Source organism: Triturus cristatus, chromosome 2_1 (assembly GCF_964204655.1).
Source record: "Triturus cristatus chromosome 2_1, aTriCri1.1, whole genome shotgun sequence".
Classification (NCBI taxonomy): domain Eukaryota; kingdom Metazoa; phylum Chordata; class Amphibia; order Caudata; family Salamandridae; genus Triturus; species Triturus cristatus.
In genome coordinates, this window is record NC_140581.1 from 594081286 (window position 1) to 594369643 (window position 288358).

A 288358-nucleotide genomic window follows, 5' to 3' on the forward strand; every position below is an offset into this window, starting at 1 on the left:
TTTACTATGGCCCATGTGTATGGAACCATTCTTTCTTACACATAATTCTCCTTTAGCTGGAAATACTGACATAGCGGGCAGGATTGGTGTAGCTTCGGATTCAACATTCAGAATCATGAGGTTAAGTGTAAAATTACCTAATCCATATACTTCATTTTCTAGATCAGTTCCTGTTCTTTTGGGAAGTCCCTCCTTGTTAGGGTAGCAGACTTTAAGCAAAACTAGGTTCAGGTTTCCCCATACCCAGTTGTCTTGGTAAATTACTGAATTTGAATCTAGGGAATTAATCAAACTAAACCATGCTCCACAGGAGCCATTGTGTGTGAACGGGTACGGAAAGAGGGGCAAAACTCCCTTATAGTTCTGATAGGGAGGGAGTCGGCCACATATCCAACAATTGGTATCATTACTGGTCTGATGGGAATGATGTAACATACTAATGAAAGTGTTGTTGCGCAGCGCAAATCTATAAGACAACTCATGCGGAGGTAATTCGCTAAAAGAATGTTCAGCAGTAACATTGTAAGCACGCTTAGAAATAGGGTAATACATATGTAACAATACACTAGAAATGATGATCAGAAAACTTAGAAAAAACAAAATTAATAATGTAACTGTGCAGTGACTACGAAGCGATTTACAGTACGCGTGTTTTTTAAGCTTGATCTGTCTATTTCTCTCTCTATTTCGGTCTAGAGGATACATGTCAGAGACAAATTCAACCGATTCACCTTGGAGAGGACTTAAACAATCAAATTGTCTGACTTGCTAGACCTTAGTTTCAGTTTATAGAGTTTGTTTTTTGTTTGTTCAACCAAGGGGAGCTTTGAGTCTGTCTGTGAGGGAATGCAGGGCTGAGTGTTCACATCGGACGGTAGTCCATAAAATTTCTTGATATGACTCGAGTGCAACCACCCTTTACGTCCCTCAACCTTCACGGCTGTCCTTGTTGTCAGCAAGACGAGTTTGGGCGACTTCCACCTGGGCTCCAGCTGGGTCTTCCGGTCGAAATTCCTCACAAGAACCAGATCACCTGGAACCACGTCATGGGGCTTTACCTCAGTGTTATCGGGAAAAGCTGCAGCTACCTGTGAACGACAAGATTGTAGTGCAGACATCAAGGAAGCCAGGTAATCTGTCAGCATATTACAGTCAACATCAGTGATTTTACGAGGTATAGGCGTCCCCCACATATTTGGTGGTCTACCGAAGATCACCTCATACAGGGATAGCCCTGTTCGAGAATGTGCTACCATTCTCATGTAAAAGAGCGCAACTGGTAAGGCTACTATCCAATCGACACCTTTTTCTCTACATATTTTGGACAATCTGATTTTCAGAGTTTGATTATGACGTTCCACAAGACCTGCTGCCTCGGGATGTCGAACACAGTGGAATTTCCATTGGTAACCTAACAGAAGTGAAACGTGTTTCATTAGTTCGGATGAGAATGGCTGGCCGTTATCTGAGTATACAACACGTGGCAAACCGTATCGTGGGAAGAATTCTCGAACTAACTGTTTGGCAGTAGTCGGGGCAGTGTAATCTGAAACCGGGTAGGCTTCTGTCCAATGGGAAAGAGCACAAACAACTACGAGAACATATTTGAATCCTCGACATCGTTCCATCTGGATATAATCCATCTGGAGGACTTCAAAAGCGTGATCGGGAGGTTGGAATCCACCCTGCTCTACGGGAATGCTTTTACCTGGATTAAACTGACAACATATCATACAGGTACGTACTTTCTGTTTGGCTGCTGCTCGCAAGTGTTTGTTGAACCAAATGTGTTGAATACTGTCTAGCATAGCTTTTTCTCCTAGGTGCGCTGGACTATGTATTGTGTTAATGATGACTTGAACCATGGAGTCGGGAAGAAACCATATAGATTTTTCCTTCGTCATCCATCCTTGATCCGTTTGGATCCCTCCTAATTCAGTCCATTTCTTTATTTCGTCTGGTGTAGCATGTGTCTGTATGTCAATTACATCAAGGGCGGGATCCTTAACTGTCATGCAATGTGTTGGTGTCGGAACTATTGTCTTTGTCGTGTCAGTTGTATGAGTCTGATTCTGAGCAGTCTGTTTAGCTGTTCTGTCAGCTAGGTCGTTACCCTGAGAAATGATGTCGGTAACTTTTGTATGAGCTTTCCATTTCATAATCGATATTGCAGTAGGTAGATGAATCGCGTCTAATAGAGCTTGAATGAGGGGTCCGTGTTGGATGTGGGCACCGTGAGAAGTTAAATAACCTCTCTCTCGCCACAGTACGCCGAAGTCATGGACGACTCCGAATGCATAACGTGAATCTGTATATATGTTGACTTTCTTATTTTTGGCTTGAATACAGGCTTGTGTCAGAGCGATGAGCTCTGCTGCTTGAGCTGACAGAGTGTTAATACAATTGGTTTCAACGACTTCAGTGTCTGTTGTGACTGCGTAAGCGGCCACTAACTCTCCTGTACTTGTTCTCATACATGAACCATCTACATACAATGTTAGGTCCGGATCTGATAAAGGGATGTCTGTCAAGTCTTGTCTGGGTTTCGTCGTGATAGTAATGACTTCAATACAATCATGTGCTAATGGATCTGTTCCGTTTACTGGCAAAAGTGTGGCAGGATTTAATGTATTACAACGTCTGATTTCTATGTGTGGCTGAAACAATGTTAATTCATAACCGGTGAGTCTTGCTATAGTCAAGTGTTGTGTTTGTGTGCGGTTCAAGAGAACCTCTACTGCGTGTGGTACTTGTACTGACAATTGATGTCCTAACACTATGGCATCGCTTTGTCTGATTGCCAAAGCTGTTGCTGCCACTGATTTCAGGCACGCAGGAAGAGCCTGAGCTACTGGATCTAATGTACTAGAGAAATAAGCACATGGTTTGTGTGATCCTGCTTGTTCCTGAGTGAGTACTGACAAGGCAGTACCTTCGCGTTCTGTAACAAAGAGTGTAAAAGGCTTACTGTAACATGGTGTTGCTAAAACAGGTGCTTGGCATAAAGCTTTCTTTAAGCTTTCAAAGGCATGTATATGTTCTTGAGTCCAAGGGAGGACAGTCGATGTGGCTGCCTCCTGTGTTGTCAACTGAATGAGTGGTTTTGCTAGAAATGCATATTGAGGGATCCACTGCCTACAGTATGAAGTGAGGCCTATAAAAGCCCGCACCTCCTTTTGTGTATTGGGTGGTAGCATGTTAGCAATTAACTGGATGCGATCAGGTGTAAGCTGTCTTCCCTCCTTGGACAGCGAGTGCCCAAGGTAAACAATTTGCCGGACACAGAATTGCAGCTTAGAAGGGGACACCTTGTGCCCCTTGTCGGCCAGAAATCTTAAAACCGTCAGTGACGCTTTTTCACATTCAGGTTCGCTTCGGGCGGTGATCAGCAGATCATCGACATACTGAAGCAAGGCAGTGTTAACTGGCATGTGGATACTGTCAAGTTCTCGTTTCAGTGCTTGGCTATAGATGCTGGGGCTTTCTGTGAATCCTTGAGGTGCGCGTGTGAATTTAAAACTTCGTCCATTTAAACTGAATCCGAACAAATATTGACTTTCCGGATCTATTGGGACGCTAAAGAAGGCGTTTTTGAGATCAATTACAGTAAAGAACGTTGCTTCTGAATCAATAGCTGTTAGTAATGAAGAGATATCTGGGACCACAGGGTATTGTGGTACAATACATTTATTTAATTCGCGCAGATCAATAACTAATCGATATACTGGTGGTGCTTTTGGATCCGTTCTTTTAAGAATCGGAATTATCGGGGAATTACATACATTGGAGTCGGTTTCCACAACCACTCCTTGTGAAATGAGCTCGTCAATGATTTGCAGTAAAGCCACAACAGCATCTGGTGGTAACTTGTATTGTCGCATTCGTGGTAGTACTACTCCTGTTTTTAGTGTGACTCGATATGGTGTAATGTTCATGCAACCAACATCAGTCGGGCCTTGTGCCCATAAATGTGTAGGTAAATTCTGCAGCCGGTGATCCATGTCTCTGGACACGTAGTGACCTTTGAAGTCACGTAGAAATAGTCGTACTCCTTCCGGAGAACAACATATTATGGCTCCTAGAGCTTTCAATGTTTTTATACCTAACAAGTTTTCTGGACATGATTTAGTAAGCAATAAATCTGTAGTTCGTGTCAATGGACCAACCGTAAGTGGTAGGGGTTGCGATACTTCATTAATGATAGGCTTTCCTGAGAATCCAAGGGAAATATTCTGTGAGCCTGAGAGGGGTGCCCCTGGAACTTCACTGCGTCGTATAGTTGTTCTGCTTGCCCCTGTATCAAGTAAAAACTTTCTGTCTTCCCCTAATAGTTCACTATGTACATAAGGTCCCTCTTGATCTACAGGAACCTCGATAAGGGGTAAGCCAACTTCCCTCTCTAGGCTATTTCATGTGTAGCGCTGATAATCGGGATAGTCAGTTTGTGCATACTGGTACATCTGTTGTGTCGTTGCTTGTGTGGCAGCAATAGGCTGCGCTTGTGGTGGTGCTACAGTCTGTTGTGGAGCTGTCTGTTGCGGAGCTGGCCTAGATTGTGCGTGCTGAGGGATTTGTTGTTGATTCTGATCCTGTCTAGGTGGACGTGGTCTTTCCTGGGTTCTACCCGTGGCGATATTATGTTTCAGAACTGGACAATCGTGTATATAATGACCTTGCTGTTTACAATAGTTGCATGTCCCTTTCGTCGGACCTGCGGAATCACCCTTTTTATGTCCATCAGCTGGAACTGACTGAGCCACAAGCATCTTCATTTTCGTGTCTTTCATACGTCTTTGTTCATGTTCTTGTTCTTCTCTAATTCTATTGTGGTGATATTGTAACATCTGTAACATCTCTGACGGGGTGTTACCTTGCCAGGTACTCTCGAATTTCAATACTCTATTTTTAACTTGCGGTAGGGAATTTTCAACTAATTTTGTCACAAACAGATGTGGATATGACTCGCTACTTGCTTTTATGCCACTATTTATACCAAAACATTTTTCAAATCGGGAATAGAAATCACTAGTGTCTTCATCTTGCTTTTGTTTACAGGCTGAGATTGCACCCCAGTCCTCCTTTTTCGTAGTTAATAAACGTGGCAGTACCTGCACTAGTAATCCTGGTAGTGCTGTAGTCTTTTCCCCAAGCCCTGATCCTGCAGCTCGAGCCTTTTCTTCGTTTTCTAATGCTGTCCAATCTATCTTTTGGTCTCCCACCTCCCATTCCTTTTCTTTGAGTTTCTCGTAAACACCGGCAGGCATTAATACTTTTAATATTTTCATAATGTCGGGGTAGGTATACTCTCCCATGAGTAACATGTCCTTTATCTCACGGTGGAAACCTGCTGGATCCTTGTCATGGCTGGGTACTACTTTCTTCATTTCTAATAATTCAATTTTAGTTATAGGCGTGTACACAAACACGCGTGTAAGGTTATTATCTTCACCTCTGATTGGGTGTACTTCGCGTAAGGGATTCTGTCTATCTATGTGATACATTTTTCTTCCCATAGTGGGAACTGGAACATGTTCTGGGCATACGAAAACTATATACTGGTTTCGAAATTCTAGAATTTCTTTAATTAGATCAGTACCTGAACCTCTCCATTTATTCGTGAGTAATTCTGTCAATAGGTCAGGTAGGGGTCCAGGATCGGAGTGTTGGCTTTTATATAATATGAGGAGGTGTTGAATCATGTATATACTAGCTAAACGCTGTTCGTATGGGGTAAGATTCAGAAACGTGTGTGCTAGTGCATCATCACTGTATTTGCCGGGACTGTCAGCCCATTGTACTGCTGACCTGGCCAATTCTTGTTCATCCATGGAATCGAGCATATGGTACCCCCTTCGGTCTCGGAGTAATTTATCAGCGGCTTGGAATAGGTGTTCAGGAGACCTTGTATTTAACATAGGGGCTTGGAAATGTCTGTTACATTCTGGACGTATCGGACGTATCGGATCATTAAAGCATCTGGTTTTATTAAAAGATCTTCCTTTACCTACATAAGCCATTGTCTCTAAGTGTCCTGTGTGCATTTCTGATTCTTCGTCCTCCTCTCCCTCTGATTCATGTTGGTCTGTCTCTAATCTTTCTTTATGTATTCGTTCTACTTCTTTGCGGATCTTTCGGCACATAACTACTACACATGTCTGTTTATCGTGTTTCCCTTCTGATATATTCTGACCCCATTTGGTAAGTACTTGTATTTCCTTCTGTTCTACCTCAGGCCTGTCTTGGTTTCTGATCACACAGTTTATGAAGAAGCGTAACAGTTGTCTCTGTACATCCACTTTCTGGTATTCCATGGCTTCGTCAATACTTTCAGGGCCTCGCCCTGATTGGACAAAGTGATATATATTATCTAAATGTGCCACCATTCCTGGTAGCGTCGCTAAATACCTTGAAGCTCGTCGTATACGTAGTGATGACAGCAGCATACCGTCCCGTCTACCGGGCACAGGATCATATCTACAATCCACTAGATGCTCTTTAAACAAGTCTGAAGTTGCTAGTTGGGGTGTACGTTCGTATGCTAAATCTCTAAGGGATAATTTATTTCCTCGAGGTGGCGTGGCAAAAATTTCTGTCGTACCTCCTGTCGCACCATCTGAGGTGCTAGGCACGAAAGGATTTGTCGGATGTAAGATAGAAACTGTAGAGGTAGGAAAAGCGGTAGAAACAGATGGACCTGTGGGAATGTGCGTAGGAGTTTGTTGTTGCGGGGATACAGACGGATGATCTTGGCGTTGAGCACCATCGGTGGGCGGTGGGTGTGGCGGAACATTAGCATATTCAGGAGCTACATCATCTAAATAGGAAGAAAGGAAAATATCTTTTGCTGTTTTGGGATGTGCTTTTATCGGGAGCAATGGGGGTGTCAAGTTTTTCGGTATTTCCGGGGTGGCCTGAGGTAACCCTTCGGCCAGAAGAGGATACATACCATTCATAAGAGTGTTTCGTTGTCTGTCTACTTGTTCTGTTTTTACTCGGGTACCTTCCTCAATTAATAAAGTTTCTCGGGCTTTATTCAAATTCTCCCTACCTTTCTCTTCCTGTCTGAGCGCTTTTTCTGTACGTCTATATGATTCTTTACGCCATAATTCAATGGCATCTTTCTGTGACTGTCTGGCTTTCTTTTTCCATAATTCTTCTTCTACTCTCATGATGCAATCTGCATCCCAGGTCCCAGCTGCGGGCCATCTCTGACTTTCTGGTAAATCTTTGGTGTAGTCCACCCATAAATCAAGAAATAATACGGCATCTAGGCCATGTTTATGATACATAAAGTACCCTGGAGTGTCCCTAGGTGGAATGGGAACAGCTTCTTCGAGTACCCCTTTTCTGGTTTTGATCTGTCTTAATTTTAAAAAGAGCGGCATTTTTAGACCTTATTATTTGAACACACTTAATACAATAAACACAATAATGAACAATCATTCACACCACAATATGTAGAACGTATTAAAACATTTAACATTTAACAGTTAACGAACGATGATAACTAATAGAAAACTAGTTACTGACATAATACTGACACTAGATAATACTGAATTATATGCAAGACATACTAGATATACTGCTAAACAGTACAGATACACTGCTGAAACAGTGCAGACCGGATTTGTGTACCCAAACCCGTCTTGACCGGCACAACCTATGTGCACGTCTAAATGCCTCCCCGGCAATGGTACTCACCGGGTAGCACGGAACGGAAGGCCTCGGAACTGAACTGGACTGGACCGGACTGGACTCGACTCGACTGGACTCGGAACTTCGGAACCTGGTGGGCCTCTGTATACCTCGGATCTTGCTCTCTCAGCTAGGCTCTGGTCGGGATACTTCGCACTTCTCACCGCCTCGTCTGGGTGTTGATCGCAGCCTCAGTCACCCCCGCTTGGCCGGAGGGAGATACAGGAAATCCTGCGGGTACGCGTTGTTGTCCGTCCAGCTGTGGCAGGAGACCGGGCCTGCAACGCACCTCCGGCGCGTGAGATGAGAAAGTGTCCCTGTTCGGGCGCCAATTTATGTGGTAAATATTTCATTACCGGTACTATTTTTTATGCGGTAAAGTCTAGTAAGAATAACTCAGTAAAAATAAGAGGCAGAATCCGTGGTATTAGAGGTTCTGAAAGGCTTTATTCCTCTACAAAGGAATTACAGTTCGAACCGTAGGCTTCAAATTCCATCACCACGAAGGTTCAGGAAGGGAAGGCCATACATTATTGACAAGTAAAGGTATTTATATGAAAAGCATTACATTAAGACAGATGCAGGAGGCGTAACAGCTGATAATACAGATAATGATACACATACGTAATGAAAAAAGGCGTAAACATAGGCGTAACTAGAAACGTCATTAAACATGATGTCACAAGTGGGTGGATCCATAAGAGAATCCTGTAATGTCAGCAGAAAATACTTGGCAGAGATGCATGCGCAGCCGCATGACGTGTGATTGACGTGCAACTAGAGGGTGAAGGGGACTTGACATTTAGCTCTACATGTGGAGACAGAAGTCTGAGGAGTCATGTCAACCTAATCCCAAATCATATCTAATATCTTATGTTTAAAGAACTGTATTATCCAAAAGGAAAGGTCTCTGGGACGGAATCTATTCTATACTGACTGTTAGTGCGTTTACAAGCGTCTAAGTGTCTACATGAGATGCGAGGGGGCAGGAATCTTCCATGGTAACAGGGGCTATGAATTACTTGCATGAGAACAGTGAGGCCTGGCCCTTTGCTCGGTAGCTGGAAGAATGTTTACCTAAACTACTAGACAGGAATGCATCGGATGAGGAGCGAAGCAGATAATCTTGAAGGTGAAATACAGTTTTTGGCAGGCAACGGCCGGATCAGGCACCGTTAGCCGCGCAGGGAGTAGGACAAAGTTCAGGGATACAGATGCGGGCTCGGACTGGAGCTGTCAGAGGCAGAAGGCAGGAAAAGGCTTGATGGCAGAATTCAGGGCCTACTCGCCTGAATCTGTAAAATGTGGAAAGTGAACCACATAAAGTCGGTGGCCTTTCATACTTAGGAATGGAATATCTGACCCATTCATGGCGGATCTGAAAGAGGACATGTTGACGGAGGACGCACATGTATTTGCGTCTTCATAACTGGAACTGGAGGGAACATACATGTACTTGTAGCATGCACATGGAGACGTTGGGGTCTACGATAGGGGACATAACTGATCATAAAATTCATATTTCCTCAAATGAACCCCATCATTTTGTTCCTTGTGAAATTAAATGTTTTAAGAGTTACCAGTTTATTCCAATCAAGATGGCTTCAGGTGTGCCATACGTTTGTCGTAAGTAAGGCTGTTAGCGCTCTAGTTGTCCTTTAGAACTCTCTGGGAAGCTGCAGTAGAACACAAAGGCATCAATTGACAGGCTTCTCCTGTTGAAATATAACAGGAAGATATTTGAGATCTCACTTAAAACATGTCCTAATTTTACTTTTTACAGCACTAACCATAATTTCTATGACAAAATGAACCCCCTCATTTTGTTCCTTTTTAAATTAAATATTTTAAGAGTTACCAGTTTATTCCAATCAAGATGGCTTCAGGTGTGCCATAATTTTGTCATAAGTAAGACTGTTAGCGCTCTAGTTGTTCTTTAGAACACTCTGGGAAGCTGCAGTAGAACACAAAGGAATCAACTGACAGTCTCTGCCCTTGTTGAATGTACATGATTTACTGAGAATGACAGACTTCATTCTCACATGACTGAGAAAGATAATGTGAATTTACAGAAAATATGCTTTGATTTTAGCTTCAGTTTTCTCTCAAACATGATTCATGATATCCCAGCAGAAATTTTTTCACAGGGTAAAATCCCCTTAGAACACACCACAATTCCTGAAATTAGTATGGTACCATCAACAAATGAATTCTAATGTAACTAAAGTCTGTTATAACCCTTTATAGTTCTCCTTTTGGTAACCCTAAAAATCTTCGATTCACTACAATGCATTTCAATGGGGTACTATCATGTATATTGGTCCCAAGATGGCTGCCAGCAATTCCAGGATGAAGTGCTGACAGCCAATCAGATCTCACAATGAGATGTGTCGTTAGGCTCCGCCCAGATATTGGAACTTTTTCTTTTTCTAATTTCTCATGAACTACCGAACGGATTTACACCATTTAACAAAAAGGGATCTTTCTGAACCAAGGGCTACCTTTTCACCAAATTGGGTATAATTCCGTTCAGCAGTTCGGGCTGTAGCCGTGTCTAAAGTTTCCTATGGGAATTAACATATAGAAATCACGTTTTGGGACCCCCTTTTTTCTAGGCCCCCGCTTGCCGAATCACCCCAAAACTTATGAGATAGGAGCTGACCGGAGCACACCACGAGTTTTGAAAATTTCGCGAAGATTCGTCAACCGATGCCAAAGTTATTGGGAAAAGAATGTTACGATTTTCCTATGGATAATAGGTCCTAACTATAACTACATACTGGCGACCGCCAGTAGGTAAAATATATATATATATATATATAGATATATATATATATATATATATATATATATATATAATTCACTAAAAAAAACATAGGTTTCAGGGCCGTTATAGTTAGCTGGACATTTCCCTCGTACAAAACCCTAGAAATTCCCCTGTTATAGTTAGTTCAACTAACTATAACCCGGGCCCCCGCAATGCACTGCTGATGACGTCACATATTACATCACTCATGACATGGTCAGTGACATCACTGATGACATCTCAAATGACATCACTGATGACATCGTGTTTTTCTGAAAAGTTTAAATACGTTTTATTTATTGATAGTGAAAGGCCTATGGAGGAATGAGTGGGTGTATAAGTGTGTGAATGGGTGATTTTCTAGGTGCGTAACTGACTCTATAAGTGAGTCATTAAATGTATCTTACTGCACACTAGTGACTAAACTGTGTGAATGTCTGTATGTGTCTGTGTGTTGGTTTATAAGTGGCTGCATGGTTTTGTGAATAGCTATATGAGTGTCTATATGGGTTATTGATTGGTTGTCTGAGTATCTGTATGGGTGCCTGAGTGTTTGTGTGGGTAGGGTGTGTGTGACTCTGTGCATAGATGTCTGAGTGGGTGATTCAGTGGGTGCATGGTTTTAAGAGTGCATGTGTGATGGACTGTATGGTTGGGTGACTGTATGTAAGGGTGTGTTAGTGATTGAATGTATATCTCAGTTGTACATGTGTCAGTAACTACATATGTGAAACACAGTGTATATGTGTGTAAGAGTATATAACTATTTATATGTGAGAGTGTGTGATGTTGGGAGTGGCTGTATGGATGAGTGTGTGCTTGTATCAGTAATTGTATAAGAGCGTCAGAATTTGTTAGCATTTTTATGAGTAAGTGAACTTGAGTGTATTTAACTGTATAGGTGAGTAAATTGGACTGTAATTAATTATTTGCATGACGGACTAGGTGTGTCAGTACCTCAATGGATGATTGGCGGTGTGTGAGTGTCTATATAGGTGTATAAATGCATATGATTGTCCTGTACTGAGTGACTGTAAGTATGAGTGACTGTAGAGGTGAGTGAGTGGAGGTGTATGTAGACCTAAGAGTCAATGAGTGGGTATGTAGTTATTGGTATTGGAGTATCTATGGTTTTCAAAATGGCCGTCTGAAATTTTGAGTCGGTGTATCAAAGGTTATATTAGGGTGTGGCAAGATGCACTAATTTATCACATGGATGACTCCATCAATGATGTCATCAGTGATGTCATTTGAGATGTCATCAGTGATGTCACTGACCATGTCATGAGTGATGTAATATGTGACGTCATCAGCAGTGCATTGTGGGGGCACGAGTTATAGTTAGCTGAACTAACTATAACAGGGGAATTTCTAGGGTTTTGTACGAGGGAAATGTCCAGCTAACTATAACGCCCCTGAAACCTATGGTTTTTTGTGAATTTCTAAGGTTTTTTAAATGCCAATTCCTAAGTATAACGCCCCTGAAACCTTTGGTTTTTTCAGTGAATTTCAAAGGTTTTTTAAATGCCAATTCCTAACTATAACGTGCATGAAACCTATGGTTTTTTCAGTGAATTTCAAAGGTTTTTTAAATGCTAATTCCTATCTATAAGTTATCTCTAAAGATATCATGTTTAATGATTTTCATTGGATTCCTATAGTTTTTCAATTTCAGTGTGTCAATTTCATTAATTGTGTTTTTTTTAAATTCTTTTTTATCACCATTTTTAAAATCTATTTATTTAATTAATTCTTTTAAAAAATAAAAATTATTATTTGTTTTTATTGGGTTTTTCAAACATATTTTTTTATAGTTTTAAAAATATTTCTTTAACTATATGTTCAAAACTTTATTTTACATATTTTTTTCAATGTTTTTGGATCCGCGCACCCTATGCGCACCGTTCTCAATCCCTACGCGGAAGCATCTGCGCACAGTATGCGTTGGGTACGTGTTTAGTGCGCGATCGCAATGTGACAGGTACGCGACTCCCAGCCTATACGCGACACATTCGATGTACGTAACGCGACGTTTACGCGCTTCCCCAATGCGTCATCTGCGTCTATGACGCGGTAGGTGTGCGGATCCCACGAAATATTGAACATTTAAAAAAACATATATATATGTATTTCATGCGAATATTAATTGAAGACAAACTCTAAACTAGTCTTAAAACTAATATATTTTTACATCTAATCCTATAATTTTTTTTTATTCAATTTCGCGGATGCGCGCTGGGTGCGTGCTGCGTAAGCGCAGGGTGCGCGGATCCCATGTGACCTGCAAAAAAAGAGATTTTATTGGTTCATTACACTTCCTGTTCTAACTATTGAAAGACCCCACCCAATTCAATCATTCTTCTTTGACCTTCTTTGGAGGAGCATCGCTTTGCAGAGAAGAAGATTTTTTAGACTAAGTTTACACTTAGCTCTAACTTTTTTCAACTAAAAATGGCTTCAGGGCAGCAGGCATCACCTGCATCTCCTCATACATCTGAGGATGAATTTTTGGAGGAGGCACCACGCAAAGAACGTTTTTCTTCAGTGGTGTGGAAATTTTTTACTTTTCCCGAGGGGCAGAATAAGACCAATGCCACCTTGGTCACATGCAAGATTTGCAAAAGAGTGCTGTCGCGAGGGGATCCTAACAAGAAATACTCGTGCGGCACGGCTAGTATGATGAAGCACATAAGGACCCTCCATCCAAACAATCTTGCACGAGAAGAGTGCAAACGGATGAGAAACACTCCTGCTCCTGCGCCTTCCACCTCATCGCAGCCGAGCACTTCAAGAGTGCATCCATCAGCCCAAAATGTGGACATCCGTCCTCAATTTCAACATTTAAAAGTGCTCTGCACTAAGTGCAATGCGACTTTGTGCTACGGTGAGCAGTCAATCGATCTGATCTGCCGCCGGCAAGAAAGTCACATTTTCTAGGTTTTTTTTGTTTTTGTTTTTATTGTTCCCTGAAGTTCATTGATTGGTTCCTCCTGTTTTGTTTGTTGTGTTTTTTTTGCAGAAAAACCAAAAAAAATTAAAAATTGTTCAGAAACCCCCGCCAAAAATATAAAAGAAGAAGGAAGAAAAAAAAAGTTATTGTAATAACTAACTTTCCTGGTTTAAAAAAAAGAGGTACATTTCTTTGTTAGTGTGTGAAAGTTTAGATGAATGTATGTGTCGTACGTTATTGACTGAATGAATGCATTAGTAGCGTATGGTGAATGTATAAGTGCAGAACTATGAGGAAGTGCTGCAGCATCACACAGTAACCTCTTTAACTGCAGTGTGCTGTAGTACTTCTGAAGCACAGGGATGCAACATATGTACATAAATATGTTGCAAATCTATGCTTCTCTCTGCGCGGCTGCTTAAACTGCAGCCATGTGGTGACACAGGCACCCTTGCACCATAGTGCAAGGATATCTGTGTCATGTGCTGTTTGTTTTTGTGCAGGAAGACAGACCTTCCTGCACAAAAACAATCAGTAAAGGCATTTTTCTCCTTCAATGTATGCTGAGCATTGTAGCATGCATCGAAGATATAAAAATGTGGAGAAATGAAAACAATTCTCCTTGTTGTGCTTTCCTACACCAATTTTAGAATGGTGCAGCATTCACACACATATCGAGATTTATGATTTCTGATAAATCTAGACATGTGTCTTGTTCTATGAGTATTCAGTGCAATCATGCACAACAACACTTGTAGAACACCCTTTCAACGCAAACTGGTGTGCATAATGAGGTTGTATTTACATGGAGTATAAAAAGTGCACAGAGTGCCTTTTCCTCTCTTTGTAAATATGAAAGAGTGTCTTGCGCAATAACTATGTTACAAAAAGTGACATATTTCCAGTTTTAAAATTCCTTGCGAATGATAGAAGGTAAGCACAGAGTTTTGTCTGCAAAGATATTCAAAGAAGAATGATTGAAATGATTGCGATCCTTCAATAGCTACAATGGGAAATATTATGAACCCCTCAAATCTCTTTTTTTGCAGGTCACATGATATCTGATTATGGTCAGATTTCAAAACTACATAGGTATAAACAGAGTGTTTTTAGAAACGTGTTTCAACTTTGTAGCTTCTTGCAGACCTCCTCATTCTGCATATTGAGACTTAGATAAACTTACCTTCACAGTAATAGGAATAAAAAAGGGTATACATTTTATTCAGATTTTCATTGCAATCTAAATTCATATAAATTGCTTATTTTTAAATTTGGATCTGTGAAAGAAAAGAAAAAAAAAATTATAACGTAATAATACAGTTTTTACAACATAGCATAATTTCCACAAAGTAATTTGTTTGCCTTTTTTGCTGTTCTCAGAATATATTGAATTTCACTAAAAATAGTGATTTCAATCGTACTCATCACTTAACAGCGGGCAAAAAAAAAACAATCAGAAAGATTGTTAAAAAAAAAACAACAACATGCTATTCTCAGCAAAATACCACAAGATACAAATCACAGATATATAAAATGCTTACGGCTAACAAAATTTTATAAGTTTAACTTACAAAAACTGTAAATGTTGTCGCTTTAAAATATTCACCGAATCTAAGGATGAATTTTTGGAGGAGGCACCACGCCCACAACGTTTTTCTTCAGTGCTGTGGAAATTTTTTACTTTTGCCGAGGGGCAAACAAAGATCAATGCCACCTTGGTCACGTGCAAGATTTGCAAAAGAGTTCTGTTGCGAGGGGATCCTGACAAGAAATACTCGTACGGCACGGCAAGTATGATGAAACACCGAAGGACCCTTCATCCAAACAATCTTGCACGAGAAGAGTGCAAACGGATGAGAAACACTCCTATTCTGTATCTGTAAAAAAGAATCACAAATAAATTTATTTTAATAACTTTCAAATTTATACTATTCCATTACTTTACAAACACATTTTATATAAAAACTGACTAAGAAACTATAACCCTGAACCACAAGTGTGACGATGGTTAAAACACTACATGCATAGTGCATACTACTTTGAAGCAGTTCATGCCCTAAAGCCTACCTCACTAAAAGACTACATGCTAACTGACTGAATAATTACACTACTATAAGGAGACACACTGGGTGAGTAACAGGGTGTTTGCTAGAAGTGTATGAATACTGACTGGGGAATTGAAGGTGTGAAAGACAACTGTATAGGTGGTTAGAGGCCTGCATGCATAGTGAATAGGCATTTGAAGCAGTCTATGTGCTAAGGCCTGGCTCACTGCATGAGTACTTGGGAACTGACGGAATGATTAGAGTACAGCAAAGAGAGTGCCTGGGTGAATTTATAAGTGGTTGGCTTTTGACACAGTGAATGGATTAGTACTTGGTACTGAATGGGTCACTAGAGGAGTGCAAAGGGAGTGACAGGATGTTTGCTGCACTGTATGGATACTGACTAGGGAATTGAAGATGTGAAAGACAAGTGTATAGTATGTTAGAAGACTGCATAGACATTTGAAGCAGTCTATGTGGTAATGTATGGTTCACAACATGAGTACTTGGAAACTGACTAAATCATCAGACTACTGCTAGGACAGTGCCTGGGTAAAACTTTTAAATTTTCAGTTCTGGCACAGTGAAGAGAATAGTACATGGTACTGCACTTTAGTGTCAAACCCTGACTCATTTTATCAATGCATAAGCAAAGAATAGCTTCTAAAGTTACTAAAACTTGACAACATGACCGGTTTTAAAACAGTTATCTGTCAGCAAATACACGATGTTACTAAATGCTTACCCAAATGCACACAGACTCACAGTGTGATTTTAGACAAGCAACACTATCCTAGGAGTTTACCAAAACTCATTCACTAGTCTAGAAGAGGTAAGGGTACTGCACACAATCTACATATTTAAGTACAGCACATTAGTGTCAAAGCATGACTCATTTAATCAACGCATAACCAAAGACTGGCTTCTAATGCTACTAAAACTTGACAACATGACAGGTTTTAAAAGAGTTATCTATCAGAAAATACACGATGTTACCAAATGCTTCTCTCACAGTGGTTCCCAAATGCACACAGACTCACAGTGTGTTTCTAGACAACAACCACTATACCTAGGAGTTTACCAAAAATCCTTCACTACTGTGGAAGTGATAAGAGAACTGCACACAATCAACATATTTCAGGACTGCACTTTTGTGTCAAAGCCTGACTCATTTAATCAAAGCATAAGCAAAAACTGGTTTCTAATGCTACTAAAACTTGACAACAAGACAGGTTTTAAAACAATTATCTGTCAGAAAATACACGATGTTACCAAATGCCTCTCTCACAGTGGTTCCCAAATGCACACAGACTCACAGTGTGATTCTAGGCAAGCAACACTATCCCTAGGAGTTTACCAAAACTCATTCACTACAGTGGAAGTGGTAAGGGAACTGCACACAATCTATATATTTCAGGACTGCACTTTTGTGTCAAACCCTGACTCATTTAATCAAAGCATAAGCAAAAACTGCCTTCTAATGCTACTAAAACTTGACAACAAGACAGGTTTTAAAACAGTTATCTGTCAGCAAATACACAATGTTACCAAATGCTTCTCTCACAGTGGTTCCCAAATGCACACAGACTCACAGTGTGATTCTAGACAAGCAACACTATCCCTAGCAGCTTACCAAAACACATTTCTTCATCTAGAAGGAGTACTACATTTTAGTATAGAAACATAACATGACTCATTTCACAAATTCATAAACAATGACTGGTTTCTAATTCTACCAAAATATAAAAACAGCACAGTTATCTGTCTGCAAACACATGAAAAACACAAATGCTTATCAAAGAATGGTTTCTACATGCACACACACTGTCAATAAGATTGTAGAGAAAAAAACTACTCCATACACTTTAGCAGGAGAAATACATTAGTCTGATTAAAATCAAAATAGTCTACATACATCCCCTCACAATTACATAACTCACCTTTCAAGTTGTTTTGTAGATTAAGAAGTATATCAGTCACATGCCAGATTTTCTTTTACAGAATCTCTGCACTGTGCACCTCTCAGCAAAAACAAAGAATGGAAAAGTTTCCCTTTCATTTTCCACACATATACATGTAATCATCAAATCACAATCCTTCACACAAAAATTCAAAAGCAAACACAAATTTCTATTGGTTAAACATTTCAACCCTTTCCAAATGAAATACATTTCAACCCTTTCCCCAATCTTCCTTCTGCCTGTTACCATAGAAACAGGTCATGGAACACTGCACTGAGCACACAGGTCACAAGTTCAGCACACAATGTTGCTAAACAAGACAGCAAGTGTGCTTGACTTTTCAACATATCAGCTTATCATATATAATGTTCCTTACAATCAGTTTTTGTTAACCAATAAGAATCATGCCTTTAAAAAACAGAAATATACACCCTACCTTTCAGTGTAGAAAGTTGTCATACATCCAATGATTTCTTGTCTTTTTTCATTTTTTTTTTCATTGGATCCGCGCACCCAACGCGAGAGAATCCGTGCACCCAATGCGATAGGATGCGCGCACCGTGGGCGCATTTCGCCGTTTAAAAAAAAAAAGGGGGGCCCCAGGGGGTCCTTCTGGGACCCCCTAAGCACCTCTAGAGGGTCAGAGTATTTCCACTCTGCCCCCTTTATATGTTTTACACACTTATTCCCCTTGCTTCTTCAGCCTCGCTTCTACCGAGGCAGAAAATGGCCGCCAACAGTTCCTGGTTTCGAATGTAGACAGACACTTGACAGCCAATTAGCATTCAGCGCGCGATCGGGAGGGTGCGCACTCGGTTCGAGGAGGGTGCGCTTACGGTGCGGGTAGGGTGCGCTGATCCTCCATAGAGATATATGTACTTTTAACTCAAATTTTCTCAGGAACTACTGAACGGATTCACACCATTTATACAAAAGGCACAAGTCTGAACTGAGGACTACCTCTTTGCCAAATTTGGTGTCATTCCGTTCAGCGGTTCGGGCTTTAGCTGCGACAACAGATCCTATGGATAATTGCATGGGGAAAACGCGTTTTGGGACCCCCCTTTTTTCTCGGCCCCCGCTTGACGGATCACCGCAAAACTTTCAGGGTAGGAGCGGAGCAGACCTGGCCAAAAGTTTGGAAAATTTTGCGAGGATTCATCAACCGGCACTAGACTTATTGGGAATAGAATGTTGCGGATTTCCTAAGGAAAATGGGTCCTAACTATAACTATCTACTGGCGACTGCCAGTAGATAATATATATATATATATATATATATATATATATATATATATATATATATAGATATTATCTACTGGCGGTCGCAAGTAGATAGTTATAGTTAGGACCGTGTTTCCATAGGAAATCTGAAAATTCTATTTTGAATAACTTTGGCGCCGATTCACGAATCCTCGCGAATTTTTCAAAATAGGTGGGGCGCTCCGCTCCTACCCTGAAAGTCTCGGGGGGATTCGTCAAGTGGGGCTGAGAAAAAAGGGGGGTCCCAAAACGCGTTTTTCCCATGCATTTTCCCATAGGACCTTTAGTCCAAGGTACAGCCCGAACGGCTGAACAGAATTACTTGAAATTTGGCAGAGAGGTAGTCCTCAGGTAAGGGATGTGCCTTTTGGATATCTGGAGTCAATCTGTTCAGTAGTTCCTGAGAAAATTGCTGTTAAAAGTACATATATATCTATAAGCGCGCACCGTGCGCGTACGGTAAGCATACCGTACGCGCACGGTGCCGTGTGCGAGCGCAATTCTGATTGGTTGTTAGATGCCAATAAACATTCGAATCGGTCGAAATCAGGAAGTGTCGGCCGCCATTTTGTCTCTCGCAGTCTGAGGCAGTGAAAAAAAAAGGTGGAAAACGTGAAAAGGGGGCAGGATGAACAGTTCCTGACCCCCTAGCCTTTGTCAGGGGGTCACTGAAGGACCCCCAAGGGTAAAAAAAAAAAAAAATGTATTCGAAAAATCGCGGAGTGCGCGCACCGTACGCGCACGGCATGCATAATGCATCGTGGGCGCTTGGTGCGCAAAGCGCACCAAGCGCCCAGAGTGCGCGCGTGGTGCGCATACGGTGCGCGCACGGTGAAAAACGTGAAAAATAAATATTAATAAATACATAACTTAGCATTTAAAAAACCGTACAAATTCACTTAAAAAACCATAGGTTTCACACACGTTATAGTTAGGAATTAGCATTTAAAAAACCTTGCAAATTCACTTAAAAAACCATAGGTTTCACACATGTTATAGGTAGCTGGACATTTCCCTCGTAAAAAACCATTGAAATTCCCCCGTTATAGTTAGCGCAGGCAACTATAACTCACGCGACCGCAAACCTCTGCTGATGACGTCAGATATTACATCACTGATTACATTTGTGTCTTTCTGAAAAATAAATATTTGTAATATATGTATAGCTAAAGATTAATGGAAGAAGACATGGGTAAATAGGTGTCTAAATACAGTGATGTAATATCTGACGTCATCAGCAGAGGATTGCGGTCGCGTGAGTTATAGTTGCCTGCGCTAACTATAACGGGGGAATTTCAATGGTTTTTTACGAGGGAAATGTCCAGCTAACTATAACATGTGTGAAACCTATAGTTTTTAAGTGAATTTATAGATATAGATATATATATATATATATATATATATAGATATAGATATATATATGTGTCACTGTTGCTTCTGCTTCATATTTATTTTCAGGTGTATACTAGAAAGCTAATTATACAGTTTCAGGTTTTACCTTCTATAGATGAAGACATGGGCTGGCAAGCCTGCGTTCTTTGCCAGCCAAGAACTACTGAAGGGCTGAAGTGTCCCTTTAAATCAGCAGGACCTGGAGATAAATCTCAGCTAAATAAGAACTTTCTAAAAACAGTCAGTGAATTTCGCAAATTGAACAGACTTCCTGTTGAAGATTAAATCAAGCTAGTTGGAATAAATCCTGTCACTGAAAATTCAACCAGAGCAAGTTGGTAAGAGCTCAGAAAAAAAGAGACTTGGAAGAAGCAGGACCATCCAACGAATGTGCAGGAGGAAAGCGACGAAGGGATCGCCTGTCGCAGACAAAAATGATCTGCATCTTCTGCACAGCAAGTGAGGGTGACCTTCATGTGTTCATGGTCCTTGATATTGATAAGAATTTCAGACACATGGCCAGTGATCTACAGGATACTGCTATTGTAGCGAAAATAGCTGCTGGAAAGGTTTTAGCAATAGATGGCATGTACCACCTGAATTGCCTAACTGTATTCCGGAATCGTTGTCGATTGCTCATGAGAAAAATTAAAAACGCTGATGGTGCTCAGATGGAAGAAAAGAAGAAAGAGGTGCAGGCTTTCATTGTACTTATCAACTTGATAGAAAACTCTGTAGAACATGTTTTCTGCTTCAAGCTATCTGCGTTGTGTCCCTAGTATCCAGATCGGATTGTGGCACTTGGAGTTCAGAAGGAGGTCAAATTTCATAATATACAAGTGTCTCAAGCTCAAGAATTAATCGTCATTGATTTGAAAGCAGGGAGACCTATTGAAGAATGGACAAATAAAACCGTCCACGTTTCGACCCTGACAGGAGTATTAATGGGGGTTGTCAATACGGGTCTTCTTCAGGACATAGAGTTGAACGGACAGCCTGCAGACAAAGATTTCTGAATAAGTGTGTGTTCAAAGCGCGTATTTTTAAAAACATATCTAGGTACATGATGTCAAAGATACCTCACCGATTCTTCTAGTTAAATCGATGCCAAGGGGAGGTGTAGAATATTAAAATGAAAATAAATGTCAGTCGGCCCAAAGGTAAGGAAAGAGCCAAATTAATAATCCATTTCTAAACAGATCTACGTAAATTGCTCAGTGACAGAAATAATCCATACCTGAATTGAAATGGTTCCTACTAAGGTTATGCAAAGTAATGCGGATCCTGGTAGCAGACTGGAAACCAGTGATTCCTAAGGTCATGAAAATGGAGCGTAGCCGGGAGCAACCTCCTGTTAATTGGAGAATACAGATCTTAAAGATTCATTGCTGCTCTGAATTTTGAGCGCGGTTATAGTTGCCTCTTGCTCCGTTGGCAAACCGGCGGTGTCACTAATTAATCGTGGACCTCGAAAAAACAACTGTGAACAAAAAAAAACGGAAAACCTAAGTCTAGGATTCGAAATTCTGGAAAAAGATTGAATATACAATGGCCTGGCGGCAGCGCGGGCAGGATTACCTGATTAGCTGTGGCCAGGCGGCAGAATCCTATGCTCTGTGGTGGCGGTCAATAAAATCAGCTGCTTATGATGGAAACAGAATGTCATTGATACGTCTGTGACTTGCGTGCACAGGGATGTGCAGCAGCTAAAACTGAACATGGCCAGTGTGGCAAACGTGGGTAATTTTAAGTCACTATGTTTCAAGAATAATGTGGCTATTTGTTGCAACATCGTTGCGCCTAAACAGGGTATAATCCTACATTGTGGCGGCATCATTGTTTAAGTATGAACAATTTAACACAAGTAAAGGAAATACACTACTTCAATATGGCCTTCATCTAAAAAAGAGAACAATTTAAAACAATTTCATATGTAATAGCTTGGTTTGATCTTTTCAAGCAAGTTGCTTATTTACATTTGTTGGAATAGAGGTAATAAATTCAACATAGTGTGAACAACAAAACAGTACTATTCATCTTGAGTAATCAGGCATAGCAGGTTCCTTAGTGGCATATGGACATAAAACAGATGATTCTGCTTAATATCATAATTGACAGCACATCAATAAAAAACTTTTACAGGCAAGTTACTTATTTACACTTCTTTGAATCAGATTGATAAATTCAACATAGTGTAAGCAACAAAACAATATTGTTCATTTTACATAATCAGACATAGTAGATTACTGTGTAGCATATGGACAATAACAGCAGAGTCTGCTTATTATCATAGTTGACAGCACATAAATAAAAGCCACTTAATCATTGAAAAAACATTGGATACAACTTCCTTATCAAGTTGGTAGGTGGGTAACAAGGTTGACTATGGGCTGGCCCATAGCAATTGCAAATCTGAATAATAGTCTATTCATTAACCAGATGGTATGAAATACTGGACCAATAGTTTGCTTAGATTTTGGACAATATGATAAATGAAATATCCATCTGTTTGAAGCAAAATGACTATGCACTGGCCTCTATGTGACCACAAACCACAGGAAAAGTACTTTGAAGGATTGTGGAGGTAGGACAATGGATCAAACATGAAGCGACCTGGTTTCATCTATTTCTTAATTGTCCCATTTGTTTATATGTCTCCTACATTTTATTCAGACCAACAGTAACTATTTTCAACAAATGAACTCACTTACATTCTTTGAAATTCAGCAATGCTGACAGATTGCCTCCTCTCGGATGCAAGTGTACTTTCTCAAGCACAGTCCATTTGAGGCTTTCCGGATTGTGCTCTAGATTGACAAAGTGTTCTACTAAGGGTGCCACTTGTACACAACATCTAATCCTACTGATATGTTGTAGGATCGTGCATTTGATTTTTTGGGTGGTTTGGCCCACATATAGTTTGTTGCATGGGCATTCAATAACATAAATTACGTTCGTACTGTTGCAGTTGGTGAAATGGGCCAGTGTGTAGTTGCAGTTGGCATGTGTAAAACTGTTACTTCCAATAGTTAAATGGCAGGTCTTACAATGACCACATTTGTAGTGACCGGCCAAAAAGGGTAAGTTTAATTGCATCCTTACATCTGGATGTTTGGGATTTTCCAGATAGGCACTCACTACGGAGTCTTTGATATTCCTTCCACGCTTGAAGGCAAATAGTGGATCTTCAGTGATGCCCATTTCTGTTGCAACCAGATTCCAATACTTTCTGATTATTTTCTTAATCTCATGACTTTTGGGTTTGTAGGTTGTCACACATACTCTCTTCTTACTTTGATTGGCCTTGGGTTTTACTTCTAGTAATGTTTCGCGAGGGCAGTACCAAGCCCTTTTCTTGCCATGTTTAAGTAGGCCCATCGGGTAGCCTCTGTCTTTCAGACGTTGTATCAGTTTGTCAGATTCCTTAAAGTAATCGGATCTGTGTGAGCAATTGCGATGTAAGCTAAAAAGTTTTACGTAGGGCAAATTGTTGCGAAGACTTCTTGGGTGGTTAGAATTGTACTTAAGCAAGGTGTTACACTCAGTAGGCTTTCTATACAAGCTGGTAAAAATCAAGCTTTCTTCCATTTGCAGAGTGAGGTCCAAAAAATGTATTGATTCCTTACTAGATGACATGGTAAACTGAATCAATCAATCATAGCATTTAGAAAGCGCACTACAAACCCGTGAGGGTCTCAAGGCGCTGGGGGGGAGCTGCTACTGTTCGAAGAGCCAGGTCTTGAGAAGTCTCCTGAAGGTTAGGAGGTCTTGGGTCTGCCGCAGGTGGATGGGGAGGGTGTTCCATGTCTTGGCGGCGAGGTGGGAGAATGATCTGCTGCCGGCGGTCACTCTTTGGATGCGGGGGACAGTGGCGAGGGTGAGGTCTGCAGAGCAGGGCTGGCGGTTGGGGGTGTAGAGGCTGAGACAGCTGTTGAGGTACGCTGGTCTGGTGTTGTGGAGTGCTTTGTGTGCGTGGGTGAGGAGTTTGAAGGTTATCCTCTTGTTGATAGGGAGTCAGTGCAGGTCTCTCAAGTGGGGCGTGATATGGCTGCAGCGGGGGATGTCGAGGATCAGGCGTGCAGAGGCGTTCTGGATGCGTTGTAGCCGTTTCAGGAGTCTGGCCGGAGCTCCTGCGTAGAGTACGTTTCTGTAGTCCAGTCTACTGCTGACGAGGGCCTGGGTGACCGTCCTTCTTGTTTCAGTGGGGATCTACTTGAAGATCCTGAGAAGCAAGCGGAGGGTGTTGAAGCAGGAGGAGGAGACAGCGTTGACCTGCTTCGTCATGGAGAGGGTAGAGTCGAGGATGACCCCTAGGTTGCGAGCCTGATTGGTGGGTGTAGGGGGTGCTCCTAGTGCAGTCGGCCACCAGGAGTCATCCCAGGCTGAGGGGGTGGATCCGAGGATGAGGACCTCCGTCTTGTCCGAGTTCAGCTTCAGTCGGCTGTTTCTCATCCAGTCGGCAATGGCCTTCATTCCTTCGTGGAGGTTGGTTTTGGCGGTGTGGGGGTCTTTGGGGAGGGAGAGTATCAACTGGGTGTCGTCGGCATAGGAGATGATGTTGAGGTCATGTCATTGTGCGACGTGGGCGAGCGGTGCCATGTAGACGTTGAATAACGTTGGGCTGAGGGATGAGCCTTGGGGTATGCCGCAGATGATCTCGGTGGCTTTGGAGCGGAAGGGGGGGAGGCGGATGCTCTGTGTTCTGCCAGAGAGGAAGGAGGTGGTCCAGTCCAGGGCCTTCTCTTGGATTCCGGTGTCGTAGAGGCGTGTTCGTAGTGTGCGGTGGCAGACCATATCGAAGGCGGCTGAGGAGGATGAGGGCTGCGGTTTCTCTGTTGTCAAACAGGGTCCTGATGTCATCGGTGGCAGCGATGAGGGCAGTTTCGGTGCTGTGGTTGCTGCGGAACCCGGACTGGGACGGGTCCAGGATGCTGTTCTCCTCGAGAAAGCTGGCTAGTTGTTTGTTGACGGCCTTTTCGATGACCTTCGCCGGGAACGGGAGCAGGGAGATGCGTCAGAAGTTCTTGAGGGCCTTGGGGTCCGCCTTGGGTTTCTTGAGTAAGGCGTTGATCTCTGCATGCTTCCAGCTCTCCGGAAAGGTCGCTGTCTCGAAGGAGATGTTGATGGTTTTTCGGAGATGGGGTGCGATGGTGCTGCTGGCTTTGTTGAAGATGTGGTGTGGGCAGGGGTCTTCCGGGGATCCGGAGTGGATGGTGTTCATGACCTTGATGGTGTCGTCGTCGTTGATGTTGGTCCAGGCGAGCAGGCGGTTGGTGAGGGTGGTGGTCATGGGAGCAGGGGTCTCAGCAGTTGCCAGGGTGGTGACGGCGTCAAAGCTGTCGTGGATGTCTGCGATCTTACGATGGAAGAAGGTGGCCAGCGAGTCCCACAGGTCTTGTGATAGTGGGATGTCGTTGGTGTTGGAGAATTCCTTCACGATGTTGAATAGCTCTTTGCTGTTCTGTGCGTTGTTGTCTAGGCGGTCTTTGAAGTAGGTCCTTTTGGCCGATCTGATGAGGTGGTGGTGTCTGCGGCTGGCGTTCTTGTTGGCTGTGTAGCTTTCCGGTGTTCGTTCACGGATCCATTTTTTTTTTAGTTTTCGGCAGGTACGCTTGGAGGCCTGGAGGTATTCAGTGAACCAGCTGGTTCTCTTGCTGGTGTGGGTGTTGGAGGGCTTCTTGAGTGGGGCGAGGGTGTTGGCGCAGTCGTCGATCCACTGTCTGAAGCTACGGGCTGTGGCGTCGGATCGGTCGGGTCTGCGGGTGGGCTCTGGGCGAGGGTGGTGGTTTGCTGGTCTTCTGTGACTTTGCTCCAGGGGCGGTGATGCATCTGCTGGGTGCGGTGGTGTGTGGTGGGTTTCTGGAAGGTGGTGCGGTTGAAGAAGACGTGGGTCCAGTGTGTGGCCGGCGGAGTGGGTGGGTGTTGTGACGAGTTGTCTGAGTCCGAGGTTGGCGAGTTTGTCGATCAGGGTGGAAGAGTTGGAGTCGTCGTTGTTCTCAAGGTGGAAGTTCAGGTTCCCGAGGAGGATGTAGTACGTGCCAAAGATAACTCACCAATTCTTCCAGTTAAATCAATGCCAAGGGGAGGTGCTCCATTGACGGAATTACCAGACAGCCTTCTCTTATGGTAATTTTTCTATTGAATAAAAATCTTTGTTTAAAAATTTAAATTCAAGTAAATCACTCCATCTTCTGTAATCATGAATGAATTTGGATTTCTATTTGTGTTCTAGTGCCATCAGTTGATTCATTAGTTTGCATGAATGTTGAATATCACAAAGAAATGGCATTACCCAACAGGACCGTTGTTGTTTATAATATAGGTTCTGAGGGATACTGGGTTACCCCTTTTGCTTTGCAGGACATATTGACAAAAGCTGCCAATTTCATTTGAAAAGACATCTTGGGATCTAATGGAATTCACTTTGATTCCACCTTCCCAACAAACTGTCAAAATAACTCAGTACCAACAACAATGAAAATGCTTGTTTCAATGTTGTTGAATGGGTCTGGCATCAACAGGCAAGACTCGCACGAATCGCAGGAAACTCTTACTATCTCCCAAACAATCATGTTCAACTGCAAGAAAACAATATCGCTATTCTTTGTTATTTGAGCCGCCACTTCCAAGTACATAGAGCTGACTGGGCACACTCTGACTTAGTCAAGAAAATTGATAACTCAACTGCACCGTTGGAATGAGCATCAGTTACCACCATGGTCTTCAGATGGAAATAAGCTAGCTACTGCTGTTTCCAAGAAAGCACAGAGAGAAGAAGTTGTGTGCCCATCTTAGCTTTGAACTGGGCTTTTCACAGTTGGTGCAATAGACAATCCCTCCACAACAGATCAATCAATCATTTGTAAAGCGCACCACATACCCGGGAGGGTCTCAAGGCACTGGGGGGGTGCTCCTGATCGAACAGCCAGGTCTTGAGTATCCACCTGAAGGTCAGCAGGTCTTGGGTCTGTCGTAGGCTCAGTGGGAGGGTGTTCCATGTCTTGGCGGCGAGGTGGGAGAAGGATCTCCCGCCGGTGGTTGTTCTTCGGATGCACGGGACGGTGGCTAGTGAGAGGTCGGTGGAGCGTAACTAGCGGTTGGGGATATAGAAGGAGAGCCGTCTGTTGAGGTAGGCTGGGCCGGTCTTGTGGAGTGCCTTGTGTGCGTGGATGAGGAGCTTGAAGGATATGCTCTTGCTGACGGGGAGCCAGTGCAGGTCCCTCAGGTGGGGGGGTGATGTGACCGTGGCGTGGTACGTCGTGGATCAGTCGTGCCGAGGCGTTTTGGATGCGTTGTAGTCGTTTGATGAGCTTGGTCGGGGCTCCCGCGTAGAGAGCGTTTCCGTAGTCGAGTCTGCTGCTGACGAGGGCCTGGGTGACTGTCTTTCTTGTGTCTGTCGGGATCCATCTGTAGATCTTGCGGAGCATGCGGAGGGTGTTGAAGCAGGAGGAGGAGACGGCGTTGACCTGCTTGGTCATTGAGAACGTTGAGTCGAGGATGGTTCCAGGTTGCGTGCATGGTCGGTGGGTGTCGGGGCTGCTCCCAGTGCCGTCGGCCACCAGGAGTCATCCCAGGCTGAAGGGTTGGTGCCGAGGATGAGGACCTCCGTCTTATCCGAGTTCAGCTTCAGGCGGCTGGTCTTCATCCAGTCAGCGATGGCCTTCATTCCTTCATGGAGGTTGGCTTTGGCGGTGATGGGGTCCTTGGTGAGGGAGAGGATCACTTGAGTGTCGTCAGCGTAGGGGATTATGTTGAGGTCGTGCTGTCGGGCGACATGTGCGAGCGGGGCCATGTAAATGTTGAACAGTGTCGGGCTGAGGGAGGATCCTTGGGGTATGCCGCAGATGATCTCGAAGTCTTTGGACCGGAATGGGGGGAGGCGGACGCTCTGGGTTCTGCCGGAGAGGAAGGAGGTGGTCCATTCCAGAGCCTTGTCTCGGATCCCTGTGGCGTGGAGGCGTGCGCACCAAAAAGATTTCAGGCATAATGTAACAGAATTTCCCTTTAATTTTCTTAACAATAAAAAACCACCCTCTCCACCCACAACTGGCCCATAGCTCTCTCCAAACAAACCAGTACCACCCCAACCAATTTCCAAAAGAATGTCCAAAGTCCAACTTCCTATTCCCTTCCCAATTCCCACCCTCTCCACCCACGACAAAAGTTCCTCCCACCAGAGCCAAAAATAAAAAAAGGACATTGGATGGCATCATCAGTAGAGGCGTGAAGGCTTGCCACCTCTAGGTGAAACAGCACCAGCTTGCAAAGGATGTGGTGTTGGAAGCAATCTGTGTATGAGGTGGGGGCGCACTGGTGGATCAGTAGGATCCCAGCTGTCGGCGGTGGTGCCAATGTTGTGGCCAGATGGAGGCACTGGTGGCTGGCTCGAGGTACTGGGGCACGGGGCAGTCACAGATGTCTCTGCCTCCTCCTCCTCCAGAGCCACCAGCTGATGATATTCTGTCTGGATGGACTCTGTTCTGTGCCACCACAGGTGGGCTGCTATCTCCTGCTAGGGTGGTGGACCAGCAGAAGTAGCTATATCAAGAAAGAAAAAAAAAGAGAAAAGGCAATTTGCAAATAACACTCAGTACAAACACTTGTTTATATAGTGGAACAGTAGCAGTACATTGTTGGTCCTCTAGGGCCATTGGAATTTTTGATGTGATTGGGCACCGAGCCAAGGTTTTTCCAAACATGCTTCACATAAAAGTACTGACTGTCTGAATTGAATTAAGACAGAATACCAACAGATTAAAAGTAAGTTATTTTTTCTTTTAAAGGATTTCCTAGTAAAAAACTACACACTTTGTTTGTAAAAAAAATACCTCTCATTACTAAGTACGGCAATATGCACTATGCAGCACAATTAATAGTATTCTTGCTCTGTTAAAGTAATGGAGGCATGCTAGCGCGTCAGATACTTAGCTACCCTCTAAAGTCTGCAGCTGAGGCAGCTGTAATGGACAATGCATTATCTTACTTTAGTTACAATGCCCTGCCCTTCTCTGACTGCCTTTCAATTCTACCCTCACTCCAAAGAGGCAGATGAATAATAATATAATAATACCACGTCACACACGTCATCTATAAAACACGGATATCCTGTCTGCTGTAAGTAGACAGTGGGAAATACGATGCACTGTAGTACAGGGAAAGGAGCTTGATATGGATTTTATTTGGCACGTTCGTCACAGAGTATCCCATCCACCACACTCCAAATCAGGCACTTAGTCCCATTTACACCCTGTCCTCACCCTCAACCACAAATTATTTTCAACAAGTTCCATTTGCTTGTCAGTAAGGAAACATACTCTGCTGTTGGGTAAGTTAGAGGGATTAGAGTAGGTAGAGGTTTTGTAATAGAATAGTGGGGTGTGACTGATCATCATGTGCCAACTTCTAAGCTTTGACTTAGTCAGTCACTGTAGTTGACGAATGACGAAAGGGAAAAATTTGCACAGGTGTAAATCTGTTATGAAAACAATAAAATATATATATAAATCACTTGTCCAGAAAATTGTGCCACATGCCAAGAATGTATTTTTCATGTTTTTTGTTGGTAGGCTGGGACAGAACTTAGGAAAGAATAGAGGAGTGAAGTACCAGTAGGAGGTATCGGATTGGGCACTTGAAAACACACCTTGTTTTTGGTTTGTAATGCATTGAAAACTTTGTGAAAGCCGCATTAACTGAAGCAGACACATTTTGAACGGCCAACACTGCAGTGCCGAATTGAACCATGCCTCAGTTTGGTCATGGGTAGCTAAATCCCATGGGCAGGGAGGTGATGACTGATGATGGGTGGGATATTTGCTTCGCTTAACAAATACAGAGAGTGTACTTAATTTGTCTTAGCATCCAACTGTCCTGGCCACCGGTGGGTCCCCCCCCTCTTGAACTGCCTACTTGGCCACCTCTGACACACTGGTGCTGCTGCTGGCCCTATCACTGGTGGTCTGTGCGGCTAGAAAAAAATGTACACATTTTAGATGCCAGATACGCCTCCTAAGGAATTATTGGCATTTTTTTTTTTAACAAAGTACAACCGCAATACCTCACTACAGTTCTGTTAGCAGTAACTTCTATCAAAACTATCACTTTGGCCAGTTTGTTGGTTGACAATGTTAGAAAAGCAAGGTAGTCAAGCCAACCAAAAACATTTTGAAATAGAGGGGCAGATCTATGATGACTTTGAGTCATTGATTAGCAATAAAGGGGTGGAATAATGGTCCGTGAAGGACATATGGTCTTGGATGGCAAATGCAATAGGAACTCATACTTTCCAGCCATGCTGCACTGTCATGGAAACTGCTATTATTCAGTTATAAATGAATGATAACACAACGTTGGGGGAGGACCACCATGGCCATGGCCACTCGCTTGTTTAGACTGTCTGAGCATTAGCAAGAAAAATAAATCCTTCTCAACAAACATACATGGTGAATAATAGCATACTTGGGCCTGCAATCTTCACAACATAGTACCAAAAATCGTTCCCTTAGTCTTACAGTACCGTAAGATATATAAGGGGAGAGGGTTGGCTTACTAACAAAGCAGGAGAAAGCTACAGACTAGTACAAGTAGGAGCAAGTCAGCTACAGAAACATGAAATATAGAAAAAAATGGATAATGCAGGGTTTACAAGAATTTAACAAACATTAGATAGTGGAGTTAAAAAAAAACAGTATAAAAAATAAGCAAGGCAAAATTATTCTAATAGGGGGGGAGAGGTAAAAGTTAAGGAAATAATAATAATAACAGGACTTATTGGCGCCAGCAGAACCATAGGCTCCAGTCGCGGCTCTGGTGGTGGTGCTTCCACCCACCACTGCACTGGTTGTAGCAGTCCCTTCACCCGTCTTAGATGCCATCTTGCTCTTGGGGGCTGACGTAAAAACATATAGAAGATAAAAAAATATATTAGTGGTACAGTTAATCTCATAATAAATAGTTGGACAGAAAGACACAGTAGCATTGTACTTTTCTAAATCAGAACACCTATAGTACTGGTATTGAGTTGCCCTATTCCAATTTTCCTAAAGCGTGCCTTGACTCAACTTATCTTCTGTGTTTGATACTGTTAAACATGACAATCTACTAGATTTACTTAAATGGAGGATGAGGTTTTCAGGCACTGTCTTAAAAAACTGGTTTACTTTGTTTCTCCACAACAGAACCCAAAGAGTCAAGGTTAATAAATCCCTATCCAATGCCACATTGGCCACCTTAGGAGTCCCACAAGGATCCTCACTCTCACCTACTCTGTTCATCTTTTTATGGAGCTTCTAGCAGAAGCATTGCAATCCTGTATCATTCATTATCACATGTATGCCGATGCCGCCCAACTGTATTTGAAAATCTCCTCCCCAGATGACATCAGGTCCCTCAACCCAACATTACAAGATACTCAAAACTAGCTAACCCACAACCATCTCAAACTAAATTCTATAAAAACAGAATTCCTCCTAACCATCCCACCCAACCACAAACCCAAGATTTACCTATGGATGAAGCATCTTACTGTCCTCAATTGCTCACCTTATATTATTAACTCCACGAAATCCCTAGGAATCACACTTGACAAGTATCTGAACATGCTGGAGCATTTCAGTAATGCCACAAAAGGAGTGAATTATAAAATAAACATTTTAAGAAATTAAAACCGTTCCTCCCTCTTGATGACCTCAAATCAGTGGTCCAAGCTTTAGTTATGCCCAGGTTGGATTATGGAAATGCAATTCTCTGTTGCCTTCCTACAACCAAGCCGGTGCCTCTAAGGGCCTCTCTGAATGCTACAGCCAGACTCATCACAGGAACAAAAAGAAACAAACACACCTGCCCCAATCTAAAATCCTTGAACTAGTTACTGTACGAGGCAAGAATACTTCAAAAAATTGCTTGTATGACTCACAAAGCCATACACACAACACACCAAGATACTCGGCACAAAAATTAGAATTATCGGGTGGATGCAGATCCTCTGGAAGCGACAGCACCCTTTTGCAAAAACCACAGATATTCCATAAAAAGAAAACTTGCAACAGAGCCTTCTCAGGTATTACCATGAAAATCTGGAACTCCCTGCCTCTGGAAATCAGACTGATCCCTACGACGGCATCCTTTAAAAAAGAAGTAAAATCTCTACTTATGATCAAATTTCCATGCTAGGTACACTATTTTGATTCTTGATCTTCTGCAATGTCCTTTATTTGTCTGCTGAATCATGTATATTTTACCTAATGAATTATCCTCTGGACGTTACTTCGTCAATTTGCTACTTTACATAGTTTGTTCCATTCTAATGTATGTGGCCGTTCTCCTGTTTCTCACAGTGACTTATTTTATATAACTTGTAAAGCACTCTGATACCCGCGCGGTTCATGTTCGCGCTATATAAAACTTTATAAATAAATAAAAAATAAATAACAGTAGTAAGGTCTCCCATGCAGTGGGATTGGTTGTCAATAAACATCTCAGGGTTTGTTCCAGGGCCTGATATACTCGTTCGGTCTGCCCATCAGTATGTGGGTGGTAGGCAGATGAGTTTCGAGCGTTAATGTCCAAAAAAGTGCACAGGTTGCGCCAAAATCAGGAAACAAATTGTGAGTCTCTGTCTAATACAATGACTGAGGGAAGAACACGCAAATGCATTGTGTGTTGAACGAACAAAAGGGCGAGGGTATTTGCAGTTGGTATCTTTTCTAAAGCAACAAAATGCACCATTTTTAAAAACAGATCTAAACCTACCTATAAAGTAGTATAAGCATTAGAAGCAGATAACTAATTTATGAACTCCATGCTGATGGTATGCCACGGTTGAGGGGGCAATGGATGTAATAAACCCACAGGAGTGGAATGGGAAACTTTATTCATTATATGGGGCATGTTTGGACATGATCATGCACGTGTTTGGACAACATTGGCCCCCAAACCCACTGTCTGCAGTTTGCTAGTATTTTTTGCATCTCAGGGGGCCCTGCTAATGGAGTGTCTTGGCACCAGGTCAAGGCTTCCTGTCTCAGCTCATTAGTGGGGATATACAATGTAGTGCCATGATAAAGCAAGCCATTATGCATGTAAGTGTTCTCTTTGTTCACCCACTTGTTTATGTCTGCTTGTTTAGGGCATTGTTGGATTTGTCTAGAAACAGGTCCTGGCTGCATAGGCCAATGATGTGTTCCAGAGTTAGGATGTTTTGTGGAGGTGCCTGACTAGTGTCCTGGCTGTCATGTCCCCATCATGATAATAAATCAGCCTTAGTCTGTTGGGCCCGAGGTCTATACGTGATAGCAAAATTGAGCTCACAAAAGAATTGGAGCCACCTGATTTTTTGTGGCGTCAAGGCCTTCAAGGATCTGAAAAACTAAAGGTTTTTATGATCCATGTGTATGGGGACAGTGTGTTGAGCTCTGAGTAAGTACACCTGCCATTCCTGAAAGCCGAGTTTAATGGCGAGCAGCTTCCCTACTGCCACCTGCGAGGCATCTGTCTCCACGAAGTATGGTTGTGTGGGATCAGGGTGTTTCAGTATCGGTGCTGATGTGAATTCCTGTTTCAATGATTCACCCTCTGCGACCAAATGTAGGGTGCTTTCTTCATCAATAATTTTGTAGTGGGAGTTACAATGTCGGAGAAGTAAGTGATTAAGCCCAAGAAACTCTGCAGCTCTTTAATGGAGTTTGGGGCTGGTCAATCCAGAATTGCCTGAATCTTTTTTTTCCCATGGTTATGCCTTCAGGTGACATGATGTTGCCTAGAAACTCAACTTTTTGAGTATGAAATGTGCACTTCTCTACCTTGGCGAACAGGGAATGTCACGGAGGCACTCTAAGACTGTTCATTCATGAGTGATATGATCGGTCATGTTTTGGGAATAAATGAAGATGTCGTCAATGTACACGATGATGCATACGTAAAGAAGATCATGTAGGACTTTTTTTTATAAAGAATTGAAATGCGGCGGGGGCATTACACAGGCCAAATGGCATGATGGGGCATTCAAATAAACCAAATTTGGTTCAAAAAGCTGTCTTCCATTCGTCCCCCTCCTTCACCCTAATGAGGTGATATGGCCTGCGCAAATTCAGTTTAGTGTATAATGTAGAGTTGCAAACCTGGTCCAGCAAGGCAGGGATTAGGGGCAACTGGTACCTCTCTTAATTGTTACCTTATTCACTGCCCTGAAGTCAATGCAGGCCCGCAACTCATGGTTATTTTAAAGGACAAAGAAGAGTGGCGAGGATACAGGAGAGGTGGAATTCCTAATGAACCCTAACGCAAGGAGGTTAGTAACTCTTTAGATGCCTAGTCTCAAGCTCTGATAAGAGATGCGACTGCAGGGGAAGACCGTGCCAGGCAGTAAGTCTATACGAAAGTCAAATTCTCGATGAGGGGGTAATTGTGTTGCCTTTTGTTTATTGAATACATCCTGGAAATCCTGGTATTTTATAGGTTGGTAAGCTATAGCTCCTTGTTCAATTGCAGCACAAATTAAGGGAGATACTAGTTCCTTTGGCATAACAATGGGTTGGAAAATAGTGTGAACCCAGAGTTACCAAGCGTAAGGCCCAATCAATATCAGGGTTGTGGAGCAAGAGTACTTCTAATATAGCCCTGAACATAGGTTCGTCAATCTGGTCAGAGTCTCAGTATGTCCATTCTTACATACCAGACCTATTGGTGCTGTCTGGTATTCAGTCATGCCTGAAGAGAGGTTGGAGCCATCCACCGCTCTACAGCTTCAGGCTCTTCCTTTTTAATCTTAGGAATCTTCAAAGAGCTAGCAAGGGTGAGGTCTAAAATATTTCCAGTTGCCCTGGAGTTGAGGAGCATGGACATGATTTTCCGCTGTGGAGAGGTAATCATGGTTACAGGTATGGTTAAGTGCCACGGGACGTTACTCAAGGTATTAGCCAAATAGCATGAATTCGTATCTAGATACAACACCTGACCGATTGAACCCTGTGCTAGCCAGGTCTTGTAGTTTTCCTGTAATGCATCAGTGGTGGTCGCTACAAGTTTACAAAATTATTTTGGTTTTGCAGTTTAGGCTTTAGCAAAGTGTCCCACCTTACTGCAATAGAGGCATAATTCAGTTTTCTTCTAGGCTCTTTTTCCTCAGCAGGCAAAGGACCACGGAGTCCCTCGATTTGCATGGATTCGGAAATATCATGACTTATGAGATCAGATTCCTTTCGTTCCAACTGAACTATTAATAGCTTAGGCTCTCCACGAGGTCTTTCACCTCTTCGCTCAAATAACCTGTGATTTAGGAGCTTGACTAAATGAACAAATTTGAAACAATCCGATGTGGGATCCACAATGTGGCCCAACAAGTCTTTGAGCTCAACCCCTATGCCTCTATAAAAGATTGAGGTTCTCTTCTCCTCTGGCCACTGAGTTTCCGAGCTAACCTACTGAATGATGTAATTTTATGAAAGTAAATCCTTACTTTCTTGTCACAGGTTCAGCAGCTCATTATAGGTTGCTTGAACGGTGTGACGAGCAAAGAGACGATACATCATCTCCTTAAAACGTCCAAAGTCATACAAAGCAGGGTCATCATTTTCGATGAGTGGGATGGCCCAATTGACAGCAGTGCCTCCAAGGTAAGAAATTATGAAGGCAATGCTGTGGGTTTGCACAGAAACTGCAGCTAGCTCTGACTCCAAAATGTGTCAAACTTGGTGCTATTTCCAAAAAAGCACTCAGGCGAAGACAGTGGAACAGGTATTGGTGTGGTGACAGTGACATTAATCCAGTGCCCCCCTTCCTGGTTTGAGGAACTTACAGTCTGTGTTGCTGGTTGCCCAGACACTCCATACTGAGCGAGTTGCAAAACCGGATGTGCGCCTTTAGACACAGCCCATGTACCAGGTTGTCAAGGGGAAGGATGGGGGCGATATCTTATCAATTCGTTATTCAGTGACCGGTTTTCTAATTGTAAGGACTTGACTTTGTGGTGTAAGGCGGCCAATACCTTAGCCAATTCTAACACACTAGGGGCCCCTCTGTAAGCGCCTGAGCTAGGCTGTGAATGCTGAACAGGTCACGTGAGTCCATTTCGTCTGAGCGTAGACGAGTGTATGAGGCTTGGTTTTCTGTCATGTCAATCCCCTGGTTCTTGTCCGCAGAGAGGATGCTGGACCTCCTATCTCTCCTAGGGTGGGATCTTATCAGGGAATTGTAACTGTAAATCAACAGCCGCCCCAGAAGGCAAGAGGTTTTGGGACAAAATAACAAACAGAGAGGCTTGTGTGCCTTCAAGCTCAGCCAATGTCTTTTTGGAGTTGTACATATGTCTTGTCTCAGTCCTGAAGAGCGTAGTCATGATATGAGTGTGATGTAGTGCCTGTGAGCTGTACTGCAAATACAAGTAGAGAGGTTATTCAACAAATAAGTAGTCATAAAATATTCCCTCCTGTCTTTGACATTTGTGCTAAGAGTCACTTACACAATAATGAATCTTTTGCTGCATAGACTTCCAATAATCAACTGTTAACCTTGGAGTTGTGGCACTCCCGGAAGAAGCTATATCATGCTTTTACATCACACACTAAGGTATACCTTGTTGGTTCAACATTAGGCACAAGATGCGTAAGAGTGTGCTCTTGGATTCACAGGCTCCTCACAGTAAATGATAGTGCATAAGAATGTCAATGAGCGCTAATACTAGACCTCAGTATGCATGTTAAATTTTACCCACAATGTCTCAATGTTCAAGAGTTGTCCTGTTTTCTGATTTTCAGCATTATAAAAACAAGTGCTTGGTTGATACATTTTCCATTAGTGCACTAACCTTAAGGATGGTACTTAACCATGTTTTCTTCTTTTAGGTGCAGCGTTGCAAGGATGACGTTTGCTGTGTCGCTGGATATGCAGGGGAGAAGATGTTCATAGCGTCAGAGATTAGCAGGAGGGCAGCAATGCAAAAGAAGCTCGGCCAGGTCTTGGATGCATTCAGGAGCGGGATTGCTGAGGAGGATCTCTCCTCTTCAACCAGTGGGTAAGCCCAGCAATGCCTCATGGTGGGAATGTGGTATAAAAACTGTTCCCAAATCCTGATGGGTCAGCCCAAATATCCCCATAGTTATGTGCCTATTAGTCAGCCCTAATATCCCCATAGTCATGATAAGGCAGCCCAAATATCACCATAATAAGGATGAGTCAGCCTGAAGTCCCTGGTGGATGTTATTCTTTGTACTTTGGTGTTTCATGACTTGGTAGCCTAGTGCTCCGGTGGGGACAATTGCCATGCCCAGAACGTTGTCAATGCCATGGGGAAATGAGTCCCATGAACAGGCAGGGAGGCATTGACATGTGTGCTCGATCCCGCAAGCCTCCCACAGACTAGGTGCAGGAGGCGTGAGAAAACAAGGAGATCAAGGTCATGACAGTTACTATGGAAACGGGGCCAAAACAGTGTGTGGGGGAAGGGAACAAAGGAGACTGCAGTTTAATTTTTAATTTTATCAATTATAATACTAATTCATATTTGTTTTTTTCTATTTTATTCAGATGAATGGCACCATTTATTGGAGTAATGTGGTTTACAAATTAGTTTGTCCTGTGTTGTTACATTAGATTACATTGTGAGGGTGTTCTGGACTACAATTAAAAACAAATACACCCACTTACAGTCTCATACAGCCACTCATACACCCACTCACACACATACACAGACACTCAGTTTTCAACTACCTGACTCACACACCCTCACACTCACTAACACACCCATACAGGCACTCACACACAAACTCAGACACCCACTCACACAGCCTTATAGCTGCTCTCACACCCACTCACAGACCCACTTACACGCCCACAGATATTTAAATCCCCACTAACACAGACATTTACATACCCATGAATGTACCCACTCAGTCACTGATACAGCTACTCACGTACCCACAAAGCCACTCACACAGACACTAAAATACTCACACGGACACTTACATTCCCACAAACACCCCCATACAGTCACTCACACAGCTACTGATGTAACCACAGCCACCACTCACACCCCCACTCACACATTTACACATGCACACCAGCCGCAGCCCATGGAGGGAGTTCCGTGGGGCGGTAAGGCGGGTCGGGGGAGGGGCAGGGTGGGTGTTTCTAAAAACCGGAATATGGATAATTACAGGTAAGTAAACAATTAAATAAATAAAACGAATTTCGTAGCGCGCGCTGCATCGCATTTTGCGATGCAGCGTGCCCTCCACGGGCCGCGGCTGATGCACTGTTGCACACACCTACTCACATAGACTCATACACCCATACAGACACTCACACACTCATTACACACCCACTCATAGACCTACACAGCTACTCACATACCCAGAGAGCCACTTACACAAGCACTGATATACCCATGCAGCTAGTCACACCTCCACTGAGAATCCCTTACAGCCACTTACATTTCCACTTGCATTTTAGTATTCTAGATGACTTTTCAAAACTAGCACCTTCTTTAATTTCTTATAGGTTTATTCCCCTTAGTGAATATTGTAGTCAGATGTGCTACTTTGAGAAAAGCTCACAAACACTTAAAAACACAATAGTACAAAAACATTAAACATGTAGTTTGCTCTTTCTTTGACCAAATGTAGTGTTTCTAAAAAGAACCGTTTTTTGTGTTGTTTTTTTTTTCAAAATAAGTTTGATATTTTGGGTGATTTTTTCTTATGGAACAAAAATAAAAAAGGGTAGTAAAAGGAGTAAAGGTAGGTGTAAGAAATGGGGTTTCTGGTTGGCTAGGGTATTCATCTAAGTCAGGCAGAACCCACCACTCTAGTCAAGGAAAGTAAGTTGCACACCAAAGATAACTAGTGCTCACCCGCTGGTAACTTGACACAGGGCAGTGAGGCTCATCATCAGAGGTAATGTGTAAAGAGTTTGCACAACACACTCACACAATAACACAATGAATACACCACAAAAGAGACTCCACACAGGATTATATAACATTTTATATAGTATGTTGTACATAAAAAAGTTCTAAATGACTTGAATCATAAATACTGCTCATACTATGCAAATACTGAGATAGTACTCGTTATCCTGGAGAATGCAAAAATCAAAGCCTCTTACATTCTAACATCTATGTATGTAATGTCAGTTAGACTAGAGGAAAAACACATAAATGACCAACTATCACCAATAGCACATAGATCACAAAATAGCACCACAAGTATAGGGTGCAGTGAACCTGCACTCCTACTATACTTTATACGGTCATCAGGCATCCCATGTAGGGCACAGGAGCACCTGCACGCCAACTAAATTTACTATGGTAATTTTTCTTTTCAGCAATGCATCCCTTCTCCTACACCATACACAATGCTGGTAGATCAGGCAAATGGGGGCCTCCATCGCGGTCTCTCCCCGTAATGCTCCCAAAGCACAAATTACCCTTCAAATCCATGGTACCGCGAAAAAGGGGGTGGAGGCAGAATTCAGGAGACCCGTAAGGAACCTCACCAGTTCCCTCACTCTACCGGTCCCCAACAAAACTACACACGAGTGCGTGGAGCAGCTGCCCACAAGACAGTACCTCTTAGGCACCACTGAGGTCTCTCCTGACCCAGGCAACGGCTTTGTTCTGATTGAGAATCCCTTGGAGCATGAGAAGAGGCTGGTGAGCCTCACAAGCGGAGCCTGGGCTGTCAGAGGGTCACCCGTGCTGAATCCTGGAAGTGGGGCCATTCACAATCACCTCAGGGCTTGGCCTGCCCACAGCAGCCATGTAACAAAGCTCCACTGGGGCCACAATGAGAGTAGCTGTGGGAAGTGCATGCCTCGGCACAGCACACACCACTCTACAGGAAATAAGGAGCAATCGCCACAAGCTTCTCAAAATGGGCCAAAGTGCTCTGACCATCGAGTTCTGGAGCTGCGGATACTTGGCTTCCCAGCCTGTAGCATTTCTCAATCCAGGCACTGGGCTCAGGATAGCAGACTAGAGTGAGTTTACTGGTCCCTGGAGGCAAATGAAGAAGCACTCAGCACAAGCTGACTTTTGGAGAAGGTTAAACCCTCCACATGCTGGATATGCCACTAGAACAGACAGCCAAGTTTCCCACTTTAGAACACACTGTTGCCTGACTCCCAGGCACTAGAGTCCCACAGCAGTGGTGTGTAAGTGCAACTTTTGATGGCCCTGAAATTGCAAAAACAGGGGTCAAGCCAACATGCCCTTTGATAACACTGGGGCACAAGATGATGAGCAAGCAGGCAGGCCAGCACTTAGAGTTAATTAAGCAGAGAGTGGTATTACCTCTAGCAGCCCAGCAAGAAGGCCAGTACAGCAAGCAAGTAGACCAAATGGTGGTTCCTCCTGGCAGCACAGCAGTCTTCTCGCAATGTGCAGCATGTAGAGCCAGTAGCATCTGGTTACAAGTCCCACACATTGTATAAAAATATGGGGTCTGAGCCCCATTTCTTATACTCAACAATGTCTTTAATGAAGGGCTGACTTCAAATGTACCCTTAGAAGTGCACAACAATCCCTTTAAACCCAGCTCTGGCTCCAGACAGTCAGTAGAGGGTAAATCAACCCTTTGTGTGAGGGCAGGACACAACCTATACAAATGTGAAGAGTGAATGACCTCCCAGCCCAGGAAGACTATCAATATGCAGATTAATGCAGATGTAATCCCAGTCACTCCCCAGTCACACCCCAGACCTTACTGTGTGGTTGCTGTCTGGAAAGTATGCACAAACTGTAGCTGTCACCCACCTCAGATGTGTATTGAAGTCAGACTGAAAAGCACAAAGTGGGAGATTTACTAAGATTTTACGCTGTGTTTGCGTCACAAAAGTGACGCAAATCAGAGGAAAATCATTTTTCACAATTTACTTTCACGCTAGAAATAACGTGAAAGTAACGCAAAGCAGCTCATAGCGCTGCCTTGCATTACTTAACATCAAGGGGGCATCCCATGGGTGGAGCATGGGCATTCCAATGCAACCACCGAAGGTTTCTGATGCTAAACCCTATTTACTAAATGAAGGAGACAGGGTTCAGCGTCAGAAAACTGCACCCTTTTGAAGTAGGCGCAAGAAGGAGAAATGCTTTCATTTCTCCTTCCTTTTCTGACTTTATACGTGTGCCTCACTTTACTGCACGCATACAACGAGGAAAAGAGTTAAAGTCAGTCTATGCATAGCATTTTGTACTTCCAGTAGAAAACCTATGCTAGACTCATGAAGACAGCTTTGCATTATGGCACAAAGATGTCTCCGTGGCGCACAGCAGCTGATTTCAGTGCATGCTCTAGGGAAAGGGGAGGAGAGAGTCGTATTTCAGTAAATATGGCTCTGTCCTCCTCACTCCTTTTCACGCAGAGTAGCATTTGCGGCTGTTGCACTGCGTTGCATGAGTTAGTAGTAAATCTGGCTCAAAGAGCCATAAGCACAGAGTAATGTCCACTTTCTAAAAGTGGCATCTCTAAAATAGCAATGTAAAATCCAACTATACCAGTAAGGAGGATTTATCACCACTATTCTAAACATACCAAACATTGCAATGGCACTCCTTTCTGTTCTGGAATTACCACTTAAAAGTATACAAGGGAATTCCAAAGCTAGTCTATGAGAGGAGTAAGCCTCACAGCAGTGAAAAATTAAATAGGCTGTTTTTCACTACCAGGACATGCCATATATGAAGGCACGGTGTTACCTAGGGCCTACCTTAGGGGTGACCTATGTGTAATAAAGTGGAGTTTAAGGCTTGGCAAGTAGTTTTAAATGACAAAGTAAAATGTCAGTAAACTGCACACACAGGTCCTGCAGTGGCAGGCCTGGGACGGGTTTGAAAGGCTAATTGTGTGGGTGGTACAAGCAGTGCTACGGGCCCACCAGTAGCATTTAATTTACAGGCCCTGGTTTATGGATACCACTTTACAATTTTTATTTTTTTATTTATTTAATGCATTTTAATATAGCGCGGACTTTACCCGAAGGTGTCAGAGCGCTGTACAATAGAACCAGTTACGTTACATGAGAGGAATGTTACAAAATAGAATGTTACAAAAATAAACAGGAGACTAGAAGAGGTAGGATAAACCTTAGAAGGCAAGAACACAATATCAAACACAGCAAGCAAGGGTGAGGAATGTACAAGAAAATATCACAAATTTACAATGATGAACGAAATTCCTAGAGGGGTCTGAGAATGAAGGTATCAGTTCTGAAAGTGTCTTTGGAAGAGAAGAGATTTGAGGTCAGCTTTGAAGATCCGGATAGAGGTGGTGGCACGGAGCAATGGAGGAAGCGAGTTCCAAATTCTCACCGCATTACCTGAGAACGATTGCGCCATCGATCTTTCCCTTTTAAAGGAGGGGGGCTCAAGCAGAAACTTTTCCATATTCCGAGAGGGTCTCAAGCCTCAAGACATTTTCAATTTATTCGCCAGGTAACGAGGGGAGGAAGTGTGCAAGGCTTTGTGGGTGATGCAGGCAGTTTTGTAAATAGATCTTGCCTCGATGGGAAGCCATCGAAGAGAAGACAGGATAGGGGTGATGTGGTCACTTTGTTTGGACCCTGAAATAAAGCGAGCAGCTGAATGGAGGACTAATTTGAGGGGGGAGAGGTGAGATTTGGGTAGGCCAGTCAGAAGAGAATTGCAGTAATCCAGTCTAGCGAGAACTAGCGATTGGACCAAGTTTTTAAGGTCTGTCTCCAGGAAGAACCAACGAATTCCCCACAAAAGGCACAGCTGGTAACGTGCGTTCTTAGCGATGGAGTTGATGTGGGAGATTAGGTTAAGTATTTTGTCAAGTATGACACCTAGGGATTTAGCGCTGTCGACAATGATGGGTTTATTGTTGAATAAATTCAGCTGATCCATCCAGGTTTGAACAGGAGGAGGGGAAAGAGAGGTAGATAGGAGGAGGAATTCAGTTTTGGAGGGATTGAGAATGAGTTGGTGAACTAACATCCAGTTGTGATAGAGTTGAGAGTAGAGTTGAGTAGTGAGAGATTGTGTGCGAAAGACACTTTGAGGTAGATTTGAGTGTCATCCGCATAGAGATGGTAGTGGATCCCAGCTTTACTTAGGAGGTTCCCTAATGGTTCCAGATAGAGATTAAACAAAGTGGGTGCAAGGATAGAACCTTGAGGGACACCTTGACCTACTGCCGATGGAGACGAAAGACTGTTTGCTATCTTGATCATTTGGGATCTGTCCGAGAGGAATGAGGCAAACCATTTAAGCACTGTGCCTTTCATGCCCATTCTCTGTTGAAGACTGTTAATGAGGGTGTTGTGATTAACAGTGTCAAAGGCTGCAGAGAGGTCAAGAAGAATCAGAAGGCACGATTCCCCAGCGTCGAGTATGTGCAGCGCATCATCAATCACTTGCAGCAGGGCTGTTTCAGTGCTGCAATTTTGAATGAAGCCAGACTGGAACACGTCAAGGAGATTATTGTCCATAATATGTAGGGAAAGTTGTTTCGCCACACATTTTTCTGTGATTTTCTAAAGAAAAGGGAGGTTGGTGATGGGGCGGAAGTTGTTGAGTTCATTCGCATCTGCAGAGGGGTTTTTTTAAGAAGAGGGCTAGCCTGTCCTGTTTTGAGGGCAGCAGGGAGGGAGCCTTGGCTGAGGAAGAGATTAACTAGCCTGGTCCAGTAAGAGAGAGTATTGGTGTAGAAATCAATGGCGATGACACTGGGGATGGGGTCAGAAAAATGGTTGGAGGGTTTGGTTTCGAGGATGCATTTGAGGAGGTCATCTTCCGAGATGATGGCAAAGTTCTGCCAAGTGACTAAGGATTTTCGCTCCTCAATGGGAGTAGGCTGGGAGACCTGATCCACCAGTGATTTGACCTTTTCATCAAAGAATATAGCAAATTCTGTTGCTTTCTTTGAAGAATCCTCAGGCTTGGTGGCTTGGGGAGAGCAGTTTGGATTCTTGATGAGGTAAAAGGTTTTTGGGGTCTGGTTTTGGCTGAGTCGAGTAGGGATCTGAAATGTGAAGCTTTTTCATGGAAGATGTGCTTGTGGTATTTGGATCTTGCTGAGAGTAAATGAGAGAGATTGGAGGTGGATGGAGATTGTCTCCAATGTTTCTCCAAAATTCTAAGGTTCTTTTTTTCATCATAGAGAGCTTTATTGAACCAAGGTGCTGAGGGGGTGGGTCTTTTCCTTTTGCTTTGGAGTGGAGCGACATTATCGATTTCGATTGCTAGGACTGAGAGGCAATGGGAGGTGAGATCGTTGACATCCACGTTAGGGTCTAGTCTAGGAAGTGAACGCATAGCAGAATCACACAGAGTGTCCAGATCAATGTTTTTAGTGTTGTGTGAACAGGTAGAAGCCCTTTTAGGTTGGCCAAGAGTTATAATGTGCGATAGGTGAAAACAGAAGGGAATGAGTAAGTGGTCTGACCAGTCAACATGGATAGGGGAAGCAATATTAAGCAGGTCTGCTTTAGATATAACAAGGTCCAGAATTGAGGCCTTAGAATGTGTGGTTTCCGAGCAGTGTTGGAAAAGATCATTGGCTGAGAGAAAAGTGGCAAGCTTGTTTGCAGTCGAAACTTCCAAAGAGCCCCAGTGGAGATTGAATTCACCCAGGAATGTCTGTCTGTCACTTTGAGAATGTTGGTCACTGATGAAGTTGGTGAGATCCTCCAAAAAGGAAGAGCAGTTACCGGGTGGGTGATAGATGGTATGGAACCTGAAGGGTGAGCCGTGATGTACTTGAAGTTCTAGGGATAGGCATTCGAATGTACGGAAGAAGATGGTAGGAAAGGCTTTAATTTGTAGGGAGTTTCTGAAGATGATAGCAACACCTCCCCCAATTTTGTCTGTTCTATCGTTTCTGAGGATAGAGTAGTCGTTAGGTAACAGAAGATCAAACAGAGTATGAGAGGAGTAATTAAACCAGGTCTCAGTGAGGAAGAGCATGTCAAGATTGTAGTGGGTGATAGTGTCAGAAATATCCAGTTTGTGTTTGATTGCCGATCTGCAGTTGTGGAGTAAACAATGCAGCTCTGACGCAACTGTTTTGGTGATGGGGGTGTTAGGGCTGTTAAGAGAGATAGGGATAAGATTCTTGTATGATGGTGCCCGGGAAGAAGAAGAAGGCCGGTTGGTTGTGACAGAAGAGATGGTCTGAATAGTATATCGAGTAGAATTATTAGGAGAGGAAAGTGGAGGGGGATGGACTTTATTTGACTTGTAGCTAGCCAGTGAGTTGGGGATGTCTGTGGAGGACAGACTGTGATTGGCTTTATTGGGGCACGGGAGAAAGGAACTCCTCGGGAGGGTGTTGGAGAGGGAGTGTTGGACTTGGCCCTTCTGGCAGGTTCACCCCTGAAATTTTTGCTTTTACTGGTGACCTGGTGGTAGTGATTTTTGGTTTCTGCGCACTTTCCCTGTGTCCCAGGGTAAAGTGCGTGTGTGTAGTGAGGTTGGCCTGCCCTCCCATAGGAATGCATGGGGGAATGTATGTGTCCCTGGTAGTTCCTGATGCGTGGGGAGTGCAGGTGCGAGTTTGGTATGTACGGACCCGTGTGATGAAATGCTGCGCGATGATGTGTGCGGCGTTCATGTACCTAGAGTGGAAGTGCCACTTCTAGAAGTGGGCACTTCTGTGTGCAGTGTGAAATGTGTGCCTTGTCTGGCGATTGGCTGGTTGAGGTCATGTGACGGGCTAGGGAATCCCCAGACTCAGGATGAGCCACCCGGTGGTGAATGGGGAGATCAGCAGCTAGATGGGTGGGCGGAGTGCACCTGGGTCCTGAATGGGGCTGGGTTTTCCCTACACAGTGCTGGCTCCGCCCCCTGTGGTGCGACTGATGACCCTGGCCTGGTCTCTGAATAGGGAGAGGGGCTGAGCAAAACAAAGTACTCAGGAACCAGTTGTAACTGGTTCGCCCCTCCCCTGCGCCTTGAGACAAAGGTGAGCCTGTGTATAAGAAGGGGCTGTGACCCCATGTAAAATGTCCTTGCTGATCCTAACTTGAGGGGGGCCTGCTGCTGCTGGGTGCCAGGAGAGACCACCACTGGGGACTGCCTCCCTGCTGGAGGGCCCTGTGAGCTGGCCCCTGGACCCAGTCTTTGCGCCCCTGCTTCTGAGACTTTTTCTGAAGACTTTCCCTGAACCTAGCGCCTGGGAAGCGCTACACCTGGATTTACTGAGAAGCGCCTCGTCTGGAATGAAGAGCGCCCCGGTTGTGGCCAGCAGCGCTGAGCAGCACTAATTAGCCACGGAGTCCCGACGTAGGGATTCCCCCGCTTTTTACTCGTGTTATTAGCGGGTGCCTACCCCGCATTTTGGTGCACGTTGGTGGGAGCCCACCCCGCATACTTGTGCCTGCCGCGGGTGCCCACCCCGCTTATCTCCTTATTTGACTTGCGGGAGCCCACCCCGCATACTTGTGCCTGCCGCGGGTGCCCACCCCGCATTGTGTGCACAGAGAACGGGAGCCGACCCCGTGTTGCGGCGCCAAAACCTTCAAGGCCGCCGCGGTGACCCGGAAGCAGTCCGGGAAGCCCTGGACGTGGGCGGGTCCTTGTCCCGAACCGGAAGCTGAGGGAGGCAGAGAGGTGCGTGGACTACCAGCGGAGCTACCGGCGTGTTAGAGAGCCCCGCAGCCACCCCGAGGCCAGCCCAGGAGAAAAGCCGGCAAGTCTGCCCAGGGCTCTCGTGAGCTGAGAGAGAGCCCCGCAGCCCAGAGAAGTCAGAGCGCTGTATGCTCCGCTTCCGTCGTCGGCCCAGCGGAAATTGACCCGCCGGCGGGAGCCTTCCCCGCCGCGAAGAGTCCGGTGAGTGGGGGGGCTCCTGCCTGCCTGGTGAACGGGGCCCGCATTGTTCGTTCAGAGCGCTGGTGCGCTCCAACCCCGGGGGCATTGTGTGTTTCAGAGCCGGTTGAGGCTCCAACGACGGGGCGCATTTCTGGTTTGAAGAGCCTAGAGGGCTCCCAAGTACACCGCATTGGCTGTTTAAGGGCGCGAGTACGTCGAGGGCAATATTTTAATAGAGCCCTGACAGGCTCCAACGTCGGGGGGCATTCCCTTTACGGTAGAGCGGCCCCAGATGACGGCGGGCCGCTCCCACGTTGTCTCGCAGTACGGAATCAGGTCGAGTCCACGAGGCTCCTGGGGATACAGCTGGTTTCCTCTCAGAGCCGAGAAGGCTCCCACGTTGTTTTGGGCCCTATTAGTCAGTGGAACCCAGAGGAGAGCCAGGAGGCACGCCGGTGCCAGGTTCCTTCCCAGCTGCCCAGCACTTGGTGGGCAGCTGCAACGTTTAGGTTGTGCCCAGTGCCCCCTTGCGCTTTGGCTTGCGCAGTCCAGCCCTGACTTTGTGACAGAGTGCGTTTGAGCCCCTGAAAGGCCAGGTTAGCCTGGGGATAGTTGTGCTGTGTTGTGCCCTCACCTAGGGTACCTGGTGATTTTTACATATGTACTTTTGCGCCTGCGCAATGTCTTTATGCTGTGCTTATTTCTAGCTGTACCTATACGTGGGAGAGGGTTTTTCCTAGTGTAGGTGGTGCTGATGTGTTCATGATTCCCTGCGTAATATTTTCCTAAGGTGGTTAGGGTTGCGTAGGTGGTACTTACCTGTTACCAGTAGTTACTGGTTGTGTGCTACATGTGTTATTTTGCGCTACAGTAATTTTATATCCTATGTTCTAAGTGCTAAGTTCTAAAAGTGCTAATTCCTGACAGTGGTCCCTGTGGCCCTGTCCCCTGTACATATAATCCCTTGTAAAATTCTGCCCCGTGCCAGTTGGCACAGTGTAAATTGTGTGAATACTATCTAATGTGTGTTGGTATAATACAAAGGCTATTTTTATATATAACCTTGTGTGGAGTTTCCTTTGTGGTGGGCCTTGGGTGTTGTTGCTGGGTGCGTGCGCAAACGCTTTACACATTGCCTCCGGGATAAGCCTGACTGCTCGAGCCAAGCTACCAAGGGGGTGAGCAGGGGTTATCTTTGGCGTGTAACTTCCTTGCCCTGACTAGAGTGGTGGTTTCTGCCTGGCTTTGGCGCAAGCCCTAGCCAACCAGAAATCGCCATTTCTAACAGGGAGGATACCTTTGAACCTAAAAGTGAGATGGATGCTTCAAGCTGGGAAATGGAAGAGATGAGAGAATCAAGTTTGTTTTCCAGGGAGAGGAGGGCTGATCACCGAAGGATGGGTGGCTCGATGGTTAAAGGAGGGAGTGCAGTAGGTGAGGGAGGGCAGGAAGAAGTGGCGCAATGGGGGATATTGGGGTGTAAAGGTAGAGGGAGGGGAAAGCTGGTGATAGAAAGGAGTGGCTGGTGTTACAGTGATGTTTTTACTAGTGTTGAGCAGAGGGGAAGAGTAGAGATCATACATAGGAGGAGAGAGTTGAGGAGTAGAGAGGGAGGGCGGGAGGTGGAGGGGGGAATGAGGGTGGTCAACGAAAGCCAGAGATATGGGAAGATAAGAGGAGAAGTGGCTGTACAAGGAGGGGAGGGAGAGGGGTCAAAGGAAGGCCAGAGGAATGGGGAGATGAGAGGGGAAGTGGCTGTATAGGGAGGAGAGGGAGGGGGGTCAAAGGAACGCCAGAGGAATGGGGAGAAGAGTGGAGAAGGTGCTGGACAGGCACCGTAGGCTATGAAGGGTGAATGTAGGGGGACAGGCACCAGGCAGAGCGGTAGTTGGGGGAGGAGTATGGGACTATAAGGTCAGAGGGAGGGAAGAGGACAGAATTACCGAGAGGGGAGACGGGGTTGAGAAGCATAGGAGGAGGAATTGGAGGGTGAAGAGAGATGGGAGGTGTAAGAGAAGAATTTAGGGTATGAGGAAAGGGGAAGAGCAGAAAGGGATGAGGAGAAGAGGGGAGGAAAGGGGGAAGGTAGGGAAAGTTGATCGGTAGACCAGGTTGTAAGAGAGGTGGATTAAGCAGGGGGGAGATGGGTAAGATTAGGGGGATTAGGGGGCGGGAGATGGCATTGGAATATTGGGAAGATGCAGGGTGGGGAGGGGGAGTGGAAACCGGAGATACAGCAGACGAGATAGGGAGAAGATCAAATTGGGAAGGGGGAAGAATGGAAGAGGAGGGAGCAAGAGAAGGGGGGGACAAAGGGTAGACCTTTGTCTCCCGGGAGAGCGGCCTGAAGTAATATAGAGGGATCAGTGGGGAGAAAGAGAGAAAGGAGAGGAGCTAGAAGAAGAAGAAGAATCGAGGGAGATCGTAGTCGCATGGGTGGGGCGAAGGGAGTGGAAGAGGTGGTCAAAGAGAGCGAGGCAAGAGTCCGTAGCTTGGATCATGACAGTGCCATTGTTATAAAGCGTAATGGTGAGAGAACCATTAAAGCAAGCGGAGGGGGACATTTTTAGCCGTTGCCCATGCGGGATAGAAGAGGAGGAGGAGACGTTGAAGTAATTGAAGAAGCTGGTGGACCAGGAAGAGATGTCATGGGTGAAAAAAATGAAGTCATTTTTTAGCTTCCCTAGACGCCCATTATGGAATTGGTCAACAAAGAGGGAATCGGGGAATTGTTCAATGGTGTTATGCTTGAACCGTTTTGCTGCTGCTTTGGACAGATTAGGGGGATGAATGACTTTGAAGCAGTTAACTCCTGACTTAATACGAATGGAAGCCATGGTAGGGAGATGAGGGGATGGGGGTTAGTGGGCGGTAGAAAAAGGGACCACTAGGATAGCGATAGCGCAAAGAAGTAAAATAAGAGGAGGACGCATATTATGGAAAAAGAGTGAAAACAATCCAAAAGGAGTGTGGTCAGATCAGGACCAAAAAGGAGGGACTATTGGCCAGCTGACAAGTATAGAAGAGAGGTCCCGGACTGGTGACTGACCAGAACTATTCCAAGATGGCTGTCGCATTTGCTCATCCAGTGCGGCGGTTCATGGGAGTCCCTCCTTTGTCTTCATGGATCGACAAGGGAGACCATTTTTAAGAAAATACCTAGCGAGGCTAAAGACAGGCAAGTGTGCAGATTCCATTAAATAGAGGTGCCCACATGAGTGGTGGGGGAGAAGCAGCATCTGAATATTTTAGGTGAATCCAGTGGTCACTGCACAAGTGTCATTAATGGAGATCCCAGTTACTCTAGTATGAAGAAATGTGGTGAGTTGCCCTATCCAAGATGGCCGCCTCAGAATGAGGATAGACCAAGCCTCTTACTATTTCCATAAACCAATACTCAAGTAGGGAATAATGATGTACATTGCCCTATCCAAGATGGCCGCCATAGATTGAGAACAGACCATTCCTCTTACTACTTCCATAGACCACTTTGTCATGCGTGCGTACCTCTTCTATTTCTAGTGGTGGCAGAAGAAGCACAAAATGGATGTCAGCCACCGGGAAATTCAAAATGGGTGGCAGTCCAAAGTCAATATTTAAAAGTTCAGAAAAATGGAGACCACGCAAAGGTAATTAGGAGCGTACCACAGTGTCAAGCTCAGCCATATGAGACTTCTGTCTATCATCTCCCGCACATGAAATCCTTTGTTGTCCTGCCCCTCGCTGCTATCTTGGTCGTGTGAGGGCTGGCTCTGGTCGGATATGCACTTACTCGTACAGACTGTGCGCGGACGTGACTCTCTAAATACGGCTTCGGGAAGACCACTGGAAAGGGACTCTGGATGAGCGCAGGACCCCTTACCCACAAGCGGCCCGATCCCTGACTATGACACGCATTCCATCTGCTGAACCCGGGGATGGAGGCCTCCATGTTAGTCTGAGGTGAGCTGACTGCTGGGCAGTGTGCATTGTCCCCTAGGTCCTTGGTGTGCAGAGACGGCGTGCACTGTAAACTAGCACTAATGAACTATAGGCTTTAAATGACACATTGCTGCAGCTTCTATTTGATAATCAGCTCCCCTAGACCAGAATAAAATATAACTGGTGAAAACCGATCTAGAGCACAAACCCTAATCTGATGCTTAACAAAGCTCACACGGCATTCTCAGTGATTGAGTTGCATCGTCATAACGGCTGCCATTACAGAGTCAGGCATCAGTCATCCATAAAACACCAGCAAGTTGGTATTGGCCGTTCTTCACTTCACTTTATTCCTCAGTCCACATAGAAACGAAGGCAGGTTGTATGTTTTCTCGCCAGTTTCATGACCGGCAGCAAAACAGACTCAGCAACAGACAATCGGGCATCGAAGGGCATTAGGAGCCGCCATTTTAGGGTCAGGCTGCGCTGTCGAGAAAGAAGCCACAGATCACTCTTAAAAGCTGGAAAAAAAGGTATAAATACCTCACCGGAGAGTAATCGCGATAAGCAGTTCATGTAACCAGCCTTTGCAAGGAGTCCTAAGTTGCAGATGGCCTTAAATAAGCCTCAGACCAAGGTCGCATGAGAGCCGCCATTTTATATCCATGGTGCGCCGATCACAGCCAAACCATCGACGATGTTTATCTTCATAAAGCACATCTCTTAAGTAGTGAGCATAGCCACTTCCAGCGCAGCACTTGATCCGAAGTAGAAATCACCCTTCTCGGAGCTCCAACGATTCCAAAAACCTCTGGAATATCTTTATTACATCTCTGGTAGCGGCGCAGCTTCCTGCCTGCTGCTCTCTGCAATCTACTATTGGAGACCTTCCTCCGTCTTGTCAAAAACATTGCCCTCGCAGCCTTCCTTCCTTCGCTGCTGCTCTGTATTTGTGGCTTGCACCGTTTTTGCCGAATTTCAGAAAACATGTTGTGTTATGTTATGTTAAAGGACTTTTATATAGCGCAGATTCCCCAACTGGTCTCTTCGCGCTTTGGAGAGGAAGATAGTGTCCTAGTACCGTGCAATAACATAAGAAAAAGTGAGGTGTTATTCTAATGACTCTCTAAACAGGATAGTTTTAAGAAGTTTCCTGAATTTCAAAAGAACGGGCTCCTTGCGCAGGTGTTCCGGCAGGTTATTCCAGAGATGTGGAAGAAGAGTCGAACAAGCCCTGCCCCCCTTGGAGGTGAGTTTAAACCGAGGGAGGACTAAAAGACCCACCTCCAAGGACCGCAGAATACGTCTCGGGGTATATATTTGAAAGCGCTCCTTAATGTATGCAGGTGCCTGGCCGTATAGGGCTTTATGAGTGATGCAGAGGCCTTTGAAGATGTAAATGCCAGCACCAGAGGTTGAAGGCCTCGGGCGCTGTGGCCCATGTGTTCATCACATACCACGAGCTCTGCTCGCATTTATGAACGGCAGGGAATGCCTGGAGTGTCTTTGCTCATTATCGGCACTTGTGTGGTGCCTTGATGACCATCAGCAGCTGGAGGAGTGAGGTGGGCCTGGCCAGGCTTGCTCCATGTTTGATGCATCTTTGGCCCCTGATCCTGGTGGTGTGCCTTTTACTGCCCCTTTGACACGGCGCATGTCCCATGAGAACTGCACTTCCCGCGGCTGCGAAGCACTGCAGCAGGGGTTGTGGCACTCTCAGGTGCCCATCAGCACCCCCCCCCCCACCTGAGATCTAGCCAATGGACTTAAATGTAAATCAAATATGCCAAACAGGTGTTAACCAATCATTACATGTTAAGAGGAGAGAATGCATGCACTTTAGCACTGATTAGCAGTGGTAAAATTCCCAGAGTCCTAAAGCCAACAAAAAGAAGGCCAGAAAATAGACAGAGGAAGGCAAAACGTTTGGGGATAACCCTGTAGAAAAGGCCAGGTCCAACAGTAGGCAACTTGGAAGAAGCAACTGGCTTCAGTCTTTAAGAGGAATGGATGGTGGATCAGTGAGAAGAAAACAAATTTAACAGTTGTGGTTGTTCGCAGCATCCATGAACTCTGTAACGGATGAAATTTTCAGTTCAACAGGCAGATTACATTAGTCACAATGAGTGACCATATCTGAACGTTTTCGTGACATGGCAGGGATGGTAATAATCTGGTTGTTTGCTAAGTGTCCCACAGATAGTCCAGGTCCTGGGGTTGATCCTGCACCTCCTTCTTTACCTTGCATCATTCTGTTATATGTCCTCGCATGAATAGGGTTAAGATGTTTCCACACAAAGGACATACTATGTGAGTACTTCTTCCTCATACCTCTTAACAGTTCTTGTTGCATATGTTGTACTGCAAAATGTTTGTAATAACTTCCTTTCCTCCTGATGGGATGGAGAAGTGCCTCCATACATCAGAGGCATTTTTTGGAGGAGGGAAGTCATCCTCTTCTTCTTTTTCTTCCCTTTGTCTTGTTTCTTCTGCAGAAGACATCTTGATGTTGAAACTGTCTTTTGAGGAAATACAAAATAAATGATGGAGCTGTGCTTTTGAGTCCGTTTCCACAGTGGTGTGAAAGCCCCAAAACTGATTTAGGGTGTGGTTTGCAATGTGCATGGGTAGACTTACTGGGCCTCATTTATGAGGACCCTTGCGCCGCCGGAACGTCACTTTTTGTGATGATCCGTTGTGCAGTAGCCTGCACGATATTTATCAGGCAGCACTAAGCCACTTTTTTTGGCTTAATGCTGGCTGATAAATATTGTTCCCTTTAACGCAGTTTTCTGTGTTAAAGGGGCATGCAATGGGTTTTGCTTGAGGTGTTCCCAGCAACATCCACGGCTTTTTGACTCTGCCCCAGATTTTTGAGAAATCATAAATCTGAGGTAGTGCCAAAAACGTATACCTTCCCATGGGAGGCGTAAGGGAGACACGAGGAGAAATATCCTTATTTCTCCTAGTTTTTCCTTTTTCTATGTGTGCTGTATTCTGCAGCACACATAGAAAGAGGAAAAAAACACTTTTGATTGTTTTTGTGCAGGAAGATTTCCCTTCCTACACAAAAATAATCATCCCCACAACGCAGGCACCCTTGCACCATGGTGCAAAGGAGCCTGCGTTGGCGCACGACAGCCCATTGTGCACCAGCGCTGGGGAATACGACAGGAATACGCAGTATCTGATAGATATCACACATTCCTGCCCTTTTCTTTTGCAGTAGGGCAGCGCAGCAAGAAGGCCTGCGGTGCTGCCCCACGGCAAAAACTAATAAATGAGTCCCATTGTATCGAATGAGAAGTTGAGGTTTGGGCGTGTTCCTGGAATTACGGTGGCAGCACTGCAGATACACGGATTTGCGGAACTCGTAAAATAAAAAAGTACGTTGTGAAACACAAATAGGCTTCCAAATATTAATGTATGGAAGTGGTTTCTCTGATGCCAATATTAAAATTTGTGGGGCTTGTATATATTTCGTTTTTTTTAAAAATGTTTTTGCGAATCCACAGATCCACCACTGTTTCATCACAGGAATTAGTAACCATACAGTACTCGTATGGGCTTCAAATTTGTGGTGGGTCCACAGATCCAAAAAATGAATTAAAAAAATAAAACGTGATGCGTTGCATTTATAGAAAGACTACATTAGTTACCTTACCTTGATTTGTTAATTGTGACTTTGAAAAATTATAAGAATAAATGTGTGAATAAAATGTGTTTATAAACTTGCACAAATGTATATTACTAAATTTAACTTATAGGTAAAATCTTATTACAATTCATATATATTTTTTTTAAACAGTGAAATTCACTATAAAACCAAAGGTCACAGAGCTGTTATAGCTAGTAGGGAATAGCATTAAAAATCTGTAGAAATTCTGTATAAAAACGAAAGTTACAGGGACCTTATAGTTAGGAAATAGAATTCAAAAAAACTTAGAAATTCACTGAAAGAAACAAACATTACCAGGATGGTATAGTTAGAAAATCAAATTTAAAAATCGTTAGAAATTGACTGAACAGACCAAAGGTAACAGGGACATTATAGTTAGGTTCACATTTTACATATACAAACCCATAGAAATTCAGCAGTTACAGTTACCCAAGCTTACTATAACTTACGCCCCGCAATGCACTGATTATAACCTCAATTACCTCTCATATTGCATTACTCATGACATGGTCAGTGCCATCACTGATGACATCTCAATTGACATCACTGATGACATCATATATACTTAAGCAGCAGATTGTGGTGATAACAAAACTAGTTTAAAAAAGGATCAAATAGTACACAAGAGATTTTTATAGATCCACAGAGAGCAAGAGGACTATTCAAATTAGAGTCAGTACTGCAGTTCTAAGGTGTTACGAAGCTGATGTCCTGTCCAATAGTGAAAGCATCCTATGGTTCAGATACATTATGGAGTCAGCCTTGTAGACAATAGTGTAAGAGGGCAGGGATTCAGTCAGGTGATGAGGCCTTCTTTGAGAGAATACTGGAAAGGATACTCATCTATATACAGCTCTACAATTTCCGCTGCTGAACGTCCTAATTGTAGCGTTTGTAGGTCTGTCATTGAGCATTAAGCAGCTTAAACTGTTATCACCCTTTTTTTTTTTACAAATTAGATAACAATTCATACGAATATATAAAGAGCTTTTAAGTCAGATCCCCTCAGCAAGTGCTCCGTTAGACTGTCATTCATGCTGTAAATCAATCCACATACAGAACACATCAAATAAGGCAATAGATCAGCCAATGAGGTCACTGATTAGCAGCCAAATTTCCATCCTTATTCTTCATGGTTTATTATACCAAAACATGGATCTGGAATTCTATGCTGTAGTTGTCTAGCAGAGCTGCATCCAGGGTGGTGTACAGCGGACTGAAAGTGCGAGCTGCTGCAATCAACCTGTGAGACCTTCACATGTCCATGGCTATTTATGTAGGTCTAGCCCTGTGTGCAGGTGTGTGAATGTGATTTTATTTCTTTAGGTCAAACAGTGCATGTTCTTTTTTTGCATTACTGTGTTGGTCTTAGTTTTTCCTTTTCATTTCATAGGTTTTCTTTCATTCTCTACACATTCAGGAATGTAGACAACCTGATTTTGACTGGAGGTTTTTTCAGGTGATATTTTCCAGTGGTTTTTAATTACCTCTCATACTTGCAATCAGGTGTGATTTACCACATATGTTATTTTTCACATGTCGTACATATCACATGCAGTAAATATCCCATGTATTAAATAGCATATATAGATTACAGGTATGTGACATTTAGCACATGTGATAAATATCACGAGTTTTTTTAACTCATGATCAAGCGAGTCGGTAAATTCATGTTATTTACCCTGGCATGCAGTAAAAACCACTGTGAATAATGCATAATCAGGATCATTTATGGCACGTCGTGCTAGAAATGCATCTTTTATGATTTCTTTACTGAGCGTTACCCTATATGTATTTGAGCCGGTTAGTCCATCACGTTCAATCCCAGCTTCAGCCAGATTGTACCTTTGGAGCGAGCTGACAAGCATGAGAGTCAAACTCACTCCACAATGGTGCCTGCAGCTCAGAATCCAGCACACCTAGAATCTGGCTTCAACTGGCACAATCTCCCCTCCTCCACTTCACCGGAGCTTTTCCAGCCATCTTCTCTTTCTGTGCAAAACCTGTCATGAGATCATTATCTCTACTAACACCTGCCTTGCCCCCCAACTCTTCAGCAGGTCCTCATCACATACTATCTAAATCAGATCCCCCCTGCTAGAGAAGGGACAGGGCTTAAAATATCAGCGACCAGCTGAGCATAAAAAATGCAAGCCGCCCAGCTTCCTCCCTCTATCAACCTTCCCCGAACGAGCACAGACGTCTGCACTCCAGGACATTCCTGGACAGTAAACAGAAGCCAAGGAGCACAAGCAATCACAAAGGCCCATGCAATACAAGATAAGAGCCTAACGCTAAGCCTCTCATTGAAGGCAAAGTTAGGATCTTGTCAAAGATCTGCGTGGCTGCCTTAGAACTAAATTGTCATAAGGGCTGGCACATCTAGCTTGGGAAATCGACAGCTACATATCAACTAGTGACACTTTGTTTTCTAGGTTTCCAACAGAAATACAAAATATTAAAAAAACGTTTTCTCTTCAACAAAGGTAACTCTAAGTACAACGTTTCTGGCTTACTTTGTGACTCTTTCAGTTGTACTTTTGTTACCTTCCTCCAAATAGACTTCTACTTGGAGGTGATTGTAATCTAAAGCTGGGCCTGACCTTAGTAGGGGCCTCAAGCTTTCTACCTATGATGAGCTTTTTGATGGCATGATGTTCAGTTGGCTGCAGATGACGGTTCAGTCCATGGAGATCATTTTAGATGATCAACAGGCATTTATTATGAGCAGCACATTTCCTAGACCCACCTAGCAAATGGCCATCTTTTATGTGTCAACGGATTGCGGTTCTCGGTAAAAACTGTGACACTGCAGGGATTCCAAGGTTAGGGAGTAATAAGCTTTCCGAACTTTAAGTAAACCTAGGCCACAAGACACCATCACTAGGAAATAACCGGACATAGCCTATAATTGTTGAGGTGTTGACTAGCGTAAAGCTTTAAAGATTAGGCACTCCCATTTCAGACAGTGTCCAATAAATGAGCTGCAGGATATTTCCACCAAAAGCAATTCAATGTTGCATCTACATTTGCTTAGAAAGAGTGCCATCCAGGAGCTCAACAAAGGCCCCTGCAGCACAGGTGAGCCCCTGGTCCATCAGAAGGCCCCATTCAGCCCATGGTCAATAAATATCTTTGAGATTTGAGAGCCTTAGCGGCCCCTCATTACATTTGACTGGTGCTCATGACATGACAGTTCCCTGAAAAGCCTTGCAAGTGTTGAGTGAGAACCAACAGGGAAGAACCAGTCTGTGTGAGTTAGAAGCTGTTCTGCTGCTGCACAGATGACGGAGAGGTTCCAGCATGTTTGGCGCTTTTGCTCATGATTATCATTGCTTAGACAATACTCTGGCTATTTCTTCCTCAATGTAGACACCGGTCTTTTAATGAATTTTTCACTTGTTTCATCTCACCTCGAAAGCGATATCTGAAGCAAAAAGACTTCAAAAAGGTCCTTCTCTAGGTGTGGAAACTTAAAGATATAATAGAGGAGAGAAAAATGGGAGACTCACAGATAACTTACAAAGAAAGCATCAGAGGTCTCAGGCAGCATCTTTCCTTCCTATATGTACTGTTTCAAATTGGTTTTCTATGATCATTTAATTTATTTTTGCATTTTGTTAAATAACATGCAGCTGATGTAGCCTTATCTGTACCCTTCATAGGTGGGAACACAGCTGTGGTTAGGAGGAAGACAAGATCATTGGGTTAAAGCCTGAGGTCCAATGATCCCGTAGTGGGTAATTCTTCTCCCTATCTTCTGAGAGACGATTTGTCCAATATTAGAATGGCAATAAAGCTTTACTGAGATGAGGTGTATATGACAAGGACAGGGAGAACCCAGTATTTCCTAAGAGAGCAACAGGGGCAAAACCCGGTCTTCCCTGTGGAAAACCAGGTGCAATTAGTGGACTAGCAAGTTGATTCTAGCAATACATCATTTAGTGGACAGTTTCTATATACATTTCAATATTTAATGAGTTTAATTGTCATTTGATTGTGATTATTAAGTAGATCATTATTTCGTTATCATGTGAGCTCGGTTTGAAAGCTAACAAACATTGCTTTATGAAGAAACAGTGTCCTGTACAATGTTTTGCCAGAAGCACTTAGCTAATTTGCTACAGATAATGACCATAGGTACAGGACAGGATACATGCAATAAATGAAGCACATTCTTTAAGCATGAGATACACAAAATAGCCAAGTTCACAACAATGGAGTGAGTGATAGTTATCACTTGATTTATAACTAGAAGAGCATACACACCAATGCAAAATTCTCTATGGAGCTATTCAAACAATGGAAGTATTCAAATTAGTGTCTTTTGTACCACATCACAATATAATTCCTGCAGTTGAGGGAAAAAAGCAATTTCTTTTCAAATACTAATCCTTCATTTTCAGAACATTGTGGTATTTTAGTATTCTTATTGCGAAATTGTGATATTCAGTACACTACAGACAACAGCTGATACCATGCTTAATACATTCACGCCAATCGAAAGTTTTACATGGCAGTCAAACACATGACAACATAAAGAGACTAATACAACAATAAAACGTACAAACAAATCATTAAATAAACGAAAGAATTCTGCTACTTCATCAAAATCACTACCTCCAATAATTCCCCAAAAACCACTTCTAAATAATTAAGATGTCAGATGGCACGTGAAGCTTCCAAGAGGTAAGTATGTTCCGATCACTTTGAGACCAACAAAATAACTATTTTATTGAAAAAATAGACTGTTAAGATTAGAAATTGGAAAAGAACAAGTCCCCGTGTCCACAACATAATTTTATCCTACTACACATGCGCTCTCATAATACAGCTCTTTCTCACCCAGTCCACAGCTTGGTTTTTTCCCTGTTGAATTCTGAAGCCCCTACAGATTAACGCACAACCCATTTCTGTTATTCCTTTGCTAAAGCAGAAAACAGGGTTTTAAATGGACTCGGTTTCACAGCATTAGGGCTAATCCCTTGTCTCCCACTATTCATTGCAATAGATCTTTGCCATTGTTTTAGAGAAGAAGAAAACATTCTATCAAGTAAATCATTTTCACAATCATTAACCTAAGGTGTTATGAATAATGAGAGTTGTTAAAGGTTTAAAGGGTTTTATTAATCAAATCTTTAAGTTGGTTATCTTTATTGCAAATCATAAAGGTAATTCAGATTAAGTTCAATAGTCAATAAATGATAAATGTTAAATCAAGTCAAGTCAAGTCAAATAAGCTTTAATTCGGTTTGTATAAATACAACCATATAAACTGAACAAAGTAATATACAATGAAAATATCATGACGCATAATCCAACAAATCCAAGGACAGATAATTATTCCTATACCGGCCCTAACATTTGCACTGAACGGTGTGACATAGATCAAAAATACATCCATATATATACATGTTTAAAAATAGATAAAATCTGTTTAAAATGATGTCGCTACCTCGCTTCTTGTATGCTTTGCAAAATACTCTAGATGTCGTGCCGGCCCGTTATTTCCGGGAGGTGGAGGGTCTTCAGCGCCAACTGTTTTGGGACGGGCGGCCGCGGATTGCTCTCGCCAAGTTGACGCTTCCTTGGTACGATGGGGGGGTCGCCCTCCCCGATATTAAACGATACTATTGGGCATCTCAGTTGGCGGCGGTGAACCACGGGATATACGGTCCTGCCTTGAATCCGGCCTTCGAGATGGATAAATTTCTGCTCCCGGGTTGGGATTATAATAGGGCGCTGTACTCGGTGACCCCGGACACGCGGTTGACAGGACCCACGCAGGTTGCGGTACGTGTGTGGCACGCGGCGAATGCTGCAATGGGGTGGAGGGATTGCTTGACTCGGGCGACACCGTTGTATGCCTCCGGGCGGCTGGGTTGTTTGTGGAGATCGAAAGGCTTTGAGAAATGGGATATGATTGGTATATGTAAGGTGGGTGATCTTTGGGCGAAGGGGTCTTTCAAAACATTTGAAATGCTTAAAACTGAATATAAATTAAACGATAGAGAGTACTTCCGGTATGCGCAAGTCTACCATGCGCTGTGTTCGGTTTTTCCGGACGTTGCTGCTATCCCCGAGTATTCCCCACTGGAGGATAGAGTGTTGGATGGCTACGTGCCCGACAGGACTATTTCTCTGATTTATAAGAAACTCATTAATGATCGCGCGAACTTGCTGCTCCGTCTGAGGGAGGCATGGACGGGCGATGGCTTGGAACTGGACGATGAGGACTGGGTATCGGCGGTGGCCTCCCCGAAAAAGGTGGCGATCCCGGCCCGCTTACGATTCGTACAGCTGAAGATCCTTCATAGAGTGTATGTCACGGGGCCCGGTTTGCTGCGTATGGGTTACTCGATGGATGGACTGTGTAAGCGTGGATGTGGCCTGCCGGGTACCTTTCTTCATATCTTATGGGAGTGTTCGGAGGTTGTGCGATTCTGGAATGGTATCCACACCGTAATGGAGGAGGTCACGCACGTCGCTCTGTTGTCAGAGGCTAGGAGGTGTTTGTTGAATGTCTGGGAACCGAATGATTATAATGCGGCACAGACGCAGTGGGTGACTCTGGGGTACATGGTAGCTAAGCGTAACATTGCACAGCTATGGGGCTCCCCGAGGCCGCCCACGATCGAGGTATGGAAGGAGAATATGGACTGGTGTATGTTTAGGGAAAAGACGGTGTATGTGGCGAGAGGCAAGCCAGGGAAATTGAATAAGGTATGGGGTCCATGGAATTTATATCGTGGACGTATCTGCACCCCGCCTCTGCCATTAGAGGTCGATATTGCTTTGTCCCCCTAGCCACACATTCTGCGGGATTGTGTGAGGTGTGTCACATGTTTTGTCTTCCCGTTGCCCCCTACTACCGCTTCCAGACAAGAACTGCTTTGGACACTGTACGTTGTTCCCCGTCCTGGGAAGAGCATGCTGCTATTTCGGACTCTCATTGCCTTGAGTGTGTTTTGTATTTAATAGAAAATGAAACTGTTTTTTCCGATTGCTCCTGGCCTATGGCCACGGCCTGTTATATGTGCTTCCGAACTGCCGGGAGCTTTGCCTCTGATTCATTTGAATGTGTGGCGTCACATTGCGGGCCCTCGGGCTCTATAGCGGCCGGCCTTGGTGGTTGTAGGCCCTTGTCTGTATTTTATCGTGTAATAACGGTTTCTAATAAAAAATAAAAAAAAAAAAAGATAAAATCAATTATATATCATTATGGCATAAGTAGAAATGCTCGAGAAGCATTAATTCCAACGAAATTAGTAATTTATGATTAATGATTCCAACTCACAATAACAAGGTACTTATGCATAAGTTGTAAGTAGGCCTAGACATTGTAATATTGAGTCATTAAAACGGATTTTGTCAATAGTTATCACCATATAAGTGAAGGAGACCCTTGACACGATAAAGTGACATATGCATCTAACTCGCAATAATAAAATTACTAATACATAAACAGTTATAAGCTATATAAAGCGCAATTTCGCATCCATAAAACATTAGTTTCCTCCACAATAAATGGCAACATCTTGTGCTAATAGAGTAAACTAGTATATGTGCGAAATAGATTGCTGTCATAAAGTGACTTGTGCATAGCAAGATGGGATCATCTCATATTAATAAAGTGACTTAAGCATATATGTAAAATAGATTACTATCATAAAGTGACTTATGCATAACTATAACATCATGGCAAGGCACAGTTGACATTAATCAAATAATTATAGATTTCCTAGCATCTCTGCATTTCAGAATGTATAGTGCTACGTGGAAGCAAATGTCCAAGCTCTGAAGAGAACAGAGTAGATTCATGGCATCTGCAGTTAAACGGATGTTATATTTTAAAAGGATCGGTTTCAAATAAAATTTCCTCAAAAATGTATAAAATTTACAGAATAACAGAAAATGGCAACAACTTTGTTTGGAAATATTGTCACACGGGCATTCTGCGCTAGAACCTACCCCAATCACAGGGAAGGATACGAGATGGTGTGCGAGGCCCAACCTTAAACGTACAAGACCAAATCGGTGCGATTTCCTGGTCACTTCCACCAAATATGACTGAAGACCTTTTTTAAGATTAAGCTGCCTATAAAATACAGAGGTCTTTTGGGTCTGAATCAACTTGTTCCTTTCTACTGTCTTGTAAAGAAGGAATGTGTCTTTAATTTCCTTCTTAGAAAGTAATATTACATTGTCTGAATCTTTAGAGATCTTGATTCCGAATAAGGTATTATACCAGAAGATAATATAATTCATCCACTGAATACGGGAATGAAGGTCCAGCTTAAGACAGTCCTTAATTACAGACTGTGTAAACTCAGTTTCCTTTTTGTTCCAAATTGAACGCCATAATAGTAAAGGGCGTAAGGCAGCCAAATCTGATAAATAGTTAAGGCCAGTTTCTTGGTGTATTAAATCAGATGAGGCTGCAACTGGGACACATAACAGACGTTTAAGGAAGATATTTTCGTTTATTTGCAATTGGGCCATAGAAGAATGGCCCCATAAACCAGCTCCATATAGGGCCGAAGAAACACATCTTGCGTTATATATGGTTACCATATCTTTTATTCTGTGGTCCCCTATTTTTGAAGCAAAACGGAAGATACCATTAGAGTTTCTAGTCATTTTGTGGCCAATATTTCCTTGCTCAGTCCATTTACCATTAGCATCAAAACTGATGCCTAAGTAACAGAAGGTCTCAACTGCTTGAATCTTCGAGCCTTCTAGAAAAAAGGAATGTGATGATTTTGATTTTTTCCCACATATCATGGTAAATGTCTTTAATTTATTGATCAACAATTTCCTGTCATTAATAAAATCAGTAAAAACATCAATTAAACGTTGTAAACCCAAAGGGGTGCGTGAAATTAAGACGGCATCGTCCGCATATAACAATACAGACACAACAGTATTATCTATTTTAGGGGCATCAGCAGGGGTTTTATTTAAAACCTCGGCGATTTGGTTTATAAAAAGGGAAAATAAAAGGGGTGCCAATACACACCCCTGTCTGATACCTCTTCGCACTGTGACAAAAGGGGTTCGCTCTCCCATGGGTCCATAGCGTACACTGCATGAAAGTTTCTCATATATCCTTGCTAGAAAAAACACAATCTCCTTTGGGGCCCCTAGTTCGAGTAATACTGACCAAAGGAGCGAATGGTCCACTAGGTCGAACGCGCTACTCAAATCAGCAAAACATAAAAACAGATTTCCCCCTTTTACCACAGTGTATTTATTAATAAGTAGTTCCAGATTAACACATTGTTCTATGGTCCCAATGCCCTTCCTAAAACCATTTTGAACTGGGGTATATATAATGGATTCTTCAGCCCATATTTCCAATCTTTTTAAAAGCACCCTACTCAACACTTTTATTGAGGAATCAAGTAATGAAATAGGGCGATAGTTGCATGCTTCAGAGCGTGAACCCTTTTTGTAAAGTGGAACAATTAAGGATTCGGCCCAAGATATTGGAAAATTTCCTGTAGCAGCAACATTAAAAATTCTTGCAAGGATTGGTGCCCAGAGATCCATTTCATCCTTATATAGATCAATCGGAACGCCATCCGGGCCGGGAGTCTTTCCCCCTTTGCTATTTATCAGCCCTTCACGCACCTCCTCGACACTAATTGTTAGTAGTAATGTGGGCCACGTGAAATTATTTGATAAGAGAGGAGAAATTAAAACGACCTTTTCTGGGTTAAAAATTTTTGAAAAGTGTTCGATCCATTCAGTGCAATTAACATGAGACATCAGCTCAGGAATATGATTTTCCTTTAAGAAAGGGCTATTTACAATTTCCCAAAAGAGTTTAATATTATTCAATTCACTTGCCATGGTTAATTTATCCCAGGCGTCTAATCTCAACACCTTTTTTTGTGCTAGAACCGCTTGTTTGTAATCTTTGCGTAATTTACAGACAAGAAATTGATTGCGGGGTTTAGACCTTAATACTAATTTTAGGTTAGATAAAATCTTGGAACATTCGGAGTCAAACCACTTCTTACCATCCTGTCTGGGGCCTTTGGTGTTCCTGGTTAGGATATTTCTTATCACATTATTAATGTTAGCAAATTCCATACATAGCTTTTCAGGGACAGCTTCTTCGCTGAGGCAATAATTAATACAGTCTCTGCTCATAAGAAGGGGGGTCCCTAAGAATAGGATGGGTAGACAGGGGAAGAGGGAACAACGGAGACCTTCAGAGAGAACAGACCCCACTGTCTACACTAAAATGATATAGTTAAGCCCAAGAATGGGTCAAATCAGATAGAGTTAGGCCTCGGGCCGGAGCGAGTTCAAAGGAATCCAAAGAGCAAAGAGAATAAAAGTAACATATTTTATTGAGATAACAATGATCTGATAATGATTTTAGCCAAAAATATATACAATGGTGATAGCTATAAAAACACAGTCCCACACAGCGACACAAGCAGGCACACTATCATTCACACGACACATTCATATATGTGAAAAAACCAAAACAAATAGGTTCTTTATATATATAGTATTCTCCACACATAAAAATTCCCATCCATATTGGAGACGGGCTGATCCAGTCCCGTTTGGTGGAAATAGTTAAAGTTCTTCCAATGGGCCCACAAGGGCAGGAGCCAACGCACGTTTCGGTGTAAACTACACCTTCATCAGGGCAACGACGATGTGCGGTGTGTGGGACAACACAAAACGGATCTATAATGGAATCATACACAAAAGTGAACACCACAACAAAAAAGAATGGAACATCATCAAAATTGATAGAATTATGCTAAAAAACAAGGAACATCATAATCCGTAAATTGATGTACAACAAAAACATGCATATATGCATATTGCTCTTTTCAACAATTAGATTCCAGAGAGTGGCCCGAGGTTTGAGTGATATTAGGGTAACAAAGAATCAAACAGGTAGGAGGCCTAAACGTAAGGAAGAACATAGTGCACCCTACAAGATAGGGTTTATTCATATGAGAACCAGTTTGCAAACCAAGCCAAAAACTAGATGTGCACCCGGAGTGTGGAATGGAGCGGGAAAAAAAATGTGCAAAGAAAATCAGCCCATACAGTGGAACGGAAAATACACGTGGAAAGAATCAAAGAGAGTGGGTAAGTATATTATTGTAATAACGTATAAATAAAAAGTCGGAAAAAGAGATATATAAATGATGCAATACCTTTCACAGAACTGTATGCAAGAATAGACTTTTCAAATCAATGTGGAAGCTACAAATGCTAAACGTCAAGGGTACAGAAGAGTTCTGTAGAAGGAAAGAATGAGCAGGACATCAGCAAGCGATAATCAGATCAAGCCTAAGAGTCAATAGAGGCAGAGTAAAAAAACACAGAATATACAAAAATCCAAGTCATGAGAGGGGAACAAAACACAGAATGGAAAAAGCTTACCACGGGGAAGATGAAACACACTGTATTCCTAATTCAAATTTGGGGTGCTGCAGTCAGAAGGCCAACCCCATTCGGCCTATCTGTGGTAGGACCCCAGATAGTGTAAGTCAGCCCAGGGAGTATTTCTAAGGTGAAAAACAAGAAAGCAATAAATCCAAGGGATGTCAACTAAGGACCCAGAATACATGTTAAACCAAAAGCTAAGGAATATGAAAGCTGCATAAATAACCACCTTTGGCTGGTGGTCCAATCGGGTGGTGCGCGAATAGTCCACAAGTAGATTCTCGAAGACTCAGCAATTGGGGGGGGTGGGGTTTTGTCAGGAAAAAACGGGACGAGGCAGATGTCCGGTTCGTCAATGGAGTAGATAATCTGAAAAAACGAAACGGACAATGTGCTTAGGGGTTTCTAAACTTGCGAGTGCCTGGTCGGTAGCAAATCTCAGGAGCCAGCAACCTTACAACATACTACGGGGGATCATAGTATAAAGAGTATCCGAAGCGGAAGGAATATTATTCAGAATAGTAACAACCCCTGCTACAATGGGGCTAATACGAATCAAAGCGGGTGGAGGGATTTAAATGGGTCCAGATGAACTGCTATAGTATTCGGGACCGCCACAGGGCAGACTGAATGGAGACACCGGAGAGTCTTACCGTGAATGAGCACGATGCTCAAACGAACGTCTATTCCAGCAGGATGAGACAGATGTCCGGTTCGTCAATGGAGTAGATAATCTGAAAAAACGAAACGGACAATGTGCTTAGGGGTTTCTAAACTTGCGAGTGCCTGGTCGGTAGCAAATCTCAGGAGCCAGCAACCTTACAACATACTACGGGGGATCATAGTATAAAGAGTATCCGAAGCGGAAGGAATATTATTCAGAATAGTAACAACCCCTGCTACAATGGGGCTAATACGAATCAAAGCGGGTGGAGGGATTTAAATGGGTCCAGATGAACTGCTATAGTATTCGGGACCGCCACAGGGCAAACTGAATGGAGACACCGGAGAGTCTTACCGTGAATGAGCACGATGCTCAAACGAACGTCTATTCCAGCAGGATGAGAGCGATGGTATCAGTTCCGAGTGGCGAAGATGGCCTAGGCCAAACCCTCCGGTGATTAAATAGGTCCCAGCCTGATAGACAACCGAGGAGAAGATCGTTTCGCGGGAGTTCACAGAATGCAGAGATAAACAAAGGACCGCAGGAGCAGTACTGGGAAAGTCGATAGAGGTAGCGGCCATCTTGGAAAGGGGAGAAATTCCTGCGGTGTAGCGGACATGCATGGATCAGGGGGTCGGGTCCAGTCCTGCCAAAGAGCCCAGCCAAAGACTGGTCAGCCACAGATAAACAATACTGTATATACCCGCTACAGGTACAATAAAAGGTCAAAGTCACAAAGGGTATCTAAGGGGACAGTGGAGACAAGAATGCGAAGGGTCGAAAGAGAGGGGAAGAGAGAGAGAGCCTATTTCAAAAGAAGTGCCCAAACAAAATACAGTAAATAAATATGTAAAAGATAATGAATAAGTCGGCAACGCAGTTGCAAATAAATAAAGAAAAAAAGAAAAAAAGAAAAAAAGAAAAAAACAGAACAAAAACCAGGAATCGAAAATCAGCATGAGGGGGGTAATGGAATATACGCTCAAGTAATGGCATTTTCCCAGGGGCAGAGTTCATTGAGGCCCTTGGCCACAGAGTCAAGGTAGTATATCCAAAAAACCTCCCTTTTCTTTCTGAGGGTAGTGGGGTCCTTACCCGCCGGGCTATGTATTTTTTCCAAAATGACCCATTTGAGGTCAAGTTCTGAGTGGCCTAGGCTAGTCCAGTGGGGTACTAGAGGTGCCCCTGTTTTTTTCAGACGGATGTTGGACTTGTGTTCACCAATCCTTAGGCGGCATTCCCTGCCCGTTTCTCCAACATAGATAAGATCACAGGGGCAGAAGATCGCATATACCACATTAGCTGTTCGACAGTTAGTCATATCCGTCAATTTAATGGTTCGTTTATTGATGTTGAGAGTTTGTCTAACCAAAGAGTTGGGACATGCTTGACAGGATCCACAGCGGTGGTTACCCATGACAGGAGGAAGGCCAGTGATGGACATTTGGCGAGAAGGGCTAAGGAGTTCAGGTAGTTTACCGCGAACAAGGTGGTTCCTGAGGTTTTTGTTCCTTCTGAATGCGAAGAGAGGTTTGGACAATCGGTCATTATCATCAATATTAAGGAGGTACCAGAGGGAGTTAATAGTCTGGCGAATTTTATGATTGATGTTGGAATGCCGAGTGACGCAAACCAATCGATCAGTGACCTTCTCTTCTTTTTGCTGAAACATGGTGTCACGGTTATAGTACCTGGCTCTCTTGAAGGAGTTTTTAACCAATCTAGGGGGGTAACCCCTATTCAAAAGTTTAGTTTTGAGGATGTCGGCCTGGTAAAGGAAATCCTTAATCTCAGTACAATTTCTCCGAAGTCGGAGGAATTGGCTGAAAGGAATACCCTCTCTTTGGCAGCGAGGGTGGTAGCTGTCAAACTGGAGCAACGTGTTCCTAGCGGTAGGCTTGGTGTATAGGGAGACAAAAAGATGGTTGTTTTTGTGCTCTACCCATACATCAAGGAATTCAATCCTGTTGCTACTAGAGTGAACAGTGAATGTCAAGTTGTCATCAGCTAGATTAATCCATTGAACGACAGCTACCACCCTCGCTGCCAAAGAGAGGGTATTCCTTTCAGCCAATTCCTCCGACTTCGGAGAAATTGTACTGAGATTAAGGATTTCCTTTACCTAGGGTTACCCCCCTAGATTGGTTAAAAACTCCTTCAAGAGAGCCAGGTACTATAACCGTGACACCATGTTTCAGCAAAAAGAAGAGAAGGTCACTGATCGATTGGTTTGCGTCACTCGGCATTCCAACATCAATCATAAAATTCGCCAGACTATTAACTCCCTCTGGTACCTCCTTAATATTGATGATAATGACCGATTGTCCAAACCTCTCTTCGCATTCAGAAGGAACAAAAACCTCAGGAACCACCTTGTTCGCGGTAAACTACCTGAACTCCTTAGCCCTTCTCGCCAAATGTCCATCACTGGCCTTCCTCCTGTCATGGGTAACCACCGCTGTGGATCCTGTCAAGCATGTCCCAACTCTTTGGTTAGACAAACTCTCAACATCAATAAACGAACCATTAAATTGACGGATATGACTAACTGTCGAACAGCTAATGTGGTATATGCGATCTTCTGCCCCTGTGATCTTATCTATGTTGGAGAAACGGGCAGGGAATGCCGCCTAAGGATTGGTGAACACAAGTCCAACATCCGTCTGAAAAAAACAGGGGCACCTCTAGTACCCCACTGGACTAGCCTAGGCCACTCAGAACTTGACCTCAAATGGGTCATTTTGGAAAAAATACATAGCCCGGCGGGTAAGGACCCCACTACCCTCAGAAAGAAAAGGGAGGTTTTTTGGATATACTACCTTGACTCTGTGGCCAAGGGCCTCAATGAACTCTGCCCCTGGGAAAATGCCATTACTTGAGCGTATATTCCATTACCCCCCTCATGCTGATTTTCGATTCCTGGTTTTTGTTCTGTTTTTTTCTTTTTTTCTTTTTTTCTTTTTTTCTTTATTTATTTGCAACTGCGTTGCCGACTTATTCATTATCTTTTACATATTTATTTACTGTATTTTGTTTGGGCACTTCTTTTGAAATAGGCTCTCTCTCTCTTCCCCTCTCTTTCGACCCTTCGCATTCTTGTCTCCACTGTCCCCTTAGATACCCTTTGTGACTTTGACCTTTTATTGTACCTGTAGCGGGTATATACAGTATTGTTTATCTGTGGCTGACCAGTCTTTGGCTGGGCTCTTTGGCAGGACTGGACCCGACCCCCTGATCCATGCATGTCCGCTACACCGCAGGAATTTCTCCCCTTTCCAAGATGGCCGCTACCTCTATCGACTTTCCCAGTACTGCTCCTGCGGTCCTTTGTTTATCTCTGCATTCTGTGAACTCCCGCGAAACGATCTTCTCCTCGGTTGTCTATCAGGCTGGGACCTATTTAATCACCGGAGGGTTTGGCCTAGGCCATCTTCGCCACTCGGAACTGATACCATCGCTCTCATCCTGCTGGAATAGACGTTCGTTTGAGCATCGTGCTCATTCACGGTAAGACTCTCCGGTGTCTCCATTCAGTTTGCCCTGTGGCGGTCCCGAATACTATAGCAGTTCATCTGGACCCATTTAAATCCCTCCACCCGCTTTGATTCGTATTAGCCCCATTGTAGCAGGGGTTGTTACTATTCTGAATAATATTCCTTCCGCTTCGGATACTCTTTATACTATGATCCCCCGTAGTATGTTGTAAGGTTGCTGGCTCCTGAGATTTGCTACCGACCAGGCACTCGCAAGTTTAGAAACCCCTAAGCACATTGTCCGTTTCGTTTTTTCAGATTATCTACTCCATTGACGAACCGGACATCTGTCTCATCCTGCTGGAATAGACGTTCGTTTGAGCATCGTGCTCATTCACGGTAAGACTCTCCGGTGTCTCCATTCAGTCTGCCCTGTGGCGGTCCCGAATACTATAGCAGTTCATCTGGACCCATTTAAATCCCTCCACCCGCTTTGATTCGTATTAGCCCCATTGTAGCAGGGGTTGTTACTATTCTGAATAATATTCCTTCCGCTTCGGATACTCTTTATACTATGATCCCCCGTAGTATGTTGTAAGGTTGCTGGCTCCTGAGATTTGCTACCGACCAGGCACTCGCAAGTTTAGAAACCCCTAAGCACATTGTCCGTTTCGTTTTTTCAGATTATCTACTCCATTGACGAACCGGACATCTGCCTCGTCCCGTTTTTTCCTGACAAAACCCCACCCCCCCCAATTGCTGAGTCTTCGAGAATCTACTTGTGGACTATTCGCGCACCACCCGATTGGACCACCAGCCAAAGGTGGTTATTTATGCAGCTTTCATATTCCTTAGCTTTTGGTTTAACATGTATTCTGGGTCCTTAGTTGACATCCCTTGGATTTATTGCTTTCTTGTTTTTCACCTTAGAAATACTCCCTGGGCTGACTTACACTATCTGGGGTCCTACCACAGATAGGCCGAATGGGGTTGGCCTTCTGACTGCAGCACCCCAAATTTGAATTAGGAATACAGTGTGTTTCATCTTCCCCGTGGTAAGCTTTTTCCGTTCTGTGTTTTGTTCCCCTCTCATGACTTGGATTTTTGTATATTCTGTGTTTTTTTACTCTGCCTCTATTGACTCTTAGGCTTGATCTGATTATCGCTTGCTGATGTCCTGCTCATTCTTTCCTTCTACAGAACTCTTCTGTACCCTTGACGTTTAGCATTTGTAGCTTCCACATTGATTTGAAAAGTCTATTCTTGCATACAGTTCTGTGAAAGGTATTGCATCATTTATATATCTCTTTTTCCGACTTTTTATTTATACGTTATTACAATAATATACTTACCCACTCTCTTTGATTCTTTCCACGTGTATTTTCCGTTCCACTGTATGGGCTGATTTTCTTTGCACATTTTTTTCCCGCTCCATTCCACACTCCGGGTGCACATCTAGTTTTTGGCTTGGTTTGCAAACTGGTTCTCATATGAATAAACCCTATCTTGTAGGGTGCACTATGTTCTTCCTTACGTTTAGGCCTCCTACCTGTTTGATTCTTTGTTACCCTAATATCACTCAAACCTCGGGCCACTCTCTGGAATCTAATTGTTGAAAAGAGCAATATGCATATATGCATGTTTTTGTTGTACATCAATTTACGGATTATGATGTTCCTTGTTTTTTAGCATAATTCTATCAATTTTGATGATGTTCCATTCTTTTTTGTTGTGGTGTTCACTTTTGTGTATGATTCCATTATAGATCCGTTTTGTGTTGTCCCACACACCGCACATCGTCGTTGCCCTGATGAAGGTGTAGTTTACACCGAAACGTGCGTTGGCTCCTGCCCTTGTGGGCCCATTGGAAGAACTTTAACTATTTCCACCAAACGGGACTGGATCAGCCCGTCTCCAATATGGATGGGAATTTTTATGTGTGGAGAATACTATATATATAAAGAACCTATTTGTTTTGGTTTTTTCACATATATGAATGTGTCGTGTGAATGATAGTGTGCCTGCTTGTGTCGCTGTGTGGGACTGTGTTTTTATAGCTATCACCATTGTATATATTTTTGGCTAAAATCATTATCAGATCATTGTTATCTCAATAAAATATGTTACTTTTATTCTCTTTGCTCTTTGGATTCCTTTGAACTCGCTCCGGCCCGAGGCCTAACTCTATCTGATTTGACCCATTCTTGGGCTTAACTATATCATTTTAGTGTAGACAGTGGGGTCTGTTCTCTCTGAAGGTAATACAGTCTCTGCATCTACTGATCACATCCCGTTGGATCTTTTGTGGATCCAAGCCAACCCACTTTAATCTCCTGCCATTCGGTCTAATAGGGAGGATATCAGTGATTGTGTGGGCAGTGTTAGTAATTCTATTGCCCCAAGCTAACAAAACTATGGAAATACTATTGTGATCGCTAACCACCTGTTCAGATATCCAAAGGTTCATATAAGGGCAATTCTTAGAAAATAAGATGTGGTCTATATTACTATTAGCTTTCCTACCGGTGAATGTGGGACATTTAATATGGCCCTCGTTTATCGTACAGTCTAACAGCTCAAGATCGAATTTGGCCATTAAAGTATTAAGGGTCAAACCATATTCACAACGTGGGAAATGCAGCATGTCATCCTTTGTCCCATCAGCGGTCGAATAAGTTTTCAAATAACCACAAGAATTAGTAAATGTGGCGGGGCATGCTTGAATATTAAAATCGCCTGCCCACAAAACTACCGCCAATTTATTAAATGTGTTTAGTAACCTGTCCAACTCCTTTTCCAATGGTTCTAAACAAACTCCTCTATCTTTTTGGAAATTATTATTATCGAAGTTTATTAGCACCAGATCTTTACCTTGCGGAAAGGATAATCGCAAAACTTGACTATGGTTGCCAATAGGTAAATAAGTTAAAACTTTGCAACCAATCAGTTTTGTGGAAATTAGCAGCAATAGACCACCCTTAGCTCTGCCCATTAAAGAGGGGGTCGCATTTACACAGTATGAGGTATAGCCCTCTACTGAGATAGGTTCTGTACTCCATGTTTCTTGTAAGCACATTATGTCACTACCACAAGTGATAAAATCTTGCCAGAAGGGCGTCCCTAGTTTGTTCCTAAGACCTGCAATGTTCCAAGTTGTCAATGTATACCCCTTTTGGGAGAATGTCCCATTAGCATTAGTCAATTTTATAGATGCGTCCGTACACAAAATAGACTTTACGGAAGTACCAACTGTTGGAACAACAGGCTCATCAATACCATTAGTCCCCGGTAACTTATTTGTCAAAATGGAATCCATACACAGAGGGTGTACCTTACTTGTCTCCTTTTGCGTAGAAGTTAAGTTCGGTGTCCCCCTCCTCCCCCCATCGGTAGTCTCCACAGGTTTTATGTGTCAATCGTTGTCCTCCATTGAAGTCAGGCATTGGAACCTATTGTATAATGGTAGAGGAGGTAACATCTGGTGGGTTGCCGGAGCCATTGGCAACCAATTGTTACTCACATAATGGGTGATAGGTTTTATGGCATGATTATTGACTAATGTCTATAAAAATAGGCAAGTGGCAGTAGGGTTGTGTTGAATTCCCAGTGGGAGGGGGGGGGGGGGCTCTGAGTAGGACTTTGTGTGCCCAAACTGGCGACCTAAAATTAATAATGATACAGTCCCCATTGAAGATTTTAGTTGTGGGGCCTATCCATCCTACTCTTTGTGTGAGTAAAATCTGTTCTGCATCTATGATTGGGAAGTCACAATTTTTAGTTAACCAATGGAGAATTTTGTTTTTCAGGGTTTCATTGGTCTCAAATTGCCCTTCCCGTAGCCTGGGAACATTACAAAGGACCGCAACATACGCTCCACATTCTGGTGGTAGGTTCATTACAGAGGGTACATTATCACTTTTATAATCTGCAAGATGGCATATACTCTTGGATTGGCCTAGTGTTTGAAGCCCATATTTCCCAGTGCCTTCCCTTAAAGTTACACCTTTTTCCAGCGAAGCTTTATCTTTACCTTCGCTAGTCCCCACATCAAAAGGACGACTACTGCTTTTGCCTGAACTTTCAGGTAAAGTACTTGGGGCACTTAGTTGTATGTCTCCCCCCCTTAACCTAACCTTAGCACCATCGGATGCATGCGGGACAGGGACAGGTGCAAGCGTAACCCTATTCTGATCGGGGTCAGGTAAAGGGACAACTAATTGGGCTGGGTTCGACTTAGTTGAACAGAGAATTGACTTTACATGTTGATCGATAGAGCTAACCCTAGCTTCAAGGGCACGGATGTTCTCGCTAATTGGCCCTAGAAAAGTTGATATAAGTGCCTCCAGTCTTTCCCAAAAGCCATCTGTACTGGCCTCATTATTGTTTCCATTAGGCTGGGCATTTATAACATCTAACTGTTCTTCGCATAACTCTGCAACAGGCAGATTTTGTACCGCTTTAAGGTGGCATCTAATACCTTTACCCCTAGGTTTAGATGCCTTCTGCTCTTTGTTATTATGTTTTTGTTTAATTTTAGCCTTTTGTCCTCTTGTTTTAACTGGTGAAATAATAACGTGGGGTTGTGCAATAGTAGTAGGTGACCCGATGGCACTATTACCATCTACATTAATAATATCATTAACAAATTGCGCTTCTCCACTCGGAACCTGCTCCTGGAGTACTGGAGTGATGGACAGTCTGCTTGCCGGGGGTGTGTGATCCAAAATCAAAGAATGATTGGGATTAAGTAACTCCGGGTTGATATTTGCTCCTGGCAGTCCAGGTAAACCAGCATAAGAAATCATTAACATGGAGTCATAAGAATTACCCAAAGTTATAGATGGATTAACAGGTAAAATAGGCGGAGCTAATCCAATGGGAAGTGAGAGACATCTTTCCGTAGTCTCTATTGCTGAAGCAACGACCCCTATAGTCTTTTGCAGCATCCTATCAATTGCTGTTAGGCTTGGAAGAGGGTTGTTAGTAGATTTATTATGTCTAGTATTGGGTCGAGATTGGGCAGCATCATTTTTACCCATTACAACGAAGCGTGACAAACAGTATCTGCTCCGGTAAGTAGCAACTCTTACCTCCGCCACGGGTGCTACCAGTGCATTAAAGGATGATGAGGGTGGCCCAGCCCTGCCTCTCCCGGCCACAGACGGCCCGCCCTTTGCCCGGGCTTAGCCCGGCGCGACCCGCGCGCGGTCCCGCGACGCGGGGAGTGTAGCCGGTTTTAAAGCTCCTCCTGGCGCTAGAGTTGCTGACGCTGCTTCCGGGGTTGGGCTGGCGGGGAAGCTGGGAGTTGTAGTTGATCCCCTCCCTCCTCACTGCGGCCGCGACGATCCTAGAAGCGGCGGCGAGAGGGTGACACAGGCGAAGGCTGCACAGGACGCCAAACAACAGGTTACAGGTAGGCGCAGAAGAAATATGGACCAACAGGCTGACACCCGCTCCACCGGGAGTGTAGCCGGTTTTAAAGCTCCTCCTGGCGCTAGAGTTGCTGACGCTGCTTCCGGGGTTGGGCTGGCGGGGAAGCTGGGAGTTGTAGTTGATCTCCTCACTGCGGCCGCGACGATCCTAGAAGCGGCGGCGGGAGGGTGACACAGGCGAAGGCTGCACAGGACGCCAAACAACAGGTTACAGGTAGGCGCAGAAGAAATATGGACCAACAGGCTGACACACTGTTAAATCAATGTTGGTTAATCAATTCATATAATATATGCATCAAAAAGCATGTTCCATAAAGGAAAGAATACCTATTGTTAGAATCTGAGAAAATGGAGTTAGTCAGAACCCATAAAGAGCTCTAGTTAGAGAGAGTGAGAAAAATATAAAGCTTCAGTGTTGAGGATCAGCTCATTAAATCAAAAAATATCAAAGCAAGAACTTCCTATAAAGAGAGGTTCAAGAAACTCAGCAGAGTATCAAAGAAAAATGACACAAAGTCTAGGTAAAATGGAAGTGGGTAAAGAATGGCATTCCTGGACAAATGTCTCAGAAAGAAGTGGCTAATGTGCTAACCTAATCTAGGAACACGCACTATTATAGACATCACAGTTTGCAAAATATTTTGCAACAGGTTTCTTTTCTTGTCTCCCGTCAGCCAATCAGCATCCGATGTTCTCCTGAGAACAAGATCACTCCTCATCTTCCCACGTGAAAACAATAGTCTTCAGACGACAAGGATACATTTGAAACTATTTTATATTAACTACATATGTGGTTGCCTCGGTCAGGCTTATTTTTCCACATATTCTTTACATCTAATATCAGACAATATCTTTAGACAATAGTCCATGTAGAAGTTGAAACATCTATATCTATATTAATGAAAAGAAGCATTTTACAATATCATAATTGAAGGAAAAACAAGTAGGTTAGAAACTCAAATCCACATTTCAAGCTCTGTTTCAATAAATGAACTTGTCACTTCCCTATTAAATGAAAACATTAATCATGTGTTAACTGAAATCTTTGTATAAGCAGAAACGTTTTACGGGAATACTAGAAACTATATGTGTAACGTTCTTAATTATTACAAAACACGATTATACAGGTCAAGATTTACATTTTTATTTCAAAATTGTTTTCAAAGAATTTTACTTTAGTATGTTTTGAGGCCTAGTACGAATACATGACAAATAATCTACAGTTTTATGTATTCTAGCACATTATTTTTCATCAAAGTTGTATGTTAGCTCTGAACATTTAATTAAAAACCAGCTCATTTCTTGTTACTTTTAAATCTGCCTTCCCATCCTCTTAAGAAATCACAAAAAAACATGATAAGCCTTTTAAGATCACTTCTCAGTTCCTAACTAGAGCAAGGTCTAGTTCCCCACTCCATTAAATCTGACAGTGCATCTCCCATATAAAACAGGACCAGACACTAGTAGTATGAAAGGTTTTAGACCTATATCCTTATAGGCTGCAGCTAAACAAAATTCGAAGACAACAATTTCTTTACTATGCTATTATTGGGAGTCTGTAGGCTGGCCTTATGGGGGTATAGCGCAGGTCCATATGAGACAATATACTTTAGTGGAAGATTTTTTTAGGAGAAAATTAGATTAGCCTGAGAGTTTGGGACTGGTCAGTTAAAATGATTTAAACCAGTTCAGAAATGAATTTTCAGTACCTGCTACTCAGAGGTGTTTGCATACAATATGATGATCTACTGTACCGAACAGAGCAGATAAATCCAGTTGTATCAGTGCGTTATTTTTGCCAATATCTGATTTCAATCCAAACTCATCATGTACAGCAAGGAGTACAGAGTCAAGATTCTATTGTATTGTACTGTATTACAACATTCATTCGGTGTAATGTGGCATGCCTGATCCTTGGATCATGGACCTAGATTCTCTCATGCTTGACCTTTGTTCTCTCAACTCCTCAGGTCCCTATAAAGAAACCTGTACAATTTTAAGATACTCTGGGACTGATGAGGAGTTAAAGTGTTGTTTATCGCACGTGATGAATAATGATACCACGGGGTACGTTATTTGTTCGCAAGTGATAAATAATGTCTATCACGAATTTGTGGGGAATAACATGCAGATTTTTAAAGCACCCAAATCTGCATGTTACAGTAAATACTCTACAATTGCACCAGTTAATTATTGGCAGGTTTGACCTGCCAAAATAGAATGGCAGCTGTGCTATTTAACACGTCAGATTATCAGATGCATTAAATACAGTCAAACTCGCAATTAGAACCAGTGCATAAACAGGGATTTATGCACGGGTCAGAATTTTCCAGCCCACTCATAATCAGGGCCTCTGAAACATCCATTGATTTTTTAATGGATGGGCTTTCATCAGCAGATGACTCAAAAACATTACACTCAGCCAAGGCAAACCAGTTAAATTGTTAAACATGTAATAAAGTGAGACAAGATAGCAAGAACATCTTGTTCTGGTAAAACCTCTGGAATTCTTTATCAAATGAACTCTGTTTGAAATGCTGTATGAAGCGCGAACATGCCCCAGCAGAGTACCAGAGCGCTGTCCATCGTCGCCCGCTTGTTGAGCTTGAGCGCAAAGGTAGAAACCAAATCAACGTAAAAACAGTAAAAGCAGATTAAAGACAAGCAATAGACATCAGCATTTTGAGCAATAGGTGGGTTGCAACGAAGGTCAGGTAGGTCAAAGTTGTGAGGTTACTGAACTATTGACTCACATGTCTATTCATGATCAAGACTAAGATTACTGACCTGGCCGGTAACAGAGCAATGTACACCGTCGTCTGCTGGTTGATCTTGAGCAGGCAGAAAACCATAGACAACTACGCAAAAACATTAAAAGCATAATAAGGAAAATGGATATGAACATCAGCATCTTGAACAGTAAGAGGATTGCATCGAGGTAGGAGAGCACAAGGATGTAGGGTCATTTTAAAAAGTTTAAGAAGTTACATAACTATTGTCTCCAGTGGCCATTTATGAGCAGGCATTTGAATTATTTTTTAAAAGAGGTGGACGAAGGGATTGTTCTGATTTCTGGCAGGAGAGTGTTCCATATACTCGGAGCAAGACCGGAGAAAGCGCAGTTTTAAGTTCTCTTCATTTTGAACTTTGGGTGTTTTAGCAGTAGAGTGTTTGTACTTCTTAGTACCCGATTCCCACCCGATAGTTCTAGCTTATTTGCTAAGTAAGTGGGCATGTTATGGTGCAGTGCGTTGTGAGTTAAGCAAGATATCTCATATTTTAACCACAGGAGACATATTTACAAGCCCCTATTCCCACCGGAGCAAACACAAGGAGATGTTGGACGGAGCGCTGAAACTTTTCAGACACTCACCCCCAGTCACAGATCTGGGTTGAATCCGTCATCGTTCTTTAGCACACTTCGCCACTCCAGTTCAGACACAGCTATATGCAAATCAGTCTTAACCCTGTGCCTCATGGGAACAATCCAGCCCGAACTGCCACACCATGTCTTCCCGGGACCGGAAACAAGCATTCTGGGAGCGGTTTCGGGCTAACAGCCCTCATCAGCCAGGCTAGCCTAAATCTAGTGGCAAAGTGAGCGTGGGCCCCACGTCTGGGCATACCCTGCCAACTTAGAGCGAACTAAGCAAACACAAGGACATGTTGGAGGGAGAGCTGAAACTTTTCAGACACTCACCCCCAGTCACAGATTTGCACTGAATCCATCATCGTTCTTTAGCTCACTTCGCCACCCCAGTTCAGACACAGCTATATGCAAATCAGTCTTGACCCTGTTCCTCATGGGAACAGTCCAGCCCGAACTGCCACGCCATGTCTTCTCTGGACCGGAAACAAGCATCCTGGGACTGGTTTCAGGCTAACGGCCTTCATCAGCCAGGCTAGCTTGAATCCAGTGGCAAAGTGAGCAAGGGACCCACATCTGCCAACTTAGGGCGAACAAAGCAAACACAAGGAGATGTTGGACGGAGCACTGAGACTTTTCAGACACTCACCCCCAGTCACAGATCTGAGCAAAAGAATGATGGATTTAAGCCAGATCTCTTGACTGGGGGTGAATGTTTTGATTTGTTCTGCATTCCATCCATCAATTGTGTGTCTTTTGTTTTCTCGCCCTATTGCCACCGGAGCATTACTTTTTGTGATGTTGCAGTGGCATAGTGGCTTAACGCCACTTTGTAAATATGCCCCTTTCCGCCAAAGTCCTTTGCGGCAAAGGGGGTGCACTCCATTGATTTTTGACATAGATTTACAAGGCTGGTGCAGTGCCAAAAACTAATGCCAATGAATACCTAGGGGTCTATTAGGATGTAGGGCGGATCGCCACTGCTCGCATGGCGGTGGGAATCCGCCCTAAAACACACCCCGCCCGCCACCCATTTCCTCCCACCATATTAGTATGGCGGGGGACCCTGGCGGACGGAAAGACCATCTGCCGGTTTTCCGCCGGTCACACAGGTGACCGGGCGGTAAAGGGGCCTGATATGGTGGCGGTGTCTGCTAGACTCCGCCATCCATATTAGGAAGGAAGCAGGAAGCAGCCTTTACGTGGCAGGAAAGGCATGTGGATTTTGCTATCGGGGGCCCATTGTGGGCCCCCTGGGTATTGGCGGTGCACATGGGGGGTACCATATGGACAAGGTGGCAGGCACCGCCCTAATAAAGGCGATGCACACAACCTCATACTTAATATGCAGGCATTACAACTTAAACAAAGAGTCACAAGCCCAACACACAACAAAGGCCACATACTAGACCCAATTTTCTCAAATTTAGATAGTTTATCAATAAACAACCCTTCCCCAGTCCCCTGGTCAGACCATTTTTTAATACCTATTATCTGGAAGCTATCAAGGACTCCTTCCAACGACCAGCCCCCAAAGACTTGGGACCGACCATGGGCAAAGTTAGATCCAGAAGTTTGGGCCAACACCCTTAAGGCCACCAACCCCATAATCAATCCTGACCCCATCAAAGCATATGATAAATTTAATGATTGGATCACAACATCTCTCGACGCCACCATACCATACAAATGGAGCTCGAAGAAACCCACTGAAAAGAGATTCCCTTGGTATACCCCGAAATTAAGAGTGACCAAGCAAAAATGTAATAGACTGGAGAGGGCCTGGAGGAGGGACTACAGTCCAGAGAAAAAACACAAATATAAAGAGGCCATCGAATTATATCAAACAGAAACCAAACGAGCCCAGGCTCAATACTACGAGGAAAAAATGAACCAGGCAGCCAACGCGCCCAGGGAAATTGCCATAATAGCAAAAAAACTTTCTACCTGCCCCCAGCCAGAAAGGCCCTCAGAATCAGCCCCCCAACGATGTAGGGAATTGGCAGAGTTGTTTAATACTAAAATCCTTAACATATACAATGCCTTCTCTCCGCCTCAGCAGATGGAAAATCCTAGTACTTAAGTGGAAAGTATGACGGAGGGAGCGAACTTGCTGAGCGACCTCCCAATACTGGACATGACCACACTTTCCACACTTTTCACGAAAGTTAAATCGGGTTCCCCATGTGATCCAGCCCCAGCGCACCTGCTACATAAAGTAAAGAAGACCATGCTTCCTGCACTCTTGGAAATTCTCAACCTGTCCCTAAATACCGCGACAATGCCATCAAGCTGGAAACACGCCATGGTCAAAGCACTCTTAAAAAAGCCCAACCTAAATCCAGAAACCTGGAGCAACTACCGTCCAGTATCACTGCTCCCCCTGGTTAGTAAGATTCTAGAAAAGCATGTAAATACCTCCCTCACCAACTACCTGGAAGTCCATAAGATTCTCCACACTTCCCAGACAGGGTTCGGTCCCAACCACGGTACAGAGACAGCACTGATAACAGTGACCGAGGAATCAAGGAAAATCCTCGACTTGGGGGGCAATGTGGCACTCATCTTACTTGATCTGAGTGCCGCATTTGACACGGTAAATCATGGCACTCTACTAGACAGACTCAAAGAGGTGGGAGTGACAGACAAGGCATTCTCCTGGATCGAGTCCTTTCTAACAGACAGAACGTTCCAACTATTTGAAGGCAAGCACACCTCAAGGATCCCCCTCACCTTTGGGGTTCCACAGGGGTCCTCATTGAGCCCCACCCTGTTCAAAGTGTACCTGAGACCCCTAGCTGATCTAGTCCTCCCATATTGAGCCCAGATAGCAACATACGCCGATGACACCCAACTGGTGGTAGCCCTGAACCACCCTGATGGTAGCAAAATCGACTTTGAAACTTGTCTGACAAAGGTGGCCATCTGGATGGACAAGTCTTACCTGAACCTTAACAGGGATAAGACTGAGCTAATGATCCTCAGCAATACAGCAAGTGCCCCTTAGACTTAAAATGGCCAGTCTGCCTGGGACCAACTCCCGAACCCAAGGATAGAATAAAGAGCCTAGGAATCTGGCTGGATAAGTCGCTTAAACTAGACCATCAAGCGGTACAAGTAGCAGCCACAGGCTTTGGCATCCTAAGACAACTAAGGAAAATACTACCACTACTTCCAGATACCGCACGCAGAGCGATGGTTCAAGCATTGATACTCCACCGGCTGGACTACTGCAACGGACTATACCTGGGCACCCCAAACTCCGTAATTAGTAAACTCCAGGTGGTACAGAACTGCGCAGCTAGACTACTATACAACATCCCCAGAAAACAATCGGCTAAGCCAGCAATGAGGACTCTGCACTGGCTTTCTATCTCAGAACGAATCATGTTTAAATTACTCTGCATCGCACATAAGACCCTCTGGGACACGGGCCCAAAAATTAATTCCACCCTTTTCTCCTTCCACCGTCCCCTGCGTAATCTGAGATCCGCCAGTCTGTTTCTAGCCAAGGTACCACCGGCTGGACTACTGCAACGGACTATACCTGGGCACCCCAAACTCCGTAATTAGTAAACTCCAGGTGGTACAGAACTGCGCAGCTAGACTACTGTACAACATCCCCAGAAAACAATCGGCTAAGCCAGCAATGAGGACTCTGCACTGGCTTTCTATCTCAGAACGAATCCTGTTTAAATTACTCTGCATCGCACATAAGACCCTCTGGGACACGGGCCCAAAAATTAACTCCACCCTTTTCTCCTTCCACCGTCCCCTGCGTAATCTGAGATCCGCCAGTCTGTTTCTAGCCAAGGTACCAAAGATTCGAAGGGTACGATCGGGGGATGCATGTTCTCATACAATGCCTCCATCCTGTGGAACTCACTTCCCCTACAGCTTAGATCCACAACTCACCACCTCTCTTTCAGGAACCAACTAAAGACGTGGCTTTTCCAGAAACTGCAGTAAAATAGAAATGTGATTGACCGCAAACGAGCGCTGGGATGCCTAAGGGTAGCCATGAGCTATACCAAGAATCGATTAATAATAATAATAATAATGCACACAGTGCATTCCCAGCCACAATGTTGGAAATGGAGGATGCCACCGCCACGGTGGCGGTGGCATCCTAATTGCAGGTGCGGAACCGCCGCACCACTGGCGACTGGTCCCAGCACCAGTAGGTTGGCAGGCGGACTATAGTCCGCCCGCCATCCTAATAGGTCCCCTAGTCTTAGGATGGTGATAGGTGGAGAAATTATTAATTTCTCCTCGTTTTTTGCTCTTTCTATCTCACATAGAAAGAGCAAATTACCATTATTGTTTATGTACAGTAAAGTGTCCCTTCCTGCCCATAAATAATCGCCCCTGCAGCACAGGCACCCTTGCCACATAGTGGCAGGGTGCATGCTCTGGCCCTCTGCAGCTTTTTCTGTGTCAGCGCTAGGGGAAACACAGTGGTGCACCGTATTCTTGTGAATATGGCACATCCCAGTGTTTTAAAAATGTTGGAGCGTTGCGTTGCATAACTTGGCATAGCACTGCACTCCAACATTTTTTTGTAATTAATACCCTAGGTGTTTAAATTATTGGCTCAGTTGTTATCAAGGCAGAATTGCAGCGTTGCCTGAAGAGGTTGTCATTCCAAGAAGATAGTTGACATTCTAGCCCAATCAGAAGGTCAGTACACACAAGCATGAGAGTGTACACCAGAGTAAATAGGTATGCATTGGGAGGACTGGATACCTAGCCACTGCTTCAGTCCTCGCTAGAAGAAGGATCGAATTGCTGCAAATCCACCACTGGCTTGCAATGATGACCCGTTGTGAAGAATTTGGATATCTGGGGTCATGTCGTCAACGGATGGCAGTGCGTGACTAATTACATCACAAATATTAGATATTCTTACCATTTTTAACTGTAGTGCAGCAGCATCACCAACGAAGGCCATCAAGTCTCAGAATACAGCATATAGGACAACTGTAATTCCCCTGTCACTTGCCTATTGATAATATGGTGATTTGCTTTCTTGGATAACTTCCGTTTTGCATAGCCCTTAATGCCACGGTTTTTGCTTATTTATAGCATGCATATCTTCAGACAACTCTAATCTAGTCCGTACAGTCCATGTTATCAGACTTGGAATTCATTTCACTATATTAAAAAAAAAAAACCTTGTTAAAAGTTTTGGACTTAGTCCCAAAACCTAATATGTGTGGTCTACACTGACAACCTACTTTTGCAACTGCCCCCTGATTCTCACCATTTGATTGCTTTTACCAGGAGGACCATTTTCTTTGGCAGGTTAAAAGGTGTGGTCGCAGCGTGTTGATGTGTATGGCTTTGTCCTGTTAAACTGGCGTTATCCCTGTAACAGTGGCTTGGAACTAGTCATTCTATCAGTAACCAGGCGGCCATCTTCGGGTTTGGATCTATAAACCCTCAAATGCATCCAGAACGTTTATTTTGTAGTAGAGAAGTTGACTTACCTGTGATTGAGATATGAGATGCCTGAAGGAAGCACAATTTAACCACGTTTTAATTATGTCTCATTAGCCAAAGACTACAGAAGAGTGGGAAGACTCAATAAATGCTCAATCATCGAATAATTTGGCAACAATTATAAAATCTGAAAATTGTGCAGGATTTCTGCAAGAGCTATGTCTGTGCATATTTCCAACCAGTAAGGAGAGCCATACCTCCAAGAAGTAAAATATATGAAAGCTTCTACAGGTCTCACAGTGTGATACAATACTATATTACCCGTTTACTGAGATATTCAGGAATATCTTTACCCATAGACTGGTGGCAGTCAGCATTGAAACCTAAAGCACACATCATGTAACAAGGTCAACATGGAGCACTGTGCATAGACTCCTGTATACCTTAGAACACAATAAGAACTTTTTAAAGGATTTAAACTTCAACAATGTTAGTGCTTGAAAACTGAAAAAAACTAACAACAACAAAAATCGAAAAAAGGTCACTGTCTCAGCAATGCTGTGAGCTGGTACTTTCAAACAACAGACCGATTTCTTTATAAAGAATGGTGCCACTTCACACAATAGTGCTTCCCTCCATAGAAACCGAGAGAAGTTGCCACTCTAGTAAGATAAACGTATAAAACAATGGCACGTGGGAGAGCTCTCTCAACTACAATCCAATAAGCATGCCGGGGGGTGTGGCCTCCTTCTAACAAGGACGGATGGGTTCGTTGTTGCCGTGGGGCAGCAGGTGCAGGGGTTTGGGCTCAATCGTAGAAGACATGGGAAGTCTGTTTACGCAAACAAATCACCAATCCCTCTCTCCCCCAAACATCTCGCACATGAATTTTCATATTCGGAGTGCGTAGAATCTTCATGATTTTTCATAAGACAACGAGCCAGATTCCAGGTTTCATTTACATTTACTCCTCAGGCCTTTTTACAAAGAGCAAATACATTTTTTTAAAAAGTGTTGACATCCACACAATCGTTCAACCCTCAGGATGTTTATGGTATAAATATCTCCATATTTAACCATTTAGCATATATATGCGAGATCAGCATAATGTGAACAATGTTTTCCTGATTTCCGTGTTCTGAATACGTTTTAACGTCACACTTGGCCGTGTGCTATTATGAAGAACCTTTGACCACAGCTTCTTTTGCTTTATCGTCCTCCAAGAATGTGCATTTGTATGTCTTAATTTAGAGAACACTTTGAAACCAGTCAGAGCTCAAGCGCTCTGTAACGTCATCATAGAACGCTGGGACTAGTGCTGACTGGATTTGAATGTGTGGGCGGTTAAGAGGATGGCGACAGTACAGGAGGCTTATATTTTGGCCACATAAGGAGAGAACCCAGACACGGTTTTTCTGCAGTGTTCCAGAGGATGCTGTCGCACAGTAACCTCCAGGGCAATTATAGAGTGCTCTCTCTGGTCCTCTCTGCAGTAACGCAAAATGCTGGGGTCCCCAGCAGGATGTGATGAGGGGCGCCAGAGTCTCGCAAGCTCAAAAATATTCAGGAAATGGCGGAGGTCGACTTAGACTATGAACGTTGAGAGTGAGAGATCCCTCTTCTATCTCCACCGTGCAGCATCATATGGTGTGCATATTAGGTGCTGAAGTGAAAAGGGAACTGGACAGATTTAAAAACAGCACCCACAGTTGAGGCGATGTCATTACGTTTTAACTGTGACTCTGCATGAGGACACTTGAGTGCAGGGCGACAGATAGGGAGTGGAAGGACAGCGGTGGGCTCCCGTGAGAGAGAGCCTAGGGAGAGACTGCAGGCACCTTCTTTTAGTGATTAAAAAAACTCATTCGGTCTGTGCAGAATGGGAAGGCGCTACTGGAATTTGTGATAGTTTCATACCAGTAACCACATGCAGCTCTTAGCTGAACCCTCTACTCTGTGTTCTCCATACCTTCCTCTAAGTTCTAGGTTCAAACTGTTTATCCCAAATCTGTTCACGGGCCATCCTTCCATTTGGATACTTTGAAGTTTCATTACCTTTTTGCCTGCTCTTCCTTTTGTGGGCGTTTGATCTTTGTAAGCTAAGAGATAACACATCTCCTCATTTGGCATATTTAATAAGTAGGGGAGAAGTTTCTTTCCTGGAGCCAATTACTTTCAAAATAAGGTTGTCACGTGATATGGCTTATCTTTTCCTGCACAGCACTCATAGGTATATTCAAGTTTGTTTTTGCTTCCATTTTAGAGCTCTTTCAGCTAAGGAAAGGGTTTTTACTCTTACTACTTCCCAGGAACCAGGCTGTTGAGCTTTGCCCTACATTTTGGTATCAGTGGTAGACCCATAATGTATCCCTTAGTTCACCTTTGGTAACGTGTCGAGGCTATTATAAAGAAGAAAGTATGGATGTGTCTGGGTAGAGGTTTATTCATAAGTACATTTAAGAGATAAACATCCAGGCCATAACAAAGTGAAGTCTACACAAATACATATTTTAGCTTATAAAGAAAAGAATGATGAAAATTGGATGATCCCATCAATTGTTATGAATCTTTAAAAGTGGTCAAATGGGAAAAGGGGGCAGCTAAGAAAGGGTAGCTGGAAAAAAACTCAGAAATGTTGTTCAAGAGACAATTTTGCATAGTGACCTCTCTTCAAACCGGATACGGCAGCACTGAATTCCAAGCCACTGAAGAATGTGGGAAAAGGGATGCAGTAAGTCAGGTAAACGGCAAAAAGCAAGCGTGTGCTGGATTGGATGCTGACAAATGAGTGTTAGGTTACAAGGATTTATATCATGCATGGCTGCCTGGAGAGGACTTCCCAGTGCTCCTGACAACAGACTGGAAGGGGGAGAGAGCAATCCCTCCAGCCTTAAAACAGCCAGGTCATAAGCTGCTTCCTGAATGTCAGAGTGGAACATCTGGATGCTGCGGAATTGAGAGCTACATCAGGCTGGAAGCAGAAGTTCATGTAGGCAACATACGTCGGCCACTAGATCCAGATGAGGCAGTGTTCCAGTTCGGTGCAGCAATCAAAGTACTCAAATAGTATCATTTACATTGCTACACATTTCTGTCAATCTTTACTTGCGCTGACCACAGGATATAAAGTTAAAAGTATAGGTTCAGTCTTTGCAGATATAAGACCACACTTCACAGGCGCTCATCATTTGAGAAGTTAAGGCCATTCTTCCCAGATGTCACACTCTGGATACAGAGTTGCAGAGAGTTAGCCACAATATGCTGTTTGTTGAGCTCCTTCCAGCACCCTTCAAGCCAGTATGACGGGAGGCCCCAAGGTTTAGTCACGACATGAGGTTCATACGCACCAAAAGCATCTCATACGCTGAAGGCTTTAGCATTTCATGAATTCCAAATGGCATGCAGACTCTTTTGTTCCTGTGAGTCCAACAAGTGATTGCCATAGTTTTATCTTATGAGCCGGTTACAGTGAGAACGTTTCTACCTTCTTCTACAAGAATCCAAAGTCTTGGTCATTGGCAGTGAAATTTGAAGGGTGTAAATCTATCATGTTGGTGGAAAGCAACACTAACAATCCCCCAAACAATTCCCATGTCAGGCAATGCCCATTCTTGTATCAAGGTGATGCACTTCCTTCACAGAGTGTGTTTTGAGGCTACAACTACCAAGGGCCTATTGTTTACCATAAATGTAACAGATAACTGGCTCAATAGGTTTTCCAGCGCTCAAGTCCTCGTTGGTTTAATTCTCTAGAGACTTTGGTTATCATCATCAAAAAGCTTTATTCGACAGTAAATCTTAAAAGCACATAAAACATATTAGACACAAACAAACAAAATAAATATCACATGACAATCCTCTTTGTAATATAAAAAAAACATTAAATCCAGTTAATTACTGTCAATAAAAGAATTAATATACATTTTCAATTACTATATTTACATAAAATTTCTTTCCCTCTTTAAAAAGGATTAAAACAGCATAGCGAATTCAAGAAGTTTGCTAGCAACTAGTAGGTTGGATAGAAGTCCGGGTACATATTATCCAAGCCCAACCTAAAAATTTGCCTACAGCCACCGCCAAACATGGCGAGCAGTCAGACCCCAATATCCTTAATGCTTCTATATGTCTACTTGTGGCTAAATTTAGACAGATAGGTCTAAGCCACTTGCAACGCGGGGCTCTATAAAGGGGACAAGCAAAGAATACATGTGCTACAGATTCAGTCATATGGGGACAATTATGACATTTCCCATCCATTGTAGAGGACCATTTATTTGTAAATGTTTTGACCGTAAGAGTACCTATCCTAAATTGAAAATATAACTTGCGGTCTAATGGCCTCTCGATAATATCCCAATAAGCTTCACACAATGGGCGAAGTTTAAAGTCTAAGAACCGACCGGTTAAATTCGTATGCATGTTGGCTCTGTGGGATTCTGTCTGAACCATTTCCCAATATTTTTTTCATTAGTTTTTTAGATGGGAAAATTGAAGAATCTGGTTTGTCCCATAAGATGCTCAGGTCCAACTTTAATAAAAGAGACCGGAGCTCTTTGAGACACTTGATTTTATGAAATTGGTCGGCCAAAATCACGTCCTTCAGTCCCTGTGCATAATGTAGAAGTTCGGGAGTGGACCAAATGCGTCTCCAGTATAATAACGGTCGCAGCCTTGCTATATCTTCAATACTTTTCCTGCCCAAATCCAACAAGAGCGGAATAATTGGGGTACTCTGGGGAACACCAACTAAGGAACATAAGAACTTATTCGCCGCTTTGACTAAGTGTTTCAAGTTGTTAAAGCCCCAGAGTTCTACTCCATAAAGGGCAGTATTAATTACTTTCATATTGTAGACCTCCAAGGCAGGTGTAACAGGCCTAGTTAGGGAGGACTTGTGTTTAGAGGATAGGGCCCCTACAAGATGGTGAAATTTTAATATGGCCAAATCCATATGACAATTCCATCCCATGTTAGCCTGGAGCGAGATTCCAAGATATACAAAAGAATCAACCTGCTCAAGAGGAGTACCATTTAAGAAAATTCAACCCTTCTAGGGTTTGGACAAGTTCAAAGACATAAACTTAGTTTTTGTGGTATTAATCTCAAGACCACGTCATAGACAGAACTCTCCAAAGGCATTTACCACTTTCTGCAAGCCACTCGGGGTCCGCGAGACAATAAGGGTGTCGTCCGCGAACATGCGCGCACCAGCCAAAATAGGAGCATCTGTGGGGGAGCTACAAAGATGTTCAACTATTCCATTTATATAAAGTGAAAATAGAGTAGGGGCCAAGACACACCCCTGTCGAACCCCACGCTCGACAGGGAATGAATCAGTGACCTCACCCTGAGCCCCCCCATCTGATTCTGGCGTAATTGTTCTCATGTAGGCGGACGAGTAGAGTCAAAAGATCAGGTGGCATCCCTTGATCAGCAAGGACAGACCAAAGTTTACAACGGGGGACTAAATCAAAGGCCGATTTTAAGTCTACAAAGACTGCATATAATGATCCCTTAGTTAGCAACACATTCCTCCAATACAATAGGATGAAAAAGAAGACCTGGTCGATTGAGCTGGTACAAGGACGAAACCCAGCTAGATATGGGGATAAGATGTTTTGTTCCTCAATCCATGATTGTATTTTATTTTGGACTAGACGACCAACCAGTTTTTGCGCCGAGTCTATAAGGCTAATAGGCCTATAATTATTTGGGAGTGATTTGTCCCCCTTTTTAAAAACTGGGATAATTTCAGCTCCCTTCCAAGAAGATGGAATGGGAGCACCTCTAGCCACTGAATTTGCCAGCAATGCAAAGTACTGGCACCAAGACGGTTTATCACTCAAGAAAATGTCAGCTGGAATACCATCCTTTCCCGGTGCCCTACCCCTGGTCACACAGTCTAGTGCCATACTTACATCTTCAATGGTAAACGGGTTATTTGAATAAAGGATGGTGGGTGGGAAACTACAATCCTCTATCTCACGGTGACACACATATTGGGGTTTAAAGAATTCTAACCATTGAGATTGAGGAACATTGTTTTGGGGGGGTTCTCCTTTCCCACCCCCATCCCATTTTATAATATTCCAAAATTGCTTCGAATCCTTGGATGCACAAGCCAATTTCAGATCCCGCCATCTGTCCTCATCCCACTGCCTTTTTGCCACCTTCTGGGCAGGTCTATAAGAATCCCTTGCCTCTCGTATTTTGATGGGATTCTTAGCCCTTAATTCTTTGTTCAGCATTGACCAAGCAAGTTTACAAGGTTCATTATACCACTTAGTTATTACCAGTTTTGGTTTTCTATTTCCCCTTGGTTGTTGCTTCTGGAAAAATACCTTAAGTCTTGCAAAAAGATTATTATGGGCCTCAAGCATAATACAGGGGAAATCCTGTCTATTGATTTGGGTATTTAATTTAATCAATTTCCCAATCACTTCATTTTTAAGTGCAGCCAACTGAGCAGGATTCTCCGATAATTTGTCCCATTTGACTTGGCGCATATTATTAGAGGCAACAATATCTAAGGTAGTTATCCCTCCTCTTATGGACTCAACTCGATCCCCCCTATGTGCATAAAATGACGAGCAGAGGGGGTTATGGTCACTTTCTAACCGGGGTATAATGGCCATGTCAACCAACCTGTGCCAAAATCTGATATCCACCAGTAAGTAATCAATCCGACTACTATACCTCCCATTATCAAAGGAGTTCGCTCCCTGTTGATCAGAGGGAGTTCTCCCATTTGCTGCTCTTAATCCCCTTTCTAAACACATTACTTTGAGCTGGATAGCTGCAGCTGACCATCTTTTTATAACGGGGACATCAAGTTTAGGGATTCCCCATCTATTGTCTTGATCAGCAGAAATATCCTGGTCTTCCTGGCCAAGGGGTTCATAAGTGGTGTTAAAATCTCCCCCTACTATTGGGGCAATCTGCTCTGGAAGATCCTCCAACTGGGAATCAAGAGTTTCAATTACCTCTGAGGTTCGTCCCCCTGGTTGTCCTCTGGCATAAACATTAAAGATAGCTACTTTACGGCCATCAGGCCATTCAAGTCAAACTGCCAGGATATCTTTTGATAATACTCCGACCTGCTGCACCTTGCATCTCAAGGACTGGCGAATCCAGATCACTAGACCTCCTGCTGGCCTACCTTTTAAATTTTTGACAGCAGGGATATAAAAATTAAGAAATCCCATGCGAAAGACCGGGGCTACTGACCACGATTCCTGGAAAAGATTAATGTCATACTGATCAATAAATCTACACCAATCCGGAGATATTACCTTATTAGCAATTCCTGCGATGTTCCATGAAAGGAGAGTTAAACCTTCCTTTTTTGTTAGAATAATATTTGTATTTTGGAGATATTTTATTCCTTCTTCAATCTCGTTCTCTCCTCCCATGGAATACTCGACAATAGAATTGTCAGGAGGGTGAGAATTTGATATAATAGTCTGTATTTTAGTGGGTCTTTCTACACCATTTGGAATCGAGCATCCCACCATGGGAGGATTAGTGGTGTGAGATATCTCTATGATCCTTGATAGTTCCACTAGAGGACATATGGGTGTTATGTGTCCTACTTGGATCCCCTCATTACCCTGTGCCAGTTGCCTATTCATTTGGTCATTCACATGTAGGTTACTCAGAACATCATTAGGGGCACCCTGCAGTCAATCACAGTCCTCCATGTCTGTCAGAGCCCCGTATCTATTCCTCAAATTAATATCTTCCCTCAAAGATGGAAGGCCCCTTCTCATTGGTAGGTTGCTATAAGTGGGTTTTAAGCTGATCCTAAAATCATTCCCATTACACCACAATCGATCGTAAAAGAAATCTAGGGTTAATGGAATTTTAGCAGAGCCCCTAAATTGGGGGGGGAATAGATTTGCTAATACGTTTGACAACACTTGGGGACTTGAAAAATGTATGACTATACAGTCACCCTCAAATCTCTTCTTACTCTTTCCCAACCAGGGTACCCTCCTGGCCATTATAATTTCCTTGGCCAAGTATTGTTTGCCCCTTTCAGTTGTTTCGGTGTTATTTGTTAGCCAATGGAGAGCTTTAATAATTAAATTACCTACAGATTCTTCTTTACCAGGGCATAGGCAAGGTACATTGGCCAAAACAAGTACTAGGGGCAAAGCCTCAGGTATAAGCTGAAAAAACGCTCTTTCTGCAGGGATCTTATATAAACTTGGGGAGTTAGAACTATTAGTAGATCTTACAAAGGATGCCACGTTTCCCGGTTTTACTGGGCCGCTGATGTTTGCAGGCCCCTTCGATACAAGGATTTCCTCATTCATACCAAGGCCTATGCCAACAGTTGAGGATTCAGCCTGTATCTGAATTTCAGGTAAGTTTATAGGTTGATCCCTTAAAGTAGCTGGCTGGGCCTCTATCTCCGGGGAAGATGGTTCACATTGAACAATATGGGTGTTAGATGAAAGTGTCACCCCATACCGCTTTTCCATACTAATCCCTCTTTCTTCTATAGACGATATCCTGACTAAAATAGGATCCAGGATCTGGTCTAATTTATCTTTAAAAGATGCCCACAGTGAGTCTATTTGGTCTTCTGGTACGAGCTTAAGAGGAATTTGTTTTGCTACCTTAGATTTAGGTTTCTGTACTCTTGACCCCCTCTGTTGGTTAGCCATACTCTGTGGGACTATCCCCCCGGCCCTAGTAACTCGTCTCTTTTTTTGGGCAGGGGGGGAAGAAATACTAGGTACAACATCCTCAGTATCACCTAAAGAGGAAGCCACATTTGGACAAGATCACTCATGGGGATTACATCACTGTCTATCAAATCCCGGGGTAGACCCGATGATGTAGGCTGGGAAACGTTCTCTTTTGGCGCGTCATTAGGGGTGGGCGGAATTTGCGTAATCGCGTTACGCAAATCTCCGCGAAACGGTAAAAAATCTCCGCGAACATGCAGAAATTCCGCGAACAAGCGGAATTGCTTGTTCGCGATGCTTTTTTCCTGTTCACAGTTGCTGTTTGCGTGCTCGGGGAGAAATATATCGCGAACACGCATTTTGAGAACGCAAACAAGAAAAATTTTTGTGAAGTCGCGGAAAGCAGAATTTTGGGCAATTTCGCGTTCTCTGCGGAACGCGAAATTACCGAAATTCCGCAAATTCCGCAAGCAGAGCGGAATTTACCGCCCAGGCCTACGTGTCATGTACCAGGGCGATAATAGTGAGGCCAGGATCCAGCGTAAGCCTCCTTTCAGTTCTTTCTATTTCGTCAGTTAACATGCTGGATACTTTCACCAGATACGAGTCCAGGGTCGCTCCACCCCCTCCATTAGCTTTGTAACCAAATGTTCTCTTTTTCACCATTCTCTGTTACAAGTTCTATATCGTAATCAATACCTTATTTGTGCTAATTTTTTTGGGGTGGGCCCCAGCCCAGCCTCCTACAGCCCCGGACGGCCACAGACGGCCCGCCCTTTGCCCGGGCTTAGCCCGGCTTGTCCCGCGCGCGTCCTCGAGGGACGAGGGACCGAGCCCAGCTTTAAGGGCCTCCTGGCGCGTTGTTCTGAGGCGTCCTGCCCCTGAGGATCGTGGGAGATGTGTGTGGTCCGGCAGAGCCAAGCCTGGCCAGCCGAGACAGATGACCAAAGGAGCCCCGGTAAGTGTTAGGCAGCGGATATGGAGGGCGGAGACAAGCCCGGCCCCCAGGAGAACTAGGGACAGCAACTTCACGCCACCAACCTGGAAACAGCAGCACGCCGAGGGACTCAACACCAAGCGCAGCTTTAAGCGCCTCCTGGCGCGTTGTTCTGAGGCGTCCTGCCCCTGAGGATCGTGGGAGATGTGGTCCGGCGGAGCCAAGCCCGGCCAGCCGAGACAGATGAACAAAGGAGCCCCGGTAAGTGTTAGGCAGCGGATATGGAGGGTGGAGGGCAGAGCCAAGCCCGGCCCCCAGTAGAACTAGGGACAGCAACTTCACGCTACCAACCTGGAAACAGCAGCACGCCGAGGGACTCAGCACCAAGCCCAGCTTTAAGCGCCTCCTGGCGCGTTGTTCTGAGGCGTCCTGCCCCTGAGGATCGTGGGAGATGTGGTCCGGCAGAGCCAAGCCCAGCCAGCCGAGACAGATGACCAAAGGAGCCCCAGTAAGTGTTAGGCAGCGGATATGGAGGGCGGAGCCAAGCCCGGCCCCCAGGAGAACTAGGGACAGCAACTTCACGCCACCAACCTGGAAACAGCAGCACACCGAGGGACTCAGCACCGAGCCAAGCTTTAAGCGCCTCCTGGCGCATTGTTCTGAGGCGTCCTGCCCCTGAGGATCGTGGGAGATGTGGTCTGGCGGAGCCAAGCCCGGCCAGCCGAGACAGATCTCCAAAGGAGCCCCTGTAAGTGTTAGGCAGCAGATATGGAGAGCGGAGGGCGGAGCCAAGCCCGGCCAGCCGAGACAGATGACCAAAGGAGCCCCGGTAAGTGTTAGGCAGCGGATATGGATGGTGGAGGGTGGAGGGCGGAGCCAAGCCCGGCCCCCAGGTGAACTAGGGACAGCAACTTCACGCCACCAACCTGGAAACAGCAGCACGCCGAGGGACTCAGCACCGAGCCCAGCTTTAAGCGCCTCCTGGCACGTTGTTCTGAGGCGTCCTGCCCCTGAGGATCGTGGGAGATGTGGTCCGGCGGAGCCAAGCCCGGCCAGCCGAGACAGATGACCAAAGGAGCCCGGGCAAGTGTTAGGCAGCGGATATGGAGGGCGGAGGGCGGAGCCAAGCCCGGCCCCCATGAGAACTAGGGACAGCAACTTCACGCCACCAACCTGGAAACGCAAAAAAAAAAAAAACAGTGATGGACAGAATGCAGAACAATGTCATACATTCACCCCAGTATAGAGATCTGGGCCTAAATCCATCGTTTTTTTGCTCACCATGCCGTTCCAGCTTGAACCCAGCCATATGCAAATCAGTCTTGACCCTGTGCCTCATGGGTACAGCCCAGCCCGAACTGCCAAGCCAGGTCCTCCCTGGACTGGAAACTAGGACCGGTTTCGGGGTTTCACCCCTCTTCAGCCAGGATAGCTTGATTCCAGTGGCATGGAGAGCATGGGACCCACGTCTGGGCATTCCGTTCCCACTCGGGGTGACAAATGCAAAAAAAAACAGTGATGGACAGAATGCAGAACAATGTCATACATTCACCCCAGTACAGAGATCTGGGCCTAAATCCATCGTTTTTTTGCTCACCATGCCGTTCCAGCTTGAACCCAGCCATATGCAAATCAGTCTTGACCCTGTGCCTCATGGGTACAGCCCAGCCCGAACTGCCAAGCCAGGTCCTCCCTGGACTGGAAACTAGGACCGGTTTCGGGGTTTCACCCCTCTTCAGCCAGGATAGCTTGATTCCAGTGGCATGGAGAGCATGGGACCCACGTCTGGGCATACCGTTCCCACTCGGGGTGACAAATGCAAAAAAAAACAGTGATGGACAGAATGCAGAACAATGTCATACATTCACCCCAGTACAGAGATCTGGGCCTAAATCCATCGTTTTTTTGCTCACCAGGTCCTCCCTGGTCCAACCTGGAAACAGCAGCACGCTGGTTATCTTAAATGTAACAGATAGATGGCTCAACTCCTCTTTCAGTTCCAAAGTACATGTTGGCTTAATTCTCTTGAGACCAGAGAATCCTTAGCCTTCAAATGAACTGCCAACCCCATGCTTGTTGGATAGAGACTGTTGTCTGCGTCTGTGCCCGGCACCTGTGGGATGAAAACACCAAGCCGCAGGAAGTAATAGCAAGTGTTTCTAACAAGTACTCTATTTGCATGGTCTCCTTTTTAGGTCTCGGCTGTAGACAGCACATGCATGGTCTCAAACAGACATGCTGTATCTAATTTGTGGGCTTCAGCCCACCCATAGGCTTCCCATTTGCCAGCTCCGCCTTCGGACTATTCTTTCTTCTCCCCCATTTGTCCATAGCATGCATAGGTCATGCCTCTTCCAGGGTTTAGACCTCCCAGAGAGCAGCGACCAGCGACCAACTACTCCTAAACATATGCAGTGGTCATTTTAGGGCATTATTTCTCCACTACTTTTTTATTTCTTCTGATATGCCTGTTGTAGGCTTTTCTTCTGAATTTCAGTAGATTGAGATTACTTGAGGAGGGAGAGAGTCTCCAAGATCTTTCAGCTGCTTTTAGTAGCGCCGTTAGCCATTAAGGCTCAGATTAAACCAGGGGTTCGATTTTTAGATCTGTATTCTTTTTAATTGTTTGGGTGCAATGGTGTCCGACATGAAATTCATGTAGTGATCGGTGCGGTCTTGTGTGTCTGAGATAGAAGTGGGCTGGATAGAGTGTTGCTACTGAGAGTAGCTAGCGTGAGTGGGTTGATGTTTCTGGTCTTTGTGCCCCAACATTTAGCTTTTACAAGTTGGTCTTTAGTGGTAACTTTCCTTATAGATATGTTGAAGATAATGCAGTGGTGGGCTATGCGGTCACACGGTAGGATATATTCAATTCAGATGGTATTTTTTCCATTTGAAGGGTATCAGTAAAAGGGAGCCTATGCTTCTTAAGGCTGTTCTCACCTGATAGGACGAGTTTCTTGGCAAAGTAGGTTGGAGCGCTGTGATGAAGAGCTTTAGGAGTTAAGCAGGTCTTTTCTAGGGGTATCTTAGCTTCATATGGTAGCCAGTTCGGTGTTTTGAGATCTGGAGTGACATATCTCATGTTTTGAACATGTGATAAGTCGGGCTGCTGCATTAAAAGTTGCCTTGGAAGGTACCAGTTTTGCTTTGGGTAGACCCACGAGGATCAAACTAACAGTCTAGTTTGAAGATTCACTAGCGCTTGAACTGCTTTTTGAGATCAGCAATCGGAATGAAAGGTTTTAATTTCCTTAGATTCTGCAGTTGGTGCCGCTAATGTGATCCTGCATGGAGAGATGATTGTCCAATATTAGTCCTAGCATTTTGGCTGAGGTTATGATGTGTGGGGTACAGTTCAAGGCTGTTAGATCAGTGAGCCATTCTTTGGTGTTCGGAGTCTGATTGAGAGGAGGGATTAGGAGAAATTCAGGTTTGAGGGAGTTAAGTTTGAGGTGGTTACGTGTCAGTCAGTGTTGAGTTTTTGTGAGTGTGTTGTTAAGAATGCCAATGTTTTCTAGAGAGGCCATTTTTAGATAGAGTTGTGTATCATCAGCATACATATGGTATGAGATGTTAGAGAGTTGAAGGATTTCAGTCAGGGGTTCCATGAGCATGTTGGAGAGGGGGGGGGGAGAGGATCCTTGAGGTACGCCAATCGTAATGTAGTTTGGATGGATAAAGTGTGATTGAACTTAACTCTTTGAGTTTAATTATGTAAGAATAAGGAGAGCCATTGTAACAGGGTACCAGATAAACCCATCCTGCATTCTAGGAGGGTCAAAAGGTTCTCATGTTTAATGGTGTCAAACGTAGCTGACGGATCTAGGAGGATTTGTCAGCAGGATTCCTTCTGGTCAAGAATACCCAGGGCATTATCAACAATATGGACTAGGGCAGTTTCTGTACTGTGACCTGACCTAAAACCAGATTGGGATTTGTCAAGCAGATGGAATTGATCTATGTGATTGCATAACTGTTGGTGCACACATTTTTCCAGGAGCTTGGCCAGGGTTGAGATATTGGTAATAAGGCAGTAGTTTGTGGGTTTTGACTGGTCAGCGTTAGGTTTTTTTTTTTTTTTTAGTATGGAGGTAACCGGACCACTTTTTAGACAGTCTGGGATAGAGCCTTGTGGTAGAGAAGTGGTACTAATCCTGGTCCATAAAGGTAGCAGGGAGTGTTTGATCTTGTAGAGAGGTTTTGAAGGTTAGGGGTCATTGTAGTGGTTAGAGTATTTCAGAGACGATAATAGATTTATGATACCAGATTTGTCTAAAGCCTTAAAGCTGGAACAGGAGGCAGTGTTTTTTGCTATGGGGGAGTGACAAACAGGGTGGACTCCTTGATAGAGGGGGAGGTGATGTGGAGGGGCGATAATGGGTAAGAGCTCTAAAGGGGTTTGAAATTGTGCAATTTGCTTCATTTTCTCATTGAAGGAGGCGGCAAATACCTTGCAGCATCGCGGTATTAAGATCTCTGAGAGAAGAGAGTTAGAGGTCCTATTAGTTTGATTTTTGATCAGCTCAAATAGATTTTGGGGCAGTTTTCCTTCGCAAGTTGTTGTTTAAAGAAGGAAGCTTTGGACCTTCTGATATGCCTGTTGTAGGTTTTTCTTCTGAGTTTCAGTAGATTGAGATTAGTTTTGGAGGGATCAATCAATCAATCAATCATAGGCATTTGTATAGCGCACTGCTCACCCGGAGGGTGTCAAGGCGCTGGGGGAGGGGGGGGGGGGAGAGGAACGCTACTGCTCGAACAGCCAGGTCTTGAGTTGCTTCCTGAAGGCGAGATGGTCTTGCGTTGTCCGGAGGTGGATGGGGAGGGAGTTCCATGTCTTGGCTGCCAGGTAGGAGAAGGATCTTCCTCCGGCGGTGGCTCTGCGGATGCGGGGGACGGTGGCGAGAGCGAGGCTGGCGGAGCGGAGCTGGCGGGTGGGCTTGTGGAAGGTCAGGCGGCTGTTGAGGAACTGGGGGCCCAGGTCGTGGAGGGCCTTGTGTGCGTGGGTGAGGAGTCGGAACGTGATTCTTTTGTTGACGGGGAGCCAGTGCAGGTCTCTCAGGTGTCCGGAGATGTGGCTGTCTCCAAGATCTTTCAGCTGCTTTTAGTAGCGCCGTTAGCCATTAAGGCTCAGATTAAACCAGGGGTTCGATTTTTAGATCGGTTTTCTTTAATTGTTTGGGTGCAATGGTGTCCATGATGTCAGACATGAAATTCATGTAGTGATCGGTGCGGTCTTGTGTGTCTGAGATAGAAGTGGGCTGGATAGAGTGTTGCTATAGAGAGTAGCTAGCGTGAGTGGGTTGATGTTTCTGGTCTTTGTGCCCCAACATTTAGCTTTTACAAGTTGGCCTTTAGTGGTAACTCTCCTTATAGATATGTTGAAGATAATGTAGTGGTGGGCTATGCGGTCACACGGTAGGATAGATTCAATTTGGATGGTATTTTCTTTTGCAATTATTAGGTCTAAGGTAACAACTTTATTGTGTGTCGGGCTGCTGCATAATTGAACCAGGTTGAGGTCATGGATGAAGGATTTGAAGCTATTCACCAAGAAAAATCTGTTTGTTGTGTGAGCTGTTGTTGGTAGAGACGATATGTTCTAAGAATGTGTGATTATCACCAGGGGTTGGTATATCACATGCAGCGTGCACAAGGTGTGGTCATTGGTTGAAATATTGATCCCCAGATATTCGCATGAAGACAAAGCTCGATTGCAAGATATTTTTTATCAAGAGATTGTTGCTGTGAATACAGACAATACCCACTCCCATACAGCTTGAGTGATCCATACGGATGTCATAGCTGGGTGGGACTAGCAGGTCCAAATGGGGTATGAGGTGTCATTAAGCCATGTTTCAGTGAGTAGTAGGAGATCCAGGTCATGAGTAAGGAGGAGAATGTCAGAAATGTTGGCAGAATGCTTTGCAGAAAATTGACAAATGAGTAACACACATTTCATGTTGTTTTTAATACCGTTGAAGGCGGATGAAATATAGGGACTAGTTTGAGGTTGGATTTAGTGATGGACCTTGGGATAGGATGGGTGACTATGTGGGTGAGATATGATTGTCTGTATTTTCCCCGTCTGTATTTTCCCCAGGGGCATAGAGTGGCTGATAGGTGTCTAGTTATAGGGGGGTGAGAAGGGAGAGCGCACCCATGTAAAGCGTCACACGCACAGATGTGGGTAGACTCCATCTACGGTTCCTGTGGGTTTAGAGATGCTCACTTAGAACAAACACACACAGGTGAGGGCTCTGCACGTTCTCTCTCCTTGCTGCCCATAAACCCCTTTGTAGTGCAGGCTCTCAGTGTTATTGCTTCAGATAATTGCTCCAAGGCTCTTCCCCAAGTTCAAAGGTTTACCTTTTACGACCTCCAGTGATTTCTCAACCGTTACCAATAAAATCTGCACATTACTAACACCTGTGGAAAATGTCTGAAACAAAGGGGCCCTGCCAGAACTCTCCCACCCACCAACACATACTGGTGTGTAGAGAAGCTGTCCTCTTGATAATATGGGAAATCTACAAAAATTCAAAGCTTCCTGCCTTTTGCCCAGTGTGCAATAATCAGATAGTCACTTATTGAGAGACCACTCAATGAAAGAGAAGAAGGACTCACAGCACAGGCAGGTTCAATTAAAACAGTGTGTGGCATTAAGCGTTCAGGCATTTATATCATGGTCCCAGAGCGGCAGGCACTTTACTTCAAGGTTCGTGAGGAATTTCATTCAAAGTAGTGGGGGGTTCAGTACAGATTTCAAGATTCTGAGGAGCCAAACACTTATGTCAGGATTCTGCAGGGTGAGGCAGGATTCTGAATGGAAAGAGGGCACATACATCCACGCATAAGAAACAATTTGCGACTGTCCTCATACATTGGGGTGACGAGGCTGCCCTTAGAGTGACAGAAGCATATTTTTGTGAAAATTATCAAGCACGAGTGATATTGCATAAACTGCCAAAATACACTTCATGAATGCACAGCGCTTATTAAGCGTGATGTACGCCAACATACTTGCCTTCAGTGCTTGCTCCTTGGAATCCAGCTGTGCATTCAAAAGGTGTGTTTTGGCCGTTTATGCAAGATCCCTCATGCATGATAATTTTTACCAAAATATGTTCTGTCGCTCTCAGGGCAGGGGCTTTTCCCAAACATCTCTTGGCTATGCAAATGCTTGCTTCTTTCCTTAGCACATCACTGTCTTTCGTGGCCTGTCCTGGGTGATGTAAAATGTTTAATTTGTGTACCTTAACTATTCGATCTCCCTGGGGCAGATTTACAAGCCCCTTGCGCCACTTTTGCATCACAGTGTCGCAAGGGCCTTGTTAATAAGCCCCCTGTTTTTAGGGCATAGTGCTGTAGATTAACACATGCTCTGCATAATCCCACACACCCACAATGCACAAGGAAAAACATTGAACCTCAGATTGTTCTTCTGACCAGCAGGTGAGTAGTGTAATTGGAGGGCAGAGTCAAAGACCGTTTCAGATACTCTGCATTGTGAAACACATCCGTGTTGAAGACATTTGTGTTTACTGCTGGCTCCTGAGGAGAGGGGGTGGGTGCATGTGAACCTACAGCACGACACACTGAAGAGATGGGACCAGGGTAAGTGATATTGTCTGCTCGCAGCATGTAAGATGGTAGATCTCCAGCCTCTGCATAGACTATAAAGCAGTTGCTCCCCGAGGCTGTGGCTAGGGAGTTGATAATGCATATGTTTGAAACAATTTTCTCACCACGAGCAACTAAAGCCTGCTTTCGATCTTGAATATCCAGAAAATAACAGCTAGTGAACATGGGTGGTGCTGACCATGTAGCAGCCTTACAAATGTCTGCTAGAGGAATGGGTACCAGGAAAGCCACAGTGGCTCCCTTTTTACGCATGGAATGTGCAGTACATGTACTGCACGCATTGCCCTTGTTCAGCATGGTTAATGTCATTTAACAATATATACAGCAATGCATACATTGGAAGGGGATAACTTATGTGAGGCTTTGCAGAAGCCAGAAACAGTTGCATTGTTTTACAGATGGATTTGGTCCTGTCAAGGTAAAACATAAGTGCCCTCTTGACATCTTAAAGTGTGTAATGCCCTTTCTGCCACAGAGTCTGGATGTGTAAGCAAGACGGCCAACGCAATAGTTTGGTTAATATGAAAGGGGGAAATCACTTTGGGTTGGAATTTTGGATTTGCCCTTTATACCACCCTATCAATATGAACTTGAATGAATGGTTCTTCCACATTGAAAGCCTGCAGCTCATGGATTCTCCTTAGAGATATGATGTCAATTCTAAAGGCTACCGTCCATGATAAGAACTACATGCCAGAGGAGTGTAGCGGTTCAAAGGAGGATCTAGAAGTAGGTGGGAATTACATCAAGGTTCCAAGCTGACGCTGAAGGCATCCTCCATGATGAAAGCCTTGAAAACACGAATTTTACAAAAGGAACTAATGCTCACTACTCTGCATTTAGACTGCTACTGCAACTAGGTGTGCACAAATAGAAATGTATGCTAATTCCACTTTATGCAAATGCAACGAATAACAAATGTTCTGCCCAGAGACCATCAGGGCATTCATGTTCTTACTGATGCTATAGTGGACAAATCTTTTCCACTTAGCTGCATGAACCTCACCTAGATCTGCATTCACTCTTCCGAGAGTGCTGGATAACTGAATTCTAAGGGGCAGATTTACAAGCCCCTTGCGCTGCCAGTACGTCACTTTTTTGCGATGTATTGGCAGCGCAAAACACTGACCCATATTTACAAGGAAAGGAAAAGCCACCCTGGGTGGCTTTTACTGTCCTTGTAAATATGGCCCCTCAACACGCAGCACTTTGCACGAAATTGGCGTTCCATGGGTGTTGCTGTGGGTGTTTCCACGCAACACACATGGAACGAGACACATTTCCAGATTTCTGAGAAATCGTAAATCTGGAAATGTATTCATTTCTCCTCGTTTTTGTTTCCTGTTTCTATGCGTGCTGCATTCTGCAGCACACATTGAAAGAGGAAATCACCTATAATGATTGATTTTGTTCAGGAAGGGTTCCCTTCCTGCACATAAACAACCATTGAAAGAATGCTGTTTTTCAACTTCTATGGGTGCTAATGCAGGCCACATACAAGTTGAAAATCGGCATTTCAGATTGTTTTTGTTCAGGAAGGTGTCCTTCCCTGAACAAAAACAATCTCCCCAAGACGCTGTCATCCTTGCACCATGGTGCAAGGGTGCCTGCGTTGGCGCATGGCAGCAGTTTGTGCATCAGAACAGGGTGAAGCACAGAGATGCAACATATTGTTGTAAATATGTTGCATCGCTGTGCTTTCCAAACTAACGCAGCACGGCGCAGCAAAATGACTTGCTGCACTATGCTGCATTTGTTTATTGTAAATCTGCCCCTGAGTATTCAGATGCCAAGTAGATCAATTTAGTTGCGTGAGTTAAGGGTGCCTGATCAGACTGTAAAGCGGAGTCAGAAGATCCAGCCTCATGGGTAGTTTTTCGTGTGGATGTAGAGACTTCTCCACAATTATGTAATGACAAGCATGTATGGCCCACATTAGTACTAATAGGGTGAGTGTCATTGACACTTGCCTCATATTCTGGACCACAAGTGGGATCAGGTGAAGTGGATAAAAAGTGTAAGCAAATATCCCTGACCAGTACACCCATTCAGCATTGCCCAATGACTGCAGGTGTGCACACCTGGAGGTGAAGATTTGGCATTGTGCGTTTTGCACCGTAGCATCCAGATCGATGTTGGAAGTGCACCATTGACAAACGTACTTTGGAGGACCTGGGAGATCATCTCCCTCTCATGGACTTGTTGATGCTGCCTACTTAGCAGGTGTGCCAAGTCATTGTCCACCCTCTCAGATGCTGCAATAGGAGCTGTATAGAATATTAAATGGCCCAATGCCAGATGTCCTGAGCCAGTGCAGACAGCCCAGGCAAATTAGTCCCTTTCAGTTTCTAGATGTAATTAATCACGGTCATATTGCCCATCTTTCGGAGGACTATTTTGCCTTGAATAAGTCTGTAAGAGGGCTTGAGAGCTAAACTCATTACCATGAGTTCTAAGTAGTTGTTCTAATATCTCATCGTTGTTGTGTCCAGGTGCCCTGCACAGTCGATTTGTTGGGGTGTGGTAATGGTCACCTACAAAAAGCGGGCCTGGAAAAAGCCTGACAAGCAACACAACAAGTTCTTGTTGTTTCACAATACGAGGGTGCACTGAATCCTGGGCTGCACCAACACTAGATCTTCCCAGTGACTCTTCATTTGAAACCATTGCCTTGCTAGACACTCCTGCAATGGACGCGTGTGCGGGGAATATTGGAATGAATGAAGCCATCATCCCCAGCAGTCTCATTACCATCCTCACCATAAGAGGACGCAATGTCTGAAAAAGAGACAGCAGCTTTTGGAATGCCATCAACAGTCTTTTGTTTAAGGTACGAAATCCCCATGGTCAGATTAAGAATGGATGTAAAAATGGCTGAACATTCTGGGGCAAGAGATTGGAGAGTGCTCTGACTGAATTTTCAAGGCGCCATCGCGTGACCAGCTCCCAGAGTGACACACTTACAAGGCAGGAGCATTCCTACCACTTGGCCTGAGGCTCTTTTCCTAGCGATGTGGGCCACTAGTGAGTCAGGTGGGACCTGGCCCCTTATAGACACTAGGTTGTCAAGGGCCACCTGATATTTCTTTTTATCACATGGGGGGTGACAACTCTAGCCTTGAACAGGCATTTGAAATTCCCTGCCAAAGTGCTGAACAAGCTGCTGAGCGTAGAGAGGTATTACATTTCCTTCTCCAGTCCTCAAAGTCCGTATCATCCATCCTCTTCCTGCACCATGTACAGTTTCACCCTGTGGTACGAGCTGCTGTCTGTGTGGTACTCAGTTGTGCCACCAGGAGGGGAAGCTTTGATCAGGTAGGGGTCTAGGGCTGGGTCATATGGGGGGTCTGCCTATATAGCCCGCGCAGGGATCGTCTCCCTCCCCGGGCGCAGGCTTGAAATAGGATTCCCTGATGTTGTATGGGGTGAGTCACCATATTCCTCCTCATTCACGTTACTTGTACTGAGAAACGGCAGGTGTGTGTGGGTGAGGAGACGGCGGGGCAGGAGGCCTAGTGATAGACTGAGATGGGAGGTGCGCATCTCTTCGAGGGCTGAGTGAGCCCCGTCTTTTTTGGAATCTGGGGAAATTGTGAATGTTCCTGGCAGGGATGAGTCTGGTCTGGTTCTTTCCAGTGGATGGATATATTTTCTGCCAGACTAAAATCCCTTCAGGAAAATGCAGGTCAATCCGGACCTCACTAGAGTCAGACCTCTGAGTCCAGGATTCTTTTGAAGCTGACCTAGGAGCAATCTTGGGTGTCGACTTCGAAGTTTATTTCGGCTCTGGATGGATTTCGCAGGCCTTGGTGAAGAAGCGGCATGGAAGGGCGGTGTTTCTTGATGAACCAGACTATGGGCTTGTTCTGGGCTGCGGGGTCCTTTAGGAATTGAGAGGTGTCTGTCCTGTGCCTTTCCAGGCTGGACTCCGGGGTCATCACTGGACTTTCTCAGGCAAGCTTCTCTGTCTCGATCGGTGAGTTCATCTGGGCTCGAACCCAGAGGGGTGGACTCTCGGGTGCAATAGATGAAACAGGAGGACCAGGGTGTATGAATGGATGAAGATACATGTATATAGCGCAACAGCTGCGTCAAAGGAAGCGCGCTAGCAGTGTACGGATAGAGAGAGCAAAGAAACAATGCAGGCTCGGGGACGAGGATCTTCTGGGTGCGACCACCCCTTCGAGGAGTAAGTTAGGATGTCATGGGATGGTTAGGCACCGTTGGTTTGGGCACACAAGGGCATCGGGTGCAGGGGTGCCTTCGGACATCGGATTTTCTTACCCGCTCTGGTCGCGGTAGGGGGGGTCCTCTGGATTGAGGCTGCAGATGTCATCTGGAGGCTTGAGGCAGGTCGGGGGTCACCGGATCTTGGGTCAGGATTGCCGGGGTGACCACCTCGTGGTATTTTTCCACTCAAGCTCGGGCCGGGTTCGGTGGGTGTAGAGTGGGCTGGATTCGTGGTCTCTGGCTGGCTCCAGAAGCTACAGTTTAAACATGTCCGGTGTTCACAGGAGAAACAGTCAGGGAAGTGAAGGCTGGCAGGTCCTCCGGGGTTTGTGAGGTTGCTGGCTGCTGGACACGCCAGGATTTCACAGGTTCCAGGGGGGACCAGCCTGTAGGGCTGGGGCCAAGTCAGTGGGCGTCGTCCTCTTGTTAGATCTGCATGTCTCTTCGTCCTTCGTCCTTCTTCTTTTCTTCTTGTAGGTAGGCTGGATCTGAGGAAGGAAGGTTCAGGGTGCCCCCTAAATACTAAATTTAGGGGCGTTACTGGTAGGTAAGAGCTGGGACCAATGGGTCCCTTCCCTGGGGTGGGTACACCCCCTATTCTGCCACTCTCAAGTGGGAGGGGGGCAGGAGCCTGTCTCTGGTTGGCTGGGTCTCTTGAAGTAGAGCCATTTCCTCTGGCTGACACCACCACAGAAAGAGCAATTCTTTGTATGTTGGTATGCAACGTTTACAACAGGTGTGTTTTACATGATGAAGATTACAACGCAAGTCTTTACAATGCAGGTAAGTATGAGGGCTATTTTTAAGCATTTTACATTCCATGCCTTTACAATGCAGGTATCTGTTTTTTGAATGGCAATTTATTGTCACTTTAAAAAAAAAGGAGGGTATAAGTGTTCAGAGATGGAGTATTAAAGCACAAGGGGTGGGTAAAGGGGGTAAGGGTTGGGTTTTTCGGGGAAAGGGTGGGTAGAGGTAAAGGAAGGATTGTTTTTGTAGTTTTAGGGGGTGGGAAAAGGGGTAGGTATAGGTAAAGGGAGGTAAGGGTTTGTAGGGCACAGGGGTAGGTAGATGGTAAGGGTTTTTTAGGATTATGGGGAAGTAGACCTAAAGAGAGGTACGGTGTTTGAGGAGATCAGGGATGGGTAGAGGGAAAGGGGGTAAGGGATTTAAGAGTTCAGAGGCAGATCGAGGTAAAGGAAGGTAGTCTGTTCATAGGAGGGTAGAGGTAAAGTGCTTTAACCCCTTGCATGCCCTTGACGGAATCACTCCGTCATGAGCCACGGGCGCCGTGTGCTCATGACGGATTGGTTCCGTCATGCAGCGGCCGTTGGCGGCCGCTCCTCCCACGCGGCGCTAATTCCCCGCCTGTGCGGGCGATTAGCGCAAGTGGGTGGAGTCATGACGGAACCACGCCGTCATGAGCACAGCTCGCCCGTGACTCATGACATCGTGCTTCCGTCATGAGCATAGCGGCGCCGCAAACCCCCCCAGTGCTGCGGCGGAATTCGCGCCGCAGCGAAGGGGTTAAGGTATATATATATATATATATATATATATATATATATATAGTGAAAGGGAGAGAGAAAGTGAGAGGGTTTGAGGGTCCCCCCAATAAAAACACAATTTTACAGAAACACACACAAATTGCTTTTAATTGCTGATCCAGTGTGGCCTGGGCCCAAATTGGCCTACCACATGCTTGGTTTACAGGATCACCTGGCTATGTAGCTCACTGCATAGTCCCTTTCTTCTCTATATATATTCTCAAACAATTCTAGCATCTTGGAAAATCTCCTCTTACATCCTCCATGTATGAAGGGCTAACTCTTTACAGCTATCGCCTGATAGCCTCAGCTGATTCCCAGGTGAAGGGCTATGCCAAAATTTTACTGTAAGAACTCAAGAAATGGGCAGGTATCCTACAGCACATATACAACATGGGAAATGCCATAAAGCATAATAATTCCCCTTCCAGTACACACCTATTGTTCGCACAATGCAGACACCTTTGCAATATGAAGCAAGAGTGTCTCTTTGGCACATGGCAGCCAAAAGCGCACCAGCACACAGAGGCAGCAGAACTGTGCCACATCATTTTAGCTGTGGTGCCATTCTGCTCTCTTCCTTTCATGCAACACAACTTAAACTTGCTGAAGTGCGTTGTGTTAGTTCTTGATAAATCTGGGTCTTGATTTACACAATCTTGTGAATCCTCTCGCATGTAATGTGCAGCGTTTGGTTGCCTTCTAGCTAGGATTGTGCTAAATAAATACCAATACATACATATACACAGTTAGGGAAAAAAACAAGGTATCATTTTTTTATTTGAAACTCCCCAAACTGGCAAGTGGTTCTTACATTTTGTAACTGTGGAAAGAGATTGTACTTCCGCAATCTTGGCTGTTTGTCTTCAAGAAAGAGGGGGACTTTCACCATATAACCTCCCTGAAGTCTACGGGGACATTGTTAATGGTGACTGCTTTGTTGCAGGTACATCTGGCTTCTAACCCATAAGAGACTTTTTTGCAACCTACTTACATTCTACAAATGCAGTGATGAAGGAGGCAACTCCACTGGTCCTCTACTGAGTCTGGCATTTTAGAATTCTTGATGGGTGAAAATGGGCAATTGGTGAGTGCATTTGTTAAGTGAAGAGATCTTGTAATTATATTATTTTCATCATTTTGTATCCTCTTCTACTTGCATCTAACACAATTTTCGTTTCTGTAAAAGAAATGGATCAGTTGGCATGACAAATTAATTAGCTGGAATATTTTTAAAGCACTTTCAATATTTGTACAGTTTTGATTAACAAAGATTTGAAATTGAACTAATTTACTGACACCACAAGAGCCTACATTTGATCTGCAATGTATGAGTTATGAATATTCCACTACCTCTTCACGGTCAACCGCCTAACTGGTCAGTTGCAGGTTATCAGGGCTTCTGTGAAAGACAGAAAGGGTGGCATGTTTAAAGACTGCTTACTCTTGCCGGGTTGTTAAGCAGACAGAGTCTCCAGTCAAAGAATACAGAAATATCATAGGTCCAGGTGTTAAATAACATTTTCAAAAAATTGTAACGAACGGGTGCACAAAAGCATCTGGCATCCTTAACCCCTTCTGTGCCCGCCCCTTTCCCCGCCCTGTGCCGGCCGTTTCATTAGCGGGCGGGGTTTATGACGAGCTGGTCTCGTCATGGGCACAGCGCCACCGCGGCCCATGACGAGACCAGCTCGTCATGGGCATTGAAGAGGTTAAAGATATTGTTTTAGAATTTCATGTGTGGTCTCCAGTTTCAGAGATTCCTCGCCATTGGATTCCCTTGAGGCCATTATGCCTTCATGACAAAGCTGCCTCCCCAACAGAATCTACTTTTCTTTAACCCCTTTGCTGCTAGGCCTTTCTCCCGTGCTAAGCCTTTTTTTTAGGCTATTTGGGGTAGTTCGCGCTTAGGCCCCTGTAACATTTTGATCACATAAGGTATCCACGCCAAATTTGTGTTCCTTTTTTTCAACATCATGGGGATTCTAAAGGAATCTAGGCATTGTGGGTTCCCCTGGAGGAGACACTGAAATTAGCCAAAATACGGCTACATTTTGTTTTTTTGGGGGGAAAAATAGGAAAAAAGGGTTACAGATGAAAGAGCCTGGATTTTTCCCTGCAAATGGAATAAAAAAGGAGTTGTGATGCTGAAACCACCATCTTCCCAGCTTTCAGGAACAAGCAGACTTTGTCAGAAAACCAACATTTTTTACACAGTTTGCCATTTTTCTGGGACATAGCCTATTTTTGCTATTTATTGTACTTTCAACCTCTTTCCAGTTAATGGTAGAAATGGGTTTGAAAGCAACAATGAATGGATCCTGGAAAGCTATACATTTGAGAAAAGTAGACACCATTTTGAATTCAGCAAGGGGTCATTTGTGTAGATCCTCCAAGGTTTCTATATAGAAACTAACAGTTGAATATAGGAAAAATTGAAAATTAGTTGAAAAAAACTGCCATGTGTCAACGTTTGCACCTGTAACTTCTTCTAATTATGACAGCTGTTTGAAAGCAATATACCGTTACATTCTCTGGACCATTCTAGTTTTTGGGGATATATAGGACTTGTAGGTTCACCAAGAACCCGACGAACCCAGAGCCAATAACTGAGCAGCATCTTGCAATGTTTTTTTTTTTTTTATTATGTACCGGGTATATAGCAATTAATTTGGGAAAATATATACATGGAAAAAAAATCGGTATGAAAGACACCTATGTATTTCTGAAATTGGAACAAAATAGAGAGTTTAGAAACAATAGATATTTGCACATTTCCGAAATTGTGAGTACCCATACTAGCATGAGAATAATAGGTCATTTTTCAAAATGACCTTTTTTTACACATTGTCTTTCATTTGGAAGGCAGAAATGCATCGAAAGTCAATAGATAATAACAGTTGCTCTACAATTCTGTGTTTTACACTAAGTCTCCCGATAAAAATGTTACCTCACTTGTGTGCGTAGGCCTAGTGCCCGCGACAGGTAATGGCCCAAAACGCAACGTGGACACACCACATTTTCACAGTGAAAACAGACCCTTTTTTTGCAAAGTGTCTAGCTATAGATTTCGAACCCTAACTAGGGAAACCTAGCATACGTATATATTTTTAAAACCTAGACACCCAGGGGAATCCAGGATGGGGTGACTTGAATTTCCAAAACTCACACAACAGAGAAAAACTACCAAAAAGGGGTTGTTCTGTTCCCCAAACTGGGGAGCAGGAAGAAACACAAAATCCTCCACCTACCCTCAATGGGGTAGTGTGTCTTACATACAACCCTACCAAACACTAGAACTGGGAAGACAAAAAATGTCTTAGTACTGCCCTCACACACTTAACAGTGTCATGCTTTAACATTGGGCCGCATCATACATCCAGGTGCAGACCAACACACTGGATGGAGCGCAAATTTTTTTTGTAACGATATGAAATATAGTGGTGAGGGTAAAGTAAAATAAAAAAAGACACAACGAAACACAAAGGTGTAACACAAATCAAAGGAAAAACAAATCTTCCCCTTAGAGAAGGGACCAAGAGAGGTGCAGATACATATATTTAAAACTGCCTAGCGGTTAACCCTCAATTTTTTATTTTTTGTTAACCTCTGGTAGGATTAAAACCAATGATATGGGGTATTAAGGGAAGGTAACGACCCTTCTATCCCCACTGCAAATACCAACATGTTTCTGCCAGCTTTTTTTTGCGCCTAGCCAGGTCGCTCTGGCATACGTCAGGGTGTTGGTCCCTATTTTCTGGTCTTTACCCCTATTCGGGTGTTTTTTTACCTTTTTACTTTGTGTTTTAGGCACTGTCCCAACGTCGCTATCTCTGGAAATTTCCAAGAGGAATCATATTTCTATAACAAGAAAAAACAAAAAAGGGAAAACAATCCATAATTCCCGTACTCATCGTTTTTTTTCCTTTTTATCCATTTCTATTTTTGAATTCCCCATGTGTCATTAAAGCAACTCCTTTGTCTCATCGCAACCCATTTTTTTACACACACCTGATTCCTTATTAGTAAGATCACCACACCACGTGTGAACACAGACACCACTTAAGATGAAGTGGGTTTAAAATCTAGCTTATAACCCGCTCGTATATTCAAAATATCATAATCCTTATTCTTTCTTCAACAAAGGTCTACCAAGCTATATAGTTCTCATGTTATCTGATGAATAATATCAGTGACCATCACCCCATAGCAATCGCGCCACTTATCTAAACCGCTATCCTTGTAGTTCCGTGTTACTTACAAGAGTTTACGAATATTATTCTAAACCCGGGACCTTGGGGGGTGGTGCTCTTGTCGTCACACTCTGGAGTCAAATGATCCATTAAGTGAAGGAGAAAGCAAAACAAATGAAACATGGCAACGGTCAGTTTAAGTGTTTCTCATATCTGCTGCCTCCACACGCTTCTCATAGCTCTCTTCTCACTATGAAGTGTTAGCTTCGATCGTATTCACCACACAAAGTACGTTCTCTCTCGTTTAGTTATAGAGTCAGCACACCGGATACACCGATTCTGTAAATATGCCCAAAGAAATCTCGCATCTGCATTCAGCATTTACTCACTACTCCAAAGAGACACTGTCTCCGATGTCCCCACAATCGTCCTCCGCCGATCCGGACTTTTCGGCGTTCGCCTCCATATAATGAGCCACTGAGTATGTTACACACCGCTACTCCCAATCACGTCAGCACGTCTCCCATGAGACAATGCAACTCATAGACATAGAGAGGGGCTCAGGCTGTCTCCCATGTACCGAGGATAACCAGTTTGGCGGCCATTACTACACTGTCTGTTCTAGTGGGAAAACACCTCAAATGTGTATCCAAATTCGATTTTACTGTACCTATTTCCAAACAATATATCGGTTTAAAAAAAAAAAAAAAAAAAAAAAAAAGAATGTATATATCGTATGTTATCCCATACTATTTTATCCCTAGGAAGGGTTACCCCTGTGCCTACTGTAATCAGTACATCTAGAGGTATATTTATCCATGTAGCACTTAGAATTCTCAGTGCTATACCCTTATTCCCTAAGGGCTACATGTTTTAAAAAATAAATTTTTAGCCAATTCTGCATTGGACACCCACACAAGTGAGGTATAATTTTACTCCGGACACTAAGGAGAACGCTGTGGGGTAGGACATTTGTGCCACCACGGTGATTCCACATAAAAATATGTGGAAAATGTAGTTTTGTCAGCTAAATTTGAGATTTGCAGAAGATTCTGGGCAGGGATACGTTGGGGGATCCACGCAAGCCATACATCATTGGACTCCCCAGGCTGTCTAGTTTTCAGAAATGTGTGAGTTTGGTAGGTTTCCCTAGATGGCGGCGAGCCCGGCCAAAACCCCAGGTGACCCCTCCCCCAAACCAGGTAGTTTTGTTATAGGTAATTTTGGAAGCCTCCACAGTACGAATTGGGCCATTTCCTGTTGCAGCCACTATGCCTACCCACACAAGGGAGGTACCATTTTTATCGGGAGACCTGGAGGAACGCTGGGTGGTAGGAAATTTGTGTCAGCCCAGTGATCCTACAAATTTCCCACAGAGAAATGTGAGAAAAAAATTGATTGTTTCAACAAAATTTGAGGTTTGCAGGGGATTCTGGGTAAGGAAATGTTGGGGGACCCACGAGGATATTCTAGCCTTTAGACTAGCCTTTAAGACCTGGCTTTTTAGAGAAGCTTATCCTTAGACGTTCTAAGTTGTCCTCCTGTTGTTGTGTTATGCTCTGAAAACCTCCTACAGCGCCATGAAGCCTACGGGCGTACGTGCGCTTTATAAGCTAAATTTAACATAACATAACATAACATAACGCAAGCCATACCTTGCTGGACTCCCAGGGTGTCTAGTTTTCAGAAATGTGTGGGTTTGGTAGGTTTCCCTAGATGGCCGCCGAGCCCGGGGCCAAAAATTCATGGGACCCCCCTTGCAAAAACCAGGTTGTTTTGTGATAGGTAGTCTCAATAGGTTTTGGGCCCTAGCCTGTCGCAGGTACTGGACCCACCCACACAAGTGAGATACCATTTTTCTCGGAAGACTTTGGGGAATGCGGGGTGGGTGGAATTTTCTGGATCCACACAGATCCCAGAACTTTCGATCACAGAAATGTGAGGAAAATGTGTTTAACTAAGTTTGAGGTTTGCATGGGATGCTGGGTAACAGAACTTAGTGAAAGGCACACAAGTCACCCCATCCTGGATCCCCCCTGGTGTCTAGTTTAAAAACGTTTACAGGTTTGCGAGGTTTCCCTATGTGCCAGCTGCACTAGGGCCCAAAATCCACAGGTAGGCACATTGCTAAAAACAAGTCTGTGCCTAGTGGGCTTTCTGCCACCCCGGGGGTGAATTGGCAGGGGGGTTGACCCCATATGCCCCCAAGGGGGGCAGAAAGACTGTGGCCATGATTTTGGGGGGTGGTATGCCCATTCTGGGCAGCCCCCACGCATAAAAAAAGCCAGCGTAATCGCTGATGCCTAGTGGGCTTCCTGCCCCACAGGGGGTAGATTTGGGCCACTGCCCCCATCCGCCCTTCCGGGGGGGGGACAGAAAGACTGTGGTATTATTGGGGGGAGATGTGGGCAGTTGCATGCCTATTTTGGGCTGACCTCAACCCTGAATAAAAAAAAAAATCCTGAGGCCTAGAGGGCTTTCTGCTCCCCCCTGGGGGACAGATAAGGGGCTATCGCCCCAATATGCCTCCGGGGAGGGGCAGAAAGACTGTGGTAATTGTTTTTGGGGTGTGGGCATTATAATATCCATTCTGGCCAGCCCCCACCCCTACATTATAAAAAACAAATCCCTGGTGCCTAGTGGGCTTTCTGCCCTCCCCCCCGGGAACAGATCAGGGGCTATTGCCCCCATCTGCCCCTGGGGGGAGCAGAAAGACTGTTGCATTTTTTTGGGGGTGGGGGCATTGGCCTGCCCAATTTGGGCAGCCCACACCCCATCAATAAAAAAAATCTCTGATTTCGAGTGGGCTTTCTGCCCCCGGGGGACAGAAAGACTGGAACTTCACTGGGGGCATTGCCATGCCCTTTTTGGGCAGCCCCCACCCAAACATCAATAAAAAAAAATCCCTGGTTTCTAGTGGGCTTTCTGCCCCCTTGGGGGGGCATATTGGGGGCTCCTGCCCCCATCTGCCCCTGGGGGGGGGCAGAAAGTGACATTTCTCTGGGGGGGTGGGGGCATTTCCATGCCCTTTTTGGACAGCCCCCACAGCAAAGTCAATAAAAAAAATAATCCCTGGTTTTTAGTGGGCTTTCCGCCCCGAGGGGGCATATTGGGGGCAGAAAGACTGTTGTGCCCAAACAAATATGGGGGAGCAAAGGTCCTTGCCCAAGGGGCTGCTCCCCCCTCCCTGGTGCTAGTGGGTGGATCCTTGCTTGGGGATCGCCCTCCTGGGGTGATCCCCAAGCAGGGATCTACTAGGGAAGGGAACCATTGGAAAGGGGAGATTCTCCCCTTTCCAACGATACTCCTCCCATCTTTTACAGAGCTCGGGGGCTGAGATAGCCCCACGAGCAATGAAACAATGAAACTGAAACTAAGTTTCAGTTTCATTGCAATGAAGTCAGCGCGCCATGCGCGCAATTGACATTGCAATGAAAATGCAAATTGGGCTCGGGAGGTTGGGGAAGCTTTTCCCCAACCTCCCAAGGCCAAAAAAAAACAAGCATTGGCATAGCCAATAGGTCTCGCCTTTGGGACCTTATAAGTGTTTAGCCATGTAACAGTTAATGTTGTTGCACCAAGGATATTGTGCTGGATAACTAAACACTTATAATTTCCCAAAGGCGAGACCTATAGGCTATGCCAATGCTTGTTAGCATTTGAATGTGATTAGAGAGGTATGGGCGAAACCGTTTAGGGACGTTCCATCCAGAATTTGATGGCCTGTGGTGTTGAAAGCACTGCTAGATAACAAGGGTATAAGAAGACAGGAATGGGCACAAGTGAAGGGTATGACATGTAATTCCAAATGTCAGCACCATAAAATGTGTGATTTAAGATATGGATGTCGTTTGAGAACAAATGTGTTATTTTCTTGAAAGTTAAAAACAACCAATAACTGCATTGTAAATAGACACACAAGTTTTCAATTTTTACTACAAATGCTTCCCTCTCTTTATTTTAAAAATCACAAAGAAGTAGAGATTAAGGGTCTGATTTACAAAGGGACTTACCTGTAGTAAAGGTACGAGTGTGGAGTCTCTCCACTGAGGCAGCATCTCTGTCCGGTGCACTGCAGAGAGTGCAGTGCAGAGATTCTGCCATGAGTGAAGAGACTCCGCACACTTAACTGTATTGCATATTAGTCCCTTTGTGAATCGAGCCCTAAGCCTTCATTTAAGGGTCTCACCATACGTTCAATCATGTCTGCTAGATCAAACGTTATGCATACAATCAGAAGCCCTAGTATTAAAACATGCCATCTAGTGATGTGCCATACATTGTCATTACCTTTTCTGTTTGCGAAAGGCACCAGTTATCGAAAGTAGTAAAATAAACTTTTACTAAACTCAGCTTGGTGAAACTGCAATGATTGCCGTTTATTGAGGAGCATAAGGGCTGGTACCCAGCTGATGCCCCGTGCGCTCATTGAGAAAAGTGTGGGGTGACCAGCAATATGAAAGGCGAGACAGAGAGATCTAAGAGTATGAGCATAGACAAGAACAGAGGAGAGGATAGGATAGTGGAATGAAGGGTCCCGAGCACAGGAGAGGGTTGAGTAGTCGGTTACAGGACAGGCAGTCAGTGCGAAGGGAAACGCAGGGGAAACTGTTGGATGAAAGAGGCAAAGATTTGCTGAAGGGAGGACGAAAAGGTTAGGGGGGCACAGGGTGGATTAGCTACTTTCATATGAGGAAACGTTTGTTAGGAGGATGTTGTGTTAAATCGTAATAATGTAATTGCGCAGTGTTGGGGTGAGTGAGGACTTGAGCACTGTGGACTAATTCTAGAGTTAATCTTGGAGCAGATGTAGCAGGGTGAAGTCATGAGCAGATAAGGATAAACAATAGAATACTGATAATTGAAGATGATGGAGAGAGTAAAGAGCTGAAGGTTTGCACAGAGCGCTGGTGAAGTAATGAGGTCCTGGAAATAGATAGATTTGACACTGCCTAGATCATTATGCAGTGTATGGAGGGCTTGCTTATTAAACGAGAAGTTAGCAGTGAATATGTGCTTTGGCCATGTGTGTCATGCTGCCCTCATTTACTGTTATGAGCTCTTATTTCAAGTGTAATCCATAGCTGAGGCCTATCTTTGGTACAAGGTGGATAATGAAGCAGTTGTATGAGCTGTAGTGCAAGACTGAAGTGAGGTCTTTATGAAGATCACGTGGAAAGCAGTGAGAGCAGTGGGAGCCTGTTTTCTACAGCAGATGGGTGACACAGTATTACTGGAAGTAATACACGGGAGAGCAGTCTACAAGGAGGTGAACTGATTTGCATGTGAAATGTGGGATGTCAGATGGAGCGATGATGGGTTTAGATTTGGATAAACCGTTTGAAATTAGTATAAAATTGAGTGGATTACCTTGCTTGTGGGTGGGATTAAGGAAGGTGTCATTTGAGGAGTGATCAGACAGAAGCGGAGACACTGCCGAATACAACAGTAAAATATTTTATGGTCACACCAGTGAAAGCAGAATCGCTTGGTGAAGGCAATCAATACGTGTGTAGCATAATTTCCGCCTGATGTAACTGAAAGCCATTACTATATAGTTACAGAGACAAATGCGTTTCCAGATGTTTGGAATGGAAGGGGTTTATGGTGCGAGTACTAATGAGAAAACATCTTGTCATCCTTAATAAAACACTGACCAAAGAGAGTAAGATCACATAGGTATACTTTACTAAGGTAATACCTAAAACAAAACAAATGTTAGATTGGTTTTGAAATAACAGTAAAATCATGAGTCTGAGTCTTAGAACCTGGAAGGCCAGTGCAATCAGGAGTGAAATATGGACAGTATTGGAGCATGCTGGTATAAACTATGTTCAGGACCTTTTGAAGCACCTTTAAAAATACATTTTAATACAAATAAAAGCAATAGCTCCTTTCCGCTCCTAAAGCGTCTTTTATAATGTTTGATGCTCTGTAAAACACGTTAGCGCCACCTGGTGCATTTCATGCAATACGGCACCCAGAAATGTTCTGCCAAATGTAACGGATCTCCGTCACATAAACAAAGGCAATAAAAAAAGCATTTAAGGGTGCCCGCGAGCGATGCGCTTAATGAGGAAGAGGTAGGAAGCCAGATGGCGGCTGAGCACGTGCCCGCGCGCGTAACCGCAAGCTTTAGGCCACTAGCAAAAGCTTGTGGTCGGATTTCTAAAGCCCACTCTCTAAATGTCTCGCCAGACCAGCGCATGCACTGGCTCAGACGAGACCTAAAAAGGGAAATCACTCTGTCTACAGCAGAGGGATTTAGTGCCCCAGTTCTCATGACGGAATGGTTCCGTCATGAGCACAGGAGCATTGGTGCTCATGACGGAACCATTCCGTCATGAGCACCGAAGGGGTTAACAATTTTCTTAACTAATTCACTCTTCTGTATAAATAGCACATTTGTTGAGATTAGGAAAGTGAATAGTTTTCTTTTTAGTTTCGCGTAATGCTACGGGTTGTTAAAAAATGTAATTTAAAAAATCCCTTTATCTAGAATTGTCCCAGCGGAATTGTATTGGGTTTGCTTCCAAATAGAATCTAGGAGGTAGCACGGTTAAATAGTACTCTATAAAAAAATGTGTACTTTACTAAGCCTCAGTTTAATTTCCTTCCACGTTTTTTAGGATTAAGGGCATGAGGAAGTAAAGTCTCAGTTTAAGTCCCCAAAAAATAAAAAATCAAATCACTATTCCCACCCCTGTCCACATTTCACATGCTCAATTTCAAGTCAGCAATGCTTGCAAACATTAAGCTCTTATCTAGATCATAGAATGACTTACTCTGCGTCTTTGTAGGTGATCAAGCCTCTAATTCTTGGAGGTTATTCAAGTTGCTTGCAAGTAATCTCGCCTAGACCTACACACTGGCAGCTTGTCGTACATCATAACAACCACACAACAAGCTCTGTGCAGGGCCGTCTTTAGGGCAGGGCGACCGGTGCATCAGCGCTGGGTGCTGGCCTGTGGAGGGGGCACTGACCTCAGGTGGGGGTGCTGTGTTTAGCAATAATTTATTATTGTAGAGCAATGGGGCACTTTTGCGCGGTGGAAGTGAGAGAATCGGAGGAGGTGGTCATGTGGTTTTGGGGAGCCACCAGTGCTAAAGCCGGCCCTGGCTCTGTGAAATACCTTCCTTTGTGAAGTGCATTAAGGTTTGTCTTTGCTGTTAACGTCCACAAAGTGATGTGAATAATTCACCTCCGTTTTCTTTAGTCAGCATCAACCACCTCCCTGATTGCTTCCCTCACTACTTTTCTGTTCAAAATGTTACATCTGCTAAATATGTAAATAAATAAAATGATCTTTTGTTGGGAAGAAATCCAGCTTTGAAACAAATGAGATTTGAAAAATAAAAAGAGCCAGTTACTCTGTCATTTTCACGATTTTACTTGTACAGTTGTATTAATTTTGCCATTTCACAAATATGAATTGTGTGCACTGAAAAACACCCAAACTCACAAATAAATGGCGTTTCCTAAGAGGAAAACAAATGCCAAGCAAAATGTGAAATAACCCATTCCAAGCACTTCGTAGTATGAAGATGGGCAGTTTATTTCAACCAGAGTTCAGCAACGTAGGCATCACACAGCAGCATCCTGTAGGACTAGGTTTGTCCTGAAAGAAAAGAAGAAAAAAAGACAAATCAGTTTGCATTTTTAACAATGAACCATAGTAGAATCCTGTTGATTAAATTCATAGTAATGCAATATCAATTAAATCAAGAAATAATAAAGATTAAGGCCAGAACTTAAAAACATTTTATGTAGGGGTTTCATCAAATATTTTAACGCAGCCTTGATGCAAAATGTATTTCTGGATTTACTAAGCCACACAAAGGCCAGATTTGCATGGCTACCTAAATAAAGAAAAAGCACAGAGCTGCCTGGTTTTACTATGAGTCGGGGAGGCATTCCATGGGTGTTCCCATGCTCCCACCTTTGGATTTTGATGCAAACCCAGATTTACTAAAGGCAGTAAACCTGGGTTTGTGACAAAATGGTAAACCTACCCGAGGGCGGCGTAAGGAGGATAAATATTTTAAATTCTCCTAGTTACTTCTTCCTAAGGATGCTGCAATAGAAAGAGGAATATGCCTCTAAGGATTGTTTTTGGCCAGGAAAATATCCCTTCCTGCAAAAAACATTCCTGCCCGAAACGCATGCACCCTTGCACCATGGGTGCCTAAAGTGCATTTGTGAAATACAATATAACAATAAATGAGTGCCATATAACAGTTGAGAACTGGGGCACAGAAACCCAAGCAAATCATTTTGGATGTTCACTAGTTATGCTGAGGATGCTTAATTCACATTGGTCACTATTTCAGTGCCCTGAATCATTCCTCCAGCTGGGACCGTGAAGATGAGTTGGCCCTCAAATACATAAGCAAGCACATACCTCCTACTGCCCCAGATAACCACTCCAGGATGAGGTATGTTTCCCTGTGCAATGTCTGCCGCTTTCGTTTTCTGCATGAATGCTGTACTGGCATTGATCCAAATGCAGGAAGAAGCCTGAATGCTACCTTTTCTGTACTGGCATTGATCCAAATGCTGGAAGAAGGATCACAGCAGACCTCTTTTGTAAGCAGCAACAAAGCAAATGAGTGGCTTCAAGTGGCAATATGACAGTTATTGTCAATGGAAAGCACTTGTTGAAGTATTTCCAAGGCAACAGTGGCCATACAAGCAGCAGAACACATGATTTGTGGGAGAAGAGGTGCATTATGGCACTAGCTCATTAACTGAAGGAGCTCATGTTTATTAGAACATGGGAATGTTGAGAGCTCCATTGAAGACAATGGAGCAGCAGCAGCCTATATGAACTGGTATAGGCCTGCTGCACTCAAAATCTCAAAGTTCTAATTAACAGCCTCTGCCTTTCTCTTTTCCTTGCCTCCTCAAAATACATGGAGTGGGCAGGGGAAAGAAAAAGGCAGAGGCTGTGCTGCGGGGCGCACTTGAAACCTACAGTATGACAGAGCTGAAAAAAGGTTGTGCAGGGACAGGTAGCTGAAGCCAGCCAAGAGCTGTTCAAAGTTTGAATACAAGATATTTCTCCGAGCCTGGAAGGAGGGCCACAAAATGCAAGCTGCAGCACAAGAGGGGGATGAAGAAGGATAGGGATGATGAAGAGGAGAAAGAAGGAGGATGATGAAGGGGAGAAAGAAGGAGGGTGAGGATGAGGAGGATGAAGAAGAGGGAGGATGATAAAGGGGAGAAAGAAGGAGGATGAAGTGGAGGAGGATGAAGAAGAGGGAGGATGATAAAGGGGAGAAAGAAGGAGGATGAAGCGGAGGAGGATGAAGAAGAGGGAGGATGATAAAGGGGAGAAAGAAGGAGGATGAAGCGGAGGAGGATGAAGAAGAGGGAGGATGATAAAGGGGAGAAAGAAGGAGAATGAAGCGGAGGAGGATGATAAAGGGGAGAAAGAAGGAGGATGAAGCGGAGGAGGATGAAGCGGAGGAGGATGATAAAGGGGAGAAAGAAGGAGGATGAAGCGGAGGAGGATGAAGAAGAGGGAGGATGATAAAGGGGAGAAAGAAGGAGGATGAAGCGAAGGAGGATGAAGAAGAGGGAGGATGATAAAGGGGAGAAAGAAGGAGGATGCGGAGGAGGATGAAGCGGAGGAGGATGAAGAGGAGGAAGGAGGAAGAGGAGGAAGGAGGAGGAGGGGGAGGGGGAGGGGGAGGGGGAGGGGGAGGGGGAGGAGGAGGAGGAGGAGGAGGAGGAGGAGGAGGAGGAGGAGGGAGGATTATGAGGATGAGTGGGAGGATAACGAGGAAGAGGATGAGGGGGATGATGAGGGGGATGATGAGGGGGATGATGAGGAGGAGGATGATGAGGATGACTAGGGAGGAGGAGGATGAGGGGATGACAAAGAGGAGGGAGGAGGAAGGAGGAGGATGAATGAGAAGATGAGGAGGAGGATGGCGATGAGGACGATGGTGATGAGAGGAGGGAGGAGGATGATGATGAAGATAAGGGTGGAGGAGGGTGATGAAGAGGAGGATGAAGAGGAGGATGGATGAGGAGGAGGATGGATGATGAGGAGGAGGATGGAGGAGGAGGAGGAGGATGGAGGAGGAGGAGGAGGATGGAGGAGGAGGGGGATGGAGGAGGAGAAGGAGGATGGGGATGAAGAGATGAGGATGAAGAAGATGAGGATGAAGAGGATGAAAAGAATGAGGATAAAAAGGAGGATGAAAAGGATGAGGATGAAAAGGATGAGGATGAAGAGGAGGACAAGGAGGACAAGAAGGACTAGGACCAGGCCCCCTGGAGAAGAGAACACATGTCCCTGGCCCCAGACCTAGAGGAGAGAGGGACAGGGAGACCCACGGGCATAAAGCCACCTGCTGGGTCCAGGGCAGGCAGCAGTGTGTCCTCATACAGACATTTAAATGTCAGTTAATTTATCTGCTCCCAATCGGAGGTTAGCATGTATTAATTGACATAAGATAGCCCAGAGTTAGTCTATGGGAAAGATCAGCCTTACAACAGTGAACAAATGACATTAGGTGTTTGTCACTGCCAGGACCTGCTTGTCTTGATCCTAAGCTACACAGAGAGACCCCAAGGGTCAGTTGGCTGACCTCCTGTGTGAACTACAGGGACACAACAAGCTTCCAGGGGCCTTCTTGCAACTGCCTTCTTCATCTATCACTTTCCCCCACTTCGGTGCTGCTTTGGCCTGGCTGCAGCTTCTTCACCAGGAAACAGGAACACTTAATGCAGCAGTGTAGTGACTAAATATAGTACAAGTTAGAACGAGGAGATAGGGATATGGGCTCCCACAGAGCCTGCCCACATCAAGACAAACCGAATCATTGGCAAGAGGAATCTAGATTAGATCAGAAAAAGGGGTAAGCAGTGGGAACAGGTGGTGACTGAGGATAAGAAAAAGTGACTAAAAGAACAGGCTGATTAAAGAGACCAAGAGAAGAGGCCTCTGAATACCAAGGTGGACTAAGAGCTAAAAAAAAACCTATAAAATGTGAGATGAAGAAGAGCTAGAAGTGGCCCAAAAAAGTGGCAGAATATGAAATTGTATGTGAAATTGGCTTAACTGTTTGGGTTAGACAGGACCTGCAGGTCAACATCAAAATGTTGGACCTGGGAAATTGTGATTTGCAATTATTAAGAATCTCCGTAGCAAAGGGTCAACTAATAGATTTGTACAATGTCTACGTGAGAGGTAGCAACGTAACCAATTTATCCACCATTGAGCTGTTGTCTACTGCCATTGAGACCAAGCCCCAGGAAAGTGTAACGATAATTGTAGGGGACCTCAACAGGACTTTTGAACCTCTGGACTGTACAAATGACCTCTTGGAGAGCGAAGAGGACAATCTCTGGGGAGTACCACCTCTATGCTTAAAACCTGTAAGGAGATGGACAAAAGAGATCTTATCACTGAATGGAATTTGTATGGAACATGGCTTAAGAGCACTGAACGGGAGGACACCTGGGGACAAGGAGGGCAGCTACACTTTTGACAATGGCATCAACAGGAGCCGAATTGATTACATTTTGTGCAGTCTCCAACTGTGGAAAGGGGTTGTTGACATGACAGTTAGGCCCCGGGTTGAAAGTGACCACAACCCCCTCTGTGTGACTCATAGGTGGTGGAATACTGGTGCGGGTAACCCTCTAGTGATATACGATGAAACCCCTGTTATGAGTAATGATGAACGCAGGTTAAAATGGCCCAAGGTACTGGCAAACGAGGCCACTATGACTTACATCAATAATGCTGTTGATTGTGCAATTTCCGCGATGTAAGCAGCGGTTCCAGTGGTTCCAGGGGATAGTGGAATCACCGAAATCCACAATAAGTTATTCTCCCTCCTGAGACCATGCTTCTTCATTAAAAAAAGGAAAGGGAAGAAATCTAAAGAAGTGGGAAGGTGGTTTGATAGTCATTGTAGATCAGCACGATTAGCCCTGGGACAAGCCATAAGGAATAGGGACCACGCCGCTGTGACAAAGAATAGGGAACTGTATAAGATGGCCATCTATCGTGCAAAAAAGAATTGGGATGAAGGCCACTGGGCCGAACTAAAAGAGGCCTCTGATAGTAAAGACTCCAGGGCATTCTGGAAAATCATCAAGTGGGGTAGTGGAGCCGGTCCTGCGAAGCCAGACAACAATGTAGTAGAGGAAGCTTGGGTTGATTACTTCAGACCTCAGTACGCGGAAGTTAACCATCCTGTGGCAGCTGATAGTATAACACCGGTTTATGCAACCGACGATTTGTTCTCCCTTAGAGAAGTGGAAATTGCCATTGGTTCCGCGAAATGTGGGAGGGCGCCAGGTCCAGATGGCATTCCACCTGATATTTTTAAACACGATATGACCAGATGGGCGAGATATACCCTCCTTGTAGCGAATGCCCTAGCCAAGGGGGAAGTGGTCCCAGACCTCTGGAAAGGCGCAACCATTATCCCCATCCACAAGAAGGGAGATCGTTCACTGCCTGCAAACTATAGGCCCATAAGCTTAATAGCCACCATACAGAAAGTAGTCGGGAGAATGGTAACAAACCAGCTTATGGACTGGGTTGAAGACAACAACGCCCTTTCTCCATACCAAGCGGGATTCAGGCGAGCAACCAGTACCATCGATCAGGTCTTCCGCTTTACCATATTAAGGTGGAAGACCGTTGTACTGGGAAGGGGCTGCCTGTACGTCGCGTTCGTCGACCTGCGGACGGCGTTCGACCTAGTCCCCCGGTTTAAGTTATGGTTGGTTTTGCAAAAGTTGGGGATCCCTGCTGATCTGCTAACAATAATTATGCGACTGCACGAATCCAACTTCGCTAGAGTCCAGTGGGGTGGAAGTGGAGAGACAACAGAGGATTTCCCAGTGGAAAGGGGTGTTCGACAGGGCTGTTCCATGGCCCCTTTACTTTTCTCGTTATTTATTAACGGAATCGTTGAGAGGATGCTGAAGGCTAGTGTTGATGCCCCATCGTTAGCGGACACCAGGGTTCCGATCCTGATGTTCGCTGACGACACTCTTATCTTGTCTAAGACCCCCATGGGGCTGCAACGTGCATTAAACATTTTTGATGCTTTTTGCACTGAGCATGGGCTAGAGGTAAATGTGGGGAAAAAAAAACTAATGGCTTTTTCCCCCGGACGCAGGAACTACCCCAAGGTAACCTTAAACAGCAGTAGGTTAGACATTGTCAAAGAATTTACGTACCTGGGTGTACAGATCGCAGAGGGCATTGGCTAGACGCATCATGTAGATAAAGTGGTCTTAAAGCACCAGCAGCTTTCTGGTGCTTTAAGGGGGGAACACCGCAAATCCAAAACAAAACCCATAAAATCCGCATTAATAGTGTATGACGCGAAGGTTTTGGGTGCCACATTATATGGCGCGGAGCTATGGGCCTGGGATGGTTTAGCAGCTCTTCAGACTTCAGAGAACAAGTTTATGCGAGGGATTACAAGACTCCCACAGAGTACCCCCTTAACCCCACTGTTTCTGGAGTTAGGTAGACGCACCATTGTAGATAGAGCCCGATTGCGCCCAGTCCTTTACTGGAGACGTCTCTGGACGACTCCAGAAATAAGACAATATGCGGAGGGTTTTCAATGGATTATCAAGGAAGATACCTTCCATAAGATAAAATGGCTAAAACATCTGAAGTCCATGTTAGTAAACTTAGGGTTTTCAAATCTTTGGAATAACCCTGAGGGAGAGATCTTCCCTAGCAAAGAAGCCCTTAAAGAACAATACTGAGATTGGGTTGGCGGTAAGATGCTGAATGACACCAGGGCCGACTCTATGACTGGTCGCTTCCTGGAGATAAAAATTTTTCCTGCCCTGGAAAATTACTGGGACAACATCACGGTACCAATGGACAGGAAACTTGTATTTCAGCTAAGATCAGGATCTATCCCCCTCAAGAAACTGACATCTGGCTGGCACAGACACACCAATAACTTATGTCCAACATGCGAAAATGCCGAGGAGAGCATAGGCCATTTTCTTTTCGTATGCCACGCTTATGTGAATCCGAGGAGAAAATGGCTCTCGCCGGTATGCAAAAACTTGGGGACACGAGACAGCACAGTGGCTCTAAGAATCCTACGTACTACAACTCAGGATTCGATAGTCATAGGGGTAGCTAAATACCTGGGTTGGGCATGGGCAATTAGAAGACGGTCCCTGGGGGGAAGCAGGTAACAAGGTATTCCTCTCAACAATGATTAATGTAATATTATTTGTAAATATGGTTTTTATATGCAAATGTTGTATGAGCTGTACTCTATGTTTAATGAATTTTTAATCCGTAATAATGTATTATTGTATAACTGTGTTGATTTTATGTGCTTTTATGAGAATTGTCTCGAATAAAGCTTATACAAACAAACATAATTTATCTGCTCCCAATCGGAGGTTAGCATTTATTAATTGACATAAGATAGCCCAGAGTTAGTCTATGGGAAAGATCAGCCTTACAACAGTGAACAAATGACATTAGGTGTTTGTCACTGCCAGGACCTGCTTGTCTTGATCCTAAGCTACACAGAGAGACCCCAAGGGTCAGTTGGCTGACCTCCTGTGTGAACTACAGGGACACAACAAGCTTCCAGGGGCCTTCTTGCAACTGCCTGCTTCATCTATCACTTTCCCCCACTTCGGTGCTGCTTTGGCCTGGCTGCAGCTTCTTCACCAGGAAACAGGAACACTTAATGCAGCAGTGTAGTGACTAAATATAGTACAAGTTAGAACGAGGAGATAGGGATATGGGCTCCCACAGAGCCTGCCCACATCAAGACAAACCGAATCATTGGCAAGAGGAATCTAGATTAGATCAGAAAAAGGGGTAAGCAGTGGGAACAGGTGGTGACTGAGGATAAGAAAAAGTGACTAAAAGAACAGGCTGATTAAAGAGACCAAGAGAAGAGGCCTCTGAATACCAAGGTGGACTAAGAGCTAAAAAAAAACCTATAAAATGTGAGATGAAGAAGAGCTAGAAGTGGCCCAAAAAAGTGGCAGAATATGAAATTGTATGTGAAATTGGCTAGACCAACAACTAGATGTCTAGGAGCCTGATGAAGGAAATGTTCATTTGCAAAAATGGTCGCAAAGTGTGCAGCAAATGTAAAAGAACTTTGTGACCCAACCTATGTACTAATAGGTTGGTACATAAAATTCCAGATCGTAGGGGGTCACAATTTGACCTACCTCATCAATTTTCATGAGGTAGGTGCAAATTGCAACTCATTGAAATTGTATATCAATGGGAAGGTGGCCCACAGGGGTCAGCAAATTATCATTGTTGGACCAGACATCCTTGGCGTGGTTTTCTCCCCAACATTTTGCCTTCAATCCTTCTGTTTTTGCTAACTTAGTTTTACCTAAGTACTCTGCACACTTTACTACAGCTAACCAGTGCTAAAGTGCTTTGCTGTCTCCTTTAAACATTGTAAATCTAACTAACACCCAATTGGCATATTTAATTTACATTTAAGTCCCTAATAAAGTGGTGCTACATGTATTCGGGGCATGTAAATTAAAATGCTGTTAGTGGGCCTGAATCACTCATTGTGCCATCCACTTAAGCAGCATTTTAAACATGCATCCGGGCTGCCATTGTAGAGTGGTAGTGTGAGTGTGTGTAGTTTTAAACTGCCATTTCGATCTGGCAAAGTAAACTTTTTGCCAGGCCTAAACCTTCCTTTTTAATACATAAGTGTCACACCGAGGGTAGACCCTAAATTGCCCAGTGGGCAGAGTGCTGTGTATTTAAAAAGTTGCCCATGTACTTTTAACTTTCACATGTCCTGGCAATGAAAAACTCTTAAATTCGTTTTTCACTACTACAATGCCTATGTCTCCCATAGTATCACATTGAGCTAACTTACTACAGGTAGTAAGTGATCCCTTTCAATTGGTAGAGGGTAGAAATCTTGAGTTTAGTGTTTAAAGAATTATACTTTAAACCCTCTCTAATGGTGAGTTGGATTGTTAAGTCCCAATTCTGGAGAAAAAAAAACACTTTTAGAACGTTGACATTTTCTTGTCCTAATCATTTGGAGCCTGCAGCCTATATCCTGGGTCAAATGATTATAAGTAGCTGGCAGTTGGTCTTTGTGTATTGCTTGCAGATAGTGAGACAAAGGAAGAAAAGATGTTGGCAGGATGGGCCATCTCGGATTTGAAGAGGGGGAGGAGCAGTCACCTACCATATGCACATGACAAAGCTTCTGCCTAAGCACACTCACAAAGGGTTCGACACTAGTCTTTTGTCACCAAAACAGGCTAGGTCCTGGGCAGGGAGGCAGGAAATTCCAGACACCTCTGGGATGAAAACCTCCAGAACCTTCTCAGAATTCAAGACGGGCACCATGAAGGGCTGTTACCCAGAAACCGGTCCCAGGAGGCTGGTTTCCGGTTCAGGAAAATCCTGGCTTGGCAGTTCGGGCGGGACTTTTCCCATGAGGCACAGGGTCAAGACTGATTTGCATATAACTGGGCCTGAACTGAGGTGGCGAAGTGAGCTAAAGAATTATGATGGATTCAACCCGGATCTGTGACTGGGGCGAGTGTCTGAAAAGTTTCAGCATTCTGTCCATCATCTCCTTGGGTTTGCTTTGTTCACTCTAAATTGGAAGGGTATGCCCAGACATGGGTCCCTTGCTCACTGGATTCAAGCTAGCCTGGCTGATGAAGGGTGTTACACAGAAACCAGTCCCAGGATGCTTGTTTCCAGTTCAGGGAAGACCTGGCATGGCAGTTCGGGCTGGACTGTTTCCATGAGGTACAGGGTCATGACTGATTTGCATATAGCTGGGTCTGAACGGAGGTGGCGAAGTGAGCTAAAGAATGATGATGGATTCAACCCAGATCTGTGACTGGGGGTGAGTGTCTGAAAAGTTTCAGCACTCCGTCCATCATCTCCTTGCGTTTGCTATAAATATTGGACCCTCAGACCCAGCTCTGCAGTAAACCTATAGACCTATGGAAGACTCAGAAGGACTGCTATACTGCCCCGCAATAAGGACTGCTACTCTGCTGCCTGAATGAATGAGAAGGACTAGACCTGTATGTGGAATGTAGGACCACCAGAGTGCCTCCAACATCTAGCTGCTGGCCTCCATATCAGAGCCTTGGGGACAGGAAAGGCTCAAATCACCTTGAACCCAAAACATGCACACCATCTGCTGAGAGTTATTACCCCACCTCCTCCCCCCCGCCATCCCAAGTGGTACCATCCCAGTCCTGAACCCTCTAAAGTGAGCCTGAAGGAGCCATACCAGCCCAGCTGTGGTCCTGTGTGCAAAACCAACACAGAGTGATTCATCCTCAACCCAGGACCTCAAATCACAGTCCCAGGCTCCTTGGAATCACGGCTGTGGGACACATGCTCAACACAGGCCTTCGCATTGCAAGCCCCTCCTCCACTGCATCCTCAATGACTAAGCAGGACTTCACATCACAGCTTCCTCTGAACCGCCGCTGCGTGATGCATCCTCGATGCGGGATAGCACAATGCTCCTCAAACTAGAATTTAAGGTACTTTGTTCAGCGGACCTAATTCCTGTACCTGGCCCGCACTCCATCGATGTCGCCTGAAGTTTGTCCCCCATCTTGTGCGATGAGCTAACCACAGTTGGTGCTTTGTACTTCTAATCACGGTTTCTCCTTAAATCTTTAAAAATTGATTATCTCCTGTTCTACTGATTGGCTTTTTGTAGTTTTGGTCTCGAATAATTCATTACATTTTCCTTGTGTTGTGCTTCCACTTTATGACCATTTTAAGTGCTGCATAACTACTTTACACATTGTCTCTAATGTAAGCCAGACTGCATTAGTGGCACGCTACTGGAGGGCTTAGAACAGGTTAATTTGGGATATACTGGAGTTTCACCCTGACCAAAATTGTGGTTGCTGCTCGAGTAGGGTTTCAGACTCCCCCCCCCCCCCCCCCCCCCCCCACCATCACCAACCCAATTTCCTACAACCAGGTCTGTGATTGCATTCAAATAAAGTAACTATATATATATATATATTTTATCATCTACTGGCGGACGCAAGTAGATAGTTATAGTTAGGACCGTGTTTCCATAGGAAATCCGCAACATTCTATTTGGAATAACTTTGGCGCCGGTTGACGAATCCTCGCGAATTTTTCAAAACTAATGGGGCGCTACGCTCCACTCCTACCCTGAAAGTCTCGGGGGGATTCGTCAAGCGGGGGCTGAGAAAAAAGGGGGGTCCCAAAACGCATTTTCCCCATGCATTTTCCCATAGGACCTTTAGTCCGAGCTACAGCCCGAACGGCTGAACAGAATTACTTGAAATTGGGCAGAGAGGTAGTCCTCAGGTCAGGGATGTGCCTTTTGCAGGTCTGGTGTAAATCTGTTCAGTAGGTCCTGAGAAAATAGCATTTAAATCAATATATATATATATATATCTATAGGCGCGCTCTGTGCGCTTACGGTAAGCTTACCGTACGCGTACGGTGCCGTGCGCGAGCTCAATTCTGATTGGTGGTTACATGACTGTAAACATTCGAATCGGTCGAAATCAGAAAGTATCGGCCGCCATTTTCTGTCTCTCGCACTGAAAAACAAAGGTTGATAACATGAAAAGGGGGCAACAAAGAGAGTTGCAGACCCCCTAGCGTTCGTCAGGGGGTTCACGAAGGACCAAAAAGTATGAAAAATAAATTTAATATTTTTTTTTAAAAAAATCGCGGAGTGCGCGTACGGTAAGCTTACCGTACGCGTACGGTAAAAAAAAAGTTAAAAAAAAAAAGAATTAACAATCACATTTAATATATAAATCTAAGGACCCCCAAGGGAGAAAAAAACAATTGATATTTTGTAAAAAATGACGAGGTGTGCACGGTACGAAATGCGCAACGTGGGCGCTCGGTGCGCGAAGCGCACCTAGTGCCCACAGCGCGCGCACGGTGCGCGAAGCGCACCGTGCGCGCAAAAATTAAAAATAAATACATAACTTAGCATTTAAAAAACCGTACAAATTCATTGAAAAAACCATAGGTTTCACACACGTTATAGTTAGGAATTAGCATTTAAAAAACCTTGCAAATTCACTTAAAAAACCATAGGTTTCACACAAGTTATAGCTAGCTGTACATTTCACTCGTAAAAAAACAATAAAATTCCACGTTATAGTTACATCAGGTAACTATAACTTGCGCGACCGCAATGGACAATGTGTCATTTCAGATGTCATCATTGATATCATGAGTGATGTCACTGACCATGTCATAAGTGATGTAATATGTGACGTCATCAGCAGTTTATTGTGGGCGCGCAAGTTATAGTTACCTGATCTAACTATAACGTGGAATTTCATTGGTTTTTTACGAGTGAAATGTACAGCTAACTATAACTTGTGTGAAACCTATGGTTTTTTAAGTGAATATATATATATATATATACATACATACATACATACATACACTTTTATTTAAAAGGGAACATGGCTGCATTTACAAACAAAAGTTTCTTTCTGCAGGTTTTTTTTTTGTAAAGGAGGAGATGCTACTCTCCCAAATGTAGTACGACTAACTCTGTAGTTGTACAATGTCCTGCAACTGGATTTTTTTTGCAAAACAATTAATACATACCATAACAAAATGTTATTTGGATGGGATATCCTAAACATACCACTTCCAAGAAGAAATGTGTTATGCCTTCCAAAACCAATTTTGAAATTTACAACCTCGAAATAGCTTTTTACATTAGCCCTTAGACTGCCTCTTCCCTGTGAGGAAATGGTAGGCAGTTTCTTTACAGACACAAGCTCTGGGTGCATTAAAGAATGTACTATTATGCATGCACTTTCTCAAGCGATCACCAGGTAGGCTTAGGGGTGTGTTTATGTAAAAGGGGGCTTTAATGTTTCTGCTGCTCTGCCTCATTATGTAATCAAAACTACTTCCATTGTTGTGCAAGACACTGAGATTTAAGGGATTTGTTAGTTGTATGGATACCAGCGCCAGATTGATCTTCGATATTTAAAAAAAATGAGGTTCAGACAACTGGTGTTCATACAGCTGTAGACTTTGGCAATGCAGCTGGTGAAGTTGCTCCAAGTGCATGATGTTACACTGAAGGAAAGGATGAGTTGGGTGTAATAGGCATAGGAGATGATGTTGATTCGATGGGTCTGGGTGATGTTCATCAGAGGTGCATTGTAGGCTTTGAATAGCGTAGGGCTGAGGGAAGAAAGGCCCTTGGGGTACTCTGCAGAGGAGTATAGCGGTTGCCGAGGTGAGTAGTAGGCAATGCCATAGTAAACATAACAAGCTCTGTTCTAATCAGACCATGTCCAAATATAAATTTGTGAATATAATCTTTCCATATTAGATGTCATCATCACCCAAATTACCTTTGGCACTTTTTACTGTGTCTCAGAGGAATGCCTGGTGATAATGCTTAGTGTAGGATAGTGCCTCTATTGGACATGGTTTGCCTGGAAAAGGATGTAATTTCGACCGGAAGTGCACAGTGTCCCTGCCAACTAGGCCCCTTGTGCCAGAAGCTCTTTCCATAAACTGTACCTTTTATTTCCCAATTGGAACAACTTCAGTACACCTTTAAGTCATTAGTAAATGGTACACCTGGTACCTAGGACATTGGCACTGAAGAGGGACCCCAAAGGGAGCAGCACAAATTGTGCCAACGTAATGTCCTCTCAGGCGACTTGGAGCACATTCCTGTGTGCCATGCCCACAGACACTGCATCTGATATAGATATGCAAGACATCCATCTGGCAGGCCTTATAGCCCTAAGGCAGGGTGCACTATATCTCCTGTGAGGACATATCTGCATGGGCAGATATGACCCTGCAATATCCATGTCAATCAATTCTTGGATATTGTACGTGAACAGGGAAACCATAGAGAGTACATAGGCTGGACACTCGTCATTTTGAGTTCCTCAGCTCCATGATGGCTTCACTGTATTATGGGATGTATGGTATCAAACATCTCATGCTAATACACCTGCACTGATTCCATGGTCAGATTACAAATTGCACACAGAGGATCCCTTAAAGGGGTGCCTTGAAACCTACCAACCTTTAGTGTGGTCGCCGACTGGTCTAAGCCAGCCTGCCACCACCAGACAGAGTTCTGAACTCATGGGGTGAGCGCCAGCGTGTCCAGAAGTTGAGAACAAAGCCTGTCCTGGGTGGAGGTGTTCACACCTTTCCCCAGTCAGGAAGAGCCATCTGAGGCGGGAAACTTCAAAGGCTTGCCTCCTTTGAAATGCGACCCCAACCTCTTCTGATAGAAGGAGCAGCCCCCCTCCTGTTCTTATCACATTTGGCAGAAAGACAGGTGGGAAAATTTAGAAAGAATAGGAGGTGCCCCCCTCTGCCAACTCCACCCCTCAGGTGCTGGAGGCGAGGGGAAGCACATTTTTAAGTGCTAACATCTTGAAGATGGTGGGGCATCTTTAATCAGGGCTAGGGTTATGCCGCCCCCCCACAGGAGGTGGGCATAATAGAGGATGTAGACACCCCCAGTTAAGGGGCCCATTGGCCACTACCCGTCGCTCCCTTGTAAACTCTCCTAAATTTAGTATTAAGGTGGCATCCCCAGACCCTGAATTTAGTTTCCATGGATACAAGAAGAGGACAAATAAAACAACGCTGTTGGACCGAGAACTGCAGACCTCATGGTGGACATTGGGTGCAAACGACAGATTACAGAACTCTACAACAACTGTCCTCCAGCTCGTCTCATTGCTGTGTGGCCTCCACAAACCCTGGTAATTCATCAGCATTTCACAAATCACCAGAAAACTCCCTTAAGATAGAGGTACTAGCTACCTGCAGCAGCAGGCACCAAAAACAACAAACAGCCCAACATCTTCGAGTACCAGCGAAAGGTACCCCTCATCTGGAGGGTCAGTTCGGCCTCTGCACCAACTCTTGAGGCCACAGGATCCACCAGAGCTGAAAGGCACCAATACCCACGGTACCAGACCCCTTGAGGCAAAAACGTACAAAACCGAGTGCAGGTGGACTCCAACTTTACAGCAAGCCAGCACCTGGTGAGAAACTTCAGGACTCCAGAATTGTTGCTCCAAGGTGCCAGTCACTGACAGAGAGGTTCAACTTTGTGCACCTTTGCCCAGCTGCACATCTTCACTACACCCAGCCCGTCTGGCCGAGACACCTTCAAACAAGCTGTGCTCCTTAGGCCCCGGAGCCCTTGCGACCTCAGAATTGCCTGCAAGTCCCCCCTTTGCTTTTACAAGTGGCCCCCTTCCTTCATAGTGAGCTAGCCACAAGGTCCCTTTGTTTCTGCTTGCCTGAGAAACTCAGGAAGCTCCAGAGAACTTGGCCTTGGCACTTTGGACCTTGGCCCTGAACCTTCTGATTTCCAAACGGGTAACCGCACAATAACTGCACTGCATTGCTTTTGCCAATTGCCTTTTTCCTTCAATAGGAAATGTATTGTACATAATTGCGCACAACTGTAGATATTGCATTTACTGTGATTTTCTTGTATTGCAAAAAGTATTTACCTCGTACCCGAAATTGATATTTATATTAAAAAAGTAATATTTTTCCAATTTGGTCTCTACTTCATTCATTGAGTGTGTGCATCATTCATTGCCTCTGCTACTACAACAAATGCTTAGCACAACCCTCTGATAAGCCTATTCCTCGCCCACACTACCACAATAAAGAGTGGCAGTATTATCTACTTTTGCCTCTGTAAACGAACAAGGGTCTCCCCGACCTCACTACACAGTGTGCCCCATTGTGGTGCACTGTATAGAGAGGTGGATTTCCTACCATTAACTAATTGGGCCTCCTGTGTTTAGTCTGACTTCCATTCTGGCTCTTGTTACTTAAGGTAGCAATATTTCCTCAGACAGGCTGATCACAAGAAGCATATTTCATAAACAATGGGGTGACCCTGTGTCCCTCAGAACCTGGGTATAAATGATATAAAATACAATGGTTCTGTCGGGTATAACCAAGCAATTGCTTTGTTTTACGATTGAATCAAAAGAAGCTAAATACATCAATCAACAAAAAATTCATCATAAAGGAAATTATATTTAAGAGGACCACATTGTCACTGTTTATTTTTTCATGTAGTCCTCTTAAATATAATTTCCTTTATGATTAATTTTTTGTTGATTGATGTATTTAGCTTCTTTTGATTCAATCGTAAACAAAGCAATTGCTTGGTTATACCCGACAGATCACAAGAAGCAAGCACAAAAGCTGCATTACACAACTAGGCTGAACTGTCTCGGACTCCTGTTAGAATACAACTATCAGTGCTGAAGAATCTACACCACATTGCCATGCGTCCCCTTGTTCACCTCCATGCGTTTTCCGCTAATGTTGCAAAAGTCTGTTTGTATAGCTGGTTTTTTGTCTTGTAAAGAAAGCAATGTTTATTACAATTGAAACTAAATACTGAAAAAGATGTTGAAGTCAGCTGTGTTGAGGGAACTCTGTACTGGTAAGAGAGGTGCAACCTTATTTAGTGACAGCCAGGGCTTTAAGTGGGCCGGGTCTGTCCGGGTCTGAGCACCGGCAGTTATTTTCAGGGGGCCTCGAAACAGGTCTCTATCAGGCTCTATTTTCGGGCCTCACAAAGGGCTTTGACTTGTTGTGAATGGAGTCTGCGTTTATTTATGAGTGAATAGTGTGTTTAGCAATGCCTAGATTGTTGAACAAAAACAGACAAAAGTGCTGGTGAGTGACTTTGTTAATGAAGGACTACTCAGATGAGGAATGCACCCACGTTCAGGGTAGGATGCCCACTCTATTCTACATCACAGTTTTCATACCACTGGTCATTATTATGTGGATCATGAAAACCGCGCCACCACATGGCTCTCGATCCAGTCAGAGGGAGCAAGGGGGTTGCAGGCTGCAGGAGCGATCCTTCAAGGGAGAGCATAATGTAACCTGAACTCCCAGCTCCTGGTACTTAATGATGATCCTTTCAGAGTGGAGTCTTAATGGACTTTCAGCAGGGGTGGCTGAGTGCAGTTTACTGTAAGAGGTCAGGCTAATCATGTGGTACCCCAGGACTTTTTTGCACATGTCTGAACCCTTTTATTCCTCGTTTCACGGCTCTGGGACAGCATTTTCTGCGAACAATTGTATCTTCACTGGCACAACAGCGTCTTACAGAGGCGCAACTAGAGCCAAATGTCGCGGGGGGCTAATTCTTCCAGCAATATGCAGAGTGGAGATGCAGGGGCTCTAAGAAGGGGTGAAAACACAACAAAGCCTAGTTAACAAGTGAATGGTCTTTTAAAGACCTGTGAAGTACTCGGGTGCGGCTGCAAGAAGACGGCCGCCAGCCCGGGAAGCTGGCTTAGCCAGGCTGACACACACGACGGGCGGAGAGGGGTGGCTGAAGCCCTTTGAGCCCAATGGGCGTTGCACACCTGGCGTCTTATGTATACATTTGACTGGCATTAATATGAAAAAGGCAATGAATTAGTCAAAGTCATGAACAGGTTCAAAGAGATGCATATTAAAAGCTTGTTTTTAGAGTGGCAATGCATACTTCATTTCTGGCGCTTTTAAGTGCAATAAATAAGTGTTTTGATTGTATAAATAATCAGTTTACAGACCTCAGACGGATGGAAGGCTAACATGGCTAACCTAGCGTTCAAACTCTGTTATCAGTATACTCACTAAGTCAGTGACAGCATGGGGCTGTGATTCTTTTAAACCGTGTAGTGGTTGTGCTCAGTGACTGCTTCATGCGCAATGTAATATGACAATTTCCCATAAGGGCCAATTGGCATGCTCCTTTTTTTTCTCGAACTTGAGAACGTGTTAGGTGGTGGTTTGTGCTCCCCCAGCTTCAGGGCACGGTGGAGAACAACCGGAAGCATAGTTTGCATGTGTACTAATATGGAGGCATTCAGTGCTTAATTTGTGCCGGTGCTTTCCGGTGCACAGCACAGGCACTTAATTGCCAGCACCGGGGCTTATGACTGTATGCCACATGGTAGTGGTGTCTGCCAATTTAGGTACGAGCACAACAACTTCTGTTTATTATTTTATTTTCAATTTCCAATGATCAGTATTTGCCTCCAAAGCTATTCTTATAGCTTTGGGGGCCTGTAATAGTATAAACTGTCACACTTTTAAGAGTGTGATGATTAATAGTGTGTTGGTGCTGTCATTGGCAGTGCTGCCAGGAGCAACGGATGGTGCAAGCTCTAGTGTCCTACTGTCAAGGGCCCCGGCACTAAGTTTTTTTTGACAAATTAAGCACTGGAGGCATTGTTACACGTATCCTCACTGAAATCAAACAACAGATAAAATAATAATATTGGTATTTGGATGTTGGGTGTCAGGCGCAGCTAGAGCCAAATTTTGGGGGGTGGGAGAGGGGATGCTAATAAATATTTCGGGGGGGGGGGGCTAATTCTTCCAGCAATCGGCAGAATGGAGTTGGTTTTAACCATGGCCCTACTTGGATAGGCATCACCCCTTTAAGGGGTTTGCCCCGCCCCTTTTAGAGCACCCCTAGTTTTTTCCCCCCACTTAAATCCCTGGGGACAGCCATATGGTGCGGTGAGAAAACATGTTCAAGACGCTTAGAGTCTGGGCCCACTAATGCTCTCCACCTACCATTTGTTACTGGAGGGCTCCAATGGCTTGGATCATTGGCTGGAGCTGCCCGCTGTTCACAAGCTCGGTCACGTCTGAACAGCCACCAACGCTCTTTTCGCCAATGAAAACGCGAGGCACCTAAACCCAAACAACAAGAGAAGAGAAATGGATGCATTATAAATCGATGTTAAAGCAGGGGAGGAAACACGCTTGGAGTATTCACATTGAGCCGTGGTAGAACGCGAGAAACGATAGATCGGTATTTAAGGTTTTATTATGGGGAGAATAGGTCAGGGACTTGGTACATGATTCTGTCCACTGTCGCGTCGCGTCTCAGCAATCACCACCACGCAGCCAGGTCAGTTTCTATTATTTATTGCATGCATATGTATCTGCAGCCAGCATGCTGCACGTCCTGCCTCGTCCCCCGCTTCCTGTGTATATCCTGCCCCTCACCCCTTGACCGGAACTGGTGTCCGGTGACCTCTCCTGCCCTCTGCCCTCCTCGGGGTCCTAGTGCCTCATTTCTCAGGACACTACATCTCCCCCCTTTGTCACAAAGGCATTACGACAGTAGCATTCGTTGGTAGTAAAATGGGACAGTCTCTTTTGTAGTCAGTTGCAGGATGTGAACTGTCGACTGATGTGACCCGTGAGATGCTGCCTAGAGCGGCATTTCACATTTCCTCTATTAGTCTCTTCGGTCTCACAATGTCTCTTCTTGGCCTCTCCACCTGTCCTTGGCCCTCCTTTGGCCTTGTTGCTTCTGCGACACCTGCTCCATTGCATTCCTTCGTTGTTGCGTGTTCTTCCTCTTTTTCTTCTTTTAAGCCTTTGAAGTGTGAGCTGTTCCTTGTGATTCGCCTGCTGTCTGATTCTGCTGTTATCATGGTTCCTTTCACTTGTGTTATCGTCAATGGGTCGTGGGCGAATGCACTGTCCGACTTCCGTTGTTGTCTCTGTCGTACAATGACAGTGTCTCCTTCATGGAGGTGTGATTTGGTGGCATGTCGTCTTCCATCAGCATATTCCTTCATTCTCTTCTTGGCTGCCTCATCTTTTGCTGCCACGCCTTCGTGCCCCGGCGCGGCCAGTCCTTCTATCTGCGGCAGCCTTGTTCTGCTTGTCCTCCCTAGTACTAGCTCCGCCGGGCATTTCCCTGTAGATCCATGAGGCGTGTTTCTGTAATCCCTCAGCATTTGGCATAGTGCTTGTCCTAGGGAAATCTGCGACAGTTTCGCCCTCTGAACTGCCTTCTTGATGTTTCCCATAAATCTTTCGACCATGCCGTTTGCTTGCGGCCATAGTGGTGTTACCTTTCTGTGCTGTATTCCGAGGTAAGCCATGAACCTTCGGAACTCCTCTCCTGAGAACGGAGGGCCATTATCCGTTTTCAACGTCTCCGGGGAGCCCCATGCTGCGAATATGTCGTCCAGAACAGGTAGCGTTGCGGCTGCTGACGTTGAGGAGACTGATCGCACAATCGGGAATCTGGAGTATTCATCTATTATGACCAGTAGGTAAGTTCCCGCGTCTAGAGGTCCAAAGAAATCAGCGGCCATTGTTGTCCATACTGCTCTTGGTAGTTCCGACATTTGCAGTGGTTCTTGTCTTGCAGGCGGACCCGTCGTTTGACAGAGGTGACAGGCCGCTATCGTATCTTCGACTAGACGATCTAACCCCGGGAACCAAACCTTTTCTCTCAGCAGTTTTTTTGTCGCCACAATGCCCCTGTGTGACTCGTGTGCAATGCTGACCACTTGGCGTCGTAGCGAACGTGGAATGACTATCCTGGTGCCCCTCATTACTATTCCGCTGTTTGTCTCCGAGAGTTCCCCACTTATTTTCTGTAGAGCCAGCATCTCCTCCTTTTGTACTCCTCCCTTCCATGTGCAGTTGTTGTTTATATGTCTCCATCTTTGCTGTCTCGTCGTTTCTTGGGCCGCTCGCAGTGTGTCATCTTTTTCCGTTTCTCTCTCTATCTCTGTTAGAGTTACTGGTGCCGGCGTGCTTTGCTTTAGCACGAAGTTTAAGTATTCTTCGGCCATTGAGGCCTTTTTTTCTGCATGTGGCAGCGGATGCCGTGACATGTAGTCGGCTGGATTATGCTCTTTCCCAGGTTTGTGGACAATTTTGAAGTCGTAGTCCATTAGTCTGATGCCCCAGCGCTCAATGCGGGGCGGCATCTTTGCTGCTGGGTTGCCGTAAATTGTTACTAGTGCTTGGTGGTCCGTGATGATGGTGAACGGCTTTCCGTACACAAACATGTGGTAATGCTCGCATGCCCATACCACCGCCAAGCTTTCTTTCTCCGGCTGGGAGTACGCCTTCTCAATGTCTGTCAAGCTTTTGCTGGCATATGAGACAATCTTCCTTGGTGACTCCTTTCCCGGCAGGTGTTGTGCTAATATTGCACCTAACCCCACTGGGCTGGCGTCAACCGTCAGCTCGGTGCAGAGCCGAGGGTCGAAGTATGCGAGGTGCTCCGCCGTCATCACAGCCTTCCTGATCTCTTCGAACGACTCATTGCACTCTTGAGACCAGACAAATTTCTGGCCCTGTTTTGTTAGCTCTCTCAGCGGCGTGCTCACTGTGGCAAAGTCTTGTATGTATCGGGCACAGTAGCTTGCCAGGCCTAGGAATGACCTTATTTCTGCCACATCTGACGGTGGCTTTGTCTTCTTTAGCGTTTCCACTTTGCTGGGATCAGGCCTCATCCCTTTTTCCGAGAATATGTGTCCGAAGAAAATCAGTTCTGTTCTCCCTAGCTCGCACTTCTCTCCATTTAGTGTTAGTCCAGCCTGCTTTAGATGTTTGCACACTTGCCTTAAGGCGCTGTCATGTTCTCCGTCTGATTTCCCAAACACTAGGATGTCGTCACTGTAATTGAAACTGTTGTGTACTGGTCGTATCACCTGTCTTATTGTCTCCTGAAATATTTCGGCCGCTGACGAGATACCAAAACTGAGCCGTTTTTATCTGAATAGTCCTAGGTGTGTGGAAAATGTTGTTATGTACCTCGACTGTGGGTCCAGCTCTAGTTGGTGATACCCTTTGTATAGATCTAGCTTTGAGAATCGGCACGCCCCTGTCAGCCTGCTGATCATGTCGTTCAGATGAGGTCCTGGATGACGTTCCCTCGATATTGCAGTGTTCGGTAGTCTCATGTCCACACAGATCCTTATTTTGGACGTATTTTTCTTCGGGACTGCCACAATCGGTGATACCCACGGTGTTGGCCCGTCTGCAGGCTCAATTATGTCTTGCTGCAGTAAGTTATTTATTTCTTCCTCCACTTGCGGTTGTAGGTGGATCGGCACTCTCCTGTGATGCTGTGCCACTGGTCTCACCGCTTCATTTATGTGTAGGGTGACCTGTTTGTCTTTTAGCTTCCCCAGTCCCTGCAGTATTTCTTGATATTCTTGCAGTATGTTTTCTTTTTCTGTCATGTGGTACGTCATCGCCAACAGCCCCATGACTTGTGCCGTGACGTTACTCAGCAGGCAGGGCGCTGGGATGTCCCCTTTCAGCACATGTATTTCTTCCTGACGCGTCACGTCCTGATATGTTAGCGTCTCAGTGAACTTGCCCATGTTTTCTACTGGTGTCTTTGATCCCCACGTGAACACATCTACTGTTGATGGCGATAGCGTTGGCCTTGTTCTCATTTTCATGTACTCGGACATGCACATTATGTTGCATGTGGCACCACTGTCTAGCACAAACGTTGTTCTGTGGCGCCCGACGTCGATGTCTACTGTGGCCGTCTTTTTTATTTGCTGTTTCTCCACCAGCTGGATGTGTTCCTGCTGTCTTCCTTCTTTGGGTGTGTCGGACATGAGGTATAGCCGTGCTTCTCTCCCAGCCGTCGTCTGTTCATCCGACTCTTCCGACGAGCCTCTCTCTGCTGTCTCCATATGTCTGGCGTGTCTGGTGCCTGTTGTCCCTTGTCTTGCTGTTCGTCCCCTCTCGTTCCTAAATTGCCTGCTCATGCAGGTGCTTGCGAAGTGATTGTCCCTATTGCATTTTCTGCATTTCTGGCCCATTGCTGGGCAGGTGCCAACGTGTGGGAAGTCAAAGCCGCATCTGTAGCATGGGACCGCTTGTTTCCTGTGATGTTGTTGCTCCCTGTTGTCGTTCTTTTTGAAATGTTCCGTCATCCGATGTGCCATCGCTTCTCCCTTTTCTTTTCCAATTTGTATTTGTTTGGCATGCTGCGTGGCCCGTGCTTCTGTGCGGGCCATCGTCAGTATTTTCTCAAGTGTTGTTGGTTCTTTTAGGATGCGTGCTCTGAACTCTACTGATAAACACCCTACGATGAGGCGCGTTCGTATTGCTTCTTCGTTGTCAAATTTATCAAATTCGCAGTATGTCACCAACTTCCGCAACCTTGTCGCGAAGTCATCCATGCTTTCTTCTGGTTGCTGGCATGCTGTGTGGAACGTGTACCTTTCAAAATCGATGTTGCGTTGGGGGTCGAACTTCTCTGTGAGGCACGCTTTCGCGCCTTTGTAATCCGCCGTCTTTTCACTTGGTAGTGTCATCATTAAGTCTTCTATTTCGTCTCCGGCAAGGTTGACCAGCAGATCTAATTGTTTGCTCTCTGCGACGTCCGTCGCGCGCATGTATCGTTCAAATTGTCGTAGCCATCTCTCCCATCTGATGCCTGCTTGCGGTTCCGACATGTTGAATGGCAGCGGCCTGCGGAACACAGCTTGTGTGCTCCTTGTTTCTTCGTCACCCATATTCTTCCTTTCTTTGTTTTATTTATGTACTTCTTGCCTTCTTTCTCCTTCCTTCTTGTTCCTCTGGTGCTATTTCCTTTCTTTGGCACCTTTTTCTTGTCGTTTTCTCCTTATTTGGACCTTTTTCGTCTATTTTCCTTTTTTGCCTGACTCTAAAATGGCCTCCCGGCCTTCCTGTGCTCCTATTGGCCCAAATTGCCTGACTCCAAGATGGCCGCCGCACTCTCGCGCGATTTCGCGCTGTTCGGGACTTTGCCTGACCTTTTAAAATGGCCGCCGTCTATCTTGGGCGCTGATTGGCTCAATTCGCCTGACTTTAAGATGGCCGCCTCCTCTCGCGAGAGTTCGTTGAAGCTCACGCACGGGAGGGATCTTAATCTTTCCTTCAGTTTCACTATCGCGCTGCTCTTACTTCTGTTAGCAGCGCCGGGGTGGGCTCCCGCAACGATGTTTTCTTCTGCTGGCGCTTCGGACCAGGGTGGGCTCCTGGCTCCGAATTTTGTTCCGCGACCGGGTGGGCTCCGACAGTCGCCGCGACGCGTGGATTTCGATCCCGCCTCGTCGCCAGTTGTCGCGTCGCGTCTCAGCAATCACCACCACGCAGCCAGGTCAGTTTCTATTATTTATTGCATGCATATGTATCTGCAGCCAGCATGCTGCACGTCCTGCCTCGTCCCCCGCTTCCTGTGTATATCCTGCCCCTCACCCCTTGACCGGAACTGGTGTCCGGTGACCTCTCCTGCCCTCTGCCCTCCTCGGGGTCCTAGTGCCTCATTTCTCAGGACACTACATCCACATTGCTGCGGCCCCAAATCTTCTCCATCATAGATCCACTAATGGACAGACAAACGAACACACATCAGTCTCAACAAGTATACGTGAGCAGAACAATGTCTCAGTAATGTCCTGCTTTTCCTTATTCGTAAAAAAAGGAGTCCTAATTTGCTATTTTACATCTTCGGATTGTTACTCTCTCTGTAAACAGTTAGATTTCTGTATGGATAGGGGATCGCGCTCAAGCTCCGCTTCCTGTTACTAGCGCCCCCAGGGGTGGGTTTCTACACTTGTACTCCAATATCGCGAGAATGATTATTGTTCAAAATGGAAAATAATGAATTGCTCTCCAAAGTGGCCTCATTACCACTCAAACGTCCTACTGGGAGCTTTTTATGCGCTCACTGCGTCGCATGGCTCTCATCTCCCATTCAGGCAGCACACGGAAACAAACAAATTCATGTTTCACCGTATCCCCCCAACCCCCATGACTACTGCTGCCTTCACTATGCCACAAGCCTACTACACACTCCTGTATACACTACAAGCCCAGTTCTAGAGGGTGTGCAAAACCCAAGGATACCCTGTAACACCCCCCCCCCCCTCCCCCGCAGGCCATTCAGAACTTTAATACAAGTGTTTTTCACCCTGTTTCCCCGGGGTGTGCAGCTCCGGGGGCTCTCTTCTCGTTTTTTTTACGATTTACACCATTGACATAGGATACTTTCAGGCCTGGGGAGAGGTGTGAAGTCAGCAGAGTTTATTGGCTGCCATGATGCACAAATGACCAGCATGGATTTTCTGACAACTGAATTATGATTCTGGGCTTAATGCATCCCATTTTTAAACGTCATTGCTTGGCAAAGTAAAAAGCTGCTAAAGTTAAAAAAAAATTAAAAAATGTAAAGCTATAAAGAGGCCCTGCGCAGAAGCAGAAACATCTCTGCTGCTGCCCATGACCAGGAGCATGCTGCACTCAAAGTTCTGCATCTTAAGGTTCTGATAAGCAGCATCCCTCCCCTCCCCTCCCCTCCCAAAAGCCGGAAGCACAGAGAAAGCAAAGTATGTAGCTCCTTTGGTAGGGTGACCAGACGTCCCGATTTCCCCCGGATGGTCCGGGTTTTCAGAGCAGTGTCCCGGTGTCCCGACACTTTGCTCCTAATTACAGAAATGTCCCGGTTTTTGTGTAGTGCCCGGATTAAACGAAGAAATGTATCGGTTTTTAAATAGTGTCTCGCACTGAAACTAATTTAAAAACCGAGTCGATTTCTCTGCTTACTTAGCACAGGTGCTGAGACGGGTCTCTATTGGGATCTTCATTTTTGTTCGCTCATCATCCCAGAACTGAAGCATTTTCAATGTTATGTACAATGAAGCCCAAGTTTGTTGCTTATTTATCTTATGCAGCTAAGAACAACTGACAAAGCGAATAGTCCTGGCTTGTTGTAGGTGTAATGCTACATGCATAGCTGCAAAGGTTTCAGATTTCTATGTGTGACATTTTCATAATTTCAGAGTAATTATGAGTGACATTTTAACGACTGAGTGACACTTTCTTACGAGCAAAATAAAGCTATGAAAACGAGGGAAACTTAAAAATGTCAGATATGACACCCATTTGAGCAACTAGAAACTCTACGTTAACTGCTGCAAAGCATAAGAAAAAATGGTCAAAAAAACTTTCATTTATACTCATGTCTAAGTATATATACTTAGAATCGTACAAATATCAGGAAACTCCCTAGTAATATATTAAAATCAAGGCTCTCTCTGCACACTAAGTCAGGAGCAGTTTTTTTTTTGTGTGTTTGTGGTGGTTTGTTATTTGAGGCTTGTACCTTCAGCCTTTGCTGACTTATACTGGACCCTCTGGTTCCTCCCTCGTAATTAATGATGCTGCACAGAGAGCATCACTCAGTCTAGGGCCTCTTTCCAAGGTGGGACCCAGCCAAAAAAGATGTGTGAGGCCCTCCTAACACTGGTGGCTACTGTTGTTGGATAGGCTAGCAGAAAAACATCATAAAGATTACCAGCCTTTGTGGTGCCCCCCCCCTCCTTCCCTGAAAACTAAAGTCAGGAGAACATCAGGACTCGGGCCACCGTCTGACGTCACATGAGTGACCATGTGCTTTGCTCCAAGGTGGGACCCAGCCCAAAAAAGATGTGTGAGGCCCTAACACTCTGGTGGCTACTGTTGTTGGATGGGCCAGCGGAAAAATCAACATAAAGATTGCCAGCCTTTGCGGTTCCCCCCCCCCCTCTTTCCCCGCCAACTAAAGTCAGGAGAACATCAGGACTCGTGGCCACTCTCTGACGTCATGTGAGGGACCCAGCCCAACAGAGAACCCATGTTAGAGAGGACCCAACAACATAAAACACACTTCATGTGGCACCAGTCTTGCCACCCATTTCACAGTTTTGAGTAACACTGGCAGGCGCTGCAGCTGCCTGATTGCGCGCTGCCATGGGCTGGAACATACTCTGCCAAGGCTGGCCTGGCTGCAGACACTGGCAGGCTCAGGCCGCGAGCCACTGCGTGCCCCGGCAATTCGGGTTTGCTGCTCTATCAGCGCCTCCAGGCTGTGTGGTCCAGGCTGTGCAGGGAGTCATACTTTGCAATTCACAGGGAGCCATGAGTGTCACCAACTAAGGCGATCACACCGTACAATTAGCGGGTCACCCGGGTGACGGTCACTGAAACCTCTACGTCTCTCTCGGCTATGTAAGGCAATGATTAATTTAATTCAGCAGGGGATGGGGGCTGACAGCACACTGGCCGTGGCCCAGGCCAATGCGAGCTGTAGCCAGCAGCGCGAGGCTCATGAGTGCCGTGATTGAATTTGGCTCAGCCTGCATAGCCAGCCCTTTGCAACAAACGGAACTCCTGGCTGGCAGCAGGATGTGACGTCCCCCAGTGGCGGCAGCACACAATAGGAGAATGATTTATGCTACATACATTGTAGCAGTGAGCGTGCACGCTGCCAGCTGCCACACTTTTAGGCAGCAGTTTGAGAGGGTGACTATGTAGATGCATGACAATGCATTTCAGTACAGTAATGCGGAATACCACAATGAAATGAGTTAGTCTCAAACCTGATGCGTGATACTTGGCAGGACTGTACATTTTGTATTATTTATCTGAATACAATGACAGAAGCAGCAAATGTTTTGGGCGGGAGACTATGGTAAACATAGATTTTTTAGCATATGTGTTTTAAGCCACTTCCTTAATTACTTCGGACACACCCCTTTGAGAGACCTCCCAGTTTTTTCATCCTGCTTAAAGCCTGGGTACTTCTGTCATGTCACCTGGTATTTGTAGAGTGCTGTATGGGACGTCAGCAAGCTGCCCTTTTTCGGAGCGCAGGGATGGCACAGGGTGCATGAGTGATTGAAGGGAGTGTGGGGAGAATCGTCGGGTATTGTGCACGACTGGTGATGTGGTCAAGTTACTGCAGCCTCCAAGTCTGCTCGGGTAGTATTTCTACTACATCTGAAGGCCCTGTGTGACCTAGAAGCGGTGAGACGTCTACGAGTGCAGTTGTCTCATGGGACAAGGTTGTGTGAGATACACAGAATCGGAGGCGAGCTCTGCTTGCTGTGACCTGCAACACATCTGTGATGTAGTACTCTTCTTCGCACTACTTAGACCACCTACTTGGGAGGAAGCTGGGCACCGGGCGATTCTACCAGACAACCAAAAATGCTGGCTTGTAAATGGACAGTAACTGCCCCCTGAAGAAAGGCACTTCCCAAAATGCACTCGGGAAAATGTTTTTGAGCACTATGATTTCATGGGTTTTATCACAGCTAAGAGTGGATGCATACGCAGTATTAGAGGCGTTTTTAAAGCTGCTCAACTGGAGACACATATGTACGACAGCAGCGTGCACAGAGTGGACATCACCAGTAACATACTTCTTCTACTTTAGAGTTAACCTTGTGCCTGAGAAATGCCACAGTCCCCGCCCCCCCCGCCCTCATCTGAGGCAGAGACAGGCCTATAGTCACAGCCCATCCCACACCTCAGAGGCACAGACAGGCGTTTGCTCAGTCCTCCCCTCATTTCAGACACACAGACTGGTCTTGTCTCATCCCTCCCCTCAGACACCGACAGCCCTACCTCCTCAGCCCTTCCCGCATTATAGTACCCTTTGTCTCTCTTTCTCTCCCTTCTTCCCCTTCCCCACTTCTGGCATGGGACAAGCTTTTTAGCCATTTTTGCTAGTGTAAGTTACTATTTAGTATGCCGTTCTTGGCATTGTTAAAGCAAAAACCCAACATCCTATAATGCACATGCTGTTAGCTTAAAAATCCATTGGTGTCTGTGTCACACATCTGATTTGTCTGTATTTCTTAATCTGTGTCTGTGGAGGCGGCTGTCATTTTATTCCATTTTCTATGTCTATGACAGCTATCAAATAGTCCTACTTTTATGTCGACCAAAACTGCGAACTGTAGTTCTACTTCTAGGTCTATGAACTGTCCCAGTTTTTTGTTTTGAGAATCTGGTCACCCTATCCTTTGGTGCTGATTGTGTTAAAAATGTCAGACGCGAACAGATGCCAGTACCTAAAACAGCAGACAGATTAAATACTGTGTTGTTTTTTGGCCAGTACCCATTCATCTTCATGGCCCACCCACGCTTCCTCACGGCCCTCCCGGAGAAAAAATCCTAGAGCCAGGCCTGCATTACACAACCCCGTGTTTGTGTACAGTTCTTAATTATTCATCCAACAACTCCCAAATGATCACATCCAAGTGTATAAAAAAATTCTATGCAGCGGATTTTAATTCTCTGCCCTCGTTTTTTCAAGTAATGACTCCGTCTCAAACGTAAGCACTTACTAGGTAACACAGCAGAATATTAAATGAGCCCCAGACATTGCAGCTTGGAGACACGGAGTGTAACTACTGCTCTGCTGTTTAAGGCCATGTGTTCTAGCTGCAGCGCGTGCACTAACCGACCGCGCTACATTTAGTGCATACGCGGCAGACAGTGCGATTTCTTCAAAACAGGAAAACAGCCTCCATTCTGCACCAGCACAAGAACCTGATATGGTACTTCGTTTAAACTAGAGCATTTCAACACGCAAGTTTTAAAAGTACACCGATAGTCCTGCTCCCGTAGTACAATATTAAACATGACACTTCCTTCCATTCATTAGTGTTCTCTAGCTGTGTGCTTGCAGAAGCTCACACCCTCCTGCGCTTACAGACCAGCAGCACAGATTTACTTTACTATACAATATAAGAACCGAATGACTAAACACCAAAAATGAATGCCTTGTTGGCAGGGCTCGAGTCGGGGTACCACCAGGCCCGGCTCCAGGAATTTTTGTTTGGTTGGGCCAAGGGTACATTCGAGTGGGTCACTGCTGGCCCGATTTATTGCCTATATATCTAGCCAGGCCTGCTTCTGGCCCTTCTTTTATCTCTCCTTAGTCTTACAAGGTACAGTAAAACACACTCTTTTCCAAGTCTCTTTCTAAATGTTATCACTCTCAAAAAGTGCTTTACCTTCCATTATAATGTCCCTTTGATGGGAAGAGGTTGCTAAGGTGGGAGTATCTAGCAAGTGACTCTACTCGGGCTCCCTCTGTGCGAGCCTTCAGGGAGAAACTCTCTTCATTACTACCTCCACCTGACCCCGGAATGTGCAGCGCACTCCCTTACAGGCTTGATTATCCACTTTTCTACCACCCCTCTCCATTACACCTTATCTCACAGCTGACCTTGGGACCCAGCCCCATATCAGCCACCATTCAGTACCACTTTCATTATTCACAGTAAAAAACAATAGTAAAATCACCTTCAAACTTGAAACATTGAATATAGCAGTAAATGTAATTAGCATGCTAAAGTATGCTCCACAGTTGTCCTAATCACCTGACTTAATTAAACAAAAACAGAAAGGCCATGACAGGGCCGGCTTTAGTGTTGGTGCAAAAGTCTTTTTGGCCTCTTTTTCCACCTCTTTCTCTAGATAACTTAACAACCACCCTCCAACAGTGCCCTTCATCTCTCCGTAGCCACTCCCCCTCATGGCCGCCTCCTCAGTCTCCCTAACTACCACCCTCCACCAGTGCCCTTCATCTCTCCGTAGCTCCCCCAAACCCCATGACCTTCTCCTCAGATTACCTCACTGCCACTCTCCACCAGCGCCCCTCATCGCTCAGTAGTTTCCCCCACCCCATGACTTCCTCGGATTCCCTCACTGCCACCCTCCACTAGTGCGCTTCATCTCTCTGTAGTTTCCCCCCACCCCATGACCTCCTCCTCAGATTCCCTCACTGCTCCCTCCACCAGCGCCCCTCATCTCTCTGTAGTTCCCCCCCACCCCATAACCTCCTCCTCAGATTTCCTCACTGCCACCCTCCACCAGTGCCCCTCATCTCTCTGTAGTTCCCCCCACCCCATGACCTCTTCCTGGGATTCCCTCACTGCCACTCTCCACTAGTGTCCCTCATCTCACCGTTGCCCCTCTCTCATATCCATTCCATTAGTGGTATAGCGCTACTCATACGAGTGTAGGGTGTCACAGTACTTTATATCACAGCACACATTATACAGAGACAATAAATCAGTTTACGCTGAATGTCACATAAGCCAATGAGGATTACAAGGTGTAGAAATCACTTCATCCATACTGGTGGGCAAAATTCTTTACGGGGGTTTGGTCTGGAGGAGAACAAACTCAGGATTTAAAGAGTACTCCAGTGGTTGAGGGTTGGCTTTACTGATAAAAAGGTATAACTGCCCAAACAAGCTATTTTTAATAACATTAGAATAATGAAAGATATGAGAAGTTCTAACTATATCACAACACAAAAAAGCGAAGTTTGCATGCAGCTCTTTGATGATAGTTCATAGGTCACTGTCCTATGTTAGGATAGTAACTTCTGAACTGCATGTAACACAGGGATCTCTGTGACAGAGGTAGTCCCCACTGAGCTATTCCCATAAAATCCAGTTTATCTTCATTTAAAAACTGCCAACAGACAAATGGTTGCTCTGCAGCAGGATCGTAAATCACAAGTTATCGGAACAGTTTTTATTGTTGTTGTACAGAGGTGGCAGATTCACTGTGAGGGCCAAGGCTCATGTTTGGGTGGGCCTGGCCCACCCTATAGAACCGGGCCTGGGTACCACGCGGGTGGCCGGCGTTCCCCCCCCCCCCCCCCCCCCCCACTTATTTTACCGGGTGCTCGATAACTGGAGCAAATGGAGCCACACATTCACTCTTTGGCCTCTCTGAGGCGAGATCGCTGCTCACGCGCTGGCTTCTCTGATGCAATCGCATCTAAGGGGTGAGCGAGGGGAGGCAAAGAGTCTGATGGTGCATGCCACCTTTCATGACGTGGCTTCCTGTCGTAATGTCAGCGTCCCCCCCCCCACTTCTTTTTTCAGGACTTGTGCCCTGCTTGTTGGATATGTTTATCTTCCTACTCGCAGAGCACTGGATTTCATTCTTCAGTTGGATCAAATCACACGCTAGTCTCATTTACAGCATGCATCTTCCACCAAGAACCAACTGAACATTTCAGGTACAGGGGCGCCCCCTGCAGGACCGAAGCCACAACTTCGCTCCAGGTTGGTTATTCGAAGTATTTCAGACCCATGAAATCTGCCTTGTCACTACAGTCTTTAATCAACCTGGCAAGAGAGGTGTCAGAGGGTTTTGGCTTAAACCTTTGTCTTTAGTTTTGCTTCCTAAGCCTGATCAATGTTTCCAAATCATATGCATGACAAACATTAACTGAGTCAAACAAAATAGCGTATGACGATAACTCTTTGGGTAATGTATCCTAGATAGAGAGCCCTTTAACAGAGCATACATGCAGGATAGCCAAGGACCCGCTTTATAAGCTTGAGGGGGGATAAGACAACAACAGAGGCTAAAAAAGAACACACAAGAAAGAAGACGACACGAGGGCGCCAAGGGGTGGCAAGGTTGCCAAACATGGTTACAGAGAGAAAGAGAAACTAAAAAAATGGTAACGAAAATGTAAGTGAAAGGCAAATATAAGGAGAGCCTAAAACAATGGAGGAAAGAAAACTGGAAGAAAAAAATGAAAAGTAGAAATGAGAAGGAATTGAAGGAAGGAAGGAACTTTCCTAAAGAACAACTCCAGCAGCCATTTCTTGAACGGGCAAGGATTGCACGCTTCATCAACTTACACAGGGGCAGCCACATAGTTCAAAGCGAGGGTGTATTTTATTGCTCAGACTTCTTACTGCCTTGCAAAAAAATGGTGCCACTGACTCCGTGTGGCAGGTCAGTACGAAATGGCTGTCACTCCTTCAATTGTTTCACAGTGAAACGTGCTTACAATGACACGTGTTGACAACCTTTTAATGTGGTGGTAAATGGACTCCCTTGCATAGAGGGAATAAAAACACCAAGAGCCCCATGCAGAATTTTTCTATGCACCCAACTGCAACCAAGGTGTGCAAAAACAGAAGTGATCTGCAAGCGCCGATGCTTGATCGCAATTCATTATGATAGAATCGAACAACATTTTGACCCATAGGTGGAACTTCTATCTACAGTTTCCCATCTTTCAATGCATACTCCATGAGATTATAAATTCTAGAAAACATAAACCTTAAAATTAGTCATATGATAGATTTTGAATTTAAAAGGTGTGAATTGGGCTTTTAGAACTCGTTCAGAGTTGCCACAGGTCAAGCAGGGGGTACAAGGCCTGGCTTGGGTGGATCAAGGTAATACCACGTCAGGTGTGGCTCAAGGGCGCACCTTTTCAAGCAGAGAACGGATCAGTAAAGAAATTGAATCATGCAGTCGCTAAGATATTGGCAGGCTCCTCACTGCACACGATCAAGCACAATGTGATTCAGGTATCCAATGCAGAGTTATATCTCAAGGATGGAGTGAATTTGTCTAACAGGGGACAAGAACTATTTATCTAGACAATTTTTGTTGCCATTGCCGAGGTGTCACGCAGTCAAACTAGAGGAGAGGGAGGACGAGAGTGCCAGTGAGCTCCTCACCATGTGGGGAGGGGGGGGGGGGGGGGGCGGGGGGTCTCTGGCAGCAAAATGGCCAGGGATACTGAGATGTGGACTCTTTTTGTGTTGACTGACCAACCCTTGGGTCAGGGCGAACATTCAATGGGGCTCTGAGCTGGCGGGAGGGGGGGGGGGGACTGACCTGCTGGTGGTCATGGACTCACCTGCCCTACCCAAGATGCCTGTATGTTAAGAAACTTTGGGGGTGCCCTGTGTTCAGGAACCCCGATAGGGCTAAGGTGTTATGCTGTGCCCTGATGGTAGTTACCTCTGGGATGGAGCTCAGAAAAGTTACTGCTAATAAAAAATGACTGCTGGTCAATGTGATACATCAATGCTGTCCGATGCCCTGGGTGGTACTGAGGGCCAGAGCAAGTTGGGGCCTGCTGGCACAGCGAGCACAGGGGGGGGGGGGGGGGGGGGGGGTTAACCACAATTTGTAAGTCTTCATGGTTAATGCAATGTTTAAAATGTAGATACAGTCTTTCGCCTAAACGTAACTTTTGAATATGCTTGCATCTACTGGTCATTCATAAGTGAAGTAGTAAACAATGTTCGTTTTTGCTTAAGCTTGAATAAATGATCAAGTTAATGATCTAATTAATAAAGAGTACCTTAATGGTCAAATAAAGGTCTACGCCGTGGATGATCAACAATTCGTGCTTTGTCGCTCTGTAGTACAGGATTGTTGGGAGGGGGTTGATTTACAATAAGTGGGGGGATTTGCATGTTGTATGCATACTATTCGCCACGGGGCAAGCTGGGGGTAGGTTGGGTTGTTCATCTCTTAGGTCACAGGAGTTTGTTTTACTACAGCACTGCAAACAGACCGGAGTACAACACCTTCAGCATGTGAATCATTAGTAGCAATGGCGAGCACTCACAGGCTTCTTATTTAAGTAGTGTCGAGTGCTCGAGTTCAGAACTCGGAGAACTAAAAAAAAAAAAAAAAAAAAAAAAAAAAAAAAATCACACACTAGTGCAAGAGATCGACAAATGGATTTCCAACCCAGTGCTTCCCTTTCAAGAATAAAAAAAGCAGTTTATTGCACACTAGAATGGGATATCACACACTTCACAATACAATTTAGTTTCCGGGTGCTGTTAGGCAGGGCTTCACCTCTATCGGCTATCTCCCCCAAGACTCCCTTCTGTTCTAGGGTTTTTTTGCCCACACCTTTGGGATTAGCACGATTCATTCTCAGGTACCAATCTCCCCTCTAACATACTTGTGCTCAGTCTCTCACAGTTCAGTTTTTACAATTTCTTACAACCGGTGCTGGATCAGTCATTCGGCAGCCAACCTGCTTCCTTCTCAGTGCGCTCGCCCTTCTCCCGCTTCTGGGAGGTGGCACCAATGGTAACTCCATCTTAGATCTTTGTGCTGACTGATGGTACGACTGCCCAGCAGACATGAATTTGGCTGTCCTATTTTGGTGCATTCCACGATGATCTTCTACAGTGGTTGAAAAGACGGGAGACTGTTCCAGCTCATGGCTTGATCACACTGTGAAGAGTTTAGCCCTACACACCCTGATTCCCTTGTCTCTCTGCAGCCATCCTGGTGCAGTCACGCCTGGGCTGATGCTCTGGGTTTGGTGTGGCGAGACACAGGGAAATATTTTTCTTGCAGTTCTGCCACAGACATGTTGGGCCCGATTCACAGAACTAACTTAAGACAAAATTCTAAACTTACTACCATTTTGGTATTCACAGAAGGCACTTACTCATTTCGGTATTCACAGAAGTTAGGAGTCCTAACTTTAGGACTCCTAAATGCCTTCTGTGAATACCGAAAGTCTTAAAATTAGGATTTTTCTCAATTTAGTAGTCCTAAGTTTAGCTTTAGGACTACTAAATTGAGAAAAATCCTAATTTTAAGACTTTCGGTATTCACAGAAGGCATTTAGGAGTCCTAAAGTTAGGAGTCCTAAACTTAGGACTACTAAATTGAGAAAAATCCTAATTTTAAGACTTTCGGTATTCACAGAAGGCATTTAGGTGTCCTAAAGTTAGGAGTCCTAACTATACTACTACTAAACTGAGAAAAATCCTAATTTTAAGACTTTCGGTATTCACAGAAGGCATTTAAGAGTCCTAAAGTTAGGACTCCTAACTTCTGTGAATACCGAAATGAGTAAGTGTGTTCTGTGAATACCAAAATGAGTAAGTGCCTTCTGTGAATACCAAAATGGTAGTAAGTTTAGGATTTTGTCTTAAGTTAGTTCTGTGAATCGGGCCCGTTGATCCTCTGTAGGCAATAAAGCCGTACTGAGGCTGCTATTCTGATGGGGACAGTGTCTCACACATGTTGTTCTTCTGATGGTAATGTGGCCATGCACAGCTCACACTTATGATAATCTTTTAATGACACAGCCCATATTTTTGACTCCGGATAATAGCCCCAAGTGGGTCTTAGTGCTCACAGACCAAATCTTCATGGTTCCTACCTGGAACAGCAATGGAGAGACTGCAGACCCAGATAACAGGGTCAACAGATCCTTCTCATAGGTTTTATGCCTTTGGATGTCAGACAGACACCTGGGGCATGCTGCAAATTGCTCCTCTTGGACACACTCTTCCTGAAGGGCTGGCAGGGTTCTTCCCTTTCTCTGTAGGCAGGCAGGCTTCTAGGCAGTTCAAGTCAAGTGTAGAGCTCTTCCAGCACGAGGTCAGACTCCGGTATGGTCCCCTCACCTTGGAAAGAAGATTGCCAGGCAGACACCAGCTCTGGTTGCACAGTAGTCTTCCGAATACTCTGCAGAGCACTCTCTTCCTTGGCCATAATTGACTTTGAACTGGACAACAAGTGAGGTCTCACTTATGTACAGCCAAATAAGACAGGAGATGTGAACCCACTGTCTGCATCTTCAGAACGAGTTTGGGGTAGTTCTCCTTTAATGCGTTCTGTCCAGGTTTCATTCCAAACACAGCCTTTGCTTAGAGAAATGAGTCTCTGAGCTGGACCGTTCCCAACCTGGAGTACCCACAACAGAGGCACAAAAAGGTATGAGGTACCAAAACCTTCTGCTATCAAAGAGAAAGTGTGAACAGGAGGAAAAAAGAAAGAAAGTAAAATAAATAAATAAAAATAAAAGAGTCTGGGCCTCAACTAAAGGGTACCTTTTACTTTAGACAACAGTCTGTAGCCCACCAGTCTTCCCCAACATCCCCAATGGCAGTGTTCAGGAAGACTAACCAGCAGCTCCTTGCCAAGCAATGGGCCTAATGGAATTTTTAAAAGAGCCTCGTCTCTAACCCATTTATTTCAGTGTCTAGCTTCCTTCCCTAAAGCTTCAGAAATATCGGCAACATATTTCCACTGATTGGAAAAACACCTCATCTCCACCCTGTACAAAATATCACACTACACATGCATTCATCCACAATGTATGCTTGAGATGTTAGAGCAAGGAGGTGGGGAGGTTCACAGAAGTGGAAATTTACACTGATAGGCCAGTAGGCCACCAGTCTAGGGACAGATTCATAAAAGTCTTGTCACACCTATGGATTCACAAATCACAATACACTGCCACTACAACTCTACACGATAAACTCATATGAGGGACTGTAGTCCACTGTCTGCCAATAAGGATATGCTGGTGCACACCTCCAGGTCACAGCACAGGTCTTTGATCTTACAAATGTCAAAGGTCAAGTACTTCTGTGCACATGCTAGATTAGTGGGACTCCAGGTCAAAAATCAAAACCAGGATATTAGATACACACAGTCTGCACTCCAGGAAGGTGTGCATGAATGTACACTATGCAGAGAACATTCCCATTCCAACAGGCCCCCCATAAAGTTAATTAAGAGGGCCATTGGGGCACTTTCTTTCTATGGTCATGAGGGATTAAGACTTCTTTACATCCAGCTATCTTCCATAATTTGGCTTAACTCTGCTCTCTTGCTTAATAATTAATATCCGAGGCATTTCAGAGAAAGACTGAAGTATGAAAGTATTTATGAACTACCCAAGGCACGTACACAGCCTCTCCACAAAACATAGATACTGTGTAATAGGGACACTTTAGTCTATTTCTGGGTCAGGATATCCTAATTTCCTGCTGATATATAAATTTTTACTTTACATTTATTTTAGTTCTCTAGAGCAAATGGTTATGATTTTAGTATTAAACACACTATGGTCTTTCAACATTTGTATGGAGAGCAAGTGTGCTTTCTATTGGAGTTCATTGTCAGCAAGTATTGCGTTCAGGAACACCACAAAGTCCATCGGAGACACTAGATTTGTATCTAAAAAAAGCAATTGTACAGAAAATAAATATTTTATACAAATAATATTAAAAAGATACTCGAAGATGACGCTAGAACTGTAGTGAAAATGTCTATTTCATACCCCTTACGAATGGAATAACTGGGCATTGGATCTGTAAAGCTAGTGAATTTGTGGGTTCGAAGACCACGGGGCAGAATTACAAGAACTGGCGTAGCTCTGCATATTAGCAGTGAAATTGTGTGACAGTAAAAAAGCCTTCCACCACCAAGGATGCGTCGCATTTACAATGTGGCGCACCGTGGCGCAAGGATAGACATATACGTGACACATCTTTTGGCGGAAAGGCAGCGCATTGCTGGAGTCGTAAGCACGACGCAACTCCAGCAATGGTCGGAAATGCCATTTCCTGTCATGCTGCGTCACTCCTTATGCCTGCTTCAAGCAGGCACATGGTTTTGACGCAGTGGCATCGTAAAAGTGACTTAGTGAAATCTTGTAGGCACATTGTTTTCGATGCCGCTACGTCACAGAAACAACGCAACGGCTGCGTAAAGTTGTCGCAAGGGGCTTGTAAATCTGCCCCCACAAGAGGAAACCACTTTGGTTGAGGCTTAAAAGTATTCTCTCAGAATTGGATATGGTAGTTTGATTTTGGATTTCAAACGCATTCATTGGCCTTCCGCACCCAGAGAGGCATCTCTCCTCATCAAGTGCATGACCTTGACGAGGAATTAAAACGGATTCTGGAGCAGAACAATAGCTTAGGTCTTTCATCAGGATGTGCAGGGTGCATGATCTCTATCGGCTCAGGAAGGGCAGCTGGGAAGATTCCAGCAAGAAAGATGCAGAGTTGAGGCCTTCCCATTCATGGTTTAGTTTAAGCTGGGACCTGGAAGAGGGGGGAGGGGGGGAGAGGGGATCTCTTTGATCCCAGAACACATGATAGTCATCCTGGCTCTGTCCCAGTGGAAGGGGTTTTTGGCTCCAGAACCAGTTTGGTGTAGCTTAGAAGGAAGGGACTACTTGTTTCCCTAAACACATGAATGACTGACATACAAACTCCCTCAAAGGGTAAGGACATGTGGCATATTGGATTCTCCCTAGAATAGGGTGTTCTTGGCCAGTTAGCAGTAAAGCCAACAGGATGTACCGCACAATTGGGTAAGGTTGCCCTGGATAACCTTTTCCTCTTTGGTTGGGGAGTGTCCAGGAGCCACCCTAGCCTGGTGGCTAATCTACGGACTGTACAAAAATGGACCTCACCACCAGCCACTCAGAAAGCTTTCTGGACCTGTGAAAGAACAGGAAAAGGACTTCTCCTACTGTCGGAGATCTGTGAGGAGACATGAAGGGCTGCACTGCTCCCACTTGTCAAAAAGATGTGGACTCCAAGGGTAAGTTGACTGACCTCCTGCATGGTTACAGGAACACGACCAGCTTCAAGAGGACTTTTTCCTGAAATGCCCACCTGACAACTTGCAATTGGACTCTGCTGGAGAAAGTCAATTGGGCCAAGGTGCAATCATTGGCAGGTGAGGATTTCAAGTTGGTCCCATTTGCAGCTTTTTTGCCTCTTGTTCCACTGAACAGGTTTTCCATCCTGGCAAGCCTATCCATCTCCGGTGCGACCTTCCCAGCCAGATGCAACCTGCAGCCTTCCCCTGCTGGAGGATTCTGCGCTCCCCCCTCCCCCCCAAAAAAAAGACCAAATCTGAATGAAGGAATGTTGACTGGGCAAAGGCATGAAAAGTATACTTCTAAATGCTTTACACATTTTCTAAGTGAACCTGATCTGTTCTATGCCATAGCTACGAAGGATCGAGTTCAGGCTTAAATTACTGAAAAAGTTGTCTGGACCAAACAGGTTAGTGACTTTATTACTTGTAATGGGCTACCATCCACCTCAAATAATAATTTGTATTCATTCTCCCAAATCCTCAAAAAACAAGCATTGCTAAAGCCAATATGCAAACGTGTCCAGGTGTATGTACGAATAAGCACATTAAACAGATATCAGGTGCAATGTAAGAAACAAAAGCAGGAGTATATTGAAAGCTCAATTTTAGACCTGTTTTTGTTTTTTGGCAAAGGAGGGCCAGATGGCAAGGGCGACTTTATTCTAGTCCTTCTTTACCTTTAATGATTTAGGAAGCAGACCTGCGAACCACAAACACTTTTTCACCTTGTGTGAGAGCAGTAGGTACCTGGACAGAGCAGGACTCGACTAGAAATGTGGCTCAGTGCTTGAGCAGTTATATATGAGCGCCCATGGAGAGTCACTAAAGGATTGAGGTTAAGCAAGGGGGCCGGGATTTTGTGCCCAGCACCATCTCAGCAGTCACTCCTACCTTCCCCATGAACACACAGTCCCCAACATCCTGTGAAAAATGCAAAAACCCTAACGAATTTCACTGGTTTAGAGCTTCCACGCATGGGGAAGAAACTTCCTCTTAGGAAAGAGGTCTATGTTCACTGTGTGACATTGCTCTTTACTGGAGGAAAAATGCTGATATTTTGTGAGACGTGGCCTCCTGTGTGCTGGCATGTCCAATTAAGGAATGCAGAACAATATTGGAAGCTTCTTTGCCACCCGACCTTCATTACACCGAGAAACAAAAACAGGACTGTAATGAATGCCATGGAGCATTCGATGTAGTCCTGCTGTTTTTCTATGCGAAACAAAGATAGGATGGTAAGGGAACCGTCATTGTATTACTGTATTATGTGACAAACAAAGAAATGCAGATACAGTTAAAAAAAAAAAAAAAAAAAAAAAGCACACCTTCTCCTACCCTTACACTTAAACAGCGTTGATGCCAAAGATATTTAACAGGGGAAAGAGGGAGGTGTGAGAAGTAGCAACAAGGAGGGGTGTCTGGTAGGTGGAAAAGAGGAAGGGAGCAACCAGAGGGAGGGCTGGAAGGAACAAGGTCATGCAGTTTAAAAAAAAGAGAATAAATAAATAACGAGCCCGATCCACAACATGAGGGGGTGGGGGGCAACATTAAGGAGGGGCTGTCAAAAGGCATAAGAAGCCGAAACACAGGGGAAAGAGCAACAGGCGGGAAGGAGTAGAAAGAGGGAAGTGTGAGGACAAGGAGCCAATAGAGACTGCTTTTTAAATACTCAATTGGAGGCAAAAGCATCCACCCGAGCAGTCAGTATCATTCAATGAAATAGAATGCTCGTGAGCTGAGCCAAGAAGTGATTGACAATCTCTCATTCCAATGGCTGAAGGAGGCTGGTCCAAAAAGTCAATGGGGGAGGACCCAAAGCAGACAGAGTTTGTTGTAAACAATAGGTCAATCTGCCTATGCACTCAACACTGGCCTAACAAGGATCGATTTGATATGTTGAGCTCTGGTGAATACAAACCAGTGGAGTCGGACATTTTAAGTGCCTCCACTGGTAATATCAGTGCTTATAATGTCCCCGCTGACAAAGTCCCGAAGCGAGGTCTGCAACCCGAGCCAGGCTCTAGCTAGCCTTTCTAACAAAGTGTGAGAGAAGCGACTGGAGAGCCTCGCTGCAAAAGAATCCTCAAAACAAATATTAGATTAAAAAAAATGGACAAATGTTTAACAACGGCAGTGCCGTGCCCATGACAAACAGACAAACACTGAGTGCAGGTTGTTACAAACAAGCTCTGCAGAGCAGCGCAGATGGAGATTAAAACAAACACCAAACAGCCAGCAACACCCTTAGGTTAAAAGACAAGTGTCACTGAACCTGAACAACCACATAATCAACATTCCACGTGCAGCAGCAACTTTGAACACCTAAAGCAGTGTTTTTTAGGTCTCGCTGGCGTAAGGCTGCGCGCAGTCTCGCTGGCGAGATTTAATGTTGACAGGGTATTTTCAGTAAGGGGCATTAAGCCCCGCCCCTCGTTCCCATTGGCCGGCGTCACTGTTTATGGTAAATGGCAGCCAGCCATTGGAAAAGAGGTGCCGGTGACGTTTTCACTTGGCTTTGAGCTGTCCCATTTGGACGGCCTCGCCTGCTTTGCGTTGGTCGCAAAAGGTTTCTTATCTTTATGGGGCCAAACACATGGCCCCATAAAGACAAGAAACCTTTTGGCAGGCGAGGCCACGGCAGAAAAAGCCAAACGAAAACGTCATGGCGAGCGCTTAGGTTTATATGTGCTCAAGCCATGCTGTGCATTCTACATTCCAGGTTGTGAATCGTAAAGTTTACCACACGTGCTGCTGCTACAGAGTGTGAGGTGAGGGGGGGCAGGGAGCAGTGGGCCTTGGGAGGGATGAGGTGCCGTTGCCCAGGGGAGAGTGTGGGAGAGATATGTGGGGCAGCTGGCGGGGTTAATATTACCAACTGACATGGTAATAAACGGCAAGAACGTTATGGGGCATTAATAAAGTGCTAAGGGAAATAGTTGCAGGATATTTCTGAGTATTGGTGTATTCACCTAGCTCACCTTTCACCGATTGTGGCTCGTCTGGCGAGGTCCCCGCCCGAGGGTGGATTTTCTCCTCAAGGCACATTTGTGGGGATGGGTGTGTTGGTGATGGAGCCACCAGGTGGCTGGGGTCTGTGGCGGTCGGCATGGGCTGCTTGGTTGCCGATCTAGGATTGATGCTGTGTTGGAATGCCCACGGTGACTGATGTTGTGGTCGTCTAGACTTTTGTGATGGGTGCAAGAAATTAAAGGAAGCAGTTAAATTCGAGGGGGGGGGGTAACCGTGGGAGCGGGCGGAGTTTGAGGGGAAGAGAGGGCGTCAGGGTGCCATCGAACGGAGTGGCAAAGGTGTTGTTCTGGGGTGTGGGCCGAGTGGGATGGTTGGGTGAAGGAAGCGGGGGCGATCGGCTGAGGGTAGGAGGGGGAGCGTTGTGGGTTTTGGGGGTCAGAGTGCTGCGTGGGAGGGTGCGGGATGGGGCATGAAGGGGAGGTGGGCGTTCCTTGGCGGGTCGGGTTTGCGCAAAGGCTGGGAGGAGGCTTGGCGGCGGTTTGAGCACCATTCAGAGAGGATGGATGTTTTTGCCGGGCTGGGCTCGGCCTGCTGGCATGTGGCTAGCTGTGGAGGATAAGGGGCAGTACGGAGGATTTGATGTGGGACGGCCGGAGTGTCGGCGCTGGTTTGGATGGGTGGGTGGGTGATACATGGCGCCTGGGGGGGTTGGTTGCAGGAGTAGCGGTTGGGAGGGGGGACTGTTTATCGGAGGGCTGCAGGCTCACTGTGGAGCTTGCGAAAGGAGGATCGGAATGTTATTAAGCAGGCAATAATAGGCGGGATCGGGACCCCAGGGGGGGCAACAGGCCTTGTGGGCGGGACTGATGACTTTGGGCCGGTGGGATGGGGTGCGGTTTTCGGTGTGGACGGGTAGCCGGAGGTCCTGGGCAGGTTGTTAGATGTCCGGGGAGGCGGACTTCGTCCAGGTGTGGCGCAGCGGGTGGTCCTGGGACAGACTGACGCACATTGATTGGGGTTGGAGGGGGACGAAGGCGCGCCAGGCGGAGGGGTGGGGGCAGGGGGCACTGGGGAGAGGCAGCGTCGGGTCTCATTACATGTTGAAGGGAGGTGCCATGGGCACAGACAAGGTGTACAGCACCTGGAGGCTAATTACATCTGGGTTTCTCCCCTCCCGCTATCCTCATTTCTCTTCGGCCTCAGGTGGAAGGGGAGGGGTGGGCTTCCGAGGAATCCCTCAGCATTCCTGCCACATCTGGAAGTGGAGGAGTATGGGGGTTTGCAGTGCCAGGCACTGGTGGGTGCTACACCCACGGCTGGGGAGTGCAGTGTTTAGGCCCCGGGTGACTAGGGGTGAAGCACTGTCTGGGGAGGGATGAGGAGGCGCTATACAGGGAGCAATGTCTTCGGGTTATGCAGAGGTCCCTCGGGGGCGGGTGATAGGAAGAACACACTGGGAGGTTGATGCAGTCCTGGGGTGGGGGGTGAAGGCGAACCTTTCCTTCTTTAAGAAGCACATCTAGACACTGGGGGTTTGTGCCCCATCTCAGGTTGCGTTTTGTGCATTTATTCCCATTATCCCTGGTTCAGCAACATGCTCATGGATGCCATGTCTACTCTGTATCTATGTCAATATTCTTTATGACACAGACATGTCACGTGAAGTAGCCCGCTGAGTTGGGGAGCTGATGAAGTGTATCACTGGATGTTATTACTCCATAGGTCTGCTCATGGTCTCACCTTCAAGTTGATGTTTGATTCTGACTTAAGTCCCGAGTGAGAGGGCAGTGGTTGGGGGCTTCCCGTGTTCCTGCTGGGGGGCATTGTACTGTGAAGTTATGGAGCACAATGTTGGGTGTGAATGGGCAGTTGGGTGTGAATGGGCAGTCAATTATTCGAACTCTGCGTGATTTAAAACACATTCACACAGTCAAGTGAACAAATATGCCTTGGTGACAGCACAATGGCCATGCAGTTATATCGTGACTTGTTGTCGAACATGGGGAGGTTCATAGAGTCACTAGAGGATTATGAGGAATCTGCTGTGAAAGTGATGGAAGAGCACTGATGTGGAATCCCACACTCCTGTGGTGTTTAGGCCCTATGATGAGTGCACACGGACCCAGATACAGCTAACATTTAAAAAGCTTCTGGCAGGCATCTGTGAAGGCCATAAACCCCCCCCCGACCCCTGGGGATTGTAAACATCAAGGGGCCTTCATGTCAAGCTCAAAGACCTCATAATAAATCAGGTTTTATCTCCGGAAACTCATTCCTTAGCTGCCCTCTATGCAGGGACAGGAAGGCAGGATTACGGTTCCAGCACGAGACAAGCATTTGCAATGCAATGGGCCTCGCATTTACGCGAGTTTAAACTATTGGCATTGTAAATAACAATGCCGTTTATTTATCTTTTAAAAACAAAAATAAAATGCACTGCCATTTGCAATGTTAATAGCTCAAACTCTTGTAAATGCGAGGCCTATTGCATTTTTAATGCTTGTTTTACATGTTTCCGTGTTTTGGTAGGCGCTGCTGACATGCGCAGTGCGCTCCTCGACACTGCAGCATCACACTGAATCAATGGCACCCCTAAACATTAGGAGGTACCAGTTTTAAGCTCCATTTATTTCTGAGCAAAACATGTCTGTGAACATTGAAGTTTCCAACAGTTACCTTTTTTTTAATAAACAAATGAAACCATTTTAATTTGTTCGTAATTCTAGGTACAGAGGAAACTATGTACGATCATGGAACGTGTTGGCTAAGGTTACGGACGGTTGGGATTGGTTAGGATTAAGTGGATGCACTTTTGAGTATTAAGCATATTAAACATTCAAAAAATATTTTTAGCGAATTACAGAGGCAGCTGTTGGAAACGTTATTATTCATATAAATGGTTTAATAATTCATAAATAGAGTTCAAAGTAGGAGCGTTCTGTTGTTAAGGTTTCTTTGTTTGCGCTTAGAGTCAAAGAATAGGCAGTACTGAGGTCGATAACAAGCAAAAAATAAGTAGTTTTCTGTAATTAGTAAATTACCTATACCAGTTATGGGAAGAAACTAAAATCTAGTCACTATCAAATTCTTCATTTATAACTGATTTCTATGTTAAGTCTTATAAAAACAATACTAGTGCTTACGACATGGCTCACAAATTAGGCGCTCACGGCTGAGATCGGTAGTGAGCTGCAGGTCACAACTTCGAATCCATGCTGGGCCAACTCAGCTGCTCATCCTCTCGAGGTCAATAAATCAAATACTGTTAAATTGGGTAATGCCTGAGAACTGTTACCACCTAGCAACTTGAGATAAATGACCCGATGATACGCAGGTCGAATAAGACGACCGTGATATGCCTCTACAAGCTTGAATCTACCCATCTGAAACCTCGCTGTCACTCTCCAAGAGTCCGCACAGATGCAAGATTGCGGATTACTGCGACTAGATAGGTGCACAAGTCTAAAACTTACGGACATTACCTCTACGTCCCTCGTCCTCGACTCAGTCAATACTAATGAGGTATTCCACATGACAGGAAACAAAACAGGAAACGCTTTTAGGCTCCACCCACCCTCCCGTCAGGGGCTATAAGTACCTAGCCAACCAAAAGCACATCCTGTTTTGTTTCCGGTCAGTGGACCGGACGGGGACGCTGGGGTAGGTGCTGGGCACTTACCTGCTTCAAGTTGCTGTTGTCCTGGGGTGTCCTCCTCTGCTGGGCTTTGGGGGCGCTGCTGGACCTTCGTTGGACTTCCTTGAGTCAGGCTGCTGGGCTTCCTGGACTCTACAGGCTCCTGGTTGCTGGTCCTGCTGGGCTGTGCTGGCTTCCCGGGTTCCTGCTGCTGCTGCTCCTGTCATGAGTCCTTCCAACTATCCTGTTGAATGGGGGCTCCGGGCGCTCATTTTGCTGGCTGCCTGTGTGGTTGGAGCACCCGGGTTGGGGTCCGGGCGCTCCCTGCTGTGTTTTTGGAGCACTCGGATTGCACAGAGTGCTCCGCTTGTACTCTCCGGTTCCTCCTTCTGAGGCGGCCTTTCAATTCGCGGAGCGCCCGGTTTGGGGTCCGGGCGCTCCGTGTGCTCCGTCACTGAGGCTCTCGGCCTCTGCTGCTCCGGGCGGGGTTTGTTCTCGTTGAGCGCCCTGTGTGCGGTCCGGGCGCTCTGTGTCTGCAATACCTTGGAGCACTCTGGTTGGGTGCCGAGTGCTCCGCTTTAGTTTCCAGGGTTGTGGATGCGCCCGGGTGGGCTCCGGTTGCGCTTTCTGTTGCTGTTGTGGTGCCTTCGGCGGCCGCGCGCTGCTTTGTTTTCTGTGGCTATCTGCCCCGCCCCTTTTTTTCTGCCTCGCTTTCGTGGGGCCTATGTGATTGGGGGCGGGGTTTTCCCCGGTTCTCTTTTTTACCAAAGGAGGGGAATTGTCATTTCACTAGTGTTCTGCGCTGGGTTTGGAACTTGCTGGTGTCTTGGTGTTACTTTGTTCTCTGCTGGATTTCTGGATGGGGAAGCATCACAGAAAGCGGAGACATGTGTCTCCTGTGTCCTCTTCATCTTCTCTTGCAGACAGTGGGGATCCTGCCCCTGCGGGGAAGCGCCCTAGGTTGGATGAGGATAGGTTGAAACGTCTGTTTTTGGAGACTTTGTCTGACCTCAAATCCTCCAAGAAGTCTGCTGGGAGTCGTTCTGGTGGAGGTGTTGCCCTCTATTCTGACATTTCCTCTTCTGATTATTCTGGTGACGCTTCCTTGGGCGTGGTGGATCTGAAGGGAAAATATATTTCCAGAGAATTGTTGCCAGACTTGCTTTCTCATGTGCGTGAGAACATGGGGTTTCCAGATGATGCTGTGGCCAGTACTTCCTCGGATGCTGTTCTGCCGCAATTTAGGAAGCCTGTTGCTACTTCGCTTCCTATTCATCCCTTTGTGATGGATGTCCTCTTGAATGAGTGGAAGGACCCGGATCACATTAGGTTTCCACGTTTCATGTCGAAACTTTATCCCTTGCAGGACATGGAGGAGTCCTTTCCTGAGTCTGTCCATGTGGATTCCATTGTCGCAAGTTTGGTTGGTCGTCCTTCCATGGCTGATAACATTCTTCGTGATGGGTGGATAAGAAGATTGATTCTGCTTTGCGCAAATCTCATGCTGGTTCTCACCTTGCCATCCATTCTGGTTTTTATGGGGCTTATGTCGCTCAATTTCTTTTAACTGACTTTAAGACTTTGTTTTCTACGATGCAGGAGGGTGGCTGTTGCCCGGATTTGCTGGAATCTATGGAGCGTCAGGCTGAATTCCTTTCGGCTATTGCCTTCGATTCTGTGCGTGCTTCTGCCTTGTCCTCTGGTTCCTCTATTGCTGCTCGTAGGAATCGGTTGTTGAAGGGTTGGAATACTGATGCCGCCCAGAGGTCCATGGCTTTGCGGTTGCCCTTTACTGGCCCTCGTCTCTTTGGGGATGCTCTTGAAGATAGGCTGCATAAGGTGTTCAATGAGCGCAAACATTCCTTTTCCTTCCGTAGGCAGCCTTCTCGTAAGGATTTTTCCTTTTCTCAGGCCAAGACTTTGCCAGCCTTCCCGGTTTCAGCAGTCCTCCTTTAAAGGCTCTAGGGGTGCTTGTCGCGGGTTCCCTCGGAAGTTCCAGAAGAAGCCTCCCCGTAATGCTGGTCCTGGGCCGCAGCGTTCCCGACTATACCTCCCCGGTCGGGAGTCCCGCTGGAGTGGCGCCCGAGGTTGGTGGGAGGTTGAGGTTGTTCGGCGAACTTTCATAGGGGCAGTCTCCGATTCAGTCCTGGGCAAGGTGTTCCTGCCGGATACGCGGATTCAGTACCTGTTGCGGAGGTTGTTGTCCCAGGCTGCGGCTACCCTCCTGCAGTGGCTGGAGGTTCAGGGTCATATGGCTGGCACTGTCTTCACGGTGCCCTGGGCCAGGGTTCATCTTCGGCTTCTGCTGTGGCATCTTCAGCATTGGGTTCCGTTTCCTGTTCTGGATTAAGCTCTCTCTGTGCCGGTGTCTCTGGAGGTGGTGTCTGCTCTTCAGTGGTGGCTGGATTCCTCAAACCTCTCCAGGAAAGATGTGGATTCGCCTGCCGCCTCCTTTGGTGTTGACGACGGATGCCAGTGCTTCTGGTTGGGGGGCTACGCTGGATCAGTGGTCTGTTCAGGCTTGTTGGCTCCGGGTGGAGTCTTGCCGCTCGTTCCATTGGAGGGAACTGTCTGCTGTGGCCCGGGCTCTTCATTTGTTCCAGGCCCGTCTGCTGGGGTGCAATGTCCTGGTGAGGTCGGACAACTCCGTGACTGTGGCTTACATCAAACACCAGGGCAGTACTCGCAGTCCTTCATTGAATTCGGTGGCCTGTGCGATTGCGGTTTAGGCGGAGTGTCATCTTCTGGCCCTCTATGCTCAACATATCCGTGGTGTGGACAACGTGGTGGCAGACGCCTTGAGTCGCAGGTTTCTATCTTCTCTCTCTCCCTCCCTGTGTCTCTCCCCCAGGATGTTCCGGTTGATCTGTCAGAGGTTCAGGGCTCCCCTGCTGGACTGGTTTGCCTCCCGGGCGGATGCCCAACTCCCCCGGTTTTGTTTTTGGAGCCCGGAGTTGGGTGCTTGGGGGGGGTGGAGGCGTCGTCTCTTCGGTTGCCCCCTTGGTTGCTGTACACCTTCCCCCCCTTCCACCCGATTCCTGCCTTCTTGCTGAAGGTCCAGTGGGTGGGTGCCCAGGTGGTGGCGGTCTTGCCTCACTGGCCACGGAGGTCCTGGTTCCCGTTGTTGTTGAGCCTGGCGGTGGACCCTCCCTGGATTCTTCCCCGCTATTCCTCTCGCCTGAGGTCTCCCTCTCCCTCCCTGCTGGTCCCTTTCACCCTGGCGGTCTGGAGGTATGCCTTGTCTACTCTGAGGGGACAGTGGGCTGCACTCCGGGCTTTCCGGGATCCGGATTCTCTTCCTTCTTCGGATGGTTTGTTGGTTTTCCGGTTGTTCCGAGTTTCTCTCTGTCTTCTCCTTCTTCTCGCTCTCCGGTTCCTCCTTGGGATCTTTCTTTGGTCCTGGGTGCTATGCAGTCCGCTCCTTCTGAGCCCTTGGAGTCTGTGGACCTTAAATTCCTCTCTTTTAAGGTGGCTTTTTTGGTTGCTGTGACTTCTGCTTGGCGGTTGGGTGAGCTCACTGCCTTGCGTTTTTCTCCTCCCTTTTTGCGTTTCTTGGAGGACGCGGTAGTCCGCTCTTTGGATCCTGGGTTCGTTCAGAAGATTCGTTCTCGTTTTCATTGCTCTCAGGAGTCGATTCTTCCTTCTTTCTGTCCTTCTCCTTCCTCGCCTGCTGTTGCTTCACTCCCTGGATGTGAGGCGTGCTTTGTCCGTTTATGTTGCCCGCTCTGCGGGGTTTCGCTCTGCGGACTCCCTCTTTGTTACCTTTGGTTTGGCTGGTCGGGGTAAGGCTGCCTCTCGTCTTACTCTGGGTCGCTGGATCAAGGCTGTCATTGCTCTGGCTTATCAGAGCTCTGGTTTGCCTTGCCCTTCTGGGGTTCAGGCCCGTTCCACTAGGTGTGTTTCTGCTTCCTGGGCTGCTTTTCATGGGGTTTCCCTTGAGATCTGTCGGGCTGGGACGTGGGCATCTGATTCTACTTTTGTACGGCGCTATCATTTGAATTGTGCTCTGTCTGACTGGACCAATTTTGGTTTGGTGTTGTGTTGCGTGCTGTGGAGGTTGTTTCCCCCCCCTGATTCTGTGTGTTTATTAAATATTTTTTCTTGCTGCACTCTTTGTGTTCGGTCTCTGTTCTCTGTGTGTATGTTTGCCAACGGCCTGCTTGTGGGGTTGCTTTGGTATGCCTCATTAGTATGGACTGGGTCGAGGACGAGGGACGTAGAGGTAATGCTATGATTACTTACCGGTAATCCCCATTACTCTTAGTCCTACTCATCCTCGACCCAGTCATGCTTCCCACCCGCCCTCCCTGTGCAGGCCTTTGTTGCTTGGTATGTCAGGATGTGCTTTTGGTTGGCTAGGTACTTATAGCCCCTGACGGGAAGGTGGGTGGAGCCTAAAAGCGTTTCCTGTTTTGTTTCCGGTCATGTGGAATACCTCATTAGTATTGACTGGGTCGAGGACGAGTAGGACTAAGAGTAATGGGGATTACCGGTAAGTAATCATAGCATCACGCAACATTTCCACACAAACCACACTACAAACCCTCAACCAACTAAATACAGCAACAGCTGACAAAGCCAACAGGTCTTGGCTCTAAAAGGAGGAGCTATTTGTTTTGACAGCGTCATTTTCACCAATCACAAATATGCCACATGCTTCAAGAAACATGTTCATGCATGACTGGAAATCTGGGATTTGGTTTTCTATTAACTAACACCCCTTCTAAGATGGTCTCTGATACGCAGGCATGCGCTTTGTCACATGCATCTACGTGACTATTTCTAGGATCATCTTAACTTTCCATGCACTGCGAAGACGACACAGGACGTATTATACTGGCCCCTCACTGCATCGCCTTAAAGTACGCAATCATTACATAGTGTGGTGGTAAAGTGATAGCATTCCTACCGCGACACTGGCACCAGTCACTGCCATTCCTTCCTTCCGGCGTCACTGGCAGTGGCTGTACAAATAAACATATTTTCTAGATTGGGAGCATACCCCAAACAGAGCACGGGGTGAGTTCCCTTACGATCTTTTCTTTATTTGCAGGCTGCATACAAATTCTTCATACAATAGCATACATGATGCACAGCACCATTAATATAGACTAAGAAACGCTTTGCAATATCACACTGATATTAAAAACAAGATGAGGGAAGAACAATGAACACATAACGTTCCATCCTTTACAAAGTTACAAGCATATCGTCTGCGCCTTTATATTTGGGTTAATAAGTTTGGCTGGCATCTAGTTACAACAAATACTGGGGTAAACAAGGCACGGATATCGGGTGGGACGAAAACAAGGCACGGACATAGAGTGGGGTGAAAACAAGGCACGGACATCAGGTGGGGTGAAAACAAGGCACGGACATCGGGTGGGGTGAAAACAGGGCACGGACATCGGGTGGGCTGAAAACAGGGCACGGACATCGGGTGGGCTGAAAACAGGGCACGGACATTTGAAAAAAAAGGCACAGACATCGGGTGGGGGGCAGGTGTAAAAAAGGCACAGACATTGGGGGCGGGGTGTAAAAAAAGCACGGACATTGGGTGGGGAGGGGTCTACAAAAGGCATGGACAATGGGTGGAGGGCAGGGTAAACAAGGCACAGACAATGGGTGGGGGGGTTGGGGGTAAACAAGGTGCAGACAACGGGTGGGGGGGCAGGGGAAACCAAGGCACAGACTGCTAAGGGGGCGGGGGTAAAGAAGGCACGTAGAACGGGAGGGAGGGTGGGGGCGTAAAAGAGGCACGGACTGAGGGAGGGAGGGCTGGCGGGGTAAAGAAAGCACGGACAGAGGGAGCGAGGGCTGGGGTAAAAAAGGCATGGACAGAGTAGGGAGAGCGGGGGTAAAGAAGGCATGGACAGAGGGAGGGAGGAAGTAAAGAAGGCACGGATAGAGAGAGGGAGGGTGGGGTAAAGAAGGCATGGACAACATAGAAAAAATATTTGCAATGCAATAGGTCTCACATTTAAATGCGAGACCTATGGCATTGGAAAGATGTGGCTGCAATCGTCCTGGTTGCTTGAAAATAGAAAGCGCGCATGGCACACTGAATGTGAGCAAAGCACGTCATGTCTGCAGTAAGAGAAACTCAATAAAGAAAATAGTGCTTACAGACTTAACAGGTACCATGTAACAACCAAAGTAAAAGGGCCAGTCGCCATGGAAGGTTACAAATGAAGACAAGGTGGTACTAAGGAGGGACTAACAAGCCTATTTACGAATAAGAAGCCAGCATTTACGAAGGACGATGACACAAGCCAATGACAAATATGGGTGGAACTTCTATTACATACCCCACTAAAACAAGTCTCGCAGAACAGCGCATGCGCGCAGACTCTAGGCTCGGACTAAAAAACACAGACCCCTCAAAAATGTAGTGGAAGAAGACATTGTATCCAAACATAACATTATGAAACAAAAATGTTCCTGGATGGGACAAACACCAGAACAGGGAGGAAAGCCTTTGAATCAAGAGCAGATAACGGAGACGCAATAAAGCCATCTGATCATGAGTAAGGGGCAAAGCCCGCCCAGATGATTAGCGGTTTGTAAAGAAAGAGCATTGGGTGTGCTAGGTCACTGAAACTAATTTCAATCAGAGAAATATTTTTAATAGGAAACCTTCTTTCTGAGAACATAGGGACAGGAGTATGTTTTAACATACTGCGTGACAGGCTCAAATGAGATGTAGCGCTTGCAGTGCATATCGAATAGGATATGTTTTTATCTTGTTTTAAGATGTTCTGGAAAAAAAAATTCAATAGGTAAATTAATTTAAAAGGTTAGTTTTAACCTAGCACGAATAAAAGAAAATGTTAAGGCATATTAACTTTTCAAGTTAAATATGTATTAAATAATTAATTTATGTATAGTAATCCATAAATAATTTTAAAAGCTCACCGTCACTAATATTTTCATCTATTACCTAAAGTTTATGAAAATGTATGTTTAATTTTTCAATAAAAGTTCACGTTTTTAATTAGTTACATATAGTATTCATTTTTAAAATACAATTACATATTTTTTAACATTAATGTGTATATGTACACGCAATCACCACTGTCCATTGTTTTATTAAGAATTCATAAAACAAACCCTTAATGTTCTTGTTCAAATAAGTGGCCATTGTTAGCTGCACTTTGAAGAAAACAGCCTTTTCAACTGAGCTGCTCCAAAACAAACGGGATATAAAATACATAACGGGTACCATGAATAATATGGTCCAACATTGCCATCTTGTGGTTCTGGTGATATTTGCAAACCACATCACCAGACTCCTATGGCAATATTGGCCCACATTAAACTTATTTAAGATTAGTTTAACATTAATTCCTACGGGAAGTTCTTATTTACCCGCCTCTACTGTTTTCTGCGGAGTGTGTTTCAGTACCCATGACTGGCCATGTGTGAGACTTTTTAGTTGGGATGAAGTACATTTACGGCTGTTTGGACTCCTTTGGGGCTGTAGCAGCTTTAGAAATGTCTGTAATTGGTAAATTTGTGAGAGTGCGCTTGTATTAACATGTCTCTTTCTAAACCCCTCCAATTCGTAATAAGTATTTACCATTTCCATCTATTCCCCTTGTCCCTCCCACATGCACAACTAAAACATTTACCTACGTTTGCATAGAGGTCTGCACTGAAAAGATAGGTGAGGGAAGCAATGGTAAAGGCCACGAGACATAGGTTTGTGAATAACATTTTGCAGTAAATAGTAGTACTACTGTAGTTCTACTTTCAGTGTTACAAAATGCAGTTTGTGAATAGGCCCCCAAGAGGAAGGTAACAAACACCATTATAACTGACTGGGGAGGAGTAAGGCGATATACTGTATCCTAGCACACAGGTCCGCAGCTCCTTACTAGAAGCAGGGGCTGTATCACTTCTGAATTTGTCCAACCTGTTGTATGATGGAACCACGTATGCCATTACCATGCATGCCCTTACAACAAGGTCATTACAATGTATGAGTCTTTACCAAACATGCTTTTATCACCCATTTGCCTTTATCAAGAAAAATTAAGTAATTACAGGTATTTATAAACATTTTGTCTATATATCTATCTTGATATATAAAGGGTTTATACTTACCTGTAAATAACTTACATTTTCAATGTAAAGGTATGCATGGTACAGGCATAACTGTAGTAAACATTTTGTACTTAAGTATAAAATTATATTATATCAATAAATAAATATATATCTCCACTCCACTGCTCTTCCCGGTCGTAGAGCCAGCCACACCACTGCAGTGGAATCCCCAAAGTACATCACAGGCACAGGGGGGTGCTTCTATTTTCTTTATTGTGACTTGATATAAAACAGGATGCCAACACATTTAGGCTTACACCATCAACTGGGCAACCCTGCTTTCCCAACACAAGTGATTTTAAAACAGTACTTTGTTCATTGTACTGCCCCTATTTTTGAAACTAGACAGCTACTTTACGCATATCGTGACTCAACATAGCCGTCATGACATACGTAACTTTATGCTCTTTGAATGTATACAATGTGATTCATTGAAGAACCGCACTCATATCAAGTTACATGATATGTTTATACGCCAGTAAACAATTGACTGATAAATATATAACTATAATTAGTTATGTATATAATTAGAAGATGATTTCAACTCCCATCAAGAAATGCCATCAATGGCACACATTGTTAATACATTAAGTTCCAGCTTAACTATAAAACATTCTCAGAATGTTCTGCTATCTTCCTGTGAACTACAAGTAGCAGAAATTTGGAATAAGGGGAAGGTTGTCTGTGTGCTTCACATGATTTACCATCCACCGGTTGAAAATTTACTCTTCATAGAGCAAATCATGGAGGTTATCAGCTCTTGTTCGGATCAATCATACCATATCTTCCTCAAAGACTTCAACCTCCATTGGAATGACACCAATGATCTTTTAGTCAACTCTTAAGTCTTTCCTCTCGGATCTCAACTTATCTCAGTTCTGTAAGGGACCTACCCACAATAAAGGAGCAACCCTCGACCTCATTATTGCTAGAGACAATATCATCCAACTGGATGACATCCTACCTTGTGACTGGTCGGATCATCAAATCGCCTTCCACATTTTGGAAAAGACCACTCGCAGAAAGGGACAACCTCTTAAAGTTAAACAACTATCTCACAGCATGAGACACATCAACATTAATGATCTTACTTCCATCACTATGAATAGACTTCAGCCGCCCCCTGACATGACCAACCTTGATGATCTTTCTGAGCACTACATTAGCACTGTCGCAAATATCTTTGACACCATTGCGCTGAAACAACTTAAAAGGATCCCTCTCAAACAATCCAGACCCTGGTTTAATGGTACCCTAAATGACGAACGCCGTAAACTTGGGTTTTCAGAGAGGCTCTGGAGAAATGAGCCTTCCACTACTAGCCTCTATCAACTTAGAAAAATGAGAAATGCCCATAACAAAAATAATCCGCATTGCTAAAACTGACCATTTCAGGGAGCAGCTGGACGGTGCTAAAAATAGACCCAAGATACTATTTGAAATCATCAAACAGCAATCAAACCACATGTCCAACCCCAACCTGGCTTCCTTGACTCCGCTTCCTAGCGGGGAGGACTTCACAGTGCACTTCTCTGAAAAAACTAAGAAAATGGAACAGGAGTTGCAACCTAACACTCCCAGGTTGCCACCTCTAATCTACACCACACCATCAGGGGAGCTCAGGGCTCCCTCTGCACTCTCCCTACCTTTGGGTTGTTCTCCCTAAAATGATGCCTCTTGAAATTCCTTTATCCTGCCAGATTGAACAGAACTACTACATGCTATGACAACTCTTAAACCGGCCAACCACTTCAATGATCCTCTGCCGGCAAACATTTTTTAAAGACCTCAACTCAGCCATTTTACCGTTTTGGTCGAGGATCATTCATGAATCGCTCCTGCAAGGGAGCATCCCCGACGGTCTCAAAGTTGGGCAAGTAACTCCCATCCCTAAGAAGCCCAACTCTGATCCATCTGATCCTAACAATTCCCTACCGATCACCAACATCATGACACTAGCCAAACTCCTTGAGAAATGCGTCCGCAAGCAGCTATGCAACCATGTAGAGAAATTTCAACTACTTGACCTTTTTCAATCCAGTTTCAGAGCAGGGCATGGTACGGAAACTGCTCTAACTCACATTTTGCATGACGCTTTGAAATCCCTAGATCAAAATGTCCCCTGTCTTCTGAGTCTTCTGGACCTATCCTTTGTATTCGATACCATCAAACATGAAAACTTTATCAATGTTCTTCAACTTAGGATGGGTCTCTCGGGGCTGGTCCTAAAGTGGTTTGCCTTTTTCTTACATAACCGCACTCAAAGGATTAAACTCAACCAGTCTCGCGCATCCAGTACTCCGGTCCGGATTGGAGTTCCCCAAGGATCCTCACTCTCGCCCATGCTCTTTAACCTCTATATGGAGCCTCTCACCGTCATTCTGAACACTTCTCAAATTCATTACCATATGTCCGCGGACGACACGCAACTGTACCTGAAGATCTCCTCTCTGGAGGATATTAAAACCTTAAATGAGGCTCCCTCGCAAACTCAACAATGGTTAGCCCAGAACCATCTTTTGTTGAATACCCTTAAAACTGAATTCCTGTTGATTGCCCCACACAACCACTCTGCACCGATCAGCAAATGGCTAAAACAACTCACAGCCCTTAACTGCAACCCTCACGTGGTTGATTCCGCTAAATCATTGGGCATTACCTTGGACAAATACCTTAATATGCAAACGCACATAAGCACCACCATCAGGGGTGCCAACTATCATCTTAACACAATTAAGAAACTCAAGCCTTTCCTTCCGCCAAAAGACTTACAGCCTGCAGTACAATCCCTGGTGATATCACGACTGGAATATGGCCTGGTGACCTTTGCAGGGCTTCCTAAAGCGAGCTTGGCCCCTCTCAATGCATCGGCCAGGCTCATCACAGGCTACAAAGAACACGATTGCATCACACCTGACCTTTTGCAGCTCAACTGCTTGTCTATTGAAGCCAGGATCCGTTTCAAAATAGGTTGCCTCACACATAAAACTCTGCATTTCAACACTCCGGCCTATCTGGCAAACAAGCTTGTTCTTTCTGGATCCGGTCAGAACTTAAGAAGTAGGTCCACACTACTCTTGAAACCTCCTAAATTCAAAAAGAAAAGTACGTACAAACGTGCTTTCTTCGGACTTGCACCTAGAATTTGGAACACTCTTCCTACGGAGATGAGAACCAATCCCTCCACTGCCTATTTCAAGAAACAGGCCAAATGGCTTTTCATGAGTGGACATTAACTGCATCATCATGTACTCTTTCTCTAGTCTCCTTGTTGACAGATTTGACATTTATCCCAACATATCTTTCGCTACGTATTTTTGATTGGATGTTAAACTGTTATTCTACTCTAGGGCCCTTACGGAACTATAATAGATGAATACTTCTTGGGCCAATTACAGATTTGTCATTTACTCCACTTTGCTGTGATGAGCCACTATATGATTGTTTTACTGAATGTTTCGGGAAATATTTTGCACTATATGAAAAACTGAACTAGTAGGGCCTTCTACCCGGTATCGGACTTTGATTGTTTACTCCATGTTTTACAATGTTGACCTCAACTGTTCTAAGTTCATGCATGCTTCTGCCTCTGTGTACAGCGCTCTGATACCCGCAAGGGTCATGTTCACGCTTTATAAAACTTTTCAAATAAATAAATAATTAGTGCTCGTATATTGCTAAATGCAAATCTAACCAACCATATGCTGCTAGAATGATAAAACATTAAGACCATTAGGAGCACATAATTTATATATATGTGTGTGTGTGCAAAAGTGCTTTCAGTGCAAATAGCTAAATACAGATCTATTTTTCAGTCAGTCAAGCTACCACACATGTTAAAAAAGTTTTAATATGATGTGCTAAAGAGCTATTGATTACTATAAATGTATTTGTATATATATCCATCTTACTGGCGGTCACCAGTGGGTAGTTATAGGTAGTGTAGGAGAGTAGGGTCTGCAATCCTATGATCACCCAGATTTTTTGCTTTTGCTTCATTGGTTTACGACTTTCTCCGGCTGTGGGCCTGCCAATCAGACCCACAGCCTAGCTGTTCTCTCTCGAAATTAACACACATGTACGTTAGGTGCATCCACTAATTGGAACTGGGCCACCTTGTCAGTCCCTGTCTCAGCATACCACAGGTATCCAGGGCATCGGTGTACCCAGGGCCTACCAGGGGCTGAAGCATGTATTATGCCACCCCTGGAATGGCCGCCCAAATCTGACACAACTGGCTGCACGACAGCTGGGGCCACGTGGTGTAATCACCCGTTGCTGTAGGTGTAGTATTCCTACCCCTAAAACCCTAAAATGGACACAGGGATTCCTATCAGTCACTCCTATAGCAGGCCTTATCAATCCTGAAGGCAGAGTGCAGGGAATCATGTGGGACGGTGCTCTGGCGCGAGCTGAGCCCGTCGACGGCTTACGGAACCAAGTCCTAATAGCCGTTCCATGGTGACGCGGGCCAACTACTTTTAAGGCATTATAATCCTTGCGGTTATTTGCTAACTTTGGCATCGCATCACCTATACATGTCGAGTAAGGTGTCATACGAATGGGAATACGAACCCCTCGCCAGTCCTGGGGACGGGGTTAGCATTCCCCCCTTTTAGAGGGACACGACATGGAAGTAACCTTGAACCCCGGTTAAAGTTGACTCAAGCCTCAGCATCACAAAATGGATGCTGCCACCAGACACAAGTCTGACCTCCTGCTGCTGGGGGACCTTCCAGCAAAGGGAGCTTGGACAAAGGGTTTCCTGTCGAGGGCGGTGTTAGCACCATCCCAGACAGGGTTTGTGTATCCCAGGTAGGCAGGGCTGAAAGGAAGGTGACTGCAAGTGGCACCCCGGTGCTCACTGTGCATAGCCCGGCTCAAACCAGTTTCGGGGGCACACCAGCCCCTGAGCTGGCGCGAAGCCGGACAAAGGATAGGGGTGTAACCACCCCCCTCCTGGCTCCACCCATAGGTAGAACCTAGTCACGGGCCAGCCCCTTTCTCTTAGAATAAAGGTAGGAGCGAGTCCCCTTCCCAAATTGGATAATCAGATAATCGGATAACTCCGAATCACGAACTACTTTCCACGAAAGGAACTCTTGACTATTTCTGAAGACTCTCCCTTGTGGCTAAGGAGTAGCCACCCTGCACCAGCAGGCACCATCTAAGCGCTTGCGGTTTGCTGTAAGTCTCTCCTACGGATCAAGACTGCCCAGCTCGACGAGACCCGAGTCCCTGCCATCTCTGACCTTTTACCTACCTCATCAGCCCAGCTGAGAGCCGTAGGTGTGACGAGACCTGCGGGACCGGCTATCTTCAGAACCTGCACGACGCTTATCTAGCACGCCCACCGAGGGACCCTCGAGTGAGTGCACCTAGGGTTTGAGAAGCCCTAACCCTGAGCAGCTCCAGCATCGAAGTCTGCCTCCCCAGCATCCCCGAGATCTGCGTGGGGGCCCTTCCGCTCCTTGTTGTTCACCGCGTTGTTCGACCACTTGCCGACCGGCTTGTGGCCCTCTTCACGACGCACCACGATTGTTTCAGCACTAGTCTGGTTGCTCCAGACTGGCTCTTGCTCCCCTTCAACAGAGGAGTACCACGGACCCTCCTGGTCCACTCCCGACGCCATCTTGACTCCCCCGCCTGGGTGGCCACTGCCAAGATCCGCTGCCCCTTCCTGGGCCCAGCATCATCGACAGCAGACACCTTCGTGGGACAGCTCGCCCTCCATCCTGGTCGCCGCCGCGCCTCCTGGTCCGAGGAACAGCCGAGTCCGACGTCACCCACTCACCTGGTCGAGGTGACTTCAGCCGGTACCCTCCTGGTGCCCACACGATCGCTGGCTAGCGGTTGAGAACTGAGTCCCCTCTGCTTTCAGGTTTTCCTTCACCACCGATCCAGGCTTGGATCGCTCTGAACATCGTCACTGGTCGCCTGCCAGCAACTTCTTCTTTCAGGCTCCTGAGACTACAACGAGGACTCCCGACATCTTGACGAACTTCACGCAGCCGCAGCCTCCGGGCTAGGTAACTCGAGCATCTCGGTGCTCCATCGCAGGTTCGCTCTACAAGTGTCCAGTTCCTTTTTCGTTTAGTCCCACTGATCGGATCACTCCGGAATCAGTATCTCCAGACTCTAACCATTCGCATTTCACTGTTAGTGTAGATGGTTTCTCGTGCCCCTCGGGCATTTGTGTAAATTGTGCAACTGAAGTATTTTCCTAAGAGTTTTGTAGTGTGCTTAGCTCCCTGACTCATAAAGAGCCAGGGTAGTCTTGTTATAAATAAATATCCTTTATTTTCATAACAACTTGTGTGGTGTCCTTTCACTTGGTGTTCAAGGGGTATATGTGATGGTAAACAGCTGGCTTAACACGCCCTCTAGAGTTTAGCCTAAGACTGCTCGTATCCACGCTACTAGGATAGCTGGTCTAAAAGGTTGACTTACAACCAATCATCAATAAGGGTCGTTTGGAATGATACACAGTGATCACTAGAATAGTGAGCACTACATATCAGGCCAACTTCTCACAGGTAGGACACAAGTTTTCATAGGAGAAGCGTTGTTTTGCCCATAACTTTGGTGCCGCTTGACAAACCTTCATGAAATCTTCAAAAAACTTCCCTGTTGTGACTCAGCTGCAGCGTTGGAAGTTTCAGGGTGATCTGTAAAGTGGGGAGCCAAGAAAAAAGGGGGTCCCAAACACTTTCAGCATGCTGCTTTTGGTGATTTGGTGTAAATCCATTCAGTAGTTTCAGAGATATTTAAGTTAAACAAAATATAGATATCTGGGTGCCTAACAGCCAACTGAGACACTACTGAAATTTGTTGGGCTGCCAACACATAAACCAGGAGTGTTGGCAGCCATCTTGGGACTCGGTTGAACTGATTACATTAGTCTGTCACTCGTTGCAAGAGTTATTAAACCATAACAAGTGGCTGTTAAGTGACTTAAAAAGGAAATGAACCCTTAGGACACTTGTGCTCTACAATATATATCCATCAATAAGACTAGCTACAGAGGCACATCAGAGACAGTGTGGTGAAAGTATAATTGTGCCAGCAAAATGAAAGGTTAGTACAACGAAGTCTGAAACAAAGCTAACGTAAACCTCCAGACGCATGCAGCCAGTTGAAGAACAGTGGTCACAGGAAGCAACAATTGGTCCAGGCTCCATGGCAAGAAGATAGAGATGAGGAGGAGGTGCTGACAAGCAAAGAAACAAGAGTGGCGTGGGAGCCAGCCAGCCAAAGCTAAGTAATGGGTGGATTCTAAGCTCCTTTTAGGATTTTACTTCAAATACAAAATATTTCGCCAACACTGTGCAAGCGAAACCTAAAATGTGCTTTCAGGAGTACCAAAGAGAGTGACTGTGGCTCTGCCGTTAAGTTCTTTCCCCTGAGTATGTGCGTTTGTTTGGCAAAAATGTTGTGCTTTCACAGAAAAAGTGCTTACCCTTCAAGTATCTTTGATCCTTTGCTTATCAAGCTGTAAGAGCCTGTGGTCTTACGGGTGGATCTTTATTAAGTTAAGCTACTGTTTAGGATGGGATGGAGCTTGCCCCTTATGTCACTCACATGCAACTACAATGCTATTACATCACACCGCCTAGATAATTACAGTGCTTGGTTATTCTTTGGCAGTTTCACCGATGGTGGGAGTGTAATCAGGAGGAATATGTTCTTGTGATGTGCGGCCAATACCCTCCCCTCTTTCTTTTCCATCATCTTCTTCAGAGATACCTTAATATGGCAGTCTTTGAGAGAATGGAGTTTTCCATTTTTAATTTCTCGTGTAATGATTTAGCTCTTCTGCTCTAGTTCGCTTCTGCCTCTCTACATTCATGCCCCCTTCCTGAACCCTAAAGATAGCTTACTATTTTTTAACGCTACCCTTCCCTGAAGCCTATAAGCTCTATATTAACCCTAAAACCCCATACTTCCCCTTAAAACCACCCTTGACTGAACACTAAAACAACCTCACTACCTCTTGCAGGTACTCATCACTCAACCCTTAAAACAGGCCCTCAGATTTTTACAAATAAACTGAATGCCACTACCTTTCAGCTATAGTTGCCAACTCAGCAAAAGTCCTTGGTTTCAAACTATACCTTGAACTGCACATCAAAGAGATAGCCTGGAATTTTCATTTCATTTAGAACTACTTTGAAATCTTGAGCCATTCCTCCCTCTGGAGATGGCCACCCAAGTCCTGGTGAAGGATTACTCTGCAGCCAGGCACTCTCTGATCAGTACAACCACCTTTTTTAAGGCGGTTCTGTAAGCAGCACCAACTATGTCACTAATGGTAAAAGTTTTGACTTTGCATCCCTAGCACGGCTTCACCTTGATATTTTTCCTACTTCTTTTCAGGATTGGTAAAGCCAATGGGGAAGGCTTTAATTTGATAAACGTGCGTATACAAATTTACACACAAACATACTTTTTGAATGCCTGTGTTTGTTCGTACATAAGCCAACCCTATTTAATTGCCAATGCTTGTTTCTTTGATGTTTTTATTTTTTGAGCTATTAAATTAATTAAATGTAATTTGTGCGTGTGGGGGGGGGGGATGTGTTATGCATGGACTGAACGCCCTGCAAACTTGATAAGGGAATCGATAGAAGTGAAGAGCCAGGTCTTAAGAAGCTTGTGAAAAACAATATGGTTTGCAAGAGTTAGGAGGTGACTCAGAAAAGAGTTTCAGATTTTTGCAACCAAATGACAGGAGACTTCTTCCCTACCTGGTTCAACACATATCTAGAAAAGACCAGATCATGGGTGACAGCTGAGCAAAGTTTTCTAGAAGAAATATACATTTTAAAGGAATATTTGGAGGGAAAAAAAAGCTAGGCTGGTGTTATAAATGGCCTTGCAAAGGATGCACATTCATTTGAAGAGTGCCTGATTATGAATAAGATGCCAAAAAAGATTGAAAGGAAGACCCGAAATGGAGACCTAATACCACTGTTGTGGGCATGTTCTATTCTGGATCGCATGTATCTGGCTGATCAGTTATCTGGGGAGACGGAGATAAACCAAATACCTAGAATTAATGCAGAATGAGATAATGGACTGAGTAATTGTATTCATGTATTCTTTTGAAAGAAGAGGAACATCTTCAGAAGAGTTCGTGGGCACCAAAAACAAGATGCAGAATAATTGTCAATTTGTTGTTTTATTATCCTTAAGATCCGCATATTCCTTATCAAGAATTACACAGATTTCTGACAGTTTGCAGGATTGGGGCTATTACCTAAGGGCTGGGCCACAAGGTTTCTAACCATGTGATGCTGACTTCCCCTAAGGCAAGCACTTCTTCTTTTCTGTGTTAAGCGTCAGATTATTGGAATTCATCCAAACGAGCAGGGTGACTAAACACCATTGAAAAGCGGGTTTGCAATGGTGAAGGTTTTTCACTGAGCCTCAAGATAGGTTGAGTGTGGTTAGCATGGCAACAGAACTTAAAAACAAACACCTTATTCACATTTAAACAACCTAATCAATGGACAAAGGGCACGTCATGAAAATATACCTCCCAAGCAAGATCTTTCAACATAAAACAGAGAGAGGAAACAGCAAATTCCGTAGAGAAGTCTCTGAGAACTAATGCGGTGTGTCTGTCTGCATCAAGTATCGCGCACAGTTTGTCTAAGGCTGCCACCTCATTCCATCCCATGAGCATGGCAGAAGCCAGCCTATTCCAGGTCCACAAGACTGCGCTGTTGACTGTGGGTGAGAGTTGAGGCTTAATTGCGGATCCAAGAACCTCAATTATTATTATTGTTAGTAATTTATAGTTCACACAGCTTCCCAAGGGGTTTTTCAGCATGAGGAAAGCAAAGATGGAATCTCAAAGAACAGTGACTTAGAATAACCATGTCTATAGATTTTTGCGGACGGTGAAAAATGACTTGCAGTTTGAGAGCGTCTGGTGGAAAATTCCACAATTTAGCACCTATGTAGGAATGGCCTTTCATGAGTTAGACGGAACCTGGTTACAATGAACTAAGTTTGATTCAAGGATCTCAAGGACCGAGTGGGCTGATAGGGAGTTACCAGGTTCTGGATGTAACGTGGTGCAATGCCAAATTTAGCCTTGAACATGGAGCACAGCGCTTTGAACTTGATACGTTTGGAAATCTTGAGCCAATGGAATTCCTGAAGCAGATGAGAGACTGAAGCCTATTTGGGTAAGCGGAAGAGGAACTTGGCAGCTGCATTTTGAACAATTTGTAAGCAATGGACCGAAGTTTTGTCCGCACCCAGGTAGGACCAGAGCCTGAATTACCTTTGGACCGCTAGGGGAATTAATTAGCCAAATGATTTTTTTCAGCCATTTAAGGACTGCAAAGCAGGTGGCAGTTACCTTCGCCACATGCAGCTGCATGGAAAGTTTTTTGTGGATAAGAAAGCCCAGATTTTTCACCTTGGAAGAAGGAATAGGGGGAGTACCTAAGATTTCTGGCCAATGTAGTGAACACAAAAGGGAGATGGTGTTACCCAGAACCAGAACATCAGTCTTGTCACCATTAAGTTTAAGTGAGTTTTTATTAATCCATGATGAAATTTTACTCATAGCCAGGTGTTACAAGGGCGGGTCATGGCTATGTGCAGAAGATAATGGAAAGATGATCTGAGTATCATCGGCATAGGCATATAAGAAGAGGGTAAAGCCGCAGCTCTCTATGAAGTCCATAAGAGGGCAGATATAGATGTTAAATAAGGAGCTCAAATGGAGCCCCGGAACTTCGCAGGTTAGAGCCTGTGATGTCCATTTTACATTGTCCTAAAGGACCTGAAACTAACGGTCCTTTAGGAAGGAGACAAGCCACCCCAAGGCTGAGCTTCAAATCCCAAAGACTCCAGTGTGTTAACAAGACTAGAGTGGGAAATTGTGTCAAATGCTGCACTCAAATCCAACAGGATGAGTGCGTCCTTAACTTTCTTATCCAGATATTGCCTTAGATGTTCCATCACGGCAAGAAAGGTGGAATCAGTGCTAGGCCCAGCCCTGAAGCCCGACTATGAGGAGTGGAGGAAATTATGGGCTTCAACAAAAATTGAAACTTGTTGAAACAATGGGAAACTTGAAGCGATATTGGTTGATAGACTGAAGAGTTAGATTCATTTTAGGCTTTCAGAAAGGGGGTGGTGACTATAGAATTTCTCTAAGAATGAGAGATTGGGCAGTAGCAGGCACAATACTGCAAATTTCAGTGAGAGAAGAGCACCAACGTCATCTGTGATCTTGACAACTCTCGGAGTAAGGTTGAGAAGAGGGCCTGATCTATTGGATCGCAGTTTGATGAACTCTGGTCAATGAAGTAATGAAATCAAGGGTTTGGAAGAGAGAAAGATTAATCCAAAGGCAGATCTGTGTAGAGGAGACTAGTCAAAGGAAGCCCCATCTTTTCATTGTTCACAAAGATGAAATCTAATAGCTCTTTAAAGAGCCCAGAAAGAGAATTAGCAACCTTGCAGCAACTAGGAGTACTGGCATTCTTTGTTTTTTTTAGCTTTGATATAATGGAACGGGTGTATGGTTTAGGTCAGTGCAATATTTTCCAGCTTGTAGGCTCTTTGAGCTGAATTGCTGTTGGGGCGCATTAGGTGACCACACTGTTGACATCTCACAGCAGCAGGTTTTCCATGCTGGCTTAGAGCCATGTATACATTCAATACAGTGGAGCAGGAAGATACTGCAGACCACAAGCAACCAAACAATGAAATAACAGAGAGAGAGAAGGTCACAGCAAATGGGGGGGGGGGAGGGGCGGGGAGGAGTACAGGATCGAAAAAGCTTATATGGAGAAGTGCCTGGGCATTGTTGTAAACTTAAGAGCAAATAAAATGCATAAGAGGAATGTAAATTGCATCAATGCTGTCGAAGAATGATGGGCAGGGTGGCATCATCTCCCTCGATCCCATATATAAAAGGAACAAAATAAAAACAGCAAACAAAATTGGGAATTAAGAAAGGAAAGTACACCAGTAGTGAACTTCTAAAGTTGCAATGTTCTAAATCCCTGCTCGCACACTGTTACAATTATATTGGTGTGCAATCGCTGATATTTCTATAAAAACGCATTTCCATTTTCTCACCATAGTTTACATTATATTGCTGTTTCTGAGAACCCTGGAATAACGTACTTCAAAGTGTTGTGTGTTATGGCAAAATAAAGAAACACACAGGACCGACAGCGCTTTTGTAAGGCAGATCAAAGGGAGAAGTCCCTTAAAATGCTCTATTAATGTACTGAGCAGTACTCTTAAATGTAGCTACTGCTTCCTACTCCATGACCATCAGTTGGAGTTTAGATTAAGATGAGTTGCCAAAACCACATGGGCAGACACTGGAGAGTAATTACTGGGCACTGTAGATGAATATATAGATGCTGCACTCATTCCATGTGAACGTCCCGCAGATTAAGATGTCCGGAACCTTGAGATGCTTATCCGAAGACTGGAAGAAGGGGCAGGAGTGAATGGATCCTCAGCGATCGCAGTCACCAGGTGTGGGATCACTGGCATTTTCCATTCGCTTGGTGGCATGCAGGTAGCCTGGGCTCTTCTTTGTCATCCCCCATCTTCATTATCTCCCACTGTCCCAGCTGTTGGAGCAATGACATGTACACACTCATATGTACGCAGACAACACCCAGATTATTTTTCATCTGTAGAACATCCGGGGAAACCACTCAAACACTGCAAAATGCCTTGGCAATGTCTGTTTATGTGTGAAGGAAAAGTTCAGCTATTTAAATGAGTCAAAAGGAGAGATTTTAGTGCTGAGGGTGATGTTGTACACATTAATTGCTTCAGACTTACCTTTTAATTAACATAACATAAAACAATGGTACAGAACCCTCGTTTATTCCGCAGATCAACTCAGTGATTATAAATTATCCTTCAATCTTCCATGCTTTGGATAATCATCCAACATCTTCAGTTAAGCATAAGGTGAATGTAACTCGAGACCTAGAAATCTCACACTTGATTGTTTTTGGGAGAATCCGGAATACTGGATAAGGGGCACGTCTTCCCATCCGGATCACCTCTTACAACCTTGACCAGGTTTTTCCAATATTCTTTTTTTCCTTGGTGCACAGAGGCAGGGCCGGACTGGCCGTGGCGGGTACCGGGCAATCCCCCGGTGCGCTGCACGGGTGGGGGCCTGTTTTGGGCCCCTGGGGGCCGTTTTTGTTACAGGGCCGTTTTTGCAGCATAGCTGCAAAATCGGCCTTGTAACAAAAACGTCCGAAAACCGGCCCTGGCAAAGTGCTGGCGGCACCCCATCCCCTGGGGGGCCAGCCGAGCACTTTGACAGGGCCGGTTTTGGTTCCCAGTCCAGCCCTGCACAGAGGTAACCGTAAAACAATGTAGCTCTATTCAACAATTCCTAAATATAGCTTCATGAAACCCCCTCTCCAGCAATTCTACACATACAGAGCCCTAGATTGTGTGGAGCTCCCAACCTCACCTTGTGATCTGAACCCAAACACCAATGATTCAGAAACCTCTTAAAAGGCTGGCTATTCCAAAATTGCTTTTTAAATGAATTTATCACAGATCATTGGTCGTGAACAAAAATCATCAGACATGGGTATTCTCTCAACAGAATGTACTCTAACCTTCCCTTTGTGTTCTTCTCGATTCCAGTTCACTCTCTGGCATAAAATAAGAGACCTTCCAACTCCCTTAATGAGAACTACATGCTGGCTGCCAGACAGCAGAACTTCCCAATAAATCGTGTATAGACCTAGTTGCAAAGACCTTTCGGCAAAGGTTTGCCCTTCCATATGCTACAAATCATGCCACACCCTTTGATGAGACTGCTCAGATCAACTAAACCACAAACAAACATAATTTCCTTAAAACCCATTACCCAAGGACACTGGTACTTTTCCAAGCTTGCACACACAGGAAGACAAACCATACTCAAAGCTGCAGTTGAAGGCACCACATCTTCTTGAAAGTGCCTCACAGCTCAAATAGGCCTTTGCCACCACCTGCTTGGCGAACTTCTAAGCTCTCTACTGCTATAACCAGAGAGGGGCATCTTCAGACACCATAACCCCCATGTCCATCATGAAAGACCTGTCTTCATAAAATGATCAAGGTAGGCATCAAAGGTGACCGATGGGTCTAGAATCCGCTTCTAGCCTAGCTCAGATCTTTTTTCCCCTCAAAACTGGCCCAAGAACTAATCTGATCTTGGAGCTTTCAGTATGGTTGGTCTTCCTATCTGTGTGGTCTATGGTCCGAATAGTGACTGCCCTAAGGATATTTCCTTTCTAAACTCAGAGTTGCTGGGCTGGGATGGTGAGCTTATTCTTATGGGTGATTTCAACTGTATTTTAGATCACAAATTGGACTCCTCAAATGTCTCGGGTCGGGTCAGAATGGTGTCTACAAGGGCGGCTATCAAAGACTTATTACGAATACACCAGCTGGTTGATTTATGGCGGGAGGTCTACCCTTTAGTTAATGGTTTTACATATTTTTCGCAACCACACCGCCATTATTCCAGGATAGACATGGTGTTTGTTAACCGGGCTCGCTTATCAGACTCTAATATTGAGGTTTGTCAAAAAATTACGTCAGATCACAACCCTCTATTGTTTACAATAAGTCTCGGACTAACAACACCTCGGGCGGCAAGGGGTTTTACCTTTCCTAAAATTCTTATTAAAAACCATGACTATATCCATTGCATGCAAGGACAACTAGTGGATTTTATAGACACCAACACTCATACTGCTTCATGGTCTATGGTCTGGGATAGCCTAAAGGCTTTCATTAGGGGTATCACACAGCAGTACTTGTTTCGGCAAAATCAGGCCAAGGTACTGCTTGTCGCTGCCGGGCAAAGGGAATGTTTGGAATTAGAACAGCAACACATTAAAGCAATACTAAACAGAGATCATCGAGAAGTTGATATTTATCAGAAACTCGTAACAGCGAGAGCCAAGATTATGCGTGAGCTAAGGGAGAAGGTGGCTAGTCGGTATCATGAAACCAGATTAAGGCAATATGAATATGGAGAGAGGATTGGACGGGTTCTAGCCTATCAGCTAGCGGACTCTAGGGCCCATACGCAAATTAAGAGCATTGTCGGGGATGATGGCCGAACCTTCCACCAATCTGTAGAGATCCTAGAGCAATTTTATACAGATCTATATAGGGATGATACGACTAGTGATGGTCATGGGCTAGATGCTTATCTACATGAGAGTGGTTTGAAAATCTTAAACCCTCCCACTACCCTCATGATGGACAGGGATGTGGACGGAGCTGAAATATTGGAAGCAATTAAGGCTCTGCCTGCAGGGAAAGCTATTGGGGGGGATGCTTTACCTTTGGAGTTCTACAGAATCTTTTTAAGAACTCTGGGACCGGTCTTTTTAAAGATGGTGAATGATATTATGAATGGCAGGGATGCCCCCCCATCTTGGAAACAGACAAATATAATCGTGTTTCTTAAAAAAGGGAAGCCTCAAGATGAGAGAGGCTCCTATCGCCCAATCTCACTTATTAACCATGATGCCAAAATCTTTTCCAAGATCTTGTCTTCTCGACTTGCTCCATATATACGGCTAATAGTGTCGGATCAACAACATGGTCTCGTTCCTGGGCGGGATACCACCTCCCATATTAATACTGCCATAGCTGTGTTTGATGCGGCTCAATGTCTAGGTGGTAAAGTAGCGATGTTAATGTTGGATGCCGAGAAGGCTTTTGACCGAGTAACGTGGGGGTCACTCTGGGCTATAATGCTGAAAGTAGGGATTGGCTGCAAGTTTGTCTCGGCAATTCAGAAAATGTATGCAAACTTGCAGGCTGTTATTAGGCTGAACGGCTTGACCTCAGATACTTTTGCCATTCAGAGGGGCACCCGTCAGGGGTGTCCCCTCTCTCCCCCCTTCTTTTTGCTTTATACATCGAGCCGGTCATCTGTCATCTGCTATCGAATCCGCGTATTAACCCGGTCCTCTTTAATCAAGTTTATATTAAAATAACCGCGTATGCGGATGACATAGCTGTCTTCACCACTGACCCTGTCCAAGCGATGGGGGAGATCGTCTTGGAGGCTCAGCGTTTCGGATCAATCTCCGGGTATAAACTAAATACTAGCAAAACTCAAACGATCACTAATATTGAATACAGCCCCTGTCCACCTATCTTGGGTATTACCCAAAAGGCCACTTATCTTGGGGTCAGTCTCAACAGTCATACGGAGGAAATAGTTAAGATTAACTATGAACCACTATTCAAGAAAGTGGCTACGGATCTGCGCAGGTGGCATCAACTGCCCTTAACTATCTGGGGGCGTTGTAATGTTATCAAGATGAATGTCCTCCCAAAGTTTTTGTATCTGTTTAGGAGTATTCCCCTGCGGGTTCCATCTTCATTTTTTAAACGACTGGATGGCATTATAGGCAGTTTTGTCTGGGGGTATAAAAGGGCCAGGCGGACTATTAAACTTCTTAAACTCCCATACGAGAGGGGTGGTTTTGGTGTACCTGATTTTAAATTATATTTTTGGGCGGCTTTTGCTACGCGTCTGCAGAGCCTGATGGAAGGTCCTGGTATGTCCCAAAAGTGGACTTCATATCAGTTAACATGTGGGTTGGACTATAGGTTCGTACTAGCCCAGATGACAGACCCCAACTATTTCAAACACGTTCGCTTCAAGATCTTGAGGCATGCTGCCTGGATCTGGCGAGATATCTCAAAACAGTATAACATTCCGGAGTTGCACGCTAGCACTTATTTATTTGGGAATCCTAGGCTGGGGGTTTTATTTGGTGATTCTGCCTGGAAGACCTGGCAGCAATGCGGCTTACTGCAGTTAGGGCAACTATATGATCAGGACGGATTTAAACCATTTTCTTTTTTTAGAGATGAATTCGGAGTCCCCAATCACTCCTTTAAATTTTTGCAAATTAGAGATTTTCTTATTAATGGGGAAGGTTTAGTGAGAGTTAACACACTGGGGGAATCCGCAAGCTCATTCTTACTTATCCGTGGCAGGGGCTGCATTGGGAAAATTTATAAATGCTTAATTTTAGGCGCAGTAGATGACGCCCCTCAGGCTGCTGAGAAACTAAACCGTTATTTTGGTACTAGCATTACTACAACTATTTTGTATAGGTCACTATCGATTATAAATACCTCTGTCACGTCTATTAATCTAAAACTTCAGCAACATCGGATGTTATTTCTTCTATACTATACGCCTGAAATCATCTCAAAATGGGCTACGTCCAATTCGGTACCTAAAACCTTTTGTCCCAAATGCACATTGTACGCTGCTGATATTAGACATATGTTTATTACCTGTCCTTCATTATCTGCCTTTTGGTCTAGGATTGCCAGGGAGCTATGTAACCTCTCAGGGACTAATATGGTTATCTCGGAGAAAGAGATACTGCTGGGGTTAATAGATGAGCCAGGTTTAATCTCAGCAGCCTTATTTTCTATCATTATGGCTTGTTTTCGATTATGCATCGCCAGGGTCTGGATTGAACCTAAACCACCAACATTCGTGGAGTTTTGGCAGTTGCTAAGAGGGGTATATGAATTGGAGATCGCCCTGGCAAAGGTCAGGGGCCTTCGCTCTCAGAATAAAACAGAACTAATTTGCCAATGCCTGCAATGGGATTTAAGAGTAGCGATGATTTTGTTTGTATATACCATGTACCATGTAGCACATACCCTTTATTTGCTTATCCAGTCTGTACACTCTGATTCTATGGTTTGTTTTGTATTTCGTCTGGTTGTTCCTCTCTTTTGGCTAAATATTTAAAAAAAAATAAAAAAAATAAAAAAAAAAAACTGGCCCAAGAAATGTCCAACAAAAGACGTATGGCAGCAGTATTTTGAATTTAACGGTTTCCAAAAATAAACTTTATTTTCAGGGTTCAATTGTAAGTTGATACGGTCCACTTATAGTGGATTTCTCATTAAGAGAGTAGGAAGGTCTCCTATTTTATAGAGAATCGGGCTTTGAGGCATTATTGCTTTAACTTTCCAAGAGCAGTACTAATAAGTTCAGATTTTTAAAACTGTTATTTCTTCCATCTCCTTGTTTGACACCCTCCCCATGCTGGGCTTGCAGCCCACATCAAACAAGTCACTACCCGCAGGGCGAAGCCTCGAGCTCAGCCAAGCTATTGTATGGCGAGCCAGTTGTAACAAAGGAGACTGTTTACTTTGTTGCATGAATAAGCTGTGTCAAGGTGTGGTAGCAGCTCAGGTATTTTACTCTTCCATTGTGACTAAGCCAGTGAATTTCCTAGAAGCACGGACAGAGAGATCAGTTGTTACTGCACACATAAGCGACCAAGCGGGCAAACCCTAGGGTGCAACACCGTATTGCTGAAAGGCACAAGAGCGAAATATTAGGGTTAGGAGTGGAGGGGTGGAGGGATGGATGGATGGATAACTCTCAATGTAAAATTCAAGGCAGACATGATGGATATGCTTTTCAGTGCTAAAATTGACCCAACAGGCCTCTGAGTGTACCAAAATACATTGAAGAAAATAACTTAAGCAGAGGCTTGGTGAGTGTATCACAGGAAGGAATGGTGTATTGTAATTCGAAATGCATTTATATAGTACTTACTACCCCTGAAGAGGAGTTGAAGCGATGTAAGCCATTCAGCACGCTGCTCCAGAACCCAAGTTTAGTGGTTAGTGCATTATTATTGGTTACTGTTAGTTATTGGGACCAGTCATGTGCACTCAAGTAAACCATTCCATGCAGTCATTCCAGTTTCTTTATGATGGATTAAATGAATAGGGCTTAGTTGTGATCATTAGTGGGGGGGTCTCTGAGTGCCTGAACATGGTTGGTGGGATTAACAGAGGAGATTAGGTATGACTTTCAGACGAAGGAGGAGATTGTGATCTTGTAAATTAATTGTGGTAAATTTGCAGAATTACAATAAATCGAGAGTAAGGCAATTATACACGAGTTCGAGCAGGTTGTACTCGGAGGCATGCAGAGGATAGAAGGGAAGGAGAGAGATTTTTCAAAGAAAAGAAAAAAAGGAAGGATGGCAATAAGAAGTTTGGATTAAAGGTCAGTTTTTCCATGTCAGATTTAAGGAATGGAGAGAATGTGTTTGAGACAGCATGCAGTTTGAGGATGCCGGACTGCAGACAGAAAGAACATTTACTTGCGTAAAATGAACTGTATGAGGTATTTGTGATGGACACTAGGCTGAGATAAGCCATCTGTCTGCTGCCAGGATACTGCCAGACCACCAATCCAGCCAGGTCAGTGGATCAGTTCAAGGGCTTATAGTGAAAAATAATGGCTGGATGCACACGTTGAGAAATATCAAGAGCATTAGGCTGCACTCACAGGAAGCAGTGACTGCAAGATCATCATAGCTGCCACATTTTCAGATTGCTTATGTGTGACATTTTCATGGTTCAGGTGCACTTAAGAGTGACATTCAACTGCCAAATGTGTGACACTTTCTTGTGAGTAAAGCCAAATATAAAGTCCATATAAAAAGATAAATACCAGAAATTATACCCTTGGAGCAATGAGAATCTCTAAAAATATCTTGAAACTGCTGCAAAACACCTGAAATTGAAGGGCAACACTTGCTTTATAATGAAAACGAAATGTCCCTACATTTTGAGTCAGCCTATTTAATATTGCATTTAATAAAACTTTAAAACAATGTGCATATTCACAGTGCTTTAAGTCACTATTCCCCACTGCGCCAATCAAGCCCAAATTCTGTTTCTCTCGGATTACACACAAAATATCTGCAGAGAATGCATGAAGCAAATGAGGCATCATAACGTTAGCATAAAATAATGCATTTCCACAAAGTTTCTTTAATTTGTAGGATTTATCATCTTTCATTTAGGTGTGTGGTTATTTTGCATAAGGTTATTCAAAGACAAAATAGTTGATTATTTATTCCTTGTTTTTTTTTTTTTTCAGAGACTTTTGCTGCTAAATCCCTTCGAATCCTTATGCCCTCTGCAGTTTCATATTTCAGCAGATGTACAATGGGGTTTAGTGCGACATTTGATGTTAAAGTAAATTGGGATCTACGGGTAAATTGCTATTAAAATACACTCATCACAGGTTTCCCAAACTGAGCCATCTTCGTCTCAAAAGAATACATGATTAGAATAGAATAAGTGTGCGCCACACAACGCCGGAATGTGTCCAAGAAGTGACAACAACCTTAGGCATGCACCACTGAGGATTTGCATGCGGAAAAAAATATCTAAGTAAAGAATTAAATATAAAACATGTCTCACCGTGGTGCCCTTTGCAATTATACTGTATTGTGTGTGGTCTATCGTGTAGAACGCATGCTGCAGAGATCAGTTAAAGATATGGCGCTGCAGAGTGAAAAAGGAGCGTGTGACTCACTTGATTGCTGCCAGTCCATAAGGGCTGCGATGAGAGCATCTGCTAGGCTTAGCACTTCACCAACTTGTTTTTTCATTAGCTGTAAGTCTTCGGCCAGGCTAGGGAAAGGGACCACGGACAGCAGCAGCAAATGGCAGTTTAAGGGTGACCAGAGTGTCTGAATAGAATTTGGACTGAGACAAGAGTCACAGGCAGCTCTACGCTCCTCTCGCAGGAGCGCCTCACTCTGGCTGGCCGGTAGCAGTGACACTATATATTTGAATGATTCCCATGAGAGCAAGTCACATTGCAATTTCAAATTGCAATGTGACTTGTTCACAGAGAAATTATTCAAATATTTAGCGTGACTGCTGCCAGCTATCCCGCTTCCAGTGCTTACAGGAAGATACTTGAGGCTGGGGCGGCTCCTCCACTAGGGCGGTGTAGGGTTGCCCCACTGCAGTGCAAGAAGCAGAAACATAAAATAAGAATACATTTCCGTTATTACCATTTTATTTATGGTTGCGGGTGGGCAGGGCTGCTATGAGAGCAGGGCAGGGGAGGAGTGGTGCGCCTGCCCACTCCAGAGTGCGCATAGACTGTTTGGTCGGCCCCCTGGGGCCCTCCAAACCAGTCATGCTCACTCTGCCTTTTCTCCATGTAGGCTGCAAAGCAGCCTACATGGAGAAAATGGCCTCCCCATAAGCCACTGGCAGGGCGGCGCCCTGACCAATCACCATGCTGCTTGCAGCATGGTGATTGGCTTAGCGGAGGGAGGGAGCCTGGCTGCTTGCTTCGGCTTCCTGGAGAGCAGGAGAGCAGTGAAGATGCGGGACCCAGCCGGCGGCAGAATGGTAAGTTTAATTATTTTCTTTTTTTTTTTTTAAACATCCCGCCCCTCCACTCCAGGTGACCCCCCTGTTATGGCTGTCTTTTTGCCAGCTCTCTGGAGAAGGAGAATGATGGAGAGTGACTCCAGCCTATCACCCCCATAGCATAGGGATTAGGCCGATAAACAGGGACCTTGTCTTACAGATATAAGGGCATTTTCGTGCCATTTCTCTTAGAGTAAGGCTTATGAATTTAAGCGAGGGGTTAGATATATAAGTATTAGTCATGATTTACTCATTTGCTAACATGCCGATCTGTTTCTCATGGAGCTATGCATATTATGGGCTCCGTAGGCCTTAAGCGAGACAGACTCCATTTTGCTTTCTGCCTGGTAGCTCGAGAAGGCTTTCTAGGTTAAAAGTGATGTTTTAGTTTTAAGCTGTTGTTCGCTTGGAGAGAACCGGTTCAGGCTGACCCTTATCGAAGGAATGTATTTTTCTCCACTCCGAAGACACAACTTCAGGCTGGCCAGCTGGGAAAGTGTCCTTGGTACGGGGAGGTACAAGAATTTGGTGGGCGGCAGGTTACTGGCCGTGAATTTCCATGAAGGAACGGGCTTTTGATATTAGCAAAGGTGTTAGTCTTTCAGTCAGTCAGTCCGTAGGCGGCATCTAGCCGTTAGCATCTCTGCCATTATTCATTTTCATGGTGGACAAGTCGCCATCTTTGAAATCGGAGAAAGATTTAAGACCGAAACTCTCTGAAGATAGACTGAACGAGAAGTGGCGCGGAGCGCACTAACCCAGAGAGAGAGAGAGACGGTAGCTAATTAACAGCAAGGTTCCGAGGTCCTGAGGGAGAGCAGACGAGTTTGAGCCTATCAGTGCAGACGTGTACTTGTGACGGCTGAGGGTGACTGCAAGGCGAGCCAGGACCCAGAGACGAGACAGGAGCCTAGATGACTGCCGAGTCCCGATTTCCCATTAACCAGGTGAAGTCCGACCGATTCTTATAGTGCGTGCACCCTAATCTTTCTCTTTTATTTCTTGTGCAAATGTAATGCTGCATAGTAATGTGATTTATGTTTATGGTTAATAAATGCCCTAATTCATATAGAATTATCGTGTACCTGGTTCTTGTGTCCAATCTTGGTAAATGATGCTCCTAGTTGAGCACTGTTTAGACGAACGGATGAGAAATCCCGATCAGACGAATAGTTATCAAATAAAGAGGGAGTGAGTGGACCTTTGATGTCGTAAGCACGGAGTACACTATATAATCTGAATCCATATCCAAAGTTATTATTTTAGTTTTATCCTAAGTAGATTGCTAAGATATCATCCTAATAATGTTTCATAGGAATGTGGTCGTCGTTGATATGCGGCGTTAATGAGAGCGCTGGGGAGGATTACCAGCGTGTAGGGCTGCCGGATTGCAGCCCGTGTGTAAATGAGAGCGGCGGGAGGGATACCGCCGTGTAAGTTTCGCAGGATCGCGAACGATTTGGAAAAGGGAGCATTGGGTTCTGCAGGCCCGTGTGTAGACACGCCGGATTGCGTGTCAGATCTGCCCTAGGGTAGAACGGTCTGGGTCAGGGCGACCGCGAGGCCAACGGATGTGAATAAGATATTGTAGAAAATCCATATATGTATATTGTCATTCCCCATTCTTAGGTGCGACCTGTATATTCATCTTTATATCTACCCATTGTAAATACGATCTAAGAAGGGAAGGTGAGTACGTTTTGGCTGGGTCACAGGGGCCCCTGGGGGCTGATCCCATCTAAACAGAAAATCCAGCCATTACACCCCCCTCAACCTCCACCCACACCCGCTAGTCATGCCGGCCTTGACTGACTGGGTGGAAATCAACTTGTTTGTTCCCTTCGCCAAGAGGATGCCCGTGCCAGCCAAAAACTCTCACTATCATGACTCACTAGTTAGCCACCCGGACTGTGCCTGATGAGGCTGCAGCTACACGTGTGTCAGAGAGGGCACGAGTGGGGCCGTAGAGGGAGCACAGTTTATTTTTGTATAGAGAATGTAAAACAATGCATCCTACTGTACTGGACCACATCATCAGGGGCGTAACTTTAGGAGGGGGGTATTTAAATAGTTACAACCCCCTCATAAATGTGTTTTGTAAAAAATAGTTGGGTACAGGTGTTCTCAGTTGGGTATAGTGAAGGGTCTGTCGTATTTCACCAAGAATTTTTACACACAGACTAAAAACGCACACACACACACACACACACACACACACACACACAAGCCCTCTTTCTGTCTGGAAATAGGTGAAAAGTATGCTGATTATTTCAAAACATAATGTATTTTCTCTCACTTAATACCCCTACCAATCCAGATTACTTAGTTCCATGGGTCGTTCCATGGGTGGTGCATGAGCGTTCCCATGCAACTATCCATGGTTTTTGATGAAAAAGATAATTAAAAAAAGCAGACTGAGTTTTGCATCAAAAAATAACGGCTATTTCAAAGAGGTGCGATGAAGGAGAAATGCATTTATTCCTCCTTTTCTTTGTGACTTTGCATGTGTCCTGCACTGTAAAGCACACATACAAAGTGGGAAACGTTTTAAAGTTAGTCTAAGCATTGTATTTTGTACTGGAAGAGCACCCTTACAGTACAAAACCAATGTTAGACTCGCACATCCACCCTTTCACTATGGTGCAAAGAGGTGTGCGTGGCGCCTGGCTACCTGATTGTGTGCCGACACGCGGCGGGGGGAGGAGTGTGCCATTTCTCTGTAAATATGGTGCTCTCCTGCTCTCTCCTCCTCACGCAGACCCCATGTGCCAGCGTGATGGTTAGGGAATCTGAAGCTCAACCCCCCCCCCCCCCCCCATCTTACTGACCGAGCTACGCCCCTGCACATCACCGTAACAAGTAGTCTTGTAATTTACTTCCCAGGCAGAGCAGCAGTGCAAAGATTAAGCCCTGAGCTCCAGTCTTGTTTTTCTGAGCACCACATGATCCCCAAAGCATGTCAGGGTGCTCTTTGTGCGTGACTAATGCAGTAATGTAAATACCAGCATTAAAATGCACTAGTCTAACCCCTGATGAGTGGTACTTGGCAGGGCTGTGTCATGGCAGTGTGAGAAAATACCAAACTACATGGACAAATAATGTACACGTTGAAAAGGAGATACTGCAATGTTGCAGCGGAAGTCTTCCGGTGTTCATCCTCAGGTTTGGCTGACAGTATTAATTACAACGCAGAGTGAGATCAATTTAAAGGCCTCTGGTTTGCATTAACTCAGTCATTCGTCTACTATAAGAGCAGAGAGAATGACATTCTCTAGGCGCAACACTAATATTTCGGGAAAAAAATGTTTAAAAAAGCAAGAGTGATTAGACAGGCAGCAGCAGTAGAGCCTGAGCTCTGCAATGGCTTAGCTATAAGACATCATGAAACGTTCCCTCGCGCCTCTTTTCTAGCCTATCATTCTCAATCCTCATTTCCCTTCTTTACCATCGCCTTTCTCGACTTCATTTTTCATTGTCTTTTTGTCGACATGTCTGGCCTTCTTTTCTCCCTCTTTACTTGTATTACTAAATCTTCTCTCCTTCTTCAAACTGAAAACATTCACAAACAAACTAAGCATTGGCAGCAGCCAACAGCAGACCTATGAGCGGTGCCAGTGCTCATTTTCCCAGTTGCTGTGCAATTTGCTATCAATTTTCCTTGGACGTTTTTTTGAACCACCCGATTTCTCTAAAAGATTTGTCAACCACTTTGAAAAGTAGTAATAGTAAAATGTATTTGTTGGTAAAAAAAAAAAAAAAACACATTTTCAAAAATGACAGAAAAAAGAGACACGAAAATGAATGTACATTTATTGTAATGGGTTTTATTTACCAACAAATATATTTCAACTACCACCTTGATAAGCATCTTCCAGTTAAGTGGAATGTGGCATTAACATCAGTTTACAAAAAACAAATGCAAAACTTATAACGACTGCATCCTCATTAAGTCAGGAGGTTTTTTGGGTACTGTGGAAAGAGGCATATCATGGAGTGTGGAGCCTGCCTCCTCATGGTCATGGTCTCCAGGAGGGGTGCAGACGAATTGTTCAGCCTCTGTCCAAACTGGGAGGCATTACGCTTTTCTTGCTGTGAGTAGAAACTTCGCATACCGTTAAACGCCTCGGTGCTGAAAAAAGGCGATTCTCAGCAAGTGCATTAATTAAAGGGGGGGGGGATATATCGGGTGGGTTTCAGCATGTTCACAAGAGCACCATCATGTGGACACTACTGTTTTCCAAGGCACACCTTACACCTTCCTACATCAGAATGCATGCAGAACCCAGAACAAATGCCCACCACTGCCCAAATATAAAACTAGGGCACGCACCAGGACCAGCCTCCAACAGCTACCTAACACGCATATACATCTGTCGGTCAAAGAGTGCACGTACCAGATGAAAAGAAATTGGACAACATGGTTCAGTCCTCTGACCTCACACGTAAAACCCAAAACTCACTAAGGCTCACACTGTCACAGAACAGAGGATCACCTCACTCTACTGACTGCAAATCTTCACAAACAGAATCTTTATGTTTGTGACGGAAACCTCAGACTATTTGTAAAGTAATTCCTGGTCAACCAAACGCACTGCAGGACATCAAGAATGGCCGACCGCGCACTACATGAATGACAGATTGCAGTAAGACGTAAATATAAGCAGTTATTGGTTTCCTCAGCATCAGATCTGCTCGGCCTCTATACTCACTAGAATGTGAGACCTACGCCTTGTACCCGAGGCAGAGTGCACCCCGTTGGCTCTCTCTGGGACGGGAAGGCCTCTCAGCGAGCTTGGCTCATATTCTCCTGGTGGAAGAAGGCCTTGAATGTGGTGTGCAGGGCTACAGGCATTTTTTAATGCCTTTTTCCTGCTTGTTCTGCTGAAAAATCTCCATTTTGCACAGCCCTTCACCGACAAGATCCCACTCCGATGTTTTAACTTTTCTTAATGGCACCTATACCGAGGGTTGAAGAGTCCCTGCCCTCATGACCTCCAAATGTGAGTTATGCGCTTCTTTTAGGTTCTGCTTGCATGGCAGCACATTCCTCTTACTGTACTAAATGTAGCTCTTGAGGGATACAGACCCAATCTTAGAGCTAGAATTGACCAGCATCCAATGATTTTCTCTCAATTGACGGATATAAATCACCATTCTGAAAAGAAATTTACTGTAAAGAGAATCTCCCTTTTTTTCACAAACCTCCCTTACACTGTTGGTACCTGGAGCCCATCAGAATGGGACTCCTGCTCCTGAGCCCATACGCACTAACATTGTTGAGACCAAGTTTCAGCATTTATATCTGTAACTAAGTGCCAAGTATCCGTTCAAGGGTCAGAGGACATGTATGAACTGGTGATGCAGCTCAGTAAATGCCCTGTGCATCGGAGAATGTAAAATCCCCTTCGATGCCCAAGGATGGGTTGGGCGAACCGCACCCACCAGAAAAGGCGGCTTCAGGCATGGACAGCCTCCATTTGTCAAAGAGCATCACCAACATTACTGCACAAACACCCTGCGGATCACAAGAAGTTAGTAGCCTAAAACAGGAGCACAAACAGACTTTTTTTGCCAAAGGAATGACTGGCATTCAAGTCAAACATTTTAGATGCCACTCAGAAGTTTATGTTAACAATTATAAATGAAAGCTATTCAAGTACTAAAACACAGCTTAACAGAGATGCGCTTTGCAATAAAGTCCGAGTGACTTTTAGGAGTTGAATTCACTCTGGAACACTGAGCAGTGCCAGAGCTGACGAAATGCATTGCTTTTTCATTTTCCTAGCTGTAAAAAAGTACAAATAATTCACCAACAAAAAGAAAGCATTTCACGGCGCTCCTCGCTTTGCTCTTAGCAGCCTTTTCAAAATCTACCGAACAAGCCTTTGCCATGAGAAGGGTTAGCAGAAGCGCCCGTCACCCCCACGCACATTTCTCTCCTTTCAGTTCTCGATAGTTCTGATCTTTAGGTCAACAGTCGTTTTACCACAGAACCCGCCCCGTGTACCGGAGCAAAGGGCGGGCATCGCTTTCGCAATGAGGCCTCGGCACGCCTGCGGGAGTCAGCTGGTGACTGCAGGGCAATGCCTTACTCTCTTCACCGAGTATGGAGGGAAGGACCTGCCTCACTACAGAGGGCTGAATCAAGCCGCACGCATCCGAACCCCACCTCAATGATGGGAGGCAAGGGGGAGGGGCCTGCCAGCCTACGCCTAGTATGGACCTGAGGATTCCATAACAAACAAGCATTGATAGTGCTAATCGTCTTGCCTTGGGTAACTTCGAAGACTTACAAATCAATGAACAGAAAAATATTTTTAAATCCTTGTTGTTACTCATTTATCTCAAACAGCTAACAACCGTTGACAAAGCCAATTGTATTGACAGGTGACAGGTGTCAGTTGTTGTTTTATGTATCTGGATGGAATTAGTTCTCAGAGAGTATCAGCAAAAAAGGTTTTGCCCTCCGAAGAGAACATGATGTTGTAAGTTGCAGGGGCAGCTGGCACATTGTTCAGCTTGTACCATCCTAGCCCCATGGCTGCGACAATGGCTGAGGTTAATCCAATGAGTGGAGCTTTTACTGTTTACTGTGCCTACCAGTTCAACATCCGAGTATGGGCTTGTAGCAGCATCCGCTGCATAACAATCAAAATTACGACGCCTAATTGTCATTATAGGAAGCATAGGCCCCGTGCCAAGCAACTTTGCACTGTACTATGTGGATTAAACAACATAGCTGCAAAAGCTATTAAAAGAATCAAAAGCCACTTGGCCCTCGTCCGTGGGTGATAATTACTGCTCACAATGGAAAACAAACGGTTACAGCAAACAAACTAGGGTGCTTCAAGCACACAACAAGGAGCTAAATACCTGCAATGCCACCAAGAAGCTGAAGGCACACTAAAACACTTGAATAAATGAAAGGTGCCCACAAGGAGCAAAACCCCGAGCAGGTTAGATGTGTGGGAAATGGAGTTTGGTGTACATTTCTGCATTCACCAGCTTAAGGCATGGCACCGCTACAGGGTCAGCATGCAGTGGCAGAAAAGGTGGGTGCAAGTTGGACGCTAAGTGGAGTTTAAATAAGTTGCAAATATGAGCCAAAAATAGCAGAAAATGGAGAATGAATCATCGCCAACAAATTAATCCATGTAGTGCCAATCTTGTACATTTATATTTTAGAACAATCTGTCAAATATTTCAACCGAACCAGGTGATACACCGGCACTTCACTTGCAGGACAGCTCTAAAGCTTCTAGAGTGCGTGGATGTGGTGAAGGCACGACTGTCCACCGGAGAACTGCAAATACTGCAACACATGAGGACTTTGCACATGGCCTCATATGTGTCGTGGAAAGGGAAAAAGGAAGAATAGGTTACTTAAAAACACTGACTGAGACCAGAAGTTATGATTCAACACCAATAACCATTTTCAGGATGCCCTACCTTTCCAGGGTAGCTACAGCTCTGTTCAATAGAGGTTTTCTCATGCCTTGTCAATCACACCTACTCTGTATGATGGGCTACTCTATTCTCTCCTTCCGTTCTGCTCTCCAATGCTCCACGGTCTCGGTACTCTGCTGCGTACACACTAACCCATCTGCTGCTATTGCTTTCTCCTCGGGAATACCTCTGCAGTTCTACACCTATGGTCTGCAAATAGTACTTCTTTTTTCCTAACCAAATGGACTTTGCCAAGTGAGCCTTTCACCTTCCAATCTTGGGTGGCCTCCTACGCTACACAGAACTTTTCTTCATCATTCCATCTCTTCCTCTGGGAATGTCTTTCCAACAGTTCTGTTTATGACCTAACAGCCACATGCCAGCAACTGTCAGTAGAAATCAAATGCAAGTGGTCAACTGTCATTTTTATCACAGCATCCTCATTTTTTCAATCCCCGCTGTCAAGTTTTTCATGTACTCTACAGTTCCCAACATCTACTATACTGATGAAAATCAACCACCGCCTGTTCAGCAGAGTGTTCCCGTGCACTACCACTCAATTGTCATTAATACTAGCTGCTCCAGCTCCCCACCTCTACCACATACCTGCCCTACACCCACTATTGCTGGCTCAGAAAGAAGGCCACAGCCCAACTGCTGTCAAATGCAAACAAAAGTTGTGGAAACGTGTTATTGTTCCTTTAGTGGAGGGCTGTGTTTTGCATTGTAAGGCAGGTTTGCATTGTCTTTTGCAATTATGGGACAGCGGCATGTGCGTTTATGATCATTTTTGCATAAGAAAAGTCTATCGGAAATTACGTAGCCGCCAAATGACCCCCCCAATGAAGATGCTGACTTCCAGGGATCCAGAATTGTTAGCTAATAGTACAAAGCATGCTGGACTGCTAGGCCGGTATTTATACCTGGAACAGCAGGTCTTCCCTCTTCTGCATGAAAAGCGATGCTGGCGGACAAACCTTGACTGAGCAAGTGTCAGCCTCAACACCTAGTCAGCTGATCGCTCCCCAGTTGCTGGCTCCTTTGTCATATGTTTTGTTTGTGGAACCTGCAGGTTGCTAAGGCCTCAGCTTCACTCAGGTTTCCACAACAAAACTGGCGTTTAAGAAAACAACACAGAATGGTCAGTTTGTCAAATGTTTTTCAGGACTCTCTTGTCAAACTACTTTTGAAAAACACATTTTTCTTGCAGCAATAAATCAGCAGAGGGCGACATCTGGAACAGCCATGCCCCTCCCACGGTGAATCCTTACCAGCTGACCCCAGGTCAGGAGGGTGGCAGTCAGTCACTGCTGGTTAGTCAGCCAGCACACATAAATGTGGGGTGTGTGAGCCTGTACTAAAATGAGAATGGCGAAATAGTTAACCACAGCTTTTGGCTTAAAAAGTAGGACAGGGCAGAGGTCATGCCAAGCTCTGAATGGCTCCAGTTCACTGTAACATCTATCCATCTCTTCCCGTTAATTTTCCTTTCTAGCAGATGTTCTGGTTTAGGCAACTAGGTAAACAGGGTCACAGATCACACCCAGATGTTAACTGTTTGCGGAATTTTCTTATCTGGCAGTCGTTTTAGGTGAACTTCAGAGAGAAGTCATCGGGTATCATCTGCCATCTAGGCTGCTTTGGGGAAGAGCAGATATTTTGAAGTTTCCAGCGCGTGGCCTTATTTGCAACCTCATTGTGGTAGTCAATTCATAATGGAATAAACAATGCCACATCTAACAGCCTTGACTGCATGAGATACATGGATGTTGGACCCGGCCTCGTGGCGTGGTCCCGAACCCTCCTACCCGACCCGGGCAGCCCCCACCCTGCGGGGTCCCGCCGGATTGTACTTTGCCGCCCGCGCCAGCCTACACGACCCGGCTCGCCCCGGCCTCAGCCCCAGCGAAGCCCCGACATCGAGGCACCAAGATCCGGCCAGGGGGTACCAAGTGGCCACTCCACCGATCCCGGAGGAGGGGAGTTTCGATGGGACCCCCAACCGTCCCTCAACGCCTGGTCTCAATCACCCTCCGGCCCTCCTGGGCGCTGGCGCCTCTCCCGCTGGGTGTCTGGCCTCTCCCATCTCGGCCCCTCCACCCCCCAGGCGCAAGTGTCCGGACATCAAAGGGGTCCAGACCTATATCTGGGGCAGCCTCCCGCCAGGACGGCAGTTGTATCCTGGAGTCAAGAGCCCTGCTGATCGGATCGCGGCTGACCCTACGGAGAAAGACTCATTACTTGGAACTTGGACCTCTGAGCCCTGCTGACTGCGTCGCGGCTCCCCCCTCTTGCTGAGGAGAAGACACTCCCGGACCATCGGAGCCCTACTGACCTCGTCGCGGCTCGACCTCGCAGAAGCAAACCATCGGAGCCCTGCTGACCTCGTCGCGGCTCGACCTCACCGCAGCAATCCCCCTGAACCGTACGGAACCCCCCGGCTCGAGGATTGAGAGCTAGGCGCAGGGTGTCCAGTACCAGGCTAAGACTGAGACTGTCCCGCTACCCCATCCCAACAAGACTTTGAGACTCTTTGGGATCTCTCGATCCACCTGTAAATATTGCCACAGAAATCTGCCTTGCTTATCGATAAAAACGTATAAGAATTGGTACCCTGGTTGTGTCCCTTTGTGGTGGGGGGGTTGCTTGGCTGATACGAACCTAGGAGAAGGACCTCACCCAGGAGGCTTCTCAGCGGCGCTCGGCTACTCGCCTACGGAATGGTGATCCTCAGGGTGGTCAGTCCGATACCATCGGGCACCCGGAGGGCGCCTTCTAACATTGGTGGCCAGCGGTGCAATCCGAGCCCGACGCAGTTCGTACAGCGAGTAACTCACCCACTACCTACCTAGACACAGGGTAACCATGAACGACCAGCAGACCACCCCAACCGCGGAGTTCCGACAAGAACGGTTGGAGGAATATACACATAAGGAACTAAAACAGTTTTGTAAAGACAAAGGCATCGCAACCACCGGATTAAACACAAAAGAGGACCTGCAAACAGCCCTAAAGACCTGGGTAGAGTCCGAAGCGGCCTACCCGCAAACCGAAGAAAACCCGGTGCCAAACGTACCCCGGCAACCAACCACAGCCCCGGCAGAGGGGAGAACAACCAGCACGGAGACCGGCCTCTCCCCGGAGGAGATACGAGAACGGGAGAGGGCCAGGACCCACGAGTTAGAGCTCGCCCGGCTCCGCCTGGACGGCAAACTCCTACTAGCCGAAAAGAAGTTGGCCCTGGAGCAACTGCGGTTGCATGAAGAAATAGAGGAGAAAAAGCGGCACCGAGAACTGGAAGAGAGGAGGCTAACCCTCGAGCATGAGCGGGGGCTAAAGGAACTTGAAATCAAGTCTAGAAATGGAGAGACCGGCACCCCCGGAAACCGAGACACCCCCCCGCTGGTCGAGGCGAAAGTACATATCCCCAAGGATGTCGTCAAAGAGTACTACAAGAACGACGACATCCAACAATGGTTTAAGGCCTATGAGGTAGCCATGACCGCCCATCGGGTGCCCCGGAAGGATTGGGGTGCCGGCCTATGGGGACGGTTCCTCAGCGAAGGCAGAGACACCCTGCTACAGCTCCCCGACGCAGTGATGACCTCCTATGACCATATGAAGGAGGCCCTGCTCACCCGCTATGGACTCACCCCAGAGATGTACCGCCAACGCTTCCGGGACTGCAAGAAGCTCCCCGGTACCACCTGGGTGGAATACGCAGACTTTTTTTAGCAGAGCCCTGGAAGGTTGGATCAAGGGCAGCAAGGTCACCTCCTACGAACAACTGTTCGACCTCATTGTATGGGAGCACCTCTCCAACAACTGCTTCATCGAGCTGAGACAGCACCTCCTCAACAGCAAGCTGACCGAGCCGCGGAAGCTCGCCGCCGAGGCCGATCGATGGGTAAACACCCGGGTCCCAAGAAACTCAATGGGGGAGTACCAACGGAACCCCATGGGCCCCCCCGCCAGCGGGGTGGAGGAGGAGGAGGAGGAGCGAACAGGAACAGAGACTTTCCAGTGGGGCCACCCCGGAGTCCTCCCCGGGGACCGCCCTCCAACCGCACGTCCCCGTCCCTCGCACGAAGAGGGGCCCCTCCAGCCCGACCAGGGCCTCGACCGACGGTAACGTGCTACAACTGCCAACAACCCGGGCACTATGCCAGTGACCCTACCTGCCCTGTGAACCGACGAGCGGGGACCACCGGGCCACCCCCCCGCCAGTTGGCGGCCGCTGCCCTGGGGGAAGGGGGAGAAGAGGAAGAAAACTACGACGCTGGACCAACCGAGTGGGAACCCGCCGCCATGACATTAGTCTGCCTGGGCAGTCGGGAGATGATACCCCGGGCTCCCATCCCGAGCAACACCCAGAAGTACCAACAGTGGGTCACCATCAATGGACGCCGGGCTGAAGCCCTCCGAGACACCGGAGCCAGCGTGACAGCCGTCCGCTGCCACTTGGTGACCCCCGAACAGATCTTGCCTAACGTACTGTGCCCCGTCCGGTCGGCAGACAACACTGAGAGCTTGTGCCAGATGGCCCGGATTCCCTTCGAGTGGGGGGGGGGGGGGGGGGGGGGGGGGGGGGGGAGTGTCGGGCATGCTGAAGGTCACCGTCCGCGACGACGCCCCCGTGGACTGCCTCCTCGGGAACGACCTGGAAAGTTCCCCCTGGGCCCACGTTGAGCGCCGAGAGCATCTGGGGATGCTGGGACTGCCCGAATGGGTCTGCGCAACCACCCGGTCCACGACCGCCCGGGCCATCCAACCGAGCATCGAGGCTCCCCCCGAAGAGCAGGAATGGCCCGAACCACCAGCCCCCTCCGTCGAAGAAGAAGCCGACACTGAAGCCGGGCCGCCAGAACTCGCCCCGGACGAGGTCGCCGCGCTCGGCGACCTCCCCGAACTTGGTCAATGGCGCCAAGACGGTGGCCCCACACGGGAGCAGTTCCGCCAAGAACAAAAGACCTGCCCCTCCCTCGAAGGGACCCGACAGCAAGCAGCCGCCCAGGCCGCCGGAGACCAGGCGGGGACCCACTGGGTCTATTGGGACAACGACCTCCTCTACAGCGAGCAGAAGACCGCAGAATTGGGGGCCAGCCGCGTGCTGGTGGTCCCCCTCAGGTTCCGGGACTTCCTACTCAATCTGGCGCATGATGTGCCCCTCACCGGGCACCTGGAGCAGGACAAAACATACAGCCGCCTGGTGACCCACTTCTACTGGCCCTGAATGCGGAAGGACGTGGACAATCATTGCCGGACCTGCCCGACCTGCCAAGCCAGCGGGAAGAGCGGGGGAAGGGTCAAAGCCCCTTTACAGCCCTTCCCAGTAGTCAACACCCCGTTCGAGCGAGTGGGGATCGACATCGTGGGGCCCCTGGACCCCCGAACCTCCCAGGGGCATCGCTTCATCCTCGTCCTGGTCGACCATGCCACCCGATACCCAGAGGCCATCCCTCTCCGGACAGTGACAGCCCCCGTGGTGGGCCGGGCCTTGATGGGAATCTTCTCCCGAATAGGATTCCCCCGGGAGGTTGTGAGCGACCGAGGCACCAACTTTATCTCGAAGTATATGCGGTCCCTGTGGCAACAGTGCGGGGTCACCTACAAATTCACCACCCCATACCACCCCCAGGGGAACGGTCTAGTCTAACGATTTAACCGGACATTAAAAGGGATGATCAAAGGCCTTGAGGAGCCCCTGAGACGCAAGTGGGACGTCCTGCTGCCCTGCCTCCTGTTTGCCTATCGGGAGGGCCCGCAAAAATCTCTGGGGTTCAGCCCCTACGAACTCTTGTACGGACACCCTGTCCGAGGCCCTCTCAGCCTGGTCAAGGAAGGCTGGGAGACCACCATCCAAGATGCTTCCCCGGACGTCTACCGGTACCTCCTGACCCTGCGAAACCAGACACGGAAATTCAGGGAACTGGCCGAAGCCAACCTCGAGGCCAGCCAGGAGGAGATGAAACGCTGGTATGACCAGAACGCCTCCTCCATCGAGTTCGAGCCCGGCCAGCAGGTCTGGGTCATGTCGCCCGTCGACCCCTGTGCCCTCCAAGACAAGTGGACCGGGCCCTTCAAGGTGGTCGAGAAGAAGAGCCCCGTCACCTACTTGGTCGACCTGGAAACCCCCAGGAACCCTCTCCGGGTCCTCCACGCCAACAGACTCAAACCCCACTTTGCCCGAACCAAACTTAGTCTGTTGATGGCTACGGACGATGGGGCCGAGGACGATTCCAACCCCTACCCGACCTCCTGAAAACCTCCGAAAAGGACGGCTCCGTGGAAGGAGTCATCCTCTCTGCTACCCTGACTCCCGATCAGCGCCGAGACTGTCAAGGACTGCTGCACCGCTTCGCTGCTCTCTTCTCCCTCACTCCCGGAGTCACCCGATGGTGCGTCCACGATGTCAACACCGGGGACAGCCCCCCTGTGCGACACCGAGCCTACCGGGTCCCCGAGCGAGTGCGGGCCTGCATCCACGCCGAGGTCAACAAGATGTTGGCCCTGGGGGTCATCGAACCCTCCGACAGCCCCTGGGCCAGCCCGGTGGTCCTGGTGCCGAAAGCTGCCGCCCCCGGCACCACCCCAGAGCTCCGGTTTTGTGTGGACTATCGGGGATTAAATGCCATCACCAAACCGATGCCCATCCCATGCCTCGGGCAGATGAACTGATCGACCGCCTAGGGGCAGCCCGCTACCTTAGCACCTTCGACCTCACCGCCGGATACTGGCAGATCGGGCTCACCCCCAGCGCCCAGGAGCGGTCCGCTTTCTCCACCCCCGATGGCCATTACCACTTCTGCGTGATGCCCTTCGGCATTAAAAATGCCCCGGCGACCTTCCAGAGGCTAGTAAATAAGGTACTGGCCAGCCTAGAAGCGTTCAGCGCCGCCTACCTGGACGATATTGCCGTGTTCAGCAGCCACTGGGCCGAGCACCTGAGGCACCTCGGGGAGGTCCTGACTGCCCTCCAAAGGGCCGGACTTACCATAAAAGCCAGCAAGTGTCAGATAGGCCAAGGGTCAGTGACCTATCTGGGACATCAGGTGGGGAGCGGCCATGTGGCTCCCCTCCAGCCAAAGATCGACGCCATCGTGGCCTGGGAGCCCCCAACCACTCAAACAGCTGTGAGGGCCTTCCTGGGACTCACGGGCTATTACCGGCGGTTCATTCAGAACTATGGAAGCATTGTGGGCCCCCTCACGGAGCTCACATCAAAGAAGCAGCCCAAGAAGGTGCACTGGACGCCCCGCTGTCAGGCGGCCTTCGAGACCCTCAAGACAGCAATGTGTACCGCTCCCGTGCTGCAGGCCCCCGACTACAGCAAGGAGTTTGTCGTGCAGACGGATGCCTCAGAGTACGGCATCGGGGCCGTCTTGTCCCAGGTAAACCCTGAGGGGGTTGAACAGCCGGTGGCCTTCATCAGCCGGCGCCTGCTGCCCAGGGAGCAGAGATGGAGCACCATCGAACGGGAGGCCTTCGCCGTGGTGTGGGCCCTCAAGAAGCTCCGGCCCTACCTCTTTGGCACCCACTTTCGGGTCCAAACCGACCACCGACCCTTGCGGTGGTTGATGCAGATGAGAGGCGAGAACCCGAAGTTGTTGCGATGGTCTCTCTCTCTGCAGGAGATGGACTTCACTGTAGATCATCGGCCCGGCAACGACCACGCCAACGCAGACGGCCTGTCCCGCTTCTTCCGCCTCGGCGAGGAGAACTCCCAAGACGATGGGTGACTCTCCCTGCCTTCAGCTGGGGGGGGGGGGGGGGGGGGGGGGAGGGGACGCCTGTTGGACCCGGCCTCGTGGCGTGGTCCCGAACCCTCCTACCCGACCCGACGGGGGCAGCCCCCACCCTGCGGGGTCCCGCCGGATTGTACTTTGCCGCCCGTGCCAGCCTACGCGACCCGGCTCGCCCCGGCCTCAGCCCCAGCGAAGCCCCGACATCGAGGCACCAAGATCCGGCCAGGGGGTACCAAGTGGCCACTCCACCGATCCCGGAGGAGGGGAGTTTCGATGGGACCCCCAACCGTCCCTCAACGCCTGGTCTCAATCGCCCTCCGGCCCTCCTGGGTGCTGGCGCCTCTCCCGCTGGGTGTCTGGCCTCTCCCATCTCGGCCCCTCCGCCCCCCAGGCGCAAGGGTCCGGACATCAAAGGGGTCCAGACCTATATCTGGGGCAGCCTCCCGCCAGGACGGCAGTTGTATCCTGGGGTCAAGAGCACTGCTGATCGGATCGCGGCTGACCCTACGGAGAAAGACGCATTACTTGGAACTTGGACCTCTGAGCCCTGCTGACTGCGTCGCGGCTCCCCCCTCTTGCTGAGGAGAAGACACTCCCGGACCATCGGAGCCCTGCTGACCTCGTCGCGGCTCGACCTCGCAGAAGTAAACCATCGGAGCCCTGCTGACCTCGTCGCGGCTCGACCTCGCAGAAGCAAACCATCGGAGCCCTGCTGACCTCGTCGCGGCTCGACCTCACCGCAGCAATCCCCCTGAACCGTACGGAACCCCCCGGCTCGAGGATTGAGAGCTAGGCGCAGGGTGTCCAGTACCAGGCTAAGACTGAGACTGTCCCGCTACCCCATCCCAACAAGACTTTGAGACTCTTTGGGATCTCTCGATCCACCTGTAAATATTGCCACAGAAATCTGCCTTGCTTATCGATAAAAATGTATAAGAATTGATACCCTGGTTGTGTCCCTTTGTGGTGGGGGGGGTTGCTTGGCTGATACGAACCTAGGAGAAGGACCTCACCCAGGAGGCTTCTCAGCGGCGCTCGGCTACTCGCCTACGGAACGGTGATCCTCGGGGTGGTCAGTCCGATACCATTGGGCACCCGAAGGGCGCCTTCTAACAATGGAACTGGGATATTTCAGAGCTATGGGACAGTGACCATCTCAGGATAGTGACCATTTCAGGACAGTCTCTGCTCAGACTGACACTAGCCCCAAAACCATCATTTTAGCAGTTGAATTCATTCTTTTCACGTCCAGTATGAAACGCAGATATTGCCTGAGAACCCTTCCTATAGCACACCAGGTCAGACAGTTTACAAAAGTGTATACAGTACCATCCACTCAAGAAGTTTCTTGTCTTTTTCGGGTTTGTGATGTTCTTCCCCAAGGAAAGTGTACGGCAGTGCACAGTTCGATGCTATAGTGTACCTCAAACAAATGACTCATCTGAAAAGTGAAACGGGCGTGGGCCATGGACAAAAGAAGTTTTCTTCTCAAACCAGTCTTCTAAAAATACCTGGGATAAGATGTGCCTGTGAGGCAGTAACAGCTGCTACCGGGAAGTATTGATGGGGTCGTCGGGGGTTGTTGAAAGAAGAAAAAAAAAAAAAGGATGAAAAAATTTCTAAAGCAAAAAACACTTAGCTTCCCATTGGCCGGCTCTCCTGCATACTCTTCATCCACATCAATACACACCCAGGCTCCCTCCACTAAGCCAATCACAACGCTGCAATGCAGAATTGTGATATGGCGATCAGACGGGGAATGGGAGCTCACCAGGCTGTGTAACACAGCCTGGCAAGGAACATGCAAAGTGTGCATGGCTGTTTTGCGCCGGCCAAACAGTCATGCACATTTTAGAGTGTGCTCTTTACTCCTCCCCCTGCTCAGCGACCGGCACAGCCCTACCCTGCCCACACCTTTAGAGCACACGACAAAAGTGTAAAATAAAATATTAACATTATTATAATTTTATTTTTCTTGTGGGACAATGCTCCTCCGCATTAGCAGAAGAGTCGAAACTGATGTGAGGTATATGTTTGCGTATAATTTTCTTTCACATGACTAATGAAATAGATTTGCATAAAACTTATAATTTTCTTGAAATGTACACATATTTTGCAGAGGAAGAAAAAAATATATATTTTGCCCATCCCCACAAACAACTCAATTTCACTATCTATGCCTCTTCTGTCTGTCTGTAAAAAGAGGGATATATTGGTTGGCAGCTTTGTATCACTGTCAGTGGATCTTAGGGGAATCATCTTAGTACAGGCAAAAATCAGTCGTAGTGGCAAGGCTTTAACTAATCCATAAAATATCTTCTTCTGTGTCATCCAAACCTTCTACTACCACTGCCGATAGTACTATGTGCACAGCGTACCAAGCTGGTGTTGCTTCTGCTCCTACACCACCATAATTTACTGATCGGTCCCTTATAGCTGGGCACTCATGAAGTCTGTAGTCTGCTCTTTCACCCTTTTCTTCTCCCCTTGGCTACTTTAACACTCACTTTCTCCCTGGCACACCAAAAACTCCCTGGGACTCACACTCCAGACCCATCCATCTGCGTAGTCCTCCTGTTCATACCTCTCACCAGCCTTAGAGTGTATTGATCTCACTTCACAGCAGTAGTTTGCGACCTCTGGCAAGGAATCTATGGGCTGTTTTTTGAGGGTACGGCACTGTGAGTTTCTATCTGCAAACAAACTACAGCTCCAATGCCAAGCTTCTCCGACGATGGTACGGGAGAATCATAGTGGATAGGCTGTTTGCTGAATGCTGTCTGCATCTCACAGAATCCCTGCTATTCTCTCCAGACAGATGTGGTGGGGCAGGGGGCAGACATCTGGCTGTTGTCCGTCATGTTCACTGGAGTGAACATCCCGTGGTTTATGGAGGGAATTGGTGGTAGACCACCTGAATAACAGTTTGGGCAATTGATGAGCCTGTCTTTTGAGTCTGGGCATAGGCTTGACCACTATAAATGTAATATAGTTGATGAATGTCAGTCCCCCTCCAGTCTCTTCTGCTGTCTTTATCAGTGGCTTTGTCTTCTGGGCCACTGCAGCAAAGCCTACTCGGATGGTCTTCTCTCACAGCTTGTCCCAGAAGACTGGTCTTTCCCTAGTATCTCTCATGGTCAGGCTTGTATCTCATCAGCATGGCTCGTCCTCAAGCAATGATGAGCCGTGTTGGTTTATGTGGCCCTTTGCCCTCATCCAGCTCTTTGTTTCAGTGTTGGTGCCAGTCTCCCATCTGTTCCCTCGCTCTCCTGGCTATCACTGCAACATACACGAGTCTTTTTGGGTCCGATTCTGCGGGGAATGAGAGGATGGCTCATTTCTTTGGATATTTTGTTTTTCCCGAAGGTGTGGGTCGATTGCTTTAGAAGCTGTGCAGTCTTGGGCCTTGCCACCAGACACTCTAGGAAGGGTCAGCCACGTTTGGTGGGATCTTCATCTTGCCATCTCAAAGCGGCCATTGTCTCCCCTGGGGTAGGAGCTTGAGATGGCCACCAGCTACACCTAAAGTCTACATCGCACTTAACTGCTGGTCTCAAGACACAGGTCACTCATGCCTCACTTCTGTGTTGCATGTCTTTCCTACACTTTTACCTGAGTTGATGGGCCCGCTTTTGGGTAGGAGAGCTGAGGATAAAGGAAGGTGATGACCAGGAGCTGTGCACATGAGGAGGGTTGCACAGGGTTGAACCCACGGGATTCAGTATCTAGCATGGCAGCATCATGCAATGGCCTCTGTGCCTAGGGGTGTGGTGGTCAGAGATTGAACTAAGCATGGTTTTACGCCGTTTGGTGTACACATGTGGTGGGTGGTATTATATACAATACTGTGCACTGAAAGGCAGGAGGATGCTAAGTGTTTGTTAGTCCATTCCCTGAGTGTCATGTGGTCCCACTAGAGGGGTCGCAAGTTAATTAGTGGGGTGTGAGCAGTGCTTAATTTGAGCCGGTGCAGGCCACCGACACTCATTTCGGGGCAATTCATAAATAGCCCTGATGTGCTGTGTTTCCTTATCACCATAGGCAGAATCAAAATGGTGAAGCCAAAGTCACCCATTGATCACGGAGAGTGCTATTCTTGGGATGCAATAGGGCTTAACCCCCTAGGTGGCATCACATCATCTGCTACTACAAAGGCTTTATGAGATCTGCCTGCATTTTGCCACTCTGCAATGGTTTTGTTAAGGGGTGGGTGGAATGATTCATCAAGCACACAGAACTGGCAGAATTTGACCACACTGCGTTACTCTTTGACTCAGAGTTCTGGCCAAAGTCTACCAATCACTGCATGACAGAATTTTGCTCCTGCAAGGCTCCAAAATATGCGCGCTGACGAACATAATTTGGCGTCCCCTAGACTAATTTTCTAACGCGGGTGGTCACCAATGTTCACGAGCAGTCACGGCCAGAGGGCTTCAGTTCGAGTAGATTTGTTGCTGCAGATTTTTTACTCTAGCGTAGAAAAATCAACTTGAATGGCCATGCACACGGTGCCGTTCACACCGATATGCCGATCGGCTCATGCTATCAGCACTAGATTGCAGTGTGAGCTGCATATTTTCCATACATTGTTGGAATTCTGCAGAACCTCCCCTAGTTTTTCTGTAACTCCACAGAATTCCACGGAGTGAAACTCTACGAGTTTTGCCCACCCCTAGTTTTGCTCCTTTCTGAACAATCGGTCTCAGTCTGACCAGCACCCCCCCCCATTTAGATCCAAGGCAGTGCTGCTCAACTGTGGTGTCCCTCAAGGTTCTTCCTTAAGTCCCAGGTTATTCAACATCTATGTGACTCCTCTTGCTGGCATTGTAAGAGCCTGGGGGCTTCAAGATCACCTTTTATACAGAAGACACCAGGATGATCGTTTCCAATGATGGGAGCAATGTAGAAGCCAAGGGGATTCTTGTGATCTGTCTTACTTAAGTGGCGGACTGGATGCAGGCCCACTGTCTAAAACCTAATGGGGAGAAAACAAAGCTTACTATTCGAGAAGGCTTATAGTGCCTGGAACGACTTTGTGGTGGCCTACTCTGGACCCAGCTCCAAAGCCTAAAAGAGCAGCTAAGAAGTTAGACTTCCTACGACTCACTGTCTATGAAGGACCAAGTCAATACTGAATGCAGGAGCGGTTTGGGTTTTCTAGGATCTCTTTGCAGGACTTTCCTATGCATCCCTATTAGGCAGCGTAAAACTCTTGTTCAAGCGCTCTATATTTGGTTTATTGGGGTTGTTCTTAGAGCAGATTAGGACTGTTGTCTAGCGCTGACATAACCCTCTGGGGGTGAATGTGCACTGTATAAATTCCATAAAGTATAAATATGAAAGGCAGAATCTGAAAAAACAAAAAAAATGTTTTAAAGATAAAAAATAAACACAGCCAATCCCACTTGAAAAGGGATAGGAGAATGAGCACCTGCATTGGATAACACGTGAAAGCACAGAGAAACAATGGAACTTGAGGAACGGGCCAGGTAATCGGGCCAGGTAATACTCTTCAGAAATCCGAAATAATTATTGTCTACTCACCAAGGTAGACAAACCACCTAAACCCATATCTATTGAAAAGGATCAGACCACTCTACTAATGGTAAGACCCCAGGCAAGAGAATACACCTCCAAAACCAACTCTGGTTTGTCAGAATATCCACACGTCAATACGCCCAGAGAGCACCCCAACACGTCATCTTTTCACTGGCTTGGGCTGTAGGCCGCCAAGTCCACCCCACGGCCCCCAGACATTTATACAGCGCCTACTACCTCTGACGAGGCCCTGACCCCAGGTGCAGGGGAGCAGGCCTACACATAAACCGGAGCATGCCCGTGTGCATCCATCATGGAGCTCGTAGCGCTTTGGGACAAGCTCTCCCCCAGAGCGCTAGGAGTCAAATTAACTGCAAAACGTGCAAGCTACGAAAACGTGTTATATTATAATCACAAAGCGGGCAAGCGCTATGCATGATGGCAGTGCTGGTTCTAGGATTTGCGGGGCCCTGGGCCAAAAGGTAGTGTGCGCGGCCCCTCTAATTTAGATAAGTGACCCCTTGCAAGGAGACCATTCAGAGACACTGTGGGAGGCCCATTGTCCAGCATTTTAGCACCCCCACAGTTTTAACTTTTAGCCCACAAGCAATTCTCACACCTTCAGCCTGATAGGTGTGAGAATTGCTTGTGAGCTAAAAGTTAAAACTGCGGGGGTGCTAAAATGCTGGACAATGGGCCTCCCGCAGTGTCTCTGAATGGTCTCCTCGCAAATGGGAATAGAGGAAACGTCTCCCTCCCCTAGGCCTCCAGACACTAGCCCTGAGAGGCCCGGGGAGGGGGGCCCCTGCCACTCTCTCGTGGATCCTAACTGCCAGGAGACACCTTTCTTTCAGTTGCATTGACAGGGAACAACAGGACTCACGATCGGTGCGGACCCCCATGCTGGTGGGCATAGTGCGAAGCCCTGGGCAGCTGCCCACACTACCCATGCCTAGCGCCGGCCCTGAAAGATGGGATCTGAAGGCCACACGTAATTTAATTCGACAAACTACAAGTTCCAGCATGCACCGTGCTAACCGACTAGAATGCTAGATTTGAAGATAACTGAATCTCGTAAAATCATCACACGGTTGGGCAAACAAAAATAACACAACAGGTTCGCCTCTAAAAAGGGAAAAACGCGTTTAACAAAACCAACAAGGAGGTTAATAACCCCGTTCGTGGTAATGTGATAAGCCAGGTAAATAAATGATCTTCGTTTGTTCAGCAGGAATGATATCTTTATTACTGACGATCTGGGGGTCACCGAAGAGCTTTCCTTGGACATTAGGGGGAACCCCCAGGGTAGAGAAAGTCATGGAATACAACAAGTTGCTTTCATTGAAATAGAGACAACGCCCTCGTTACATTCCATACTATAAGGGCTGCCTGAGATGGACCGTTTTCTGCAAGTCACGCGTCATTCGGACACCGGCAGCGCGCGGCGTCCTTACGCAACCTTCCTATACAAGACAGTAAATGGGGAACTTACATAAGCGCTATTTTCCCCAGGCCACTCAGTGTAGCACTTCTTCAACAATTCACTCTTTACAATAAAGTATCGCGCCCCCCGGCCAGATACAGTGGCGTGACTGAAGAAAGAGCATAAAAGCGCCAACCAACAACGAAAATAATCATTCGGCGCTTTCACCTCCCCCTCCCAGGAGGAAATTCTGCCACAGACAGAATGTCACAAGCAGTCCGGAAAAAACTGAGTGAGAAGTAAAGGTGAATACATTAGCAAGGTTTCCGCTAACCCTCTTCTTAAGACTATTACTACAGGCGCCGCCACTCACCGTCCGCTCGCCGGTGAGCTGCTGCAGGTAGTCCTGGATTTTGCTCATCAGCTCGTGGTGGCTAATGTCGATGATCTGTAGGTAGCCCGGCTTGAACTTGTATTTTTTCAGGAGCGCCTCGGCTCGGACGCAGTACGGGCAGGACGGCTTCAGGAACACGGTGACTTTCCCCGCCTGGATCTTGCTGTCTACGAAGCTCTGAGCCATCTTGCTGCCGGTCTATGCACACAACAAAGGCGGCTTCCTCGAAGGAGTCTGGCGCGAACTGCTCGCAGACACTAACGGGAAAGGGACTCAAGGGGCTGGAGGAGGGAGGGAGCGAGGCGCTAACACACCACCCTGTCGGTCAAGACACTTAAAGGGACCGAGCAGCACTTTTCCGTCCGGACTTCCTGCTTCTAGTGGGTAGATGCGAAGACGTGCATGATGCTGTACGAATAAAATAACCATTTGTAGAGGTAGAAACACATCTGTTTCGGGGAGCATTTGGGTGGAGGCGCGAAAGAGTGACAGTGACATTTCTGTGCAGGAGACAAAACTGCCAACCTGCTGTAGGGAAGTCTATGTGCTGTGTGTATACGAGATGCTTGAATATTTTTCAGGTACTCATTAATTTCCAGATTAACAAAGTGTGAGCCCCTGAGAGAACTCTCACCGTGTGTTGGTAGAAGTTGCAATTTTCTATCTGCGAGCAATGCTATTATTTTCCGTCAGCCAGCCCTGGCTTTTCCTTTCCTTTCTGGCACTTGTACTTTCACTTTCTGGTAAAACAGGTATCAAAGTACAGAACGTGAACACAGCAAACGAGGTCACCAAAATGGCTGGATTAGTGATAGTGGCATCACACACTCAGTGACCTCTAATGTCATCACAGTGTTGAGCACTTGTTCCACCCCCAGCATCTCACAGAACTCTCTCTGCTTCTCAGGGGCTGGGGAAAGGCAGCAAGTGGAAATTGCATCAGATGTACATGGCTTTAGAGCCCTAATCACTATCTGATCCTGCCTTCATAACCCCCTGGGACCAGAGGGGGCAAGGCCTGTTGTAGAGCTATCAAAGGACAAGTAACGTGTGGCATCCACCCCTTCCGGCTATGACCGATTGGCTTCTCTTTGAGAGCTGCTTTTGTCTAAAAAGCCAGGATTGCACCCAGATGACTTTATGTTTCAATGTCAACAGATTTGCAAGTGCAGAAATCTTATAAAAATGTCCACAAATGATGCCACTTTAAAACATACCTAGAGAACCTAGAAGTTCCACTGCTTCTAGGTTGGTGAATCTTTGCCACCGTTTTAGAATAGATATTACACAACAATGACATTAATAATTACATTTGATATCCAGTCAATAAAGGGGGTTGGTGAAGTTATAAAAAATTATTTTCTCATTTAGTAGATTATCCAGCATATTTGTTCTTTTTATTCAAATTAGTGGCAAATCAATTACAGAAATAATATGAAATAAGATTGGTAGAACAAGAATAGAGAAATAAAAAAGTGTGTTACATTCAGAATACAGTCCCTAATCTAAACTATAGACCTGTCTGATCCTATCGAGAACCCATAAAGAGTTCATTCTGTAAAAGAACTAGTAGATTTTGGAGCTAAGTCAGATAACTAAGAGGAAGATCGAGCTACCCATAAAGGGTAGTTCTGGAGACTCAGCCGAGTTCTCCGGACAATTGCAGTAGTAAACGTCTATGCAAGTGAAAAGGAGAGAATCACAGCGGTAGCTACGATCAGCATAAACAGGAAAATCTCCTCACAAAGCATTGCTAAAACAAAGAAATCACCGTAAGCAGTAGCTCATGGCAAGTCGGGCTAGGACAGCAAAGTGCCAAGGGACATGGCAAGGTAGGGATGCATGGAATGAATCAAGAGTGTTGTCTTTCGCTAGGAACATACACTGTATAGAAAACAGCTAAACTTGTTTCAAAAACAGATGAATGTGACATCGGTGTCCAATAGAGAGAGATCTTTCGATGGTCCATCGTCTTCGTCCTCGGTTCCCATGGTAAACGTCCACACCAGCATGAAGTCAGTTAGAAATGGCTACAATGTATTACAAGAAGTTACATCTACACAGATTCTCATGAAAGCCTTCTGCTTGCCTACTCTGCTAGATGTCTGGTGTCTCATCATATAATGATGGGCTACTCTATGAAATGAAACATTCAAATTCTGGTATGTCCTGGTTAGATCACAAAATGTAAGCTGCAGCAAGCATTGTCTTTTCATTAAAACACTTGTTCATTATGTATATGTGGCAAAGAATCCAATCTAAATACAGTGAAGTCATATAGTGTGAGGAAGGAAGGAATACATTTTTCCGGAAACAGCACATTTCATAAAAAGTCAAGCACTGGAGTTCGAATATAATGTTAAATTACTATTTTTAGAAAAGCATTTATTTTCTTAAAGGGATAGAGTAAAATAAATGAATAGTGCTGCCTAGCAAGTGGAGAAACAATAGAAATTAAAGCCTTCTGCGAAAATAAAGATCAAATTTCACTTTTGCACATTAAATAAAGGCACATTTTCTGATGTTTAACTAATAATGCATTTTTTATATTAATATTTAGCACGTTTCTATATTATTGTGTGGTGAGAGATGCCTAAAAATGTTCAACTTTTTCACAATGCATTCTGAAAGTTGTAGTCTTGGTAAACCCAAACTGATCATTGAAAATAAAGTTCTAGATTATAGTCGGCGCTAAAGGAAAAACTAAACTGGAGTATGGTGGCTCTAGTGACATGACGTCACCTGGTAACTTACTCAAGAAGTTACACAGATCCATCCTGAAGCTGCATATCCGCTTTAAGAATGTGGGCAGTTTGTTCAAGGATGAACCCTTGTGAAGTATTCCAGTGATTTGCATTGAAGCGGAAGAGCTTCTCCTCTAGGTAGTAATACCAATTCACTGTGTCCTCTTTCGTGAAGAGACACAATTCATAAATACAAAGCTAGAAGCAGATTGGTTAAAGCTTACACCAGAAACATAGTAAACGCCAATAGAGGTTTTTTACTGTAGTCAAAATCAAGTTTTCTCTTCGGGTACAAAGACATGTGTAGGTACAGAGGGGAGAGGTGGAAGGGGTGTTAAAGAAGTTTAGCAGAGGTACTGTAGCACAGTACAGGCTAGGGCTCAGGAGGAGGAGGTGGGGTGGGGTAAACCTGAGAAGAGGGAAGGTGGGTGTAGAAGGAGTGAGAGGAAGCAGGCACAGGAGGAGACAAACACTAAAGCAGGACACAGGAACCAATCTATTAGAAGACTCAATAACACACTGGAGTTAAAGGCAGAGAGGGGCGCTGCACTTATAGCAGGGATAGGGGAAGGCAGGCAGGAGAGGGTAGGACCCCTGCAGGTGGCACTAGAGAGGTACCGAGGCATGAATGTAGCCCAAGAAGAAGCCCTAGGTCTGATTTGCTCATAGAAGGGGTACCTTCCTAGTGTGAAGTGCGATCTGCGGGAAATATCTACTTATGAGATGTACACTGGGATGATCAGCTGTTGGGGAGGGGGTGAGATGTGTCCATGAATAGAGAGCTGCAGGGAGTGACATGTTGCAAGGGAAATATCTTATGGGGCAGTCTGTGCCCTGGGGTAGATCAATGGGGTGAAGTATGGCATGAAACTGTTCTGCCAAAGTGGTGTTCCCTGGGACAAAGAGCGTATCTATGGATGTGTGTCTCAGTAGCAAGAGCTGCAGGTGGTGAGATGTGAACGGGGGCAGAGAGCTGTATGTGTTGGTGTGTGTCTCAGTAGCAAGATGTGCTGATGGTGATATGTGTCCTGGGACAGAGAGTTGTATGTGTGAGCTGTTTCGGTAGTAAGATGTGCAAGTTGTGAGAAGTGCCCTGGGACAGAAAGCTGTGTGTGTATGTGTGTCTCGGTAGCAAGAGCTGCAGATTGTGAGATGTGCCCGGGGACAGAGAGCGGTGGGGCTTATTTACAAGCCCCTTGCCCCACCAGTGCGTCACTTTTTGTGAAGCACCAGCGGGCTATTCTGCTGCCCCATATTTACAAGAACACGAAAAGCCACCCTGCCTGCACACAGCACTTTGCGTGAAATGGGCGTTCCATGGGTGTTGCTGTGGGTGTTCCCACGCAACACCCATGAAACCTGACACATTTCCATATTTACAAGAAATCATAAACCTCGAAATGCGTCTGAATGCTACGCCTCCCCAGGGGAGGTGAAGGAAGGCGCAGTGCGGAGAAATGTATTAATTTTTCCTCGTTATTTTCCTCTTTCTATGCGTGCTGCATTCTGTAGCATACATGGAACAATGAAATCACCTCTTATGATTGTTTATGTGCAGGAAGGTGTCCCTTCCTGCACATAAGCAATCATTACAATTTTTTTATTTTACAAGTTCTATGTGTGCTAATGCAGCACACATAGAAGTTGTAAAACACCATTTCAGATTGTTCTAATGCAGGAATGTGTACTTCATGCACATAAACAATCATCCCCATGACACAGGCATCCTTTCACCGTGGTGCAAGGGTGCCTGCATCGACACATACCAGCTAATTGTGCACAAGCGCAGGGAAGAGCGAAGGATCCGTCATATCCTTGTAGACATGACACATCCCTGTGCTTTGAAAGTGCTGCATCATGGCACAGCCAAGGAGCTTGCGGTGCCACACTGCCTCATTTTCTTGTAAATGAGGCCCTGTATGTCTCGATAGCAAGATATGCATGTGATGCGATGTGCCCTGGACAGAGAGTTGTATGTGTGTCTGAGTAGCAATATGTGCAGGTGATAAGATGTGCCCTGGGACGGAGAGCTTTGTTGATGTGTGTCTCGCAGTGCTTGATTTGAGCCAGTGGTTTAGGGTGCTCAGCAACGGTACATAATCAACACCGGCAATTTCCTTGAGCAACAGTTAAGGACATATTCATTTACGGGGAGATTAAGTGATTTTCCCAGATTCACAGGATGTTGAGCCAACGCCGAGACTCAAACCTGGTTTCTCAGCATCAAAGTTGGCAGTTCTGGCCATTACGCCACATCCTCTCTCAACTTTCATGGTTAGTAGTTAGTTCTGTTTTAGGAGGCATTAACAGGAAAATGGGCTGGTGCAAGCGGCCTCCTGGCGATAGCCCCAGCACTTTTTTTTTTTTTACAAATTAACCGCTGATGTCTTGGTAGCAAGATGTGCAGGCGGTGAGATGTGCCCTGGTGACAGAGAGCTGTATGGATTGGTGTGTGTCTTGGTAGCTAGATGTGCAGGCAATGAGACTTGACCTGGGACAAAGAGCTGTATGTGTTCATGAATGTCTCGGTAACAAGATATGCAGGCGGTGAGACGTGACCTGGACAGAGAACTGTATGTGTTCATGTATGTCTTTGTAAGAAGATGTGCAGGTGGCGAGACGTGACCTGGAACACAGAGCCCTGTATGCGTGGGTGGGTGTCTCTGTATCTATTATTTATTTATTTAACGATTTGTAAAGCGCCTGGTGACCCGGAGGCATCCCCGCGCTGTGAGAGCTTGAATTGACCAAGAAGGGAGGGAAAAACTTATTTAGGGAAAAGCAAAGTTTTAAGCTGCTTGCGAAAACGCAAGTGGCAAGGTTCCAACCGCAAACTGCGGGGAAGCGAATTCCAGCGGGTGGCTGCCTTTACGGAGAAGCGACGGCCTCCGGCACGCACCCTCCTAAACTTGGGAACAATTGCCAGTCGCTCATTATCCGAGCGCAGAGATCTCGAGGCTTTGTATGGAGTAACCATATCTCCTAGGATCGAAGGGCCTTGTCCATTGAGAAGCTTGTGAGCGATGCACATTGCCTTAAACTCGATCCTCTCTCGCACTGGCAACCAGTGGAGAGCCTTAAGCGCAGGTCTGGCAGAGGTTCTGGAAGGAAGACCCATCAGCATCCGGGCAGCCGCATTTTGGGTTCTTTTTAGCTTGCCGAGAGTAGCTTCAGGGGCTCCTAGATAGACAGCATTGCTGTAGTCCAATCGTGCAAGAACCAGTCCTTGAACCAGGAGTTTCCTGGATTGAAAGGGAAGCAGAGGAAGGATCTTGCGGACTGACCGCATGAGTCCAAAGCAAGTTCCAGCTGTTTTAGTGGCCTGGGTTTTCATTGATAAGTCCGGTTCGAGCCAGACCCCAAGACTCTTGATTTCTTTCTTAGGGGCGGGTACCTCACCCATAATATCGGGCCAAACAGATGAAGGAATTGATGACCACTTCTTGCCCATCAGCATAACTTCTGTTTTGGATCCATTAAGTTTGAGTGAAGACTTGCACATCCAAAGATAGATTTTCTGGAGGCAGTGCAGGAGATTATCTGGGCATTGATCAAGATGTGAGAGGGAGATGACCAATTGCGTGTCGTCCGCATAACTCACAATCTTGATGCCGAAGGGGGCAACTACATCCTCCAGAGGGGCCATGTATGCGTTAAAAAGAGTGGGACTAAGTGAGGAACCCTGAGGAACCCCACTTGTCAAAGGAAGAGAGTCAGAACGGGAGTTGCCATCCCAGACCTGGAACGAACGGCCCGACAGGAATGACTCTATCCAGGCCAACGCAGTGCCCCCGAGTCCCGCCCTGGCCAGCCGGTGGAGCAAGACACGGTGATTCACCGTGTCGAAGGCTGCACTAAGGTCCAGGAGGATCACTGCCACTGACCCCCCCGAGTCCAATGCACCTTGCCTCCTCGATGACAGCGAGGAGGGCAGTGTCCGTACCTTGGCCAGGGCGAAACCCCGTTTGGGAACGTCGCAGCAGATTGTTAGATTCCAGAAATTGGGACAGCTGGACGTTAACCAATTTTTCAGCAATTTTGCTGATGCCCGGGAGGAGCGAGATCGGCCTGTAGTTGGCCAGGTCAGCGGGATCCAATTGGGGTTTTTTGAGAAGGGCTTTAACAACTGCCCCCTTCCAACTAGGAGGGACGGAGCCTTGGGACAGTGAGGCATTGATCAACTCCAAAACTGGAGGGACAATCGCAGAAGCGACTGCTTTCAAAAACCTCATGGGAGCAGGCTCACAGGGAGAGCCACTTTTCATCTTGGCCAGAGTTTTTTCAACTTCGTCCGATGAGACCGCCCTAAAAGCATTAAGCTACGGGCGAGGGTCGCCTACTGGATAAGTGTCAGGCATCACGTTGTCCCAGCAGGGTAACTGGTTAGGCTGTGGAAGTGAAGTTAAAATGTGGGAGACTTTAGAGTCAAAGTATTTTGCAAGTTCATTACTCCTGTCCAGTAGGGCCCTGGTCAATGAAGGGGGTTGTGGTATCTTTAGGAGTTCCTTGACGATGAGATAGGATTCTCTCGCGGAGTTTGTGCCATTTTTTATCCTATCATCATAGTAAGAGGCCTTAGAAAGTTTCAAAGCAGATTTATATGCTCTCACAGTCCTCCGGTAGGAGTCTTTACTGGAGTGAAGCCAGTCCTTCCTCCACAGTCGCTCCGCTTTTTTACATTCCTTGCGGAGGGCTCTGAGTTCCAGGCTAAACCAGGGGGCCGAGCCTGTCTTTCCGCTCTTGTCTTCACGGGTTTTTATAGGTATGATAGAGTCGAGTGAGTCGGAAATCCACTTCCTAAAGTTGCTATCAGCTACGACAAGGTCCCCCGAGGGGGCGGGGGTCGTCGATTCCAGAGCTCTGGCCCAGTCCTCAGTCGAGAGTCTGGACCATGCCCTGTCCTGTGTGTACGTGACGGGCTTGTGGGGCTTCCTGAATTCTCCTGGCCAGAAAAGGGGAACCAAAAAGTGGTCTGTCCAAGGGAGGGGGCAAGAGGGTTTGGCCTGGAGAGTGCGAACATTTGTAAAAACTGGGTCAAGCAGGTGGCCCTTGATATGAGTGGCTCCGGTATTGGCCAAATGGAGGCCGTAAGCAGCCAAGTCTAGTATCAGATCAGCAGCCCCTGTGTCTAGGGGGTCATCAAAGTGAATGTTGAGGTCCCCTAGCAGAGTAAAGTTAGGTGTAGAGTGGGCAAGTGCTGAGATAGATTCTAGTAGGGCGCTAGCAAAGGGACCAGCATGGCCGGGGGGGCGATACACCAGGAGGCCTGCCAGAGAGGTTGTCGGGGCCAGATGGATGGTAAAATGGCAGCTCTCTGAGTCTGTGATATGAGCGTCGCTAATTCTGCAAGAGAAATAATCTCTATGCAAAATGGCCAGTCCGCCCCCTCTACCAGAGGGACGTACTTGGGACTGGATAAGAAAACCCGGGGCCAGAGCCAAGACCACATCCGAGTCCGAGTGGGTTGTAAGCCAAGTTTCCGTGAGGAACAGAATGTCTAGCGCATGGTCCACGAGCAGGTGGTTAATAAGCAGAGCATGCATGGGAAGTGACCTACAGTTCAATTCTGCTAATTTCAGGCCGGAGTGTAATATTGGTGCCTGAAACAGTTGTAAGTTGACCGGGTGACAGAGTACACAATTTATAAAAAGTCCATCTGATTCGTGTACATAATTACACTGTGCGTTCTTTGTAGGTCTAAGACTTAGTAAGGCACGACGTGAATAGCTCACCCTATCGGAATCAACGTCTGGCATAAGTTCCAGCCCTGAGCCCATTCGTGCGCGGACGGGCGCAGACGGGCTTGCCTTTAGCGCGCCCGCTGCGCGCCTCCGCCTAGCGTCCGATTGGTGCGCATTAAGTAATGCCGTGTGCCTGAGAGCTAGACCGCCAACAAGCAGGAAAATGGCGGCTCTCACGGCAACACGGAAGCGCAGGGAATGTAATAGCGTGTGTCCCCACCGAGCAGCCCTCGTGAGTAGACAGAATCAATTACGTATCACGTATAAAATGTAAAAACAGAGTAATCCAATTTGAAAGTACAAGTATGCGGCCAGTTCAATGTTAAAAACAAAAACATGTGCAAAATAGCATAATTCAGTCAGCGTTTTTATCTTAAAAATAGAGCAGAGGCGAAATATTGTAAGCAAGAAGATGTGCAAGGTAGCAAGTAGCATAAATCAAACAGCGTTTTTCAAACAGTAAAGACGGACCTTCAAGCGCTGCGCATCCGATTGGTGCGCATTAAGTAATGCCGTGTGCCTGACAGCTAGACCGCCAACAAGCAGGAAAATGGCGGCTCTCACGGCAACACGGAAGCGCAGGGAATGTAATAGCGTGTGTCCCCACCGAGCAGCCCTCGTGAGTAGACAGAATCAATTATGTATCACGTATAAAATGTAAAAACAGAGTAATCCAATTTTAAAGTACAAGTATGCGGCCAGTTCAATGTTAAAAACAAAAACATGTGCAAAATAGCATAATTCAGTCAGCGTTTTTATCTTAAAAATAGAGCAGAGGCGAAATATTGTTAGCAAGAAGATGTGCAAGGTAGCAAGTAGCATAAATCAAACAGCGTTTTTCAAACAGCAAAGCCGGACCTTCAAGCACAAGATGTGCCCTGAGAACGCATTATGCACAGAATGAAAATTGCACTGAGAGCGAGGCAACACTGAAAACAAAACTGCAGGGACAGCACACCTGAAACCCACAGCCTTTGACATCGAACCAAGAATAACCTCAGTGTAGGGAACACTACTCCCACTGTGGCGTTGCTGCAGTCCATGAAGCCTTCGATGTAAGGTTGCTGCAGTAGAAGCCAGTGCGATGCAGTAAAAGGAACTCAGCATGATGTCACTGCAGCAAGGACAGCGTTGGTGTCCCAGCTGTAAAGGCAGCTCTCTGTGTGATGGAACTACAGCAAATGACAGAGCCAAGTGTGATGTCACTGCAGTGTAGGGAAGCTTTCAGTGTGAGGTCGATGCAGTAAGTGCACCGCTTGTGTCCACATCACTCGGGACAGATAGTGTGATATCTCAGCAGTACGAGATCCTTCCCAGTGTAACATCAAAAGTAAGCTTTCAGTGTGAGGGCAATGCAGTGAGTGCAGGCCTGCACATGTCCACCCCACTAGGGTCAGATACCAGTGTGATATCCCAGCAATACTAGGTACCTCCCAGTGTAACATCACTGCAGTGAAAGTAAGCTTTCAGTGTGAGGGCAATGCAGTGAGTGCAGGCCTGCACATGTCCACCCCACTAGGGTCAGATACCAGTGTGATATCCCAGCAATACTAGGTACCTCCCAGTGTAACATCACTGCAGTGAAAGTAAGCTTTCAGTGTGAGGGCAATGCAGTGAGTGCAGGCCTGCACATGTCCACCCCACTAGGGTCAGATACCAGTGTGATATCCCAGCAATACTAGGTACCTCCCAGTGTAACATCACTGCAGTGAAAGTAAGCTTTCAGTTTGAGGTCAATGCAGTGAGTGCAGGCCTGCACATGTCCACCCCACTAGGGACAGATACCAGTGTGATATCCCAGCAATACAAGGCACCTCCCAGTGTAACATCACTGCAGTGAAAGTAAGCTTATAGTGTGAGGTCAATGCAGTGAGTGCAGGCCTGCACATGTCCACCCCACTAGGGACAGATACCAGTGTGATATCCCAGCAATACAAGGTACCTCCCAGTGGAACATCACTGCAGTGAAAGTAAGCTTTCAGTGTGAGGTCAATGCAGTGAGTGCAGGCCTGCACATGTCCACCCCACTAGGGACAGATACCAGTGTGATATCCCAGCAATACAAGGTACCTCCCAGTGTAACATCACTGCAGTGAAAGTAAGCTTTCAGTGTGAGGTCAATGCAGTGAGTGCGGGCCTGCACATGTCCACCCCACTAGGGTCAGATACCAGTGTGATATCCCAGCAATACAAGGTACCTCTCAGTGGAACATCACTGCAAGAAAAGGTGGTTTCCGATGTCTGACCAATGCAATAGGTGAACGCACAGTACACAGCGATTGCATTAAGGACATGTTCCAGTGTGAGGTCACAGTGGTTAAGGACGGCTTCTAGTCTGAGGTCAAAGCAGTAAGCACACCCCCAGTATTATTGTTAATTAAATGTACATTTTTCATAAATGAAACTTTGGAAAATTATTACATAATAAGATAAACTTCATAAGAACTAAAGCAAAAAAATGTATACTACGAACACTATTTCTGAATATACACATCTCATTTATAACCACCATTACCAAAAGTGTGGGCACTTTCTCAGGAGCTCATGGTAAAGAGGGGCTACTGGCGTCAGAGAGTATCAATCAGAGCCGTTTATCACTAAAGTCCTGGGACTTAACCTTACTATGTGGTCCAAAACTGAGCACCAAGTACATCCCTTTACCACGTGACCATGAGGGAAGTGAAGTCGAGCAGTCCAGATGGGGGTTCGAGACTCAGTGCTCGACAAATCAATGACTATGGGTTAATAACTCAATGTTCAAACAGTACTTAGTCATTGAAAAGAAGTGCTTTAATGAATCATACAACCTAAGACTGCACATCATATATCAGAAGGCAGCACTAGATACTGGGTATTATTTTACGCAGTGGTTACTGTTTACTACTACCTAGGCTGTGCCCCTGGGACAATCTCTAACAGTATCCTTAATGCAGACAGTCCCAAGCAGTCTCTGTGATTCTTCTTCGGAGTGTGGGAAGGTCAGAACACTGTGTCCTTGGAGGGGGGTTATTAACCTGGCTGACCCCGCTCTTGTGATTATTCTCTCCCCACGTGTCTGGCATATGTTCCTCCCCCATTAGGTAATCTCCTAGATCACAAAGTAATTTATAGTAACCCTGGGCGTAGTGGGGCTACGTGGAGCATCGCGTAGTGTGGCCAAATCTACGCACACTCACGCGCTCCGCGTATCCCCACTACGCGCCGCCTGCCTCCCGCCCGCCCTCATTTTAAAATATTTTAAAGTATTTTAAAAGTTAGAGAAAATGCCTTACCTGCGGTGCGGCGTCCCGGGGCTCCCTCTTCCTGGTTCACCGCAACTTCTTCTCACAAATGCGCATGCGCGGACGCCCGCGCATGCGCATTTCTCATGAGAAAATAAGTGAGAGAGAGGTTTCTTAAACTTTATATTGTAATTGAAGGACAGAAATGTGTGTGTGCAGTCAGGCCTATGTTTGAAGTATTTCGGTGGGTAGATACGGCTAAAACTGCTGAAACTGGGTTATAGAAAAGCATGTACTTGTGCCTACTCATGGGTGTAGGAGATACGAGTGAGGATAGACTTGGCGTCACAAGTCAGTACCTGCCATCTATGAAGTGGTCTGTGTATATACGGTTCGAATCACAAAAAATTTAAGACTAAGAAAGTGAGCAGAGATCAAGATAGCTACCCTTGGGAGGTGAAAACGCAGTGATTCAGACAGTTATGTGGCCCAGGCATGTACCCCATCACCCTAAAGTAGCTTCTGTGGAAGGACATATCCATATGCGCTTCATAGTAGAATGAGGCCTATAGAACCCTCATACACTTTGCTAAAGTTAACAGTGATCCAGAAAGTGGACACAGTTTCTAGGGCAGGGACATTAATCGGAATCATTGATAAAACCTGATGACAAAATATACAATTTTTTCATTCAGTTTCTGTTTAAATAGTGCCTAATGTTATGCATGGAGTCATTTTTGTTGCATGTAATCAAGGAGAGACCCAATTAGCCTACATGGACTGGGCTAATCATAAAATGTGTAACATAGGTCCTCTGGGACTCCTTTATCTCGTTACCATGCGAAAACAATCTATGGTCACAGTGTTAGCCAACACCACATTCTGTCATGAATCTGATGCCCTTTTAATGTAAGTTAGTACATTTATTGCATTTAATTAATTAAAACCCTTACCTTTCAAGACAGAAATAACATAGACTAAGAACAGTTCACCAACAATGAAACAAGTATTTTTCACATATATAAATGCTATAACAGCCTATCATTTAATTTATATAATTTGATAAAGGTTTTTTAAAAACAACCTGAAAAAAATTAGCAAGTTGACATCGTTTTGAAATATTCCCAGTATTTAAGCAGTATTTTAGTGCATCTGTACAACTTGTCTTTTCTGTTGGTGATAAAAATCTGCTTAATGTATATTTGACATTCTCGCTTGACCCCAGGGCAGCAGCAAAGTCAGTGGAGTGTTTATTCATTTTTTATAATCACACAGCCTACAACTTGGAGTAGTGAAAGCTTGATTGGACAAAAAGATCTTATATCTTTCATGGCAAACAATATAATATTCAGTCATGTTTAGCTGCACTGTGCTTGGATAAACACAAAAGCGCTGCAAGCCTCTCTTTTCCTTCCTTACACATCGAACACAGTGGTGACGTACATGCAATGATAATAGTGATGATGTGATGAAGCAGAGCTCCAAGAAGGGTGAAAGTTACACACAAGATCACAAAAAAACACTAGAAGAACCAAAGGTTGTAATGTTGTTTGTAGACATCAAGAGTCCTGGCAACAGTTCCATGGGGTATTCCTGCTGAGGAAATCATGATACAAACAAGGGTGTGTTGTTGTTGTTTTGACCTGATCATGAATTGACGGGTCCCATAGGGACAAGAGTTAACTGCCTCTTTACATAAAAAGGAAAGAAAAAAGGGTTGTTAATCCTATCTCAATTGTAGATGCTAAACACTCATTGAAACTATTGTCAGTATACTGCCCTAACCAGCATATATCAATCAACCAGTGTTTGTAAAGTGCGGTTACTCACCCATGAGGGACTCAAGGCGCTGGGGGTGTAAAGAACCATAAGAGAGCTGGGGTTCAGTCAAAGAGCCAGGTCTTGAGATCCCTCCTGAATTTGGACAGCGACAGGGATTGTCTGAGGTGGAGAGGCAGGGTGTTCCAGGTATTGGCAGTGAGGTAGGAGAAGGATCTTCCTCATGTTCTCGTCTTGTGGATCTGAGGGACGGTGGCCAGGGCCAGCTAGGCGGAGCAGAGGTGTCTGGTGGATACGTGGAATGAGAGGCGTTGGTTCAGCTATGCTGCTCCTGCGTCCTGGAGGGCCTTGTAGGCATGTGTGAGCAGCTTGAAAGTGATTCTTTTGTTGACTGGGAGCCAGTGGAGTTATCGGTGATGGTCGGTAGACCAGGGTGCTGCAGAGGGTGGTGTTGGGGTTGGTCTGGATCTGGAAGTGGAGGTGTTCCATTGTTGTCATTGGGTCATCCGAGTGGGTGGTCAGGCGGAGGGTGTTTTTGTGGACGATGGTGATGCCTCTTCCTGGTTGGTTGGTGTGGTCCTTGCAGGTGATCTTGTAGCCATCAGGAATGGCGGTGGCGCTGTCCAGGCCAGAGGTGGGGTTTGTCCAGGTGCTCATGAGGAAGGTAATGTCGAGACAGTGGGCATATGCAATCGCACCGTCAATGAGAAGTGGTTCATCTAGATAAGTTGTGTGACCACTGTACTGTATGTACCCTTTAATCTAATGTCTAGTTATAACAGCTCAACCACTTCAGGGGCTAGCATTAGTATAGTGCCTGTCCTTATACAAAACGTGCGTAGGGTATACGCAGCCCAACATCAATATGTGTGGCTCATATTGTAACCTTCTTATGCTTTAATGAATCACTGAGACTTGGACAACTTGGTGACAACACCTTAACTGGATTTCAATACGGGTAATATGCTAAGTGGCCACTTACCCAGTACGGACAAAGTGGTATGTTCACAAACACTTGGCTCGGTAGGGCACACTCTTTCGGGCCTTTCAGAATTAAATACTGAATACTAAAAGTGCAAGATCAATTGTCTTTTAAATATTGAGCACACCCTACGTGTCACCAGTTGATTTAAAACAGTCATGATACCAAACTATGTGTAAATATACAGAAATTATACAGCACCACTGTTAGTGCTGGACACTGTGCTATACCCATACCTTCATTGCTATATACCAACACATTCACCGAAAAGAAAAACAAACCGTCATCTACTGGTCTAGCTTCTGTGACCTACAAACCCGCTAATAATGTAGGTACTGTGGAGGTATATATGTCAAAATTGCTACAAACACATGAAAAACAATGATATACAAGGAAAAACACAATTGCACAAAAAGCCAGGCCTTGTCTAAATAAAGGCCAGTCCTAGTTGACATTTCCTTGAGTGTCTGATCTTTGTTCGCTCACATGTATTTGTAAACTATCGTGGATGGAGTCCAAGGTCAAACTAGGCCGTCGTCAAAGAATCAAGACACTGGGTGACACGTGGCCTACCTCACAGCTCCTCTTACGGCCAAGGCATCACATTGAAGGGAAGCAGCATGTCCCTTCAATAAGAAGCAATCGTTCGTCCTCGTAAAATCGAAGGGCTCAGTCTACAGCCGCTAGCCACAGGTCTATGTCTCGTCCGAGGTCTTGTATCCTATAGAGTTAAATCAACAAGACCCACTCAAAGTGTTGTAACTTAACCGGCCTCATGCGAACAAAAGCTCCGCTAATGCTGCTTCTCACGGCGGTGTCATTTTCTGATAGCGTGTATCCTGTGCAGGTATAGACTGGTGACACTTTGTATCCTGCAGGTATAGAGTGGTGATACTTTGTATCCTGTACGGTTGAACCAATTGCTGATACATTGTACCCCCTCGCGCTCTAAAACGAACTCAGCTTTCATACTACAGGTGTAATTGCAGGGTGGGAAAGTGTCATTTTCACAAGGTGTGTGGAAGAAAGTACAAATAAACTAGATAAACACAGAATTCTATGTTTTCCGAACCCTATCCTCGTTCTGTGCGTAAATAACATCGCATTTGTGCATCCTGCAACTAGGCTTAGGTCGGTAGATACATAACTAAAGGCCATGTACGTCCCAAACATGGATTGGGGGGGGGGGGGGGGGCGACGCACGTGTTTTTTATAGCTAGCCAGGCATGTGATTAAAATATGCGTGTCCGTTTATATAAGGACTTGCTTGCATTTGTGAATTACCACTTCCAGTCTACTGTTTTCTAGATCTTTACACTGCACTCACGATAAATGAAAAACAACGAATATCACTGTAATTAAAACTGAAATTTAAAACAAGTCTCCCTCCCCCAGATTTTAAAAATAAAAACGGCACGAGTTGAAATTCACTACCGTTTCCCTACTGCAGCCTCATCCACAATTCTCAGTTAAGTGCCCAAAAAGGGATCAGACCCCAGCCAGCCCTGGTCCCACCCACCACCTCACCTCAGTGCTTAATTTGAGCCGATGGTTTCCCCTGCTGGGTACCTGCACTTAATTATCAAAACAGGTACTTGTGACAGTCTGTCACAAGGTGGTGATCTCTGGCTGAGTTAGAGGGGACCACAACACTAGTTAATTATTAATTCAATCTACTTTAAAAATGACTATTACCTGCTGCCCAAGCCATTCTTATAGCGTAGGGAGCCTGATATAGTCCAAACTGTCACACTTGTAGGAGTGTGTGGTTAGTAGTTGTGTTACTATCATTTGCAGTGTGGTAGGGGCAATTTGTGGTGAACGCTGCAGTGGGCTCCTGGCGAGAGCCTTGGCATTTTTTTTATTTTACAAGCATCATAGACTAGCCATCTCTCAAAACTGCAGATAGCAGTTTATTTACCTAGCTCAGTGATGCACAATCTACTGACCTGGGAAGGATGAAAAGCTGAGTTAGAATTTCTGCAACTCAGAGTTGTAACAAGCAGGTCACAGCTGTGATGAGCTGCAAGCTTGAACTCGCCGATCCAGCATCTGTTTGAGCTTTGTTCCCACACCCAGGTGATATACTCTTTGGAAAGAAGAAGTGGAAATTATTTGATTACTTACTCATGGGGATTGCCAAGTCCATTACTGAATGCAATAATTGCCGTATATACAGACACCTGGGCAAGAGTGAAATTAGGCGACGAATGCAGCACAACCTCGAGCATCCATATGCAGCAAGGTCTAAAACAAGGCTGTGTCTTAGCGCCAAGCCTATTCAATCTGTTTCTCTCAGATATCAGTAAATATATGGAAGCAGCTGACTGTCACCCACCGAACATAGCCAACGAGCCGATTTCTTTTTTACAGTACGCTGACGATATCGTAGTGTTGAGCCAAACCCACATCGGACTACAAAGAGCAATACATAATCTAGTATCCTATTTGGACCAAGAAAACTTGGAATTAAATAAAGAGAAAACCAAAGTCGTTCGCCTAGTAGACACTAAAAAAATCAAGTTTAAATGGTCGTTGAAAGGGGTACCGGTAGAAGAGCAAGGGTCCTACAAATATCTTGGCATAACAATAGGGCAGGGCATAACACACAAGGAACACAAATTGGCTATAAAAGCCAAAGCGCAATCGCTAATCTTCGCATACGGGTCTCTATACAAAAAATTAGATTGCCCGAACCACAACCATCTCTTAAAAGTGATGGCTGCACAAATTCTGCCTACTCTGTCATATGGCTTAGTCACTTGATGCGGCAAGCAGGCTGACCTATTAAACGAACTTCAGACAAAGGTTTACAAGGACGTTTTCAACCTGACAAAATCTGCCTTCCCAGCTCAGGTCCGGCTGGAATTCGGCCTCCAGAAACAGAAATTCCGGGGTATGAGTGGCTTTGTCAAGCTATGCCATAAATTCTGCTCCTACGATCCAGACACAATGAACAGGTTATGTTGGGAAGAAATTAAGTACCAGATGGACCAAGAAACACCAAACTCATGGGAAAGTTATTTGAGAACATCACTGGCCAACCTGGAAATACAAACAGCATGGGAAAATAGGGTAGACAGAGCAAGCATCAGTAAAGCGGTCAATAATGCAGCAAAAAAGAAATCTTTCCTGGAAGATAAAAAAACAATTTCCAAACGTCGGCACGGGTGGACTGTCATCACCTGCAGTTAAAAAAGAGCTTTGCTTTTATTATTGTTTGCTTTCTTAATTGGTGCATGGAATATAGACAGTCTATGTACAGTGTATATGAGGTTAAAATACATTTTTACAAGTCGAATTTATTGTAGTACACCAAACAATATTTTTTCAGTGAATCTTTGGTCATTCGCGCTCTCTCTTTCCTACCCATGTACACTTTTATTTGGGAAAAGGCCCTCTCGACATTGGCACTTGAGACTGGCAACGCCAAAACAGACAGTACACAATTTGCCAACTCTGGCCACTGACGTAGCTTTCCATGCTGTTGGACAGGCCACACGAAGGGCTTGCTCCCTCCCCGCATGACAGGGCCTAAGCCCCGGCCCGCCAGGCGTGACCCACACGAATCACCCGCACTCCGTCTCCCGACGGAACTCCTGCCCCCGGACCTCCATGTATCACGGGACCGAGCCACCACCGGCTCCCCCGGCCGGATCAAGCCGCCATCTTGGGCCCTGCGCCACGAGGCCGCGTGGCCTCCACCCGACCCTAACCCTGGGCCTGGCCGGCCCCGGCATCCCGGCACCACCATCCACCCAGGAGGTGAGCGGACCACTTGGCAGGTCAATGGGAGAACGAAGCGTCAAGGGCTCTCCCCCGCCAGGTGCCGATCGCCTCCAGCTCCCCCAGGCGCTGGCTCCACCCCCTGCTGGGTGTCTGGACACCTTCATCCCGGACCCTCCGACCTCCAAGTGCGAGGGTCCGGACATCAAAGGGCGCCAGACCTATAACTAGGGCAGCTCCGGAGCAGGACGGCAGTTGTATCCTGGAGTCGAGAGACACCGAGAGAACTCAGCCTTGACGGACTACTGGCGCTGCCATAGCCCTATCTTGTGAACTATCGTCCTGCCTGCTGGCGCTGCCGCGGCCTTCTGCAACATCCATCCTCGTCGGGACCTGCTGGCGCTGCCGCGGCCCGTTGTAACGACCATCCTCACCGGGACCTGCTGGCGCTGCCGCGGACCGTGCATCGACCATCTCTCCGGGACCTGCTGGCGCTGCCGCGGACCGTGTATCAACCATCTCCACCGGGACCTGCTGGCGCTGCCGCGGCCCGTTCCAGCTAGAACACCGAGCTCGAGGATTGTGAGCTATCCACCGTACCACTTCAACTACCAGACTGGTAACCAGACTGTCCCGCTACCCCCTTTCCCCATCTTGAGAGACTTGAATCGAGGGGACCCCTGAGTCCAGACCTCCTTGTACCTTCCATCGTACCGTAAGAAATTGCCTATAAAGAACGCTAAATCTTCTCCTTGTGTGGTGTCTGTCTGTGGGGGGGGAAGTTATTTATCTGTACGATCGCTGGAGACGGCTCTCCCCGGAGACCTCTCCCCTTGTCCTCGGCCGACCCTCCCAGTCCGTCTAACATTGGTGGCCAGCGGCGCGATCCAAATCAACGCGTAATCGTACAGAGAGTAGCTCACCCCACGACAAAACCACGATGTCAGCCAAAGATAGCGGTTCCACTGAAAAGTTCCAAATGGATAAGTTGGAAGAATATAGCCACCGCGAACTTAAACAATTCTGCATGGAACTAGGCATTGCTACCACCGGCCTGAGTACCAAAGACGATTTAAAGCGCGCCCTTGAGTCGTGGGCGGAAACTGGGGTCACCGGATCCCCCGACCAAAACAGTGTCGCACCAGAGGGGAACGCCACGGCTCCCGAGGAGCGGGGAACGGGCCTCTCGCAGGAGGAGATCCAAGAAAGAGAAAGAACCAGATTACATGAGTTGGAAATGGCACGACTCAAGATGGACGGTGAACTAAAGTTAGCCGAGCAGAAACTAAATCTAGAACATCTGCGGCTCCGAGAAGAGCGAGAAGAAAAACAGAGACAGAGAGAGCTCGAGGAAAAAAGAATAACACTCGAACACGAGCGCAAACTGGCGGAAATAGAACTCCGGAAACAGAATAAAGAACCGGGGGTGCCTGAGCGACCGCACACCCCGGGAGCAACCGAGAGAAAAGTCCACATCCCCAAGGATGTTGTCCGAGAATATGTCCGAGAGGATGACATACAACAGTGGTTCAAAGCCTACGAGATCGCCATGACCTCCAACCGGATCGACCGGAGTGATTGGGGAGCCGGACTATGGGGGAGGTTCGTCAACGAAGGCCGCGATGCCCTATTGCAGCTCCCAGATCACCAGATGTCGTCCTACGACCACATGAAGGCTGCCCTCCTCACCCGCTACGGCCTCACGCCCGAGATGTACCGCCAGAGGTTCAGAGACTGCACCCGGATCCCGGGTACAACTTGGGTGGAGTACGTCAACTATTTCAGCCGAGCCTTCGAAGGTTGGATCAAGGGGAGCCATGTAACGACCTACGAGCAACTCTTTAACCTTATGGTATGGGAGCACCTGTCGAACAACTGTTTCGTCGAGCTCAGGCAGCACCTCCTCGACAGTAAATTGACTGACCCCCGGCAACTCGCCGCCGAAGCTGACCGATGGGAAAGCACCCGAGTGGGCCGGAGAGGACCGCACGAGCAAAACCGAAACAACCAAGGCCAGCACCGTCCCCGGGGAGGAGGAGGCCAGGGGCGAGGGAGAGACACCATCCCGGCAACACCCGTGGCCAGCACCCCGCCCCCGGCCGGGCGGGGCAACCCCCCGATGCGCCCGGGGTTCCGAGCCAACGTCACGTGCCACCGATGCCAGCGAGTCGGCCACTACGCCAATGACCCGAGCTGCCCGCAGAACCAAACACCAAAGCCCCGCCAGGTAGCGGCCGCCGCCCTGGGGGAAGAACGACTATCAGAGGAACAGGAAGAATATGAGCCGGCCCAGCAAGAGTGGGAACCGGCCGCCATGGTTCTAGCATGCCTAGGGGGAAAGGACATGGTTCCGCGGGCCCCCCTACCCGCCAACACCCGGAAATATGGCCAATGGGTGACCATTAATGGACGTCGGGCCGAGGCCTTACGTGACACAGGCGCCAGTGTGACGGCCGTCCGCTGTCACCTGGTGAAGCCCGAGCAGATCCTGCCGAACATTCTCTGCCCCGTCCGCTCAGTCGACAATTCCGAGAGTCTGTGTCAAATGGCCTGCGTCCCCTTCGAATGGGGAGGGGTCTCCGGCCTGTTGAAGGTGACGGTCCGGGATGATGCACCCGTGGACTGCCTCCTGGGGAATGACCTTGAGAGTTCCCCGTGGGCCACCGTCGAAAGAAGAGAGCACCTGGGGATGCTGGGCCTCCCGGACTGGGCCTGCGTAACCACCCGGTCCATGGCCGCCCGTGCCGTCCCCCGATCAGAAGATCCAGAATGGCCAGCACCTCCGCCCCCGGTCGCCCCAGTAGAGGACCGCGACGAGACCAACCCCCCAGAACCAACGGCCGAAGGGGTCGCGCAACCCCAGGACCTTCCCGACCTGGCTCAGTGGCGTCAAGAAGGGGGGCCCATCCAAGAGCAGTTCCGCCAGGAGCAAAAGACCTGCCCCTCCCTCGAGGGGCTCCGCCAGCAAGCCAGCGCCCAGAGCACAGGGGACACCACCGGAACTCATTGGGTCTATTGGGATAACGACCTGCTATACAGCGAACAAAGAATCGCAGAACTAGGGGCCAGTCGAGTGCTGGTGGTGCCTCTCCGCTTCAGAGACTTCCTACTAACTCTGGCCCACGATGTCCCCCTGGCTGGACACCTGGGCCAGGACAAAACCTACAGTCGCCTAGTGACTCACTTTTTCTGGCCGAAGATGCGGAACGACGTCCTTAACCACTGCCGGTCCTGCCCCACGTGCCAAGCCAGTGGGAAGAGCGGCCGTAAGCTGAAAGCCCCTTTGCAACCCTTCCCAGTGGTCACCACCCCGTTCGAGAGGGTAGGAATAGACATTGTGGGGCCCCTGGACCCCCGCACGGCACAAGGACATAGGTTCATCCTGGTACTGGTGGACCACGCCACCCGCTACCCCGAGGCGGTGCCCCTACGAACTGTAACAGCCCCGGTGGTTGGCCGGGCCCTAATGGGGATCTTCTCCCGAGTGGGCTTCCCCCGAGAAGTCGTCAGCGACCGAGGCACGAACTTTATCTCGAAATATATGAAGTCCCTCTGGCAACAGTGCGGGGTCACCTACCGATTCACGACCCCCTATCACCCCCAAGGGAACGGACTAGTGGAGCGATTCAACCGCACCCTCAAGGGGATGATTGGGGGATTGGAAGAGCCCCTCCGTCGCCAGTGGGATGTACTACTCCCGTGCCTCCTCTTCGCCTATCGAGAAGTTCCCCAGAAGTCCCTCGGCTTTAGCCCTTTCGAACTCCTGTACGGGCACCCTGTGCGAGGGCCCCTCAGCCTAGTCAAAGAAGGTTGGGAGATGGCCCCCCTAAAGACCCCTCCAGACGTCTTCAAGTACCTCCTGGCCCTCCGCAATCAGACCCGACGCTTCAGGGAGATGGCAAAAGCGAACCTCGAGGCCAGTCAGGAGGACATGAAAAAATGGTACGATCACAATGCCTCCTCCGTCGAGTTCGAACCTGGTCAACAAGTGTGGGTGATGTCCCCCACCGAACCATGTGCCTTGCAAGATAAGTGGACGGGGCCCTTCAAAGTGGTCGAGCGCAAAAGCCCCGTCACTTACCTCATCGACATGGGGACCCCCCGGAACCCCCTTCGGGTCCTCCACACCAACAGACTCAAACCACACTTTGTGCGCTCAGAACTCAGCCTCCTGATGGCTACGGACAGTGGGGCGGAGGAAGACTCCGAACCCCTCCCGGATCTCCTGAAGACTCAGGAGAACGACGGTTCCGTGGACGGGGTCCGGCTCTCCGATGCCCTCACCCCAGAGCAACGCCAGGGCTGCCGGGACCTCCTACTGCGGTTCGCTACACTGTTCTCCCTCACCCCCGGGATCACCCCTTGGTGCTTGCACGACGTGGACACCGGGGACAGTCCCCCTGTCCGACACCGGGCCTACCGCGTGCCAGATCGGGTACGGGCCTGCATCCAAGAGGAAGTAGCCAAAATGCTCACGATCGGGGTCATCGAGCCCTCGGACAGCCCCTGGGCCAGCCCAGTTGTACTGGTCCCCAAAGCCGCTGCCCCCGGCACCACGCCTGAACTGAGATTCTGCGTCGACTACCGGGGCTTGAACGCTGTCACCCGGACCAACGCTCATCCTATCCCCCGAGCAGATGAATTGATCGACCGGCTGGGGGCCGCCCGCTATCTCAGCATCTTCGACCTAACAGCGGGCTACTGGCAGATCGGTCTCACACCCCGGGCTCAGGAACGGTCTGCCTTCTCTACCCCCGATGGCCACTACCACTTCAAGGTCATGCCCTTCGGCATGAAGAATGCCCCCGCTACTTTTCAACGTCTAGTGAACCAGGTCTTGGCGGGGCTCGAGGAGTTCAGCGCTGCCTACCTGGACGATATCGCGGTGTACAGCCGCCACTGGTCCGACCACCTCCTCCACCTCCAAGAGGTCCTGCAGGCCCTCCAGCGGGCCGGCCTCACGATTAAGGCTGGCAAATGCCAAATTGGTCAAGGGTCCGTGACCTACCTTGGGCACCAGGTGGGAAGCGGGCTGGTGGCCCCGCTGCAACCTAAAATTGCTGCCATCCAGTCCTGGCAGCCCCCCGTCACCCAGACCGAGGTCCGAGCCTTCTTGGGACTCACCGGCTACTACCGGCGGTTCGTGAGGGACTACGGCAGCATTGTGGGGCCCCTCACGGGTCTCACGTCCAAAAACCAGCCGAAGCGGATTAACTGGACCGCCGACTGTCAAGCGGCCTTCGAAAAGCTGAAGGCCGCCCTGTGCACCGCCCCTGTGCTCCAGGCCCCCGATTACAGTCGGGAATTCATTGTACAGACAGACGCCTCCGACCACGGCATCGGAGCGGTTCTTTCCCAACTGAACCCCGAGGGCCATGACCAGCCGGTGGCCTTCATCAGCAGACGTCTCCTGGCCCGAGAACAGCGCTGGAGCACAATCGAGAGGGAGGCCTTCGCAGTGGTGTGGGCCCTCAAAAAGCTCCGGCCCTATCTCTTCGGTACCCACTTCCGGGTACAAACCGACCATCGACCCCTGCAGTGGCTGATGCAGATGCGGGGGGAGAACCCAAAACTATTGCGCTGGTCCATCTCCCTGCAGGGAATGGACTTCACCGTGGAACACCGACCGGGCCAAGACCACGCCAACGCAGATGGCCTGTCACGCTTCTTCCGCCTCGACGAGGAGAGTCCCCAGGAAGATGGGTGACTCTCCCCGCCTTCAGCTGGGGGGGACGCATGTTGGACAGGCCACACCAAGGGCTTGCTCCCTCCCCGCATGACAGGGCCTAAGCCCCGGCCCGCCAGGCGTGACCCACACGAATCACCCGCACTCCGTCTCCCGACGGAACTCCTGCCCCCGGACCTCCATGTATCACGGGACCGAGCCACCACCGGCTCCCCCGGCCGGATCAAGCCGCCATCTTGGGCCCTGCGCCACGAGGCCGCGTGGCCTCCACCCGACCCTAACCCTGAGCCTGGCTGGCCCCGGCATCCCGGCACCACCATCCACCCAGGAGGTGAGCGGACCACTTGGCAGGTCAATGGGAGAACGAAGCGTCAAGGGCTCTCCCCCGCCAGGTGCCGATCGCCTCCAGCTCCCCCAGGCGCTGGCTCCACCCCCTGCTGGGTGTCTGGACACCTTCATCCCGGACCCTCCGACCTCCAAGTGCGAGGGTCCGGACATCAAAGGGCGCCAGACCTATAACTAGGGCAGCTCCGGAGCAGGACGGCAGTTGTATCCTGGAGTCGAGAGACACCGAGAGAACTCAGCCTTGACGGACTACTGGCGCTGCCGTAGCCCTATCTTGTGAACTATCGTCCTGCCTGCTGGCGCTGCCGCGGCCTTCTGCAACATCCATCCTCGTCGGGACCTGCTGGCGCTGCCGCGGCCCGTTGTAACGACCATCCTCACCGGGACCTGCTGGCGCTGCCGCGGACCGTGCACCGACCATCTCTCCGGGACCTGCTGGCGCTGCCGCGGACCGTGTATCAACGATCTCCACCGGGACCTGCTGGCGCTGCCGCGGCCCGTTCCAGCTAGAACACCGAGCTCGAGGATTGTGATCTATCCACCGTACCACTTCAACTACCAGACTGGTAACCAGACTGTCCCGCTACCCCCTTTCCCCATCTTGAGAGACTTGAATCGAGGGGACCCCTGAGTCCAGACCTCCTTGTACCTTCCATCGTACCGTAAGAAATTGCCTATAAAGAACGCTAAATCTTCTCCTTGTGTGGTGTCTGTCTGTGGGGGGGGAAGTTATTTATCTGTACGATCGCTGGAGACGGCTCTCCCCGGAGACCTCTCCCCTTGTCCTCGGCCGACCCTCCCGGTCCGTCTAACACATGCCAATACTGGTGCACCTCAAGGTTGACATTGTCTGGGCCAACATATGAGTTGAACTGGGTGCATATGCCCTCAGAGGTGTTAAAGCGGTCAAAAATGAAGCTGTACTTCGCAAAGTCTGGAGAAAATTCCCCTTTACGGAAGAGATCTAACACTTGCGCAGAGTACCAAAGTGAGGCTTCATTGGCTTCAAACGCCATGGTTGGTGAAGGGACAGTCTAACTTTGCACAGGAGAAGCGTTTTGGTTTTGCTACTAACTGTCAGTCAGTTTTTTTGTTTTGCACTTTTCCTTAATAAAAAAACAGCAATCCAAAAACAAGTTACTCTTCAATCTACAAAATCAGCATATTTATTTACATGTGCACAATAACTAGTGTGTGCAGAATACAAGTTAACCTTCTTCATCAAACACAACGCCTAATAAATATACATTGTTGACTTTGTAAGAAAGAAAGAGATGTAGAGCAGGGTCTTGGCGAGAACATACATGCCATCTCAACAAACGTTTCAGTCTTTGCCCTTCCTCAGGAAATCAGTATGGTAGCAAGTTGTGTTTTATGCCCGTAAATACTAATCGTAAATCATGAGGGCACAGCAGAGGCGCAACTAGAGCCAAATTTCAGGGGGGGGGGGGGTAAGAAAAAATTTCGGGGGGGGGGGGCTGAATCTTTTAATCCATAGGCAGAGTGGAGCTGTAGGGGCTCTTAGAAGGGGTGAAACAACAGCGAGGCCTCATTAACATGCAAATGGTCTTTTAAAGACCTGTGAAGTGCCCGGGTGCGGCTGTATGTGTGCCGGGAACCAGTCTCATCCCGGGCTGCCACACACGACGGGGGGGGGCTGAAGCCCTGTAAGTCCAATGGGTGTTGCGCGCCGTAACGAGACAAAACATGCCCCTATTCCAACCGTAGGACCGGGAAATGGCGGATTTAGGGAGTGCCCCCTCAGAGGATGTATCCACCAATAGCTCTGGGAGTAGTAATGAAATCACGGTGAAAAAGCCTAAAGGCGGAAAGATGGTGCAGTCTCGTTATATGCAGCAGTATGACAAGAAAAAAGTTGCAAAGGTTAACCTGCAAAATACAACCATCTGTTCAGGTGTGAAGCCCCCAGAGAGGACCGGCAGTGGTACACCCACAAGAAGGTCCATGGCGCCTCAGAGGTTCAAGGCCCTGAGTGGACTTCCACCTGGCACACTGGATACCACCATCTTTGGGAAAGGTGACCTACAGTCCACTTTGCTAGAAGGCCATAAAATCGCTCGCCCTGATCTTGATCTTTCTGTTATTAATGATAAAGCATTTCAGATAAAGACTCCAAAAGCCCTCTTCAAAGCTGATGCTAAACCTCCCAAAAAGGAGCTGCCTCCAGTCAGACATGCCAACACTCCTGATTCAGGCGGGAGACTACCGATTTCATGGCTAGTCTCCCGCCTCCCGATTCCTGCAAGCAAAAACCCGATTCCTCGGGGTTTCAGCAGACAGGGCTTGGTATTGTGTAACGTGTTAATTCTTCCAGCAATAGTCAGAATTGCGATGCAGGAGGTCTAGAAGAGGTGAAACACCAACAAAACCTCTTTAACAAGCGAATGGTCTGTGAAGTACTGGGAGGGGGGTGGGGGGGGCGGCGGCTGTGTGTGTGCCCAAAGCTGTCTCAGCCCGGGCTGCCACACACGACGGGGGGGGGGGCTGGTGGGTGTATGCACTGACCGCAACCTGCCAGGCCAGTGCCTACTCTTGCACCCCCCTCTTTCTCTGCCTGCCATTGCGCTCCATGCTTCTGAAAGGTGATAAGAAAACACGTGAATTTGCTTTCAAATGTCCGATCCTGCAGCAGCACACTTCCAAAGTCCGTACATGACAGAAACCCGATTGAAGGCCCCCTTCTCCCGATTTTTAAAACAAAAATTGTTTTAAATCTCCCACTTTGCTTTTCTGAAATGTTGGCATGTATGCTCCAGTCCCTGCCGTCCCTGAGGAAGTTCTGGCAATGAATGAGGCACAGACACAGCTGCTAACCTTACTCCGCCTAGAGATTCAGAAAGATATGCATCGACTGGAGGAAAAGGCTGAGAAGAATCTGTTGCTAGTGTGCGAAGAGAGAGAGAAGCTACAGAAGAAAGTGCACGAGCAGAAGCGTCAGCTTTCACTGTTGAAGAAGGAGCAGCAGCTAGCAGAGGTACTTGCAAGCCAGACTGCAGTACTTATGCCATCCACTTCCAAGGACGAGCAGTTTAAAAGTGTGTATAAAACATTTGCCACAGCCATGGATTCCACAAGACATGAGCTTCCTGTCAAAAATATTCACGTTGAAGGAAGCAACAAGGACTATTTGGAAAAATTGCAAAAGCATTTGACAGTTACTGAATCGCTTCTGGCTGAGTTTTTGCCGCCCTGGTCTGAAGAAAATTCCAAGATATTAACTAAAACGAAAGAACTTGAGGAGGTGGCCCTGCATATTGACGCAGATCTTCCAAGCACTCTTACGGAGATTATTCACTTGGCCTTTAAAGTAAGCAAAGAGAATACTTTACAGAACCAGCACAAAATTGAGGACACCGAAGGCGTGGATGCTGTGAAACCGTGGTATTTTGTTTAGCTTTGGGGCTTTACATCTAACGTTTTGGCTCCATGAAGTGGCCAAGTGGTGCAACAGCAACGAAAATCAGTGACACTCGGTTTAAACCGAGTCCGCTGATTTTCGTCCGGTAGGGTACTGTCGGTCAGATTCGGTTTAAACCGAATTCCGGACAGCCTAATCATACAATAAACTATGACTTGACTTGATTACTTACTCATAATCAGGGACGCTGGAATTATGCAGCAGGAGAGGGCCAAATTATGCAGCAGGGTTGAATAAATTATACAGCAAGAAAAGGCAGATTTTGCGACATAATGTGGCACATTTTGTAACAGTATTACTTAGTTATTTCATCATTTTTAAACTTGGAAACACTGTATGGGCATTGGTCACACTTCATTAGTTCCAGTTTAACACCCAAATGAAGCAAAAAGCAACAGAAAGATGACCAGCCCATCTTTGCAAAGGGCATGCATCAGGTGATGGATTATGTGGCAAATGAGGCACATCTAATATTAATAGAAAATCGCCACAGCAGTAAAATTACATAATTTCGGTGGCCCTGCTCATAATCCCATTACTCTGATTTAGTTTCATCGTCCGCGCCCTTAGGTCATGAGATGTGTCGACACCCTAAAGGCATCTTGTTGATTATCTAAAAGAAAACTTGTAAACTCCTTCCCTTACAGATTTGCCTATGAAGGGCAATGTCTACCAAGACATCTCCAGAGTGAACTACAAAAGCAATTTGGCAGACCTGTGATCAAACCTGGACACACTTCGATCATAAGGCCTGGGACAAGGAAGAAAAATCAAAGTAATAGGATTAGCAGGAATCGAAGTATTACCTCCTTGTGAGAAATTGGGTTGTTGGTTGACTAGCGTATGAGCCCTAGTCAAGGGGCAACCACAATCCTTGTCAGGGTGAGACACAAGTCAACCCTAAATTAACCTGTATTCAACCCTCTGGTAGCTTGGCACAGAACAGCCAGGCTTAACTTAGAGGCAATGTGTAAAGTATTTGTCCAACACTTCAAACTGTAATAAAGTGAAAACACCACAACTAAATGATCCAACACCAAGTTAAAAAAATATAAATTTATTTAATAAATAAAACAAGATCACAACAGCAAAAATCAAATCAGGAGAATCGTAGACATGTAAATTTAATGATTTTAGTAAAAATAGTGCCAAAAAGCACAAAGTGCCAATTGTGGATATCTGGTCGCACCAGACTGGGAAAAGTCACAAGTTTAGGCCGACTGTGATAGAGCGAGGGCTTGCTACAGGGATTCAGTTAGGCCAGCTGATCAAAGTACCTTAATTCCTGGTTTGTAGAATGTTGTGAGGATGCACAACGAAGATGTGTTGTGCAGGCGATGCGTCAATTACACGTTTCAGCGAAGCTTTGATGCAAGGGCCTACAAATAGGTCACGTTACAACGCGTACTAATACCACTAATGCCATTACAACACAGGTATTACTACGCAAACACATTTCCCAAGACCTACCATTACAATGCAAACTTTTACCACAAATATGCCTTTATTATGCATGCCATTACAATGTAAAGGCATGCGTAGTAAAGGCACACACCTGTAAAAAGTGATTAAGGTAGGTATATATCTATCTATTTATTTATCTCTCTCTCTCTCTCTTGCTCTCTCTCTCTCTCCGAGGGAGAGAGAGAGAGAGAGAGAGAGAGAGAAAGAGAGAGATAGATAGATATATAATACCCCTAAAACTATAAAATTACCTTTACTACCCCAATACTCATACCCACCTAAACCCCCCAAATTACTCTTACCACCCTAATACCCATACCCCCTAAACTCAAAATTTACCCTTGCCACTACTTAACCCGTACCTACCCAGAACCCCATAATTACCCTGGGCACCCCAAAACCCATACTCCGCCTGAAACCTAAAACTACCCTTGCCACCACAAAACCCATACCCACCCTGAACCCTAAAATTACCCTTGCCACCCCAAAACCCATACCCACCATGAACCCTAAAATTACCCTTGACACCCCAACACCCATACCCACCATGAACCCTAAAATTACCCTTGCCACCCCAAAACCCATACCCACCCTGAACCCTAAAATTACGCTTTCCACCCCAAAACCCATACCAACCCTGAACCCTAAATTTACCTGTGGCACCCCAAAACCCATACCCACCCTGAACCCTAAAATGACCCCTGGCACCCCAAAACCAGTACCCATCCTGAACCCTAAAAATGACCTTGGCACCACAAAACCTATACCCACCCTGAACCCCCAAATTACCCATGGCACCCAAACCCAAACCCATACCCACCCTAACCCTAAAATTACCCTTACCATCCCAATACCCATACCCCCTAAACCCCCAAATTACCCCTACCACTTCAAAACCCATACTCAACCTGAACCCTAAAATTACCCTTGCCACCCCAAAACCCATACCCACCCTGAACCCTACATTTACCCTTGGCACTCCAAAACCCAAACCCACCCTGAACCCTAAAAGTTTCCTTGGCACCCCAAACCCCATACCCAGCCTGAACCCTAAAAATACCCTTGGCAACGCAAAACCCATACCCACCCTGCACCCTGAAATTACCCTTGGCACCCCAAAACCCATACCCACACTGACTCTAAAATTACCCTTACCACCCCAATACACATGCCCCCTAAACCCCAAAAATGACCCTTACCACCTCAAAACTCATACTCACACTGAACCTTAAAATTACCCTTGGCACCCCAAAACCCATACATATCCTAAACCCTAAAATTACCCTTCCCACCCTGAAACCCAAACCCACCCAAAAATTACCCTTCCCATGCCAATAAACCCTAAAATGCCCATATATATATATATATATATATTATCTACTGGCGGTCGCCAGTAGATAGTTAGGACCGTGTTTCCATAGGAAATCTGAAAATTCTATTTGGAATAACTTTGGCGCCGGTTGACGAATCCTCGCGAATTTTTCAAAACTAATGGGGCGCTACGCTCCGCTCCTACCCTGAAAGTCTCGGGGGGATTCGTCAAGCGGGGGCTGAGAAAAAAGGGGGGTCCCAAAACGCGTTTTCCCCATGCATTTTCCCATAGGACCTTTAGTCCGAGCTACAGCCCGAACGGCGGAACAGAATTATGTGAAATTTGGCAGAGAGGTAGCCCTCAGGTCAGGGATGTGCCTTTTGAAGGTCTCGTGTAAATCTGTTCAGTATTTCCTGAGAAAATAGCATTTAAATCAATATATATATCTGTGGGCGCGCTCCGAGCGCTTACGGTAAGCTTAACGTACGCGTACGGTGCCGTGCGCGAGCGCGATTCTGATTGGTTGTTAGATCAAAGTAAACATTCGAATCGGTCGAAACCAGGAAGTATCGGCCGCCATTTTCTGTCTCTCGCACTGAAAAACAAAGGTTGATAACATGAAAAGGGGGCAACGAAGAGAGTTGCAGACCCCCTAGCGTTCGTCAGGGGGTTCACGAAGGACCAAAAAGTATGAAAAATAAATTTAATAATTTTTAAAAAAAATCGCGGAGTGCGCATACGGTAAGCTTACCGTACGCGTACGGTAAAAAAAAACAAGAATTAACAATCACATTTAATATATAAATCTAAGGACCCCCAAGGGAGAAAAAAACAATTGATATTTTGTAAAAAATGGCGAGGCGTGCATGGTACGAAATGCGCAACGTGGGCGCTGGGTGCGCGAAGCGCACCGAGTGCCCACAGCGTGCGCACGGTGCGCACGCTCACCTCAAATGATAGAAAAACAGACCTCAAATGATAGAAAAACAGACATTTGAGGTGAGCAGATCTAGAGTGTCGCTGGTGTTGAGAGTGCTCCATACAGGAGCTGCTTTCCACCTAAAGTTGAGAACTACCCAGAGTTCTCTGCTTCCTTTTTGCAGAATTTATTCGTCACTCTATGCCTGAAAGGGTGTTTCTTTGACTTATACTGGGTGCTCCCTTGTGTCTGGACAAAGCTATACCTCTCTGAAGAGCTCTAATTAGAGCGAAACACTGTGTCAGGGGTTGCTTTTACTCATTTCAGGTTGGCTTGATTGGTATTTTACCAACTCAAAGCTGTAATACTGTGCCTGGAGTGGTAATTGGCTTTTGTCATTTTACAGCTCGGCAAGGACAGCACTGTGCTAGTCCTATGCTTAAAGACTTTGCTGTACAAATGGCAAAAGACTTTGTCCTTTTCTATCTCGGCGTGGATGGCACTGTGCTAATCCTATGCTTAAAGATTTTGATAGAAAAACAGACATTTGAGGTGAGCAGATCTAGAGTGTCGCTGGTGTTGAGAGTGCTCCATACTGGAGCTGCTTTCCACCTAAACTTGAGAACTACCCAGAGTTCTCTGCTTCCTTTTTGCATAATTTATTCGTCACTCTATGCCTGAAAGGGTATTTCTTTGACTTATACTGGGTGCTCCCTTGTGTCTGGACAAAGCTATACCTCTCTGAAGAGCTCTAATTAGAGCGAAACACTGTGTCAGGGGTTGCTTTTACTCATTTCAGGTTGGCTTGATTGGTATTTTACCAACTCAAAGCTGTAATACTGTGCCTGGAGTGGTAATTGGCTTTTGTCATTTTACAGCTCGGCAAGGACAGCACTGTGCTAGTCCTATGCTTAAAGACTTTGCTGTACAAATGGCAAAAGACTTTGTCCTTTTCTATCTCGGCGTGGATGGCACTGTGCTAATCCTATGCTTAAAGATTTTGATAGAAAAACAGACATTTGAGGTGAGCAGATCTAGAGTGTCGCTGGTGTTGAGAGTGCTCCATAAAGGAGCTGCTTTCCACCTAAACTTGAGAACTACCCAGAGTTCCCTGCTTCCTTTTTGCATAATTTATTTGTCACTCTATGCCTGAAAGGATATATATATATATTACCTACTGGCGGTCGCCAGTAGGTAGTTATAGTTAGGACCACGTTTCCATAGGAAATCCGCAACATTCTATTTTGAATAACTTTTGCGCCGGTCGACGAATCCTCGCGAACTTTTCAAAATAGGTGGGGCGCTACGCTCCGCTCCTACCCTGAAAGTCTCGGGGGGATTCGTCAAGCGGGGGCTGAGATAAAAGGGGGGTCCCAAAACGCGTTTTTCCCATGCATTTTTCCATAGGACCTTTAGACAGGGCTACAGCCCGAACGGCTGAACAGAATTACTAGAAATTTGGCAGAGAGGTAGTCCTCAGGTCAAGGAAGTGCCTTTTGTAGGTTTGGTGTAAATCTGTTCAGTAGATTCTGAGAAAATAGCCTTTAAATCAATATATATATCTGAGCCAGCTTACGGTGCGCTTACGGTACGCTTACCGTAAGCGTACGGTGGCGTGCGCGAGCGCGATTCTGATTGGCTCTTAGATCTTAGTAAACATTCGAATCGGCCGAAACCAGGAAGCTGCGGCCGCCATTTTCTCTCTCGCACTGAGAGCGATTTTTAAAATTTAAAGCCCAAAAACATGTAAAGGGGCTGTTTAGACAGCTCCCACACACATAGGCATGTTGAGGGAGTCCCCAAAGATCCTACAAGGCCAAAAATGGAATTTTTATTTTTTCGGTAATTTCGCCGATTACGCTTACCGTACGCGTACGGTAAAAAATAATTAAAAAAAAAAACATCATCCACACTCTCTGCACCCCTTCGGCCACCAATTGTGCACGGCTTATCACAGCTGAAAAAAACTAAAATTAAAAAAAAAAAATAATAATTATCCACACTCTCTCCACCCCGTGTGCAAATGGTGCCCGAAGGGCACCATTTGTGCCTGGCTTATAAAATATACGAAAAATTAAAATATTACCTTTCAAAACGAAGTGCATCATATGTCCTCCATGTGCGCACGGTGCGCGAAGCGCATCGTGCGTACATGGCCCATCTAGCGTAACGTGGGCAAGCGGTGCGCTTAGCGCACCGCGTGCCCACTGTGCGTGCATGGCACTAACTGCGTAAAGTGGGCGCGCGGTGCGCACAGAACGCACTGCGTTAAGTGGGCGCGCACGCCACGAATGGCATAAAGTAACTTAGCATTTAAAAAACCGTACAAATTCACTGAAAAAACCATAGGTTTCACACACGTTATAGTTAGGAATTAGCATTTAAAAAACCTTGCAAATTCACTGAAAAAACCATAGGTTTCACACATGTTATAGTTAGCGGAAATTTTACTGATAAAAAACCAATGAAATTCCCCCGTTATAGTTACTGCAGGCAACTATAACTCACGCGACCGCAATCTTCTGCTGATGACATATGTGTCTTTATGAAAAAAAAATATTTGTAATATATGTATAGCTAAAAATGTATGGAAGAAGACATGGGCAAATAAGTGTCTAAATACAGTATTAGCATCAGCAGAGGATTGCGGTCGCGTGAGTTATAGTTGCCTGCAGTAACTATAACGGGGGAATTTCATTGGTTTTTTATCAGTAAAATTTCCGCTAACTATAACATGTGTGAAACCTATGGTTTTTTCAGTGAATATATATATATATATATATATATATATATATATATATATATATATGCATATATATATTATCTACTGGCGGTCGCCAGTAGATAGTTATAGTTAGGACCTATTTTCCATAGGAAATCCACAACATTCTATTGGGAATATCTTTGGCGCCGGTGGACGAATCCTCGCAAAAGTCTCCAAACTTTTGGCCAGCTCTGCTCCGCTCCTACCCTGAAAGTTTCGTGGTGATTCGTCAAGCGGGGGCCGAGAAAAAAGGGGGGTCCCAAAACGCGTTTTCCCCATGCAATTTCCCATAGGATCTGTTGTCGCAGCTACAGCCCGAACCGCTGAACGGAATGACACCAAATTTGGCAAAGAGGTAGTCCTCAGTTCGGACTCGTGCCTTTTGCATATTTGGTGTGAATCTGTTCAGTAGTTCCTGAGAGAATTAGGTTAAAATGTTTGTGATATCTATGGCCGCGGAGGATCCGCGCACCCTACCCGCACCGTAAGCGCACCCTCCCCGAACCGAGCGCGCACCCTCCCGATCACGCGCTGAATGCTAATTGGCTGTTGAGCGTCTCTCCACATTCGAAACCAGGAACTGTTGGCGGCCATTTTCTGCCTCGGTAGAAGCAAGGCTGAAGAAGCAAGGGGAATAAGTGCGTAAAACATATAAAGGGGGCAGAGCAGAAATACTCTGACCCTCTAGAGATGCTTAGGGGGTCCCAGAAGGACCCCCTGGGGCCCCCTTTGTAAAAAAAAAAAAGCGGTGAAATGCGCGCACGGTGCGCGCATCCTATCGCGTTGGATACACAGATCCTCTCGCGGTGGGTTCGCGGATCCAAGGGAAAAAAAATGAAATTGTTGGCAGATAAAGATTAAGCTTAAGTGTTTTGTTCTTGAGTGGCTCTGAAAAGAGCCGTTGTGTTCATTGAGAGTTTTTGGTACTTATAAGTAAGTACCTATACAGAGTCTAAAGTTGTTGAGGAAGACTCTGTTTCCTTCATCAGTAAAGTGTACTCCATCTCTCCTATACATCTCTTGCATATGAAAGCGCAGATTGTTATTGTAAATGGACCCCATTCTGTAATCTCGGAGAAAAGCAGAAAAAGATTTATTCACATGTTTCCTAGCTTTCTCAATCTGTGGACCAAAATGATCGGACCAGTTCCATTTCTGCCTTTGGCATATGTTAGAATACACAAAGGCAGTTTTAGGGAAAAGTGAAATCAGTTGTGCAAAGGTGTCCTTCATGAGCATTTCCAGACCTACCCCAGTCAAAGTGCCTAGGTCATTGCCACCACAGTGCACTATTATGAGGTCAGGGTGTTGGATTTGCATGAAGGATTTCACCAATGGCATCAATTGGTGCCACTTTAACCCTCTCTGTCCAATCCATTTAATGTCTACATTTGGCAAACCTAGGTCTTTGTGAATGCCTTTGTTTTCTGCATACCTTTGGCTCCAGAAAATGTAGCTGTGTCCCACAATCCACACTGTAAGCATCTTGTAAGGAGGTCTGGATGCACTCAGATGGTCTCTGTAAATGAAATGGCAGTTTGGAAAGTAAGATGTTTCTAAAATGGTGGCTAAGATGCAATTTTGAAAAAAGACAAGAAATCATTGGTTCTTTGACAACCTTCTACACTGAAAGGTAGGGTGCATATTTCTGATTTTTAAACGCTTGATTCTTATTGGTTAACAAAAACAGATTGTAAGGAACATTATATATGATAAGCTGATATGTTGAGAAGTCAAGCACACTTGCTGTTTTGATTAGCAACATTGTGTGTGCTGAACTTGTGACCTGTGTGCTCAGTACAGTGTTCCATGACCTGTTTCTATGGTAACGGGCAGAAGGCAGATTGGGGGAAGGGTTGAAGTTTATGTCATTTGGAAAGGGTTGAAATGTTTAACCAATAGAAATGTGTGTTTGCTTTTGAATTTATGTGGGAAGGAATGTGATTTGATGTGTACATGTATATGTGTGGAAAATGAGAGGGAAACTTTGCCATTCTTTGGTTTTGCTGACAGGTGCACAGTGCAGAGATTCTGTATAAGAAAATCTGGTGTGTGACTGATATCTGGTGTGTGACTGATATACTTCTTAATCTACAAAACATCTTGAAAGGTGAGTTATTTCATTGTGAGGGGATGTATGTAGACTATTTTAATTTTAATTAGACTAAAGTACTTTTTCTGCTAAAGTGTAGGGAGTATTTGTTTTCTCTACAATCTTATTGACAGTGTGTGTGCATGTAGAAACCATTTTGTGATAAGGATTTGTGTTTTTTCATGTGTTTGTAGACAGATAACTATGCAGTTCTTATATTTTGGTAGATTTAGAAACCACTTATTGTTTATGAATTTGTGAAATGAGTGATGTTTCTGCAGTAAAATGTAGTACTCCTTGTAGATGAAGAAATGTGTTTTGGTATAGTGTAAGGGATAGTGTTGTTTGTCTAGAATCACACTGAGAGCCTGTGTGCATTTGGGAACCACTGTGGAGAAGCGTTTGGTAACATCGTGCATTTGCTGACAGATAACTGTTTTGAAACCTGTCATGTTGTCAAGTTTTAGTAGCATTAGAAGACAGTTATGGCTTATGCTTTCATTAAATGAGTTAGGTATTGACAGTAAAGTGTAGTCGTGAAATATGTAGATTGTGTGCAGTTCCCTTACCACTTCCAGTGTAGTGAATGAGTTTTGGTTAACTCCTAGGAATACTGGTGCTTGTCTAAAATCACACTCTGAGTCTGTGTACATTTGGGAACCACTGTCAGAGAAGCGTTTGTTAACATCGTGCATTTGCTGACAGAAAACTGTTTTGAAACCTGTCATGTTGTCAAGTTTTAGTAGCATTAGAAGCCAGTCTTTGCTTATGTGTTGATTACATGAGTCAGGCATTGACACTAAAGAGCAGTCGTGAAATATGTAGATTGTGTGCAGTTCCCTTATCACTTCCACTGTAGTGAATGAGTTTTGGTAAACTCATAGGAATACTGGTGCTTGTCTAGAATCACACTGTGAGTCTGTGTGCATTTGGGAACCACTGTGAAAGAAGCGTTTGGTAACATCGTTTATTTGCTGACAGAAAACTGTTTTAAAACTTGTCATGTTGTCAAGTTTTAGTAGCATTAGAAGCCAGTCTTTGCTTATGCGTTGATTAAATGAGTCATGCTGTGACACTGATGTGGTGTACTTAAATATGTAGATTGTGTGCAGTACCATTAACTCTTCCAGAGTAGTGAATGAGTTTTGGTAAACTCCTAGGAATACTGGTGCTTGTCTAGAATCACACTGTGAGTCTGTGTACATTTGGGAACCACTGTCAGAGAAGCGTTTGGTAACATCGTGCATTTGCTGATAAAAAACTGTTTTGAAACCTGTCATGTTGTCAAGTTTTAGTAGCATTAGAAGCCAGTCTTTGCTTATGTGTTGATTAAATGAGTCAGGCATTGACACTAAAGTGTAGTCATGAAATATGTAGATTGTGTGCAGTTCCCTTATCACTTCCACTGTAGTGAATGAGTTTTGGTAAACTCCTAGGGATAGTGGTGCTTGTCTAGAATCACACTGTGAGTCTGTGTGCATTTGGGAACCACTGTCAGAGAAGCGTTTGGTAACATCGTGCATTTGCTGAAAAAAAACTGTTTTGAAACCTGTCATGTTGTCAAGTTTCAGTACCATTAGAAGCCAGTCTTTGCTTATGTGTTGATTAAATGAGTCAGGCATTGACACTAAAGGGTAGTCGTGAAATATGTAGATTGTGTGCAGTTCCCTTACCTCTTCCACTGTAGTGAATGAGTTTTGGTAAACTCCTAGGGACAGTGGTGCTTGTCTAGAATCACACTGTGAGTCTGTGTGCATTTGGGAACCACTGTCAGAGAAGCGTTTGGTAACATCGTGCATTTGCTGATAGAAAACTGTTTTGAAACCTGTCATGTTGTCAAGTTTTAGTAGCATTAGAAGCCAGTCTTTGCTTATGTGTTGATTAAATGAGTCAGGCATTGACACTAAAGTGTAGTCATGAAATATGTAGATTGTGTGCAGTTCCCTTATCACTTCCACTGTAGTGAATGAGTTTTGGTAAACTCCTAGGGATAGTGGTGCTTGTCTAGAATCACACTGTGAGTCTGTGTGCATTTGGGAACCACTGTCAGAGAAGCGTTTGGTAACATTGTGCATTTGCTGACAGAAAACTGTTTTGAAACCTGTCATGTTGTCAAGTTTTAGTAGCATTAGAAGCCAGTCTTTGCTTATGCGTTGATAAAATGAGTCATGCTTTGACACTAAAGTACAGTACCATGTAGTATTGTCTTTACTGCCCCAGAACTGAAAATTTAATATTTTTACCCAGGCACTGACTAGAAGTAGTCTGATGATTTAGTCAGTTTCTAAGTACTTATGTTGTGAACCATACATTACCAAATAGACTGCTTCAAATGTCCATGCAGTATGCATGTAGTTCTCTAACCACCTACACAATTGTTTTTCTCACCTTCAATTTTTTAGACAGTTTCCATACACTTACAGGAAACACCCTATCACTCTCTTTGTAGTCTTCTAGTGACCCATTCAGCACCATGTAGTAATTCGTTCACTGTGCCAAAACCCAAACATTTATAAATTCACCAAGACACTCTCTTTCCAGTACTCTAATGATTCAGTTACTGTCTAAGTATTCATGCACTGAGCCAGGACTTAGCACATGGACTGCTTCAAACCCCTATGCACTATGTATGCAGTCTTTTAACCACCTAGAGATTTGTCTTTTATACTTTCAATTCCCTAGTCAATATCCATATAGTCCAGCAAACATCTTGTCACTCCCTTTGCTGTCTTTCAGTGACCTTTTTAGTACCAAGTACTAATTCATTCCCTGTGCGAAAAGTCTACCAGTTATAAATTTATTCAGGCAGTCTCCTTGCTGTAGTCTAATCATTCAGTCAGTACCCAAGTACTCATGCAGTGAGCCGGGCCTTAGCACACGGACAGCTTTAAATGCCTATCCAGTATGCATTCAGTTCTCTAATGAGCTACACAGTTGTCTTTCGCAGCTTCAATTCCCCAGTTAGTATTCATACACTTCTAGCAAACACCCTGTTACTCACCCAGTGTGTCTCTTTTTAGTACTGTAACCATTCAGTTAGTTAGCATGAAGTATTTTAGTGAGGTAGGCATTAGGGCATGAACTGCTTCAAAGTGGTATGCATTATGTATGTAGTGTTTTAATCATCCTCACACTTGTGGTTCAGGGCTATCGTTTTTAGTCTGTTTTTATATAAAATGTGTTTGTACAGTAATGGAATATTGTAAATTTGAAAGTTATTAATATACATTTATTTGTGACTCTTTTATGCAGATACTGTTTTTCAACGTTAAAATCGAGAAAGTATGCCAGAAAAAAAAAGAAAAAGAAAAGAACAGAGACAGGAGGATTATTTGAAGAAACATCAACCACAAGTATTGAATGAAAAAGATAAAGCGGCTAAAAGGAAAAAATCGTCTGGTAAGATCACGAAGCAATTTATTGAAAATGTTTGTAGTGAGGAACTTCGATTTTCGATCGTGATCATATCGACCCGCCATTTTGTGCTCCGCCGCCATTTTGTGTTGCCCTCACTCAGGCAGCACGACGATCGAAGTCTTTTTCTACTTTTCCTGCAATAGTGTGTCTAAATAACCTTATGGCTCTGTTTACAAAGCTGGTTTTAGAGACTGGCCGAGTACACTAATCCCTGTCTGGTTTTCCTAATCCCTGTCTCAACTATCTGTTGGTTCACACTATTCTCTTCTGATTTTATCTTATCGTCTGGCCTTCGCTGTCCTCTGCTCGTATTCTCTTGTTTCACAACTATCCTCCAAAACACACAAACGTATCTCGTCACCTGCAAGACAGCTACAAGTCAGTTAATGAATTAGCTCGTGGGGAGGGGTGACAAACACAGTTAGAAGAGAGGCTTCTTCGAGTTACTTGATACTTTATTTTCAAACCTTTCCTATTGGTTCTATTCTGTTTTCCAACTTTCCTTATTGGCTCCCTTTTATATGTCTTAGGTGTGTTCTTAGTTAATGTATATGTCACATATATACTATATAAGATTGTGCGCCACGGAGTGAAGTGGCAGTCTCCTGAGAACATACTGTGTGTACTTCTAGGACAACTGTACTAGCTGCAGCTAATAAATCTGATCTTTTACGCCGACAGAGTGTCCCTGTGTCTCTGTGTAGCTAAGCAGGAGAACCCAGGAGATTAAGGCGTACCCTGCACCGCCAGGTCCAAAAGGTTCTGGTTCTTCAACTGGTGCCCAACGTGGGGTGGCTTCAGTGGTACCGGTTCTGCCCGAAGGTCGTGAGGAACCCCGCAAGAAAATTCCGGAGGAATCGTGAGCCACATCAAGCGACCCCTGTATGTCGAAAGTGGTCCGAAGGTCTTTTTCAGCGCGGTTACTCCTTCCTGATGGCTACTAACGACTGCTGCCCTGACTGCCGCCCTGCCTTGGCCCTTCCTTTGGTGATGTATGGTAAGGCGAAACGATAGACGGGTCTCTGTTGGCGTAAGAAGATGTCCTTAGTTAAGTATTTCGTGGGTCGCGCCAACAATTTTTGCCCTTTGTTCCTTAGTTTCTTTGGTCCTTAGATTCGACTATTGCAATAGCCGAAGCCGAGGGTAAGTGCATGTGTGCTGCGTAAACTGAGTTTTACCCCCTTGAAGTTTGTGAACAGTCAGGTGAAATCACGAGATGCCTGGTCTGACTAAGTTTGGAAAACTTTGTTGCTTTGGTTGTAATAGGGATTCCCGGTTTGAGGACTCTTGTCCGATTCCTTCAGTTGGAACTCCCACATATGAGCTCTATTCTAAACATGGTGTTGGCCCCATTGCCTTTAACGAGGCATGGACCCGATACACGAAGAAAGATGGTGTTTTAAAATGGACAGAAAATGGTAGTTTCGATTCTGATGTGCTAGATAATTTGGAAGCAGTTCTATTCAAAAGAAAAGCCCGGCCGGCAATGTTTGACTCTTTTCGCCTTTGGCGTAAGGAAGCCAAACAGAGAGAAATTAAACAAGCAAAACGAGATAGGAAAGCACAGGGTATGACAATTATACAGGCTGCCCAACAATTCAAAGATGATGAAATTAATAATGCAATGGAAATCTCAGAAAGACAGCATCGTATGGCGATAGATAAATGTTATCCGGTGTTGCCTGTTTCCCCTTCCGATAACAAGAAAGATTTAGAAGAAGATCCCCTAATGTCCGATTTATTGAGGTTGCCTCCGCCCTATGCACAAGGTACTAATGCACCCCAGTTGTTACAGCCTGTTCAGCTGCCAGCAGTACCTTTGCCTGTTCCGGCTCTTCCGCCTTTGCCCCTTTTAGTATCTCCGCCTCTACCAGTTTTGCCTTTAAATTCAACTTCTTTGCCCTCATTTCCTGATCTTCGATCTCCTTTGCCTTCTGCTCCTCCTGCAATTACCGGTTCTCCTTCCACTAGTTCGCCTAATACCTTGTCCCCTATTCTTATGTCTAATTCTCCGTCTGTGCGTAAGCGTCTCACGGACACCGTCACTGGTATTCTATCTCCTTTCTTTGAAGCTTTAAATGTGTCTCCGGCTTTTGCTCGAAGACAATCTCGTAGTCAGTTCCCAGATTCTGAAAAACAAGAAAGGTTGGACTCTCTCGCACGTAAATGGATCAAGAGGGGTCCCCAGTATAGTGTGCCTGATATTATGTCTACCTTCTCACAATGGAATGCGCCTACGCAAAGATATGTTTTTAATGTAATGTGCGATACTCTCATTAAAGAATGGGAGGATGTGAATTCTAGTTCGATTCCACAGGATCTGTTAGATGTTCAGACTGATTTCGACAAAGGACTTGTGGTGGGTTCTAAAGTTGAGAAAGCTGTAAGGACACTTATTTCCTTTAGATCCTTGTTGTCCTCTCAGACTTTCCTTGATTCCGATCCGTCGGTTAGACTAACACTGAAAAATTATCCCATGAGAGAGGTTCCTCCAGTTTGGAAGGAGGAAGTTGCGGCTCAAGGTAATATTCCAGCTATTCCTGCTCATTTTCAAAGTATATGGGTACATGTCCCTTGGAAACGATCTGAAGTTTTAGCTCTTCAACAGACTCTACCGGTTCCTCGTAAGAACCCTGCAGGTTATTATAAAGAATTATCACAGACGGTTGATGCTTGCATCATGAATCTAGCGGATATCGATATGTTGATGGGAAATGTCGTTCCGCAAGCATTATGGGCTAAGATTCGTAGAGAGAATCATGATCAAGCAGTAGGTGGTGACTGGGCTGCTATAATTGCCGCGGATGCAGCTCAAGTGGGTGGTGCTAAGCCTGATGCTTTAATTTCAGAACTCCCTGGTAGGATTATTACATTAATGAAAACGATGATTCCTGCCTTGAGAGTTAACTGGATAAATTAGCAGCATGCAAACAAAAGAAAGATGAGAGTGTCTCTGATTTCTTTACTCGTTTTGAGGAGACATTTATTGATCACAGTGGTCAAGATATGGCTACAGAGGGTGGTCAGCGATTATTTGTGGACAAATTTGTATTTAATTTGCTTCCTGAGTTGTCACACAAATTGAAAGATTCTGAAAGTTCATGGGCTGTTTCTTCTTCTGCCCAGATATTGGCTACTGCACAATATTATGAAAATAGAGATAAAGAAGAAAGAGAAAAGCAAGAGAAAAAGACGAAAGAATTGAAAACAAAGGTTCTCTTGCAACAAGCTTATCCTCCTCGCTATGTTCAGCCTCAGTTTCAACAGCCTCCGCAGTTTCAAAGGTTGTATCAAAAACCTAAGCCATATATTCCGCGACCTTTGTTAGGTCCTAATCAATGTGCCTATTGTAGAGAAGAAGGAAATTTTAAGAGTAGTTGTCCGGTTTTATTGCAGCGCAATGGAGCATTATCTGCTCCACGAGGTCGTGGTGGCCTCCAGTCAGCAAACAGAGGTAGAGGTCGAGGTATGTCGACTCAAGAACAACATTCCCTTCCTTCTCCTAAATTCGTGAATTATTTTGATCAACAAAATGTCAGGTCTACACAGTATTACAATGAGGACTGTTATGTTGAAGGCGAGAATGAAAGTCTTCACACTAACTAGGACAGCCATGGACAAAGTAAGGGAGTTGTGTCGATTCCAGTAGATCAGAATGGACCCTATGTTAATGTCAGTACAATGGGTGTTTCAGAGCCATTTCTCCTAGATACTGGTGCGATGAGAAGTTCTATCATTCATTCCAAACTCCCTGGGGCACCTTTGTCTGGCTTAACGAATGTTTCTGTAGGATTTTCTGGCGCCCCTGTTCGTAATCCGGTTTCTTGCCCTTTGCCTATTTCAGTTGGCCCCTATGATTTGGAAGCTTTGCTTCTTTTGACGAATGGTTGCGGTGAAAATCTGTGGGGTTTGGACTTATTGAAAAGAATGCATGCTACAATATATTGTTCTCCTTCTGGTGTACATCTTACTTTAGGACAGAAACTGATTTCTCCAATGTATTTGTCCAAAGATCAGTTTACACCTGAATTGCTTTCTCTTCCGGCAACGCTTTGGGCCACGGGTCCGAACGATGTGGGTTGTCTTGAGATTCCACCTTATGTTGTCACTCTTAAGCCTAATGTTGAATTGCCACGTATTCCGCAGTATAGAATTTCCACTGAAGGTGAAAAAGCGCTTCTGGAAATCATTCATGATTTGATTCAGAAGGATGTGGTTGAAGAAACGAGAGGTAACATATGCAATAGTCCTATTCTTCCTGTTCTTAAACGCACTGATCTTTCTCAGCCTCCTGTATATCGTTTCGTAATTGATCTCCGGGAGGCAAACAAAATTGTTGTACCACAATTTCCTGTAGTCCCAGATATCACTGCTTTGTTGACGATGATACCTTCCACAGCGACTTGGTTTTCTGTTATCGATCTAAAGAATGCCTTCTTTAGTATTCCCATTGCTGAAGAGAGTAGGGATATTTTTGGCTTCTCTCTTGGAGGCCGAAGCTTCCGGTTTAAGCGCACACCTCAGGGCTATTGTGAAAGTCCCTCTATTTACAGTCAAGCTTTAAAATGTCATCTTGATGCTTTTCATTTGCCGTCGGGTGCTGCTCTTATTCAGTACATGGACGACTTGTTGATTGCTGCTGATTCAGAAGATATTTGCAAAGATGTGACTGTTGCATTGTTACACCATCTGTTTAATCTGAATCATAAAGTTTCACCTTCAAAACTACAATATGTTCGTCGAGAGGTTACCTATTTGGGTCATCTCCTATCAAAGGAGGGACGACGATTAACCCCAGAACAAATTCAGGCGATTGCGCAAATGTCTGTGCCATCCACACAAAGGGAGGTACGTGCCTTTCTGGGTATTACCTCTTATTGTAGGCAGTGGATCCCTAACTTCTCTCTGTTGGCCAAGCCTTTGTTGGCACTCACTTTGAAAGATACGCCTAAGCCCCTTCCATGGATTGACGAATGTCAGAAGAGTTTCACTGACTTGCGTACTGCGCTATGTTCTGCTCCTATATTGGGTACTCCCGATTACAGTAAGCCTTTCACGCTCTACGTTTATGAAAGAGAAGGGTGTGCGTTGTCAGTTTTAACGCAACCATTTGGAGATAAACAGTGGCCATGTGCATATTTTTCGGCTACGTTAGATCCGGTAGCTAAAGCATTACCTAGTTGTCTTAAAGCAACAGCAGCAGCAGCAATTTCTATTCGACAGTCTGCTGGAGTAGTGTTAGATAACACACTTATTGTTATGGTGCCGCATGCGGTAGATACCTTACTAAACCGAACAAAAACACAACATCTTACGAGTGCTCGTTTGTCTGGATATGAGTTGACACTTTTGGTAGTCACGTGCACATCAAACGATGTAATACTTTAAATCCAGCTACTTTATTGCCTCTTCCAGTAGACAAAGATGACCAAGAACAACATGATTGTTTCCTCCGTACAGAGGAAGAGACAAAGGGAAGAATTGACTTGAAAGATACGCCTCTAGAAAATCCGGATTGAATTCTATGGGTGGATGGTTCTTGTTTCAAGCTTCCTAATGGAGATACAGTTTCAGCCTATGCTGTTACTACTTTACATACAGTTGTGGAAACCGCACGTATCAGACACAATTCAGCTCAAGCAGCAGAACTGATAGCTTTGACAAGAGCCTGTGTGTTGTCCAAAGGAAAAAGGGTGAATGTGTACACTGACAGTCAATACGCATTTTGGTGTGGCGTTCAATTTTGGGCGTCTTTGGAAAGAGAGGGGATTCCTTACTTCCCATGGCACTAAAATACAACATGGTCAATTAGTGACTGATCTTCTTGAGTCACTTTCTTTGCCTACCCAAATAGCAATTGTGAAGTGTAGTGCGTACAAGAAGATTACTGACGATGTTGGTCGATGAAATGCATTTGCAGATGAAGTAGCGAAAAAGACAGCGAGAGATGCTACAAATCAAATGTATGTTGCAGGTCCTGCGAATTGGGTAAGAGAGAGAGGAATGTATGAGGATACAGTGGAAAGTGTAAGATCGATTCAGAAAGAGGCTACAGAGAAAGAATTGAGCAAGTGGAAAGAAAGTACAGAAATGTTGGATGAGATGGGATGTTGGGTGGAATTGTCTGAACACCAACGTTGGCTGTTACCAGACGCCTATGTACTGCCAGTAGTCACTATGGCACATGGTCCGGCCCACTTAAGTGCGAAAGGTATATGCAAGCTTCTGGCTCCAGTGTGGCAGAATGAAGGAATCCCAAAGTGTGCAGACAATGTGGTGAAACATTGTATTGTTTGTTTGATGTACAATCCGGGAAAGGGAACCCCAACCCCAGCAGGTCACTTTGCTCCTCCGACATATCCCTTTGAGGTGTTGCAGATCGATTATATTCATATGGAGCGATGCAACAACCTCAAATACGTTCTGGTGGTAGTATGCACCTTTTCTAGATGGATAGAAGCATACCCTCTAAAAGACAACACAGCCTTATCCACAGCTAAAGTTCTACTAAAAGAATTTTTCCCTAGGTTTGGTTTGCCGCGCATTGTCTAGAGTGACAATGGGAGCGAATTTGTGGGCCAAGTCATGCAAAAAGTTTATGCGGGTCTTGGTATCAAGCAAAAGTTCCATGCGGCAAACCATCCACAGTCAGCGGGTTTAGTAGAATGTTACAACGGTACACTAAAGCTCAAACTAGCGAAAGTTCAGGCTAGTACAGGACTTAGTTGGCCTGATGCTTTACCATTGGCTCTTCTGTCCACCAGACCTGCAGTACACTCTCGTTTGGGACTTAGCCCTTACGAAGTGGTTTTTGGACGCCCAGCTAATGTATGGGGAGTCCCTCGCCCTAAGAAATACTCAGACTTACCATATCCAATGTTAATTGACTACTTGCATGACCTTACGACTAAATTGCGTGTTCTCCATCAACAGGTTCAGAGTGCTTTGCCGGAGGTTTCCACAGACCCAGGTCATTCCATTCGGCCAGGTGACTGGGTCTGCACAAAGAACTTCCAAAGGACGAAAAATTTGGAACCCAGGTGGAGAGAGCCCCGAATGGTTTTGCTCACCACGAGAACAGCAGTAAAAGTCGAAGGAAAGAAAAATTGGATTCACGGTGTGCATTGCAAGAAAGTGCCTTTGCCTCTTCCATTCGATCAGTGGGTACGTAAGGGCATTAGAGACTGAGAGCGAAAAGGTTCCACGATTTGTACCTTTTAGTGATGCACGCCTGAACGGAACATCGTCTGAGAAAGAGGACGACGACATTCTTCAGGAAGCAATACCACTACATCGTCGCTTGAATACGACCAATCCACAAACATTGTTCCGAGACCAAACTGTACCTGATAAAGAACACTATAACCTAAGGCCTAGACTAAAGAACACTTAATATTTCTCTCTCCTATGTAGTATTCTGTCCCGGTTGCAGGGTCACGGTAGGAGTCTTGGTTGCGACCTGAGTAGTGGCAATAGGCCTGCAGGACTTGCAGTGTCATAGGACGGCAGACAATCGTGATTAAGTGATTGAGGAAGATTACCGTGAGCATCCACTTAGAAAGATGGAGACTACATTAGGCAAAAGAGAAAGTAAAGATAAAATGAATCATTGTAAAGAAATGCATAGTCGTTGTGGTATTGCTTTATGTATTATCATATTATTGTTTATTCTTTTGGCATGTATAAATTAGATTGTTATTGCTCTGCATCGAAAAGTTGTCTCTCCTTCTACCTCTTCGTCTTCTTCTACTGTCTCTCCACATCTATTTCATACACTTCCTCAACGTGAACTCATTAGAAGAACCGAATATTACAATAATTCATTTGTCCAGTTATTACATCAACATCAATTAGTGATAAATACAACAAACTGTTGGGTGTGTGGACTTATGCCACATACCGTAGACAAAGGAATGCCATATTTAGTTCTTCCATTCTCCTATGAAGGTTCTGCTTGGGCTTATTTTGTTATCTTCTCCAATGCCTATCAAAGCAAATTCAGACGATCCGTTAGTTCACATATTGGTGATCCAGATTTTAGTCATAGTTCATTGATAAAGGGAATGGTAGCTATGGCTAAAAATAGTAAGATCTCCGTTGACGAAAGAAAAGCGTACACTAACTGGAACTTCACCCATTATGTCACTAGCCTTAGTGATAAAGTTAAAAAAGGAAAATCTTCACCGATTTGGACTATACCACATCAGGGCAATTTCTGTTTACAGATAAATGGTCAGTCTGCTGACACCGTACAAAGAAATAGCTGTTCCCACACATACGTCTACTACTCTCAAAATTCACCGCCTCTTGTACCATCTCAGGGTACATATTTCATCTGTTATAATAGGGCTTACACGTGGTTGCCAACTGGTTTTTCTGGTACCTGCTATATAGCTTTCCTTCTTCCCCCTACATACACCGCTTCTGCAAATCATCATCGAAACAGATATGGCAGAGGGATTATTAATTCCAAGGACACAGCTGGACAAGAGGGAGGAGATTTCCTCAAAGGATTTCTTCCTTTTTGGGGTCCAATGGCCAACAGCAGAAATATAAGGCAACTGGTTCGTGTCGTAGAAACCACCATAGACATCACTGTAGAAGCCTTAAGTAATATCACGGCAGAACTACAAGCAGATCGTCTTATGACTTTACAAAACCGAGTTGCCTTAGACTTTGTTCTTGCAGACCGTGGTGGAGTGTGCAAATTGATCGGGTCAAGTTGCTGTATTTTCATACCTAATGACGCTCCGACAGTATACCAAGCTATCTCTAAGTTACATATAATCTCTGAGTCCATTCACCAGGACGAAGGAGATTGGTCATTATTGGAGTGGTTTTGGGGACTACTGTCCAAATGGGGTTGGAAGATATTGACGTTCCTTGGAGTAGTTCTAGCCATCGTATTCTCTTGTTGCCTTTGTATGCACTGTGGCCCCGCCATCTGCGACCTTTGTGCTACTATGTGCATCCCTAAACCCAAGTCACAAAGAGCAGAGAATATCAGAATGATGATACAGCAACAGCTCGATGACCTCATGGCCATCGACATTGACTCAGATTAATGTGAGTCTGAGTATCTTGCCTGAGTTCTGGCAAAGGGAGGGTCTGAGGAACTTCGATTTTCGATCGTGATCATATTGAGCCGCCATTTTGTGCTCCGCCGCCATTTTGTGTTGCCCGACGATCGAAGTCTTTTTCTACTTTTCCTGCAATAGTGTGTCTAAATAACCTTATGGCTCTGTTTACAAAGCTGGTTTTAGAGACTGGCCAAGTACACTAATCCCTGTCTGGTTTTCCTAATCCCAATCTCAACTATCTGTTGGTTCACACTATTCTCTTCTGATTTTATCTTATCGTCTGGCCTTCGCTGTCCTCTGCTCGTATTCTCTTGTTTCACAACTATCCTCCAAAACACACAAACGTATCTCGTCACCTGCAAGACAGCTACAAGTCAGTTAATGAATTAGCTCGTGGGGAGGGGTGACAAACACAGTTAGAAGAGAGGCTTCTTCGAGTTACTTGATACTTTATTTTCAAACCTTTCCTATTGGTTCTGTTCTGTTTTCCAACTTTCCTTATTGGCTCCCTTTTATATGTTTTAGGTGTGTTCTTAGTTAATGTATATGTCACATATATACTATATAAGATTGTGCGTCACGGAGTGAAGTGGCATTCTCCTGAGAACATACCGTGTGTACTTCTAGGACAACTGTACTAGCTGCAGCTAATAAATCTGATCTTTTACGCCGACAGAGTGTCCCTGTGTCTCTGTGTAGCTAAGCAGGAGAACCCAGGAGATTAAGGCGTACCCTGCGCCGCCAGGTGCAAAAGGTTCTGGTTCTTCAGTAGGAGCAAACAGAATGTAGAGAATGCTGCAACTTCAAATAATTTTTTAAGTAAGAAAAAAAATCAAAATAAGAGGACAAGTAAAAAAGCAAATGTTCAGTCAAAGGAGATAAAGTATGGTAAAAGAAGACAAAATCAGTATAAGGAATTACGCAAAAAAATATTTTACAAGAGAGTAGTGCATAATTTGCTGAAAGATATAAAGAAATATAAAAAGAGAGCTTTATTTTATAAAAAGAAGAAGCACATTGAAAGCATTGTGGAAAAGGCTTTTGAAGTAAAAAGGAAACTGTTTATTTTAGTGTTAAACAGAATTCGATCACTAGATAAATCAATATATGTAATGAAGGCCAAACGTAGGAGGAAAAGAGTTATTAATAAAAAACATTTTTGTGATGTTTTTTGGGGAGAATGGAAACACAGTTCTAGTTCAGAGCCTTTTTTTAATGAAGAGAGTTATTCACTAAGTGAAAAATTATTGTATGCAGTTGACACCAGTGGTAGAGGTTATGAGGTTAGTGATGGTTGTCCAATGGAGAAAGAGAAAATGGTTGAAAGAAATGCAGAAGAAGTGATAGCTGATGAAGTTTTAGGGAGACGTGCTAAAAACCCTGTGTACACTTGGGATTGCAGTAGTGTTTGTAGTGTACGACAGGAATCTATTGAAAAATTATGTAGTTTTTTACAAGTCTATACTAAAAAAAGTGTAAAACAAAAGATTAACGCTGTTGCAAGGACTAGACCCCTGCAGAGTGAGAAAACATATTGGTTTGCAAGGTCATTCTCTGGCTTGTCTTTCTAGGAAAGTTTGTGAAAGTGTTTTTCACCATTTCAGAATGCTGGCAGTACATCATACTCAAATGCGGAAGTTAGTGAGAAGGTTGTATTATGCAAAAAGTCCAGCACTAAAGTTAAGTGAGTTGAACAGTGCTCTTTTGCGTGGGTCAGTTTCAAATGTGAAGCAGGTCTGTGAGGATATTGAGTTTTGTTACTTTGGGCCTCAGCAAGAGAGTGAAGAAACTGACACATTAGTAGAACAAAATGTTGAAGACAATGTAGAACCTGTAATTACAGAAAAATGTGAGGATGAAATGACAAAGTTTAAGGTAATTTCAGGTGAAAGACCAAATGTTTCTTGTATTTGTTGACGGCGAAGTCACTATAAAAATCAGACTAGGGGTGTCAATCTGTATTTAAAAAGTGAAATAGAAGATAATGATAAGTGGATGGAATTTGCAACTTATTTGTTGGTAGAGGATTGTTTTGATTTGGGATGTGAGCAGCGTATTTGCAAATATTGTTATAATAAATTAAAATGCCTGCTAGAGCTGTTCATAATAATCTAGAGTTGGTTGCTATTCCTCCAGAGCTGATAGATTTAAATACGTAGGAGTCTATTCTGATACAATGTGTTCACCCATTTCAGGCTATTGTTCGTATGAAGCCCAAAACAAGTAAATTATCTCCATCAGAGTTGCGAAGAGGATTGAAAGGAAGAGTTGTGTATTTACCATTAGATTTAAGGAAAAATGTTGAAACTATTGGTGTAGATCATGCAGAAAATGAGCCACTAGTCATTCTAGTTAATGGTGTTCCTACTAAGAATAAGAAAATCTTGCAAGAGTTAGTGGATGTTAGAAAAGTGCAAAAGGCATCATTGTATCTGATAAAAAATAATGAGTACTATAGAAATGTGTTTGTTGGAGAAGAAGAAATAGATTTAGCAGAAGATAGTGAAACATTAAGTGGACAAATTGAAAAAGTAGACATGTCCAGATGTGAAGAGATCTATGAACATTACAGTGTACATCCACTTCATTCCAAATAGGTGATGGGGAATACAATTGAGTTGTTTCAAATGAAAAAAGCAACAGGCAGTCCCATGAGTGTATGGGAAGAGAGTTTGGAAGCTCGTTGTTTCCAGCAGTTGTTTCCAACAGGAAAAGGTGGACGATATGATGAACGTCCTGTGCAGATTCCTGCATCTGAATATCGGAGAACAAGATTATATGCAGAAGATCCAAGATTTCGACAATGTATCCCTCATATGTTTCATCTTCTGTTTGAAAGTGACTTGTCTGGACTTTCATATGCAGTAAATCACATTTTAAAAACTGGAATGCATCTGCAAAATGTAACTGCAAAGGATTTTATGGATAAAGTGCATCAGAGAGATGATCATTTAGAATCTCAGTTGATTAATCTGATGGCATGTCAGCGTGGGACTAATGAATATTGGTACCTTCGACATGGAGAACTGAAATGCATGCTACGGAACTTGGGAACTCCTACATGGTTTGTTACACTAAGCTGTGCTGAGTATGCTTGGGATGATTTACTTGAATTTCTTCGAGAGGCAAATTCCAATATAAAAAATATTGAATACAAGACACCTGGAGAATTGTGCTCTTTGGATCCTGTCAATGTATGCAGATATTTCAATCATAGATTTGAAGCTATGATGTCTTTCATCTGCAATAAAAAGAATCCTCCTCTTGGAGAAGTTGTGGATTTCTTTTGGAGAAAGGAGTATCAAGCAAGAGGTGCTCCTCACATACATATGTTGTTATGGGTCAAGGATGCCCCCAAATTTGGAACAGATTCAGATGAAAGTGTTTTGTCTTTCATTGAAGATTATGCTACATGTGCTGTACCAAATAGCAGAGAAGACAAAAACTTAAAAGAACAAGTCTTACGATTTCAAAGCCATAGGTGTGGAAAATACTGTCGACGAAAGTACAAGTCAAAGAATAAGTTATATACCAAATGTCGTTTTGGATTTCCACGTCCTGTATTAGCCAAAGGAAGAGTGAACAGTTTCATGTCAGCTGTACGACATACCATCACAAGAAAGTCTCCGAAAAACACCTGCAACTTAAGAAGAAGCGAAGAATCAAAATACATAAATGACTACAACCCAGTTATTTTATCCATGTGGAACGCTAACATGGATATTCAGTATGTTGTGTACAATTCTATTGCTGTTGCTCGATATGTAACGTCTTACATTACTAAATCAGAAAAGACTGAATTGAAAGAAATGTGGGAAGAGATTTCTCACAAGAAGAGTCTAAGTAAGAAATTATACAGTTTCAGTTTGAAGATGTTATCGCATCGTGAAATTGGAGCATATGAATGTTCAGATCGGTTATTATCTGCAAGTCTACATTCCAAAAGTAGAAGAATCATTTGGGTGAGTCTAGGTCTTGCAGGAATGCGAAATCGGGTACTGAAATCTGTTCAAGAAATTGAATATTTAGTGGAAATGAACCAAAAAGTACAGATATTTTGAAAACTAATATGTTGGACACATACTACCCAAATAGAAGTCATCATCTTGAGAACATGTGTCTCTATGAAGTGCTGCAAAACTACACTTTTAAACGGAATAATACAGAGAACATCAACGATGGAAAATATGCAGTGATAGGTTCCGAAGGATGTCTGGTGAAACAAAGGAAAGGAAATTTAATTAATCACAGGAAACTGAGTTGCGACACTGCTGACAAAAGGGAATTTTACTATTTAGCCCTTTTGCAAATGTTCAAACCTTGGCGTTCAGAACTGGAATTACTTGGAGATTTTCACGGCTATGAAGATTCATTTAATGCTTCTAAAGATAGCATACAATGCAGGGCTTTTGCAAATTATGTGAAAATGTTGAACGATGAAATTGATCAAGAAGCTACAATTGCAGCTGAGATTGCTAGAGACAGTTCTCAAGACAGTCAAAGTTCTGCTGCACTGAGTCAAGATCCACTAGGACAACCAATTGTTGAAAATGAAGCAGCAATTGCAATGAATGAGGTGGAAACAGCAATGTATCAAGCTCAAGAAGATGTAATACAGTTAGGAAACTTGGAAGAACAACTAAATGTTGAACAGAAACAAATATATCAGCAAGTGAAAGAGCAGATTGACCATGGATTACTTCATGAAAAGAGAGGGTGCTCATGTACATCATTTCAACCTATCCGAATGTATGTGAGTGGTCAAGCTGGAACAGGAAAGAGTTTCTTAATTAAAGTAATTACAAGTTATCTGCAAAAAACAACTGAGTCGCATTTGTCTTGTGTTGTCACTGCTCCAACTGGGTTGGCAGCACATAACATTAAAGGAATTACTTTACATCGTTTACTAATGCTGCCAGTAGAGCATGAGAACAAAGTGGAATACCACAAGCTATCTGGAGAAGCTTGTTGTGAAGTTTCAAGAGTCCTGAAGAAAATGAAACTTCTCATCATTGATGAGGTGAGCATGGTTTCAAACTTGATGCTTGCCTTTGTGCATTTAAAAATGCAGCAAATTCTTAAAACAGAGTATGACGTGTTATTTAGAGGAAAAAACGTCATAGTTTTTGCAGATCTACTGCAACTGACTCCGGTAAAAGGACAACCGGTATTTAAAACACTTGCCCATGAAGATACCAGAAAGTCTCTTGGCAGTGTTTGTAATGTGAACATTTGGAGTATTCTTCAAGATATAAGAATTGGAATTCTTTCAAAACAAGGCAAACAAGCTTTGGAGAGTCAAAACAAAAGTTCATTCCCTGAGCAATAATAACACAGTATCAGTATCATGTTCACATCAGTGTTTGAATCAGAAGTTCAGAAAAAGTAGAAGTGTCCAGTATCCATTCAAGATCTTTATTTTTCAATTCTCGTGGTTGCTCACGGAGGACTTGTTAAACCACAAGTTCCATTCTTGAATCATACAGCCACCACGTGTTCCGTCTATGGTTACAATATTCCATAAAGACTTCTTCAGGGCTGTAATGGATAATTTTACAAACTCATTACCATCTGCCACATCCCTTACCATACCATAAACCTCCACCGAAAAGAAGAAGAATTGTGCAGCGGAAACCGAGAAAATAGTCATAGATAACCTTAAATGTGCAAAGGGTTACCAACCACCAAAGGACTAAGAAATAGAGCCATAGCCAATGCACTAGTACCAATGAGTAGATAACCACCAAGCATTAACGTTATAATTATTTAGAGAAAGGCAGCACACTATTGTGATCATAACCGAAAAGCGCCCATATTCAAAACACAATATTTAAAGGCTACCAACCTTAAACAACTGTCATAGAAAATTGTATCCTTGAGTCTTCAATGTCTAATAAACGATAATCTTTTCTTATATATAAAATTCTGAGGGGGAAAAAAAAAACTATGATTGGCAAAGTGAACCATATCATAGACACTAACTACCTTAGGGAAAAAGAAGAATCACTCACCATATGCAAACAAATTTTTCCCAATTTCCAAAGGTATTATTCACCAAGAGCAATAATTCCACGGGCAGCGTATCCCCAACATCCTTCTATATAACATCACCTGATACAAGAAGAAACATTCCCAGAGTTAGGAGCCCCCTCTCGGATACTGTTAATGTCACCTAAAACCAATTTGTAATGAACTGACGAGGTTTCATAATTAGAAATAAATTCATACGTATTCCTAAAAAATCCGCATAACACATCAGTTCCCATAAGTATATAAACGACGAGTCTCCCGCATTCTATATCATATCAGCACTACGATATGATATTTATCTTACCATATTAAAAATTAAATCCTCCCTCTCAATTCCCTTAGAAAACAAGAGAAACAATACGCTAAAAGACCTCAGAATTCTCACCTCCTGTATCGAGGCATGGATCTTCTCCGTATTCTCCCGGACCGCAAGTGTGGCGTGTAACTTGAGCGCCATGTTTCTTGTTCTGTTTATTTGAGCCGCAATTAGAAAACATAGACGGCGGACTAACCCAATTCTACTTCTTTTCGGTGGAGGTTTATAGTATGGTAAGGGATGTGGCAGATGGTGATGAGTTTGTACAATTATCCGTTACAGCCCTGAAGAAGTCTTTATGGAATATTGTAACCATAGACGAAACACGTGTTGGCTGTATGATTCAAGAATGGAACTTGTGGTTTAACAAGTCCTCCGTGATCAACCACGAGAATTGAAAAATAAAGATCTTGAATGGATACTGGACATTTCTAGTTTTTCTGAACTTCTGTTTCAAACACTGATGTGACACTGATACTGATACTGTGTTATTATTGCTCAGGGAATGAACTTTTGTTTTGATTTCTAGCAATTGCTTGCAATTGCAATTAACAGCGTGGGGTGGTGGCTGTTTACATTTCCCTTTTGATGCAAATTTTGGATTTGTTTGTTAAGACTTAACCTATTTGACTCTGCGCAGTAGAAACCTCACTACCCCATTTCAGACATTAAGCTTTGGAGAGTCAATTACTTTGCAATGTGTTTCCAAATGAAAATGCAGTTCCTGCAAAAGTGTACATGAAAATTGCTCAAAATAAATCAGTGATTTGCTTAATGCCAACACTGCGCGAGTGTACCATATTCAACGAAGAACTATTGAAACTTGAAAATGAAGAAATTGTCAAAATGGAAGCCATCGATAAAATACAGCATGAAGGAATCACTATTATTTTGACGGAAAAGTTGAAAAAAAAACTGGATTGTTTAGAAAAAAAAGTATCTAAAACAGCTGGTTTAGAAAAGACACTATATGCGTGTGTAAACTGTCGGGTAATTTTAAGGCGTAATTTGGATGTAGAGAAAGGTTTCGTTAATGGCGCAATGGGTAAAGTGGTGGATTTTGTTCATTATCAGAAAAAAGAAGGAATTGAATTTTTTAAAATTACATTTGATCAGATTGAAGAAGTTAAAGAAATTGGTCGTTGTTCAGTTCGTTTTTTGCTTGTTAAAGATTTATATGTCCGTAGGAAACAATTTCCATTTTCTCTGGCATATGCAGTGACTATTCATAAATCTCAAGGATTAAGTGTAGACAGTGCTTTGGTGAACAGTGGATCTACCGTATTTAAAGAGGGTATGGCATATGTTGCTTTGTCTCGAGTCAGAACATTATCTGGTTTGTTTTTGATTGATTTTGATGAGACAAAGGTTACTGCAGATGCTTTTGATGAGACAAAGGTTACTGCAGATGCAAACTGTGTAAAAGAGTATAATAGGTTAAGAAGGGTGTATGCTCCAAATTTAGGACAATATCCTGTATTTGAAAAGCGTGTGGTTGGTCGAAAAAGAAGGTTTGAGAATATCTGTTCTGAAGGTGTCGAGAAGGGAAAAGAACAAGATAATGTTGTGATTGCAAGTAAAAAGAAATTGGACACTGTTGAAGAGATTGTTGGTTATCAGTTTGAAAATAGTTCAGGTGTCAACTGCTATGCTAATGTAGTGGTCAATGTTGTTTTTTATCTTGAAGGTTTGCAAGAACAAATTATGCAGAATCGGCAAAAAAGATTTTGCTCTCTGTTGCATTCTGTTTATGAAGAGTTGACAACAGATACAAGTAGAATACAATATGTTTCAGATGTTCGTAATCTTTTGGATGTGTGTCCTGGTTCTACACAATTTTCACAAAATATCCAACAAGATGCTCAGGAATTTTTAATGTATATGCTTACCATTTTTGGAAATGAAGGTGTAGGAATAGAAAATATTTTTGGCCTTTCTTAAAAATGGGAACATTATTGTGAAAATTGCATGTTTACATGTAGCACCAATGTAGACACTGAGAGATTTCTGTATTTAACATTACCAGACTGTCAATCAGTGTCTTTCAATAAATTAGTTAAAGGTGCAAATCAAAACATGAAGTGTAGCCAATTTAAATCAGAAATGTTATCCACATTATTTTTAACAAAATACGGCAAATACATAATTTTAATGATGCAACGTTGTACAACTATCAATATCAGGAAGGACTTTTGTAGCATTTGCTATAACTTTCCATGATGGTCCTTCCACCAGATCTGGACATTACACTGTCTATCTAAAATGTGACAAAGGCTGGACACTTTGGTGCCGATTCCGATCCTGTAAAACTCGGGTACGAATGGTCGTACGGAGCGTATTCTCCGTACGACTCGTACCCAGGAAATCCTCCTTACAAACCAGCAAGTACGATTCGTACAGAAATACCATTTCCGTATGAATCGTAAAAAACCTAAGTGCGACGAAAAAATACCCACAATTCCGATCCGGGACATCGCGTACGTGACGTCCGGACGGAGTCAGGCAGCGTTCTGCAGACCAGCAAGTACGATTCGTGCCTACGTCACTCAGCACAGATCATTATTTACGACAGCCAAAAACTCCCGGGAAATTGAGGACGACGCGAAGAAGGAGCAGCGGTACGCGACAGACAGCCATGGACCCCATCCTACGTGTCATAACGGCCCTCCTAGCCTATGACCTGGTGCACCAAAACCGCCGTGCACGCCGCAGAAGGTCAGCACAACACCCAGGGGCAAAGGGGGGGCGAGGGGCAGGAAACATAACCTCTACCTAATTTTAAAAATACCATATACTGTCCATACATTACCTCCAGGGTCTGGTCACTTCGGGGGGCGTGTCCACCAATCCCCACGTGCGCATACCCGTCACCACTACAATGGTGGTACGGGCCGTACCCACGCCCTCAGAGCGTGTGTCTGGCCCGTACCACGCGTACCCCTACATCACCACTACAATGGTGGTACGGGCCGTACCCACGCTTTGAGGGCATGGGTACGGCCCGTACCACCATTGTAGTGGTGATGTAGGGGTACGCGTGGTATGGGCCGGACACACACTCTGAGGGCGTGGGTACAGCCCGTACCACCATTGTAGTGGTGATGTAGGTGTACGTGCCGTACCCACGCCCTCAGAGCGTGTGTCCAGCCCGTACCACACGTACCCCTACATCACCACTACAATGCTGGTACGGGCTGGACACATGCTCTGAGGGCGTGGGTACGGGCCGTACCACCATTGTAGTGGTGCTGTAGGGGTACGTGTGGTACGGGCCGGACACACGCTCTGAGGGCGTGGGTACGGCCTGTACCACCATTGTAGTGGTGATGTAGGTGTACGTGCCGTACCCACACCCTCAGAGCGTGGGCACGGCCCGTACCACCATTGTATTGGTGATGTAGGGGTACGCGTGGTACGGGCCGTACACACGCTCTGAGGGCGTGGGTACGGCGCGTACACCTACATCACCACTACAATGCTGGTACGGGCCGTACACACGCTCTGAGGGCGTGGGTACGGCCCGTACCACCATTGTAGTGGTGATGTAGGGGTACGCGTGGTACGGACCGTACCAAACCTATGAATGCGGAGGTATGGACCGCATCACCCGTACCCCTAGGGCACCAGTACATTAGTGATACAAGGCATACACACGCCACAAATGTTGGCTTAGGGCCTCGTGCAGCATATCACCAGTATATTGGGGTGTGTTCATGGAAAGGACAGCAGTGTACGGCACCAAGGGTGCGGGTGGGTGGATGGGTGTCTGCCTAGGAGTCCCAGCAGTGGACAAAGACATGTGAGGTGTGGGTGCCTATCACTCCCAGCAGTGGACAGAGACATGTGAGGGGTGGGTGCCTATCACTCCCAGCAGTGGACAGAGACATGTGAGGGGTGGGTGCCTATCACTCCCAGCAGTGGACAGAGACATGTGAGGGGTGGATGCCTATCACTCCCAGCAGTGGACAGAGACATGTGAGGGGTGGGTGCCTATCATTCCCAGCAGTGGACAGAGACATGTGAGGGGTGGGTGCAGAGGAATACCAGCAGTGGACAGAGACATGTGAGGTGTGGGTGCCTATCACTCCCAGCAGTGGACAGAGACATGTGAGGGGTGGGTGCATAACACTCCCAGCAGTGGACAGAGACATGTGAGGAGTGGATGCATATCACTCCCAGCAGTGGACAGACATGTGAGGGGTGGGTGCCTATAACTCCCAGCAGTGGACAGAGACATGTGAGGGGTGGGTGCCTATCACTCCCAGCAGTGGACAGAGACATGTGAGGGGTGGGTGCATATCACTCCCAGCAGTGGACGGAGACATGTGAGGGGTGGGTGCCTATCACTCCCAGCAGTGGACAGAGACATGGGGGTGTGTACATCATGATCAGATGACCACAACTCCATGGGTGTATGTACGCATCCCTAAGGTTCGACAATGTGGATAGTGCCATAACAACACATCGCTGACAGCAGTGTCCCACTCCCATGAGGATGGATGTCTTTCCCCCACTGCATGACACAACACATGTGGGTGTGAGGACAAATGACACATGCATACCCACCCCTGGTGGATGCAGCACACTACACACACAGAGATCATGCCACAAGACTTTATAGTCATATCAATGCCTACTAAACTATGAGAGCCGAAGGGAACACACACTGTCATGCACATCCCAGGACTGATAGGAATGTACAGGTGCTGGGACAGCCACCAAGATGTTGCCTCTCATGGAAGGAATAGGGTGGAGTTCCCACAGATACAATGCCCACAATTGTCAGTCAGGTGCCCAAATACCCTGCAGAACAAGTACCAATTGTGGGCTAGGCTGGGATAACACACAAGCATAGTGCGGAAAATGGTGAAATTCGCCATTAAGGCATTACAACATACTCAATACACAAGTACAGTGACTAGCAAGGATGGCACAGACATTGCTGAGCAGGCATGGCCATAGTTGAAGGGATCCGTCACCAACAAAGGAAATGTAGACAGAGGTCAGCACAACAATTGTGCAACTCCCTGCAGGGAAGATGTCAGGTGCCACAGAGGAAGGAACACTCCTTGGGACAATGTCTACAAACATAAATAGCACACACGACCAAAGATTCTTTGCAGAGACCTTGTGATGGCACGCAGATACCATGGTCCACCCCATGAGCATCAGACTACAACATTTTCCTGAAACATGACACATTACCACAACCCCAACTCTTGAAGCATCAGCACCCACATCAATACCTGAAATGCAATAGTGTTCAAAGTGAAAAGAAAATGCTTTATTCAGCATTAAATGAAAAATTATAAAAGGACACTATTTACAAAGGCACATGGCCAGTCCAGATCAGAAGTCCTTGGGGGGGACACATGGCCACGCATCTCCCCTAGCTTGCCTGCACATTAGAACCCTCAGGTTCGTCGACTGGGGGGAGGGGCATCATATGGGGAAGGACCAGGCACCGCAGGGACAGGAGGTGTAAGGGTATGTGTGGTGGGTGCAGGGATGGATGCCTCCACCACAGGAGGTGGGGCAGCGCCAAAGGTGGAGGTCAGCTCGGCGCTGCACACTGCTGCCAGGTCGTCCAGCGTATCCCCTGCACCCGAAGAAAATACAGGCTCAAAGGAAGGGGGGGGTCAGAGTGATGGGGTGCAGCGCTACTGGGGGAGGGGGTGGACAGGGGGGACTCAACTCCCTGACCCGTGGAGTGCCGTTCCCGTTTGCGGGCTGGAGAGCCAGAGGGGCTGAGGCCCAGCACAGCCAAGTAGGCCTCCTTGTCAGATTGTGTGGTAGGGGAGCCGAGGGGAGTGCCATTGGAGGGACTGGGTAGTACGGCATGCGGACTTGGACTGTGGCTGCGTGTATGCCTGTGTGCCCCAGACCCAGTGGGTGTGCCTTCATCCCCCTGAGTGTGCGTGCCAGGAGGAGTGCGCTTGCTCTTACGTGTTGGTGTGCTGCCTGTGTCTGGTGGGGTGCGTGTTTGGGAATGTCTGTGTGTGCTTGGGACAGGCATGGGAGTGGGAAGTGTGGATGGTGCAGGTGTAGGGGGGGACGAAGCGCTGCAAGAGACTCACTGCTGCTGTCAGTGAAGAGTCCATGGACCTCAGCAACATCCGTTGGTCAGACATCGCTGATGACATGCCCTCCATGTACAACACCATCTGTGTCATCATTCTGGTGTGGCCATGGAGGACATTCAGCATCCATGTCTGGCCAACCTGCAACTGCCGCTGAATGTCCACAGACTCTGCAGCGGGGGCAGCAGGGGGGACAGGGCCAGGGGGTGCGGTGCCTGGCACGAAGGAGACACGGTGTTGCCTAGCACGGACAGAAGGGACCGGAGCAACTGGGAGGGCGGTGATGGGAATGGAGGGGGCGGTGACAGATGTAGTGCTGCTACCAGGTGTTGTAGCAGCCTCCGCCCCCTCGAGGAGTTCAGCCTCGGACCCGTCAGCGTCGTAGTCAGTGTTGCCACTAGACAGGTCCTCCGCCTGACTCCCCTCGCCCTCCGTACCACTTGCTCCCGCAGACTCGCCAGCAGTGGTAGCAGCGGTGCTGGATCCCTCCTCCAGGTCTGTGCGGGTGTCTCCCTCGGTGTCCTCCGATGATGCTGTGGGCAAGGTGAAGATGCAGAAAATAATCAGTCACCTGTATACATCTGACACATGAGTCCAAACAAAAAATGTCACAGTGCATATCAGGAAATGCATCCTGAGTAACATCTAGAATACTCCGTACATATGTAACCCTGCACTCCCCAGTTGGTTGACCCACCATGGCACTTGGAAACAATGGAGATTATGACACAACAGCAAATAACTTGATATCGAATTATACTGAGAAGCTAGTGTCTGGGAACAGTTGAGCACAGCAAGACTATGAAGGCATGCCACCTCTTGTTCACTGTGAACGAAACAGTATTGGTGCACCCAAGGCAAAATAACAGACCTCAGTGCTGAAGGTGTCCCCACACTCTGAGACCTGTGAGTACTTTTGAAACCCAAACGAAAAACATTGCGATCCCTTGGGACTCACAACACTTTACACAATGTACATGTTTAGAATGTGTGAATGTGCCACTTTGTGAACAGAACACACATGTGCCTGTATAACAGAAGTCACACAAGGAGGTGCACACAAAACTACATTTACACAGTCATTGTATGAGCTGCCAGCCGAATTCAAATAAGCCACTGTAAAGAAGAAATGGGGTATCAGTAAGTACATATACATGGCACCACAATGGTCTGGATGACTTGACACTCGTAAGTTGGTATCAGCAACAACCAAGGACTTACACAAATGCAAACACACTGTGGGAACATGGATATGTATAATCAGAAAACAAGTGGTAATCAAACTGTGCTTTCTTTAAAATGTGCCAGCGTGTCCCCGGAAAGTGTAGAGGTACTTTCTTTTGCACTTCCTTGGGAGACATCTGTCATGCAGGCACATTATTGTCCTTCACCACAAACTAGCAAAGTCAAGCTTATGAAAAATTGAGACATGTTGACAAGTGTAGTGAGTGCCAAGGTACAATACTTCTTGACTAACAACTTGAATCATGCCACCTGTCACATGGCCATCCCATGATGACACAGTTGGCAACACATCTGACCCACTGCCTGTCATGTGGAGTGGCACACATGTCCAAACACAGGACAATGCATTAGCGAATGGGCCTGCAATTGTGTCGGGATAAGGAGCACCTGCAATGAGGAGACACCCTCATGGCAAGCAAGAATGTCCACACAGATGTCAGCACACACAGACCAAACTATGTAGCATCTCGATCACACACTGGTGGCAAAAATGGATGAGCATGAACCATGTATTTTAAAATTTGACACATGCTGCAAAGCACAAACATTAAACCCTGCACAACATGACTGGGTCACTGCATGTTGAGTGTCTGTCCAGACAATTATCACACACAGGTCAGACCTGGCAAGGAGACATAAGGTTTGGACATGTAGGCCTTGCCCGCACAAACCCCCCATACCTGAGACAATGTTATTGAGACAGATCAAGAAGTTACACCGCTTAATCTGGGTTTACTAAAATGTGCATCAAGAACTCCTAAATGTACTCCACATCACCTTGTGAGGCTGCCAACACATATTTGTGACAAACAACCATCAACAGATAGTTGTACATAGACACACAGGCACTGCCATCGTGAGGATGCACAAGCCAAATGGGGTCAGCCTGTACAATGGGCACATGTAGCACACTTTAGATAAATACAAATGAGGCCAGGGAACAATGCCACAGAGGCGAACCTATGCTGAACACACAGAGAATGGGCACAGTGTTGGATGACACACATGATTCGGAGGCAAGGGTGTCTTAGGGGACTGTAGTGGGCACACTGCTCCATGGTCCTGGAATGATCTGACTGTAACATGAGCTACCGTCCCAGCACTATGCATATCTCCCACTCATGCACATCATGTCTGAGGCCACAAGATCGGTCATGCATGCTGCAAGTCTGTTCATTTGAAAACTCACACTCCTATGTTGAGACTCAGCATCAGTGCCAACTAATATGGACCCCCAAATGACTGAACAGGACAGGGCACAGGCAAGGTAACAACACATGTCTCAGACCCCCCCACATGATGCAGAAAGCAATGTGCACTTGGATTAACTGGCAGCCTAGATGACCATGTGAAATAGTGATTACACACAGACCAGGGAACACATGTCAAGGAGGGGAAGGGAGGAAGAACAGCACCGTTTGACTTTGGGGAACAGGATATGCACTGCACAAATTAACCCTCGCAGTGTATCCAGGCGACTGAGCACTTCCAAAAGCTGGTGACACACAACAAACACACATGTACCTACCCCCTTCCTGCTGCTGCAACTCCTGTAACCGCCTATTCAAGTCAGGGAAGACCACCGCCAGGACACGCTTCATCTGGTGGGTCAGGCGTCGGCGCCCACTGTGCTTGCGTGGAGGTGAGTCCTTCAGCTGGCACCGGGCGATCCTCCGGGTCCAGCACCGGATGTCCTGCCAGCATTTCCTCACTTGGGCTAGGTGCCGACTGCGACCCTCCACCGATCTCACGGCCCTGACGGCCCGCTTCCAGATCTGCCCCTTCTCGTAGGCAGTTACCTGTGAGGATGACAAAGTGAGACAACATCACTACACCTGCTCCATGTCACAGAGACACACATTTGAACATATTTGATATGTTGAACAGGGCATAGTATGCTGGCAACAAATAGCACCTTTGTCATGGGGACATTAGCCTCTGTGGAAGCCCCAATGCACTACATGGCATTGAAAGTACACAGGTGGCATGAGGGGTGCAACACACTCCCTGATCATGGCACACACTGTGCATCACATGCAACACCAGGCTGATGGACAGCACTTCCAAGCAGTCACATGCCCCAGGCCACTGACGCAACCTCAGCAGAGTACACAGACATACACAGGCACAGATCATTCACCTGCCATTGGCAACAGCGGATACAAACCTCACTCTGCACATGTGCCACTTGCCTGTGGGGTGTCACAGGTGTGGTGATAGCTCAGCAAGTCAGACACTCTGCACAGCTTACTTCTCATATCAGATGGGTGGAGCTGTTGCCTCCTCCATGAAGCTGTGGTGTAACACTCCACATAGACACTCACCCACATGACAAGGACCCTTCACACACATCAATGTCCAGGGGGCGTACACATCAATTGGACACTCTCACCACAGCTCCACTCAACTCACACACATCTGTGGGAACAGTCACCTGTGACACCGGGGGGGGGGGCACTGAATCACCTCTGGAATATAGAACAAAAATGGCCCAAATGATTAGGCAGGCTGAATGTGCCATGCACTATGCAGTGAATGTCACAGTAAGCACAATGCAAGTGAGGAGTGCACACAGGAACTACATCATGCTCTGCATGGGAGACATAAGCCATTCCCCCCCTGGGACCCACTCTAAACAACATTGCATGTCTGTCACACCTGGACACAATGCCAGAAGTGACAGTCACAAAAAAGGTGCACAGTCAAAGGTAGTGGAGTCAGCACTCACCTGCTCCCCTGGTCTCCCATACAGGCTGGTGTACTGTGGGAGGATGACATCCAGCAATGCCTCATTCTCCTCCTGGGTGAATGGCTGGGCCCTCTCCACAGACCTTGACATGGAGCCAGAGGAAGCACAGGCAGCAGCAGTGGTGTCGACTGAAAGGTAGTGCTGGCAAGTGCCCTCTCATGGGTTCTTGCTGACTTATATCTGCCTTGCTGGGCTTTTTCATTTACAGGAGTACAGAGTGATTGGTCAGTCTCATTTGCATCCTACGTTTCCTCCAATCCCTTTAAACATACACCAGTGAGTGCCTTTACATGGTTCAAAATTTGAGCATAATGTGAAGTCAACAACCACTTTGCAACATTGTATTTAGTTGCCAAATGCCTTTTTCAGGCCACCTGATGGAAACATTTTAACTGGAAACTCGGTATCCATGACAACCAGCATGCATTTAGGCCCTAATACTTGTCCCTCATGTGTCCCTATGTAATTTAGAAATCCACACACAGGTACGGTGCATTTCACACGTACCCCTACGGCACCAGTTGCACAGTGCGTTTGACACGTACGTGTATGACCAGTGTGTACACGTACGTGTACTACGGTCATACACGTATGTGTACGACCAGTGTGTACACGTACGTGTATGACCAGTGTGTACACATACGTGTACTATGGTCCTACACGTACGTGTATGGCCAGTGTTTACACGTAGGTGTACGCACTGGTCGTACACGTATGTGTACGACCAGTGTGTATACGTACGTGTACAACAGTCGTACACGTACGTGTACGACCAGTGTGTACACCTACGTGTACGACCAGTGTGTACACATAGTTGTACACACTGGTCGTACACGTACGTGTACAACCAGTGTGTACACGTACGTGTACGATCAGTGTGTACACATACGTGTACTACAGCAGTGTACGCACTGGTCGTACACGTACGTGCTACGTACTACGTGTACAACCGTAGTACACGTACGTGTACACACTGGTCGTACACGTATGTGTACACACTGGTCACACACGTAGGTGTACACACTGGTCGTACACGTACGTGTACACACTGGTAGTACACGTACGTGTGTACGGTCCGTACACACACCCGTACTCGGGCGGGAACACCAATATAATGATACGGACCGTGCACATGCCCTCAGAGCGTGTGTATGGGGCGTTTCACAGCTTTCACTGGTGATAGGAGGTGCACACGAAAGGAATTGAGGTGTCAGACTCGTGCACGGCTGTACATCAAGTCATTGTCATTGCAGTCCTTCATGTGCAGGGCATAGGTGTGTCAGGCAGTGATATGGCACATGTCTCCTCATGTTTTAGCACAATAGATGTGTGATGACCTGTGTACACATGTCATGTGTGATGGGGCAGTATGTGGCACAAGTACCCTTCCCACTTTGCACATGTGTGCATGTTGTACAAACGTGTCAAGCACTGCATCACTGTTATGGCACAGTCACCAACAACCGCAACTGTCCCCTGATGCCAGGGACAGGGACACTAACACCTGACATCTAAGTACCAGCGTGCCCCAATGTGACTATGTCCTGTGTGTGTCATGTGTTCCCATGAGCTTGCTGTTGGTGTTCCGTCAACTGCATCTGCTGTTGCTGCATCCAACATGTGTCTGTGTGTAGATGGGCATGGCACACATATACGCACACTATGCCACATGTGGATTCACACGTTATGTGTGTCTGGATGCTTCGAAGATGATTTTTTGACATGAGGACATATCTGCGCCGTATCCATGTCTGTGTTTTCGTTTTTCACGTGTACCCCTTCATCGCAATGTGTGTGATCTGTACAAATTCTTAATGACATGTGACCTGTGCGTCTAGCTTGCTGCCAGCTGTCTGTATGAGATGACATCCTTCAAATGCAGATATGTGGATGTATGTGACTCCTGGGATGTCTCTGGCTGTTCACTTACACTGGCCCACAGCTAGTTTCAGGGCATGTCATGTAGAACTTGACTATCACCAGTTGTAGCTGGCTTGTCGTAGGAGTATCACCTGGCTGGCATACATGTCCTGGATGTATTGCATAGACCAGACTCTGTATTTAGCAGATGTGTAGTAGCAGTTGAACATGTGCTCAGTTCATTGACATTGATGTTGTTATGTACTCACTCTTCGTTATTTCTTCCAATTTTCTGCAGGGCACCGCCTCTCCCCCGACCAATGCCAGACTTGGGTGCCATGAGGGAACGTGACTGCATAAGACGTTACCGCTTCTCGCAACAGTTGATTGAGAACTTGACCGCAAATCTGGAACCACACCTCCAACCGCAACACAGGTATCCTACTGTGCTGACCCCCAAGATGAAGGTGATGGCAGCCCTACATTTTTTTGCCACCGGTACGTTTCAATTCACCATAGCTGATGTGGGTGGCATGTCACAGACCATGTTCAGCCGTGTCCTGCATGATGTTTTAGAAGCCATGTTGGAGCACCTGGATGAATTCATCCATTTTCCGACTCGTCACCAGTTGACAGGTGTCAAGGGTGAGTTCTATGCCCTGGGAGGGATGCCCCATGTCATTGGGTCTATTGATGGGACACATGTGGCTTTGGTACCACCACAGGCACAGGAGGTTGCCTATTACAACCGTAAACATTACCACTCTATAAATGCCCTTGTGGTGTGTCTTGCTAACATACTGATTTCCCATGTCTGTGCACGTTTTCCAGGGTCAGCACACGATGCCTACATCATGAGGCGTAGCAGGGTGCCAGAAATGATGCTGCGGCTGCACAACGAACGAGCATGTCTTGTTGGTGGGTATACTCTGTTTGTCCTTTGTTTAGCGCTATCTTTCTATCTTACGGCATCTCCTGACCCACTTCTTTACATGATGTTTCCATGTAGGGGACTCTGGCTATCCCAACATGCCATGGCAGATGATGCCTCTCCGCAACCCCAGAACAGCTGCAGATCACCGTTACAACAACGCACATGGGCAGACCAGGCGAGTGATCGAGAGGACGTTTGGCCTCCTGAAGAGCCGATTCCGGTGCCTTCACAAGACAGGCAGGTCCCTCCCATATGCACTGGTGAAGGCCTGCAAGATCTTCCTCATGTGCTGCATGCTGCACAACATGGCAGTGGAGAAGGCTGTGCCACTCATCCTGGATCCGGATGAGCAGGAACATCCACCCGTGGAGGATGAAGGTCTTGGTCACAAGGCAAGTGAGGGTGAGGAGGAGGAGGAGGACGACATCCGGAGTCAGCTCATACGCAACTTCTTCTCATAATGGTGAGTCCATGGGTCTGAGTGTGCACGCCTGGAGCCTTGTGTGGCATGTGTTGCAATGTGTGTGTCCAGCTGACTGTATGCTAAGTGACTTAGAGGTGTGTTCAGATGTGTCACTCGAGTGATGATGTCCTTCCACACATTTTAGCTTAGACACTCAATTTTAATATAGCATGGTGACACACTTATTCCTGTAGAGTAAATGACCATGCATGCGGATGACAATCTTTTCCCTGACTTCTTGTGTGTCTGTCATCCCCAGGTAGTTTCGCATGCTGTCTGCTCGTGTCATCGTTGGCCTCCCGCTATTCCTCATGAGTATTGCAACGTGTGCTGAATCAGTGTCCCATGCACAGTCATGGTGAAAAGTCATTTTGGTTAAGGATTGCTGCAAGGCATTTTGGTGTTGGTAGGTGTTTGGAATGTGTGGCACTGCTCCTGTGCATGTTGTGTTACTATACATACATGTTGACTCACCATGGGGCACATGACATGTTGCATGACTCCCATGTATTGATAGTCACCCTTCGTAACAGTCATCTGTAATGGGACTGTGGATTCTGATGAAGGCATCAATGTGTGTACAACTTCCCTCTGAAACATACGGGATGCTATGGGTGGACATAGTGTGGGACATCCCCATGAGAGGATCAATGGGGAATTGCAGCCCCACCGTGTGCAGCAGGGGGTGTTTGGCTCACCCCTTCACTTGTGTGCCAGTTCAATGGATTTACAGCATCTGTGTTGTGAAGGGGGTGTCCAGTGTAGGTCCCACATGTTCAGCCAAATGACCTGTGAGTCTGTTCATATTGATGCATTTCCCTAGGTGTGAATCTGAGTATTAAAGGTGTTCCTCACCCTCCAAGGTGCCTCATCTCTGTCAATGTAGGTCTCTTGCCACTTTGCATGCGGCATCTCTGGCATAGTTGTCAAAGACTGTGCATATGAGTCTATGTGTACTTCAGATACATGCATGCAGTTCTTCAGGGATTAGAATCCCTGTTGTGCATGATGTCCATGGTTGTGTATGTATTTGGGCATGTTGGTGACCTCAACGGGCCGTCAACACCTGCTGAGGGTGTATATCCTGTGCGCAGCTCGGCCTTCAGTTTCATGATCCGGGGTCAGTCATCTTTGGTGATTGTGCATCCTTTGTCTCTGGGTGTGCCATGGGAAACCGGACACTCCTTCCTTTACATACGCCTGTTGCAGTTGTCCTTTCTGAAATCCTTGTCTTTGTGTGCAACTTGTGGCATAGTTTCCAGGACATGCCGCCTGCTGCTGTGGCCCCTGCAGCAAGGGCCCACAAAGTTTACAGATTCGGCAACACACACACCTCAAAGATGCTCCTCCCTTCCTCCCTCCACCCATTCATTTGGCTGGCATCAGCTTGTCTGTGCCACTGTTGAGCCCACGCTGTGCCAAAGGCTGGACCGTCAGCGCATGCAACGTGCACATTGCACGACCCTCATGTCCTTACATGACCCACATCACACTACAGTCTGACGTTGCGGCCACCCTCCAAGCATTGTCCATCCGAAAATCTACCGCCTGCTCTCAGGCATACCCTAGGCGCACACACGACACCTTTGCATGATGAGTGTGCAACTCCAACTGCCTACACAGCGCTGCCTCGCCTTCCAGGCCCAGTCACACCAACCAGGTCACTCATGTCCCTCCTACTCCCCACCGGCTCCGTACACCAGCAAGGCCATGTGAGTGGGACTCAAGCCTTCAGCATGTAGTATAGTGGCATCATCTGGCACATGGCCCAGGTATCATCTCTCAGCGTGTCAATCTTCAATGTGTCCAGGTCCCCCTCTCCGGCATCACATGCACACAGCACCTCATCATCAGCTCGTATGCCATTGACAGCCAGGTGCTCCTCACCCTCACCAAAGACGCAGCCATTGCCAGTTCCAACATTCAAGAAGGCATGAGATCCATTGATGAATGGCTGAACATCAGCCACCTGAGGCTGGACTTGTACAGGACTGAGGTAATCATCTGAGGATTGTCCCCTTACAGCTGGGTCAACTGCTTGTGTCCCACCTGCTAGAGTCTTGCACATGCACCCAGTGCCCACGCGCACAAGATGGTGTGCCTCATGGATTCGTCACTCACATTTGCCATGCTAATCACCAGCATCTGTACCTCAGGGTGTAACACCCTCTGCATGATGCACATGATCCTCAGATAGATCCACTCCAGGGAAAGACAGACCATCCCCTAAGCCCACGACACCAGCCGTGTCAACTATTGCCCTGCCCTCTATGGAGCAAGTACATCCTAACTCCCGGGAAACTTGTCCACATCCAGGCTGCATATGCACACCTCAGCTTCAACATCCCGCGCCCCAGTCACATCACCGTCCACCAGAGATAGCTGCAATGGATCACTGTGTGCTGCAGGATGATCTTCAGACTCCTCACCCACACTCAGGAGGCAGCCCACAACCCCAGACCCCAAACCAACCTTGGCCGTCTGTCATCCGAGACCCCGTTGTGCCAACTCCGTGCATCCAACCTTGCCCTGGCCACCATTCTTCACATCCACCGTACTCCAGCATGCAGGACATAGTTCTCCCACCTGGCAAGACATACCTGCTACTCCCTCCCCGGCAACATCCACATGAGCCATGACCTCTACGCCTTCAGGATACTCTTCCCAATTGGTCTGTCCGCACAGTATTGCATGCCCCCCCTCAGCAGCTTGAGGCCATCACGGGTGAGTATTGTGCTCCATGTCTGTATTGTATGATACATTGTGACCCATGTGTGTCCTGTCCCAGACTCAGATTCCAGGGTATGGATGGCTGGAGTTAGTTCAACACTCAGGCATAGTTTGACATTTCCCCACACATAGGTTGTGTACTCATGCAAAATGAAGGCAACATGTAATTGTAGAAATTAAGATTTATTCTCGGTGGGGGGGCCTGTTTAGTGTGGACAAATAGGTGCTATACAGTGTGCATGGAATCCAAAGTACCCAGGGGGAGATGAGATCCTTGTACTTTGGAGTCATCAGAGTCCAGACCACAATGTTGGTCATCATTGGTCAGACTGTGACCAGCAAGTCCATGTGGCAGAGAATGTCATTGGATGAGGTGCTGCTGTTGCGCATGAGGGCCAGGTGCCAGGCCAGGTGACCTGGGAGATGTGGACGGTCCGCTGCCTCTCACGGTCTTTTCCGTGGACGACCCACCTTCCTCACGGCACCTTCAGATGCAGGCCTTGACAATGCTTGGGACGCTCCGTCGGACGAATCCTCCCCCTCCTCCCTCCCTGTGGCTGGTGGTGGTCTTCGCCTGGTGGCACAGGGAGGGTTGCCCATGTTGTCGGCGATCCGACGGAGTGAACGGCTTATGTCCATTTGCACCACCAGGAGCTCAGCCAGTCTTGCCTCCATCCGTCCTTGGTGTTGTTGTTGACTGGCGTGTTGCTCGGCCTGCTGGTTCTTAATCTCGTTGAGGGTCCCCACTACCTGGCTGATGCCCCTGGTGTCACACCGGTATGTGTCAAAGATGTGGCGTATGTGTGACATACCGGTTGCCTCAGCTGGCTGGTCAGGTTCGCGCCTCCGCCTGCCTCCACTCCCACCACCCCTGCCCACACGAGCCTGGCCTACCGTTGTGGGCACATCGGGTCTACAGGACCCCTGAGGGATGGCATTTGCAGGGTTGTCTGCCTCCTCCTGGGTGGCCGGAGAACCTTGTCCCTCCAGGTCAGACTGGCTCAGTTGTTCTGTGCGGGCAGGGCTCCTGGGTTTCTCCTGGGATGTGGCAAGAATGGGGGTGGTGGTTGGCACAGATGTACCTGACGCAGGTGCTGCAGGGGCTTGGGCACCAGAGGGTCCAGGTTGGTTGGGGTCATCCACAGAGTGCTGAGAGTCGTCGCTGCCGGTGGGATCATCTTCCTGCCGAGCCTGGGCCTGTGATTGTTCCCCCCCAGTGTTGGGGGGAGATCCATGACGTTGCCCTGTGTGTGAGAGAGAGACAATGTTAATGCTGTTTCATGCGACATCCATGTTTCATACATGTTCTAGTTGCCACAGTTC

At 45.8% G+C, this 288358-nt stretch overlaps 2 protein-coding genes across 3 annotated transcripts; one reads left to right on the forward strand and one right to left on the reverse strand.

Moving 5' to 3' along the window:
* Positions 1 to 118898: 118898 nt before the first annotated feature.
* GLRX (glutaredoxin) lies at positions 118899 to 216801 on the reverse strand. 2 transcript variants are annotated; one of them, XM_085632500.1, is made up of 3 exons: positions 215897 to 216801; positions 137160 to 137279; positions 118899 to 119144 (listed from the first exon to the last, which is right to left on the reverse strand). In XM_085632500.1, the coding sequence occupies exons 1-2, from the start codon at positions 216101 to 216103 to the stop codon at positions 137166 to 137168; spliced, it is 321 nt and encodes a 106-aa protein (XP_085488626.1). In that variant the 5' UTR covers positions 216104 to 216801; the 3' UTR covers positions 118899 to 119144; positions 137160 to 137165. The 2 variants fall into 2 exon arrangements, with proteins under 2 accessions (XP_085488626.1, XP_085488627.1); XM_085632501.1 differs by lacking the exon at positions 137160 to 137279 and having other exon boundaries at positions 215897 to 216259.
* A 25071-nt stretch (positions 216802 to 241872) lies between these two features.
* Positions 241873 to 243556, forward strand: LOC146865667 (HAUS augmin-like complex subunit 8). Its single transcript, XM_085640759.1, has 2 exons — positions 241873 to 242323; positions 242913 to 243556. Exons 1-2 carry the CDS (start codon positions 241879 to 241881, stop codon positions 243554 to 243556), a joined length of 1089 nt encoding a protein of 362 aa, XP_085496885.1. The 5' UTR covers positions 241873 to 241878.
* The last annotated feature ends 44802 nt before the right edge of the window (positions 243557 to 288358 follow it).

Excerpts from the sequence above, each read along its gene's own strand:
- LOC146865667 (XM_085640759.1), top strand. The coding sequence starts at position 241,879 with ATGGCGGATTTAGGGAGTGCCCCCTCAGAGGATGTATCCACCAATAGC. Across the intron at positions 242,324-242,912 it reads ACCTCCCAAAAAGGAGCTGC|CTCCAGTCCCTGCCGTCCCT; the intron begins CTCCAGTCAGAC and ends TTGGCATGTATG.
- GLRX (XM_085632500.1), bottom strand. The coding sequence starts at position 216,103 with ATGGCTCAGAGCTTCGTAGACAGCAAGATCCAGGCGGGGAAAGTCACC. Across the intron at positions 137,280-215,896 it reads AGCTCACCGGCGAGCGGACG|GTGCCTCGCGTTTTCATTGG; the intron begins GTGAGTGGCGGC and ends GTTTGGGTTTAG.